The 256553-nt window shown below is 43.2% G+C and overlaps 4 protein-coding genes and 1 pseudogene across 7 annotated transcripts; 2 read left to right on the top strand and 3 right to left on the bottom strand.

Annotated features, from left to right (window-relative positions):
- Window positions 1–38007: 38007 nt before the first annotated feature.
- Window positions 38008–188613, top strand: ZFYVE9 (zinc finger FYVE-type containing 9). 3 transcript variants are annotated; one of them, XM_040978539.1, is made up of 19 exons: window positions 38008–38340; window positions 86452–86563; window positions 98437–98542; window positions 107831–109935; window positions 122597–122696; window positions 125280–125456; window positions 127056–127225; window positions 134234–134354; window positions 147024–147146; window positions 147800–147955; window positions 158556–158780; window positions 161527–161609; window positions 166307–166411; window positions 175625–175775; window positions 178000–178080; window positions 181406–181568; window positions 184330–184435; window positions 186342–186518; window positions 188011–188613. In XM_040978539.1, the coding sequence occupies exons 3-19, from the start codon at window positions 98473–98475 to the stop codon at window positions 188170–188172; spliced, it is 4275 nt and encodes a 1424-aa protein (XP_040834473.1). In that variant the 5' UTR covers window positions 38008–38340; window positions 86452–86563; window positions 98437–98472; the 3' UTR covers window positions 188173–188613. The 3 variants fall into 3 exon arrangements, with proteins under 3 accessions (XP_040834473.1, XP_040834474.1, XP_040834475.1); XM_040978540.1 differs by lacking the exon at window positions 125280–125456; XM_040978541.1 differs by lacking the exons at window positions 38008–38340; window positions 86452–86563; window positions 107831–109935 and having other exon boundaries at window positions 98447–98542.
- On the bottom strand, window positions 48471–48643 carry LOC121155386 (annotated as a pseudogene).
- Window positions 188614–191874: 3261 nt separating the features above from the next.
- CC2D1B (coiled-coil and C2 domain containing 1B) lies at window positions 191875–203322 on the bottom strand. The gene is made up of 24 exons (XM_040978542.1): window positions 203239–203322; window positions 201778–201851; window positions 200619–200772; window positions 199682–199788; window positions 199199–199351; window positions 198854–198979; window positions 198563–198722; window positions 198262–198449; window positions 198053–198128; window positions 197818–197928; window positions 197607–197737; window positions 197375–197447; window positions 197115–197251; window positions 196617–196734; window positions 196363–196535; window positions 195918–196043; window positions 195436–195494; window positions 195239–195355; window positions 194920–194993; window positions 194758–194816; window positions 194532–194583; window positions 194006–194105; window positions 193760–193850; window positions 191875–192898 (listed from the first exon to the last, which is right to left on the bottom strand). Exons 2-24 carry the CDS (start codon window positions 201832–201834, stop codon window positions 192770–192772), a joined length of 2571 nt encoding a protein of 856 aa, XP_040834476.1. The 5' UTR covers window positions 201835–201851; window positions 203239–203322; the 3' UTR covers window positions 191875–192769.
- A 2949-nt stretch (window positions 203323–206271) lies between these two features.
- On the bottom strand, window positions 206272–228619 carry ORC1 (origin recognition complex subunit 1). Of its 2 annotated transcripts, none has more exons than XM_040978676.1 (16): window positions 228416–228619; window positions 227764–227888; window positions 226034–226212; window positions 224555–224876; window positions 222308–222665; window positions 220569–220673; window positions 220060–220258; window positions 215277–215374; window positions 214388–214489; window positions 213837–214008; window positions 212929–213036; window positions 212542–212691; window positions 210994–211113; window positions 208218–208387; window positions 207665–207752; window positions 206272–206666 (listed from the first exon to the last, which is right to left on the bottom strand). In XM_040978676.1, exons 1-16 carry the CDS (start codon window positions 228544–228546, stop codon window positions 206472–206474), a joined length of 2622 nt encoding a protein of 873 aa, XP_040834610.1. In that variant the 5' UTR covers window positions 228547–228619; the 3' UTR covers window positions 206272–206471. The 2 variants fall into 2 exon arrangements, with proteins under 2 accessions (XP_040834610.1, XP_040834608.1); XM_040978674.1 differs by having other exon boundaries at window positions 222308–222680; window positions 224561–224876.
- Window positions 228620–235585: 6966 nt separating this feature from the next.
- PRPF38A (pre-mRNA processing factor 38A) lies at window positions 235586–247080 on the top strand. Its single transcript, XM_040978538.1, has 10 exons — window positions 235586–235925; window positions 236664–236823; window positions 239209–239330; window positions 239902–239987; window positions 241554–241664; window positions 244963–245075; window positions 245976–246002; window positions 246112–246209; window positions 246621–246669; window positions 246922–247080. The coding sequence occupies exons 1-10, from the start codon at window positions 235796–235798 to the stop codon at window positions 246962–246964; spliced, it is 939 nt and encodes a 312-aa protein (XP_040834472.1). The 5' UTR covers window positions 235586–235795; the 3' UTR covers window positions 246965–247080.
- The last annotated feature ends 9473 nt before the right edge of the window (window positions 247081–256553 follow it).

Raw genomic sequence — 256553 nt, 5'->3', positions numbered from 1 at the left:
GTTTACAAGCTATATACTTCCTAAATAAGCATGTTTGCAAGGGTGTGGCTCCACCCAGGCAAGGTAGCAGGGTAGCACACTGACCCATGATCCATTTCACAGACTGAAGTGGGACTATCTATTTCTAAGGATTTTATATTTTAAAAAATCAACTGATTGAGAATGAATACTTGCACTGAGTGGTCACATAGGATGGGTAATATTGGGCCATATCCAAGTGACACCTAGTAAGAAGAAAGCAGAAATATAGATAGCTTTAGAAAATAGCTTCTAAAATCATTTTGCAATCACTGTCCCCACTGTCCCTTTTTCTGTCCCTGGGTTAATTAACTTGCCAATGAGACTCCTCAAAAACACTTCTCTTTGTGACCATTACTTTAAGATAGCTTGAGAGACTGCTCCTTACAACTAATGATTCTTTTTTTTTTTTAAGGTTTATTTATTTTTATTAGAAAGTCAGATATACAGAGAGGAGAGATAGAGAGGAAGATCTTCCGTCTGAATGTTCACTCCCCAAGTGAGCATAATGGCTGGAGCTGAGCCAAACCGAAGCCAGGAGCTTTTTCCCGGTCTCCCACACGGGTACAGGTTCCCAAAGCTTTGGGCCGTCCTCGACTGCTTTCCCAGGCCACAGGCAGGGAGTTGGATGGGAAGCAGGGTCACCAGGATTAGAACCAGCGCCTATATGGGATCCCGGGCGCATTCAAGGCAAGGACCTTAACCACTACACTATTGTGCTAGGCCCCAACTAATGATTTTTATGAGGATATCTGAATGTCCTCTACAGTAATTTTTTCTGGTAATAGATGAGAAGGATTGCTTTGGATATCTTACTGGAGGAATTTAAGAATTTAATATTGGGGCCAGCACAATGGTTCAACTAGATAATCCTCCACCTGCCAGTGCCAGCATCCCATATGGGGACCAGTTGGTGTCCAGCTGCTCTACTTCCCATCTAGCTCCCTGCTTATGGTCTAGGAAAGCAGTGGAGGATGGTCCATATCCTTGGGGTCCTGCACCCACATGGGAGCTCTGAAAGAAGCTCCTGGCTTCTGGCTTCGGATCAGCTCAGCTGTATCTGTTGCAGCCATTTATGGAGTGTACCAGTGGATGGAAGATCTTTTTGTCTCTCCTCTGTAAATCTGCCTTTTCAATAAGAATAAATATTGAGGCTAGTCCATGTAAGTCTGAGCAGCAGGCGGATGTCTGAATCCCCCAGACACGTGGCTTTGTCTGGGGGAACTCTGCTGGGCCACATTTCCTGCTGGGGATCCACCACTGCTGGACAGGGGTAAGGTCCTGGGCTTGTCCAAGCTTGAGTTCTGAGAATTTCCTCCATCCACAGCAAACATGCTGGGGATGGATCTCAGATGGCTCTGGGCATGCTCAGGACCATGGCTCTGCCCACAGCTGTCATGTTGGTGAGCGGTGAGTGGAGTCCAGTTAAGTCTGAGCAGCATTGTGGGTGTTTGGATCCTCTGCAATGGATTAGGGCTGGTCAGGAAAGGCTACTGTTTGTGCTAGGACAGGAGGTAGAATAAGTAGGGTTAGTGCATGGACCCACCAGTGTGTATGAGATCTGGCACTGGGAGAGGTTCTGATGGAGGAGCTTTGGGAACTCCTCTGCTGGGACAGTCACTGCAGGTGAGTGCAAGAACCAAGAAAGGGAGCAGTCCAGACAAGGCCAGGTTACGGTGCCCATGGGCTTACTTTTGGCTCAGGTTGGGGATGAGACAGGCTGGGCCAGTTCATATCACCTGCTGGCAAGTCTAAGAGCCAGAATTGTGCGTGGGTCAGTCATGCCAGCTCAAGTCACAAGACCAGCCAGTTCACATTAGGGCTGGGACTGGGTGCTGACTGGGCTGGCTAGACTGTAGTCCCCACCAGTGTGAGCTGGAACTGGGAACGGGCAGGGCCATGCCAGGCTACAGCACCCATTTGCAAATGCTGAGGTGAGGTGGGCCATGCCAGACTGGGCTGCAGTGCTCAACCAGCACATGTGAGACCCAGGGGAGAGTGGGCAAACTCAGTAGGGGAGCTGCAGGGAGCGCCCCTTCTTGGCCACTATTCCCACTGATGAGCGTGAGAGCTGGGATCAGGGATAGACCAGGCTGGGCAAGGCTATGACACCTGTTGACCTGCATGTAAGCTGGGTAAGAGACAAGCCAGGCTGGATGGACTGTACCTACTGGTACATGCATAAGCCAGAGAGTTGGTTGGTCTTTGCTGCAGCATCAGCTAGCTGATACTGTCACAGAGGGAAACTATTAAGCTAAACTGCAGTATCACCTGGAAAGTGCCCAATCTAGGAGTGGAAGTGGGCCCATTAGGGAAACAGTAGGCATTTCCCTCTTGGGTTGCCACTCCCTTCCACTGGTGAGCATGAGATCCAGGACTGGGATAGTCATGGCTAGACAGAAAGGCACCCATCAGCAGGTGTGTGGGCTGGATAGTGGGGCTGGTTGGGTTCAAGTAGGATTCAATGCCTATTGACATGTATGAGAGCTAAATGGGATGTGGAGCAGACTGGACCAGTCTGTTATACACACTGGCAAGCACAGGAACCAGGGCAGGGGGTGGGCCTAGTGGGGGTTATGTGGGTCACTCCAACTAGGCTTTCGCTCCCACGGGCCAAGTGTGCAGTAGGTATATCGGATTGGCCTGCAACACCTGTTAGTTCGTGTAGAAGACAGAGCTGGAGGCAGAACTGACCCAGCAATTGTGACTAACAATATGCACATAGGCCGATTTGGGCAAGAGACTGTGCCAGACCCTGTATTTGCACGCACATACAAGAATCAGGTCTGGGATCACTGCAGCTGAAGTTTCTATGGGAATCCTCCCAACTGATCGCTGGACGCAGAATTCCAACCATGGAGAAAATGGCAGATTCCATGGTCTGACCGTGGAATGCATGTCAGAGCTGGACCTTCTCATTGGCTTAGATGAGGCAGTGGACAGCATATCCAGATACACACGGAGGATATGAAAGTACACTGGAGCCTGCAGAGGACCTCTGGTACCATAACAGAGGATGGAGGGCAGAACAAATTGATCAACTACCCCAACTAAGAGTTGGCAGCAATACAGAACTGTTGAACTATCAAAACCATGTGAGCAGGACCCTCAGAGCATGCCCACATCAGGGACCTGGGATGGTTGGGTGGCTGGGTGTGGCTTCTCTCCTTATTTTTCCCCTTCTCCACAGATACAGGAAGGAAAAAAGAGAATGTAAAAACAATGATCTCACCCACTTTCCTCTAGCCCTTGACCCTTCACACCCTAATCAAATATGTAAAAATTATCAAAAATAAAATTTACACAGTTAAAAAATATTGGTTGTGTGTGAAGTCACCATAACCATTTTATTTTAATTCTTCTTTATTTTTAAATGATCTATTTGAAAGAGTAAGAGAGACAGAGATCTCCCACCCACTGGCTCATTACCCAAAGGGCTGCAATGGCTGAGTTTGGGCCAGCCTTATGGCAAAAGCCTGTAACTCCATGCAGGTCTCCCACATGGGTAGTATGGGGTAAAAAAAAATAATAATAATTTCATGTAAGGCCATCATGACAACCTAGCAGATAAAGTCCTTGCCTTGAACACTCTGAGATCATATATGAACATTCCAGGATCCCATATGGGCACCGGTTCTAATCCCAGCAGCTCCACTTCCCATCCAGCTCCCTGCTTTGTGGTCTGGGAAAGCAGTTGAGGATGGCCCAAAGCTGTGGGACCCTGCACCTGTGTGGGAGACCTGGAAGAGGCTCCTGACACCTGGCTTCGGATCACCTCAACTCCAGCTGTTGCAACCGCTTGGGGAGTGAATCAATGGATGGGAGATCTTCCTGTTTGTCTCTCCTCTCTTTGCATGTCTGACTTTTTAATAAAAATAAAATAATTTTTTAAAAAGTAATTTCATGTCAAATGAAGGAGTCAGATTAATCAAGATATTTTCATACTACTATGAACCACCGGTTGGAAGTGATTTGGGGTGGTAGCAATGGGCCTACATTCATATCATAGCTCTATCATTCTTTATGTGATCTGATGATTGATTTAACTTCCTAAGCCCTGTTTTTTATGTGGAGATTTTGCAGAATTATTGGGAAAAATAATTGTATGTGAAGAATGTGACACATAGTGGACTCTTAGCAAATAAGTTTTTATTGTTAAAGTGTGACTAGTATGTCTTGTTAAATTAAAATGGTATTAGCCCAGTCTGAAATAAGTGTATTTTTAATTAACAAAATTAACAAAATTGTTAAAACCATTTTGCTCATCTTTGCTGTCACCTAAATGCTAGCAAATGCCAGGAGAATAAAAAATGGGTGAGTTAACAGCATGATACCAACAGTAACAATAGACTGAGATTCTTGGGAATAGGTGTTACTACACTTTTTAGTCTCCAATGTCCAGCACAGAGACTGGCTTATGGTAAACACATAAAGGTAAATAATTGAAATCAGTTAAATTCAGAAATGCATGAAGATCAAATATTTGAGCCAAGTGGTGTCCAGAGATTTTACACAATGTCATTCTGTACCCCAGGTAAACTCAGGCATCATAAAATCTGTTGAGTCATATAACACAGCAGAAGCAGCAGTGTTATTCACACTTTAGACTTGATCTTTCAGAGTCCTTGCTTGTTCTGGACCACAATTCAGTCTATCAGTCTTCTGAATCAGCTAACAAATAGAAGTAACAATAGAAGCTAACAATAGAAGTAACACACAGAAGTATTCCCAAGTGCCAGCTTAGTTTCCAAACACCAAAAGTAGTTCTTAGAGCCCATCACTTAAAAATTCCTGTTGGAGGACCTGGCACAATAGCCTAGTAGCTAAGTCCTCACCTTGCACACACCAGGATCCCATATGGCCTCTGGTTTGAGTCATGGCTGCTCCATTTCCAATCCAGCTCCTTACTGTGGCCTGGGAATGCAGTAGAAGATGGTCCAAAGCCTTGCACCCATGAGGGAGACCTAGAGGAGACCGCTGGCTTCTGGCTTCTAGTTTGGCTCAGCTCTAGCCATTGCAGCCACTTGTGGAGTGAACCAGCAGAAGGAAGATCCTTTCTCTCTCTCTTCTCTGTAAAATTGTCCTTCAACAAAAATAAATCTTAAAAAAAAAGAATGGTTTGCCAGGCCTTGAAGGCTACCTTTCTGATATGGAATCCAGCTTCTAATCTAAGAGCTTATTCCCATTTCTAGTAGAAGTCTTGACTTAGCAAGGATAACTGTTTAAAAAAAAAAAGCATCAGTGATGTTGGTGCCTCCTCTAATTAGCGCATTTTGTAACCTTATACTTTCCAAATTAATGAACTGGGGAGTTTTCTAGACTTATATAATTCACCATTCTAGCAGTCCTTTCCTCTAAGCCTTTCATTCCTTTCACCATATATGTGACAGCATTTTTTCTGCTATAATGTTTTTGGGCTGTCACTTTTCTCAGGCTTCAAAAAGCCATCCCACAGAGTGGGTATCTGACCTGGCAGTTAAGATGCTCGCAAAGTACCTGGGCTTGAGTCCTGCTTCTGGTGCTTGGTCCCAGCTTCCTGTGAATGCAGAGTCTGGAAGGCAGCAGGTGAGGCTCAAGTAATTGTGCCCCTGCCACCCACAAAAGGATACTTTGAACTCAGTGCTCAGCTTTGGCCTGGTCCAGTCTGAGCTGTTGCAGGCATCTGGGAGCTCTACATCTGTCTATCAACTTTTAAAAGCCAGTCCAGAGATGTTTAAAATTAACTATTGAGATCCTTGTAAGATGTTAATGTCTGTCACAGGAGAGTGTCTTGATAGCGATGAATTCTTACCCAGGCCCAGGTATATGTTTCTGATATTTGCCAGTGAGTGTGATGCAGACTCTAGAGCTGTGTTAACATATAATCTCCCTTATCCCTTAGTGGACCCTGCACTTACGTAGTTACGCTATTTAATTCTAGGTTGAGTAGCCAGGAGAAAAAATCCAGAGCAGATCCTGAAGAAGACCTGCATTGTTATAAAGTACCCATGTTAGGGGTGGTGGACAGGCATTAATCTCCCAATCTGGGACAGTGAGTCACATCTATAGCCCTAGAGAGTTCCCCAAAATTTCAGGAATCAAGCTTCTCAAATGCATGTCACCTACACACCCTCAGTCTTAAATCTCAGAATTTCACTTCCCTATCAGCAGTCAGCTCCTGTGAGGAGGATTAGCGATGCTAAGAATTTAATTCTTTTCAAAACTTTACCACTCTGCCTGATAATTATCTCCACCCACAAGCTTGCAAGAGATGAGGGTCTTTAAAATGTCACCAGTCGGGTTCTTTGCATTAAATTGTTGAGTAATAGATCCAAAGCTGTCATTTTTATTCATCAATTAATTGGTTGCACATAGCAACAGTCACCAACTCCCTCAATCCTACAGTCACTATTTCCTATGTATTTCTTGAGTGAGTTATTGCACCAGCTATAATGGGCATCCCTTTCCACCTGCATCCCATGCCAGTTCACCTCCGATGAAAGTCTACAGTTAAATTCACAGCATACTAGGGACTCTCATGTCGTACCCACCACAACTGCCACTAGCCCCTGTGCAATTTGACTCCAGAACTCTATCTGCAGGGCATGCTCTTTAGGACCACTCCTTGTACCAAATGTCTCAGATTAGATTCCCTAAAAGTAAAACCCGAGATGGGAATTCTGGTTTAAATGACTCACTTAGGGATTTGCTCTAATGTGAAAAAGAGAGATGGAAGTAGCATTGGGCAGTGGAGAAAAGCTAAGGCAGAGTATGGATTCCATGGCCAGCTTCAGTCTAATTCCACAGGGGAAACCCTGATGCAAGCCTGGGTTTGATGCTTGCCTCTGGCTCCTGACTCCAGCTTCCTGCTCATCTGGACTCCGTGAAGCAGTGGTGGAGGTTCCAGTAACTGAGTCCTTGCTACCCATGAGGAAGACCTGGTTTGAATTCCAGAGCTTTGCTCTTGGCCCAGTTCCAGCAGGTATGTGCATCTGGGAGCTGAACCAGCATATAAGAGATCTTTCTCCTGCCCCTTTTAAATAAATAATTTTTAAAGTTAGTGATTTGAGGCAAGGGATTATTTGGATATCCTTTTGTGGGTCTTCTCTTCCCTTTCCTCAGATGCCAAAGAGAGCTCCATTTTGTTGAAGCTCCATTTTGTCTCCAAGAAGGCGACAGCCATGAGTTGTTACTGGCAGCAGCTGGATGATGGGTGCATCAGCTGGTAAAGACGAGGTGAGGGGCACAGAAACAGCATCTCATTCAAAAAAAGGTCTTTCTTAAATAACGGAGATCTAAAACATAGCAGTCATATTCTCTTCAAGTTTTTACTTAATTTATCCACATATTCAAATTTCAATTAAATTCAAAATAGTTTGAAAACAAGGCATGTTTTTAATAAATGTGATTCAAGCTCTACAAAAATATCAACTAATGATAGATACCGCCTCAGATTCAGCTAAGCAAATAAGACTAATCCCATATTACAGAGAGAAAGAGACACAGAAAGTTTCCATTTGCCAGGTTACTCTCCAAACGGCCACAATAGCTGGAACTGAGCTGATCTAAAGCTGATCAACCCAGTTTGGGCCATTCTCCACTGCTTTTCCAGGCTCATTAGCAGGGAGCTGGATGGGAAGTGGAGCAACCAGGACTTGAATCAGCATCAATATGGGATGTTGGTGCTGCAGACGGAAGTTTAGTGTACTATACCATGGCACTGGCCCCTACATTTTTTTTTAAAAAAGAATTACCTTACTTATTTGAAAGGCAGAATTACACACAGAGAATCTTTCACCACTGGTTCATTTCCCAAATAGTTGCAGTGGGTGGACCAGACCAAAGGTAGAAGCCAGGAGCTTCATCCAGGTCTCCCACATGGGTGCAGGGGCTCAAGCACTGAAACCATCTTCTACTGTTTTCTCATGGACATTAGCAAGGAGCTGGATTGGAAGTGGAGCAGCCAGGACTCAAACTAGTGCTCATGTGGGATGCTGTCATTCCACGTGGTGGTTAACTCATTACCCCACATCAGCCTAACATTTCCTAAGGTGCAGCTATTCCATATTTGTACATGTACATATATCAAAATAGTCCTTAACCTTAAAACAGAGATTTGCTTTCCCCATTTTTCAGATGAGGGATCAAAGGCATAGAAAGGTTAATGTAGAAATTAGTGAACTGAGAACCATGAAACTTTAAAGCCTGCTCCTTCCCATTACATCACACAGGTAAACTTGTTGCTGGTTGATATACAGATGACAGTTGTCAGGAATCTGTGATGTTTTGTACGTAGCACTGTGACTTCAAGGAGCTCTACTCACTGGACATGCTTGACATGACTTTAATGGCCCAGTAGAATCTGTGTGATTCTATAAAATCTAAGCCCGTTGCCACTAGTGGATTATTATCATCATCATTTAACATTAATGGAGGCTTATGCTTTAGCTCTGCATAAAGTTAGAACTTTCTATTTTATTTACTAGCATTTATTCCTCAGCAATTTTATGAGATGGAGAGAGGAAGGTTTGGAAGAAAAAATTGAAGTCATATAAAATGAACATGGATTTGGGTGTCAGACTTAAATTCAAACCCAGTTGTTCTACTTTGTTCCCTCAGTATTATCTAATAAGACTACTCACTGTGGGATATGGGAGGAAGGGAAAGTTGGTTTTAATTTATTTGAAAGCAGTTACACACACACACACACACTATCATCACCACCACCACTGCCACCACCACCACCCCCTTACACAGAAAGAGAAATTTTCTTTCTGTTATTTTACTACCTCAGATGCTCCTGGCTGAAGCCAGGAGTCGGGAACTTCATCCAGCACTCCCATCTGGATGATAAGAACCCAGATAAATAGCCCATCTTCTCCAGCTTTCGCAGGCCCATTAGCAGTAAGCTTGATCAGAAGTAGAGCAGCTGGGACTTAAACTGGTACTCATATGGGATGATGGCATTGCATTGCAGGAGGCAGCTGGAGCGTGGCACCACAGTACCGACCCCAGAGAGTTGGTTTCCAGATTTTAGGCTGTTGTTTTTCCAGACTGAACACCATATATTAGATTTTTTGGAAGCTTTTTTGAAAATTAAAAAAAATGTTTTTTCATTTATTTGGAAAGCACAAAGACACACACATAGAGACAGAAAAAAAAAAAAAAAGAAAAAAAAAACCAGAAAGGAAGCTTCCATCTGCTGGCTTAATCCACAAATGCCCACAAGAGCTAGAAATCTGCCAGATGCCCTGAACTTAGTCTCCCCAGGACTGGCAGGGACCCTCATGCTTGAGTCATCCCCTGCTCCAATCCAGGGTGCATGCTGGCAGGAAGCCCGGTTAGAACTGAAGGTGGGACTTGAGCCTTCAACTCCTCCAACACTCAGAGATAGGATGCAGGCATTCTAAGTGGCTTCACTGCTGCTCTGAAGCCCATCCCTATGTGAGGTTTTAATATATGTCTTCTGAATTTTTTCCAAAACACGTATTGAGAAATAAATGGAAATTTCTGCAGACAATCAAAAACTGAGTTTGAAAGTGTGAATTTTTCCTTCTGCAAAATGAACACGAGTACATGCTGATCTTGCAAATGCTTTGTGGAATGACTAACTACCAAGGTCTAGTGTCCAGGGAGCCAGAATCCAGGCCATAAATAAACTTCCCAATGTTCATTTTACGTGTTTAGACCTTATAGTGGATGAGGGTATTCCAGCCACAGCTCCTGGAAGAAATGGGACTGCATATAGGACACAGAAATGTCTCTGTTACATGCCTCTTCAGTAAAGCCCTCTGCTGTCAGCAAAGGGCACTGGTTGTCTGCACTAGCGGCCACAGCCCTGACAATCATTAAAGGTGTTAGAGGGCCCCCCACCCTGACCTTGGTGTTTTGCTTTTCATCTCCCTTCTCTTCCTTTGGGTATGGTAGAAATAAAGCAGAGTGGGAAGCTCACTCAGCAATTGTGAGAGTCATTTATTGAGCCTCTGTCTGGGCCTAATCAAACACAACCAGTAGCACAGACCAAGTTTTCCACAACAATGACTCTACTCGTCCAAAACAGCAAAGAATCATGAGTAAGAATTACGGACTTCAGGATATTCCTTGAGAACTCCTCCACCATCACCAAGGGTGGGATGTGTTAATCTGGGTCCTCGAAGAATGCTAGATGACATTAAACGTGAGGATTTTTCAGGGAAATGTCTGTAAGGGGAAAACTGGCAAGGAGTTGGAACAGGCTAAGAGCTGTCAGACTGCCAGGTTCTCTGACCCTGAGTCAAGTAGAGAGGGAGAAAAGATGGAGTGGAAATATCCTGGACTCCCTTGCAGTCTGAGGAAGCTTTGGCAAAGCTGTGGGGGGAGTCCTCAATCCAAGTCACCCATTAGAGGAGTCCCATGTCTCCCAGCAGTAGGTTGGCCTTAGATTTTTTTTTTTTCTGCACACAGTCATTGATGGGGTCAGCCCCTAGGAGGTTTGTCCTTCGGACAGATACAGAGAAAGATTTTGGAGTTCAGTACTGGGACCTTGGTCAATGATTTTCTCCTGAGTTGGAGATTTATCAGTCTTAATCTCACAGCCACCATGTGGAGATAATCATCAGAACACGCTGTGATGTATACAAATACAAGAAAACCACAAATACAAGCAAAATCTGCTTCACTAAGATCAACTAGCTTTATCCCCTATTTAATTCCAACAGCCATCCCAAAATAGATTCTGTTGTTATCCCTGTTTTATCTATGAGAAAGATACGGATCAGAAAGTAACTTTCCAAAATCCTCAGTCCAAAGGTGTTATGGCTGGAATTTAATCACAACCAAGACTTGTCCAGTGGCCAGGGTGACAGGTACTGTGCTTGGGCCAGAGTTAGCGAATAAGATAAAGAGTCCCTCAGGGAGTATATGGAACTGAAAACTTTTCAGTAACTCCTCTCTCTGTCCCCCATCTAGAGAGCTATCATTTACCACTGTTTTCTCTGTGCTAGTCTGTGTGCCAATGTGCCTAACAGACATTATCTCAGGCCTCAGTAACTTCTCTGTTGGGCAGATCATACTAGTTCTATTTACACACAAAGAAACATGTTCAGGAAAAGGATATCTAGAAGGGTTTAACTAATATTTAATGAGCTCTTTCTTTTTTTTTTAAGATTTTATTTTTACTATTTTTTTTTTTTATTGGAAAAGCGGATATACAGAGAGGAGAGACAGAGAGGAAGATCTTCCGTCCGATGATTCACTCCCCATGTGAGTGCAACGGCCGATGCTATGCCAATCCGAAGCCAGGAGCCTCTTCCGGGTCTCCCACGCGGGTGCAGGGTCCCAAAGCTTTGGGCTGTCCTCCACTGCTTTCCCGGGCCACAGGCAGGGAGCTGGAAGGGAAGCGGGGCTGCCAGGATTAGAACCGGCGCCCATATGGGATCCTGGGCGTGCAAGGCGAGAACCTTAACCACTTGCGCCACTGCGCCGGGCCCAGGACTTGTTTACTTGTATACCTAGTAAATTAATGGGGCTTGATATTTAAACTCAGATCCTTCAAGCTCTGAAGCTGTCATACTTGTTTTTTTGACATGATCTCCTCAACATCAGATGCCACAACTTCGGTTTTCTCTTTATTTGCTAAGGATCCATAATGTGCTTGGTAGGTACTAAGTACTCTGTACACATTGATTTAAAAAATTTTTTAAAGATTTATTTTTATTGGAAAGTCAAATTTATAGAGAGAAGGGGAGATAGAAAGATCCTCCATCCACCAATTCAGTCCCCAAGTGGCTATAACAGCCGGAGCTGAGCTGATCTGAAGCCAGGAGCCTAGAGCTTCTTCCGGGCCTGCCACATGGTTGCAGGGTCCCAAGGCTTTGGGCCATCCTCAACTGCTTTCCCAGGCCATAGGCAGGAAGCTGGATGGAAAGTGGGGCAGCCAGGACATGGCACCCATATGGGATCCAAGTGAGTGGAAGGCAAGGACTTTAGCAACTAGGCTACCATGCTGGGCCCTTAAGGATGACTTTTAAAAATGTTTATTTTGGGCACAGTACAATAGTGTAGTGGTTAAAGAACTCGCCTTGAACATGCGCCAGGATCCCATATGGTTGCTGGTTCTAATCCCAGCGGCCCTGATTCCCATCCAGCTCCCTGGTTGGGGCCTCGGAAACCAGTTGAGGACAGCCCAAAGCTTTAGGACCCTGTACCTGCGTGGGAGACCTGGAAGAAGCTTCTGGCTCCTGGTTTCGGATTGGCACAGCTCCAGCTTTTGCAGCTGCTTGGGAAATGAACCATTGGACAGATGATCTTCCTCTCTGTCTCTCCTCCTCTCTCTATATCTGCCTTTCCAATAAAAATAAATTCTTTTTAAAAAAAAAAAAAGTTCATTTTGTATGTGCTAGCAAGTACAGGGCCCGGCACAGTACATCACCCCGATCAGCTGGTGGTTGCAATTGCTGGGTTGGTTCTGTTTTCATTCCCAACTCCCACTGGAACCAATACTAGTCTTACCCACTTCCCTGTAGCCCTTGAACCTTTTTACCCTAAAAAAATAAAATTAATTTTAAAAATGTTCATTTTGTAAATATTTCTTTGCTGAAATAATTGGCTAGTGTAAATAATGTTAGCTTATTATTATTGTTGTTGTTTTCCTAACTGAAATAATTGACTAGTGTATATCATGTTAGCTTTGTATGATTATTGTTTTTGCTAACTGAAATCCCCCATCTTTTCCTTAATCCTACCTATTTTTTTATTTCATTTTATGACACAGTTTGATAGGCTCTGGGGTTCCCCCAACTCTTTCCCCTTCCCTCCCCCCATGGTAGATTCCTCCACCTTGTTGCAGTGTTATAGTTCAAATCAAGTCATGATTCTTTCATTGCAAGTATGTACCATGCATAGAGTCCAGCAATCTTGCCTATTTTTTGAAAAAGCTTCATTGCCCTCTTTCCTGCTTATCTGAGTAATGCCAGCCTGCACGTTTTAGCTCTGGGTTACATCCCCCTATATGCTGGACTGCTGTTGCTTTATCCATGACTTGCTTTTCAGAACAAGCACAGGGTCTTGTCTTTGGAATTTTCCACAGCACAGGCCTAAATCACATGCCTCTTTGAAAGCCCTCTTTCATCTAGGACTGAAAAGTCTTCAGTCACACTGGAAGGTTCCATCCAATTCCACACACTTGTGAGACAGCAGTCTAGCTCCTGCTCTTTGGTTAAGACTCCTTGCCCTTAGCACCTCACTAAATAGGAATCAGAGTTGTTTTGTTGGTTTCTTTAAATAAGACCCCTTAATAAATCTACTGGTAAGGATTGAAAACTACAACAAAAGCCTATAATCATAATATCAGTTTCTACTCTCTGTCCCAGCATTCACTAATTGAGACCTCAGATAATTTTACTGGAATTCCTAGGTTCTCTTCTTTGAACTTCAAATTCTAATATTGGGCCCTTAGATCTACTCTGAGAATATCAGATCTTATTATAAGCAAACAATATTTTATTATCATTTTGTGAAATTCTTCTGTTGCAACTCCTCTGGCAGGACACAGACCCTGCAGGTCAGCGCAAGGAACATGGAAGGCAACAGCCAAGAGGTCATAGAAAGTGTCCCACTGGCATGCATTTGGCATGGGTCGGGGGCAGACCAGGCTGAATCTGTTCATGTCATCCACTGGTAAATCTGATCGCCAGAACAGAGTGTGGGTCGAACCAGGTCCGGTCATGACAAAAGCAACACACAAGCTGGAATGCCAAGGTGAGGTAGCCTGAGCCAGATGCAGCCGCAGCACCCAACCAACACACATGAGAACCAGGAAAGGAGGAGGCAGAGCTGACAGGAGAATAAGGGGAGGTTCCCTAGCTGAACAGCAACTTACACTGAGGAGAGTGAGCTGGGTGGGGGGTAGACCAGACCAGGCAGGGACACAGCGCCTGTGCACCTCATGTGGACCAGATTGGGTGAAAACCAGGCTGGGCTGACTATTCCCACTGGTGCAAGCTACAATCAGAGTTGGTGAGGGTTGTTGGGGCTTAGTTGTAGCACCAGCTGGCGGAAGCTGGTACAAAGGGTTAGACACGTTGAGTTGAACCACAGGGCCAACTGGAGAGGGCACAACTGGAATGGGAGCGACCTGGGAGGGAAATAGTGGGCTCCTCCCTCGTGGGTCATCACCTTCCACAGGAGGGCATGGGAACTAGGACAGGGGCTGGGGTGGCTAGACAGACACCCAACAATATTCGTTAGGGACGGTAGGAGGAGATGGTTGGATGGAAGTAGGTTGCAACACCTGTTGGCAAGAATATGAACAGAAGGGTATTTGGGACAGACTGGGCTAGTATGCCATATATACTGGCAAGCCAGGGTAGGGGGTGGGCCTGGTCGAGGTTACTGTGGGCTGCCCTGACTGGGCTGCAACTCCTACTGGTATGTGCGAGGGACAAGTGTGTCCAGGGCGGAACCAGGCCGGACTGCAAGAGGACACGGGTGGAGACAGAACCGACCCAGCAACTGCAACCACCAGCTGATCGGGGCAATGGACTGTGCCGGGCCCTATGCTACTAGAACAGCAGGAATCTGGACTGGGAATACCTCAAAATTTCTTCGAGGATCTCCCCATTCGAGACACCGGACTCAGAGTCCTAACCAAGGAAAGACAGGACAAGTCAAGCAACAACCTCAGCCATCTGTTGGCAGCAAAAACTGGGCAAATGGAGACTCTAGAAGGGACTGTGTCAATCAATGGACTCTTCAATGACCACATCGTGCTTGGAGTGGCGAGACTGGCAGCGACCCATGAATGGTGAACTATTGGAACCACTTGATCGAGTATCTCAGAGCATGCCCCACATCCGGGACTTAGGGTGGGCGGGAAACTGGGTGGGGCTTCTTCCTCTATATCCCCCTTTAGGCCTTGAACCTTTTTTACCCCAATTAAATTTGTAAGGATTGTCAAAATTAAATTAAAAAAAAAAGAAATTCTTCTGTTGGACTAGAGTTTATCCTATGAACCCAATAATATGCTTAGAACCATAGGTTCTGTGCGCGATGCAGTGACCTAGCAACTAACGTCCTCGCCCTGAAAGCACTGGGATCCCATATGGATGCCGGTTCTAACCCTGGTGGCCCCACTTTCCATCCAGCTCCCTGTTCGTGGCCTGGAAAAGCAGTTGAGGATGGCCCAAAGTCTTGGGACCCTGCACCCATGTGCATAGGAGACCTGGAGGATGTTTTTGGCTCCTGGCTTCAGATCGGCGCAGCACTGGCCGTTGCAGCCACTTGGGACGTGAATCATTGGGCAGAAAATCATCCTCTCTGTCTCTCCTCCTCTCTGTATATCTGGCTTTGCAATAAAAATAATAAGTAAATCTTAAAAAAAAAAAAAAAACCCGTGTTCTATTCTGTGAGTGTTATGTCTTCCCACTGGGTAACAAGATTCTAATAGTAAAGCACAACTTGCAATAGCTTCTATTCTGGTAACTTGGGTTCTATTCCTAAACTCCAGATTCCAACATTCTATTATCTCTAGATCCTAACATGTCAGGTCCTGTCAGTGTCATGACGCACGTAAATAATGGAATGTTAAGTTTTGTTACCAAAGGACTCTATCATATGATAATATGAGGGGAAATTTGAGAGGGGAAGGTGGGGAGGGTAAAAAGAGTGGGAAAAGGGGGAAAGCCCTATACCTACAAAACTATATCATGGAAAATAACAAAAATAATTTTAAAAAGAAAAATATTAGGCCCTATCTTACAGTCACATGCATAGTTTTGGAACGCTGCATTTTTACCCCCTGAAGCCAAGATCCTATGATCAGACCTTACATTCCACTATTATAGCTTATGACTCCATCACTGAGAGCCTGATTTCCCATCTCGGAATTGGAGGGTCTACTTTACCAACTTTCGGTTCTACCATCAAAACCCCAGGTTCTCTCTCAGACACTAAAGTTCTACAGCAGGATCTTGGGTTCTGCTCTCAGAAATGCAGAATCAAACTCAAAGAAATGGAATCAGACTCAAAGTTCACAGTTAAGGCTGAACTTGAACTAGCAGAATCATTGACTCCAATGTTTGGGATTAAACCAAGATTCTTCATTTGGAAGTCTAATTTTTAGAAATGAGTAATATGTGAATCTGGATTCTACTGTGTGATTGCCTTATCAAACCACAGGTGCTGCCATGGAAATTGTAGGTCCCATTACGGCAATCATGAGCTCTGCTAAACTTTTCAAGTTTCAGAAATGGAGTTCAAGGTTGTTCTAGACTCTACAGTTCTTAGGTACTTATGAGGTCAGTTAAAGCCTGCATTATGAAGTGAGATAACTTACGGTCTGGTATCATATCATCTCTGTGATTCTCAGATGATCTGTGGAAAGCTACTCTTCTGTCCCTTCCTCATCTGTAAAACAGGGATGGTAATTAAACCATCACTAATGTAACAATAACACTTACAATAATGTCTGCCACACAGTAAGCACTTAACTAATATTAGGCATTAGCTTTGTTACTGTGCAATGTTAATTCTAGAATAAATCTAATATGCTAGACTCCAATCTTTTTTTATTATTGTATTTTTTTTATTGGAATGGCAGATATACAGAGGGGAACATCTTCCGTCTGATGATTCACTCCCCAAGCGGCCGCAACGGCTGGAGCTGAACCAGTCCGAAGCCAGGAGCCAGGAGCTCTTCCAGGTCTCCCACGCAGGTGCAGGGTCCCAAGGCTTTGGCCCGTCCTCAACTGCCTTACCAGGCCACAGGAAGGGAGCTGGATGGGAAGTGGAGCCGCCAGGATTAGAATCAGTGCCCATATGGGATCCTGGCGCATGCAAAGCGAGGGCTTTAACATGATAGCTTTAATGCTATCATGTCAGGCCCTTAGACTCCAATCTTAAAATTTCATAATTTAATATTCTTTTTTAAAGATTTATTTATTTTTATTGGAAAGTCAGATATACAGAGAGGAGGAGAGACAGAGGAAGATCTTCTGTCTGTTGACTCACTCCCCAAGCGACCACAATGGCCAGAACTGAGCTGAGCCAAAACCATGAGCCTGGAGCTTCTTCTGTGTCTCCCCGTGGATACAGGGTCCCAAGGCCTTGGACCATCCTCTACTGCTTTCCCAGGCCACAAGCAGGGAGCTGGATGGAAAGTGGAACTGCTGGGATTAATACCGGCACCCATACGGGATCCTGGTGCATGCAAGGTGAGGACTTCAGCTGCTAAGTTATTGTACCGGGCCCTCCCTTTTCCCTTTTACTACACCAGTTTCCTTTAATGTCAGCTTAGTTTGAGCGCTTTAATATTCTTACAAGCAGGGGTGAAATATATGTACCATTCATTCCCTTCAGGAATGAAGAGACCATGTCCCAGAACAAGGAGAGCAAAGGGGTACTGGCTGCATGTGTGGAAACAGCCCTCAGGGGGCGGTGTTGCGCATCTGAGCACCCTCCCTGTTGAACCTGTTGACTGGAATTCCCACTAAGAGTTGGACAAGAACTTGAAGCCCTTCAAGCAGTGCAGTTCCTGGGGGATGAAGTGATAGTGCATAACGCTATGGAGCTGTGAGTGGTGTATGAAGTACGCATGGCAAGCCAAGAAGTGAAGGCAAGCTGGCAAATGACAGGACCAATGACCACCCTTGTGCCTGCCCATTCCTCTGCACCTGTCCCCTGCACACCTCACATTCTGGGCATTTTAGCTTGTAGCTACAGGTGGGGAGTGGGAACTGATAGCTGCTGCCTTCTTTTTAGCATAATAAAAGAGTGATGAGCAATAACAATTGCAAAAAATGGACATAAAAGAGCTTTGTCGGCATTACGCAAATATTGTTATTAAGTAGCCCCTCTCTTATTACTGTTCCTGTTGGTGATTTTGGTTCATGGCTTTTCATTTAAGGGGAAAGTATAGTAACTGTGTAACAGAAACTGTCATAACCAGTTGTGAAAATACAAACCATATGCATCTCTATTTCCAAACCAAAGATGAACTCCCAAGGAAACTGTTAAATGTGTCTTGACAACAGGATGCTGGACTGCCACTGTCCATATGCACAGTGTAAGGTTACAATTAATCAGCAGAATGATGGATATAGACTGTTTATGAAGGGCTGTTCTACTGCAATAACATGGAGGAATCAGTTAGCAGAGGGAGTTTGGGGAGGGGAAGGGGAGATCCCACATGGGAGATCCCAGAGCTTATGGAACCGCATTATGAAATAATGATAATAATAATTAGGTCCAGTATGGTAGCCTAGTGGCTAAAGTCCTTGCCTTGATTATGCCGGGATCATATAAGGGCACCGGTTCTAACACCAACGGTCCCCTTTCCCATCCTGCTCCTTGCTTGTGGTCTGGGAAAGCAGGTGAGGATGGCCCCCAAAGCCTTGGGACCCTACACCCTTGTGGGTGACCCAAAAGAGGCTCCAGGCTCCTGGCTTCGGATCAGCTCAGCTCCAGCCATTGCAGCCACTTGGGGAGTGAGTCAATGGACACAATGTTTTCCTCTGTCTCTCTCCTCCTCTCTGTACATCTGACTTTGCAATGAAAATAAATAAATCTTTAAATCACAATAATAATACAATTGAAAAAGAAAAGACATTTCTCTGGCTGGTTTGACAAGGATTAGTGTGCCACCTGTTGGACATGACTTGAATCACATGATTTTTCTTTTCAGTATTAGTCATCACTTTTAGATTTTTTTTTTTTTGGCATAATTGCAAAGAAAATTCCCCTGACCTGTTTCATCTTGAAATAAGTGATTTAAGATTAGGGACACTGTGGCATTGGTTCCAGTTCTTGCTCTTTTGCTTCCATTCAGCTTCCTGCGGATGCATTTGGGGTGGCAGCAGCTCAAGTGCTCAGAATCCTACTAACCTCCTGGAAGGCTCCAGGCTTCAGCCTGGCCCAGCCCTGCCTGTTGTGGGCATTTGGGAAGTGAATCAGTGTTTCCAAGACACCTCTCTCTGTCACTTTGGATGGTGAGCTCCGGCCATTGTGGCCACTTGGGGAGTGAATCATTGGACCGAAGAGCTTCCTCTCTGTCTCTCCTTCTCTCTGTATCTCTGCTTTTCCAATAAAAATAAAGCACATATTTTTAAAAAATGATTGAGTTAAACAATCATCTACTAAGTGGAAACAGACCAGGCTGCAAAAGAGCCTATCCCTGCTGGAGTGACGCACAGGCTAACCTGCCAGGGAAGACTTCACAGAGCAGGCGATTCTCCTGAGTATAATGTTTTTTTTTTCTTAAAGATTTATTTATTTTTATTGGAAAGTCAGATATATACAGAGAGGAGGAGAGACAGATAAATACCCTCCATCCAATGATTCACTCCCCAAGCAAGCACAATGGATGGTGTTATGTTGATTCGAAGCCAGGAGCCAGGAACTTCCTCCAGGTCTCCCACAGGGGTGCAGGGTCCCAAAACTTTGGGCCGTCCTCTACTGCCTTCCCAGGCCACAAGCAGGGAACTGGATGGGAAGTGGAGCCACTGGGACTAGAACCGGTGCCCATATGGGATCCTGGTGTATTCAAGGCGAGGACCTCAGCCACTAAGCCACGGTGCTGGGCCCCTCCTGAGTATAATGTTGAGAGGGAAATAAGAGTACTCCAGGCAAGAAGAACAAAATGGGTAAAGGCAGAAAGCTGTAAAAGCACCTCCAGAAAAAGAAGTTTCTCTGTGTTACCCAAGTTTGGGATCCAAGGAAGGAAAAGGTGAGCACAGTTTAATAGCCAAGGTTCACAATCCCTTACTGATACAAAGTCCTTTAAAACACATGCTTTCAGACCCGGCATGGTGGCCTAGCAGCTAAAGTCCTTGCCTTGAACGTGCCGGGATCCCATATGGGCGCCGGTTCTATCAGAGCAGCTCCACTTCCCATCCAGCCCCCTGCTTGTGGCCTGGGGAAGCAGTTGAGGATGGCCCAAAGCCTTGGGACCCTGCCCCCACGTGGGAGACCCGGAAGAGGTTCTGGGTTTCCAGTTTTGGTTTGGCGTAGCCGTTGCACTCACTTGGGGAATGAATCATCGGATGGAAAATCTTTCTCTCTGTCTCTCCTCCTCTCTGTATATCTGACTTTGTAGTAAAAATAAACAAATAAATCTTAAAAAAAACAAACACATACTTTCAAGCAAGGCTTTTGAGTACAATGACACTAAGGACCAAAGGCAACCAGACCTGGGGTTTTTTTAACCTGCATTTGATAATTGTTTTATTTGACAGTTATTTCTCTAAGGCTTCTTGTCTAAGAATAGAAGCACATACTTCATATGTCTGTTGATAGGATCATACAAGATCTTGTTTTGGTCAGGTTCTTATAAACCAGCCAGCATTTAACAATTATAAATAGTAGCTAACACAAACTGCTTGTATTTAATTTGTGAGATAGAAATTATTATCCTAGTATTACAAAGGAGGAAACAGGTTAGGTAGTTAAAGTGAGAGGCCAATTTCTGTTTTTGTTTTTAATTACACCAGAGAGTTCAGACTACAAAATCAGGTTGGAAGCAGTGTTATAAACCCTGAAGCCTGTGGGACACAGCTAAAGATTGTTTTTTTTTTTTTTTTTAAGATTTATTTATTTATTGGAAAGTCAGATATACAGAAAGGAGGAGAGACAGAGAGGAAGATCTTCCATCCGATGATTCACTCCCCAAGTGAGCGCAATGGCCAATGCTATGCCGATCCGAAGTCAGGATCCAGGAACTTCTTCCAGGTATCCCACACAGGTGCAGGGTCCCAAAGCTTTGGGCCGTCCTCAACTGCTTTCCCGGGCAGGGAGCTGGATGGGAAGTGGAGCTGCCGGGACTAGAACTGGCGCCCATATGGGATCCCAGCAGGTTCAAGGCAAGGACTTTAGGTGCTAGGCCACGCCGCTGGGCCCACAGCTAAAGATTGTTCAGCAGGGGAGTTTGGAATCAAATTTCTATTTTAGTAAAAATAGTAAGCCTTCTGAGTAATGATTCATCTTATAATCAACAGTTGCAATTACAATGGTAATCTTAAAAAGTATTGAGCATTTACATATTAAGTATGAGGAAGTAAGCCTTCGTATTGCATGTTGATTTTTTTTTTTTACAAAATAAACTGTTATGGGTAGGTGTTTGACCTGGAGGTTAAGACACCACACTCCATATACCTGGGTTGGACATCTGGCTCTAGCTGATTCCAGCTTCCTGCTAATGCAAATCCTTTGAGACAGTGGCCATGGTTCAAATAATTGAGTTCCTGTCACTTTTTGGAAACCTGCATTGCATTTTGAGTTCCCAGTTTTTGCCTCCAGCCCAGCCCAAAGTTCAAAGCCAATGTTGTTCACTACAGCTGTTGCTCTTTCATCACTAGCTCTCTTCCTCCCAGTGTAGACCCTTTGAGACAGGAAGATTCTCTCTCTCTCTTTCTCTTTCTCGCTTTCTCTCTCACTCTCAAATTATCCAGGTTGTGAAGTGCAAGGGACAGGTCTGGTTCTCCCTTCCTTGAAGTGCAAGTAAGGGAAAGAATCTAAATCCTGGGAGTTTCTCATGTCAGTGGCTGAGACTCTGGTTCTAATCCCGGCAGCCCCGCTTCCCTTCCAGCTCCCTGCCTGTGGCCCGGGAGAGCAGTTGAGGACAGCCCAAAGCTTTGGGACCCTGCAACCATGTGGGAGACCTGGAGGAGGCTCCAGGCTCTTGCCTTCAGCTCGGCGCAGCCCCAGCTGTTGTGGCCACTTGGGGAGTAAGTAAACTAGCAGATGGAAGATCTTCTTCTCTGTCTCTCCTCTCTGTATATCTGACTTTCCAATAAAAATTAAACATAAATAAATAAGATAGAGAAAATGTTAACAATTCAAATTAAATGCAAAATTGTGTCTGAAGCAGTTACTTTAGGAAAACCACAAAGGAATCAAGGAAATATTCTGCCAGCATTTGCAAACTTACTTCAGTCAATAAAGTCTCATATTTAATTCACAGAGAAACAAAGTTATAATAGATGTCTTCTTTGTTTCACTCTTTTAAAAAAGATTTATTTGTTTTTATTGGAAAGGCAGATATACAGAGAGGTGGAGAGACAGAGAGGAAGATCTTCTGTCCATTGAGTCACTCCTGAAGTGACAGCAATGGCTGGAGCTGTGCCGATCTGAAGCCAGGAGCCAGGAACTTTCCTCCAGGTCTCTCACATGGGTGCAGGGTCCCAAAGCTTTGGGCCATCCCTTAACTGATTTCCTAGGCCACAAGCAGGGAGCTGGATGAGAAGCAGGGATGCTGGGATTAGAACCGGCAACCATATGGGATCTTGGTGTGTACAAGATGAGAACTTTAACCATTATGCTATCATGCTGGGCCCTAGATGAATTTCTTTCATCTGGGGAAAAGTAAACCTTTCAGATTCGACTCTCTTGAATAATTTCCCTGGCCTCTGACATTCTGAACATGAGTTTCTTTACCTGGCAGATTTCTGAGACACAGAGGGAAGTATGAAATGCTGGCAGAACTCTCTAAACCTCAGCTTCCTCATCTCGGACATCTGAACAACTGTTCATCTGTAAAACTGTTAAGATAAAAAAATCTATAAGGTATCCACATCACTGGGTTATTTTGAAGTTTTATATTTTATAGCATCTGGGATTGTATCCAGCACATATTTGTTAAATAATGATAGTACATGCTTTTTTAAACCTTATCTCCTTTCCCCACCATTTATAGTATTTACCAAACACACCTAATGAAATACTTCACAGCTAACAAATACATTGTTCCCTGTGTTAGAAACTACTGGATATATCTTAAAGAAATAAGAGTGTGATAGCTGAAAATCAGGATCTGGGTTCAAATCCTTGCTCTGAAACTTGTGCGTTGGTTCCTCAAACTTTCTGAGCTTTGGCTTCTTGTTAAATGCAGACTTTAGCATCAACCCCAAAAGATTGCTATGAACATTCCATGAGAATGTATACCAAGTACTTACTGCAGTGAGACATGTACGTGCTCATGAACGGGAATTATTTTGGTAATTTATAACTACCACTAATAATGATAAGCTGAATTCCCTGAGGTCTGTGATATAGTACTTTTATGCCCTGGAAGACAACTAAATTTTGCATCAGCATATTTGGATTCATGTTCTGACCTTGGTTCCATTAATTTGGGCATTTAGTCTCTCTGAGCCTCATTTTCCTTCTAGATAAAATAAGTTTAGTGCCCCATACCATTTTCACCATTCAAGGTCATTCTGGAGCTCACAGAATGATGTATACAAAGGCTTTGCAGAAAAGGGCTCGATATAAAAGTAAAGGTCTATTATTATTAGTCCCTGGCTTACTTCCCAAGGAGACTAGGAGACTCTGGGTAAATAAGATAAGGCTGAAGTAATGTTCCAAGTGTTTGAGGACAAGGAGAGAGCTTTAGACTGAAGGCCAAGTTTCAACCTGGTTCTCTCTCTCTCTAATGGGGCCAGACCTCTATTTAATCCCTGATTGGAGAGAGATGGTTAAGTATCTCTTCAATGCCTCAGGGAGGACAGAGTGAAGAGAGGAGGAAAAAGTCCAAAAATAACACATGGTTTGTTTGCTTGCCCTGCTGCTATCTGCCCAGCGAGGAAAGGGCCCTGGCAGACCTTTTCTTGTGACCTACTTCTTTTTGAGTCCTCCTTCCTCCAGGATAGGTACACATCCCGGTTAGGACCCTAGAGACAAGAGTTTTTAGTAGCTAACCTGATGACAGTGGCTTCATACATCCTCACCACCCATTCTCACTCTGACTTGTCCCTGGCTACTCAGAAGGCAGTGTGGAGATGTACAACGATAGCACCATTCAAACATTGACAATTCATCCATTCACTTGTTTGTTGCCTTGGGTAGGTCATGGGATTCAGAGATCAAACATGTGAAGTGAAAAGAGAAGCAAAATTCTAGAACCCTTGCTGTCCCTCTTAGCCAGGATTATGTTGTTAACTGTGTCACTATAGTTCTGGTATGAATGTTGGCTAATATTTTAGTTTAATGATTAAGACAAAAGTGAAATAAAGAATGGGTCCAGCATGGTGGCCTAATGGCTAAAGCCCTTGCCTTGAACGTGCTGGGATCCCATATGGTCACCGGTTTTAATTCCAGCAGCCCCACTTCCCATCCAGCTCCTTGCTTGTGACCTGAGGAAGCAGTCAAGAACCACCCAAAGCCTTGGGACCCTGCGCCCATGTAGGAAACCCAGAAGCTCCTGGCTTTAGATTGGCATAGTACTGGTCATTGCGGTCACTTGGGGAGTGAACCATCGGACGGAAGATCTTTCTCTCTGTCTCTCCACCTCTCTGTATATCTGCCTTTCCAATAAAAACAAATAAATCTTTTTTAAAAGAGTGAAACAAAGAAGACATCTATTATAACTTTGTTTCTCTGTGAATTAAATATGAGACTTTATTGACTGAAGTAAGTTTGCAAATGCTGGCAGAATATTTCCTTGATTCCTTTGTGGTTTTCCTAAAGTAACTGCTTCAGACACAATTTTGCATTTAATTTGAATTGTTAACATTTTCTCTATCTTATTTATTTATTTATGTTTAATTTTTATTGGAAAGTCAGCCTCCTCCAGGTCTCCCACATGGTTGCAGGGTCCCAAGACTCTGGGCCATCCTCAACTCCTTTGCAAGGCCATTAGCCTGGATGGGAAGTGGGGCTGCCGGGACATGAACTGGTGCCCACATGGGATACCGGCACGTTCAAGGTGAGGACTTTCGCTGCTAGGCTACCATGCTGAGCCTTTTCTATCATATTCTTAAATCTAAAAAGTTAATAATCCCTAATACATTGCAACTGGCAATATATGTGGCATAAATATTCATACCACAATCAATTGCATAGTTTTAAATGTTGATGAAGTCCGATTTATTCAATTTATTTCCTTGTAGAAATTTATCTACTATTTATCCTTTGTTTCCTTGTATTTTTCGTGTCATATCTACAAACCACCATATAATCTAAGGTCATAAAGATTAAATTTATGTTTTCTCCTAAGAATTTGATAGTTTTAGCTTTTACATATACACCTTTGATCTACACTGAGTAACTTCTTATATATGGGATGAGGTAGGAATCAAACTTCATTCTCTACCACGTGACTATCTTTAATTTTATAAACTGCCTTTGTTACAAATGTGAAAGTCTCAAAAAGTTCCTTTGCCCTCCACACAAAGAGTTCCTGGTGGCATACAATAGCCACGTGTCTATCTTGTGGCTTCAGAACTATTTGCTGAAAAGATTTTCTTTCTTCGTTGTGTAGTATGGCACACTCTGACTGTACTCATTCTCAGGCACAAGGCTGAGAAGTGATAGCACTCTGTAACTGAAAACATCCACCTGAAACACTGTAAACACTGAGAATTGAAGTATGCTATCTCCTTGTATAAAAAAAAAAAAGCTCTCAAGAGGAGGACCAGCATCATAATGCACTGGGTTGTGACATTAGCATCCCATACTAGAACTGCTTCAAATCTGGGTTGCTTCCTGCAGCTGCCGGCTAATGCAATGGGAAAGCAAGGGAGGACGGACCCCTGTCACCCACATGGGAGACCTAGATGGAGTTTCCTGCGCCCAGCTTTGACCTACCCCAGCCTTGGTTGCAGCAATCATTTGGGAAGATCTCTCCTATTCTCTGCCTTTAAAACATAATCTTTCTAAAAAGTTACTAAGAGCAGTTTCAACAGTGCTTCTTTTTTCTTTTTCTATTTTGTATAATGTATTTGGGACCAGCTGTTTTATCCTTGAAGCATGGTCCTATGTATTTCTAAATTTGGATGTGCTTCCATTATTCTTTGCATTTTCCTCTTATTTATTTATTTATTTATTTATTTATTTAATTTGAAAGTCAGAGTTACACACACACACACACACACACACACACACACTCACACACACACAGATCTTCCATCTGCTTGTTCACTCCCCAAAGGCAGCAACTGGATCAGGAAGTAAAGCAGCTGTGACTCAAGATGGCACCCATTTGGGATTCCAGCACTGTAGGCAGAGGATTAGCTTGCTAAGCCACCATGCTGATCCCCTTTACATTTTCTTTTTAAAGTTTTATTTAAAAGATATAGAGACTGATGGACAGAGATTCCCCTCTTATGTTGTTTGCTCTTCAAATGCCTTTAACAACCAAAGCTGGACAAGGCTAAACCTAGGAATTGAGAACTGAAACCGAAATCCCATGTCAGTGGTGGAGAATGAAATACTTGAGCTATCAACTGACGCCTTTAGCTGAGCATTAACAGGAAGCTGGAATCTGCAGTGGAGCCAGGACTCAGACCAAGGCACGCAAATACAGGAGACAGGCATTTCCTAGCCGTATCTTCTTTTTTTTTAAATTTATTATTTTATTATTATTTTTTCTTTATTGGAAAGGCGGATATACAGAGAGGAGAGATAGAGAGGAAGATCTTCCATCTGATGATTCACTCCCCAAGTGAGCGCAACGGCCAGTGCTATGCCGATCTGAAGCCAGGAGCCTCTTCTGGGTCTCCCACGCGGGTGCAGGGTCCCAAAGCTTTGGGCCGTCCTCGACTGCTTTCCCGGGCCACGGGCAGGGAGCTGGATGGGAAGCGGGGCTGCCGGGATTAGAACCGGTGCCCATATGGGATCCCGGGTGTGCAAGGCGAGGACCTTTAACCACTTGTGCCACCGCGCCGGGCCCCTTCTTTTTTTTTTTTTTGTCAATTTTTATTGCAAAGACAGATTCACAGAGAGGAGGAGAAACAGAGAGAAAGACCTTCCATTCACTGATTCGTTCCCCAAGTGGCCATAATGGCCAGAGCTGGACCGATCTGAAGCCAGGAGCCTCTTCCAGGTCTTCACTTGGGTGCAGGGTCCCCAGGGCTTTGGGCTGTCCTTGACTGCTTTCCCAGGCCACAAGCAGAGAGCTAGATAGGAAACTAGGCTGCAAGAATTAGAACCAGAGCCCACATGGGATCCTGGCATGTACAAGGCGAGAACTTTAGCCACTAGGCTACCGTGCTGGGGCCTAATTTCATAGACTCTTGATACAGACCCAGAGAAACCTAATGAAGATAAACTTCTTAGCCAGAAAGAAGAAATAGTTGTGAGCAAAAGGATGAAGCTATAATTGAGAAGTAGCAGCAGCAAAAGACTTCACATCCAAGTATCCCTTGAAGATACTTTGCAATACTGTGTGCAAAAAATTGAGTTGGCCATGTAGTGTAGTAGTTAAGGTATGGTTTGGGGCCTGGCACAGTGGCCCTGCGGCTAAAGTCCTCCCCTTGAACGCACCAAGATCCCATATGGGTGCTTTTTCCAATCCCAGTGGCCCCATTTCCCATCCAGCTCCCTGCTTATGGCCTGGGAGAGCAGTCCAGGATGGCCCAAAGCCTTGGGACCCTGCACCCACATGGAGAACCAGAAGAGGCTCCTGGCTTCGGATTGGCACAGCTCTAGCCACTGTGGTCACTTAGGGAGTGAATCAACGGATGGAAGATCTTTCTCTCTGTCTCTCTTCTCTGTTATCTCACTTTCTAATAAAAATAAAATAAATCTTTAAGAAGTCTTTGAAATGGAAGCAGTATAAAATTACCATGTGCAACTATTTCTTCTGCAATTTCTTTTCTACTTTAACCTTATAATTCTACATTTCTTTGCATTTTTTTTGTTGACTCCATTTTTTGATTGCTCGTTTTTGTAAAATGTCATGTGATTTTTATTACTGGTAGGAAAAGATGAGACACAATTCATGATTTGCTGTTTGTGTAAGTAATGAACAACAGATGTACAGGAATCAATCACTGGCAGGTTTTGCAAGAAGGATGCGCTTGATTGTGATAGGCATGTGTAATTTTCATAATGATATGCAGAGTCATGAACTGACAGCAAAACTTGTACCCTGTATAATTCTTATAATTAATATACTATGATAAATGAAAATATATTGAGTTAGTTAAACAACTGTGGTTGTTTAAAATGTAATAATAACTAAAATTCACGCTTTTCAGAACTATGCAAAGCAAGGACTGTCTACATTTACTATCTTTGTTTTTATTTTTTTTAAAGATTTATTATTTTTTCATTGGAAAGGCGGATACACAGAGAGGAGAGACAGAGAGGAAGATCTTCCGTCCGATGATTCACTCCCCAAGTGAGCGCCAATGGGCCGATACTATGCCGATCCGAAGCCAGGAGCCTCTTTCAGGTCTCCCACGCGGGTGCAGGTTCCCAAAGCTTTGGGCAGTCCTCCACTGCTTTCCCGGACCACAGGCAGGGAGCTGGAAGGGAAGCAGGGCTGCCGGGATTAGAACCGGCGCCCATATGGGATCCCGGGCGTGCAAGGCGAGGACCTTTAACCACTTGCGCCACCGCGCCGGGCCCTATCTTTGTTTTTAATATAATTTATTCAACTGCAAGTTAACTTAAAAGCATCTTACTTTACAATTTGGTTATAAAGTTTCTTTAATAATCACCCCTTTTAAGAATCTACATGAGCAAGTATAGAAAATCATTGCTTTCATTTTTGTAAATAAAAAATTTTTAAAGATTTGTTTTTATTGGAAAGTCAAATATGCAGAGGAGACACAGAGAGAAAGATCTTCCATCCGATGATTCACTCCTCAAGTGGCCACAATTGCTGGAGCTGCGCTGATCCGAAGCCAAGAGCCAGGAGCTTCTTTGGATCCCCCGTGCAGGTGCAGGGTCCCAGAGCTTTGGGCCATCCTCAACTGCTTTTCCAGGCCACAAACAGGGAGCAGGATGGGAAGTGGGGCAGTCAGGATTAGAACCCGCACCCACATGGGAATCCTGGCGTATGCAAGGTTAGGACTTTAGCCACTAGGTTACCATGCTAGTCACAGTGCTTTCATTTTTTTTTTTTTTTAAGATTTATTTATTTTTATTGGAAAGGCAGATAAACAGAGAGGAGAAAAGACAAAGAAGATCTTCCATCTGATGATTCACTCCCCAAGCGGCCACAATGGCTGGAGGTGAGCCAATCTGAAGTCAGGAGCCAGGAGCTCTTCTGGGTCTCCCATGTGGGTGCAGGGTCCCAAGGCTTTGGGTGGTCCTCAACTGCTTTCCCAGATCATAAGCAGGGAGCTGGATGGGAATCAGGGCCGCTGGGATTACAACCAGTGCCCATATGGGATCCTGGCGCATGCAAGGTGAGGACTTTAACCACTACACTATTGTGCCAGGCCCAGTGCTTTCATTTTTTTACTGCTTAGATGTTTTACATTTCCCAACTTTACTAGTCCTCCCTTCCTTCAGAAACTAGATATACACATACATACAGGTAAAACATTATTCTTCCCAAACCTGTATTCCTAAAGTGCCTGGATCATAGCCAAAGCTCAGTGCTTATGTAACTGAAGTGAATTCACACTCAACTAAGAACATACATGTGTCCGCATCTTGGCTCCATGGCTAAGATGCTGCTTTGGACATCCACATTCTGTGTCTGTGCCCCCGAGCTCCTGTCCTAGCCCTATTTCTGATTCAACTTTCCTAATGTGCAGCTTGGGAGCTAGCAGATAAGGGCTCAAGTAATAGGGTTCCTGCAACCCATATGGAAACTTGGATTCAGTTCCCAACTCTTGGTTTCAACCTGGTCCAGTCTTGATTGTTACTGACATTTGTGGAGGAAACTGTGCTCTTTCCCTGTCTGCCTCTAAAGCAAAGAATTTCAAAAACTAGAAGAGGTAAGGGAAGATAGTTAACTTGAATTGCGTGCCCCCATGTGTCTGTTGCTTTCTTGACGATCCTTACAATCTTGTATCATGCAAATGAGAGAAGTAAGAATATTTTTTACTTTTTCAAGAAAAGAGGTTGAAGTGAGTGGAGCTGTGACTGGAACTCAGATCTGTTCACTCAAAGCTCTTTCCACCATACTTTACACAGTGGGTGGTATGGAAAGGCTTGGTGGACTAAAAGAGCCCTGAATAAATTGGATACCTTGAGACAAAGGTCAGAGATGCAAAAGCTTAAATATCAACCTTCCTTCTCAGTCCACCAAGAGAATCTGGATTTCTAGTCTAAAGCCCAGGGTCTTTCCAACTCATATTAATTCTCATGAAAGCACATTATCAACATTTCCCAGTACCAAGTATTTCCTAACATTTCCTTATTGAAACCAGAGGATGGCAGTGTGATTCATTGTAGACAGATGGGTAATAGTAATAATTATGCCTGTGGAAATACCCTCCTAGGTTATTACTCATCAAATCTGACTTCTATGAAGGCACTTGACTCATGTCACAAGTGGTCCCAGCTGTCTGTCTCCCTGGGTGTTGTGTACATTTTCACCCTGAGTGTGGGAGGAGGTGTGGTAGTGCTGAGGGTGCAAGGAAATCTGTCATCAGAGAGAGGTGGGTTGGAATCTCAGCATGGACAGGAACCTCACAGTAGGCGGCACAGCACTCCCCATCTTCTCCCACAGGCCTGCTTCTCTTCTTTGCTTCCTGTCTGACAGCACTGAATACCAAGTTGCCCGAGCCATAAACCAGTGTCATCCTTGACTTCTCTTTTTCACTTGTCAATCCAGTGGTGAGTTACATGAGTCTACCTCCAGAAACCTTTATTCTACCCTATTCAGGTCACCACCACATGTTTGCCTGGTTTATTATAGATTTGTGTCTTTTACACAGTAGTTGAAGTGATCTTCTAAAATAAAATATGTTATCAATGGCCACATTAAAAGCTATAATGTCTTCCTACTTGTAAGATAAAACAGAAAGCCCCTAACATGAGTTATAAGGCATTTCCTGATTTGACCTCTGCCTTGGCTATCCTGGCACTATAGACTTGCCCTCTCTGTCTGAGCTAAAATCATTCTTTCCATTCTTCAAATATATCAGGTATCTCTTGCCTCTAGATTGCTGCACATTCTATTCCCACTTGGTCAAATACTCTCTTTCCTGGTTTATTCTCTTTCTTCTCAATTCACCTAGTACAGTCCTAGCCAATCTTCAAGACTCTGTTTTTTTTTTTTTTTAAGATTTAGTTATTTTTATTGGAAAGGCAGATATACATAGAGGAGGAGAAACAGAGAGGAAGATCTTCCGTCTGATAATTCACTCCCCAAGTGAGCGCAACGGCCGGAGCTGAGCCAATCTGAAGCCAGGAGTCAGGAGCCAGGAGCTCTTCCAGGTCTCCCACATGGGTGCAGGGTCCCAAGGCCTTGGGCTGTCCTCAACTGCTTTCCCAAGCCACAAGCAGGGAGCTGGATGGGAAGCAGAGCCGCCGGGAATAGAACCGGCAACCATATGGGATCCCGGGGAGCACAAGGTGAGGACCTTAACCACTTGCGCCACCGAGCCGGGCCCAAGACTCTGTTTTAATGTCACTTCCTCTAGTAAGTCTAGCCTGACTTCCAAAGTTCAGGTTAGATACCCCTGCCTGATCTGTGTTCCTATAGCACATGTACTTATTCTGTAAAATCACAACTTATACTTGCTATCATCCCTCTGCAATTCTGAATAGGATGGTGATTCTTTACCCCCAAGGAATTGAGGGTAGCTATATTGGTAAACCCTACCACTCCTACTTCCCTGGAGAGATTCAGCTAGTAAACATCATTTAATAAGCTCCTGCTCTGTAGTAATTCATGCTATACATACAACAGATAAGTATCATTTTACAGATGAAAAAGTTCCTTCTGCTAATTTCTAATAGTTATTCATGATTTGAACCCTACTCTGTTCTGTTCCAAAGCATTTTCCACTACCTAGTCTTAGAAGTATTTATATCTTATATTATGTATCAAGTCAGTCAGAACCTAGGAGAGCTGGTAGAGTACTGGATTAATGGTAGTGGTGAGGTACAGTCCTCTGGAAGGAGAATTTCTAATATCTAATAAAACTTTTATAATATCTAATAAAACTCTATATGCATCCTCTGATTCAACAATCCCAACTCCACTTCCAAGAATTTATCCTGAAGACACTTCTACCATGGAGAAAACACATAATATAGCACTGCCCGCCATTATGCAATGCCAGAAACAACCTAAATATAATAAGAGAATGTTTGAGCAAACTGTAGCAGTGGTTCTCAAATATTTTGGTATCAGGCCCCGTTTATATTCATGAATTATTTTTCTTATGTGGTATATCCTTTGATACATTAGAACAGAAAAAGTAAACATCTATTTAAAATAACAATAATTAACTCATGTCAATGTATAATCTATTTACTGTAAAATACCTATTTTTTCAAAATGGAAAAATAGAGTGATGTTGACATTGTTTTGGGCAAATATCATTAAAATTAAAAAGACTTTGTAGGGCCCGGCGGTGTGGCCTAGCAGGTAAAAGTCCTCGCCCTTGAACGCGCCCAGGATCCCATATGGGCGCCGGTTATAATCCCAGCAGCTCTACTTCCCATCCAGCTCCCTGCTTGTGGCCTGGGAAAGCAGTTGAGGACGACCCAAAGCCTTGGGACCCTGCATCCATGTAGGATACCCGGAAGAAGTTCCTGGATCCTGGCTTCGGATCTGCACAGCACCAGCCATTATGCTCACTTGAGGAGTGAATCATCTGATGGAAGATCTTCCTCTCTGTCTCTCCTCCTCCTCTCTGTATATTTGACTTTGTAATAAAAATAAATAAATCTTAAAAAGAAAAGACTTTGAAGAAGATAGTTGATTTATCTTGTCTGGTTCTGCATTAATCTGTTGCCATACAAAGAAACTCCTCACACAGATACATAGTTGGAAGTGAGGAATATTTTATAGTCATTTCAGATACATGGGGATGTTGTGGCTGATATACAGCAAAACTTGACAAGCGGTAATTTCTGAAACACGAGTTGCAATGTGGATCGTGAAATCTATCAGTCAACTATTTAATTTTGCTTAAAGATTTATTTAACTTGAAAGTCAGAATTAAAGAGAGACAGAGACGGAGACCTTCCACCTGCTAGTTCATTCCCCAAGTGGCTACAATGGCCAGAGCTGAGGTGATCTGAAACCAGGAGCCTCCTCCTGGTCTCCCACAGAAGCCCAAGGACCTGAGCCATCCTTTGTTGCTCTCCCAGGTCCTTAAGCAGGGATCTGGATGGGAAGTAGAGCAGCCAGGACACGAACTGGTGCCTACATGAGATCCTGGTGCTTGCAAAGGGAAAGATTATCTGGCAAAGCCACCACACAGGCCCAACTTTTTGTATTTGGTTACATTAAAGCATACAGATCTATATTACATTTTAAATGGCTATTTTAACCATGCTTGCTTTTGTAATACCATGTAGGGATCATCTGAAAAAAAATACTGGTTCACTGAATATGCAGATCATCTAAATGTTGTCATTTTTCATTATACAACTATAAGGAAAAAAAAAAAACCCACAACATTTGTCAATATCACCACCCATCTCTTCAGAGACATTTGAGAAGCTTTCAAGTTTCTGGCAGTCAACACAAGTTTTTCAAAATTTTAATGTTGATTTGAAGGCTTGAGTTTCATTACTGGTAATAGATACTATTGTTTTTCTTTGAAATGACAGACACATCTTGTTCATTTTTTTGAAAATGAAGACTAAATGCCAAAGGCTGAGATAACCTTAGCTTGTCTGCTGTTCTTTAAAGTACAATGATGTACGGAAGTAAGCATGTGTGTGTGTTTTCTAGTTCTGCTTTCTAGGCCTAGAAGTAATGGCAGCAGAGCAGCAACGCGCACACCTGGCACACAGATCTTGATTCTTACATACCCATTATCACTAAATGGAATTATTACTTTTATAAGAAACGGGTTATTTCAGGACTAAAGTTAGGCAAGTAAAAGGTGAACTTGGGATAAACATCAGGAAGTAAGGGAAATGCTTAAAAATGATGAAAATGCTAAAAGAAATAAAAACCAGCCAAATATGAAATAATTTCTGTATTAATATAAGTAATGACAGGAATCAGTATGTAATTCATAGACTAAAGTAAGTAAGTGAGCTCGTTGTAATACAAACACGTTGATAATAAATAGAGCAGTACAAGGAAGCTCTCTCACACAGCAGGAAGATAAATAATACACTTACACACACATATGGAACGATAAAGACAGAAAGATATCACTGCAGTACAAAAGCGAGAATCATCAATGAATGTTTAAACTTGTGGGAAGTCTTACATGATCTCTACCAGATATTTATCATCGCAAAGAGGAAAACAGTTGTTTTATAGGGGAGAAATTTGGCAGACACCACCTTGAATAAAAAAAAATAAAATAAAAGACTGATTTCATTATTTATGGGGTATACAGGTAACACGTACCTGCTGATATGGTATGCCGAGAAGGCAACATCAGTTCTGTGGTATTCCTGACAAAAATGTAAAATTTGAATCTAAACATGGAGAAATACCAGGCAGACTCAAGTTAGAGGATACTGTACAAAATAAACAGCTTCTGTTCTTGAAAGATATCAAGGCTATCAAAGACAAAGACAGAAGTTATCTCAGACTCTGGCAAAGGAAAGCTAAAGAAACTTGCCAGTGTATTATAAAGTGTGATCCCACACTAATACTGAGCTGGAAAATAATATTTTTCCATAAAGAAAATCAGCGGGACAAGAACAAAAAGACCAACCACAACCCCCCCCCGCAATAAAAGATTATAGCATTGTATCAATGTTAAATTTCTAACTTTGATCATTACACTGTGATATTTATACTTTAAGAAAACAGACCTAAAACATATTTAGGGATAAATGGAACAGAAAATAATTCTGCTATCTGTGCACCTTTTTCTATCTCTCAGTGGGGAGTGAAAGAAAATACAGCACGAGCAACAGAATGAAGTCTAGGGCAGGCTTTTGGCTTGTTTGTTAACAGGTTGATTTGACACCTACATTCCACAGCAGAGCACCCGGACTTGCTTCTAGCTTTGACTTTCTCTTGTAGCTTCCTGCCAAGGCAGACCTAGAAAGTAATGGCTCAAGTGACTGGATTCCTGCAGTCCATTTGGGAGAACTGAATTGGCTCAGACTGGACCTGGCCAAGTCATTCCGAGCATATTGGAAAGTGAGCTAGTAGATAGGACTTTGCCTCTCAAACGAGAAAAAGCATGAAAAATTGGTTAGGGATGGGTGAAAGAGATATGCTTTTTTGACACTATTTTTGCAACTTTTAAAAAATGAAAATGAGTAAGTATTTCTTTGAAAAGCAGGGTTACAGAGAGAAAGAGGGAGAGAAAGAGGCAGAGACAGGTATCTTCTACCCTCTGGTTCACTCCCCAGATGGCTGCAATGGGTTGGCTGAAGTTAAGAGCCTGGAATTTCACCTGGTTCTCCCACTTGGTTGGCAGAGCCCTGAATGCTTGGGTTATCTTCTGCTGCCTTCCCAGACCACGAGCAGGAAACTGGATTGGAAATGAAGCAAGCAGCCAGAACTTGAACCAGCATCCATATGGAATGTCAGCATTGCAGGCGGTGGCTTCGTGCCTATTTGCTGATGAGAGAGATACGAGTTAAGGAGAACTTTCAGAACTTTTGGCTTGTGCCCCTGAGTGAATGGTATCACCAAGCTTGGGAATGGGTATCTTTTGGGGTTGAATTTTAGAGAACAAATTTGTAAAGAACAAGGAAACATTTGCTAGAGTTGCTAGACTTTGAATTCATTTGAAAACACTTTTCTTAGAATGTTGGCTTTCCATAGGAAGTACCTAAATGAAAGTGAGGAGGTCTACCAGGTTGGGAATAAAGAGATATTTCAGAGTTACTGGATAGCAGAGAAAGTCAATGAATAATTGAAAACAGGGCAATCACAACAGCTGACATCAGGCCAAGACAGATTAAGACGAGCAAGATTTATATAAAGTTGAGAGACAATTCAGGAGCAGAGAGCAAACTGGGCAGGAAAAGCCGAAACAATGGAATGAAACCAAGGAAGATGAGAGGATTTACACTGGACTGCTTCCATCAGGGGAGGTGGTGGTGATGGTAAAGGCAGGCTCTTTCAGCAACTGAATTTGAATAGAAGGGAAGAAAGTGTGAAGCAGTAGGAAATAGGTCCTGGGAACAAATGAATCATCTCCATGTAGTAGCGACATTCTGGGTAGCATGGTTATTCATAAACAAATGCAGATTTCCTACAGTGATAGTGAGCTAGGCTTAGAAAGCACTGTGCTCACGTTAGGTTGCCAGACTGATCTAAATTAAAGGGCCCATTTCTCAAGATGGGAAATTTTCAGTGGCAGGAACTTACCTTTACAGCATTTTCTCTATGGAGCCGAGAGGAGCATTTGGGGTATCGGACTGAAGGCATCCACGTCCAGCTTTTCTGTCGGTCAGTTGGATGTACTTCCCTTGTCAAATGGTGATAGCATAGTACCTAATTCACAGAGTGATTGTGAGGATGAATCATAGTTTCCTACTGAGCCCCAGTTTCCCTTGTTATAAAACGGGGATGGTGGTTTTTTTTTTTTTTTTTTTTGGTAATGTGACTCAGAAGTATGTGGCAAAGGCACACTTAGAATATACAGGAACAGTTTTCATTGATGAGAAGAAAGCTGCTAGGATGTATTTCCTCTAAAGTGGCTGCTCAATTATTATCTGAATGTCTCCTAAAGACCTTATGTCATTTCCTCATGATGATTTAGTATTATTAGGCTATAATCTAAGGCAAAGTGATCTTAAGATGATTTTATACAGAAAAAAAAATGCTGTTCCTGTGCTGATTATCTACTGTGCAACCAAAAGTCAAACAACTGAGTGGATTGTGCAATATTATTCAGTGAAGGGATGTTACATAAACCATTTAGAGAAATTGAGGGCAATTTCACCCAGATCTGGGATGATGAAGACTGCTGTATCCATCTTGGTATAGGAAGACATTTACCCACAAAAACAGAGATGGATACAATCTTAAGCTTAAGAAATGCTGAAAATTAGGGTGTTTTGGAACCAACACAGAATTTGAACTAATACATATTGAGTACTTTCATGGGTCAGTCCTTTTATCTGCAACACTCTCAGCAACAGCAAGGCAGGCAACAGAAAACTGGCATTCAAAAATGTTACATAACTTGCCCAGGTCATAAAGCCATAACATGACAGAACTGGAATTGTTAGTAGCAGGTTCTGACAACAAGGTCCCTGATTGTGCTAGTGTAGTCCTCAGTAGGGGGAAAAAAGATTCTGTATTTGGAAAAAATTGGGGACCAGAGGATTTGGAGAATTTCTCTTTCCCCATTGGCAGTCCTTTTCTTGTTTTGTTTTTCTGACGCTGGTTCCCTAGAGGTTGAGTGAGATCAAAATGGGCTCTCAGCATACAGAATGAATCTAGGCTCCACTCTACAATTTCCTTCCTTCCCAGCCTGACCCAGCATCTGAGAGGGGTGGAGGTAAGGGAGGGTAGTTAGTGAAAGATGGATGGTTCTTTTCTTACTTATGAAGTTGTTTATTTCAGGACAACCCGATGGCTATTCCCTTCTCTTCCTCAGCATTATTATTATTATTATTTTCCCATTTTATTGAAGGAGGGAAGGGAATGGGGACTATCTGCAGTTTTGGTAGCTGAAGGAAATTTCTGTAATGCACAGTAGATTCAAAAAAGTTAAGGTCAACGGCAATTCTTCATCTGTTTTGGGGGAGGATTTATGCGTGTGTGTGTGTGTGTGTGTGTTTAAGAAAAAAAGAAAAAGGTCTGTTCTGGGGTCACTCTTCTTTCATCCACACTGAAGGGAACGGAAGAAATCGCCCTCCCTGTCCTCCCCTTCCTCCCTCCCGCCCCAAGGAGACAGGACACACGGAGTCTTCCTCCGCTCGCAGGTGCGAGTCCCGAGCGACCAGAACGCTCACGTACCTTCTGCAGAGAAGGAAACGGTGCTCGGGGGTCGGCCGGGGGGGAAAAGGGTGGTGGGACCGCCAGGGGCTTGTGGGAACCGAGGGGCTTCCGGCTGCCAGGAAGCGTCGTCAGGGGTGAGAGGCGGGCCGCGAGCCGCAGGCGGCGCAGGGACCCAGGCCGCGCTCCCTCGCGTTCCCAGCCGCTCGCGCCCGGCGTGGCCGCCGCAGTCCCGACGCCGTAGCCGGACGTGGGGGACAGGGGGCGCTGTGGCCCAGCGGCGCCGAGGGCTGGAGCGTCCACCGCGACGCCGAGGGCTTCGCCGGAGGATCCCCGCCTGCGGCAGCGGCAGCTCGGCCGTCGTCCCGCCGCAGCCTTGGCGCCCCTGGCCCGGTTCCGCGGCGCTGCTCCGGGCTCCGCGTGAGGGGGCAGCGGCCCGGGGAGCCGATGCGCCTGAGCGGGAGCTGGGCCTCGGCGGTAACAGCGGCGGCAACAAACAACCGCAGCGACCACAGCCCCGTCACGAGTGGGAAGCTTCGCAGCGGCTCCCGGGGCCGCGCCGGTGCCCTCCGGAGGAGACTCTGGGCTCGGGGACGACCCCGCTGGCCATGCTGAAGCGGTGTTGGCCGCTGGCCGAGGTGAGTGCGGCGCGGTCCCCGCTCGCCCGCCGCCGCCTCTCGGGGGGCCCTGGCGGCAGCCTCGAGGCCGGGCGGACTGGGCGTCCTGTCGCTGCGGCCGCCTCCCCCACCCCGCAACTCTGGGGCCTCAACCCGTCCTTCTCGCGTTTCCCGGGAGGATGGAGGCCGGTGTGTGTGTGTGTGTGTGGGGGGGTGACTAGGCCCCGCGCTCCCCACAAGCCCTCGCCCCGGCCTGGGTTTCGGCGCGGCCGGCTGTGCGGAGAGAGGGGCTGGCGGGGGCGGCGGGGGCGGCACGGGCGCCCTTGGGCTTGGCCCGGGCCGGGCGCAGCGTCCTACCACCCCGGGCCCTGCGAGTACATCCCGGAGGGAGGCGGAGGACGCCCGTTTGCAAACAACCTCGGCTTCCCCGCGCCCTGCACCGGGTCCTGCTGAGAGTCCCGGTGGGAAGGGAGCCAGGGCAGGGTGAGAATTGGGGTGCAGAAAGTGCGGTGGGGAGGCCCCGAGAGCCCCTAGCGTGCCTTGGAGTGTCATTTGCGGACGCGATTTGCTTGAGAATAACCTTTTGCGCCCTTAATTGAGGTGAAATTTCATCACCTGCTGGTAGCTCGTCTTTGCTTTCTTAAATTACATCTGGTCTTTAAGGGTAGTCTTCATTGGAAAAGACCCATCCTCGCTTTACAATGCTAAGTTTCCCAACTAAACACTCACGTTATAAAACCTTTTTTTTTTTTACAACGGTGTCCCCCCCCCCCCCCTTACTCCCTGCACCACCCCAGGGAACTATTTCAATGCTCTGTCCACAGTACAAAAATGGTCCCGCTTAAAGAAATCCAAGAATGAGTGCCAAGAGGATTTTAAATCGTAGTAACTCTCTAAGAGCAGGTACCTGATGGAATTGGGATCTTTTGTACATTTTAAAGGTAAAATGGTTTGTTCTGATATTAATCTAAGAATATGTGATTACAGTTTGATACCATAGTTAGATATTTGAGTGCTTATGATTTATAATAGGTGGAATTAGTGTTTATGTTCTTGTTTTCCTATTATGTGTATTAAGATGACAAGATCTGAAGGTACTTCCAGAACTTTTATAATCATGGGAAATAATAACTAGCTATTATAGGGAATTCAAAACATATAGAAAGACAGTGTGTTGGCTGTCAGTGTTTAATAAGTAGGGAGGAATCGCTCTTCGTCTTCCAGGTAGTACTTGTGGATGGTCAGTTTGAAATGCGCTTGTACTGATGGTAACTTGAGAGGCATGCGTGTGTATACGTGCGCACACTCACCCACACCCCCTCCATTGGGTCACTGCCCACATGGTCGCCAGTGGCTGGGACTGTGGGGCTGGGCTGAAGCTGGACACTCAATCCAGGTCTCCCATTTGGTTGTCAGGAACTGAATTAGTTGAGGCGATACTGGCTGTATTACCAGGAAGCTGGGATCAGGTGGCGGGTCTGGGAATTGAAGCTAGGTACTCCCCTGTGGGCCTTAAGAGACTTCATGGTTGTCCTAAATTAATCACATGGATAAATACTTGCTCGGGGTGGTGAGACCTTCAATTGTTAGTGTACTAGGTTTAGAATTCCTGACTGTGCCACTGTCCTTTGAAGATTACACAATCACGTGAGAATCACAGTAGAATTTGATTACTAAAATGTGATAATATTTGTAATTACCTAAAAGGCCCCTTACTTCACCTCAGCGAGGTTTTTGAGGACCTGCTGTGCTGTAGCCTTGTGTTGTTTCTGTCAGATTCTGTGTGTTTCTACTTTTATTTATTAGCATTTTTTTTGGTTAGATTTATTTAGTTCTTTAAAATTGGAATTCAGTTCTCCATATGTCCCTAAACATACTAACTTTAGAGTCTTGAGAATGCTTGTTAAAAGAAACAGATTCTAGGGCAGGTGTTGGAGCTTCATGGTGAAGATGGTAAAGCTTTCACTTGATGTGCACATTTCCTGCCTCAGTGCCTGAGGTTGAGTTCTGGGTTTTTTTTTTTTTAAGATTTATTTATTTATTGGAAAGTCAGATGTACAGAGAGGAGGAGAGACAGAGAGGAAGATCTTCTGTCCGATGATTCACTCCCCAAGTGACCACAATGGCTGGTGCTGTGCAGATCTGAAGCCAGGAGCCATATCCCACACAGGTGCAGGGTCCTCGATGCTTTCCCAGGCCACAAGCAGGGAGGTGGATGGGAAGTGGAGCTGCTGGGATTAGAACCGGCGCTCATATGGGATCCTGGTGCATTCAAGGCAAGGACTTTACCTGCTAGGCCATGCCGCTGGGCCCGAGTTCTGGGTTTTAGATGTGTGAAGCAATGTGTGATGACTCTGGTATTTGGGCGCCAGTTGACTATGTGGGAGAACTAGATTGAGGTCAGGCATCCTTCCTGTAAGGACATTTAAGGAGTGAGTCAGCTGATAGGAGTGCTCTGTTTGGCTCTCTGAATCTGCCTCTCAAATAATATTTTTAAAAATCTGTAGATTCTGGACCCTTTGAATCAGAATGCCTTTTTTTTTTCTTTTTAAAGATTTGTTTATTTTTATTGGAAAGTCAAATTTACAGAGAGGAGGCGAGACTAAGATCTTCCATTCACTGGTTCCCTCCCCAAGTGTCCACAATGACCAGAGCTGATCTGAAGCCAGGAGCTTCTTCTGGGCCTCCCACATGGGTGCAGGGTTCCAAGGCTTTGGGCCATCCTCTACTGCTTTCCCAGGACACAAGCAGGGAGCTGGAAAGGAAATGGAGCAGATGGGACACCAGCCCGCACCTGTAAGGGATCCCAGCATATGCAAGGCGAGGATTTTAGCCATTAGATTGCCACTCCGGGCCCTTGACAGAATTCTGAGGGTGGTGATGGTCTAAAGAGCTTCATTTATTTATTTATTTATTTATTTTTTTTAAAGATTTATTTTTATTATTTTTGTTTTATTGGAAAGGCGGATATACATAGAGGAGAGACAGAGAGGAAGATCTTCCGTCCGATGATTCACTCCCCAAGTGAGCGCAACGCCCGATGCTATGCCGGTCCGAAGCCAGGAGCCTCTTCCGGGTCTCCTGCGCGGGTGCAGGGTCCCAAAGCTTTGGGCCATCCTCGACTGCCTTCCCGGGCCACAGGCAGGGAGCTGGAAGGGAAGCGGGGCTGCCGGGATTAGAACCGGCGCCCATATGGGATCCCGGGCGTGCAAAGCGAGGACTTAACCACTTGCGCCACCGCGCCGGGCCCAAGAGCTTCATTTTTATCAGGTTTTGAATTCTTTGGTCCAGTAGTTTCAAGAACACTGGTATAGTAACTTTAGTACATTTAAATAAGAGATGAGTATGTGTTTCCTAGCACAACTCTTGGTCTTAAGTGGCAATATTTCTCATAGCAACAGATAATTGGTGTTATAATGCTACAAAGAAAAAGGGTGTTTTGAGGAACAGTTACCAACATTTATTGAGTGCCTACTGTGATGTCTGCAGTGTTAAAGGATTAAAAGCCGGTTGGGTTTAATGGACCTCAGTGTCCATGACTGTGCAAAATACAGGAAGTTATTTTATACACCCTGAAAGACCTTTACGTTTTAAAAATGTATTGTGATCTGTGAAAGATTTTTTAAAAATTTATTTTTGTTGGGAAGTCAGATATACAGAGAGGAAGATCTTGTGTCTGATGATTCACTCCCGAAGTGGCCGCAACAGCTGGGGCTGTGCTGATTCTAAGTTGGGAACCTGGAGCCTCTTCCGGGTCTCCCACACAGGTGCAGGGTCCCAGGGCTTTGGGCCGTCCTCGACTGCTTTTCCCAGGCCACAAGCAGGGAGCTGGATGGGAAGCGGGGCCTCTGGGAGTAGAACTGGTGCCCGTATGGGATCCCGGGCGTGCAAGGTGAGGACTTTAGCCACTAGGCTATTCTGCTGGACCCCCCTGTGAAGATTTTTATAAAATTTCAGCTGTTAGTGCTTGTCTGAGGTGTTCTGGGAAACAGAATATGAGGAAGGACTCTATGAGCAATTAGCTAATTGTGGAAGCAGGACAGGTAAAATTAACTGTTCCAGGGCAGGGTCAGACAAATACTGCAGTTGAGTGGAACTGGCTAGATCTCTGTTTAAGGCTTCTATGTGTCATCCTGTATCTTTTTAAGAACATAGATAATAATTTTTGTATATGGGTGTTGTTTTCTATTTTAAGTCCTTATCCTGTGTTTTCCAGGAGGAACTAATTGTATAAGGAGTTTTCTATTTACTCCTTTAGAGAGGCAGTGAGCAGGGGTGATCCCCTTTCTTCTTCTGTTGTTATGCTACCACTGTTCATCCCACTCAGGAAACTTTTATTCAGAACCTGTTATGTGCTGGCCATAGACTGGTTACAAGAAACAAAGCTTGGTTAAAAGATAATTGCGCTTATTTTAGCTTACGTGCTTCTGTTCCTAATGGGATGATGTGTGTGTATTTTAGGGTTGTTAGCTGCATGACGTGGCGCAGTGTGTACTCAGATACGGGCAGGAATGCTTGCTCTATCTCATAGAGCAGCGTGACATTGAGATTCTGAGTTTCTTTGTATGTGTTCTCCTCCCAGGGAAGTAGAACAGGTTCCTGAGATAAGAGTAATCAAAAACAATTAGCGCAATATTTGTCATATAGATACTCATTAATGCTCATTTCCATTTTTCCTGTTGGGGAAAACTAAAATGAAGATGAAGTATTGTGAATAGCTTTATTTATTTTTTAAAGCAAACAAATCTTTTAAAATGCCTTGATTTTTACTTTTTTTAGAGATTTATTTTATTCATTTGAGAGGTAGAGGGACCGGCACCATGGCATAATTGGTTAAGCCTCCCCTATGGTACCAGCATCCCCTTATGGGCACTGGTTCAAGCCCTGGCTGCTCCATTTCAGATCAAGCTCCCTGGTAATGTGTTTGGGAAAGCAGCACAAGACAGCTCAATCCTTCGACCTCTGCACCCACTTGGGAGAGCCAGTAGAAGCTCCAAGCTTCTGGCTTTGGACTGGCCTGACTGGCTGATGTGGCCACATTTGAAATATCTGATTGTAGGTACTGAGTATCAATAGTTCTTAGTTTTCAGCGAATGATAGCAATTTACTAAAATTACCCAAGAACTGAAGAGTTTTTAAAACAGACTTTTCCTTACTATTACAGTAACTTAGAAATAGATTTTATATCCTGTCAGATACAGGTTCCAGTTCTTGTTTTTGTAAAGATTCTTTAATTTATTTGAAAGTTAATTACAGACAGATAGGGGTGGAGAGAGAGAGAGAGATAGAGAGATTGATTGATTGATTGATTGATTGACTGAGAGAGATCTTTCATATACTGGTTTAATCCCCAGGTGACTGGAATAGCCAGTGCTAGGCCAGGTTGAAGCCAGAAGCCTATCCATATCTCTCATGTTGGTGGCAAGTTGGGCGATCTTTTGCTTTTTCCATGCCATTAGCAGGGAGCTGGATTAGAAGTGAAACAGCTGGGATGCACATATGGGATAACCATGCCACAGGCAACAGCTTTATTGTTAAGATACATGCCAGCCCCAAAGTGCTAGGCTCAGGCCATATGACCTTGAACTAGTTTCTTATCTCCTTTATGCCTTAGTTTATTGTTTAATAAAATGAAGTTGATACTTTGTTATAAGATTATTGTGTAGAGATTACCATATCCAGATGTGAAGATACAATTCAATATGCATTCCTACTTCCAAATCAAAGATGGACTGCCGGTGAAACTGTTGGACATATCTGGACAATGGAATACTGGACAGTCTGACATTGTCTGTACTGACAGTGTCAGGGCACACTTAAGTAACAGACTGATGGAATTATAACTTGTTATGAAGGAGTGTACTATTGTGACAATATGGGGAAAATCATTCGGAGGGTGGGAATTTAGGGGAGAAATCTCAGATCCTACATAATTGTAACACAAAATTTAAAAAAAATGTGGGGATTAAATATTAGAATATGCAAATCAGAGCTGCAGTTCAGTTCCATGAGTCCTGGTAGAAATCAGTGTTACCCTGAAAGTGGAAAATATGTTTATTTACACTGAATTTTGAAAGAGCTTGAAAGGTCATTCATTATTTTATACTAAGGAATAAAATTAACATGATCAATTTTGAAGTGTTATAGAGTGCTAAATTAATGATGAACCAAAGAGTCAGTAAAATTAGTGTTTCAATTGTCTAGTTAGGAAAGTGCCTTATACTTAGTCATAGTGAATTCATTTAATAAAATAATTTGAAAATACTATAAAATGTTTAATATTTTAAAAGTTAAATAGCACTTCTGAAAAGTTTGAAAGTTTTATTTGCTTATTTATTGACTTGAAAGGCAGACAAAGGGAGACCTACAGAAGGATTTCCTGAAGTTCCCATTCACTGAGTTGTTGGGTCTGGGCCAGGCCAAAGCTGTGAGCCAGAAGCTTATCTCCCGTGTGGGTGGCAGGGGCTCAACTGGAATCATCCCCTGCCACCTCCCAGGATTGCAGCAGTAGGAAGCCAGAGTCTGGAGCTGAGTCAGGATGGAACCTAGGCCCTCTAATCTATGCACTGGGTATTCCAATCTGCGTCTTAATCTCTAGGCCACTCGTTCCTTTCTGTTTCTATTTATGACAATATACCTTTAAGTTTACAGTCATGTTCATGATGTTAGTTCTGTTGCATTAAAAATAGAATAGTAAATCTATACCCTAGATTTTTAAAAATTAAATTCAGCCTAAGTGGCCTTGTATTAATATTCAAGAGAGGAGCCTTAAGAAATAAGGTTTAAGGATATGGTAGCATGCACCTAGAGTTTTTTCATTAGTTGGGGAGAATATGTATATATTCATTCTGAGTTCTTGTGGCACTGTAATGTATCACATGAACTATAAGAGGGTTTACCATGAAATGAGTACAGCTGTTTAAATTTAGGTTATTAAGTAAGGTTTTAATTTTTATAATAATGTTGTCATTTGTCTTGAAGATGGAGAGTGAAAGGGAGATGGAAAGAGAGATCCGCTATCTGCTGGTTCACTTCCCAGATGTTCTCAACAGCTGGGGCTGGGCCAGGCTGAAGCCCTAAGTGAAGATCATAGTTTAGGTCTCCCACAGAAGTCAAGGATCAACTGCTTGAGACATCACTGAAACCAAAATTGGGAGTGGAATTATGACCTGAATCCAGGCATGCTGATATGAAATGTAGGCATCCCAAATGTGTCTTACATTTCAGTGCCTTTGAGCCAATTCTCAGAATGGCAGAAATATCACTACTGTCTAATTTTAGAACATTTTCATTATTCCAAAAAGAAATCTGTACCTGTTAGTTCTTCCAGTATTCTGCTAATTGTCCGACCCTAATCATCCATTGATGCACTTTTTGGCCTCTGTTGGTTTGTCTATGATGGACATTTCATGTGAGTGGAATCGTATAAACATGACTTGTTTCTTTCATCTAGCACAATGTTTTCAGGATTCAGTATCCTGTATCAGTCTTTTTGTTGTTGTTGTTCCAGAACCTGGATGTGAATCAGGTTTTCACTTTTTTTTTTTTTTTTAAGATTTATGTATTTTTATTGGAAAGTCAGATATACAGAGAGGAGGAGAGAGGAATATTTTCCATCCACTGACTGACTCCCCAAGAGGCTACAACAGTTGGAGTGGATACGAACCAGTGCCCATATGGGATTCTGTGGGTTGCAAGGCGAGGACATCACTAGGCTACCACGCTGGGCCCCAGGTCTTCATTTCTTTGCATTATGCAGATGATATAACACATTTTGGGTTGTTTCTACATGTTTGCTGTTAGCAATAATGTTGCTATGAACATTCTTATAGGAAATAATGTGTGGACATATTTTATTGTCATTTTTCTTAGGAGTATGGATGAAATTACTGGTCAAATGGTAAGCTTATATTTATCATTTTGAGGAACTGCCATACTGTTTTACAAAGAAGTTACATTTTACATTATTGCCAGCAGTATATGAGGGATTCCGTTTCTTTACACCCTCACCAACACTTACTTTTTGATTATAAACAACCAGGTGAACGTGAAGTGGTGTGATAAGGCAATATTTGAAGTTCATGGTTTTGTTTATAGTCATTAGGCAAAGGGTTGAGGCTTTTACTTTGCCAAGGAATGACTAGATTCTTTGATGATAAAGGGTGGTTTTGGTTTAGGGATGAAAGTTGTGAACCTTCTGGTTTCCTGTTTAGTTAACAGTGAATTCTGTGGGTGGAACTGGTTAACCACATTGCTGGTTAACCTTACAAATGATGTGAATGGTGGTTTGGGACCTTGAACTATAGAAAAGACTGTCAAGAATATTTCTTAACAAAAAGTGGTTTTAAGCCGTAGGTTTAGTTTTTTTTTTTAATTCTACTAAAACATTCCTAATTTTTTTTTAATTCCAGATGCATACGAACATCCCTAAACACTCAGGTCTCACAGATTTTAAGGGTTGTTATTACATATCAATGATACATAATTTTAAATAAGTACAGTTTAGCTGTTCTTTTTTTAAAAAAAATATTTTTTTCTTACATGTAGTATATTATCCTGTTTTTTGTTCCTGATTCAAGGTATTAAAGCTTTCCGAAGAGGTTTGTAGGACGTAGTTCAAAGCCTGTTAATAATGACTGTTGAATGTTCTGAAAGTTTTTCAAGCTGGATAGGAAATACTGTAGGGAACCATTGTTTGAGTAAACAAAGTATGAGGTTTGGTCTTCATCATGCCTACAGTGGCTCACCCATGTTATTTCCGCATTTATATACTATCACTTTAAAACATATAATGTTTACTTTGAATTGTGCTGAAACTTTTGACTGATATGTTTTAGTTGCTTGGAATGCCATAGTTTACATATGAAGTTACAAAAATGGCAGCTCTAGAACCTTTTCTGTAGAATTAATAGATATGTGTTTCTGTTTGTAACCTATGTTGATTCCTTCCTGACATTTAATGGTTAAGATTTGGACATTTTATCTCTTATTAAAATGAGGAAAGACTGAACAGTACATGTATTTATTATTATTTAACAGGGGAGTCTGTATTATTTTACTGGGAGACATTGAGGGGTGAGTTTGGCATAGCAGTTAAGATGCTGCTTGAGACACCTACATCCCATTTTGCAGTGTTTGAACTTGAATCTCACCCTTGCTCTGTAATGCATACCCTGGAAAGCAGGAGAGCACGCTCAGGTTGTTTTGCCCGTATCACCCAAGTGGGAGACTTGGAGCTTTGGTTTGGTCTAGCCCTATCTATTGTGGACATTTGGGAGACTGGTCAGCAGCTGGGAAAGCTCTCTCTGTTCTCTCTCTCTCTCTGCCATTAAGTAAAGAAAAATTTTTAAAAAGTGAGCAAGCAATATTAAAATTTTGTGAAGATATTATATAGATTGTAATCTAGTTTTCATTTTCAATAGAAAAAAATCCCTAAATACCATGGAAATAAAAATACTTGGCCAGTTTCAGAAAATTGTGAAAAAAAGGTCTAGATACATTCTGTGGAACATTTTGTAATTCTGGTGATTATAATAACTGTCCATAGTTTAAAATTTTTTTCTCATTGTATATGAAAAATAATGAGAGTAAGAGATTTCTGTCTGTTGGTCTACTCCCCAAATGCCGACGACAGCTGGGACTTGGCCCAGCCTAAACAGGGAACCCTGAGCAGTGAGGGTCTCCCACATGGGTGGCAGGGACCCAGGTGCTTCAGTCATTACTTGTTCTGTGTCAGGGTGGGCCTTAGTTAGAAATGGGTTGGAAGCAAAGCTGAACCTCGCATCCTAAACAACATCTTAACTGCTCTAACAGCTGCCCTCCCCCTGCTTAGTAGCTGAAGTAAATTATTTTGGGGGATATTTTGAAGTCACTCTTGGAAATTCCTACTCAATGTCTGAAACACTTGAGTGTGGGATTCTTTAATGGGCTTTTGGCACTTTGTGATTTTGTTTATAATGATCATTCCTTGCTTTGGTTTTATCACGATTCCTCTTTAATGAAGTTTTCCTTAGTTTCTTTTCCCTTGCATTGCTTGTTTATGTGATAGAACAACTTTACCAGTAGTGTGCTATCTTTCTGCTTGGTGTTTCATGTATGCCATTTCTAATACTTATTGTGACTTTGAAACATTCACATGTTTTGTTGCTGAGGCAACTGAAGCTTGGAAAAGCTTTGTTGGATTTTTCTAAGCTGGTATATACATCCATGACTTAAACCCAAGTATCTCTATTTACAAAGTCTATATGCTCTTTTTTCCTTTTTCTTTTAAAAAAAAAATTATTTGATACTATACTTGATCTTAGCCAAAAGGCCGAGAAGCGATAAAAAAAAAATTATTTGAAAGACAGAGTTACAGAGAGAGAGAGAGAGAGATTGAGTCTGTTTTTTTTTTTTTTTTGTTGGTTGGCTCACTCCCCAAATGACCACAATAGCTGTGACTTGGGCCGGGCTGAAGCCAGGAACCTGGCACTTTATCTGTCCATATGAGTGCATGGGCCCAAGCACTTGGACGATCTTCCACTGCTTTCCAGGCACATTAGTAGGAAGCTGGTGGTAAGTGGAACAAGCAGGACTTGAAGTGGTGTCCATTTGGTGATGCCAGTGTTGTAGTAACTCCTTAACCTTCTGTGCCACAATGCCACCCCCACCTCTTCACATCTTCTGAACCTCCTATTGTGCTTCCAGAATGTTAATATCAGGAGAGCACAAATTTAATTGACTGACTTTGATGAATATTTGCATTTGAAGTGTATTACTGGCATGTAGCATATATTTTGGAAATTTCAGCTTTCAGATACTGGTAATTTTTAATCTTTTACTACTTAATAATTTTACTTTTAATACTTAATAGTTTTAATACTAAAACCAGATAAATGTCTGGTTTGCTGTGATTGGAAAACCATGGTAACTGGTTTGGACTTAGATTTTCTGACCTGAAAATTGGTGGTAGACTAGATAGTAAGGTCCCTTTTATATTTAATACTCTACTTAATATTTCTAAAGGAGAACTGCATGGAAATGTAAGGTGACACATGAATAACTCAGGCATTGGTGATGAACTTTACGGATGACATAAGAATGGAGAGTGGTGGGCACCTGCTGGTGGCCGTGGAAGACAGAGGAACCAAGATCAAAGGAATTGTAATTTCTTTGTAATTTTCCTTGGAATCACAGTAGAGAACATACTGCTGAATAAAAATGCTGGAACTTAGTTTGTGGTTGAGATGTCAGTCTTCTCTGGCTTTTCTTTTAATAGCTTATGCATGTTTGAAAAAAGTACATCTGGAGCTGTTTTATATGAAAATAACCAGATCATCTGTAGCGCACTTATAAATAATTAAAGCTTTCCTACTTGTTGTAATGTGAGAATTCACTAATTAAAATGTGGGCCAATTATAGTAAATCTTCAAAGAGATTGTTTATAAAACAAATGAAGGAATAATATGTTTTTAAAAAGGAATAAATGCATTTGATGATGAAGTTTTCATAAAGCCTTTCCACCCTCAAGGTATTGGAGGTACTAAGATTGATAACAGGAGAGACAGGCAGTGTTTTGACTAGCTGGGAAACTATTAACCAGTTAGAAAGCAACTACCTTTTTCTTGTTCGTTTCTTCTGGAATTCTTGGATCAGTGAATCTCTACTTTGGAAATAGGTCACCCAGGACAAGGATTTCTAAAGTATCTAGGAAAAATGAAAGAATTTTTTATATTAAAGTAAGTTTTTGTTTTTTATTTTTGGAAAAGATTTTCTTTACTGAAAGGCAGAGTTACAGAGGGAGAGAGATTTTCCATTTACGGGTTCATTTGCCAAAAGATGTCAAAGGCTGGGGCTGGTGCTCAGCTAAAACCGCAGGTCAGAAGCTTCTTCCTAGTGCTCCATGTGGCGGCAGGGCCCCAGTACTTGTGCCATCTTCTGAATTAGAAAGGGAGCAGCTGGGTCATTGTAGGTGGTAGCTTTACCTACTGTGCCACAGCACCAGCCCCTGATTTGCTTTTTTGTAATTTCCTTTTTCTTTTTTCAATTGTTATTTATTTGAAAGAGAAAGAGAGAGATTTTTGAGAGATCTTCCCATTGAAGAGATTGATTATTGGTTGATTGAGATTGAGAGATCTATCTACTGTCTCACTCGCACAATAACTATAGTGGCCATGGCTGGACCAGGCTGGAGTCAGGAGCTTCATCTCAGTCTGCCGTATGGGTAACAGGGACCCAAACACTTGGGCTGTCTTTCACTGCTTTCCCCGGGCTGGGAGATGGATCTGAAGTGGAACATTGATCTAGTGCCTGTATGGAATGCTGGCACCACAGGTGGAAGCTTTAGCTACTATGCCACAACATGTTTGGTCCCTGGTTAAGTAAGTTCAACTGAGCCCAAGTTTTTAGTGTATTTTATCTATCCAGGTAGATTTGCAAATACACATTAATTTTTTTAAAGATGTTTAATTTGAAAGGTAAAGTCATAGAGATAAAGAGATCTTCCATTCCCTGATTCACACCCTTGCATGGATGCAAAAGCTGCAGCTGGGCTAGGCTAAAGATTGGAGTCAGGAACTCTATCTGGGTCTTCTACATGGATGGCAGGGGACCAAATACTTGGACCATTTTATGCTACTTTCCCAGGCACTTAAGCAGGGAGCTAGATGGGAAAAGGAGCAGCCAGGACATGAACTGACACTAGTGTCACAAAGGTGACTTAACTTGCTGTGGCACATTAATATTTTTAAAGACTGAGGAGTAGGGCCTGGCGCAATAGCCTAATGGCTAAAGTTCTTGCCTTGCACACCTCGCATTCCATATGGGTGCCGGTTTTAACACCAGTGGTTCCACTTCCCATTCAGCTTCCTGATTGTGGCCTGGGAAAGCAGTCCAGGATGGCCCAAAGCCTTGGGACCCTGCACCCACGTGGGAGACCTGAAGAGCCTCTGGCTCCTAGCTTCAGATCAGCTCAGCTCCAGCCATTGTGGCCACTTGGGTAGTGAATCACTGGACGGAAGATCTTCCTCTCTGTCTCTCCTCTTCTCTGTATATATCTGACTTTCCAATAAAAATAAAATTAATTAAAAAAAACAGACTGAGGAGTAAAAATAAACAAATATATCTAATTTTATTCATTCATCTAATATATTACTCAGACTTACATAGCTATGAAATGTTTCCTCCCTATATATTACTTGGTAATACACTTTTTGTTAACCTAGGTTAGTTTTTATCTGATTTTTTAAAAAGATTTATTTATTTTTGATTGGAAAGGCAGATATACAGAGAGGAGAGACAGAGAGGAAGATCTTCCGCCTGATGGTTCACTCCCCAAGTGGCTGCAATGGCTGAAGCTGCTCCAGCCCGAAGCCAGGAGCCTCCTTTGAGTCTCCCACATGGGTGCAGGGTCCCAAAGTCTTGGGCCGTCCTGGACTGCATTCCTAGGTCACAGGCAGGGAGCTGGATGAGAAGTGGGGCCGTCGGGATTAGAACTGGTGCCCGTATGTGATCCCAACACATTCAAGGCGAGGACTTTAACTGCTATGCTATTGCACCGGGCCTAGTTTTATCTGGTTTTACGGAGCCTCATCCTTACACTATCCAAGACTGAGTTCTCGGGTCGTAGACCTTGGTTACTACTGAGGATCTTTTCTTCTTCAAAATTTTTTTTTTTTTGTTAAAGATTTATTTATTTATTGGAAAGTCAGATACACAGAGAGGAGGAGAGACAGAGAGGAAGATCTTCCATCTGCTGGTTGATTCCCCAAGAGACCACAATGGCCGAAGCTAGGCTGATCCAAAGCCAGGAGGTGCAGCTTCTTCCAGGTCTCCCACGCGGGTGCAGGGTCCCAAGGCTTTGGGCCATCCTCGACTGCTTTTCTAGGCCGCAAGCAGGAAGCTAGATGGAGAGCAGGGCTGCTGGGATTAGAATCAGTGCCCATATGGGGTCCTGATGTGTGTAAGGTAAGGACTTTAGCTGCTAGCTACCTGCTGGGCCCTCAGTGTATCTTGACAGTAAGATGGTGGACTCTGCCATATGTCAGGATACACTTAAATAACAGAACGGTGGACATATGACTGTTTTTGAAGGGGAAATCAATGGGAACAACGAAATTGGGGAAGAGGAGAGGAAATCTCAGAGCCTATGGAACTGTATCATAAAATAAATAAATACGTTTATAAATGAGTTAAATGTTACATGGAAAGATCTGAGTATGTAGTGTCTTGGTTCTGATCCCCATGGAAGCAGACACAGATGAATTAGTAGTGCAGAAGTTTTCTGGGTGTGCCACGTGAAATACCTGTGTCAGGAAAATGAGAGGAAGCAGCATCAGCCCTAAACTCAGTTTGTGATGCAGAGCTGAAAGTATTTCAGATATCTTAACAGAGAACTCCATCATACAGACTGTCAAAGTAGACCTCCTTTGGATAGAAATAGCCAGATTTTAGTATGCGTACCATGTTATTCACTGGCTAGGAACTATCTTTTTTAGAGTATGGCCTTCACTGAAAAGCTAAGATGAATTCTGAACATCCTACAGCTGGAGGCTGATGGCTAGCCATACTGCTTGCCTCTCAATAGGAATCTTTTTTTTTTTTTTTAATTGTACCCAAATTTATTTATTTGAGTGGAGGGGAAAAACAGAAAATCTGTCATCTGCTAGTTCATTCCTAAGTATCCTCAACAGCTGGGGCTGGGCCAAACTGAAGCTGGAAGACAGAAACTCCATTCAAGTTTCCAGAGGGTGGAAGTGAACCGAACCGAGTACTTAAACCATCCCCTGCGCCCTGTTAGGGTGTATTGTTAGCGGAAGCTAGAAGCAGTAGCAGACCTAGTACTCAAACTCAGGCACTCCAGTATATGATGTTCATGTTCCCAGTCAGCATCTTGTCTGGTAGCCCAAATATATGTTCTGGCAAGTCTTTCTTTCTTTCTTTTTTTTTTTAAGATTTATTTATTTTTTAAAAAAGATTTATTTATTTTTATTGGAAAGACAGGTATACAGAGAAGAGGAGAGACAGAGAGGAAGGTCTTCCATCCACTGATTCACTCCCCAAGCAGTGGCCAGAGCTGTGCTGATCCAAAGCCAGGAGCTGCTTCTGGGTCTCCCATTGGGTGCAGTGTCCCAAGGCTTTGGGCCATCCTCGACTGCCTTCCCAGGCCACAGTCAGGGAGCTGGATGGGAAGTGGGGCCACTTGGACTAGAGCCAGGTACTGTATGGGATCCTGGTGCGTGCAAGGTGAGGACTCTAGCCACTTGGCTACCATGCCAGGCCCTGGCAATTCTTTTTTGAAGGGAGATCCAAGTGACTGGTAAGCACTTTCTTGTGTTGTATAGATCTCTTTCTCAACACTCCGAGTAGCTTCTCCATGGATCTTTTATGTCTCTTCCTAATGGGAAATGGAGCTTAGTGATACAGGCTTCAACCCCACCTGTAGCTAGTTTCAGGGTCACAGTAGTTTTTACTGTTTACTTGTCTCCACTGTCCAGTCTAAATTACGTTTACTTTCACTTGTGTTGGTTGCATATCAAGTGAGAAGTCCCGTACCTTCTGAGAAATCAGAGAACTGAATGTCTGGCTAGAGTTTATATCTGTTCATTTACAGTCCTAGTTGGGAAGGTGTGGTTCCCTGTGAATCAGCTTAGTTCTACACCATATTCCTACTTGCTCTCATTTGTAATAGCAGCTCTACTTTTTGCTGAAGATAGGGACCAATTAGCGCTGACAAGATGACAATTCTTTTTCCTGCCTCCTGATTCTTGGACACAGAGATTCTCAATTGCCTATATAATAGCTGTAACTTGCAGTTCATTATGATTCTTAATGTGTCTCCTGACAAAGGTGTGCTCCCCCTTTTAGTACCAGGACCTTAACTGTGTAGACCTCTGCTTTGCAGAATTGGAAAGCATGAAGTCTGCCAGTGGATCATTGGAAAGGATGCCAAGTGGATACATTTTTCTTTCTACCTCTTGGTTCTCAGAGCCAAGTCTTTCTGCTGAGAACAAAGCTGCAAATCGGTACATATCCATACTCAAGGATAGCATACTATTCTTTCCTGAGGTGGTGTGAGTCAGCTGTATTTTCAAGTAATTCCAGGGCTCTGTATAGACCTGTTTGGGTCAGTGTGTTGGATCTCATGGTTACGGACCCACTGCCACAAATCTTTCACTGTGAGTGATTCCTTTGGTTGGACTCTGTTTGCACTGTGTATCCTTCATTATTGATGCTGACTAGGGCTCTCTGAGCAGGAAAGGCAAATTCATAGTTGGGATTAGTATCTGTTCCTGTAAGAATTAGTTATTGGATCTTCTGAGAAGTGTAGTCAACTTGCCACCTGGTAGTTTGTTAGTGTGCTTAAGCCATAGTGCTACATTGGATTGGTTTTTGGTTTCTGTTTTCATTGATTGGATGTTCACAGTTGGCTCTGGTAAATGGGAATCCGCGCCTCCATCTCTGTTCCTGCCCTGGTGACCTCTCATTCAGGTTCCCATTACACTAGTTCTGGGGTGGCTTGATGTCTCTTAGTTGCAATGTTTTGTGTACTGAACTGGCCATTCTGTATTTTGCATTGAATGCTTTCTTGTGTGCATTAACACATGAAATGAAGATTTTTGTGCCACTCCTATATGTTCTTTCATTTGTTTCCATCTATACTTCTTGCCTCTGTCTTAAAGCCTTTTTCCTTAAAAGCCTCTGACGAATTGGCCATGCCCATTTTAGCATTGCTGGTAAATCTGTCTTTGGTCTCATCCTACATAACTTTCTTGCCATAGAAAGTTCGTAAACAAGTGTGCCACGTGAAACTCTGTTAGGAAAATTTTCTCTTTCTACTGCCAAGGTGACTTTTGAGTGTGGCTGTAATGAAGCTTTCACAGACTGAGCTGAGGTATTTATAAGCAAAGTTTTTTTTTTTCCTCCTCCTCCTCGTTTTGGTCTTATAGACCTTCCCCCCCCCCAACCAAACATCTGTAGATGTGATCTGAGAAAGAGGTCTGTTTATATTATTACAACTGTGATGGGTATCAGGGATATCTTTGCTGCCTACTTACGCACTTTGCATCTGTTTCAGTTACATCCTTGATGCACTGTGTTCTTCTCATAGTGCATTGCTGCTGAGCTTACTTGGTTTCATGACTTAGTGAGTCCCGGTAAACTTAGATCATTATGGGAAGTTCTGGACATGTGATACCTCATCACCAAGTATTCTTATCAGCATCTAGGAGCTATTTTTCTTCTATTTTTCTTCTATTTTCTGAATTTTGCTTGTATTTCCACATCCTAGGGATTGTTAAAGACCATCTTGCCAGGTTTTACAACCAGGAAAGCACCTGGAATTGGATAGTGATAATTTTTTTTAAAGAATAGCCAAAGATTGGATGGCTTCACTGCTAAATTCTCGTAGACTTTTTTTTTTTCTGGAAGATTTTAAAATTTTTATTACAAAGTCAGATATACAGAGAGGAGGAGAGACAGAGAGGAAGATCTTCCATCCGATGATTTACTCCCCAGGTGAGCACAACTGCCGGTGCTGCGCCGATCTGAAGCCAGGATCCAGAAACCTCTTCCGGTTCTCCCACTTGGGTGCAGGTCCCAAAGCTTTGGGCCATCTTTGACTGCTTTCCCAGGCCACAAGCAGGGAGCTGGAAGGGAAGCGGAGCTGCCAGGATTAGTACCGGCACCCATATGGGATCCCGGAGCGCATTTAAGGTGAGGCCATGCTGCTGGGCCCGATAATGATAATTTGAATCTAGATGTATCTGAGAATTAACATTTTAATGTCTTGCAATTCATGACCATGTTATTTTGTTTGTTTTTGTTTTTGTTTTTCAACTAAAAACTTTTAGGGGAGAGGAAGAGAGTGAGAGAGAATCTTCCATCCATTTAAGTTCCTGTAATAGTCAGGCTAGGTGAGGGCCAGAGCCAGGAGCTAGAGCATCAGTGATGGGTGGGAGGAAACCAGTTACTCAGGGCATCACTGCTCCCCTCCAGAGTTTGCATTAGTTGCAAGCAGGAGTAAGGAGGCAGATCAGGGAAGTAAATTAGGAACTCCACTGTAGGCTGCGGGTAACTCAAATGTTAGGCTAAACTTCTGGTTCCCAGTTTTTCTTTTTATTTTCGGTCTGACAGACTTAATTGAATTGTGTTTTACATTTTTTCATTTGTCCTTTTTGTTAAATCAAAACTTAGTGTATTTTTATTGGAAGGTCAGAGTTACAGAGAGAAGGAGAGACAGTGAGAACCAAGTTGATCTGAAGCTAGGAGCCTGGAACTTTCATTGGGCCTTCCATGAGGGTCCAGGGTCACAAGGACTTGGACTATCCTCCTGTGCTTTCCCAGGCCACAAGCAGGGAGCTGGATGGAGAGTGGAGCAACCGGTACCCAAACTGGCACCCATAAGGGATCCCAGTGCATGAAAGGCAAGGATATAGCCACCAGGCTATTGCATTGGAACCGATCTTGTATATCTTCTGGTCCTTCTGATGTTATTGTAAAAGTTATTATTTTAAAAATTTTGTTTTAAGTTCATTGCTAATGTATAAAAATACAACTAGTTGTATAAAAATAACTGATTTTTGTGTATTAATCTTGTATCCATCTACCATAGTGAACATTATGGTTCTTATAATTTTTTGTATATCTATTATTGTCGTTTATATGCATTTATATCTTTTGCAAATTAAGATCCACTAACTTCTAACCTATTTGACTTTTCTTCCTTACTTATTATTTTCCTTCTTTTCTAGAATATTGATGTTCAAAGAAAATTATTTCATTTTGTTTAGGAGACAGACAGATGGAGAAATATTTTATACCTGCTGATTCACTCACCAAATATCCTCAACATAAAGTACTAGGCCAGTCTGAAGCCAAGCACCAGCAGCTAAATCTTTTTATTTGTTTGAATGTCAAAGTTAGAGAGAGGGAGGGAATGATAGAGCCCTCCTACATTGTCTGGTTCACTCCCCAACTGATGCCCATGGCCTAGGGCTGAACTGAACCTAGGAGCCTGGAACTCCGACTGAATTAGCCATGCAAGTCCTGGGCCCCAACACTTGAGCCATCTTTTGTTTTCCCAAGTGCATTAGAAGGGAGCTGGATTGGAAATAGAGCGGCTGGACTTAAACCAGCACCCATATGGATTGCTGATACTACAGACTATAGCTTAAGCTGCCATGTCAAAATGCTTTACTAATATTTTGAGAATTTCTACACATTTTCGTAAAGGATACAATTTAAAAATTTTTTCTAATGTGTTAGAAATCAAGATAATGCTGGCCTTTTAGAGTGTATTGGAATATGCCTTTTGTTGTTGAGAGTCTGTGATAAGATCATTAGTAATTTGTTTCAATTATGTAATAAAAGTCACCAGTGAAACCTAGTGTACCTGGGTGGGAACTTTAAAAATTAATCATTAAATCTCTTTTTATTCATCTGCCCAAATTATTTAGTTACACTACTTTCAGTTTTGGAAGGCTGTGTGTGTCTTCATGAATTTGTACATTCCACCTAAATTACTTGTTATCGTATACTTAATAGTATTTTTTTTTTTTAGTTTTATTTATTTTGAAAGTGTTAGAGGGAGAAGCAGATTTGTACTTTCCAGATGGAGGCATGATTGGGACTGTGTTGGGCCAAAGTTAGGAGACAGGCAGGGGCTTCCTCTAGATTTCCCATGTGTTGAGCTGGACTGGATGTAGGCATTAAGGACACCAACCAGCACCCTTATGGGATGCCAGCCTCACAAGCAACAGCTTTACCTGCCATAACACAATGCTTGCCCCACAATAGTAATTTTATAATCTTTTTATTTTTGTTAAGGTTAGCATGATATGGCTGAAATAAAGTATTTAATAACTTTACTTCCATATTAATTTTTATGGATATTGAATATTATAGTATAATGTTCTTTGACCTTAGAGGAATTATTGTTCAAGTATTAACAATATCTAAGTTTTATACTGCCAAGTCCTACACCATGTCTGATTTAGGATAAAGAAGCAGAGAAATATCCATTATATTTGATGAATACTGTTTCTTTTCATAGCAGTTTTTGAAGGAAGTGATGTTGTTCTCACTTTATCAGAGATTTGCAAATTTAGCTAAGGCCTTTGATTAGTGCTGTTTTCAATTTTTGCCATTTCTTTAATCTTCATCCACTTAATTTGCCAGGTTTGAGATGTAACATGACACACTCAGGCATGATTCTTTTCACTCCTAAAGTGAATTATGTGTTTAGGTCATTCACTGATGCTGTGTTTGAGTTACATTTCAATTAATAGTTATGGCTATATGTGGAATACTTTAAAAAGTATTCTGCATTGTCATCCAATTTTATTAATACTTATTGTGATTTAACCTGTATTGTTTCTACTCAGGTCATATAGTTACTAAATGATTGAGCCACAGATGCAGGTCCTTTGGCTCCAAAGAGTCTTTTCTTTCTCCATTACCTCACATTGTCTCATCGTTTGAGATGAAATACAGGCCTAGATCATCCACAGTGATATCCTGGAAAGGAACCAGTCTAGTAGCATTTACTAGAAAGGCAGAAATGTACCACACAGAACATGTAGAAAGAGAACAAAATGAGGAAACCCAAACAGTTGTAGCAGAGTGGGCTGAAATGTACTTAACTCTTTAAAAATGTGGTGAGAAGATATGCTTTTAGAGACACTAAGTCATAAAACCATGTAGGAGGAAGGGATTGTTTGTTTTACCTTGATTGCTTCAGCTGCTATCATGCATGTTCAGAAATAGTGTTCCAGTCAGTAAAAACAAAGCTCTGCTTCCTTTGTGTAAAAACGTTGTTTGTGGGAGTGACACTGAAGTAAGTATGACACCATCCTTGCCCATAATTAGCCCATAGCCTAGTAAGCAGATTTCTGCATTCATTAAACACAAACTGGATTGGTTTATCCAGAGTCTTTATGTAGTAGATCTTATACTGAGTAGGAGACACAAATAGTTAAGTTAGAAATTGCTCACAAGTCTTTGGCTTGCATGAAAGAACTTCTAAAGATTCATGGAAAAATTGAATTGAAGTGGGTTAGTATTGGGCCTGGCACGGTAACCTAGTGACTAAAAGTCCTTTCCTTTCACACCTGGAATCCCAAATGGGAGCTGGTTCATATTCCAGCTGCTCCACTTCCTCTTCCAGCTCCTTCTTTGTGGCCTGGGAAAGCAATAGAGGATGGCTCAAAGTCTTGGGACCCTGCACCCAGTTGGGAAACCCAGAAGAAGCTCCTGGCTCCTGGCTTTGGATTGGCTCAACTCCAGCCATTGCGGCCACTTGGGGAGTGAATCAGCAAATGGAAGATCTTCCTCTCTGTCTGTCCTTTCTGTAAATCTGCCTTTCCAATAAAAGTAAAGGGGCTAGTATTGTGGCACAGTAGGTTAACACTGGCATTTCAAATGGGAGTGCCCATTCAGGTCCGTGTTGCTCCGCTGGGACTTGGACCAGCACTTCTGTGTGGGGAGCTGACATGTGGGAGAGGTGGCTTAAAGTGTTGTGCCACATTGCTAAGATTTGGGGGAAATTCATATTACTCTGATAGGGGTCTTCAGATTTACAAAGAGAAGGAGGGTCAGAAAAGATCTCCCCCAACCACTGGTTCACTCCCCAAATGACCATGGCAGCTGTATTGAGCTGGTGTGAGTCAAGAGCTTTTTTGTAGTCTCTCATGTAGGTACAAGACCCTGAGGCTTTGGACCATCCGTCTCTGCTTTTCCAGGCCACTAGCAGAGAACTATGTGAGAGGTGGAGCAGCCAGGACATTTGGGATGCAGAGGATTAGTCAGTTGAGCCATTGTGCAAGCCCTGTCTTATCCTTTCTTCCTTCCTCCCTCTCTCCCTCCCTCCCTTCCTTTTCTCCTTCACCCTTCCCCTCCCCTCCACTCCACTCCCTTTTCCCCTCCCCTCTCCCTTCTCCTTCCCCTCCTCCCTCTCTCCCCTCCCCTCCTCTTCCCCTTTCCTTCTTCTCCTCCCCTCCCCTTCCCTTTTCTTACCTATTTTTTCTTCCCTCTTTTCTTACCTATTTTCTTTCTCTCTCTCTTTTTAAAAAGATTTATCTATTTTTATTGAAAAGTCAGATTTACAGAGGAGATACAGAAAGATCTTCCATCTGCTGGTTCACTCTCCAGTTGGCTGCAATGGCTGGAGTTGAGCCAATCCAAAGCAGAAGCCAGGAGCCCCTTCTGGGACTCCCAAGCAGGTTCAGAGTCCCAAGGCCTTGGGCCATCTTCTAATGATTTCCCAGACCACAAGCAAGGAGCTGGAAGGGAAGTGGAGGAGTAGGGATACGAACTGGCTACCACATGGGATCCCAACATGTACAAGGCAAGTGTTTAGCCAATAGGCTTCTGCACTGGGCTCTGTCTTACCCTTCTTAGTGCTTCAAACTTAATCATATTCAGAAAAGTTGTAATAAATCAATACACATTTGTTTTGATAGAAAAAAATTAAAACCGTGTGCAGTTTTTTTTCTTCCATCATATGCATTTCTGGGAACATTCTGAAGATTCCTTGTACTTTCCAGGCAGGTATTGGGAGCCTTTTTTTTCTGCCAAGGACCAATTCGATATTTATAACATTATTTATGAGCAATACAAAATTATCAACATAGAAAAATTAATCTACTGCAGGTTACTGAATGTTGAGTCCCTGCTGCAGTTGTCTTGGAAGAGCCATACCAAATGATTTTGTGGTTTTTTTTTTAAATAACACTTTTTTTTTCCACTTATTATTTGATACAGTTCCATAGGTCCTGGGATTTCCCTTATCTTCTCCCCAGTTCCCCCCCCCTCACTGTGTTCCCCTGCATTATTATTATAGTATAGTGCTTTATACACAGTCATATGTCCATCATTGTGGGCCTGGACAATGTCAGAGAGTCCAGCATCCTATTGTCACAATATAGTAAACAGTTTCCATTGTAAGTCCATCTTTGTCTGGAAGTAAAGATGCGTACTACATTGTATCCTCACATCTGGATATGCTACTCTCCATTTCACAGTTACTATAACACCCCTTAAATGAAAAGCCACAATACAAAATCAGCACAGGAAGAAAAGTAGAAATTTACAATGTGATAAAGTTAAATTACATGCTGCTAGATATGATAGTCTCCATTACACAGTTACTATACATCCCCTTAAATGAAAAGCCACAAAACAAAATAAACAGCAGGAAAAAAAAAAGAAATTAACAACACCATGAAGTTAAATAACATGCTAATGAATGATTAATGTGTTGCTGAAGAAATGGAAAAGAAAAATCAAGAACTTTTTTTGAGGAAAATGATGCTTCTGTATGATCTATGAGTCATTGAAGAATTTAATCAGAAGAAAGTGTTTTGAAGAGAGGAATCTAACAAAAAAAATCAAAATCCTTGAGATACAGTTTCGCTGATCTTTGTTGGTGAAATGTGTAGGCAACAAATAGATGGGTTTTGTTTTTTAATTCAGTCTACTGGTCTGTGATGTTTGATTGATGAGTTTAAGCCATTTCCATTCAGGGTTAATATGAATAGGTGGTAATTTGGTCCTGTCATTTTAGCAATGGGTTGTTCATTGATTTAGTGTTCTGTTGTTACTTTAAGAGCATCTTTAAGTATCATTTGTAGGGCAGGATTGGAAGAGGCATATTCTTTTTATTTATTTATTATTATTTTTTAATTGGAAAGGCGGATATACCGAGAGGAGAGACAGAGAGGAAGATCTTCCGTCCGATGATTCACTCCCCAAGTGAGCGCAACAGCCGATACTATGCCAGTCCGAAGCCAGGAGCCTCTTCCGGGTCTCCCACACGGGTGCAGAGTCCCAAAGCCTTGGGCCGTCCTGGACTGCTTTCCTGGGCCACAGGCAGGGAGCTGGATGGGAAGTGGGGCTGCTGGGATTAGAACCAGCGCCCATATGGGATCCTGGGCGTGCAAGGCAAGGACTTTAACCACTGCGCTATCGCGCCGGGCCCAAGAGGCATATTCTTTTAAATTTTCTTTACTGTTGAAGAATTTTATTTCATTTTCAAAGACAAAAGAAAGGTTTGCTGGGTACGTTATCCTGGGTCGGCAATTTATTTCTTTTAAAATCTGGAATATGTTACTCCAATTTCTTCTGGCGTGTAGAGTTTCCTGTGAGAAGTCTCCTGTGAGTTCAATTGCAGTTCCTCTATATGTCAGTTGATTTTTTTCATGTGAACATATAAGGATCTTTTCCTTATGTTTGATTGAAGAGAGCTTGATTATCATGTGTCTTGGTGAAGATCGCTTTTGGTGAACCCTGTTGGGTGATCTGTTCCTCTCCTGGGTGTTATTTCCCGATTATTTCTCTAGATTGGGGAAATTTTTCCTCATTCACTGAATACATTTGTAATCCCAGCTTCTCTTTCTGCACCTTCTGGGACTCCCTTAACTCTTATATTTGTCCTTTTAATAGTGTCTTTCAATTCTTGAATACTTTTTTTGGCCCGATCCAGCTCTGCTTTGATCTTTTTGTTTGTTTCCCCCCCGGTGATGGAAAATATCTTCCAATTCTGAGATTTTTTCTTCTGCCTCCTTCATTCTATTTTGGAGACTCTCCACTGTACTTTTAATTTGCTCCTCTGTATTCTTCATTTCTATTGTATCTGTTTTCATTTGATTCCAGTGTGACATATTCTTTAAATTCCTGGAATACCTGCTCTACATGATTCTCGTTGTTGATAAGAAGTTTTGGAACAAGTGTTTTGTATTCTGTATCCCCCATTTTCTTGATGTCTTCCTCATTTAACTCTGAGGTTGGCAAAGGGTTTTGCTTCTTTGCACGTGAGTCTTCAGCAACATTCATTGTGCCTCTGTCTCTTGTTTTGCTTTTGGTTATTTTACTTCTGGTTATCAGATTCTTCTCCTTGGGGCAGGTTTCTAAACTTTGTCACCTACAGGTCTACACTTTGATTGCAGTTGGCATACAGCTCTTTGCAGTCACTTGTGCCACTCCCTCCAGCAAGTTCCAGGGCTGGGTTCTTATGTTAGACTTCTACCATGGCCTCCATAGCCCCAGCTCCTGGCTCACCACTCTCCACCTCCTGTGATACCATGCTGAGGCTGCACCATTTTCTGCAACCTTTCTCCCTCAATGATGGACATATGATTGTGTATGACGAACTGTAATTTAGTAATGATATAGAGGAGCTGGGGGTGGGATAATTGGGAAGGGGATAAGGGAAATCCCAGGAGCCTATAGAACTATATCATAAAATAATAGTAATAATAACAAATAAAAAAAGATTTAAAAAAATGTTATTATTGACAAGAATTCCAAACATCATTATATATATATGCGTATGTAGAAGCAGTTTGCAAAATGATCAGTAAACATGTGCAGGATAGAAAATGTTTACCTTTTACTTGTCATTGGAAAGACAAATTAAATCTGAACAATGGGATGCTGGACTATGTGACACTGTATCAGCAATGTCGGGGCACACTTAAATAACAGACTGATGAAATTATAACTCCTTATGAAGTATTATACTATTGTAACAATATGGGGGAAATCAGATGGAGGATGGGAATGTGGTGGAACGGGGGAATCCCAGACTCTACGGAATTGTACCATAAAATTCAAAATTAAAAAAAATCACATGCAGTACCCTGCCTGTAAGATTAGTAAAGATATATTTTACTCAGTGGTGAGAAGAGCATAAAATAAATAAGAAACAATATGTTGTGGAAAATTCAACACTTATTAGAATTTAAATGTATGGGTAAACTTCATTTCTCCCAAACTCTAAATATGTTGTCCATTCAAGTATGATGCATATATGAGGTATTCATTTTATGTATCGTTTATGAATGTAAAAACATGAAAACTGCTTAAATGTTCCTTTGTAAGGACGAGAGTTAAATTATGTTACAGCCATTTAGTGGAATGGTATCATTTATTTTCAAATATTGAGATTAGGTGGGCATTTGGGATAGCAGGCAAGATAAAGCTTGCACATCCATTTCCATATCAGAGTGCTGGTTTGAGTCCCAGCTCTGTTTCTGATTCTGTGTTCCTGTTGGCATACACTGGGGGGAGCAATAAAATACAGTTCAAATGCTTGGGTTTCTGCCACCTGTATAGGAGAGCCTGACTTGACTTCACACTCCTGGCTTTGGCCTCCCTTCTTTGACCATGATAAGTAATTGAGGAACGAACCTGCAGATGGAGGATCTTTTCTCTGTCTGCGTCTCTTTCAAATAAATAAAAGTTTAAAAAAAAGCAAATTTGAGAAGAGAGTGGTCAATCTAGATGTATGTATTAGATTCACTTAACAGTATTCTGTTAAATGTGCTGATTGATTATGATGCTATAATAAGTAAAATGTATGGCTATGTTTTTTTTTCTTTTTTTTTGTTGTTAAAGATTTATTTATTTATTGGAAAATCAGATATACAGAGAGGAGGAGAGACAGAAAGGAAGATCTTCCGTCCGATGATTTACTCCCCAAGTGAGCGCAACAGCCAATGCTATGCCAATCCGAAGCCAGCAGCCAGGAACTTCTCCCGGGTATCCCATGCAGGTGCAGGGTCCCAAGGCTTTGAGCCATCTTTGACTGCTTTCCCAGGCCACAAGCAGGGAGCTGAATGGGAAGTGGGGCTGCTGGGACTAGAACCGGCGCCCAGCGTGTTCAAGGCGAGGACCTTAGCTGCTAGGCCACGCTGCCAGGCCCCGTATGGCTATGTTTTAATAAACATGTACATATGTGTGGGCCCGGCACTGTGGCCTAGTGGCTAAAGTCCTTGCCTTGAACATGCTGAGATCCCATTTGGGTGCCAGTTCTAATCCCGGCAGCTCTACTTCCCATCCAGCTCCCTGCTTGTGGCCTGGGAAAGCAGTTGAAGATGGTCCAAATCCTTGGGACCCTGCACCCGTGTGGGAGACCCAGAGTAGGTTCCTGGTTCTTGGCTTCGGATTGGTGCAGCATCAGCCGTTGTGCTCACTTTGGGAGTGAATCACTGGATGAAAGATCTTCTTCTCTGACTCTCCTCTTATCTGTATATCTGACTTTGTAATAAAAATAACAAATCTTTCAAATACAAACCAAAAAACATGTACATATGTGAAAAAAAATGGAGAGGCAGAAAGGCAAAGGAGAAGAGCCAGAGTGTGCACTCCCACTGTATGGTCCAATCCTCACGTCTGCTCATCTTCAACGCCTGGGCCGTCCTGAAACTGGGCACTGGGATCTCAGGCCAGGTCTCCCAAATGGTGGCAAGAATGCAGTTATTTGAGCTATCACTGCTGCCTCAAAGGATCTGATTGGCAAGGAGACTGAACTGAGTGTGAATAGAGGGAAGAAAGGAAAAGGGAAAAGTGACAGAGAATAGAGAGGTAGAAGGCAGGTGCTAAATTATACAGAACCTTAGCAGACCATCGTGAAGACACATGGTTTACTTTCAAAGCAGTGGAAAATGAGCTTGTTTTACTAATCTGTGAATGAGATGATAATGATTTGAGCCAAGGTAATATTTGTTGATAGAAGTAAGTGTATTGCTTACCAGTCCTAGGGAATGATTGAGTACTTATGGTGAGTATAATGAGAGAGGGAGGGAGAGAGAGAGAAAGAGAGAAAGAGAAGGAGAGAAAGAGAAAAAGAGAGAGAAAGAGGAAGAATTGAATGAACATGGATGAGAATCTGACTATAGCAAAAACAACTGGGTGAATGTTACAGGGAACAGAGGAGAAATAACATTGATTAGTATTAGAGCAGGTGTATTTGTTGGGTTTAAGATGTTTGTAAAAACTTGGAGATACTTAATAGGTAATTAATCTTAGAATGCACAAAAGGAATCTAAAGTGGATAAAACAGACATGTTAATATACTTATTTTTTATTTGAAACAATAAAAAATGGATTAAAAGCTGAGATTTCCTATAGATAGTATTCGGAACAATAAAAAGAAGATAAGCTGAGAAATGTCGGCCTACTTAAAGAGTAGGTAAAAGAGGAGTCATCCAGGATGCAGTTGGGAGGAAGTGTGGAGGTGGGAGAAGATAAGAATTTGTAGTATCATATGACTCATTATAAAGGGTGTGATCTGTTTTAATTCACTGTTGCTAAGATGTCAGATGAAATCAGGACCCAAAAGCTTCCATTGATTTCAACAGTATGGATGTTTTCAGTGACTTGAAGCGAGAGTGGTAGAGAAAGCAGCCGGAAGGGAGTAGGAGTCTGAGTGAGAGGTAAAGGGGAAACAGTGAGAGCAGACAGCTCTCTTGAGAAAATATTCCTCTACGGTGTTCACAGTGTGGCTCACTCTTTGAAATTTGGGTATAGTGGAAAGACTAAATGGAGAAGCATTATGTAGCATGTGGTGAAGTTGTGGCCTTGGGATTTGAGTGGAAGATGAGACAGAGAAGTCTGCGTCATTCACCTGAAGACTGTAGTTGAAGACTTAAGCCAAGAATGTACAGTTGGAGATTTTTTCCCCTTTTTCATTGGATGATACTGTAATGTTCTGAACTAATTTGAGCATGGACTTGTTTATTTCATAGTTATCCTAAGCTTTCATTTTACATAACTATCCTGCATTTTGAGACAATTCAGATTATATCATTAAACATTTTTTCTTTGTTTTTTAAATTGTCTGTTGGAAAGTCAGATCTACAGAGAGAAGGAGACACAGAAAAATCCTTTGTCTGCTGGTTCGCTCCCTAAGTGGCTGCAAAGGCTGGAGCTGAGCCGCTCCAAAGCCAGGAGTTTCTTCTGGGTCTCCCACAAGGCTGCAGAACTCCAAGGCTTTGGGCCATCCTCAACTGCTTTCCCAGGTCACAAACAGGGAGCTGGAAGGGAAGTGGAGCAGCTGGGACATGAGCCAGCACCCACTTGGGATCCCAGCACATGCAAGGTGAGGACTTTAGCCACCAGACTAGTGCTGGGCTCCTGAAAAAACTTTTTTTTTTTTTTTTTTGTATTTACTTGGAAGGCTAAGAGAGAGAGAGAGACAGAGATCTTCCCTTCCCAAATGGCTGCAATAACTAGGAATGGGCCTGGATGAAGCCAGGAGCCAGGAATTTCCTACAGGTCCTCCATGTGAGTAATGGGAGCCTAATTATTTGGACCATGTTTTGCTGCCTTCCCAGGTATATTAGCAGGAAGCTGATTGGAAGTGGAGCAGCCAAGGTTTCAACTGGCATACTAATAGGGGATGCTAGCATTATTAGCAGTGGCTTAACCTAAGCCACCTTGCCACTCCCTTCTCAAATTTGACATAGTTAAAGTTAGATACAGGAACCAGTGTGCTGGTGTAGCTGGCTACTGCTTTGCCTAGAAGTGCTGGCATCACATATGGGTGCCAGTTCATGTCCTAGCTTCTTTTCCCATCCTCTCTTCTCAAGGCCTCGGAGGATGGCTCAAGTGGAACCCTGCACTTGAGAGAGAGACCTGGAAGAGGCTCCTTGCTCCGCAATTTAGGTTGACTCAGTTCCAGCCATTGCTGCTATTTTTCTTCTCTCTGTAAAATCTGCCTTTCCAATAAAAATAAATGTATCTTGAAAAAAGTTAGGTAAAATTCCCTAAATGCTTACAGGAATTGTCAAGACAGGAGTGTTTATCATATATTAAAAATTAAATTCCATGAGCTTTCCAATTTGACTACTTTTCTGATATTTGATACTTAGTATGTGAAATTTATTACTTTCAGGAATGAGATTAGTTATAAAATTTATAACTGCTTCAAAAGGGCTTCAAAACTTTGTGAGGAAATGGGACTAAAGGTAGTGTGCATTTTCCATGAATTTTTTTAGTCTATTTTCTAGAGCAGTTTTTAAAATCACAGAAAATTTGAGAAGAATCTGCAGATATTCAATGTACCTCCTGCTCCCACAAACACGTAACCTCCTTCATGGTCAGTATCTCCAAACATAGAAGTACATTTGTTGTACTTGATGAATCTGATGTACCTAATGAGTCTACTTTGACACATTAATCAAATACTGTAGTTTATAGTACCATAAAGAGTAGTGTTACTGCTCCCCAAATCTTCTGCCCTCCTAGCCTGTGACAGTGATTGGTTATTCTTCTGTTTTTTTCCACTGTTTTGACAGACTTGACTTTTTCTGAAGGACGTTCTTTCTACTGTGTAGCCTTTGCATTTCAGTTTGTTTCACTTAAAATATGCATTTAAGGTTTCTCAGTGTATTTTTATAATTTGCTAACTCCTTTTTTTTTTTTTTTAAGCATTGAATAGTTTTCCATTGTCTGGATATATCACGATTTGTTTGCCTAGTCTCCTGCTGAAGGACATTTTATTGGCTTCCAAAATTAGCAATTATGAGTAAAGCTGCTATAAACATCTGTGCAAGTTTCTTTATGCATTAAGTTTTCAATTCTTATGGGCGAATACCAAGGGCAGTGTTTGTGTACTGTTAAGTCTTTAAATATTTTGAAATTTTTAGTTATTTTTATGTTAGTTGGCTTTTTTTTTTATTAACATTGTATTATGTGATACAGTCTTATAAGCACTGGGGAGTCCCCCCACCCCTCCCACACCTCTCCTCCCATAGTGGATTGCTCCATCTTGCTGCATAACCGCGTTTCAAGTTCAGTTGAAATTCCTTCATTGTAAGCATGTACCTGGCATAAAGTCCAATGTCTTATTGTCCAGATAAGTTCAGTGGCCTCTTGGAGAGACCTTCTCTGGTCTGAAGGTAGAGCTGACAGAGTAAAGTTCCGGTCAGTTAAAACCCCCAACAAAACATCAGCGTCGATATACAATGTTATGGGATTAATTGGTATAGTGTTGAGTGAACAATATGTTAAATAAAAAAAAAAAAGTTCAATTCTTCCACACCTCTGGGTTTAGACAGTATCAGTGACAGGTTCAAAAAGTAACAATCAACCAAGCATAAATTACAGGTTAAATCCAGGCAAACATTAGATGTCTGACATAGTATTGAGTAGACAATATGTTAAAATTACATGTAAGTTCTTGATTACCTTCTACAACAATTTCAATGTCACCTCCTCAATTGAGGTGTGTAACGATTTTGGGGGGTGTTGCAGAGAAATCTCTCATACCTTGCTAATGAGTACCTGTTCTTTATGTTCCATCTAATGGTATATGAGTGAGTCCTTGATAACCTATCTTTATTGTTCTTTGGTTATCTCATCCTATTAGTGTGAGTATATGAGTGTGTGTGTATGTGTGTGTGTGTGTATGAAGGGAGACAGGGGGGTTAGGAGGAACCTTGTTGGTCATTACAGGGGGTGGAGGCCCCGAGCTGAAACTAGGTAAGGACTGGAGAGGATTCCTCCCCCACTGTTCCGCCGGAAGTTTATTGATCTTCTGGTTCTGATGACCAATCGTGGTTCCTAGTTGTTGTTCTGATGTCATTGGTTCCTATGTGGAAGGACTCGGGCTTCTTCCATTTCGTGTAGTTGGTCCAAAGAGAGGGGGTGGCTGTCCTCTGGGTTCACAGCATTCGTAGGCATTCCAGATCCCCGTGTTCTCTTTGGCAGTTTCGTTGACGTTCTTGTGTCCGTTCTGATAGACCTTGGTGGGAGTCCGGGAGTCCTTATGGGTGGGGGATAAGCCTCCTCCAGTCCCTCTGTTCCGCTCTGGGGTTCTCCCCTATTCTGTGCATATGACCACTTGTTAATAGACTGTTTGGGTCGTTCCTAATTCCCCCTGTGTGTCATTATAGCTTTTGTTATTGTCTAATGCTGATCTGGATCTATCAACTTTAAGTTCCTCCAGGTTATACTACGTGGATTCCTAGCTTTTTCACGGGAAATGAGAGATTTCTCTGTATTCCCACCCAGTTACTGTGTATCGTAAGGAATTGGCATTATATTGGGAGTTACGATCATTCGGAACTTATGGAGTGAAACCATGATAGCAGCAGATTCGTCTGAGGGAGATTTACAGCCGTTGGAAATCTTTAGGGTTGCTTGGTGTCCCCAAAACGCCGCAGCTTCAGCATGAAGCCGTCTTGAGCAGCATACAGAGAACCAATTTCTCAGGGCTCCCTGGTCGGGCAGCCAGCAGGCAAAGCCTGGCGCCAACTGGCGCACTGGCCGCACCGAAGCAGCCTTCCGAGTGGGCGTGAAGGCTACTGGTTGCTTCCCAGGAGACGAGCTTGATCGGGCTTGGGGACCCCGGCCGCCATTCTGCCTAGGGTCAGGTCCTTGCGCCTCGGCCCCGCCCCTCTTCCCGGCCCGGGCTTGGGTCTAGCCACGCCCCTAGCGCCACCGGCCTGGGGGTCGGATTAGCTGTACTTGTGCGACCACGCTAGGCCCGAAAAGGGCCTCGCGTGGGGGGTCCAGCCTCCCCGAAGCAGCCTTCCGAGTGGGCGTGAAGGCTACTGGTTGCTTCCCAGGAGACGAGCTTGATCGGGCTTGGGGACCCCGGCCGCCATTCTGCCGAGTTAGTTGGCTTTTAATTTAAATGCCATAGTGATCTTAAATCAGGTTAAATTTGTTTTTGATGGCCTTTTGGTGAATGTCCTATGTATGCTTGAGAAGAATGTAGTGTTAGATGAAGTAATCTATTGATGTCCATTTTATTCTGAAGATTCAAGGTGAAATTGAGTTTAACATTCATTGTTCAGTGATTTCTTGTCTGCTATATTGTTTAATTTCTGAGAAAGAAATATTGATGTCTCCCAACTAAAATAAGGGATTCGGCCATTTCACCTTCATATTCTATCAGTTTTTGCATTGTTTATTTTGATGCTCTGTTATTAGATACATCCTTTCAGGATTTTATGCCTTGAAGAATTGACCCCTAATAATTATGCAGTGCCCTTTCTTTTTTTTAAAAAAGGATTTATTTTATTTTTATCAGAAAGGCAGATTTCTTTCTTTTTCTAAAAAAAAGGTTTATTTATTTATTAGAAAGTCAGATATACCGAGAGGAGGAGAGACAGAGAGGAAGATCTTCCTTCTGATGATTCACTCCCCAAGTGAGTGCAACAGCCGATGCTATGCCAATCCGAAGCCTGAAGCCAGGAACTTCTTCCAGGTCTCCCATGCAGGTACAGGGTCCCAAGGCTTTGGGCTGTCCTCAACTGCTTTCCTGGGCCACAAGCAGGGAGCTGGATGGGAAGTGGAGCTGCTGGGATTAGAACCGGCGCCCATATGGGATCCTGGTGCGTTCAAGGAGAGGACTTTAGCTGCTAGGCCACACTGCTGGGCCCAGAAAGGCAGATTTCTAGAGAGAAGGTGAGACAGAAAAGGATCTTCCATCTGCTGCTTTACTGGCTAGATGATCACAATAGCTGGAGCTGAGCTCATCTAAGGCCAGCATCCAAGAGCTTCCTCTGGGTATCCCGTGTGGTTGCAGGCCCCAAGGCTTTGGCCTGTCCTCTGGATGCTTTCCTAGATTCTAAGTAAGGACTGATGGAAAGTAACAGCCGGGACATGAACTGGCACCCATTGAGATCGTGGTGCTTGCGAATGGAGAGTTTAGTCAGCTGAGCCATTACAGTGTGCCCTGTGTTGCCTTTCTTTATCTGCAGTCACTTTTCTTGATCTAAAGGTTACTCTGGGAGTGGTAGAGCTTTCTTTAAATTGGTGTTAGCCTGCTATATCTTCCATTACTTACTGTTTACTTTTAATCTACGTGTCCCTTTGTATTTGAAGCAGTTGTATAGCAGAACCTTACTTCTTAATAGATGTTGACAATCTCTTTCACTTTTGAAAGATAACGTCAAAGAACAGTTTCATATATTTTTTTTTCTCTTGAAACATTTAACTGTTTCACTCCTCTTCTTGCATGTTTTTTGAGGAAAATTTGGTATAATTCTTGCTTTTCCGCAATGGTAGGGGAGGTGTTTTTTTCCTTCTGATTCCTTTGTGAATTTTTTTCTTTACCTTTGATTTTCTGTCATTTGGGTGTCATATGCCTAGATGTAGTTTCTTTTGGCATTTGTAATTCTTGGTATTCCCTGAGATTCATGGGCCCCTGGATTTGTATATGACATTAATTTGGCAAAATTCTCAGTCCTTTTTGTAAATATTTCTTACATATATGTTCTGTATTATATGCTCCTTTTTTTTTTTTTTGTAAAAAATATTTGCCAGTGAGAGAGAGAGGGAGAAACATGCACTAGACAAAAAGTTCCCAGATGCCTGCAGTGACCCGTGCGGTGTCTTTAGGTGTCCCAGATTGGCAGCGGAACCCAATTCTTTAAGTCAGCATTGCTGCTTCCCAAGAGGCACATTAGCCAGACTCAGTGCTGGGCATTCGTCTAGGTGGATCTGTGATATGACTGTCCCTGCCTGTGGCTCAGTGAGTAGGACAGATCCCTGCCACCTCTTCTTCCATCCCCTCCCCGCCCCGCCCCGCCCCGCCCCCCTTTCTGTTTCTCTTGCCAATTTTTAGAAAAATTGTTTTGCCTTTGCACATTTGGAGGTTTCTATTGAGCTATCCTTTGGTGTTCCTTTGAAAAACTCTTTGAATTTTTTGAAGAATTCTTTGAAGAATTTTTCATCAGCCAGGTCCAGTGTCCTAATAAGCCCATCAACAGCATTTCTCATTTCTGTTATTGTTATTTTTACATTACAGTGTTTTAGTCTGTAGCATTCTTTTTGGTTCTTAGAATTTCAGTGTTTGCTTCCGCTGCCTATCTGTTCTTACAAGCTATTTTATGCATTATAGCTCTTAACATATTAATCATAAGTTTTTTGGGGGGGGAGCAAGAGGAAGACTATTATTATTTTATCGGAAAGTCAGATATACAGAGAAGAGGACAGAAAGAGAGGAAGATCCTATGTCTACTAATTCACTGTCCAAGTAGCCGCAATGGCTGGAGCTGCTCCAGCCCGAAGCCAGGAGCCAAGAGCTTCCTCTGGGTCTATCACGTGGGTACAGAGTCTCAAGGGTTTGGGCCTTCCCCGACTGCTTTCCCAGGCCACAAGCAGGGAGCTGGATGGGAAGTGGGGCTGCTGGGATTAGAACCGGCACCCGTATGTTATCCTAGGCAACTGTGCTGGGCTGAATCATAGTTGTTGAAGAAGCCACCTTCCTTGTTTTTTAAGATTTGTTTATTTATTTGAAAGTGTTACACAGAAAAGAGGAGAGACAGAGGCAGAGAGCGAGAAAGCAAGAGAGAGATCTTTTGTCAGCTGGTTCACTCCCCAAATGGCTATAACGGCCAGGGCTGAGTCCAGCTGAAGCCAACCCAGGAGCTGCTTCTGAATCTTTACCCTAGTTGAGTCCCAGTGATTGTGACCTTTAGAGGAGTGATCTAGTAGATTAAAACTCTCCCTCTCTAATTCTGCCTTTCAAATAGGTAACTGAAATGCTAAAGATACAAGATACAAATTGGTACAAGCCATTGGAGCTTTTTAGGGGAAAAGAGAAGTTTTATGTAAATTAAAATAGAGTATCTAAATTAGAATTCCAAAACTATGATTGCAGCTGTATCTTTCAGGCTTAGCATGGTTTGATCCATAATTAATTTAGCTTACAATAGGAGCTCATACCGGACTAATAAACTGGTTAAGCGGATAGGTTTTCCATAAATGTAGTATTTATTTTTTAAATAAAAATGTGTGTGGGCATGTGTGTGTGTGTATTGGGGTGGGAGATAGGCAGTTCGAGAATTCTGCATAAACATAGCCGAATAGATTTCTGCTATCTAAAAAAATTACAGGTATGAATTTGAGCTAAACTGTTAATTAACTGACAACCAAACAGTGTACTACTTTAAGGATTGTGTTAGGATTTTTCAGAGAACAGAACTAATAGATGTGGTACTGTAGCTTGTAGGCAAATCTCAGCCTCAGTACCCTGTGAGTCTATTCCTTATGGTACATTTATACTCTGCTTGTCTTTATTTGTCCTGATAGACATGAAAGTAAAGTATACAGACTGCCTTACTCAGTTCAGTTCAGTCCTAATCTCTTCGGGAATCACCGTCACAGACAAATCCACAAGTGCTGTTTAATCAAATCTGTTGTATATCTTGACTCAGTGATACTGACGTGTAAGATTGGCTATTAGAGAGATATATCCTTTAGAGTAGTTTCTTGCCCTCAGGTGTGTATAGATTTGTTTACATGGGCTAGAATTTGTTACATGATTAGTATTTCTTATTTGAAAATTAAACATACTCCTTGTTTTGATGCTGATCTTAAATCCCTTGGTGTTCAAAGCCTGTGTATATTTGACACAAATGTTATCATGTTTTCCACTATTTGTTGCACTACTCTACTTTTTGTTTAGTTTGTACTAGGTGGAAATAGTTACTTTATTTGCAGTTCTTGAACGAGAATGTGGTATTAGTGAAAGGTGTGAGATGATGATTAATATCGTGGAAACTGAAGCCCTATGTGAGAGTGGAGTAATAGCGTTGTCGGCCTCCCAGATCATGCTCTTTCAGTGGACTTTGGTCTTGATTTGCATGAATAGAACTGTTGTCAGAATTAATCTCTTCTCTCCCCTTTCTCCTCCTCCCCTCGTCGTCTCTCTCTACACTGTGAGTTTAAGTTTTGTTCATATTCAAAGGGTGTTGTTTCAAAATAAGATTTACTTACCTACTTCAGAGAATTGAAATAGTACTTTTTTGTTTCTATTTTTTTTAATTCATGCATTGTTTAGGGTTGAATTGATCACTTAAGTCCAGTAACTGATGGATTATTAACTGTACAAACAATGCAGTTCATCAGTTCGTTTTCAATCTGTTTCATGGTTAAAATCCTAGTCTTTCAATTTATTTTCTACTTCTTTTGCATAGATTAGTGTCTTGATGGTTAATATTGAAAACTATGAATTATTGAGCATTTGTTTATCAGCTCTGTCTGGGATTTAAAAAAATTATTAATTCTTTTTATTTTTGATGATTTTTACATAGTTGATTAGGGTGATAAGGGTCAAGGGCTACAGAAAGGTGAATTAGGTCACCATTTTCACATTCTCTTTTTTTTCCTTCCTGTATCTGGGGAAGATGGAGACAAGGAGAGACGCTATACCCAGCTTCCCAATTGTCTCTGTTCTCTGGGATGAGGGACAGCCACCTGATACCTCCCCAGGGTCCCTGATGTGGGGCATGCTCTGAGGGTCTTGCTCAGGAGGTTTCAGTAGTTAAACAGTTTTGAATTATTGCTGATCTCCCCACTCTAAGGATGAGGAAGTCTCTCCAGAAACCACTGGTTTACATAGTCTACTCTAGTCTCCAAATTGCTCAGATGTTCACTGCCAATACTTGGCTGGGGTAGTTGATATGTTTGTTCTACCTTTCTTCTCTGTTAGGGTACCAGATGTCCCCTGCAGACTCCAGCCGACTGCCATGTCCTCCATGTACATCTAGGGATGCCATCCACTGCTCCATCTAAGTCACTGAGGAGACCCTGTACTGATACATACACTCCAAAACAGGATCACAGATCCTGAGATTCTCCCCATGGTTGGAGTTCTCAGTCCAACAATTCAGTTGTGGGGGGAATCCCTTTAGAAACTTCATCTGAGGTGATCTCAGACCAGATTCTTGTGTGTGCTTGCACACACAAGATGCTGGTAGATACAGGGTCTGGCACAGAATGTCACCCACTTCAACCTACGCATACAGTGGTGGTTGCAATTGCTGGGTCAGTTCTGTCTCCAGCCCTGTCTCATATAATCCAGTGGGTACTACGGCCCAGCCCAACCGTACTCACCACACACTTGGCCCTCACGTACTCCAGTAGGGAGCTGCAGCCTAATCAGAGCAAACCACAATAGCTCCCACTAGGCCTGTCCTCAGCCTTGGTTCCTGTACTTGCCAGTATGTACAGTAGACTGGTCCAGTCTGTCCCACATCCCATTTTGTTCTTGTACATGTCAATGGGTGATAAAGCCAAGCTCAAACCACCAAACTCCACTATCCAGTCCACTTGAGCCAATGGGTGCCAACACCTGCCTAGTCATGCCTTACCCAGTCCTGGTTCTCATGCTCACCAATTGGAGCTGCAACCCATCAGAGAGGCATCCACCATTTCCCTATTGGGCCCACTGCCATGCCTAGTTCTTGCACTCTTCACATGGTTCTGCAGTATAACTTGACAGAATTTGGCCCCTGTGCCAGCATCTGCCGGTTGATGTTAAGTGAAGCTCAACCACTCCTCACTCACCCACTCTGGCTTATACATGCACTGATGGATACAGTTAGCCTAGCCTGACTTTCCCCCAAATCCAGCTGTCAGGCCCACAGGTGTTATAGCCTGGACCATTCTGGTCTGACCCATATCCCAACTCAAGCTCTCCAGTGGGAGTGGTGTTCCAGCAGGGTAACCCTTCACAGTCCCCCTACCGGCTTCATCCCATCTCCCCTACTGGGTCTCACGTGTGCTGGTTGGGTGCTGCAACCCAGTCTGGCATGTCCCGCCTCACCTCAACATTAACCAGTGGGTGCTGCACCTTGGCCAGTCTGGCTCATGCTCAGGTCCAGCTGATGCTGGTGGATGCTGCAGCCTAGCCCAGCCCATCCAACCCCTCTTTTTGGTCCTCAGGCAAACCGGCTGGTGTTGTGGTTTGACCCATCTTGTCCCATATCCCATTCTGGTTCTCAGATCTAGCAGTGGATAATATGAACTGTCGCATCCTGGCTTATTCCCAGAGTTGAGCCATGTGTATGCTGGTGGGTACTTTAACCTGGTCTGGTCTGAGCTGCTCAAGACCAAGCTGCTTGCTTCCAGCCTTGGTTCTTGTGCTCACCTGCAGGGATTGTGTCCCAGTAGAGGAGGTCCCCAAGCTCCTCCATCAGGACCTCTCCCAATGCCAGATCTTGCGCACACCAGAGGGTCCATGGCCTAGCCTGACTTAGTCCACCTCCTATCCTAGCAGGAACAGTTGCCTTTCTTGACTGGCCTTCACCCATTCCAGTTCTTACTGTTGGGTGTTACAGCCCAGCCAAGCCTTGTCCCCACCCAGACACAGCTCATGTATGGCTCAGTAGGGGCAGAGACCTAACCCAACCCATCCTACATCCACCCTGCCTCTTGCAAGGACCAGTGGGTGCTGGAGTTTTGCCCAGTCTAACATACTCCAGAACCAGTCCACACCCTTACCGAAGGGCACTGCAGTTATGTACAGACCAGAGAGCAGCCTCCATTCTGGTTCTCAGGCTCACCAATAGGAACCACCAACCAGCTGAGGAATCCCCTTTGTTTCCCTTTCAGGCCTGTTCCCAGCCACAGATCTTGCACATGCCAGTGTTTGCCCTGACCCAGCTTGTGTAGCCCATCACAAGTCTTGGCCTTTGCTGTTGGATACTGCAGCCTGGCCTGACTCAGCTGGCCTCTAGTCCTAACTCTTGCCAGTGCAAGCTGCAGCTAGCCTTGCTGTCTGCTCTCATCCCTGGGGTATGTAAACTTCTAGGTGTTATAGCCTGGGCTGGCATGACCCACACTCTAGCTTGGCTTTTTTATTTGCCAGTGGGCTAAGGTTTGCTCAGCCCTGCGTGGTCTGCTCCCTCTGAAAAGCAACTCACACATTTGCCAAAGGGTGGAGCTGCCTTGCCCAGCCTGACCAGCACCCAGGCCTGAACCACATGCTCACTGGCCGGAGCTATGACCCACCATGAGAATTTCCTAAGTTCCCCCACCAGGCGCACTTCCATACCCTGATCTCATGCATGTCAGTGGGTACTAGCCCCGCATAGCCAGCAACTCAGTCCTGGCCTTAGTACAAGCTGGTGAATGTTGAATCCCGGTCACCTCTACCATGTTTTGGGTGGGTCTGTGGGTGCTGCAGCCTGGACTGGTCTAGACTGTTTTCATCCCCAGTACCTGTAGATGTCGGCAGGTTCTGTGGTATTACCTAGCTCAACCCATCGCCACCACAACTCTTAAGCTGACCAGAGGGACTTGTAGTTCCACAGGGTTAGGCCCACATATCCCCCACAGAACCCACTTCCAGATCTGGTTCTGTCATGCTGATTAGAGTCATGGCCCAGCCTAACATTACCTGTCCCTTATTCCGACACTCACTGGTGAGTACTCTGATGTAGCCTTGCCAGAATGGCCACCAGCCCTAGCTTTTGTGTGGACTAGTGTGTGGTGGTCAGCAGTGTTCATGCTAATTAGTCCTGCTCAGGTTTCTCATGTGGGCTGGTGCATCTGTCTGACCCATAAATGTCCTATAGTCTCTCCCCTCCAAACTGCCAGGTTTCAGTCCCCTCGCTTACCTGCAGGTGCAGTAGACTTGTCGTTGGGAGTCCCTCAGGAGTCATTCCTCATCTGTAGCACACTCCCACAGTGGTCCTCCTTCCCCATATCTTCTTGCTCCATTCCCTAATCAGTCCCCAATCTGTGTGTCCAGGAATGCATGTGTTTTCCACCTAGCCTTCAGAAGCCCAGTGGGTGATGTGCTAGTCTGGAGCTCTGCCCCACCCACCAGATAACCAGTGCTGCCTTGTATTTACCCCTCCACACACCTGTGATCAAGGCCCATTGAAGTTCTCCAGGTCTGATCCACTAAAACACCATGTCAGCATGCTAACCTGGGCCTCTCCCCTCCTTTCTCCTCATCTCGCCCAAGACCAAGCACACAGAGAAATCCCCAGTTTGGTACCATCTGCCTAGACACTCACTCCCAGGTCCCCACTTACCCTGCTGGTACTATGCCCCTAACCCTGCTGCCAGTGCACATCCTCAGGCCTTGATGAGCCACCCCAACCCCCGACCGGCCTGAGGCAGAAGGGCTGGGCCATATCTTCTGTCTCTGGTTTCTCCTTGCTTTTCTGGTTTGGTAACTAGGGTTTCTTTTTTTAGATTTTACTTTATTTATTGATTTTAATATACTTTATTTTTAAATATTTGTTTATTTTTGTTGGAAAAGCAGATACACAGAGGGAAGGAGATAAAGAGAGAAAGACCTTTGCTGGTTCACTCCCCAAGTGACTACAATGCCAGAGTTGAGCCAGTCTGAAGCAAGGAGCTTCTTCTGGGTTTCCCATGTGGGTGCAGTGTCCTAAGGCTTTGGGCCATTGTTGACTGCTTTCCCAGGCCACAGTCAGGGAGCTGGATGGGAAGTGGAGTGGCCTGGATACGAACCAGCGCCATATGGGATCCTGTAGCATGCAAGGTGAAGACTTTAGCTACTAGACTTCTGCATGAGCCCATCAAAAGTTATTTGTTTAGGATCCTTGAAATGAAAGTGTATTATATGCTATAGTTAATTAAATAATTTCATCTCTTTTGAATATCTAATGTGTGTTAAGTACTGTGCCTTGGTGTAGAAGGATGAAGAAAAAGAGCTTTCTGTTTGGTTGAACTTGATGCTTTACATGGGTCCAGGAGTTTTATAAAGAGAAATTATGGGTAATGTGAATTGTGTTATAGATACAATATTATATGAATATAGAAGGCCATCCTGACCTTAACTCAAATCTACCCCCAAGGCATTTTTTAAGTGAGTGTCATTTCAAACAAATTTATTTTCTTGAATTATGAAAAAGAGCAGCATAGCCAGCATACAGTCACAATGCTGAGGACCACTGCATAAGCGTACACCTTTTAAAAGCTGGGATAGATGGGCCCGGTGGCGTGACCTAGTGGCTAAAGTCCTCGCCTTGAACGCACCAGGATCCCATGCGGCCACTGGTTCTAATCCCAGCAGCCCCACTTCCCATCCAGCTCCCTGCTTGTGGCCTGGGAAAGCAGTTGAGGATGGCCCAAAGCTTTGGGATCCTGCACCCGAGTGGGAAACCTGGAAGAAGTTCCTGGCTTCGGGCTTTGGATCGGCATAGAATCAGCCGTCGCGGTCACTTGGGGAATGAATCAATGGATGGAAGATCTTTCTCTCTGTCTCTCCTCCTCTCTGTATATCTGACTTTGTAATAAATAAATAAATCTTAAAAAAAAAAAAAAAGAAAAAGCTGGGATAGAGAACTGCTAAAATTAAGAAACCCCAAGACATTTTAAAATGTATTCCATGTTATAGACCTGTCAATTTAGTACTAATTTTCTATTCCTCTAAATGTGTTCTTGTGTTATCAAAAGGTGTTAAGAGTTTTAATTTTTATTATGAAGAGCCCATTCTAGATGAAAACTATTTGTCTCTATCCTAGGAAATGTTCTTTATGTAAAGTTACTACATTTCCCTTAAGATTTATTTATTTTTATTACAAAGTCAGGTATGCAGAGAGGAGGAGAGACAGAGAGGAAGATCTTGTCTCTGATGATTCACTCCCCAAGTGACCACAATAGCCGATGCTATGCTGATCCGAAGCTGGAAACCTGGAAATTCTTCCAGATTTCCCACATGGGTGCAGGGTCCCAAAGCTTTGGGCTGTCCTTGACTGCTTTCCCAGGCCACAAGCAGGGAGCTGGATGGGAAGTGGAGCTGCCGGGACTAGAACTGGTGTCCATATGGGATCCTGGCACATTCAGGCCGAGGACTTTAGCCACTAGGTGACTGCCCCTGGGCCCCTCCCTTTGCTTTTCTTCACTAAATTTTGATTTATTTGTTAGTTTACTAGCAGCTTTAAGTCTATTTTGAGAAAAAAAATGCAATAATTTATTTCATTGTGTCACTTGTCAGAGATAAGATCAGAGACTTAAGATCACTTACACAGATACACTTTATTTCTTTCCCCAAACCCTGACTAAAATGGTAAAAAGAAACAACAGAAGAGAAAGTACTGTGGATGAGAGATTTCAACAAGTAGAAAGTGTTAAGGTCTTCAGCCTATTTGGAAAATAGCTGTTGCCTGCGGAAAACGTTACAAGAAGCACAGCAGTACCTCCACAGAGCCTTCTGTCAGTGAAGTAGAGATCCAGGAATGTCCAAAGACTGAAGGGAAGATGGTGTAAGAAATTATTGGTTTTACCATTATTTTACCGTTCCCCATGTAGCTGTTTTTCCTCTTTGGCCTGCCAAAGTCCAAAGATTGATTTTCTGAAAGAATTGAATTACTAGTAGCTTGAATTGAAGGCTATTGGGCATAACTGAAGAAGGGAGAGGGGATGCATGGTTGAAAGCAGGTTGAGGAAAATGAAGTGTGAAGTCAATAGATGTGATTGGAGTCCAGTTACCATCTTGTGTAGTTTCCCTTCAGCCCATTTCAGCTGCTTCTGGGAATGTATGCAGTAGGGAGATAGTTGGACTTAACCAGGGCCATGGCTTTGCCAGCTTAGGCTGGATAAGAAAAGAAATACAATTCATGTAGAAAAGCCTAGAATTTTGTAGGAATGTCTGTAATATTTACTGGTGTCTGTAAGGATGCTTCAAAGAAATAAAATTCATGTCATGCAGATCATGTGTATGTGTGTATTTTCATACATTTGCATGGTGGTATATGTTTATTTATACACCATGCATGTCTAAGTACTTAAATTTATTATGAAGAATTGATCCACAGGCTTAGGGGGCTGAGAAGTTATACAGTCTTCTGTTTGCCTGTGATATAGTTCTGAAACTGGATGGCTAGTGAAATAAGTTACAGGTGAGGATAAGAGAAGATTGATGTCCTAGGTAAATCAGAGCGCAAATTCTCCTGACTTCCCTTGTCTGTTTATTCAGGCACTTCGTGGACTGAATTATGCTCACTCATATTGGGAAGGGAAATGTGCCTTACTCAGTCTATTGATTTAAATGCTACAATCTTCTCATCCAGAAACACTTCATAGATACAGAAATAGTCTTAAATATGGGCATCTCATGTCTCACTCAAGTTGAGATGTAGAATTACCATTACATTATTGGTCTTGCCTTCTGCATTAAAATGTGTGGGAACACACATACACACACACACACACACACACACACACACACACACACACACACACACATGCAGAGCAGAGCTAATTTTAGTTGTTCAGAAATATCTTCTCTTAGCTAAAGATTAGATTAGGAAAATGTTTGCTCATTCTCACTTCAACCATGATACTTTTAATTGACATGATCCTTTCATACTTCTGATGTGATCTAGTCTTTTGATAGATGTACATTTATTTCTAAGCATCGATGCCTGTTCTAATTTAAAACATATCATAAATGTGCCTATGTTTTTCAGTTCTCCAAGCAGTGATTCTGTATTTTTACTGATCTCTGGGAATGTGAGATTTTTAAGAGGATTTATTTATTTATTTGAAAATCAGAGTTACATAGAGATTGCCTGTCTCCAGAAAGATTTTCCATTGGTTGGTTTAGTCTCCAGTTGGCCTCAACTGCCAGGACTGAGTCGGGCTGAAGCCAGGAACCTGGAGCTTTGAATCTCCAGTGTGGGTGGTAGAGGTCCATGCACCTGGGCCATCCCCGGTTTTCTCAGGTCAATAGGAAGGAGCTGGATTGAATGCAGAGCAGCTGGGACATGAGCCAGTGTCCATATCTGGATGCTAACTCACAGGGTGATGGCTTTACTTGGTGCACCACCCTGTTGGTCCTCAAATGTGCATTTTAGATTTTTTCATACCCCCTTTAAAAATTTTTTTGATAAGCATATTATTTGCATATCAAATGGAATATCTATAATAATGTAAAAAATTTCTTTTGTTGCCTTAATTTCTCAACATTAAATAGTATTCATTCAGTTATTTTTTTAAGGTTTTTAAAAAAATTTTATTGGAAAGTTATATTTACAGAGAGAATGAAAAACAGGGAAATCTTTTTTATAAATATGATTGACAGCTTTAATAGCAGAATCTGCGAAGTGTAGATTTTTAAAAATTTATTTGTTTTTATTGCAAAGTCAGATATACAGAGAGAAGGAGAGACAGAGAGGAAGATCTTGTGTCTGATGATTCACTCCCCAAGTGACCACAATGGCTGGTGCTGTGCAGATCCGAAGCCAGCAGCCAGGAACCTTTCCTCTAGGTCTCCTACGCACGGGCAAGGTCCCAAAGCTTTGGGCCGTCCTCGACTGCTTTCCCAGGCCACAAGCAGGGAGCTGGATGGGAAAGTGGAGCTTCAGGGATTAGAACCGGCGCCCACATGGAATCCTGGCACATTAAGGCGAGGACTTTAGCTGCTAAGCCACTGTGCCGGACCCATCTTTTTTTTTTTTTTTTTTTAAGATTTCATTTTATTTTTATTGGAAGGTCAGATTTACAGAGAGAAGTAGAGGCAGAGAGGAAGGTCTTCCCATCTGTTGATTAACTCCCAAATTGGCTGCAATGGCTGGAGCGGAGCGGAGCTGATCCAAAGCCAGGAGCTTCTTCCAGGTCTGCTACGCAGGTGCAGGGTCCCAAAGTGTTGGGCCATCCTTGACTGCTTTCCCAGACCACGTGCAGGGAGCTGGATGGAAAATGGAGCTGCCAGGATTAGTACTGGTGTCCATGTGGGAGCCTGGTGTGTGCAAGGCAAGGACTTCAGCCACTACACTACAACTCTGGGCCTCAGGGTGAAAGATCTTATGTCCACTGGTTCACTCCTGAAGTGGCTGCAAAGGCTGGAGCTGAGTCGCTCTAAAGCCAGGAGCCAGGAGCTTTTTCAGGGTCCCCCAAGCAGGTACAGGGTCCTAAGGCTTTGGGCCATCCTCGAGTGCTTTCCCAGGCTACCAGCAGGGAGCTGAAAGGGAAGTGGGCAACGGGGACACGACACATGTATGGTGAGGATTTAGCTACTGAGTCATTGGGTTGGGCCCTCATTAGATTATTTCTAAGGTACTTGTTAAAAATCACTGTGTGGGGCCTGGCATGATAGTCTGGTTGCTAAAAGTCTTCGCCTTGTATGTGCCAGGATCCCATATGGGCACTGTTTCTAATCCCAGTGGCCTTGCTTTCCATCCAGCTCCCTGCTTGTGGCCTGGATAAGCACTCGAGAATGGCCCAAGGCTTTGGGACCTTTCATCTGTGTTCTGGTTCTCACATCTGCCAGTTGGTACTATGAACTGTTCCAGCCTAGCCTGCCACCAGACATGACCCACATGTATGAAGGTGGTACTATGACCTGGTCTGGTTTGCACTGCTCCCAGCCTTGGTTCCTGCACTTACCTGCAGGGACTGCATCCTGACAGGATTTCCCCAGGCTCCTCCATCAGGGCACCTCCCAGTCACAGAACTTGGTGTACACCATTGGATTCTTGGCACCCCCTGACTTGGCATACCTGTTAACCTGGCAGGTACAGTGACCTAGGCTAATCAACCCACATCCATGCTAGATCTTAGTGTTGAGTGCTACAGCCCAAACAGACTTGGTGCATACCCAAACCCTGTTCCTGTATGGTTCAGTGAGTGCCAAGACCTAGCCTAACCTGTCATCTACCCACTCTGGCTCTTGCGAGAACCAGTTGATGCTGGAGCTTAACCCAGTAGCACACCCCAGACTCAGCTTACATCCACATTGAGGGGAAACTGCAACCATATCCAGCCCAGTTTGCTGCTCCTATTCCAGCTCTCGCCTTCACCAGTGGGAACTGTCACCCAACCTGGGGATTCCCTTAGCTCCCCAACCAGGCTGGTTCCCAGCCACAGATCTCGCATGTGCCAGTGGTTGCTCTGACCCAGCTTGGCATAGCCCATCTGCTGTCCTGTTCTTTGCCATTAGATGCTGCAACCTGGACTGACCTGGTATGCTGCCAGTCCCAACTTTCGCTGGTTTCTGCAGGCTATCCCTGCCCAGTCTGCCCCCATCCCTGACTTTCATGCAAACTGGTAGGTGTGACAGCCTAGCCTAGCTCTGCATAGCACGTACTCTAGCCTAGCCCCTGCGTGTACCAATGTGTTATGGTTTGGCCTGGCCCTGCGTGTTCTGCCTCCCTCTCCCATCCCCCAGAGCCAATTCACTTACCTGCTGACAAGTGAAGAAGTAGCCCTGACTCTTGTACTCGCCAGTGGGAGTGACAGCCCACCAGGGGAGTGCCCCCAAATTTCCTACCAGGCCCACTCCCAGATCCAAATTTCATGCATGTCAGGAGGTGCTAGGCCCTTACCCAACAGTCTGCCCCCCTCACCCTCATAGTCTTGGCGTTTGTACTGGATGTTGTGGGCTGGCCTGCCTCACACCCAGTTCTTAGATGTGCCTGTGGGTGTTATAGCCTGGGCCAGCCCGACCTTTTCCAACCCCAGTACCCATGAGTGTTGGTGAGTTCCATGATCATGCCTGCCTCAGCCTGTCATTACCCCTAACCCTGAAGCAAACCAGCTGGTATGGCAGTCCCACAGGGGCGAGCCCACAGTCCCCCACAGAATCTACTCTCACGTACTGATTAGTATCATGCCCCAGCTTAACATAGTCCACATCCTCCCCAGTGCTCACTGGTGGTTACTGTGAGCCAACCCTGCTAGGCAGGCCAGGCCCTGCAACCATGGCTTTCGTGTGTGCTGGTAGATGCTGATTGAGATCTACAATCCCATCTCAGGTCTCACATGTGGGTGGATATATTAGTTTGGCCCCAAAAGGTCCTTTGGTTTCCCTCTTCTAAATCACCCAGTCTCAGCCCCCTCATTTACCTACAAGTGCAGTAGTGTGGTTGGTGGAAGTTGCTCAGAAGTCACTCTTCATTTGTCACATTTGCCCTCTGCAGTCCTCCCTTCCCCACATTTCCAGACCTTCTTCCCTGAGCAATCCACAGCGCCCATTCCTGCAACCACTCACATCTCCAAACCTGGTCCTTTGGCAGGATGTTGCACCAGCCTGCGGCCCTACCTACCTACCCAGAGTCCATGCACACTTGGATTCATGTCCCCAGACCCTGTCTGCTGGTGTGCTGGCATCTACCTTCCGCATATCTTTTTTTTTTTTTAATAGGATAGGCAACTAGCCTGGCACAGTGGTATAGATAACACAAATTTGACATTAGCCACGTCCAAGATGCCTGCCAACTACTAGCTGGTTTTCTCCTAGCGGTGTAACACTTGTCAGGCTACAGTGCAGTCTAGGCAGTTACCTGCAGCTAGGGGATAGCTTTGGCTTCTTAGAGGCCTTATAACATAAATGGTGTTCTTGTAAATTGCCATAATTAAAGTCATTGGGAAGAAAGTGTCCATTGTTGATGTTTTACTTTTTTACCTCATTAAAGCTAGTATGCAAAAATTCTTATCTCTTTATTGAAAGGTTCAACTTTTGACCTTCTTAGACAATATAATGTATTTTGCTGCTACCTTCTGTGCTAGCCAAGTCTTTAAATTTTAAGGAGTAGTTGTAGTTTAATGTTTAAACTCTGTTGTGTTTATTTGTGTGACTGTGGTAAGTTTATATTAAGAAATTTATGGCTTATTGTTTTAGCAAATGTAATGAGCAGTGTATTTTTTTTTCTTTAGGATCACACAGAACATACTAAATCTGAATCAGCGAGACTGGCTGATGGTACAGCAAGCATGATGAGTAAGCACAGAGAAGCCTGTTCCTTAGCACATGTGTAAAGGGAAAAAGGTAAGAAAACCAATGTTATTTCTTGTAGGGATTCAGTTTAAGAAAGCTACTGGATTTGTATGAAATAATGTTGATTTTTATTTGTGCTGCTTGCTTCATTTAAACGATGACTCAATCAGCAGTATAATTTTTTTTTTTTATTGATTACATTGTACTATGAGACATAGTTCTATAGGTACTGGGATTCCCCCCACCCCTATCCCACCCCTCCCCGCATGGTGGACTCCTCCACTTTGTTGTGAAACCACAGTTCAAGTTCAGTTGAGACACCTTCATTGTAAGCATATACCAAGCTTAGAGTCCAGCATCTTATTGTCCAGATAAGTTCATCTGCTTCTTGGGGAGACCTTCTCTGGTCTGAAGGTAGGGCCAAAAGAGTAAAATCCCGATCAATTAAAAGCCCCAGCAGCAACAATATATATTGTTATGGAATTAATTGACATAGTGTTGAGTAAACAATATGTTAAAATTACATGAAAGTTCTTAACAACATCCTGTGACTATTTCAATGACATTTTAATTGAGGTGCAAAACAGTTTTAGGGGGGGTATGCTGAGAAATCTTTCATACCTTGGTGAGCAATGCTTGTTCTTTGTGTTCTACCTAGTAGGGTATGTGTGAGTCCATTCTGACCAATCTTTCCTTGTTGTTCTCTGCTTATCTATTCCAATTTGTGTGTGTGTGTGTTTGGGGGAGGCGGGGGTTCTGGAGCAACCCTGTTGGTCATTGCAGAGGGTAGGAGCCCAGAGCTGGAACTAAGTAATGACCAGAGAAAGCTTCTCTCCCTTGTCCCGAAGGAAGTTTATTGTTCCTCTGATTCTGAGGACTGCTCAGGGTTCCTGGCTGTTGTTCCGATGACCTGGGATCCTATGAGGAAGGATTCAGGCTTCTTCCATCTCGTGTAGTAGGTCCAAAAAGGGGGGAGGGATGTCCTCTGAGTTCTCGGCCTCCACAGGCATTCCAGTTCCCTGTGGTCTCTTTGGCAGTTGTGATGTAGTCCTTGGTGCCCGTCCTGATAGTCCTTGGTGGGAATCTGGGAGTCTCTATGGTTGGGATACAAGCCGCCCCCTGTCCTGCTGCTCCGCTCTGGGGTTCTCCCCTATTCTGTGCATGTGACCTCCTGTTAATAGATTATTAGGGTCACTCCTGATTCCCCCTGTATGTCTTTGTAGTTTTTACTATTGTCTAATGCTGTTCTGAATCTATCGTCTATAAGTTACCTGTCCTATTCCTGATAGGTTACACTACACGGCTTCCTCATACATTCAAAGGAGATGAGAGATTTCTCTGCACTCCTGCCCCATTTCTGAGTATCACAAGGTTTTGGAAGTATATTGAGTATTACAGTCATTCAAAACACGTGGGTTGAGACCATATTAGTTGCAGGTTCATCTGAGGAAGATTTATCGTCATTGCAAATCTTTAGGGTTGTTTCACGTCCCCAAAGCACTGCGGGCTTGGCGTGGAGCTGTCTGAGCAGCAATCAAAGGACCAAAGTCCCAGGGCTCCCTGGCTGCCAGGAGCAGCTCCCCGTGTGGGCGTGGGAGCCACCATGGTGCTTACCGGGTATGAAACGGCCAGTCCCAGGGACCCTCAGCCGTCTCATGGCCAGCCCCCCAGGCCCAGATCCTGCTCCTTCCTGGTTGTGTCCTCAGCTGCAACCACGCCCCAGTGAGCAGTAGGACTACCCAGACCCGCTACACAGAGCCCGAAGACACCCCCCTCAAAGGCAGGCCGCCCACGAGGCTCCGGCAAGCCCGGAGCAGCTCCCTGTGTGGGCGTGGGAGCCGCCATGGCAGCAGTACAATTTTAAAAATGTTTCACTTTAGAGAGAAAGGATGTCTTAAAATTACTATTAAATTGTATCACACTGTTAGTTCTCTGCCTTCCCTTTTAGAATTAGGTTGCTGCTGTCTTGATCATAAAATGGTAATTTCAGCATGAAAGTAACATAGATTTTAACAATATTGTTAGGATCAAGTAGTAGTACAAATATCCCCTTTAAAGTAATTTACTTTTCTTAGTTATTGTGTAAGAACTAAATTAGCTCCACAGGCATACCCAAGAATAAGGTGTGGAGTGGGCCATACTTCAACATCCACCACCTCATACAAAGGCTGGGATGGAGATTGCTGGCTATGCTAGGTAAGGGTCTAGCACCTGCTGGCACATATGAGATCTGAGGCTGGGAGTGGGCCTGGTGGGATAACTTGGGAAACTCCCACGGTGGGCCATAGACTTACTGGAGAGCATGTCGTTCAGGCCTGGTCTGGCTGGGCAGGGTAGCCCTACCTGTTGGCATGTGTGTAGAGTGGTTCTGGAGAAGGGTGGACCAGGCATGGCTGAGCAGACCTTAGCCTACTGGGATGTGCAAAAGCCAGACTAGAGTGCGGGTCATGCCAGGCTAGTCTATAACACCTAGAGGTTTGCATGAGCCAGAATTTGAAGCAGATTGGGCAGGACTGGGCTATAGCACCCACCAGCAGGAATTGGAACTTGGGGTGATCTGAGTCAGGCCAGGCTGCAATATGCAGTGGCAAAGACCAAGACAGCACATGCGCTATGCTGCGCTGGGTCAGGGCAACCACTAGCAAGATTTGTGGTTGGGAACAGGCCTGGTTGGGGAGCAAAGGAGGAGTCCTGACTGCATTGCAGTTGACACTGGTGAGTGCAAGAGCCAGAATTGGGGCAGTGACCTGGTCTGTATATGACTGCAATGTACCTCAGCATTGGTGTTGAGTGGTTTTGGGCTTAGGCTCCAGCACCCAGACTGGGCTAAACTCCAGAACCCAATGGTGCTCGCAAGAGTCAGGGTGGGTGTGGGGTGGGCCCAGTTAGGTCTCTGCCCTTGCTGCACCATGCAAAAAATGTGTCTGGGTGTGGATCACATTTGACTGGGCTGTAGCATCAAATAGTAAAGCCGAAATGCGTGTGGGCAGGTTGGGCAAAATCACTGTTCCTGGCAAGATAGGAGATGGACTGAGTCTGGGCCAAGAACCCACTGGTACGTGCAAGATCTGTGTCTGGGAAGTGCCTTGATGGAGGAGCTTAGGGCATTCCTCTGTCATGATGCAGTATTTACAGGTAAGTACAGGAAGCAAGGCTAGGAGCAGTACATAACAGACCAGGTTATAGTACCTGCTGGCATAGGTGTGAGTCAGGTCTGGGGGAGTACCAGGCTGGACCTACTGGCAAACCTGGGAAACAGGACAGGGGTCAGGATTGGCTATGTTGAGCCTCAACACCAGCTGGTTCATATTAGGGCTGGTACTGGGAACTGGCTTGGCTGGGCTACACTGCAGCACCCACCAGCACGAGCTGGACCCAGGGGGCACACTAGGGCGCTTGGCTATAGCACCTGCCAGCAAAAACACCCAACCAGCACACGTAAGACTCAGGCGGGGGATGGAGGTTGAGGGGTTAGTACAATCCTGGTAGGGGGCCTGCCAATGCTACTGCTCCCACTGGTAAGGGTGAGAGCTGGGACCAGGGGCAAGCCAGGCTGGGCAGGGCCACAACACCTGTTCTGCCCTACATGTTAACAGGGATAAGCTAACACATTGTGCTAACCGACTGTACTCACTGTTGCATGTACCATGCATTAGCCAGAGTGGTGTGGACTGGTTGGGCCTTGCTGTAGCACCAGCTGTCAAGTGATGAAACTAGGTACAAATCCTATCATGCTAGACTGCAGAACCACCTGGGGAGTGCAAGATCTGGGAATGGCAGTGGGCCCAGTAGGGAAATGGTGGATACCTCTCTGATGGGTTGCAGCTCCAATTGGTGAGCATGAGAACCAGGACTGGATAAGGCATGACTAGGCAGGTGTTGGCACCCATTGGCTCAAGTGGACTGGATAGTGGAGTTTGGTGGTTTGAGCTTGGCTTTATCACCCATTGACATGTACAAGAACAAAATGGGATGTGGGACAGACTGGACCAGTCTACTGTACATACTGGCAAGTACAGGAACCAAGGCTGAGGACAGGCCTAGTGGGAGCTATTGTGGTTTGCTCTGATTAGGCTGCAGCTCCCTAATGGAGTACATGAGGGCCAAGTGTGTGGTGAGTACGGTTGGGCTGGGCCGTAGTACCCACTGGATTATATGAGACAGGGCTGGAGACAGAACTGACCCAGCAATTGCAACCACCACTGTATGCGTAGGTTGAAGTGGGTGACATTCTGTGCCAGACCCTGTATCTACCAGCATCTTGTGTGTGCAAGCACACACAAGAATCTGGTCTGAGATCACCTCAGATGAAGTTTCTAAAGGGATTCCCCCCACAACTGAATTGTTGGACTGAGAACTCCAACCATGGGGAGAATCTCAGGATCTGTGATCTTGTTTTGGAGTGTATGTATCAGTACAGGGTCTCCTCAGTGACTTAGATGGAGCAGTGGATGGCATCCCTAGATGTACATGGAGGACATGGCAGTCGGCTGGAGCCTGTGAAGAACATTTGATACCCTAACAGAAAATGGAAGGGAGAAAAAATTGATCAGCTACTCCAGACAGTTAGTAATAGCAAATATCTGGGCAAATGGATACACTAAGATGGACTATGTCAGTTTATTGATCTTGGAAGGATTTCCTCATCCTTGGATCAGTGAGAGCGACAGCATTTCAGAATTATCAAAAGTGCTTGAATACAACCCTCAGAGCATGCTCCACATTGGGGACCGTGCGATGACATTGATTTGCCTTCTGTATCCCGGTTACAGTGGCAGTTGGGAAACTGGGTGCTGTTTTCCTCTCTATCTTCCCAGTTCCCCCAGACACAGGAAGAAGAAAAAGGAAATTTGAAAACAATGGTCTCATCCACTTTCCCCTAATCCTTGACCCTTCCCACTCTCACCAAGTATGTAAACATTATCAAAAATAAAATTTGTTAAATAAAACATATAAAGAGAGAGAGAGAGAGAGAAAAAAGAAAGTGCTCAGACCATTTCCCTATAGATTGGTACCTACTTTACTGTCATCTCTGGGTTTCCTGTGTAAGTTATGAGGAAAGGCAAGGGACGAATAGTGTATGAAAAGAACCTGAGCTGTGTTCTCTTCAGTCAAGGGTAGGAACAGAGTCAATTGACAGTTGTATCCAGATTTTCTGGATGTGAACTAGGCAAGATACTTCTTCTCTTTCAGCCTTCTAACATTGGCACTTCAGAAGGTGGTTTCCCTTCTCTGCCTTCCCCTGGCACAATGTTATCCTTCAGGCATTTTCACTTTAGGAAGTTTTCTACCAGCTGTTTCCAACACTGCCAGTTATCCCTGAAATCCACAAAAATCTGTTTTCCTTTTTGTGGTAAGGTACAGTTGGTAGATTTGCAGTCCACTCAGCTTTCTTTAAATATAGATGTGTCTACTTGATTAGGTTAGCTAGAGGCATATCAGTGGAAATGATGTATACCGTTTTCAGGTCTATGCTTTTAATAGACTGGGCATACTTCTTCTACTTTGTCTTTTTATTTTTTAACTCAGTTTACATGTGGCTTCAATCCATCTTTGATAAGTGAGAGAACCATCCCTCAGAACAGTGCTAATAACAAGTGTGACCTACAAACCAGTTGCCTTTCTTGAGCTATCATTTTTCTGAACTGAGATAAGAATTTCTGTCCATCCAACATTTTTAAAGGGATTTGTTTATTTTATTGGAAAGGCAGATTTATAGAGAGAATAAAATACAGAGAGAAAATCTTGCATCTGCTGGTTCATTCCCCAAGTGGCCGCTGTGGCTGAAACTGAGTTGATCTGAAGCCAGGAGCATAGCGCTTCTTCTGGGTCTCCCACATGGATGCAGGATTTTAAGGCTTTGGGCCATCCTCGACTGCTTTCTCAAGCCACAAGCAGGGAGTTGAAAGGGAAGTGGAGCAGCCGGGATACAAACTGGAACCCATATGTGATTCTGGGCATGCAAGGTGAGGATTTAGCCACTAGGCCTCTGTGCTGGGCCTCATCCAACAATTTTTTTTTAAAGATTTATTTTTATTATGTTTTTATTGGAAAGGCAGACATACAGAGAGGAGAGACAGAGAGGAAGGTCTTCCGTCCGATGATTCACTCCCCAAGTGAGCGCAACGGGCCGATGCTATGCCAGTCCGAAGCCAGGAGCCTCTTCCGGGTCTCCCACGCGGGTGCAGGGTCCCAAAGCTTTGGGCCGTCCTCCACTGCTTTCCCAGGCCACAGGCAGGGAGCTGGATGGGAAGTGGAGCAGCCGGGATTAGAACCGGCGCCCATATGGGATCCTGGGCGTGCAAGGTGAGCACCTTAACCACTTGCGCCACTGTGCCGGGCCCCTCATCCAACATTTTATAGTATCACATTTTTATCCAGAAGTAAAGCAATGTGTTGATCCATAATATCCTTGCAGATTGTCATCTGACATAGTATTGTTGTAATATGTGGCACAGATCCAAGGTAGAAGGAAGTTGGGTGTCTGTACTGGATAGTTTCCTAGAAAGCTGGACAACTTAGCCTTAATCATTATGCTATAAACTTCTGTCTTATTTGTGCCACAGAGAAATTATTATTTGAATATTTATTACAGAAACCTGCTGTACCCCAAATAATACATGCTTCCCTCTGATTGGAATTTACCTCTTCTTTGACCCATAGCATCCAGTACCTACAGCAGATTTTTGTAGTTTAAATATATTCATCTGTGTTCACTGTGAGACACTGGGCTCCTTTAGGTCAGGGACACCATCTTATTTGTTATTGTACCCTGGTATCATGGACAACACCTGATAGAAGATAGATGATTAATAATTAATATAGGATTGTGAAGTACTGTACTTGATATGAATTAACATGAGGAGGTACCAGGATTATAAAAGGCACAATCAAATCCGTCCGGAGCAAGTGGGATCTCTGAATTCTGCAAAGTCTTTGTTCAATAGACTGAAAAAGGAAAGTGTTAGAAGCAGAATGACAAAAGAGGTTGTTAGGAGACTCCCAAGTCCTCAAGTTTTCAAGTTTCAAACAAGTCTCAACGACTTGGAAATGTTATCCATGATAGATCAGGGATCAGGCACCATGGCAAAAGCAGAAATAAAAAGAAATCTTCCATAAAGGTGAGACCCTCTCTTCAACCCTTTGCTCTTCCAGAAAGAGGTTGCTAGATATTACATCTTGTACTCCCTTAGAGATCATTTCATTCTTCCCTGGATTACAAAGAGAAGACGTACATATCCTGACACATGGAGTTACCCAGTGAAACAGCTGTTACCACCCAATCACCATGCACTGAGTTATAAGCCAGACAGGCAGAGCTTTCAGTTGATTTTTAGCCTTTAATATGTTTAATAATTAGGCATTTTCAGAAAACCTGCAGTGTGAATGAGATCAAACTTGTATATTTAGAAGGGATGCATAGGGCCCGGTGCAATGGCGCAGTGGTTAAGGTCCTCACCTTGCATGCCCAGGATCCCATATGGGCGCCGGTTCTAATCCTGGCAGCTCCACTTCCCATCCAGCTCCCTTCCTGTGGCCTGGGAAAGCAGTCGAGGACAGCCCAAAGCCTTGGGACCCTGCACCTGCGTGGGAGACCCGGAAGAGGCTCCTGGCTTCAGATCGGCATAGTATCGACCGTTGCGCTCACTTGGGGAGTGAATCATCAGACGGAAGTTCTTCCTCTCTGTCTCTCCTCTCTGTACATCCGCCTTTCCAATAAAAATAAAATAAATCATAAAAAAAACCCAAAACACCAAAGAAGCATTTAATATTAAAAAAAAAGGGATGCTTAGAATGAAGCAGAAGAAAACTTAAAAAACTAAAATCCAAATTGCATGTAACTGTATCACAAAGGTAAGAGAAGATCAAAGTATCACAAATAAAGATGAGGAAAATAGATTCAATCTGGATTAATAGGGAAAAGGTGTGAGATTTTTGACCGTGAGAAGATAACAGAAGAAAGGTGGAGGAAATACATTCCTAGCAGAAAATTTGACAGAAGTCGGCAGTGGAACCTCTGCAGAGAGGACAGACGTTATGGAGCAGCATGGACATTACAGATGTACGTTAGCAAGCGGGTCACATGGCAACTCCTGCAGCTGGGGGACTGGACAAGATGTCATCTTCTTGAAGTGAGGTGAGAAGAATCTGCTGCAGCCAGTGTCACTAGTGATATTACCCAAAGTAGAATCTTTTAGACCATACCATCTTTGAGTCCAACTTAGGGTATATATGGGAAGCAGCGTGCCCGCCTAACCCTGTGAAGGGAAGGCACATTGCTTTTTCCTTGTCCCTCCTCAAGGGTGCCTGGCAACTAGCCAGAAGGACCCTCTTAATGCAAGTAGAGGATGCTACAGCTCATGCACACAACCAGGAGATTTTATCAGAGCAGTAAAATCGCAGTCCTCACTGACACATAGATGTAACAGACATCACAAAAGATCTTCACCGTGGCGCGTTACAGTCAGATTGTGAACAGCAAAACACAAAAGTTTCTAAAATGTGCACAGGAGTTGGGGTTGGTGTGGTTGCATAATATCCTGATTCTTTGCCTCTAGTACTGGCTTCCTATTTGGGTGTGAGTTCGAGCCTTGGAAGCTTCGCTTCGCAGTCCAGCTCTTTGGTTATTGCATGGAAAAGCAGTGGAGGATGGTTCCTGTACTTGGGCTCCTGCACCCATAAGGTAGATTGGGAAGAAGCTCCTGGCTCATGGCTTCAGATCAGCTCACCTCTGTCCATTGTGGCCATTTGGGGAGTGAACCAGCTAAGAAAGTCTCTCTCTAATTTTTACTTTCAAGTTAGATAAATAAATATTTTTAAAGGAAATATTACTGTAATGATAGATTAAAAAATAAAATGTTCACAGGAGAAATGCCGAATTACCCTTAAAGGATATCTAGTTAAATTAACAGCTGAGTTCTCATCAGAAATGCTACATGTTATGAGAGAATGGAGAGACATAATTTAAGACCTAAGGGGTGGGAGGACTGTCAAGTCAACTGTTATGTATCTAACAAACTTCTCATTTACAAATGAAGGTGATAAAAAGATCTTCCAAAGCTAACAGAAATTAGGAGAATTTGTCACCATATGTCCAACCTTACGAAAGATATTTAAGGATGTAATTACATAAACAACAGAAGTATTCATAGTGATAAATAATATTAGTCACTATTACCTCTGTAAAATCTGCCTTTCAAATAAAAACATAATAAACCAAAAAATTAAAAAAGAAACAAAAAACAAAAAGAAACAGCAATAAAAATAAAATAATAACAACAACAAAAACATAATAAACCTGAAAAAAAAATTGGTTAATTTGCAGCATATGGAAGCACACTAAAATCAGAAGCTTTTGTGTATACAAACAATATCATGGCTAAGAATTAGAAGATCAGTTTTATTTTAAAAAGCTATAAAAATTTAAGTATTTTAGAATAAATTTTACCAAGAATGTGAAAGATCTCTACAGTGACAGTCATAAAACATTAAGGAAAAGGGCCCGGTGCGGTGGCGCAAGTGGTTAAAGTCCTCGCTTTGCACGCCTGGGATCCCATATGGGCACCAGTTCTAGTCCCGGCAGCCCCGCTTCCCTTCCAGCTCCCTGCACCCACGTGGGAGACCCGGAAGAGGCTCCTGGCTTCGGACTGGCATAGTATTGGCCGTTGCGCTCACTTGGGGAGCGAATCATCGGACGGAAGATCTTCCTCTCTGTCTCTCCTCTCTATATCCGCCTTTCCAATAAAATAAAAAAAAATAATAAAGATAATTCTTAAAAAAAAAAACATTAAGGAAGAAAAGGAGACATATAATATGGAAAAACCGGGGCCCGGCGCAGTGGCGCAATGGTTAAGGTCCTCGCCTTGCACACCCGGGATTCCATATGGGTGCTGGTTCTAATCCTGGCAGCCCCGCTTCCCTTCCAGCTCCCTGCCTGTGGCCTGGGAAAGCAGTGGAGGACGGCCCAAAGCTTTGGGACCCTGCACCCGCGTGGGAGACCCGGAAGAGGCTCCTGGCTTCGGATCGGCATAGCATCGGCCGTTGCGCTCACTTGGGGAGTGAATCATCGGACAGAAGATCTTCCTCTCTGTCTCTCCTCTCTGGATGGGAAGCGGGGCTGCTGGGATTAGAACCGGCGTCCATATGGGATCCTGGGCGTGCAAGGTGAGGACCTTAACCACTTGCGCCACCGCGCTGGGCCCCGAAAGCATTCTTAACAAAAAGAAAGTCTGAGACATCATAATAAGCAGATTTCAAAAAAAGCTACAGGATATTTATATTCAGAGCAGCCTGAGATGGACACACAAATAAGTATGGAGACCAGTGGAGTCGAATAGAAACCAATCCACACATCATCAACAAGCAACCAATTTTTGACAAATGAGATCTGTCTGCTTTCTGCTGGTTCACTCCCCAAATGCTTAAAGCAGCCAGTACTGGGTCAGCTTGAATCCAGGAATTGGATACTCCATCCTGGTCTCCCACGTGGGTGGCAGGGCTCAGACACTTGAACTGTTTTCTGACACCTCCGGGTGCATTAGCAGGTTGTTGGATTAAATGTGGAGCAGCTGAGACTTGAATTGGCACTCAGATAAGGGGTAATGCGTGTCTTAAGCAGTGACTTAACCTATTTCACCAGAACACTGGTCCCCTTTAGTGTTTTTTTTTTTATATTTTTTTTCCCCTTAATGTTTGGGTCACTTGTCTTATAGCATGTCTTGTATTGTAGGCCTGACTTTCTTTATGATCTAATTCAGGCTAAATACTTGTGGCAAGAATTTTTCTGGTGCCTGTTTGCAAAGTGAACCCTTGGATGGAAAATCTGTCACTGACTTTTGTTTCTGTTGCTCTGCCTTTCAAATAAACCAGCAAATTAATTAACCCATCTTAAGAAAAATGTAATTTTGTTTGAAGAAAAAAACCTTCGAGCTTGCTTTTCTAATACTCTTTTACCCAAATAAAATTATTCTTTTCCCAGCATTTGAAATTTGTCTTTTAAAGCACATCCTCTTGAGTAATCATCAAGTCTGTGCTTATGTTTAGTGAAATTATACCTTGGTATCTGTGGAGGCTTGGTTGTAGCACTTCTGCAAGTCCAAAATCCGCAATGATCAAGTCCCTTATATAAAACAGCATAGTATTTGCAGATAATTGTTTCATATCCTCATCATACTTAAAATAATCTACAAGCTACTTACGATATCTAATGCAGTGTAAATGCCACATAGAGTTGCCATGCTATATTTGTTTAGGGAAAAATCCAAAGGAAAAGGTATGTATGTATTTTGTCAATGCAGTATTTTTCTCAAATATTTTTGGCTCACACTGTGTTGTTTCTGCAACTGTAGAACCTATGGATACCAAGGGCTGATTGAATTTTGGTCATTGTCAAAATTACAGGTTTCTAAACTAGAAACTAGGTTTCTATAGTTTAGCTATATTACAAGTAGTGTGATGGGTTTTATAGTTTACCACTTTATGAACAGGTTTGTAAGGTTTTATCCGTGTATATTTGGGCCCAGTGCATTGGCCTAGCAGCTAAAGTTCTCACCTTGAACACGCCAGGATCCCATATGGGCACCAGTTCTAATCCCAGCAGCCCCACTTCCCACAAGCCCCCTGCTTGTGGCCTGGGAACGCGGTGGAGGACAGCTCAAAGCCTTGGGACCCTGCACCTGCGTGGGAGACCTGGAGGAAGTTCCTGGCTGGCTTCGGATTGGCTCAACTCCAGTTGGTGCAGTCACTTGTGGAGTGAACCATCGGAGGGAGGATCTTCATCTCTGTCTCTCTTCCTCTCTGTATATCTGCCTTTCCAATAAAAATGAATAAATCTTTAAAAAAAAGATTTTACCCTTGTATATTTAAATTTTATACGTTACATGTTAATGATTCAAAGTATAATATAAATCATATCTATATTTTAGGTTTAACCAGGTCTCTTGTGTGGTGTTTCCTCACTGATGGAGAATTACTTTCAAGCAGAAGCTTACAACCTGGACAAGGTATTAGATGAATTTGAGCAGAACGAAGGTGAGAATTAATGTGGTCAGCTTATTTGATTAAATTTATTTATTTGCTTGATAGATGGAGTGATAAAGAGAGGGATGGGAACAGACATACACAGACAAAGATCTTACACCTTCTGGTTCACTGTGCAAATGCCTGTAACAGCTAGGTTGGAGGTAGGCCAAAACTAGGAGCCAAGAACTCTTTTAAAAAAGGATTTATGTATTTATTGGAAAATCAGATTAACAGAGAGAAGAATCTTCCGTCTGCTGGCTCACTCCCCACGTGGCCACAATGACTGGAGCTGAACTGATCTGAAGCCAGGAGTCAGGAGGCCCTTCCCAGTCTCCTGTGTGGGTGTGGGTCCCAGGGCTTTGGGCTGTACTGCACTGCTCTCCCTAGCCACAAGCAGGGGGTGAAGCAGCTGGGACAGAAACTGGTACCCATATGGGCAGGATGTGCCCATATTTTGTGCAAAGTGAGGACTTTAGTCATTAGGCTATCATGCTGGGTCCAGAGCGAAGAATTGCTATCCCAGTCTCCCATATGGATGGAAGGAATCTAAATTTTCAGGCCATCTTTTTTAAGGCATATTAACAGGAAATTGGATCAGAAGTGGAAGGGGAACTTGTACCCAGGCACTACAGTATGGGATGTGGGCATGTCCAGGGACAGCTTAACTTGCTCTAATACCATGTTTAGTTCTCTCTTTGGATTTATTGTACAGCAAGTGTGGACGCATTAGAGAATGCTGGACTAAAAACCCAAAAGAGCTCTGATGACTTGGTGATGATGATGATAAATAATAATATCCAGAGAAGAAATACATTTTTAGCAATATGTGCCTGATACCTGCATGGGATTATATCATCGAACCTGCAAATCAGTTTCATCAAACTAACCTTCTTATCTCCATTTTATAGATTTGAATAAAGGACAGAAGTTTGTCCACTTTTCAAAGTTAATTGCCAAAAATGTTAATAAGGCAGTGTGAGACAAATCTCCAAACCCGTCCTGCCTTAATAAATTAATTACTTTGTGGTTGAGGAAAGCTTTAGATTTTATGCTTGCGTTTCATGAATTAAGAAAAATATCTGCGCTTGGTGGTGGCCTAGCAGCTAAAATCCTTGCCTTGAATGTGCCAGGATCCCGTATGGCCACTGGTTCTAATCCCGGCAGTCTCGCTTCCCATCCAGCTCTCTGCTTGTGGCCTGGGAAAGCAGTTGAGGATAGCTAAAAGCCTTGGGACCATGCACCTGCATGGGAGACCAGGAGTTCCTGGCTCCTGGCTCCTGGCTTCAGGTTGGCACAGCACCAGCCGTTGCGCTCACCTGTGGAGTGAATCATTGGACGGAAGATCTTCCTCTCTGTCTCTCCTCTCTGTATATCTGACTTTGCAATAAAAATGGAATGAATCTTTAAAAAAAAGTGTCTTGTTCCATATTGACTTTTCAGTGAAGTAATGGTACATTTTAAATCTGATTTGTTCACACTGTTGAATAAATGCCAGAATGGTTAATTAAATCACACATTCTAAAACCTTGATATAGAAATGTCTGGTGAAGATTTACATCTAGGGAGATCTTTTACTAAGTTACTGTCTTAGTTTGCTTTGAATAGATAAAATATAATTAAATTCCTGTATCTGTTTTCATTTCCGCTGTATTCTTTATTTCTAAGAAAAAATAGCACTTATCAGTTTTGCAAAGTGATATATTTCCATCCAAAGTCCATGATTTGAGTAATGAACTTCACACTTTCACTGTATCCAGTGACTCAGTTTACTGTTTGATAGCAGTTGGGGACAGAGAGTAGTTTTGATTTTGTTACTTTGGGTCTATAACACAACGAGCTTTAAATAGAATATGCAGAAAGGGAGAGGAAGACGACCTGGGATGTGCTGCTGTCTTATATTGTATGCGTGATGACTTGCTGCTAACCTGTATCAATAAGCGCTTTGCTGATTTGGTGTAAGTATGAAATATAATCATTTGGAATCTGGTTGGATTTGGGTAGACTTTCTACATATCAAGCCAAGAGATATATAAACCTCTGAGTTTCAACCACTTGTACTGATATTTTTGTAACATTTATTTGATATGGCCCTCATTGTACCAGTTACTGAACTCTGAGAATCATGTGAAAATTGTACTTCTATAATACCATTAGTTCTAATAAAAATTAGTTCATTTTTAGTATCTCTGAGACATCTTCATATACTAGTGGATCATTGTATATAGCTGATTTTTAGCACATGCTTTTTGATTCACTGAAAATATTTTAGACAGAAAATAAAATATTTTTTGTAAAATAAAATTCCTTTAGGAGGAGGATTTCTGAAATCAGCTCTGGTTATAACTGCATGTTTATATGCTTGAGTTATTTTTTTTAAATAATATTAAGTGCTAATTATATTTTATTTATTTTATTTATTTATTTATTTATTTTTTAATTGGAAAGGCAGATATACATAGAGGAGAGACAGAGAGGAAGATCTTCGATGCTATGCTAATTATATTTTAAAAACATATCGGGCGCGGCGCAGTGGCGCAAGTGGTTAAGTCCTCACCTTGCACGCCTGGGATCCCATATGAGCGCCGGTTCTATCCCGGCAGCCCCGCTTCCCTTCCAGCTCCCTGCCTGTGGCCTGGGAAAGCAGTCCAGGACGGCCCAAGGCTTTGGGACCCTGCACCTGCATGGGAGACCCGGAAGAGGCTCCTGGCTTCGGATCGGCATAGCATCGGCCGTTGCGCTCACTTGGGGAGTGAATCATCGGATGGAAGATCTTCCTCTCTGTCTCTCCTCTCTGTATATCTGCCTTTCCAATAAAAAAATAATAAAAAATAAATCTTTTTAAAAAAATATCATCTCTGGCCTGGTACTTTAACAGATAGCTTAAGTAAAATGATTTCTCATTTTGTGCTTTTTTTTTTGTTTTTATTGGAAATTCAGATATACAGAGAGAAGGAAAGACAGAGAGGAAGATCTTCCATCCAATGATTCACTCCCCAAGCGGCCACAATGGCTGGAGTTGAGCCAATCTGAAACCCGTAACTTCTAGATCTCCCACACAGTGCAGGGTCCTAAGACTTTGGGCCATCCTCGACTGCTTTTCCAGGCACAAGCAGGGAGCTGGAAGGGAAGTGGGGCCCGTTAGGATTAAAACCGTTACGGGATACTGGCAAGGCGAAGATTTTAGCTACTAGGCTATTGTTCCAGGTCTGTTAAGTTTCCTTCCTTGAATAGAAAATATATTACAATTGGACTGTGATTACACCATGTAACTTGTGTTACCCCCAAATAGTTAAATGATGAAAATTTTAACATTTATCAGTCCTCTTAGACTATTAAGAAGCAAAATTTTACATTTTAAAGAACCAGATTGAGTATGTAATTTCCTTCTACTAAAAATTTAATTTACTACTTTTCTTTCTTTTTTCAATTTTACTTCTTTTTATTATCATTTTATGATACAGTTGCATAGGTCCTGGGATTTCCCTTATTTCCTCCTTAACTCCCTCCCCATCTCACTGAGTTCCCCTATATCATTACTACTGTATAGCTCTTCATACACAGTCATATGTCCATCATTGCAGGCATGGAAAACGGTATAGAGTCCGGCATCCTATTGTCAAGATATAATTTCATGGGAGTCCATGTTTGTCTGGAAGTAGAGATGCATACTTCATTGTATCCTCACATCTGGATATGATAGTCTCCATTATACAGTTACTGTACATCCCCTTAAATGAAAAAAAGCAATACAAAATCAGCAACAGGAAAAAAAAATTAACAGAGAATCAAGATGGCGGAATAGGGTAAGGACATGTTTAAACAGACAAACATTTAATCAGGGTGAAGCAGAGGACACATTCCAGGACATAGGAAAGGACAGAAAACAGCAGAGTGGTACCTGGAGATTGACAGACACAGGAAAGCAGCGGGCACAGCAGTGTGATGTTGCAATGACTCCAGCACGGCGATCTGAACTCCACCAGCAGCCAGAACTCTACCAGCAACCAGGTGGGAAGGGACTTTCACTGGGACCTTAGGAGGTAAAGCCAGACAAAGAACTGTCCATCCTGCTGGTCCATTGGATTTGACCAGGAGCAGAGACAGGAGCAAATCTCAGACGGGCAGTGCAAGAACAGATTGGATTTCATAGCCAAGTCAGCGCCCTAGAGCTGAATTGGGTGACATTTTACTTAAGGAGGAAAGGGCAAGGGAAAGAATGGAGCATGCTCTGAGCTGGGAGTGAGCTCATTTCTGGCTCAGTGAACTGCATCAACGTGGCAATCTACAGGTTCCACCTGGGGCAGGTCTGGGTAGCCTTCTGATCTGATGGCCAGCAGATCAAGAACTCTAGTGGTGCATGTCAGGTGCCATTTTGTATAGTGTGGCAATAGCTTTGGGACTGCAGGGGACAACAGTGAACTGCACATATGTTGAGCTCACAAGAACTCGCTGAGGTCCCACAGGAAAATAATACCAACTGTGGCATTGTACCGGTCACAATAGGTCCGTGTGGCACCCAGACCTAACGTCCAACAGGTTCCAACAAGATAAACACCAACAACTTAACTAGATAGGACACCTGGTTTCTCCCTAATCCTGGGAAATGCTCCAACAGAAAGTGGGAGAAAGGTGGCAGAGACAACAGTGCAGCCTCAGCACAGTATCACAGGAGGTGGAGAGTGGTGAGCCAGGAGCTAGGGCTACAGAGACCATGGTGGAACTCTAAGATAAGAACCCAGACCTAGAACTTGCTGGAGGGAGTGGCACAAGTGATGACAAACAAGAGCCGTGTACCAACTGCAATAAGTGAAATCACATCGTAGACCTGTGGGTGACACAGCTTAGAAATCTGCCCCAAGAAGAAGAAGACTCTGCTAACCAGAAGTTCAATGACCAAGAGTAAAACAAGAGACAGAAGCACAGTGAGTATTACCGAAGATTCCCCTGCAAAGAAGCAAAACCCTATGCCAACCTCAGAGGTAACTGAGGAAGACATCAAGATTAGGGAACTTTCCCTTGATTATTTCATTGAATACATTTGCAAACTCGGCTTCTCTTTCTGCACCTCCTGGATCTTGTTTCCCAATTCTTTCTCCAGATTAGGGAACTTTCCCTTGATTATTTCATTGAATACTTCTTTTGGCCTGATACAGCTCTAGGATGTGGACTGGGCTTAAAAGCCACCCTGTTCCCACACTGCTTGTCTGGGATCTGTGGCTCTTTCTCTGTTTCTGGTCAAACAGACTAACAGGATGGGCAGTTCTTTTCGTTCACCCCCTGAGCTCCCAGTGAAAGTCCCTTCCCACCTGATTACTGGTGGAGTTCCGGCTGCTGGTGGAGTTCAGATTGCCGTTTGCTGGATGCCACTGGGATGTCAGTAACTGTAGCATCACACCGTTGTGTCTGCTGCTCTCCTGTGTCTGTCAGTGTCCAGGTATCCTTCTGCTGCTTTCTGTCCTCTCCTATTTCCTGGAATGTTCCTTCTCTGTTTCACACTGGCTCATATTTCTCTGCTTAAACGTGTCCTTACCCTATTCCGCCATCTTTATTCTCTACCTACTACTTTTATTACACTCACACACACAGAGACACATACAGTATTCATATATTACTTGTCTCTCCCCTACTGTTTCACTTTCAAATTGCCTATAAGGGCTGGGACTTGGTCGGATTGAAAGTCATAGCCAAGAAATCCATCTGGGTTTCTTGTGTGGAAGTCCATCTCCTTGAGTTTTACTTCCTCCTAGAATGGGCATTAGAAGCAAACTGGAATTGTTATTGGAGCCTGGTCTCAAACCTTGGTCCTCTGAGATGGGGTGTGGCCATTCCAACTGGTATTTTGACTACTAGGCCAAACACCAGACTTATTTATTTTATTATTTTTTTTTTGAAGGAAAGCCATGTTTCTCAAATCTCTAGTAGCACCAATTTGGTAAATATGGAATTTAAGACTCATAGGATACCAGGCCCCTTCTTTATGCAGCCTGATGTTTTACACCCTTTACTCTCTGCTCTTTTTAGCCTCTTTTTTTTTTTTATTTCTTTACACTAATTTTTAAGTAAAGATGTGTTTATTTATGTGAAAGAGAGGAAGAAGCAGATTTTCCATCTCCCGATATGCTCCACAAGTGGCCACAATGGACAAGGCTGTGTCAGGCCAAAGCTGTAGCATCATCTGCACCTCCCACTTGGGTGGCAGGGGCTCAGGTTCTTGAGCCATCCTTTGCAGCTTTCCCAGGCCTTTAGCAAGGAGCTGGACCTGAAATGGAGTGCTGGGACTTGGACCAGCACCTAGATGGGATGCTTTATCCTGTGTGCCAGAATGCTGGCCCCTACACTAACTCTTTAATCACTGCAAACTGACTGACTCACTGCTCTCTTGAATTCTTGTTTTGGGGGCTGCATTTTTTGCTTTTCCTTATTCATAAGAACCTCATTTTTCTAACTTACTTAAAATTGTATTTCAAGCCTAGCCCACATTCCCTTGCCTTCATGGATTCAGGCTCAGTTATCATATCCTGCAATTACTTTTCTATTTCTGTGTAATAATTCTTACACTGCTGTGTACTTCTAAATAGACATTAATATGTATTATGTTTGTGTATTATTCTCATGACTAGATTATATACTTTTTGGAGGTGATAAGTATTATTTAATCTTCATGTTCCTTACCCCCAGTGTTTTCGTTATGATAGATATGTACTTACTGCGCATCTGTTGTGTACCACATAGTAGATAATATGCAAAATGAATAGATGCTGGGATGAGCTTTTTCTGCCCTTAGAAATCATCCAGTGGGGCCTGGTGGCATGGCCTAGAGGCTAAAGTCCTCATCTTGAACGCACCGGAATCCCATGGGCACCGGTTCTAATCCCGGTAGCTCCACTTCCCTTCCAGCTCCCTGCTTGTGGCCTGGGAAAACAGTCGAGGATGGCCCAAAGCTTTGGGACCCTGCACCCGAGTGGGAGACCCGGAAGAAGTTTCTGGATCCTGGCTTTGGATTGGCATAACATCAGCCGTTGTGGTCACTTGGGGAGTGAATCATCGGACGGAAGATCTTCCTCTCTGTCTCTCCTCCTTTCTGTATATCTGACTTTCCAATAAATAAATACATAAATCTTTGAGAAAAAAGAAAGAAACCAGTCAATGAATGAGATGGGTAAATAAGCCGTTACATTAGACTGTCGTAAATGCTTGAATAGAGATATGTACAGGATTTGTGGGAGCTATGAAGATTATTTTATAGGCAGTGATTAATATTCCAGGTGTGTTCACATAATTTCAGCACTATGATTATCCATTACTAAAGGAAAAAACAGGAAGGGCATCAAATACCTTGTTTCCTTATTCTTCTAATTTGTTTAGACTTACACAGTAACACTGTAACTTGAGAAAATAGCTGTCAAACTTACAGTGTCAAAGTACACAGATTATTTGAGTACTATGCTATTGATAGACTACAGCAAACTAATTTCAACAAGATCAATGAATATTTTCTGCTATATATTCTCTAAAAATAGTATAAATATGAATCTTATTTATATCCGATTATGTTTGGTCAAAAGTAGAATATTATCTTCTAGATACTCTCTGAAAATAGTATAAGTATGAACCTTATTAATATCTGATTGTGATATGGTCAAAAGTATAATTTTGTATTCTATAGCAAACTAAGATAAGTTTGTTTGAAAGGTAGAGATATAAAGACAGAGAAAGTATGGGCTTCCATCTTCTGATTTATTCCTATGTAAGAACTTCAGGTAGGCCAGGTTGAAGCCAGGAGCCCAGATTTTGAAGACGTCCACACTTCAGTTTCTTGTGTGGACATCAGAGACCCAAGTACCTGAGTCATGATCTGTTGCCTTCCTGTGTGCACATAAGCAGGAAGCTGGAATCAGAAGTGAGTTGGCCCTTAACCCAGGCAGATGTCCCAGGTCACATCATAATGCTGCACCAAATTACACCTCTGTAACAGACTTAAAAAGACAAAACAAAACAAAAAACCACCTTATTAAGACTTACTGGGCCCAGCGCAGTAGCCTCGTGACTAAATCTTCGCCTTGCATGCGCTGGGATCGCATGTGGGCATGGGCTTGTGTCCTGGCTGTTCCACTTCCCATCCAGCTCCCTGCTTGTGGTCTGGGAGGGTAGTTGAGGACAGCCCGAAGCCTTGGGACCCTAAACCTGTCTTGGGGACTTAGAAGAGACCCTTGGCTTTTGGCTTTGGATCAGCTTGGCTCTGGCTGTTGCAGCCACCTGGGGGGGTGAACTGGCAGGTGGAAGATCTTTGTCTTTGTGTCTCCTCTCAGTATATCTGCCTTTCCAGTAAAAATACATGAATCATAAAAAAGAAAATAAAACGTTATTGGAGCTGGTGTTGTAATGCAGCGAATGTGTGAAACTGCCATTGTGACACCAGCATCCCATAGGAGCACCAATTGAAATACTGGCTCCTTCACTTCTAATTTATCTCCCTGCTAATATGCCTGATAAGGTAGTTGGTGATGTCCTAAATAGTTGGGATCTTTTCTCCCAAATATGGGAGATGCAAATGGAGTCCTAGACTCTTGACTTGAACCTGTCCCAACCCCAGCTATTGCAGCCCATTTGGAGAGTAAACGAGTGGATAGAAAATCTCTCTTTAGGAGTCTCTCCCTCTCTGTAATCTGCTTTTCAAACAGATAAATATATCTGAAAGCCCATTGTGACAGTTAAAAAGTGTACACAACTTAAGTAGAAATGCCTATCATCCAGTTTCAGTGATTGACACACTATTGTTTTTTGTGTCATTAATATCTTTATCTGCTCCTCAAGCTCTGCTCCATTTCCCCTTGGTGGTTGGTTATGGTAAACCTTCTATTCATTAACATGCTTAGGTCTTACACAGTTTTGATAAGAGAAGATACCCTTTAACCTGAATCTTAATCATGTTACCATTATAGAGTATTTAATTTCCACAAATGATTTTACTTTCCGTCCTACTCAGTTACTTTAGTCTCACCATCGTTCTGGATTATTTTTCCTCTTAAATTATTCGCTGTTCTACCTAGTGCACACTCTAAGGGTGTTTTTCTCCTCTATTGGACCTGTGCCAGTTTAACCATATTACTATGTTGAGGTATAGTTCTTTTGTTGTTTGAAAAGTTTTGTTACTCTTAAACTTTCTTATTCACTTCCAGAAATTATGAGCCTTCAGATTTTACCTATGTTTTATTTTCAGAATGCAGCTGAAAATACTTAGTCATAGTAACTTGTCAGTGTTACCAACAAACTTACTGTAATTACTTATCTTTTCAGATGAAACAGTTTCTTCTACATTATTGGATGCCAAGTGGAATAAGAGCCTAAATCCCCCTTCTCAACGACCAGCATTGAACTCTGCCTTGACCAGTGTGAATGAGCCTGCAGGTTCTAATGAGTCACAACCACACCTGAAAGTCTTTTCACTTGCTCATTCAGCGTCTCTGACTGCAGAGGGAGAGGATCATTGTGCTAATGGACAAGGCTGTAATTTAAATCCAGAGATTGCCACAATGTGGATTGATGAAAATGCTGCTACAGAAGATCAGTTAATTAAGAGAAACTATAATCGGGATGATCAATGCAGTGCTGTTGAAGTGGGAGAGAAGAAATGTGGAAACCTCACTTGTCGGCCAGATGAAAAAAATGTTCTTGTTGTAGCTGTCATGCATAACTGTGATAAAAGGACATTGCAAAGTGATTTACAGGATTGTAATAATTTTAATGGTCAATCCCTCATGGATGCTTTTAGTCAGTCACTGGATAATGAAAGCCAACAAACTGATCAATTTAGTTTTAGTATGAATGGGTCCACTGAAAAAGATACGGACTCAGAGAAACAAATGGATCCATTGAATAGAGTGAAAACAGAGGAAGATTCTGTTAACCATCTACACACTACGTCACCTGATAGTCTAACCAGTGTCTGTTCCCCTTCACAATTAAAGGATGATGCAAATGTAGGTAGAGACTCCTGCATGTCTGCAATGACAAGTTTAACAATTGATTCAGTTATCTCATCCCAGGGAACAGATGGAGGTCCTGCTACTAAAAAACAAGAGAACTATAAACCAGAGGAGGACCTTCATGGCAAAAGCAGCTCTCCTAGGACAGTTGTAGGGAATCCAAATTTCTTTTCCCACTCAAATGAGGATATTCTAACCAAAAAAGAGCCAGCTGAGGACAGAACAACTGGAGAATCACTCCAGTCTGGTTTACCTTTGCTTGTCCAACCAGACATGCCTGATAGATCTGCAAGGGATAATAATCATGAACAGTTATCAGATTGCCTTGTGCCTGATAAAGTTAGGGCTGATGAAAATGAAGGCTGTAAACATGAAAAAACTCTTGGGACTACAGAGTTTCCTAGTGTGACAGAACATTTCTCCAAATCTGAGGAAGTGACTAATTGGAAATTGACTCAGTTGAATGAGATGAATGATAGCCAAGGAAATGAAGAAACTGCAAAAATTCTGCGGATTTGTCAGTCTGAGGACACCTGTGATAGTGGAGGAGAATGTGTTGGAATGACAGCCACGTGCCTAGACTTCAAAGGAACTTGCATGAATGAAAGTGAAGGATGTGATTTCTCCACTGTTACAGATACACCAGCAGCAAATTCTCTAACAAATGGTTGTGATTCCTATGGAATGCAGAGCCCAGTTGTTTCTTTTGTTCCAAAGACTTTACCCTCCAAAGAAGATTCAGTAACAGAAGAAAAAGAAATAGAAGAGAGCAAATCAGAATGCTACACAAATATTTATGAACAGAGGGGAAATGAGGTCACAGATGGGAGTGGATTACTTTTGAATAGTACTGGTGACCTAATGAAGAAAAATTCTTTGCATAATTTCTGTAGTCAAGTTCCAGCAGTGCTTGGGCAATCTTCTCCTAAGATTGCAGCAAACTTGCAACCTATCAGTGTTCCTTTTGGTGGTGCAAGACCCAAGCAACCTTCTAATCTTAAACTTCAAATTCCAAAGCCATTATCAGACCATTTACAAAATGACCTTCCTGCAAGCAGTGGAAATAATGTTAAAAACAAGAACAATATTCTTGGGAAAGCAAAATTAGGGGAAAACTCAGCAACCAGTATATGCAATGCATCTTTGGGAAACATCTCTATTGGTGATACAAATGGAGAACATTTAGAAAGTTATGAGGCTGAAATCTCCAGTAGACCGTGCCTTGCATTACCTCCAGATAGCCCAGATAATGATCTCAGAGCCGGTCAGTTTGGAGTTTCTTCCAGAAAGCCGTTTACCACTCTGGGTGAAGTGGCTCCAGTGTGGGTACCAGATTCCCAGGCTCCAAATTGCATGAAATGTGAAGCCAGGTTTACATTCACCAAAAGGAGGCATCATTGTAGAGCATGTGGGAAGGTAAGGTGAATGCATCAGGTTGAGAACCTGACATGCCCATTTCAGAATGCTGAGTTAGCGATGTAAGAAGGCAGTATAAAATGAATATATTTTGATTGAGAAAACATTATAAATAGCTTTAGTAAACACTTCTCCTAAATTTCTGTATAAAAGCAATCTTACTGGTTCTTAAGTACAGTGTATAATTTTTTGTTGTTGCCAAGGCTTATGCTGAATCAGTTACCACGAACAGATGAGAATTGAGGAAGTGTTAACTTTGTGGTTTCTGTATTGATTAATGGAATCATTTGAAATAAGGAAGTTATTCTCCCAGTTTAGGAAGTATTGTGATTGAGCTCATATTATCCTGTGGTTTTTTATTTGTTTATTTTTTTAAAGATGTATGTGTTTATTTGAAAGTGCTATGAGGGAGAGATCTTTTTAATATATGTATGTATTTGAAAGTTTATGGAGAGAAAAGGAGAGAGACATACAGAGATTGTCTGCTGGCTTGTACCTGAAATGGCCACAATGGTCAGGGCTAGGGTAGGCTGAAGAAAGAACCTTCTTTGTGATTTCCTATATGATTGGAGGGGCACGAGGGGCTATCTTCAACTACTTTTCCAAGCACGTTAGCAGAGAGTGGATTAAAAGAGGAGCAGTTGGGATTAGAACTGGTGCCCACGTGCGATGCTAGTCCTGCACATGGTGTCTTAATCTGTTGGGCTTAGTACCAGTGCCAGAGAGGCGAGCACTCCTCCTTTTAAAAAACATTTATTTATTATTTTTATAGGAAAGGCAGATATACAGAGAGAAAGATCTTCCATCTGCTGGTTCACTCCACAAGTGGCTGCAATGGCCAGAGCTGAGCTGATACGGAGCCAGGAACTTCTTCCTGTTCTCCCACACAGGCAGAATCACAAGGCTTTGGGCCATCCTCTACTGCTTTCCCAGGCCATTGGGAGAGAGCTGGATGGGAAATGAAGCAGCTGACATATGAAACAGCACCCATATGGGATCCTGGCGTGTGCAAGGCAAGGACTTTAGCTACTAGGCTACGGTGTCGTGCCTGAGAGGAGAGATCTTGGATACACAGATTCTCCAGAAGGCTGTAATACCTAGGAGTGGGGAAAGCCTAAGCCAGAAGCCAGAAGCCAGAAGCCAGGAGCTTCATCTAGGTCCCATCTAGGGCCTTAACAGTAGGACCATCTTCTGCTGCTTTTCCTAGGCCACTAGCAAGAAGTTGAATTAGAAGTAGAGCACCTGGGACATTAACTGGCACCCATTTGGGATGCCAGCATTACAGGAGTTAGCTTACCTGCTATGCTACTACACCAACCCTCATCAGGTCTTTACTATTCTCTTTTGTGTACTATCTAAGTTGTTTTGTGAAATGTTTGATTCCTTGGGCAGATAATAAAAACATTTTTGGTACAGACCAGTGTACATTTTAAATGAGCAAATTTAGGTACTTTAGATGAAATCAGAAAGAAAATGTCAAATGCGTATTAATTGAAAAATAGATGATATTTTGCTCAGGAATTTATGGGTTCATAGTTCTATCCTTTATGCTCATATCCATTGATGTTATAGGAATTGATGAGATTTGTTAATGTTACACTGCAGCAGGTTAGGCCACATTTGGAACTCTCACATACCCATATTGGAGTGCCCAATATGCTCTGCTTCCATCTACATTCCTGTTGATATATCCTGGGGGCATCAGATAATGGCTCAACTGCTTGGGTCTGCTACCCATATGGGAGGCTAAGATGAAATTATTGACTCTCAAAAAAAAAAAAAAAGAAAAGAAAAGAAATTATTGACTCTTGGTTTATGCCTACTCAGACCTGATGTTTTAGGTCTTTGGAGAATGAACCAGTAGATAGTCTTTTCTCCTCTCTCTGTCTCTTATCTGCCTTTCATGCCAATGAGGACAAGTGAATGAATAATTGATGAGAAAAGTCTGAATTTCTTTAAAAAATGGCTTGTTAAATACAGGTATACTTTTTCTAGATGTTAATCAGATTATGCTGGATTGTTCCTAGAAAATACTCCGAATAATGTGATTTTGTTATATAATGAAAAAAATTTTTGTTGTTCTAGTCTAGTAAAAATTAAGCACTTCCAGTAATTTCTACTAAGTGTTTATAGCTAAATTATCTCTACTGCAAGCAAGCTGGGCAATTGGTATTTATAAGTACATAAAAGGATATTTATGATCTCATAATCTGTAGTCAGAGCCACTAATTTCATTCAGTGGGAGGAGGAATATCTGGAGTTTTTGCATTAAAAAAAATCAAGAAAAATTTGTGAACCACTGATTTGAATATACAGACCATCCTATCCCATAGCAATTATAATTCATACATACATATATATATAAAGGTATTGAGACTGCCAGTTTGTGTGTTTGACATTTATTTTCATTTAGTCTTCATCAGAATCTTGTAGCATGGATATTAATTTTTTTAATTTCACAGATTGAGAAACTGAGGTTTAGAGGACAAGGTATAACTCCAAGTCTATAAATGCATGTAATGCCAAAGCGTCTGAAAAAGCTAGTATCCTTTCCTTCAGTCATGTTCCTTTCCCTTTACACTTCCTCATTTATTCTAGCAATATGAGCAAAAGAGTTTATACATTTTAAGAAATGAGTGACTAATTTTTTCCTGAGTAAGAGAGGGAAAGTCAGGAAAGGTCATAAGAAAAAGTGACTCCTAAAGCACTAAAATGTAGATAAAATTCATGGAATAAAGTTCTAAAGTGTTTTTAAAAATGGGACTACATTAATGCATAGGTAGAGAATTAGTAGCAGGAAAAGAGAAATAAATTCATCTTACCAAAAAAGTGAGTCAAGATAAGAATATGCTTGTGAATAGAAGCAGTTCATATAAAATTGTGAAAAATTATTTAAGACAATATGGCACTTATATTTATCTCTTAGTAAGTAGTATCGTAGTAAGGTTAGTTCAGGGTCACTAGCTTGAAGGCCACTCCCCACCACCATCTGTGTGTTCCCTCCTGCCCACCTGTGATGATCACCTGGAACCTGAGAGGGAGCAGTGTTGTGTTGTTGTGTAACCACTCACAAGCCCCTATACAGGCCCTTGATAGGAGGGGCTCACTCTCTTGGTCTTGTGCCTCCATCATTCTGGCAGTCTTGACTCCTGGCCTTCCCAGTGCTTGCTTGCTCTCTGGCTTCCCACGGACAGAATAAGGACAGGATGCCCTGAGCATGGCCCCTGTGTGTCTGTATTCTTCACCCACTGTTCATTGCTTGGGCAGGTCAGTGAAGATAGCAATGCTAAGAAGCTTTGTTTTTCTGATTTGTGTGCTCTCAGGAGTTCCAGGAAGGTGAGGCCTAGCAGTAGTGGAATGTGGGCAGAGAGGCTAGGGAAAGGTGAATGCAGCTTTGTAAGGGTGTCAGGATTATTCGTTGCATGTCTCTCACGGTAACTTATATTGTTAGGGATACTGGGACATAGGTCTTCAGCTTAACGGATGGACTTCAGGGTAATGACCATTTGTTCCTCTTTGGGTTTCGATTGACTGGATCACTATATGGGTTTATGATATGCTCTTTCTAGTGGGCCCTGTTATCACCAAACTTGGTTGATAAAGGCTCCTTAGAAAACCTTAGACTTGTTTGACTTGATCTTGCTCACACCTTGCAACAAATTTTGTAGTTGTTATGTTTGTCTTGGTATAATGTAAGTAGAATATAAAATAATTGTACTAGTTTTATTTTATTATACTTATTAAAATGTTGCAGTATATATTTGTACTGCTAAAATGAGTGGGGTTATCATGACACAATTTGTTTCCTTCTTTGTAAATTGGAAGAGTATTTCTCACACTCTGAAATGCTCAATGAGTGTTTTGTTTTATGGCCTCATATGTCATTAATTAAGATAATTGCTCCATATAGCAAAATAAATCATATGTCTCCTTAGAGTAAGAAATAATTGACAGACTAATAAGAGAACAGATAACTCATTTCTCTAAAAGGAAAAAAAATGTGAATTGATACTTCTAGCTCGGATATTTTGTATTTGGGATCATGTTAAAGGTGGGTCTAACGTGTTTTTTGAAGGCTGCCTTTTTTTTTTTAGATTTATTCATTTTTATTGGAAAGACAGATATACAGAAATGAGGAGAGACAATGAGAGACAATGAGCAAGATCTTCCGTCCGATGGTTCATTCCCTAAGTGGCCACAACAGCTGGAGCTGAACCAACCTGAAGCCAGGAGCCAGGAGCTTCTTCTGGGTCTCTCACATGGGTGCAGGGTCTCAAGGCTTTGGGCCATCCTTGACTGCTTTTACAGTCCACAAGCAGGGAGCTGGATGGGAAAGTGGGGCTGCTGGGATTAGAACCAGTGGCCATATGGGATTCTTCCGCATGCAAGGCAAGTACTTTAACCGCTAGGCTACCACACTGGGCCCTGAGGGCTGCTTTTTAAGAGGCTTATCTTGACTGATATGACATTTTTCTAAGATGTAGTTACAAGAAAAATGTGCCTTAGAAATGTTGAGTAACTTGTCCCAAATCTTAAAATATAAATGGAAATGTGTGGATTTTACCATTCATAAATCTGCCAAATTCCAAAGCCCATACTCTAACCATGACTACACTGACTTTGTCTTGGGTGGGTGGGTGGCTTATTTGAATTTGTAAGGAAGGAGGAGCTTGTTGTTATCAGGTAACAGAGTAGCCCAGCCAAGTTAGCATTTTAAATTTTACTTCACTTACCAGTTCAATGACAAAGCAGGTCTGGAACATCTTGAACACCACCTCACTGAAAGAAGAGAGATCTAGTGAAAGTAACATATGTCCCTTCATTTCCCCAACATTACTTTTTCTGCTTTAATTCAGCTGTTTAAAAGCAGACACAAAATAGATTAGTTTTTCTTGCATTTTTGGTTTGAACATAGAAGAAAGAAGGGAAGCTATAGGAGAGGCAGTGTTGGGGGGGGGGGGCGCCCTGGAAGGAATGACAGAGCTCTGGGAACGTTTCCTGTGTTGTAAAAGGAAGCATCAGAGAATTTCATTCTTTTCCCTTGCAGTTCTAAAAGAGCTTGTGTAAGCCCTTCATTAAAAAAAAATAAGAAAAAAGAAAAGAAAAATCATGCTAGCATTGATTTATCTCTTTAAAATTATTACTGGAACTCTGATTACTGACATCACTTTGTGGGAAGAGTGCCATTAAGCATTTTGAAATGTGCTGGATTCAAAGTGTGTTTTCTGGAAGTCATCCTATTCAGACTGAAATGCTATTTATCAATGTTATCAGTTAACTTGGCTGTGCTTGGAGTTTTGTTTTGCAATTGCCGATTCCCTTTTTCAGTAACTTTTTCATGATAGTTTTTCAGGATTTCTTTTGGCACATATGACCTTTATCATTTACAATTTTTAAAAAGTTTTCTGATGATATGTATAAAATTTAAGTGTCGGGGCATGGTGTGATAGTGTAGTTGTTAAAGTCTTACACACACAGGGATCCCATATGGTTGCTGGTTCTAATCCCGGCAGCCCTACTTCCCATCCAGCTCCCTGCTTGTGGACTGTAAAAGCAGTCAAAGATGGCGCAAAGCCTTGGGACCTGTGTGGGAGACCCGGAAGAGCTCCTGTCTCCTGGCTTTGGATTGGTGCAGCACCGGCATTTGTGGTCATTTGGGGAGTGAATCATCAGATGGAAGATCTTCCTCTCTGTCTCTCCTCCTCTCTGTATATCTGCCTTTCCAATAAAAACAAATAAATCTTTAAAAAAAAAATTAGGGATCGGGCCTGGCGTAGTAGCTCAAGTCCTTGCCTTGAACACACCGGGAAAACAGTCGAAAACGGCCCAAAGCCTTGGGACCCTGCACCCACGGTGGAGACCCGGAGGAAGTTCCTGGCTCCTGGCTTCAGATCGGCACAGCACCAGCCGTTGCCATCACTTGTGGAATGAACCATCGGACAGAAGATCATCTTCTCTGTCTCTCCTCCTCTCCGTGTATCTGACTTTGCAATAAAAATAAATTTTAAAAAGCAAGAGACTTATTAAAAATAAAATTTAAGTGTCACATTGAATTATGATATACATTTTCAGTTACAGATATGAAATGTCTAAATGTATTTATAATTGTTATATGTATTTATTTATTTAAAAGACAGGAGCATGTGATCGGAGATCTTCACTCCTTAAATGCTTGAAATTGGGTCTGGGCCAGGCTGAAACCAGGAGCCTAGAGATTAATCCTGATCTCCCACGTATGCAGCAGCGAACTGAGTTCTGGGCTCATCACCTGCTGCCTCCCAGGGTGTACTGATGCTCAGTACTACTTTCTGTTTCCGTTTACTTGCAGAGTTGATGGAACATTTCAGTGAGTTTCCTAGTGCCCTAAGAAGAGCCCTTCAGAATGTTCTCTGTGCACAATAGACTTGACTGACTGTGACATCCAGTATAAAGGTCAAGAATATGGCAGGTCAATTGAAGCTTCAACCTTGAAAAAACTCAGTGCACAATAAATTATTAAGCAGTTTGCAAGTAGAATTTTTAAAACAGATTTATTTATTATTGCAAAGTCAGATACACAGGAGGAGAGACAGAGAAGATCCTGTCTGATGATTGACCCCCCTGCTAGTGACCACAGCGGCCAGTGCTGTACCACTGATCCGAAGCCAGGAGCCTGGAATCTCCTCCAGGTCTCCCACATGGGTGCAGGGTCCCAAGGCTTTGGGCCATCCTCTACTGCTTTCCCAGGCCACAAGCAGGGAGCTGGATGGGAAGCGGGGCTGCCGGGATTAGAACTGGAGCCCGTATGGGATCGTGATGTGTTCAAGGCAATGACTTTAGCTGCTAGGCCACCATGCCGGGCCCATGCAAGTAAAATTTTTAAAAATATATTACAGAACTCTTTTATATACATATATGTGTATTTATATATATATATATATATAAAACAGTATTTACAAGTTTAAATTTGTTGTTTTAGTCCTTTGAAAGTACTTTAAAATATATTAGAAATCTGAGTTAAGATTGAAATTTAAAATAAAATATTCATTTTGAAAGTGAGATTTAAAAGCCCGGTATTTGTCGATTCTTTTGTAAGATTGAAAAATATATATATATTTTTTCTTGTAGTCCTTGACCCTTTGTACCCTAATCAACTATGTAAAGATTATCAAAATAAAATGATAATTAAGTTAACAATTTTAAGGAATTATTTATTTGAAAGATAAAAGCTAGTTAGATGGGGAGTGGGAATCAGAAGTTTGGCTATCTATTGATTTACTCCCCAAAGGGTTAAAATGGCCAGGGCTGTGCCAGGCTAAAGCCAGGAGTCTTCCATGGTATAGTGTCAGTCCCATTTATTTAAACAAAGTAAGATATATATATATAGCTTGAAGGATAGCTGTCTCTTGAGCTCTCTGAATATTCTTATTTATTTGTTTCACAGACTTTGTTTTCTTGAGCAAAATAATTTTAAAGATAGTTGCCATAAACTACTTTGCCACATAGGTACTTCATTCTCAACATCTTGAGTTAATGTGAAACATGTGTTGCAGTTGAATTAATATTAATGACCTTATTAAGTATAAAAGAAATACTTAAAAAACTGTAATTTGGGGACTCGTGCTGCAGCATTTCAGGTTAAGCTGCCCTGTGCAGCATCAGCATTCTGTACGAGCACTAGCTGAAGTCCCAGCCACTGCATTTCTGAAATGGCTTCCTGCTAATGTACCTGGGAAAGCAAGGAGATCGGCCCTCCTGCTTGGGACCCTGAACCCATATGGTAGATCCAGAAGAAGCTCCTGGCTTCAGACTGGCCCAGCTCCAGCCATTGCCACCATTTGGGGAATTAACCAGATGATGGAAGATCTCTGTCTCTCTCTCTAGCTCTGTAACTTTGCTTTTCGAATAAATGAACCTTTTTTGAAAGCTGTACCTTTTGTTAATGCCATATTACGGAGTTTGATAAGTATCTATTATGTATCATGTTCTCTATAGAGCTGTTGTACTACCCTAAGAATCCCTTGTCCACCTGTTCATCATTCTTTCCCTAAACCACTGGTCTTATTTGTGTTCCTATTTTTTTTTTCTTTTCCTGGGATATTATTTAGTTTAAAACATACAGGATGTAGATTTTCAGATTTACGTTTTTCCTTTGGAAATGCAGTTTTTACTGTGTCTTTGTATGGCTTTTGTTTTTTACAGTTGAATAATAGTCTGCTGTATGAATATACTGCAGTTGATCTCTCCAGTTGAAGTATGTATGGGTGGTTTCTAGTTTGGCGTAATTATAAATCAAGCTGTTAGCAATATTTGTATGTAGGCTTTTGTATAGACATGAGTTTTGTTTCACTTGTATAAACATCTTGCGCTGTGATTGTTGCGTTGTGCATTTTCTTCTTCTAAGACTAGTAAACTGTCTTCCAAAGTGGCCATAACATGTTGCATTTCCATTAGCAATGAATGAGAGTCCCATTCACCAAACACCAATGTTTGCTGTTGTCAGTGCACCATGGTGAAATCCATGCATGTTTTTTCAGAGTACATTTTTATCATGAACCTTTTGAAAACCCCTGTATCTTTTTTGAAGAAATATCTATTCTTGTTCTTCACCTACGGGAAAAAATAATTTATGTGAAGGACAGCTTTTATCTGTTGGTTCACTCTCCAAATTCCTGCAACAGCTAGGCCTGGAGCTGGCCGGAGGTGAGAACTGGAAATGCATTTCCACCATCTCCAGTGCCTCACATGATCTACAATGGAGGCAGGAGCCAAGGCTGGGAATCCTATCCAGGTCTTGCATCAGATGCACATTTCTTAACTACTAGGCTAAAGGCCTGCTGCTTCCCCATATTTAAAAAGATTCATGTATTTTTTTTCTTTTTGAAAGGCAGAATTGGTAGATAGATCTTCAATTTGCTAGTCGTTCTCCAAATAGCCCCAAGGGTCAGAGCTGAGTTGACTGAAAGCTGGGAACTGGGAACTTCTTTTTGGGTCTCCCATGTCAGTACAGGGATCCAAGAACTTGGACCATCTCTGTTGCTTTCCCAGCCTTTACCTGGGAACTGGATTGGAAGTAAAGCACCTAGAACTTGAACCGACACCCATGTGGGATGCCGGCACCACAGATGAAGGCTTAGCTTGCTACATCACAGCACCGGCCCCCACCCATTATTAATTTAGTTGTCTTTTTTGTTGTACACTTACAGAGCTCTTCACATATCTTATATGAACATTTCTTATCAGGCATATGATTTGCAAACATGTTCTTTCATTCTATGGAGGTTTTTCTCCTTGCTACTCTTTTGTCTTTTGTGCACCAAAGTTTTAAATTTTGATGAGATGTGATTGTCTTTTTATTGTCTGTGCTTTTAAAATAATATTCAAGATACCATTTCCATATCCAGTATCATGTAGCTTTCCACTGTGTTTTTGTGTGTCTTATAGTTGTGCTTGCACTTTGATTTTTGATCCATTTTGAATTTTTGTATATGATAGGAATCTGATTTTATTCCTTTGAATGTAGGTATCTTTTTTCTTTTCACAGTGAGTGCTGTTGGTACTCTTGTTAACATGATTTGACACATATGTGAGAGTTTACTTCTGTGACTCTGTGTTCTCATCCACTGGTTTTTATATCTTTTAGTAGTATGCAATACCACATTGTATTGATTACTTCCACTTTGAATCAAGGGAGTGTGTTCTTTGTGAAGATTATTTTCGTTGTTTATTGTCCCTTGAGATTCCGTATGAGAATAAGGAAGATTTTTTCTGTTTCTGAAAAAAACAAAACACATGTGATTGAGGTCTCAACCTAGACTGTTGAACCTGTGGGTTGCTTTGGATTTTTTTTTTAGGTTTTTTTTTTTTTTTTTTAATACTGGAAAGTCAGATAGATAGAGAGGAGAGACAGAGAGGAAGATCTTTCATCTGATGATTCACTCCCCAAGCGACCATAACAGCCAGAGATGCACCGATCCAAAGCCACAAGCCTGAAGCCTCTTCCGGGTCTCCCATGTGGGTGCAGGGTCCTCTAGTGCTTTTCCAGGCCACTAGCAGGGAGCTAGATGGCTGGATGGGAAGCTGGGCTGTCAGGATTAGAACCTGCACTCATATGGGATCCTGGTACGTTCAAGGCAAGGACGTTAGCTGCTAGGCCACTGCGCTGAGCCCATAGTATTACATCTTTATGTTAATTCTCAAATCTGTGTACATAAACTGTCTTTGCATTTATTCTGTTTTAATTTCTTTTATTAATCACCTCTTTAAGTACCTAATTCCCAAGTTCCTAATTCTTTTTTATCTTCTAATTTTAATATATAATTTTAAATTATTTTTACTCTTTAAAATAGAATTGTTTTCTTAATTTCATTTTGTTTTATTGTTATTATTGTGTAGAAATGCAGCTGAATTTGCATACTGATTTCCTGTCTTTGTGACTTGACTGAACGTGTTAGTTCTGACAGTTCTGTTTGGGTATGGCACCTTTTGATTCTCTGTGTACAAGATCATGTCATGTATGAACAGAGATAATTGTACTTCTTCCTTTCCAGTTTGCATGTCTTTTAGTTCTTTTTAATTGCTCTGGCTAAATTTCATTACCTTGTTGAGTAGACATGGATAAGCACACATCTTTGTCTTATTCCTGTCTTAAAGGAAAAGCTGTTTGCCTTTTATCCTTGCATATGTTGGCTGTAGTTTTTAAAAATTTTTAATTTTCTGTTTAGTGTTTTCATAGTTGTACATATTGTTTGCGTAGGGATGCTTGTCCACGTGGGCCTCCAGTTAGGGTGATGAGGAGAGTAGAGTATGGAAGAAGGTAGGTAAGGTGAATGTTTCAGTTCTTCTAACTTTTTATCCTCCTCGTCTGTGGAGGATGGCTCTAGGTTTTTACAACATGAGTTTTACCATATTAATATAATTTCCTTGTTACTACTTTTTGAGTGCACTGTTATACAGGGTGTTGAATGATATTAAACCTTTTTTTTTTTTTTTGGCCCAGCATGGTAGCCTAGTGGCTAAAGTCCCCACCTTGAAAGCGCCAGGATCCCTTATGGGGACCAGTTCTAATCCCGGCAGCTCCACTTCCCATCCAGCTCCCTGCTTGTGGCCTGGGAAAGAAGTTGAGGATAGCCCAATGCCTTGAGATCCTGTACCCGTGTGGGAGATCTGCAAGAGGTTCCTGGCTCCTGGCTTCAGACTGGAACAGTTCACAGCTCATAGCTGTCACTTGGAGTGAATCACTGGACGGAAGATCTTCCTCTCTGTCTCTCCTCCTCTCTGTAAATTGAATTTGCAATAAAAATAAATAAATCTTTTAAAAAAAATAACATATAAAAGTCTTTTTTAAAAAAGATTTATTTATTTTTTATTGGAAAGTCTACAAAGAGAATGAGAGACGAAAAGATCCTCTGACCACTGATTCATTCCCCAAGTAGTCAACATGACTGGAGTTAAGGCAATCTGAAGCCAGGAGCCAAGCACCTCTTCCAGGCCTTCCACATGGATACAGAGTCCCAAGGCCTTGGGCCTTCATCAGCTGCTTTCTAGACCACAGGCAGGTAGCTGGATGGGAGATGGAGCAGCCAGGCCGCAAACAGACACCCATATGGGATCCCAGTGGATACAAGGCGAGGATTTAGCCTTTAGACTATCACATTGGTCCCAGTTTCCTGTGAATTTCTAAAAGTTGTTTAATCAATCAAACTCAGTTTCTGTAGAAAACGAAAAAGGTAGTATACTTTTGTTTTTTTCTACATAACAGAGGAATGTGAGAATGTAAAGCCCTTTGAAAACTGTAGATTAGTAATCATAATAGCTGTGTGTATCAATTTTACCTAGTAGGAAGGACAGTGATTTATCTCAGCTTGAGTTAAGTATGGCCTGTGTCAGTTTCATAAGATGCAGGATACTTCTTTGCTGTACAGGCTGTTGGAGTAGAGTTTATCCTCCCGGGAACAGTTTTTTTCCTGTATGAAGACTTGTATGGTGAATGATTTAATTTTCAAGAAAATAAGTCTTACCAAAGACTTAATGAAATTCTTACTGCATGATGTAGAAAACAAAAGAAATTGAGATTTTTTTTGGAGCCAGACCCAAAAGCTGGAAATGAGGTGCTAGAAATTGCCATGGCTGATTTTGGTTGCCAGCTCTCGTTTCCTGTAGGGGGAGCTGGGTTTTTGATTTGTTGTTGTTGTTAATATGATTGCCTGGTATATTTTGATGTGTGATCTTTTGCATATTAGGGAAAGCAGTTGGCTTGATTTCCAATAAGGGTAGTAGAAAGCAGAGTTAAAAACCAAAAATCATTGTTTAAATTGTTTCAATTCCTTTCCAAACATCAATAGCAGAAGTAATTGTCTTGAGCAGTCTGTGTTAAAGTGATATTGCATGTATCAAATATTGTAACTCAGGTGTGTGTTTTTGTTTCTCTGCTGTATATTTTCTGTATGACCTCAGTGATAGTTTTTATTTTAAGTCAGTATTTTCAGTTTATTGTTGATACAATTACAAATCTCACTCTTGCTTTTTGAATTGCATAGCCTCTTGAATTATGTTTCTCTTTGAAGTTTTTATTACTTTAGTGTGATAAGTTTCATTGTTAATCACCATTGTCAAACAGCACTGACCTGTTCTATTTGTTATGATCCCAAATGAGTTTATAGTGTCTTCTTTTTCTACACAGGTTTTCTGTGCTTCCTGCTGTAGCCTGAAATGTAAACTGTTATATATGGACAAAAAGGAAGCTAGAGTGTGTGTTATTTGCCATTCAGTACTGATGAATGGTGAGTATTGAGAACAGGTTGGTTTCACAATTCCTGACACTGAACCATAGAATTCCTATGAAAAGGCAACTTTTTCTTCAATGTCTTTCTGAATAAGTTGCTCACTTTCTCAAAAGTTATAACTTTAAACATATTGAGAAAGTTTCCGTATTTTGAGCTGCATTAGCATTTCAAAATTACTGTGCCTGATTTAATGCTAAAGGGCAGCTAAGTTTTTTACAAGAAGAACAGAAGTTCTTTGGAAATCTGATGTTATGTAGCTGTTGATATTCCTGTGAAATGACCTGAGTTGCGCGTGGGGCCAGGGAGCAATTGAAGTTGATGATAACATATTACAAATGGATTGAGATTTTCTTCCCAAGAGAAGAAATCTAGGGGACACCTTATTATTAACACTTTGTTTCATTCATCTTGTTAAGAATATATATTTTAAGTCCAGGATCAAGTAGAGAATTGCTTTCTCCTATCAGTTATCTCTTTGATCCTACTTATGTTTGTGATAAGGATAATGGTTTTGAATTTAGTGGTTTTTGGCAAAAGGATAAAGCCAGGGGATGGTAAATAAAACTTACTGTTCATCTTTTAAGAAACTAGAAATATATCAGGAGCATTTTATAGTTAAAAAAAAATGGAAAACAAAAGTACTCCTGAATATTCTTCTAAAGAGAGACAATAAAATTGCTCAAGCTGTAGTGTTTTCTCCTTGAAAATGTCTTTGTGCAGTTGCCAGAACATTCACTAATAGACGTAAGATACTGATTCTGGACACCACTGCTGCTTGTGCCTGGATAGTGTGCCCTCGTAGAGGATGGAACTGCTCTGAGATCCCTCCTGCCCTGTCTGTCCGCATTGCTCATAGTGATGTGTTCCTGTTGCTGCCTTATTAACCTATTGCATGTCGGTTAATCTGATCTGTTCTAATCTCCTATGATTCACCTAATTTCCTCCCATTTCTGAATTCTTATAATTTTGATCAAATGTAAATCATTCTTTCTACTCTTAAGGGTCACTTTTTTGGATGATGGTAATTTCACTTGATTTCTCAATTGATGATATTTATTCCACTACTTTCATTTTTGGAAACATATTCACAGACAAGAGCATTTTACTTAATTATAGTACCTAATACTTCTTTTATTTGATGAGATCTTCCAACTGGATAGCTGTTTTAAGATGGCAGAGCTAAAGATGAAGGAAATGGCAGAGGATTCATATGGAACCTACTTTTTATTAAGCAAAGGAGGCCCTTAACAGGGGATCCTAAGGTGATCTACTTTTCCTGGTTTTTCCAGCATCTTTCCTCTTGCATGGCTTAGCCTGATCTTTTTCTGAACATTTAATTTGATGTGTTCCCTATCTCTTTTCCTTTTCTCTTCCTCCCCTCTTCCTGCTAGTGCTTTCAAAGGAGCATAGCTTTTGTAAATAGTCCTGTCTTGCAGTTTGAAGGCAATATTCAAAATCTTATAAATTGTTCTTTGACACAGAATGATGTTTTTGAAAAAAAAAAACTTCAAAAAATTGATTATTTTCTATTCCTGGGCACACAGTATTCCTGAACTGAGAAAGTAATATATGGTATCTTTCCTATCCATAGCATTGCATCCTAAATGTTTAAGAGGCAGAGAGAGAAAAAGACAGAGCAAGATAGAGCTCCTGTTCACTGGTTCATTCCCAAAATGTGCTCCACATCCTGGAGCGGCCTGAGATAAAGGCAGGAGCTGAGAACTCAATCCTTGTCTCCCATGTGAGTGGTAAGAATCCATCACTTGGGCTGTCTGTGCTGCCTCCCAGGGTTTATACTGGCAGAAAGCTGGGGTCAAGAGTCAGAGTCAGGAATCAAACCTATTCACTTCAGTGTGGGATGGGTGCATACCTTAACTCTAAGCCAAGTGCCAGTTCAGTTCCATCCTATTTATTTTTAAAGACAGTGCTTGATATATGAGTGTTTAAATAGTAAAATTACACAGAATTATGACATACCTGTGATCATATGGGTTGATCACATTTATATGAACTTGGCGCATTTTCATGTTCAGATGGAGTCTGTGCTTTTTAGACACACCAAAGATGTGAAATGATTGTTGTTAGGTACAAGTAGAATTCACTCAGTGCAGAGATGTGTTTCTGAGCTTTAGGCTTCAGAATATTTCAAAATAGTCTGATCTAGAAATAAACTAAAAATCCTATGATGGGGTTACACAGTTTTAGTTCCTGATAGAACTTCATAAAATGTATGCACTATTTAAACTGTTTTCCCATTAGAAATCCTTTGTTGCTTCATTCCCTTTTGAGGCAATGTGTGATCTTTTAAAAAGTTTAGGGGTCTAGTCTTTAACTCAGAAGATTAGACAGTTCTTTTTACTATTTTTAATACAATGAAATTTTTATTTACTGCAAATAGTTTATTAAGCTGTTTCCTTTATTGAATAAAATCACCTTCTCCTTAATACCTTCACTAGCTGGAAGAGAGAGATACTCTGAGTGTTAATGAGCAGGAGCTAGTTTATTTATCCAGTATTGTGGAGGTCTTAATGTCCATATTTTGCAATCCATTCACATTGATTGTGTCTGTATTTGCTTTAGCTCAAGCCTGGGAGAACATGATGAGTGCCTCAAGCCAGAGCCCTAACCCTAACAATCCTGCTGAATACTGTTCTACTATCCCTCCCTTGCAGCAAGCTCAGGCTTCAGGAGCCCTGAGCTCTCCACCTCCCACTGTGATGGTACCTGTGGGAGTTTTAAAGCACCCTGGAGCAGAAGGTAGGGGATCATGTGCTATTCTCTCTATTTTTCCTCACCATGTTCCTCTAAAAAGGTGCTGATGTGACTTTGCAGCACAAGTCTTGAAACACTGCAGACAAGTCCCTTTGGGTGATTGTTAAAGTGGAAAAACAAGGTGAGAAATGTGTCGATACTATTTCTGGGCAAGTAAAAAATAATACTGTGTTGGCCTGATACTGTGGCGGCACCTCTGAAAACTATGCCACCTTCCTCTCCAGGTTAAGAATGAAGTAATTATACTGCTTATACTCTAAAAGAGGTGTAGAATGTGAAATCACCCTATAAAATTCTACCCTCATACTTGCCTTAATGTTCTTTGTGGGAGTCTAGTAGGTGATTAAAATGAGAATTCTTTCTGACAAGCCTGTTCTAGTTTTGTATTTTTGGAATATACATTGCCATTTTCTTTTAATTTTTAAAAATCTACCCATTATAAAACATGAAAATATTGTGTTGGGATATAGACCTTTAAACCCAGAACTTCAATTCTGATATGACAGGTAGAAAATTATAGGATAAGCTTATTTTTGCTTACTATATAACTTTTTTATTTTGTCAGATGAAAGGTACTTTGTAAATTTAGGGGATCATATAGAGTAAAAATAACAATATGTATTTTCTTAAAATGATCTCATCAAGAAGTTTCTCTTGATAATTAAAAGTCAATCTTCTTCATTAATTATATATCTTTTCATCTAGTAATATTCCCTTCCCCTTGCTAAATAGCCAATTTTTCCCTTTTAAAGATCTAAGACTTTTATTGACATTATCACACTCTTCCCATTGACCTGTCTTTTCAGATCATCCCTTGGTCATAATCCTTGTATTTTTGTGAGTTCAGGCTTCCTTAAAATCCTTATTCTCTTTACTTCATTTGTCATTTTTGTTATTCTTTCCTAGTCTTTGTTTTGACTGTTTGAATTGATTTTCAAAATTAGATTTATGAGAACGTTTCATCAGACTCAATTTCCCAGCTTTTCCCTAGTCCTTTTACTAAAATGCAAACAACTTTTACACGGCCAGATCACTCTTTTGCTTCTTCAGTTAACACTTTTACCGAAGAGCTGGTCAGTTTGCTTCCCAGTTCTTATGTATCTGTGCCAGTTCCTCCTTTATTAATTTATAATTCTTCAGCATCCTTCAGGGCATCTTTTGCCCTTTAACAGTAAGTACCATGTCACTTTTCCAGGTATTTAATTCCTGTGGAAAACTCATACTTTGGATTTCTTTTTGGTAGATATACTTTTTGATTTTTTGCCTGCTGTGAATGTATTGCTTGGTTGCTTGCAGTACAGATCATATGACATAGCCATAGATGTGTTGAAGAACTCCTAGTAAGAGTACTTCAAAGCAGCATGTTTTAAATCTTTGTATCTAAGTCATAGATGTAAACAATATATTTGAATATATCTTGTAACCATTTTTATATAGGGATTTGGATATACCTCTGATTTCTTTAGTTGTAAGATGTTAAATAGTGATATCTTATGCATCTGGATTTGGTGACCCTCTCTTCATTATCTTTGAAATCCTATCAATGTCACATTGATACCTATTTTATTTTTCTGGCCCCTCAAGTGGCTCAGCCCAGAGAACAAAGGAGAGTTTGGTTTGCTGATGGGATTTTGCCCAATGGAGAAGTTGCTGATGCAGCCAAATTAACAATGAATGGAACTTCTTCTGCAGGAACCCTGGCTGTGTCGCATGACCCAGTCAAGCCAATAACTACCAGTCCTCTACCACCAGAGGTAAGAAAAACAAAACTGCAACTAATGATAAATACTTGTTTTACTCAGTGCTGTGTTACTTTCTTCCTCTTGCCAAGTTTAGAGACTCTTGTGGAACCCAATGAATTTTGATACAATTTTAATGTACAGATGGAACCTCTCTGTGTATGCGTGGCAGTTAGGTATATGTGGCAGAATCAACTGTTTTTGTCCTCTGTGTGTATTTGAAAATTTCCCTCCCCGCCCCGCCCCCCCCAAAAAAAAATTACTCATGGAGGTTGTTCTTAGATGAGCTTAGGCTACTGCTCTAGCAAGAGGCTTGGTTTGGGGATAGAAACAAGGTGGTGGAATAGGATAAGGAAATGTTTAAGCAAATGGAGAATCATTAGCCAGGGTGAAGCAAAGAGGCCACAATCCTGGGAAACAGAGGACAGGCCATGGTAGTGGGACCCCTGTAGCCCCAGGGACATGGACAAGCAGTGCAGATGGTAGAGTGGTGTTGCATGACCAGATTCTGCAGTGGTTTTTGGTGATCAGAGCTCCATCAGGAACCAGGTAGGAAGGGGAGTTTACCACAAGGTCAGGAGGTGAACCCAAGCTCGTCTTGCAGAAACAGAGTGCAGGTGGGTATAGAAACAGGGTGGATTTCATGGCTCACTCCAACTTGTGCTGTGTCAGGTGCCATTTTGTGTAAGGAAGAAAAGGTTTTGGAGCTGGAGGAACAATAGGAAGCTGCACATGCACTTACCTGGAGGTGAACTCACATCCAGCTTGATGCATTACACTGATCCCACAGGGAAAATAGTGCTGACTTGGCATCCTGCAGGTTCCACTTAAAATAGATCTGGGTGGTCCCCAAACATAATGGCCAGCAGGCCCAGACCTCCACCAATGTCACATCAGGTGCTGTTTTGTGTACTGAGGAAAAGGTTGGATGGCTGAAGGGACAATAGTAAGTTGTGTAGGCCCTGAGCCAGCAAAGAACTCATTTTCAACTCAATGCTTAGTATGGTCTCACGGGGAAAATAGTAACGACTTGGGATCCTATGGGTTCCACCCAAAATAGATCCAGGTGGTCTTCAAACTTCACTGACTGCAGGTTCTGACATGACCAGCACTGCTGATAACCCACAGATTTAGCACAGCTGGCATCTAACTATTCTTGGGCCCAGCTTGAACTGGGAGTGGGAGAAAGGCTGTGCAGGCAACAATGCAGCCACAGCACAGGATCACAGTGGGTAAACACTGGTGATCCAGGAGCTAGGGTCATGGAGACTGTGATGGAAACATACTGTAAGAGGCTAGAACTGAAACTCTAGAGGGAGTAGCACAAGTGACTGCAAACTGCAAAGAAACAACTGGGTACAGAACACAATCAATAAATCAACTATAAGACCAACGTGCAACACAACTTAGAAACTGGCCCTAAGGAGAGCAATCTGCTAACCAGAATAGTAATGACCAAGAGCAAGAGAAGAGACAGAAGCACAATGAATGTTGCTGAAGACTCCCCTGCAAAGGAGCAAAACCCTTTGCCAACCTCAATTAACTGAGGAAGACATTGAGAACATGGAGGATAAAGAATTTTTAAAACTTGTTATAAAGCTCTTAATGAGAAGCACATACAAGGAGTTCAAGGATTGTAAGGAATATGTTACACAGGAAATAGAAGCCATGAATCCTGTGAAGGCTGATATATTAGAAATGAGGGACACAATGGAGCAAATTAATAATTGCCTCAATAATAGGATGAGTGAAGCAGAAGAATCAGAATTGGAAGACATTTCTTGCAACAATGGTGGGAAAATAAAAAAGCTGAAAGAGGAACTGAGTCAAGCTAAGAAAATTATTCAATAATTAAGGGACACTATTTAAAAGGCCAAATACAAGAGTTATGTGGTTCCAAAAGGCACAGAAAGACAAGCTGGTTTAAAAATGTATTTAATGGAGCCTGGCATGATGACATAGCCTTGCCAAGTCCTTGCCTTGAACTCTCCAGGATCCCATAAGATTGTCGGCTCTAATCCTAGCAGCCCCGCTCCCATCCAGCTCCCTGCTTGTGGCCTGGGAGAGTAAATGAGGGCAGCCCAGAGCCTTAGGACCCTGCACCTGCATAGGAGACCCGGAAGAAGCAAGAAGCTCTTGGCTCCTGGCTTTGGATCGGCACAGCACAGGCCACTTGGGGAGGGAATCATTGGAAGGAAGCTCTTTCTCTTTGTTCTCCTCTCTGTATATCTGACCTTCCAGTCAAAACAAAACAAAGCCTTAAAACATTTATTAAAAAAAATAAAGAGGCTGGGCTACAGGAATTCATGGGCTGCTGATACAGTGGTTCTAAGGCATGTTCCTGAGGTCCTGTGGTGACCTCGTGGAGTTCCATGATGAGAAAGATTAGGCAGTAGAAGGCTGAGGACTCCTGTATTCTTTCTCTTGTTTAAGGATTTACTTATTTTTATTGGAAAGGAAGATTTACAGCAAGGAGAGAAAGAAAAATTGTCCATCATCCTTGAAGCATGCCCCAGGGCCTTGGTCCCCTATACCCACGTAGGCGACCCAGGAGAAGTTCCTGGCTTCTGGCTTCAGATCGACTTAACTCTGCCCATTGTGGCTGCTTGGGGAGTGGACCATTAGATGGAAGATCTTTCCTCTCTGTGTCTCCTTCTCTCTGTAAATCTGCCTTTCCAATAAAAATAAAATAAATCTTAAAAAAAAAAAAAAGATATTGAAAACCACTGGTTTGATTGAGGAAAGGCCCAGATGATGTATCCAAGAAAGCTACCACACACTATGTCATCATTGCTACCATGTTGCCATAGATACAAGAGTTATAATTTGTGGTTAATAAGATTCTTATTCCTTGGGGCCTAATTTTCCACATGAGACAAATAACTTTTTGGTTTTATTTTGCTAGGTTTTGAAATTAGTAAGGGGGCAGAGCCACCTATGATTGCAATTTGAAAGTACACACAGCAGAGCCTTTTTACAAACCGAGTTCCTTTCTTTTGCTGGTTTTCCCTTTGAAAACGGTGACCCGGGTTGTATTAGGTCATTAGTTGCAGTTAGTTATAGAAGTTGACTTTTAAAACAAAATCAATAAATAACAGTTTTTGAAATTTTTATTGGAAAGGCAGATATACAGACAGAGAGGAAGATCTTGTATTCATTGAATCACTCCCCAAAGTGACTGCAACGGCAATAGCTAAGCCGATCCGAAGCCAGTGGCCAGGAACCTCCTCCAGGTCTCCCATGCAGGTGCAGGGTCCCAAGGTTTTAGACCATCCTCGATTGCTTTCCCAGGCCACAAGCAGGGAGTTGGATTGGAAACAGGACCTCTGGGACGTGAACTGGTGCCCATGTGGGATCTAAGACTTTATTTTTTAAGATGTTTTAGGTTTGTATCAAAATAGAGAGAAAAGCACAAGAGTTTCTCACATACCTCTTCTTTTTACACATGCACAGCTTCTCCCAGTGTTTACACTACTAGAGTACTTTAGTTGTCACAATTGCTGTATTTATGTTGATATATCTTAATCACCCCCAAACCTACAATTAAGGGATTTATGTTGACATATCTTCCCCCAAAACCTACAATTAAGGAGTATTTGTATTTTTGAGGTTTTGCATGGCTGTGGGTGACAAGAATCAAAACTACGTCTTATTCTTCGTATTTCTACAATGTCTTTGGCTACAAAATGCCCTCCCTCAAAAACCGTTTAGATGGAAACATTTTCAAACACAACAAAAAATGGTAGGTATAGTGTAGTGAATACTCATACACTCATCACCTGTATTCATTAACTGTTATCATTTTGCCCCACTTACTTTAACACTATGCATATACCTTTTCAAAATACATTTATTTTCATCTATTTGAAAGGCCAAGAGAGACTGAGAGAGTGACCCATTCACGGACTCTCCACAAATGCTCAACACAGCCAGAGTTGGACCAGGCTAAAGTCAGGCTTTTGGAGTGCTGTTGGATCTCCTGTGTGAGGAGCACAGGAGCAGCTCAGTCACTTGACCCATTACCTGCTACCTTCCCAGGTGCTTTAGCAGAAAGTCGGATTGGAAGTGCAAGACCTGGGACGCCAGCCAGGCCCTCTGATAGGGGATAACTTCTGTTGCACCAAAATTTCTGCCTCCATTGTTTTTATAAACTATTTAAAGGATTAGTTATGCTTTACTGCTTGGTATTTGAACTTTATCTCTTGAAGAATAAGATATTTTCCTTTATTTCTGTAAAAGATATTTACTTATGTAGGTTTCTGATTTAGAAATCAGAATTGTATGAAAAATTACTGTTGCATTTAGCTGTCAGATTTCTTTGATTTTCTTCAGTGTTGAATTAGCCTTATATTTCTCTTATCTCTTTAACATCATTAACATTTTTGAGGCATTTGGGCCATTCTACATAATATCTTCAATTTATGTTTGTATCATTTTTCCCCTATGGAGCAGTTTGAGGATAATTTTTTTTTATCAGAATACATCTGAAGGAATGGTCATTATCTAGCAGATCACATGAAAGATCAGTTTCATTTAGTGATGTCTACCATGTTTCTCCATTGAGAAAATGTCTTTTCCTCTTTCCAGTTAATCTAAGGGATAATACAAGATTTTTACTATCTTGTTCCTCATGTCTTTAAACCTGTGAATTTCTCTATTCTTTGATAATTTCTGCCTAAATAATTTAGAAACATGGCACTTACATGTGGCAGTTTTTTTCTAGTAATTTTGTATATATTATAGTTTGTATATTAGGTTCTTGAGACAAATATGTATTTTTTAAAAATTGTATTTATTTGGAAAACAGAGTGACGAGAGTGGGGAAGAAAGGTATGTCCTACCTGATGATTCCCTCTCCAGATTTTAGCTGCAGCAAGCCAGCAACTCAGAGTTCCATATGCACTAGGGGGCCAGGGGCCCTAGTGCCTTGGGCCATCAGCCACTCAGAGCAATAGTAAGGTCCTGTATCTGAAGCTAACCATGGCTTTGACAAGGGATGCCAGAACTGTGTGTGGCTACTTGACCCACTCCTATAACAATACCAACCCAAAACAGAAGCAGCTTTAAACAAATGGGGAACTCCAGTAGATAAATGTTAGAGAGAAACGAAGTTCAGCTGAATGTTAGAAGCACTAGAGAAGGTAAACTTTTTAAATTTTGTGCTTTCACAATATGCAGTGCTATTTTAATATTTATTGGGTAAATTGAGGGAAAACATGCTTTTAAAAAAAGAGACAGATCTACCTGTTAACTTACCAAATGCCTACACCAGCCGTTAAGCAGAGACCAGAACAGGCTGTGGAGAACTCAGTCCAGATCCTGGATGGGGCTGGCCGTGTCCCAGCTAGTTAAGCCATCCTCTGCAGTTTCCCTTGGTTTGCATTAGCAGAAAGCTTGAATTGGATCTGGAGCAAGAACTCTTTTTTTTTTTTTTAAGATTGATTTATTTTTATTACAAAGTCAGATATATAGAGAGGAGGAGAGACAGAGAGGAAGATCTTCCATCCAATGATTCACTCCCCAAGTGACCACAACGTTTGGTGCTGTGCCGATCCGAAGCCAGGAGCCAGGAGCTTCCTCCAGGTCTCCCACACGGGTGCAGGATCCCAAGGCTTTGGGCCGTCCTCAACTGGTTTCCCAGACCACCAGCAGGGAGCTGGATGGGAAGTAGAGCTGCTGGGATTAGAACCAGCGCCCATATGGGATCCCAGCGCGTTCAACGCAAAGCCTTTAGCCGCTAGGCCACCGTGCCGGGCCCAGGAGCAAGAACTCTAACCCAGGCATCCTGATACAAGATGTGAGTGTCCCAACTTGCGTCCTAACCACCAAACACCTGCCACAACATGGGCGCATTTAAAAAAAAAAAAACCGAATATATTTCCAAGTCTTGAAAATATATAGCAAAGTCCTTAAAGGGCATTAATCTTTTGGAAGTAGCCTAATGAAATGTGTATGCGTATATGTGTGTATATATATATATGCATATATGTATATTTGTGTATATGTACACGGGGGGATCATAGAAAATGTATAACATTAAAAAAACTACATGGATGGGCCCAGCAGTGTGGCCTAGCAGATAAAGTCCCCGCCTTCGAAGTGCCGGGAACCTACATGTATGCTGGTTCTAATCTTGGCAACTCCACTTCCCATCCAGCTCCCTGCTTGTGGCCTGGGAAAGCAATTGAGGACAGCCCAAGGCCTTGGTACTCTGCACCCGTGTGGGAGACCCAGAAGAAGCTCCTGGCTCCTGGCTTCGGATCAGCACAGTACCGGCCGTGGCAGTCATTTGGGGAGTGAATCATTGGATGGAAGATCTTCCTCTCTGTCTCTCCTCCTCTTTGTATATCTGACTTTCTGATACAATACATAAATAAATAAATCTTTCAAAAAATGCATGGATTAATTATGTACCAAAATAACTTTTCCTCTGATTTTGTTTTCCTAAACTTTTGAAGTACCTAAATATAGTGCATTTTCACATAGTATAACCACACAGAAGATATGCAACTATTACTATAAAATTCGTAAATATAAATCTGTAAAACCACTACTCAAGTGAAGATACAGCACCTTTCTGTCACAAGGTTCCTGATAGATTATCAGTACCTGTCCATCTCCTTTTCTAAGGTAACTGTTGTTCTTTCATCTCCCTAAGTTGTTTTGATAGTTCCGAATTTCAAATAAATGGAAACATATAGTGTGTGTGTTTGTGCCAGACTTCTTGTACTCAACCAGGTATTTATGAATCTTATGTTACATATATTAAGTTTTTTGATTGATGTTTTTGAACTGCATAGTATTCCAGCTTATGGACCTGCCTCAATATTTTCTGTTTCTCTGTTAGTGGACATTTAGATTGCTTCTAATTTTGACAGTTTTAAAGAAACCTGCTGTGAACATTCCAGTATGTTTATCTTTTAGAAAATAGGACATTTCAAAGTTCACTTAGGTTTCCATTTTAAATTCTGTTCTGCTGGAGTCTCAAGCATTCTGTAATACTCACTGATTTGCTTTTTATAGACGGATATTTCTTTATTCTCTGGGAGTATAACTCAGGTTGGAAGTCCTGTTGGAAGTGCAATGAATCTTATTCCTGAAGATGGCCTTCCTCCCATCCTCATTTCCACTGGTGTGAAAGGAGGTATGTGTGTTTGCTTCTTGATGATAACTATTCTTTTAGCTTTCAGAAAAGCATCTACTGCAGTGCTGTGAAGACAGTTATTTCTGTTACGGTTGTATACTTTTCTATTACAGTGTTATTTTCTTTTTTAAAAAGATTTATTTTATTTTTATTGGAAAGGCAGATATACAGAGAGGAGAGACAGAGAGGAAGATTTTCCATCTGATGATTCACTCCCTAAACGGCCACAATGGCTGGAGCTGAGCCAACCCAAGGCCAGGAGCCTCCTCCAGGTCTCGCATGCGGGTGCAGGGTCCCAGGGCTTTGGGCCATCCTCGACTGCTTTCCTAGGCCACAAGCAGGGAGCTGGATGGGAAGCAGGGCCGCCGGGATTAGAACCGGTGTGTGCAAGGCGAGGACCTTAACCACTGCGCCATCGTGCCAGGCCCACAATATTATTTCCTTTCTTTGGAAGGCAGATATTATAACATAGATGATTATTAACAGTTTTACCTTTATATTTCAAAGTCTATAGGAAGAGTTACATGTGGCCCAGCCTGATACCATTAAAATATTGATTTAAACTTTTTGTTTTGAAGTATGATACACATTTAGAAATATACATAGAGAAAATGTGAAGAGCACTTAATTTAAATAAAAAATCCACTGTTAAAATATTTTTAGGGAATCCTTTTAAGAAATAAAATTATTGTTCACTAAGGAAATACCTTTGTGTGAAAGTCCTTAATTGGTATTTTCGTATCAGCATCTGGTCTGCTCATTTTCAGGAGACAGTTTACAAATGATCTTGCTTTACATTTGTCCTTGTCTTTTGCCTGGGTAAGTTCAGTGCTTTTCTCTTTTCATTCTTTATTTTTATTTAAAAGGCAGAGTTGTAGAGAGCAGAGACAGAGAGGTCTTCCATCCGGTGGTTTACTCTCCAATTGGCTGCAGTGGCCTAAGGTGAGCCTATCCAAAGCCAGGAGCTTGGAGCTTCTTCCAAGTCTCCCATGTGGGTACAGGGGTCCAAGGACCTGATTCATCCTCTGCTGCTTTCCCAGGCTACAAGAAGGGAGCTCGACGGGAAGTGGAGCATTAGGGACATGAACCAGCACCCATATGGAAAGCTGGTGCCTTATGTAGTCTTATTATGGCACCGCACTAGTTCATTGTTTTTCCCTTTATCTTCTATACTATTGTCGATTCAGTTTTTTAAACACAGTTATTATCATAGATTGCTATTGTTTTGAAATTATTATTTTCACTATGTAAAATTTAACTTTAAATACTAATTATACATAGGTGTGGGATTCAACGCAGCATTTCAATACATGTACAGATGTAATGGTCCCATCAGGGTCACTGCATGTATCATTTCTTTGTGTTTGAAAATCTAAAATTCTATTTGCAACTGGACTATTAAATTATTATCAATTATTGGAATCCTGTTAGAAGTTAATCCTTGGGCCCGGCGCAGTAGCCTAGTGCTTAGAGTCCTTGCTTTGTATGTAACAGATCCCATAGGGGTGCCAGTTCATAGCCCGGCTCTTCCACTTCCCTTCCAGCTCCATGCATGTGGCCTGGGAAAGCAGTCAAGGACAGATGTTGGGATCCTGCAAATGCAGGATGGGATCCAGGAAGAAGCTCCTGGCTCAGCTCAGTTCCAGCTGTTGTGACCACTTGTGGAATGAACCAGCGGATGGAAGATCTTTCTCTCTGTATTTCCTTCTGTCTGTAATTCCGCATTTCCAATAAAAAATAAAGAAACCTTTAAAAAAAAACCTCTTTCTTTTCAATATAAATAAATAAATACATCTTTTTTTAAAAGACTTTAAAAACATTTTTTAAAAGAGACTATCACATCTAGATGTGAAGATACAATGCAGTATGGATTTCTACTTCCAAGTTAAAGACGGACTCACAATGAAATTATTAAATATATCATGACAATATGATACTGGACACTCTGCCATTGTGCATTCGTGCAATCTCAGGATACTGTCAAATAGCAGATTGATGGACTTATGCCTGATACTGAAGGACTATACTATTGTCATGATATATGGGAAAGCCACTGGGGAAGGGCTGGGATTTGGGGAGAAGGGAAAGGACATCCCATGGCCTGTAGAAAAAACATGAATGTACTGTAGAAAAATAAAATAGTATTTTAAAAGTTAATCCTATTATTTCAACTCTGTACTCATTAGCTGTCCTTTCTCTCTGAGGAGCTCCACCATTCCTTTCCCATACTCTGCTAACTGCTCTTCAGTTTTCTTGAAAACATCTTCAACCTCACATAAAAATGAGAGCATATAACAGTTTCTTTCTGTGCCTGACTGCACTTAACAAATTTATTTCCCTCTGTATCCCTGTTGCTGCAAATGACAGAATTTCTTGTATCTGAGTAATATTCTATTTTGTATGTGCTTGCATACCACATTTCCTGTACCGATTGATCCATAGGCACATATTTAGATTGGTTCCAATCTTCCTATTATCAGTACTATTGTAATAAACATTGAGGGCAGTTGTCTTTGCAGCATGGTTATTTCAGTTCATGTGGGTGTATGCCCAAGAGTTGGACTGCACGGTCATTTGGTAGTTGAGTAACTACCATACTGCTTTCCCTAATGGCTGTGCTAATTTAACTTTCAACCATGTAATAGGGGTCCTGTTTTTTCCACATCGTAACTAGCATTTATTGTTTTTCATGTTTTTTTATAATAGCCATTCTGGTTAATGTAAGAGTTGACCTCAGGGTTTTGATTTAGATTTTCCTGATTATTAGCAGTGTTTGAACATTTTGTCATGTTTCTTTTTGAGCCCTACCATGTCCTCTTGAAAAATGTATGTTCATGTCATTTATCCAATTTTAATTGAGTTATTTGTTCTTTTACTTTTGTTTGCTTCTGTATGTATTATGGAAATTAATCACTTGTCAAATGAATAGTTTCCAGATAAATTGATTGTTTTCTTTATAGAGCTTCTTTAATATAGTTCCGTTTATTGATTTTTGCTTTTGGGCTCCTGTCCAAAAAAAATCTTTTTTAGAGCAGTGATCAAGCATTTCCCCTATATTTTCTTTCAGTAATGTTAGAATCTTTAATTCATTTTGAGTTCATTCTTTTGTATGTGATAAGTGATAGGTATCTAGCTTATTTCTTTGTATATAAATAACAATCATTTCTTAAAAGGAGTTTTCCTTTCTCCAATATATGAGTGTGCTATGATTTCAAAATTTTTGCACCCATGTAAACTTCTTTCTGTTTCAATTTCATTTCCTATGAACTTTATTTTTTTTAAGATTTATTTATTTTGGGCCTAGCCCAGTAGCGAAGTAGTTAAATTCCTTGCCTTAAACATGCTGGGATCCCATGTGGGCGCTAGCCAGTTCTAATCCCGGCAGCTCCACTTCCCATCCAGCTCCCTGCTCGTGGCCTGGGAAAGCAGTAGAGATGGCCCAAAGCCTTGGGACCCTGCACCTGCATAGGAGACCTGGAGGAGGTTCCTGGCTCCTGGCTTTGGATCGGCTCAGCTTAGGATTGGCTCAGCTCTGGCCGTCGTGGCCACCTGGGGAGAGAATCAGTGCACAGAGTATCTTCCTCTTTGTCTCTCTTCTTGTCTGTATATCTGAGTTTGCAATAAAAAGTAAATAAATCTTAAGCAAAATGATTTATTTTTTTTGCTGTTGTTGGAAAGGCTGATTTTAACAGAAAGAGAGACAGAGTGAAAAATCTTTGTTTACTGGTTCACTCCTCAAGTAGCCTCAGTGGCTGGGGATGGGCTGATCTGAAGCTAGGAACCAGGAGCTTCTTCCAGATCTCCCACATGGGAGTAGGGTCCAAGGGATTGGGCCTTCCTTACTACTTTCCCAGGCCACAAACAGGGAGCCAGATGGGAAATGGAGCAGCTGGCACACAAACTGGTGCCCACATGGGATCCCAGTGTGTGGAAGGAGAGGGTATTAGCCAGAACCCCATCAGCTTTTTCAAGCACTTCCATATATGCTTGCTGCCTTTACTGAAAATCAGATGTTAGTATGCAGATTGCTTTGCCTGTGTGGTTGTTTATAATGCCAGTACCAGGCTGTTTTAACTACAGTGGCTATGTGTAACATGTTTCAGTACAAGGTTTTGTGATGGCTCCAGCTTTGTTCTACTCTAGTTTTGTTGACTACTCAGACTCTTAGGTGGTTCCTAATGGATTTTATGATTTTTATTTTTTCTGTTTTTCATAAGACGATTATTAGTATGTTGACAAGGATTGTATTGAATTTTAGATCACCTTGAGTATTGTAGACATCTTAATATTCTTCTAATTAGTGAACATGGGCTTTTTTTTTTTTTTGCCTTTAACTGCTTTCATTAGTGTTGTATAAATATTGTAAATTTAACTGTTGGTTAAATTTACTTCTAGTTATTCTAACCTACATTGTAGCTATTTTGAAGGATAATGCTTTCTTAATTTCTTTCTTAGCAGTTTTGTTAGTGGTATGCTTAAAAGCTTTATTGAGTTTTGTATGTTGATTTTATATTCTGAAACCTAACCTTACAGCATTTCATTAACAATTCTTACAGGGTCTTTTTTCTTTTTTTGGTGAAGTTTTTATGTTATTCTGTATATAGAGTCATATTGTTTGCATACAGGAATAATTTGATCTTTTTAAAAAATATTTGTTTGCAAGACAGTTGTACAGATATAGAGGGAGAGCAAGAAACAAAGTGAGAGAGTTTTTTCCATCTGCTCATTAACTGCTGAAATGACCACAGCTGCCAGTTCTGTGTCAGGCTGAAGCTAGGAGCCGCTTCCAGATCTCACACACACATGCAAACCCAAGCACTTGGATCATACTCCTCTGCTTTGCCATGCCTTTTATTTCTTTCTTTGTCTAATTTCTACAGATAATACTTCCAATACTAAGAAAAGGTGAGAGCAGATATCCCTGTCTTGTTTCTAGTGTTAGAAAAATGAATTTTGCGTTTGTCTCATTTAGTATAAGGTAGACTGTGAATTTGTCATAAGTAGTTCCTGTTGTGTTAAGAGCACATTCTTTCTGTTTCTAATTTTTACAGGTTTTTTTTAATCATGAAAAAAAAATACCGAGTATTTTTGAGTGATTTGGATTATGTTCATTAATTTTCCTGTGTTGACTCATCCTTGGATCCTTACGATAAATCCCGGTTGATCTTGGGCCAGCTTTTAATGTGCTGTTAGGTTTGACCTCAGAGGGTGTTTTTTTGTTTTTTTAAGATTAGAGGCAGATAATTATATGTACGTGTGTACACATTAGGAGAGAGAGAGAGAAGGAGGTAGAACTTCTATCTTCTGATCCAAAAGTCTGTGGCTGGACTAAGCCAGGAGCCAGGAATGCTTTCCTGGGCACATCAGTAAGGAGCTGAATCAGAAGTAGAGCAGCTGAGAGTTTGAGACCTATGCATGTTGCCATCGTTCCAGGAGGCAGTTTAACTAGCTGTGCTGCACTACTGGCTGGTGTATTTTCATAGTTGTCTGTATTTTATTCATTTATTTTCTGATCTATGTTATGGTTGTCCTACTAATTTGGGGTTTGGTTTATTTTAGTTTTTCTAGTTCTTTGAATTGCATCATTTGTTTGAAATCTTTAAATGTTTTACTATTAACAGTTTTTGCAAACTCCCCTCTTACCCATAGATTTTGATATTTACATATTCATTTTCATTTGTTTTAAGACATTGTAAAATTTCTCTGTTAATTCTAATCCATTAGTATTCGAAAGGATGTTGTTTCATTTCCATATATTTGTACAGCTTCTAAAGTTCCTGTCGCTGATTTCTAGTTTTTTTCCCCCCATTTTGCTTAGAAAAAATACAAGTAGTGATTCCTTTTTTTAGTGGAATTTGTTCTGGGTTGTATAATGCGATTTATCCCAGATAAAATCTTTATGTACTGATAAGAAGAACGTGTGTTCTGCAGCTGCTGGGCGAGATGCTCTGTAAACTGTCTGAAGTCCATTTGGACTGCAGTAAAGTTTAACTCTGATGATTCTTCATTGATACTCTTTTGGTCTGGATTATTGTTGACATCCTCAATTATTATAGTATCTTTCTCTTTTTAGATTTATAATATGTATTTTATATAATCAGTTATGCCAGCATATTTATTTATAGTGGTTATTTCTCAGTTCAGTTGATTATGAAGTGATCTCTGTCTCTATGTATAATTTTTTCATAAATTCTGTTTATCTCGTATAAATATAGCTGTTCCTGCCTACTCTTGGTTTCTGGTTGCATAGGATCTTTTTCAGTCCTTTTCTTTCAGTGGATCTTTTAGCCCTTCATCCAGCTTATTTATATATATATATATATATATATGTTTTAAGATTTATGTCAGATATACAGAGAGGTGGAGAGACACAGAGGAAGATCTTGCATCTGATGATTCACTCCCCAAGTGGTCACAACAGTTAGAGCTACACTGATCTGAACCAGGAGCCCAGAGCCTCTTTCAGTCTCCCAAACAGGTGCAGGGTCTAAAGGCTTTGGCCTGTCCTCAACTGCTTTCCCAGGACACAAACAGGAGGATGGATGGGAACAGGGCCCCCTGTATCTTTTAATTAGAAAACTTTATTTCTTTATATGCATGCTTATTAATAATAAGTAAAAATGAACTCCTTTCAGTGTGTTAATTATACTTTTATATATTTTTTCTTCTTTTTGTTCATCTTTGGGGGTTGGTGGTTTTTTGCATTAATCTTAGTTCCTTTTCTGTTTAGTATATCTATTGTACTTTTTTGTGTTTTTATGATGATAGTTCTCATTCTTTTGCTAATTTAGTACTTCTGTAAGTATTTCTGCTAAGGCTGGTCTGCAGGTGATTGATTGCTTCGGTTGCTCCTTGTCACAGGAGTTCTTTCATTGTGATGGGTAGATTTTCTATGTATAGTATTCTTGGTTGGCATAATTTTTCTTTCAAGAAGTTGAATATTTCATTGCATTCTTTTTTAACCTGTAATGTTTCTGCCTGGAACTCTGCCATTATTCTATTGGGAATTCCCTTCACAAGTGTCTTGATGGATTTCTCTTGCTGTTTTTAGAACTTTTTGAGTTGCATTTTTTATCATTCATTTTCTCAATCATTTGAGAGAGAGCACGCCATCGTCAGGTTGACTCCCCAGATGACCATAATACCCCATGCTGGAGTCTCCAGGTTGGAGCTGAGAACTGAGAACTCAGGCCTCTAATGTGGGTAGGAGGAACCCAAGGACTTGAGCCATTAGCATTGCCTGCTAGAATCTGTTGGTAGGAAGCTGGAGTCAAATATCAAACCCAGGCACCAATATGGCTGAAACATATTTTTTTTTTAAAGATAATGTTTATTTTTTATTTTATTTTTTTTAAGATTTATTATTATTATTTTTTATTGGAAAGGTGGATATACACAGAGGAGAGACAGAGAAGAAGATCTTCTGTCCGATGATTCACTCCCCAAGTGAGCGCAATGGCCAATACTATGCCGATCTGAAGCCAGGAGCCTCTTCCGGGTCTCCCACGCAGGTGCAGGGTCCCAAAGCTTTGGGCCGTCCTCGACTGCTTTCCCAGGCCACAGGCAGGGAGCTGGAAGGGAAGTGGGGCTGCCGGTATAGAACCAGCGCCCATATGGGATCCCGGGGCGTGCAAGGCGAGGACCTTAACCACTGCGCCACTGTGCCGGGCCCTAAAGATAATGTTTATTTTTACTGCAAACTCAGATATATATATAGAGAGAGAGAGAGAGAGAAAGAGAGAGAGAGAGAGAAAGGAGGAGAGACAGAGGAAGATCTTCCAACGATTTACTCCCAAAGCAGCTGTGATGGCTGGAGCTGCGCTGATCCAAAACCAGGAACCCGGAGCCTCTCTCCTTGGGTGCAGGATCCCAAAGCTTTGGGCCGTCCTCGACTGCTTTCCCAGGCCACAAGCAGGGAGCTGGATGGAAAGTGGAACTGCTGGGATTAGTACCAGCACCCATATGGGATCCTGGCATATGAAAGGCAAGGACTTTAGTGGCTAGGCCACTGCACCAGGTCCTGGGCGAAACATCTTAAAGTGTCTCAGCCACTAGATCAAACACCCTGCCCCTGTTACAGTTTTGTCATTTTTATTAAAATATACTTTGGAACCGATCTTTTGGGTGAGTTTCCTAGAACTGGATACTTCTATCTTTCCCAGATATTTGGAGATTTTCATCAGTTGTTTCCTTGAATGCATTTCTTTGCTCTTTCCCTTCTCTTTTTCTTTGGAAATACCTGTAAGTAAGGCAAAAAGCTACTCATTTAATGATATCTTAAAATCTTGAAAACTTAATTTTTTTTTCATATCTGACTGGGTTATTTAAGATCTGCATTCAGGCTCAGATATTCTTTGTTGTAACTGTTTCATTTCTGCTGCAGAGGTACTCAGCTGAATATAGTTTCATTTATTTTTTTATGCTCCAAGATTTCTGATGGGTTCTTTTTGTTTACTCTGTGATGATTTCTTATTTGTACTATCTTTTTCTAATGTCATTGAGTTTCTCTCTGTAGTCTGTTGTATCTTTTTGTTAAAGATGTATTTATTTATTTGAAAATCAGAGACTCAGGGAGAGAGATGGGAGGGTTGGAGGAGGGTTAGAAAGAGAGAGACAGAGTGAGCTTTGCTTTGTTTCTTAGATGACTGTAATAGCTAGGGCTGGGCCAGGCCTAACTCAGAAACGAGGAACCTCTTCTTATCTCCCATGTGGATAACAGGGACCCAAACGCCTGGGCCATCTTCCATTGCCATTACCACAGAGCTGGATCAGAGGTGGAGTGCCCAGGACATGAACCAGCATCCCTATGGGATGCCAGCATTGCAGACAACATTACACACTATACCACAATGCCACTCCCTCTTGCACCTTACCAAGCTTCCTTAAAGTTGTAGTTTTGACTTTTTTGTTAGCTGTTGATTTCTGTTTATTTGTTGCCATTTTTAGGGGGTTAATATAGCTGTTTATAGGTGCCATGTTGCCTCAATTTTTTTTCATGCAGATTTTATGCCTCTGTTGATTTTTATCCATATGGAAGGCTCAGTTGCTTCTATCAGTTTACAGAGTTGCTTATGTTCTGCGGGTGCTGTTTCTTTGAGTGCTGACTGGATATGTTTCATTGGTTTTGGGTTCAGGTGGGACTGTTCATGGGGTGTCTTTGTAGCTTCTTAAACTATAATCAGTGTTGACCATGCCTGTGAGTGTTTCAATGACCTAAGTTGTAGGAATTAACGGGATTGTATTGCTAATTGGTGTTGTGGCTATGTTAAGTGGTGGGGGTGCATTTGCAGCTGGGGCACAGGGCACCTGGTTGTGGATGTTGTGTCTTGACAGCTTCTGCAAATTGGGTGATAGTAGAGCTAATTCTGTGGACCCTGGTGAATTTGGTGTGGGGTGAAGTACCTGTCAATGTCTGAGCATCTCAGATGGTCCAGGTAACTCCCCTGTCAATGTCTGATAGCTTTGCAAGTCCTCCATGGGTAACCTGCTTAGGGAATTCTGCCTGCTTCTTCATGGGGTAGAAAGTAGGTTGGTGGAGACAAGCATCTACTTCTGAGGACCCCTGTTGGCCCAGCTACTGTAGTCTGGTTACTTAGTTGCTTCCTGGTGTACAAATGTATGTGCCTGGGGCCATTTGGCTGCTTCTGCGCCAACACAGTGTCTTGTTTACAAATACTGCTTAATATCCAAGTAAATGTTTAATAGCTTTAGTAGGTTAATTTACAGTATTCCTTGTGAGCTTATTCTACCTTTCTAACTTAATTTTCAGCCATTACTCTAGTATCTTATAAGGACACTGCAAATTGCTCTTTTCTGAGTGTTCACTTTAAAAAGTATTTATTTGAAAGGCAGAGTTACAAAGAGATATCTCGGGCCCGGCGCAGTGGCGCAAGAGGTTAAGGTCCTCGCCTTGCACACGCCGGGATCCCATATGGGCGCTGGTTCTATCCCGGCAGCCCCGCTTCCCTTCCAGCTCCCTGCCTGTGGCCCAGGAAAGCAGACGAGGATGGCCCAAAGCTTTGGGACCCTGCACCCGCATGGGAGACCCGGAAGAGGCTCCGGGCTTCAGACATAGCATCGGCCGTTGTGCTCACTTGGAGAGTGAATCATCGGACGGAAGATCTTCTTCTCTGTCTCTCCTCTCTGTGTATCCGCCTTTCCAATAAAAAAATAATAAAACATAAATCTTTAAAAAAAAAAAAAAAGAGATATCTCCTGTCTGGTGGTTCACTCCTCAGATGGCTGCCTTAGCTGGGGCTCATCTGATCCAGACTGAACTCTGTCTGCATCTCTCACATGTGTCTGGTGGCCCACATACTTCGGCTGTCTTCTACTGCCTTGCCAGGCACATTAGTGGGGAGCTGAATTGGAAGCAGAAAAAGTAGGATTCATCCTGGCAATCATATGGAATGATGGCATCATAAGTGACATGGTATTACCCACTGCACCACAATGCTGGCCCCTGAGTATTCACTTTTCATGCTTCTGTGATTTTTCTTTTCCTATGGAATACTAGATAGCAAGTTGGATAAATCTGAATTTTTAGTCCTAATTTCATTTTATTCTAGGTGTGTGCTTTGATCAGCAAACCATTTAACTTCTTTGAATCAGATTCTGGTCTGTTTTAGTTTTGCTGTATTTTTGTTTTCTTTAAAAAAAAAAAAAGGCAATTGCATCTATTTAAAAGTCATTGTGGGGCCTAGCGCAATAGCATAGCAGTTAAAATCCTTGCCTTGAAAACGCTGGGATCCCATATGGGCCCCAGTTCTAATCCCGGCAGCCCCTCTTCAGATCCAGCTCCCTGCCTGAGGCTTGAGAAAGCAGTAGAGGATGGGCCAAGGCTTTGGGACTCTGCAACCACATGGGAGACCTGGAAGAACCTCAACTCCTGGCTTTGGATTGGCTCAGCTCCAGCCACTGTGGCCACTTGGGAAATGAACCATCGAACAGAACATCTTCCTCTCTGTCTCACCTCCTCTCTGTATATCTGATTTTGCAAAAATCAGAATAAAAAAATTAAAAAAATAAACAAATCTGCGGATTCATTCCCCAAGTGGCTGTAGCTGAGCCATTCTGAAGCCAGCAACCAGGATCTTCTTCTGGGCTGTCCTCGACTGTTTTTCCAGGTCACAACCAGGGAGCTGGGTGGGAAGTAGAGCTGCTGGGATTAGAACTGGTGCCCATATGGGATACCTGCATATGCAAGAACTTTAGCCACAAAGCTACTGTGCCAGACCCTTCAGTGTTTTTAACCATTGATTTTTCCTTTAAGCTAAGAGAACCACCATCATTTAAATGAGAAGGCTGAATACTTGTATCATATTTTGTGCCTGTAGAGACTAAATGAGAATTGTAGTCAGAGTTTCAAATATTAACTTGCCTATGTTCCAGCTTTGATGTATGATTTATTGGTGATTTTTGTATTTTTTAGATTTATTTTATTTTGTTATTGGAAAGGCAGATACACAGAGAGAACCATCTTCCGTCCACTGGTTCATTCCCCAAGTGGCAGCTCTTTCCAAAACTGAGCCAATCCGAAGCCAGGAGCAAGGAGCTTCTTCTGGGTCTCCCATGTGGGTACAGGGTCCCACGCCTATGGGCCATCCTCGACTGTTTTTCCAGACCACAAGCAGGGAGCTGGAAGGGATGTGGAGCTGCTAGGATCAGAACCAGCACCCATTTTGGATCCTAGCACATGCAAAACGAGGATTCAGTCACTAGGCTGCTGCCCCAGGCCCTGAATATATTTTTTTAAAGTCAGCTTTTAGAGTGTTTGTATAAAGTAAAAAGTAGGACTCTCCTCTATTGCAACCCCTTTTGACATTGTTTTCAGGAACTACTTCTAGCATATCACTGCCTCATTTTGTATGTGATGGGTTGTTTTGTGTACTAATATTTTTTAATTTTATTTTTTAATAATGATTATATGGCTGATCAGGGTGAGAAGGAGCGAGGCTTAGGGACAATTGGGTGAAGTCATTACTTCCAAATTTGCTGTTTCTTCTTGTTCCTGGGGCAAGGAGAGATTCAAAGGGGAAACCACACATGACTTTCCACACATCCCAGAAGTACTGACATATTTTAAAAATGTTATTATTGGAGAAGCAAAGACAGAAAAAAGGACATAGAGAACACTCTCATCTCCTCGGTCACCCCTCCATCCCCCAAATGCTGCCAGTAGCAGGGTCTGGGTGAGACTGAAGCTGAGCTGAGTCAAAACTGAGAGCCAGGAATGCCGTCCCAATCTCCCACACGGATGGCTGAACTCAGTTATTTGAGTCAGCTCTGCCGTCTCTGATGGGCGTTATTTTAAAGATTGAAATTATGTGAAATCTTTATTATTGGTATTATGTGAGATCATTATTATGTGATGCTTGGAAGATTTCTTGTGTAAAGAGTTCTGTTTAGGTTATGGTGCAACAGTTTGTGGAATAGCTAATATACTGGATAATCAGGTTATCATAGAAACTGAATTGGGCCACTTGGGAGTAACAGGAGATACTGTTGACATGACGCTAGGACCGTTGGTACAACAGACCTTTGTTCACCCTGTTTACAAATCCAGTGCTTGTCTGTTTCCTGTGAATGATCAGCCCCTTCCTCTATCAGCTTTTCCCATTAATGCCTCCCTCTAGCCAATCTATTACAGTGTTTCTTCTCTCCTTACAGACTATGCCGTGGAAGAAAAACCATCGCAGATTTCAGTAATGCAACAATTGGAAGACGGTGGCCCTGACCCGCTTGTATTTGTTTTAAATGCAAATTTGTTGTCAATGGTTAAAATTGTAAATTGTAAGTTAAAAGTTTAATTTTTAAGATTAAAACTATTTTTTTGACTTCTAGTAAATGAATCTTTCCAATTTATTACACACAAATCTTTTTGAGCCATACCTTATTGAAAATTGAGTTTTGAAAAAGTGGATTTGTATCCCAGAAAGACAGCTCACGGTGGTGCTTACTGAAACTGTTGTAGTTGAACACAGACTGAGATAGCAAATTTGCTTAACAAAGAAGCCAAATGTATCTTGAATTTTTCTGAGTTTTTAAGATGGAAGCGATAAATTACCACCTCATCACTAGAATAACTATTGATGGATAAATATTCAAGAGGACGAAACCGTTAAAACACTAAATTTTAATACCAGAAACCTTAATCAGAACCTTATTTAAGAAGAATGGTAGTTAACTAACACACAGTACAACTGTTAAACGTTCAAGTTAAAGCCCAGAGGTAATTTCTTGATTCCTGGTGCTCATGCCAGACGACTTGGCGTTTTATTTTTTACAGTAATTCTTTGATTCAGTGCATTGTCAATTCACAGATGAATTATACAGACTCAGTATAGTTTGTTTTATTCTTTGCTACATTGTACTATAGATGTCAGTGTGTGTATTTTTTAAGTGTTAGGATTGATAAATACTTTCTATTTTTATTCTGTGTTTAGATGTGAACCGGAAGTGTTGGTGTTTCACAACTAAGGGGATGCATGCAGTGGGTCAGTCTGAGATAGTCATTCTTCTGCAGTGTCTACCAGATGAAAAGTGTTTGCCAAAGGATATCTTTAATCACTTTGTACAGCTCTATCAGGATGCTTTGGCAGGTAGGAATGCTTTATGATTCTCAATAAATGTCAACATTTTTGGACTCAGATATAAAATAAAGATCTTAAATTTGAAAATTTGGCATGAGATTTTTATATTATTGGTAAATTAGAATTCAGCATGGTTTGGAGAAATTATAATCTTCAGTAGTTTACTTTGTATGGTGCTTAATCACTTCATCCAAGTCTCCCATATGGGTGGTGGGAATCCGATTGCTTGAGCTGACACCCTGCCTCCTTGGGTCTGTGTTAGTAGGAACCTTGAGCTGGAACTAGGTATTCTAACCTAAGTACTCTAATTTAGGATGTGGATATCCTAACTGGTGTCTTATGTTCTAGGCTGAAGGCCTACCCCAAATTATCAATATTTATTTAATATTTTTAACATTATAATGAATATTCATTTCAGAACAACATATGAGTTTGATGTGGTTTAAAAACTAAGTAGTAAATATTAATGGTAACTATGTAAAGATAAAGTCATATCTGTTAGAAGTTGGAGAAGGCTAAGAATATTAAATATAAGGAAATACTATCCAAGATTGAGAGGAAGAAATTATGTATGTTATCTGACATTATAGTTTATCCTCCATACTGACTTAATAGCGAATGTAAGAAGTGCTATAAGTGGACTAAATTTTCACTTACTGTTGTACAAATAAGTTAGTAAACTATCTATAATTGATAAGTAAGGAACTAGTAGTATAAATACAGGCATTTTTAAAAAATGAATGATAAGTTGCCAGTGTGGTCGCTTATCACACTAATCCTCCGTAGCACAAAAATCCCATATGGATGCCAGTTCATGTTCCAGCTGGTCAACTTCTGATCAGCTTCCTGCTTATGGCCTGGGAAAACAGCAGTGGCTGGCTCAAGTCTTTGGGCCCCTGCACCCATGTGGAGACCCTAAGGAAGCTCCTGGCTCCTCGCTTAGGATTAGCTCAGCTCTGGCTGTTGAAGCCATTTGGGAAGTGAACACAGCAGATGGAAGATATCTCTCTCTTTCTCTATCTCTTTCCCCTCTCTATAACTGACTTTAAAGTAAAAGACAAATAAATTTCTAGAAAAACCTGTGCATATGTGTACTTATGAATAAAAATGCTGGCTGAATATTTTCAGCAGTGTTAAATGATTGTTGTTCCTGTCTCCATTGTTGCCTACATTTGACTTCACCGGTTTTTTCTCAGTCTTGTAGATATGAAATGGCATCTTATTTTGATTTGAATTTCACTGATTATTATTGATCCTGAGCATGTATTCATATATTTGTTGAGTATTCCTGTTGAATCTTTTATTTATTTGTTTAATTATACAATTCCACAGGCTCTGGGATTTTCCCTCTTCCCTTCCTCAAATCCCCTCCTCCCATTGCTTCCCCCATAATATTAGAATATTATAGTCCTTCAAAAATAGTTATATGTCCATCATTCTGCTACTTAAGTATATTCTGACATTGTAAGTATGGACAATAGCAGAGAGTCCGTCTGACTTGGAAGTAGAGATGCATACTGCATTGTGTCTTCACATTTTGATATGATAGTCTCCATTACATAGTTCCTCTAGATTGTATATACATGCATGTTTACCTCTGTATCTATTGATCTTGTATTTTGCATGAAGGTTTGCCTTATATCAGAGAGAACATATGATATTTGTCCTTTTGGGATTGGCTTATTTCACTGAACATAATGATCTGTAGTTGGGACCATTTTGTTGCCAAATGCTAGAATTTTGTTCTTTTTAATGGCTGAGTAGCATTCCATAGCACAGATATACTATAGGTTCTTTATCCACTCCTCTTTCAGTCTGCATATGGGTTGTTTCCATCTTTACACTATTGTAAATTATGCTGCTATAAATGCAGGGTTGCATGTCATTTTCTCATATACAGCTTTCATTTCCTTTGGATGTAATACCAGAAGTGGGATAGCTGGGTCATGCAGCAGATGAATTTTCAGTTATTTTAGCACTCTCCATACTGAATTCCATAGTGGTTATACTAAGCTACACTCCCACCAAAGGTGGAATAAGGATAAGGTACCTTTCTCAAAAGCATTCCAGCAGGTGGTGTTAGTAGAGTTCTGGATGTAGGCCATTCTCACTGGAGTTAGGTGGAACCTCAGTGTAGTTTCTATTAATATTTTTCTGGTAGCTACAGAGTTTGAACATTTTTTCATATGTTAGCCATTTGAATTTGTTCTTTTGAAAAATGTCTGTTTCCTTTGCCCATTTCTTCACAAGGTTGTTTGTTTTGCTATCATTGAGTTTCTGAAGTTCTTTGTAAATTCTGGATATTAGCCTTTTGTGAAATCCTTGTTTTTATGTTTCATCCACGTTTCTATTAGTGTTTTGGAGTGACCTTTAAATTTTTAAAACAGACATATAATTGATTATGATCTTTTGTTACTGTCTAGTTATCCTGTATGTATTAGTTTTCTGTCCATCTCTTTATTTCCTTTTTACTTACTTGTGAGCCAGAGAGAACAAGAGGGAGAAACAGAGATTACTCCCATCTGCTTGTTCTTTCCCTAAATGTGCACAGTGACTGGATCTAGACTGAGACTGAACCTGAGAAGCAGATCCATTATTCAGGTTCCCTGCATGGGTCACATAAACAAAATCACTTGACTTCTCATCCCTACCAGGGTGTGAATTAGCAGGAAGCTGGACCTAAATATTGGACTCAAGGTTCTCTGATTTGGGACACAGGTGCCTCAACCAGCATCTAACAAGCACGCTAAATCCTCTACCACAATATTGCTGTATTTCTAAACCACAAATGTAGTGGCTTGAAACACCACAAATTTATTATCTTACAGTTTTCAAGGGTTAGTAGTATAGGAATGGTTCAACTGAATCCTCTGCTAAAGGCAACTCAAGGCTGTAATAGAAGTATAAGCTGTGTTGCAATTCTCATTTGGGGCTCAAAGTCCTGTTCTAAGCTTGTTGCATTAACAGAGTTCAGTTTCTTGCAGGTCCCCATTTTCTTCCTGGTCACTGGTGACTGTTAGAGCCTGTCTGCAGTTCCTTGTCTTGGGCTGCGTAGGTAGTTTACAACATGGGAGTTTTCATTCTTGCAGGTCAGCAGAAATGCCTTTTTGCTTGGGAGAGGGGGAAGAAATATTTTTTTCTTTTAAATCTGTAGACCTAGACTTAAAGATCTTATATGAGGCTCACCCCCATAACTTTTTTTTTACTAAGAAAATGAGGGAAATAATCCTACCTAGTCATAGGAGGAGCTACCCAAGGGAAAATAAGCATGGGTGCCAAGAGGAGGTAGAATTTTGTTTATACCACATGGTATTTCTATCCTTTTCAAAAATATGAACCAGATCTTAGCATACATTGTCTGCCTATTTAATATCCTCATCAATATTATTCTTATATGTAATTTTACTTTTCATCAAAGCTTTTATTGATTTTTATTTATGTAGTTTTTATGTTAGTGCAAAAATTTTGAAAAGATCCATTGTATTTTAACATTTCATTTTCCTGTTTCAGTATTTACCATAGTGATAAACTACTTCTGTTAATTTAAAAAAATCATGCGGGTAATTTGCAAATATGCATTTGTTATGGAGTTGGTGGCTACTCTGTTTTTTTACAAAGTTAAAATAACTTTTTATGTTGGATTATTTGACAATTATGAAATTAGAACAAGATTATTCGAATTGTCAGATGAACCTGAAAATATAAATAAGTGAAACCTATTTTTTTTTAATTATTTTTTTTTATTGGAAAGGCAGATATACAGAGAGGAGAGACAGAGAGGAAGATCTTCTGTCCGATGATTCACTCCCCAAGTGACCGCAATGGTTGATGCTATGCCGATCCGAAGTCAGGAGCCTCTCCCGGGTCTCCCACATGCGGGTGCAGGGTCCCAAAACTTTGGGCCATCCTCAACCACTCTCCCAGGCCACAGGCAGGGAGCTGGAAGGGAAGTGGGGCTGCCGGGATAGAACCGGCGCCCATATGGGATCCCGGGCGTGCAAGGCGAGGACCTTAACCACCTGCACCACCGCGCCGGGCCCAAAACCTATTTTTTTTAAAGATTTATTTTATTTTCATTGGAAAGTCAGATATACAGAGAGGAGGACAGAGAGGAAAGATCTTCTGTCCCATGATTCACTCCGCAAGTGGCTACAACGGCTGGAACTGAGCCAATCCACAGGCAGGAGCCCTGAGCCTCCTCTGGGTCTCCCACCCAGGTGCAGGTTCCCAAGGCTTTAGGTCATGCTGGACAGCTTTCCCAGGCCACAAGAAGAGAACAGGAAGTGGGGCTGGCAGGATTAGAACTGGTGCCCATATGGGATTCTGGTGTGTTAAAGGTGAGGACTCAGCTGCTAGGACACCACGCCAGGCCTGAAACGTACCCATCTTACCACCCTGAGATACTGGTAACAGCTTGAAATATAATTTAGAGCTGTCTAGATATCTGTTTCCTCATGGTTATTTTCTTTTCCTCTTTTTAAAAAATTTTATTTTTTATTAGTGATTACATGGTTGATCAGGGTGGGAAGGATCAAGATTTAGAGAAAATTGGGTGAAGTCATTGCTTCCAAATTTGCTATTTCTTCCTGTTGTTCCTGGAGGAATGGGAGAGACAAAGAGGGAAACCACACATGACTTTCCACACATCCCAGTACTCAGGGATGAGGATCCGCCCCCTCAGATCAACCCAGAGTCTCAGTGTGTACATAGTCCAAGGGTTCTGTCCAAGTGGTTTGGATAGTTCTGAAATGCTGTAACTATTTCTTTGATATCTCAATTTTAGTATTTACACAACCAGCTATAAACCTTTTTAAACCTTTTTAAACCTTTTTTTTTTCTCCCAAGCTAGCATGTTTTTGAGTTTAACCTAAATCAGAGTGGCACAGAAGTAGTGGAAGGGTCAACATTAACATCCATCATATATATAACAGCCCAGTACAAACTTAACATCAAAGTTTCTATGTAGTTACATCTTGTTTAGCATGAGCAGTCATAAATTGATAAAGAGTTTTGGGGAGAAAATTAAGCTACAATGTAAACTATTATAGGCTAGTTGGCTTTTTCCCTGGCTGCTCCAGACTTGGGGAAAATCTTAAGCCACAATTTAAACTTTGCAGTACATAGTGATTAAGCACGTTTTACAGAACTTTGCATTTTAACAATTGAAGAATAGAAAAGTTTTAGGCAGGTGAGCAAGTTTATAGCAGCTTATAGGATATACACAACTAAGGTTGAGGTGGCAAAGAAGTAGTTACAGGATGTGGTTAAGAACTTGCATTTTCTAACATTGGTCACTCACTACCATGTTAATTAACTTCATGATGTTGTTAATTTCCATGTTTCTTCCTGTTGTTGAAGTTGTGTAGTGACATCTCATTGGAGATGATATTCTGCCAGCTTTACTTTCAGACCAAGGATGGTCTCCCAATGAAACTGTTGAATTTATCTCGACAATAAGATGCTGGACTCCGCGTGGTCCATGCCCACAATGAAGGAACCATGACTAGATATGATCTATACTAATGTAGCAATATGGACAAATTTCAAATGTGGGGAGGGTTTATGGAGGGGTTGGGGGAATCCCAGAGCCTATGAAACTGTCATAAAATAATATAAAAATTAAATAATTTAAAATATTTAGAAAAAAAAACAAATAAAAATGAATATATCTTTAAAAAAAAAAAAAGAAAGCACAATTGTGTATGTAGCAGAGTGGCACAGATGGTTGTGATGACAGAATTAGAGCCGTCTAATCTTCCAAGGAGCTTCCCCCTACATTTAGAATAACTTCCAGTTTCTTTAACTTTTATGTATGAACTGCTCCTGTATGGACCCAGCCCCTAAAAGATCTCAATCTTTTACTATTAGCATGTTTGCTTAAGCTACCTTGGTCCTCACTGTGACCTTTAAACCCATTAAATATGTTTCCAGTTCATAGCTTCTGCATTTCCTTTCCTATGTAGCTGGAGTGACACTCTTTGGGATTTTAATTGTTTTCTTTGCTTAGATCTGTTCTCAGATGTTTTCTCAGGATTTTCACTGACTCTCCTTCCTAAACAAGTCTCCTCTCACTGGTTTATCATGTTTTTCTTTTAAAGATTTTGTACTAACCTTACTTACTGAAATTCCATTAGAATGGAAACACTGTGATTTTGTTTTGTGTGTCAACTTTGTGTGTTAATCCCCCCCCCAAAAAAAACAAAAAAAACTAGTCTGGTATATCAGAGAGACTTTAAAGAACAAAACTGTGAGATGAGGGAATCAGTGAATCAGGGTGATGACAGTAGAAGATGACAGTTTTTTGTCATCTGCTGGGAAAGCACCAGGAGACAAGGAATCTTGAACAAGCACGATGGTTATTAAAAATACTGTCCTCCTTCGTGGCTTCTCGTTCCCATTGGGATTTGGAGGTGCAGGAAGATACTCTGCCTGGCCTGAAAGTGAGTTTTAGTCTAATATGTCTGATCCCCAAAGAAAGAAATGCTGGCCACTTGGGAAGATTCTGTCGTTTTAGACTTTTGAAAAGTCATTTTTCTTTTCTTTTTCTGTTGTCTCTTTTTGTTATCTATTGTAAATTTTTATTATTTAGGTAATTGGATAAACTAAACTTTGATTTCAAGCTTCATTATTGTATGAATTTGTCTAAAACCAGTATAGGCTTGTAAGGCATTTTAAAGCTATTTGTAGGTTAATGCAATTTATTGCATTCATCTTTAATTTTATTATTAATTTTTATCGATTGTTTGAGAGGCAGGGGAGACAAACATATACAGCAAGAGACATGATTCTTATCCACTGATCAGTCTGCAAATGCCTGTAGTGACCAGGTCTGTCTTAGGGTCAAGACTGGAGCCAGAAGCTGGGGACACAATCCAAGTCTCCCAGATGAGTGTCAGGAAGCCAGTGTTTTGAGCTCTCACCACTTCTTCACAGAGTCCACTTTAGCATGTGTCTTAACCTTTAAGCTAAAAGCCTGCTCTGTGAGCCCTATTTTTTTTTTTTTTTATGAAAACATATGTCTCTAAAAGGTACATATTCTCTTAGGACAGAAGTGTATTTAGATTATTTTAAAGCTCTTATCTCTTGTCCATTTTCTAAATCCATGAATATTTAGAAGAAAAATATATAGGTAAATTAGGAAGGGAAAAATAGATTTTTATAAAATAGTCTTTCAAGAATAAACAGTTGTAATGATGTTGATAACAATAGCTTCCCTGTAAATTTTAGTTAAATGAATAGAAGTCATGTTCTGTGGATATTAGAAATATTTTACCCATATGTATTTGATCAGTATACCATAATTATTTCAGATTTTAGTAATATTTCAGATTTTGTGGCCATTAGTTCTCATGGCCACAAAATTACACTGTTTATAATTCTTACTTTTTTTGAAGCAAGTTGCGTTTTTAAAAATCTGTGAAATAGGGCCCAGAGTGGTAGCCTGGTGGATAAAGTCTTCACCTTGCATGCACTGGGATCCCGTATGGGCGCTGGTTCATATCCTGGTTGCTCCACTTCCCTTCCAGCTCCCTGCTTGTGCCTGGGAAAGCAGTGGAGGACAGCCCAAATACCTGGGACCCTTCACCTGCATGGGAAACCTGGAAGAGGCTCCTGGCTCTTGGCTTCAGATTAACTCAGCTCTGGTTGTTATGGCCACTTGGGTAGTGAATCAATCGGCAAAGGATCTTTCTGTCTCTCTTCTCTGTAAATCTGACTTTCCAATAAAAATAAATAAATCTTTAAAAAATGTAAAATAAAATGTTTTCTAACTTTTGTTTTCATCATAAACTATTTTCTTAAATTGTTTTCCTAGTTTAAATTGTTACCACATGATTCATATTTTTATTTTCAATTAATTTTCAAGTTCTTGTTAAATTTATTATACACCCTTTTTGAACAAAGGCATTATGATATTGCTACTTTTCAAAGTAATTTTTCATCTAATGAGAAATTTATATAAATTTATTTATGAAGAAATGATTTATAACTATTACCTAGAATTATTGAGCACTTAATATATGCTAAGCATGTATTCTTTGCTTCATGTTCTCTTATTTTTTCCTAACTACAGCTCTATGAGATTCACATTTACTGTTTCCTTTTTCCCCCATATACCACACATTTATTTCACATGTGTGGAAAAAAAGATGCTATAAATTGAGGAAATGACTTCTTATGAGAGTCTCAGGCACTTTTTATTTTTTAAAATATATATTTATTTATTTGAAAGACTAAGTTTTAGAGAGATGAGGATCTGGGGGGAGAGAGAGAATCTTCCAGTTGCAGTTGTGTTGCCCAAAAATAGCAGCCAGTGCCAGAAACTCCGTCCATATTTTTCGCTATCTAGCAGTGGCTCAAGGGAGCATCTGAGCGGTCCTTTGCTTCTTCCTTGGCACAGACACAGGAAGCAGAACTGGAAGCAGGTTGCCCAGAACGTCAACCAGTTTTCCAATATGGGATGCTAGTGGTTGTAAGTGGAGTTTCTGTTCTGCACTACAACACCAACCCCAGAAGTCATGCTCCACTGCTGCTCGTTGTCTTACAAAGATCTACAGAGCTCTTTTTCAGTTGATTGAATTGATAAGTAAGCTTTGAACCAAAAGGAAGCTATTGTCATGTGAGGTACAAATATTTACATTATATGTGACTTTAGTTTAAGATGACAATGTGTGAACATTTGAAACAGTTTAAATTACAAAATTAAGATGAATAAAAAATTGAAGATGAAGAATTGCAGATCAGTTTGAGCTCGCACATGCTAAAAGTTTATTTGGGATGTTACAAGTTGTAACTCGAACAATACAGATTCATATTGTCCTGATTGCTTATTAGGCAAGCATAGCTGATGCATTATAAAGCACTAAGGCTTATTTTGGAGGGAACTTTCGTTGGCTGTGGAAGAGCAGTAGCTTTGGGATAGGCTTTATGTGACTAAAGATCAGAAAGAATGCATTATTAGTAAAAGTGTCCATGAAGTAAGAGTTCAGTAACCTTCTGATGTGCACCTGGAGTCTCTGGATGCAGTATGCCTGTCTGTGCTTCAGATGTCTTCAGTCCAAGGGTACCAGTGACCGACAGTTCACATTCCAAGCAGCAGCTTTAGCTATGCCTACATTCTGTTCCCATAATAGCTTCCCTATTCCATTTGGGAAAGCTCTCAGTGTTGCTTTCATAGTGATTTTTTTTTCTTATTTTTTTCACAGTGAAGGCCATTGATTTGGAATGACCTCCTGTAACCACACCGAACAGATTGAACCAATATAATCATTCATGTTGAAGTTGCATATTACCATGTTGAACTAAATTGTTTAACAGACCTTCCAAGCAGTCAGTAATGTGTGAGATCACAGCCACAAATCTAATCAAGCCAGCTGTACCTGGCATAACAAGGGAAAGATCTCTGGTTTTTAATTAATTCCCTACACACACTCCTTTAACCTTTACAAGAAAGGTAATATTGAAACAGGCAATCCAGTTATTGTTCTTCATTTCTGGTTTCCACAGTTTTTTTTTTTTCTCTGTGTTTGAAACCTATTTCTTATTAACTCATCAGAACACTCATTCTGTTTTTACTTTTGTTTATTTTCTAGGATTTATTTTATTTATTTGAAAGGCAGAATTTTGGGACCCGGCATGGAGGCCTCGTGGCTAAAGTCCTTGCCTTGCATGCACCTGAACCCTATATGGGCACCGGTTCATGTCCTGGCAGCCCTGCTTCCCATCCAGCTCCCTGCTTGTGGCCTGGGAAAGCAGTTGAGGACGACCCAAAGCCTTAGGATGCTGCATATATGTGGAGACCTGGAAAAAGCTCCTAGCTCCAAGCTTCAGATTGGTTCAGTTCAGGTCGTTGCTATAATTTGGAGTGTTAACCAGTGAGCAGAATCTTTATCTCTGTTTCTCCTACAGATCTCTCTGTAGATCTGCCTTTCCTATAAAAATAGATAAATACATGATAAAAGTATTTGAATTAAAAGGTGCTTAGGAGAAACACAGTTAAAAGGGGGGGGGGGTAAATACTTGAGTTTAAATTAGAGTTTAAATATGAGTTTAAATAGACCATAAGTTTTAGATTTCATTTTTGTCTCACCCAACAGTAAGAAGAAAAAGAATAAATGCTATGTGTTGTACTACCTTCTCTATAAGTCCTCTTGTTTTCATAAGTGTTTCATAATTGTATTAATTCTCATATTCCATTATGTTCATAATTGTTTTTATTAACCCAGTAAGATACCAAGCTTTGTGAGAATAGACATCTAATTTAGACATTTTTTTGTAAGTAGTGTATTTTATCCTGAGACCTCTAACAGAATTCATACAGTAAATCAATAGTTAAACTTAGGACTATATCAGCATTTTTATTTTTAGTTAATTAAATATATACTATGATAGTTTAAGCTACTTCATGTTCACAAGAGGCTTTGGTAAAATTGAAAAGTAAGTTATTACTAAATGTGATTTATTTTAAAAGTAATTTTATAAACATGGATATTTCATGATGAAAGGTTAGAAATTAATGTTAGTGTGATCGAATGTGAAGTAACAATGGTTATTAAAAAATACAGTTTATTTGTTAAGAGAAAGTAATCAATGATTTTTTTGTTTGTTTTAGGGAATGTTGTGGGCAACTTGGGACATTCTTTCTTTAGTCAAAGTTTCCTTGGCAGCAAAGAGCATGGTGGATTCTTATATGTGACATCTACTTACCAGTCACTACAAGACCTAGTGCTCCCAACCCCACCTTACTTGTTTGGGATTCTTATCCAGAAATGGGAAACTCCATGGGCTAAAGTGTTTCCTATCCGACTTATGTTGCGACTTGGAGCTGAATATCGACGTAAGTAATGAGACAGTTAAGTGAAACGCCAATGCATAAGTGGCTAAATAAGGCCAGTACTGTTCTCAGCTCTTTAGTTTGGTGGTATAGGTCAGCAAAAATGATGTTTTGAAATAGCTCTATGTTAAATTTTTTCACTGTTTCTACTTGATTTGCTAGTAATGGGAAGTACTGAAAGTATCAAATGAGAAAGTTGGTTATTATTAGCGTGTAAGTTTATTACTTTTATAGTTCATTGGGAAAAATATTGTTTTCAAATAAATGAGTATGAACATAACTGCTTTAATAATGTCTCTAATAAATGATACATTATATCCTTTGTTGCCAGATTGGAATATATGGCAAACAATGTTTTAATTAACAGATCCTGGAAATTCGTATTAATTTCCTATAAAAGTAGATAAATACATGATAAAAGTATTTGAATTAAAAGGTGCTTAGGAGAAACACAGTTAAAAGGGGGGGGGTAAATACTTGAGTTTAAATTAGAGTTTAAATATGAGTTTAAATAGACCATAAGTTTTAGATTTCATTTTTGTCTCACCCAACAGTAAGAAGAAAAAGAATAAATGCTATGTGTTGTACTACCTTCGCTATAAGTCCTCTATAAGTCTCAATTAGCAGGATAGCTACAGAAAAAGAAACTATTTGCCTGTGCAACTAAGTTGTGATTTTATTTATTTTTAAGATATGTTTATTTATTTATTTATTTTTAAAGATTTATTTATTTTTATTACAAAGTCAGATATACAAAGAGGAGGAGAGACAGAGAGAAAGATCTTCTGTCCGATGATTCACTCCCCAAGTGGCTGCAACAGCTGGAGCTGAGCCACTCCAAAGCCAGGAGCCAGAAGCTTCTTTCCAGGTCTCCCACACGGGTGCAGGGTCCCAAGCCTTTTGGCCATCTTTGACTGCTTTCCTAGGCCACAAGCAGGGAGCTGGATGGGAAACAGGGCTGCCGGGATTAGAACCAGCGCCCAGATGGGATCCCAGGTGTGCAAGACAAGGGCTTTAACCACTACACTATTGCAGCAGGCCCTAAGTTGTGATTTTAAAAAAGAAAAATAAAATGTAAACTTTATTTAAAACAGTATAAGCTAACCTAATTAAAATTGCTGTCATGTACGAATCAGACCATTTAAATAAGGTTAATCAGAAGCTGTATAATTTTGAGCTAATCAGGTTCTCTTATTTTCACTTAGGTTTTCTGCCATTTTCTTTTGTAAGCTGAAGATGATAGTTTTAGTATTTTATATTATATTGAATTATTAAAAGGGTAGAATGAGGTAATAATGAAATATTTTATAAATAGTCGGACAATATATATTCTTAGCAAGGCAACTTAATTTTTTTAGTCACGTGTTCATTCATTCATTAAGAATTTAATAAGGACCTATCATATATTATAAATCCTGGGATTTCAGAAATGTCTAGACGTAAGTACAGTCCTTTGGGAACCTGTATGAGGAAAACATACAAAAGTCCTCATTTTAGTAGCACGTGATGTTAAAACCTATGCTTAAAGTTAGGTTCCTTGGGAGCTCCAAAATGGAATGAATGAAGTGGTTGAGAAGCACTTTTCAGATCTACATTCCTGTGGCAGAAACTATGAGTGAGGCAAATGGATCAGCTAAATGAAGCAAGGAAGGTTAAGATTGTGTGCAGACGATACATTCATAGCTTTCATGGGCCTTTCAAATCATAAAGTTGGCAGGATGAGTCATGTGGTACATCACTTGGTATTTGGCTGTCCCAAGGCGACCCTACTTAGGAACTGAGTGGACTCTTAAATGTTCTTGGTCAAAGAGGAATCAGGAAATCATTGTTTCCTGGACCATGTCAAATCATATCAACGCAGTTTAAAGAAGATTGCTTCCTAAGACCTTTGCACCATTTTTGAAACTACTAATCAGAAGACAAATCTGGGGGTTAGCATTATGTTGTAGTAGGTAAAACCACTGACTGTGATACTGACATCCCATATGGATGCTAGTTCATGTCCTAGCTGCTCCATTTCCGGTCCGTCTCCCTGTTAATGGTCAGAGGAAAAGCTGTAGAGATATCCCAAGTGTTTGGGTTCCTGGCTTCTGGGTTTGGCCTGGCTCAATCCCTGTTGGGACCATCTGAGAGGTCTACCAGCAGATTGAAGAGCTACCTGCCTCTATGGCAGTCTGCTTCTGTCTCAATCTCTCACTAATCCTGACTTTCAAATAAATAAATAATTTTTAAGAAAAAGGGCTTATTCTCATTAAAAGATTTTGGCTTAGGATTCTTTTTTAATGATTTATTTATTTGAAAGGCAGGTAAAGTGAGAGAAAGAGAGAGACAGAGAACAAACACAGAAAGAGATCCATGTACTGGTTTACTGCCTAAACAGACAAAACCCAGCTGGGACTGGGTTTTATGGTGACTCCAGGAGCCAAGAACTGTATCTAAATTTCCTAGGTGGGTGGCTGGGGCGCAGATACTCTGGCCACTGGTCAGACTGAGAGAAACTGGGGCTTGAACTAAAACTCATATGGGGTGCTGATATCACACATGGCAACCTTAACCCACTGCCTCCTGCCCACCCCAGTGCTGGCCCCTGCTTAGAATTTGTCTGCTTCCATGCTGCTTTTTGAGTTGTAAATTTGAGATGTTCTGATGAGCCATTATCAGTGTATTTTGAAAATTATAGTAGCTGCTTTTTAACCAGAATTTTAAACTGCCAAGCTAACTTTAGTCTGATCGTTTCTGATTTTCATAGTTTATCCATGCCCACTATTCAGTGTCAGATTTCGGAAGCCATTGTTTGGAGAGACGGGGCATACCATCATGAATCTTCTTGCAGTAAGTTGGGAATTTTTCTTTTTTTCTTACCAACATTTGTGAGCAAATAGAGAAGGATTTTATTGTTTTGATGGTGAACACACCATTGCTGATTTAGCCAGCTGAAGATTTATGCAGGAGAAAAAGAAGCAGAACATACAAGAATATACTCCTTTGAAGAATATGGAATTCTGGAGCAAAACAGTAGAGATTTCCAATAAGCATCTAACACAGTATCATGTTATTAGATTGGCTTCCTGGAGGTTTCCCCTGTGTCCGTTTTGTTTCCTACTCGGCTAGACAAGTCAGATCTTAAACTCAAATACCCCAAGACATTGAGGCTTCTGACTTTCTGCTGATTTCATCTCTTACGCGGATTTGGATTCATACTTCACCCTTTCTGCCTGCTGTGTCTCCACTGTCGTGCAGACCTTGACTCTGTTGACCTAAGAACATTGGTTGGCTTGGATCCTCTGAGCTCTCTGTGCATGTGTGCAGAGGCTAAGGTCAACCCAGGGTATTTGGAGGGTTTTATGAGGTGCTGCATGGCTAGCTCACCTGTGACTTTCCCATCTCCTCTTTAACCTCTGGCTGCTGTGCATATACATTGCTTGTCCCAAACAAGGTGGTCACCTCAGGCTAACAAAATTCTTAGCACTCATTTATCACTAGGCAATGAGATTACCACTTTTATAATGCTCCAATCAAGTAGAGCCCTTCAGGAGACAAAGCTTATTTTTACGAAGTAGGGATACTTTTCCCTGCTTGAATTGCCTAACTAGAAAACAAGGCTGGAGGGCAGCCCTAGGCAAGAAAGAGCCAGATTCAGCTCAGTTGTTATTACTTGAAATTAAGTGTTTTTCAAGAAGCATGCCTCAATATGTTGTGTTTTCTGTATAAACCTAATCCCAAAGCACTAACGTAATTGCTTTTAAAATTATTTACCCAGGTTTCTGGTTGCTTTTGGGGAGGGATTCATTGATCATCTCACACTGCTGTGCTGAAAGTTGTAGTTTCTTATCTTTCAAAGAGATTTTATCAATAAGAATAACTTTTGCTTGTTACTCATGTAGTGTAGTTCCTTTTTCTGTATAACCCCTGTATTCTATCTGGCATGATTTCTTTCAGCCTTAAAATGTGTAGCATTTTGTATAGGTTTGCATGTGATGAATTTTTTTCAGCTTTTTATTTCCATCAATATCTTTATTTTTAATCTTCATGTTTGAAAGATGTTTTTGCCAAATGTAGTATCTAGGTTGAAAGTTGGTTACTGCTTCACTGTCCTGACTTCTGATTTACATAGTTCCAGGAAAGGAATCCGTATTTCTTGTCTTTGGTCTTCTCTACATAATATTTTTAAAGATTCTCTGGCTACTTTCAATATTTTATTTTACCATCAGTTTGGAGAAATTTTATTATACTATGCAATAGTATTAATCCTTCATGTTCTTATGCTAGTAGTTCATTAAGCATCTTGATCGGTAAGCTTAATAATTTTCATTAACTATGTTTTCTGTTCACTCTCTTCTCCAGAAACTCCAATCACAAATACTCAGGATGCTTGGAATTGTTTCACAGTTGACTGATGTTCTTATTTCTTGTTCAATCTTATTTTTCTCACTAATTGTCATTTAGGGTAGTGTTTTGTTATGGCTTCAAGTTCACTAATTTTTGTTTTTGCAGTGTTAAGCTACCATTAATACAATTCACTTAAAAAAAAGTTTCACTCAGACACTATGATGTTCATCAGTAGAAATTTTACTTGAATCTTTCATCTATTTACTTTTTTGAACATTTAGATAATGGTAATAATTACCAAGAAGTTCATGTTTAGTAATTGTAGCATCTTGAATCAGTTCTGATTCAGTTTCTTTTGACTTTTCCTCCCTTAACTTTGAGTTCTACTATCCTACTTCTTTTCATGTTTAGTGTTTTGTATGTATGTTGTTAGGTATACCACATACTATGAATTTACCTTGCTTGGATGCGGAATAGCTCTGCATTTCTATCAGTGTTAATTTTTTTAAAAAAGATTTATTTATTTTTATCTTAAATCAGAGTTATAGAGAGGGAGAGACACAGAGATCTTTCAGTCTTTCATGTGCTGGTTCACTCCTTGTGTGATTGCAGTGGTCAGGGCTGAGCCAAGCTGAAGTGAGGAACTTCATTTGCATGTCCCAAGCAGGTGGCAGCACCCAAACACTTGGGCCATCTTCTGCTGTTTTCCCAGGTCTTAGGGAGGTAGATTAGAAGTAGCGCAGCTGGCATCTAGGCCAGCAGATGATCTTGCTGCTCATCAGAGGATGGAAAGGAAACAGATTGGACAGTTCTGCTGGCCAAGATTTGCATCATGTTCCTGGGTCTGTGGATACTCTAATGTGGTCTTGATCAGCCAATATACCTTGGAAAGATTTTCTCAATTCTAGTACATGTTGTTATGAGATACTCTCAAAAACATCTCAGAACTATCAAAACCACTCAAGAAGCACCATTGGAACGGTCTTCCCCCACATCAGGGGCTTTTTTTTTTTTTTAAAGATTTATTTTATTTTTATTGGAAAGGCAGATATAGAGAGAGGAGAGACAGAGAAGAAGATCTTCTGTCCGATGATTCACTCCCCAAGTGAGCGCAACGGCCGATGCTGTGCCGGTCCGAAGCCAGGAGCCAGTAACTTCTTCTTGGTGTCCCACGCGGGTGCAGGGTCCCAAGGCATTGGGCTGTCCTCGACTGCTTTCCCAGGCCACAAGCAGGGAGCTGGATGGGAAGTGGAGCTGCCGGGATAGAACTGGCACCCATATGGGATCCCGGGTGTGCAAGGCGAGGACCTTAACCACTGTGCCATCCCACCGGACCCCCACATCAGGGTCTTTAAGGTGTCATCAACTAACTGTCCTCATCTTTGAGTGCGATGTAGTTTAACAGCAACGAGTGGCTCCCTCCCCATTTTCCCCTGTGGACACAGGAGAAAGAAAAACAAAACTGAAACACTTGTCCCACCTGCCTTCCTCAGTACTTTACCCTTCTCTCCACGCTAATCAGAGGCCCACATGGGCGGCATCCCTCTCAACCATATAAACAATATTAAAGAGCAAATAGAAAATTAAAAAAGAAAAAAGAGAAGTGGAGCAGCTGGGACACAAACCAGTGCCCATTTGTAAAGGGCATCACAGACATACCACTAAGCTCGCCCTCTTACCAGCATTCTTGAGCTTTGTTACAAGTGACATATTTAAGTTTCTTAGAATCACCCTCCTCTTCCCATCAGTTTCTGCATCTTACTGTCTTCTAGTAGCCCTACCCATAAAATTTAAGTCATCTTTAACCCTTGTCTTTGTTTACATTCCATGTCTAATTGTTGATTTCCCCTTCACAATACATCTAAAATCTGATAACTTCTTGGTACCTTCTTTCCTTCTCTAATATTTGCTTAAAGTTGACAGTGCAAGAGAGTGTGAGAGAAAATCTGTATACCAGCCCATTCACTCCCCAGATGTCCATAGTGGTCCCAGCTGAGCTGAAGGTGAGCGCTCAGTCCAAGTCATCTGTGAAGGGCTACAGGAACCCATTTACTTGATCCATCACCGCTGACTCCCAGGATTTCATTAGCAGAAAACTGCAATTAGGAGCTGGAGCCAGGGAGCAAGCCCAACATTCCTATGTGGAATGTGGGCCTCTTACTATTTAAATTGCTAGGCTAAGTGCCCACTGCCCACCTCCGTTAGTGACTTTTGAACTATTAGCATCCTGGCCTACGTTTCACTACATCTTACCTGAATTATTTTGATTATGTTTTTCTAGTTTTCTATCTGCTATCCTTGCTTGCTCTCCACCTTTTTTCTTTTTTCAAAATTTGTTCACCTGAAGTACAGAGGCACATAGATAGAAACACAGATTCATACCCTCAAATGTCTGTGTTAGCTAGGGCTGGGCAGGTGGTAACCAGGAAACCAGTCTAGGCTTCCCATGTGGGTAGCATGACCAACATTAGGGTGCACATTAGCAGGAAGCCAGAATTGAAGTGTAGTCAGGACCTAATATTGGGTGTCCCAGATGGCATACCAGTTGCTAGGCCGAATGCCCATCTCTTGCTACCTAGTCTTTACAGAGAAGTCAGAGCTATTAAAAGAGATCAAAAGCCTCCTCAATTGCTTCTCGGCCTTTTGGCTAAGATCAAGTGTAAAAGCCTCCTCAAATTATAGTCAAAAGTCCTTCTGACAGTCATGCTAACCTTTGAAATCTGGTTGTGTGCTTTAACCTGGAGTCCTTTCAATCTTGTTTATTTTGCTTCAGCCACTGTAGATATGCTTGAGTGTGTGTGTGTGTCTGATATAGTAAGAACAAAGCAAATAAAGAGTCCATAATACCCTTTGCAATTTACCTTAGAGGGAGGAGACAGTTAACAAACATTGAAAAGGTTAAATGGTGATAAAGCAGAGTAAGCATTTAAATGTTTAATGTTATATAAAAAAATATGAAACTATTTGTTTTGCTTCCTTATAATAGTTTATGGAATGCTAGACTATAAACAGTAGAACTTTTATGATTATGATTTACATATCATTTAAATAAGATATTTTAATTTTGACATTCTTTGTGTTTATGCTTATTTTACTACTATAAATCAAATGGTTGGGAGTGTTCTTTATTCTAATTCATTACTGAGTTCTTTGTTCCAATTGATGAGTTCTTTATCCTAATTCAGTGTGCTTTTGCTTAGGATTTCAGAAATTACCAATATACCCTGCCAGTAGTTCAGGGTTTGGTGGTTGATATGGAAGTTCGGAAAACCAGCATCAAAATTCCCAGCAACAGATACAATGAGGTAAGAATGATCACGAAGGCATCTCTTTCATAATTGAAAGCATAAATGAAAGGTGCATGGTTACACATAAATTTTACTATTAATTTGTAATGAAATCCATAGTATCGTGTAGTATTGTGTGGCTTAGTTAAGCTATAGAGAATTTCATTGCAGAAAGATTAAGTGCTAAATTTGTGATTTTAACCATTGATTGTGTCATTTGACTCTTTGGATTTGCATCTTGATGGTATAAAGTATAAAATTAACCTTATATCTATAAAATAGGTGGCAAGAATTTTTCAGCGTGTCTATAAATGTATATTATTTTGGCTATCCTTAAGCACAGCTTAGTGTTAAGTTTTAAAATAGCTTTAAATAAGGTTCTAAAAGGAAATGGTTGCACATTAAATTAAGCTACACTTTATAACTGAAATAAATTGTACATATTGTATGCACATCAACAGAATATCTAAGTAATTGTGTGTGTGTGTGTTTGTAAATGTAAAGATTTCTTAAAATCAATTCTTAGGTACAAGAGCCTAGCTCAGCATGACCTGTGCTCCATTCTGGTTTCTAGTTTCGCTTGTAGGCTAAGGTTTACTCATTCCTGCCCAGTACATCCCATTCCATTACCAATTCACACATTAGCCAATTGTTGGAGCTACTTTGCCCAGCTTGTCTGACCCCCAGGTCTGGACCACATGTTCACCAGCGGGAGCTATGATTCGCCAGGGGAGTTTCCCAAGTTCCTCCACTTGATCCATTCCCTGACCCAGTTCTTATACATGCCAGTGGGTTTTAGGCCAGATCCTGGCGCAGCCTGGCCTTCCATTTGGCCTTGTATGAGCTGGTGAGCATTGCAGCCCGCCCACCCCACACCCTATTCAGGATGTACATTTGGGTGCTGCTGCCTTGACCAGTCTAAACTGTTGTGGGTTCCTTTACCTGTGATTGATGACAAGCTCCTTGATGACACCTGGCTTAGTCCAACACCACCCCAACTCTTGAGCTAACCAGTGGGGCTAGAATTTCCACAGGGTTTGGCACACACATCCCCCACAGAATCTACCTCCAGATATGGTTCTCTTGTGTGCTAGTTAATGTCATGGTCCTGCCTAATGAGACCCGTCTGCTGCTGGACAAACCGTGAGCCTTAGCTTTTGCATGAACTGGTGCTCGGTGCTCAGCATTGCTAAGTGATTACAAGTTCTTCAAAGGAAGAGTTACTGTCATTGGGAATCTTTAGGATTGATTCACCTCCCAGAAGCATCGTGGGTTTAACCTGGAACTACCTAAGAAGCGATTCTAAGAACCAAAACTCCAGAGCTCCCTGGCTTGGTGGCCAGCAGGTGGAGCCTGGCACCATTTGGCGCACTGGCCGCCCGGGGACAGCTGACCACGTGCACTTGGTGACTGGCATCTGGGATCTGGGTATAAGACGCCCTGTCCTGAGACCCATCCACAGCCGAGAGGCTGCAGGAAGTTTAAACCCCCAGGCCCATGGTTGCGCCCCTTCCCAATCCTGTTCCCTGCTCATTGGGAGCGGCGGGTGGGCCCCGGCCCCAGACCTGCCCTGCCCAGGCACAGAGACCTCCATTCCTGGTCAGTGTACTCACCCCGAAGGGAGCAGGCCCCAGAGCCCAAGCAGGGCTGGGACAGCTCACCACGGGCACGTGGTGGCTGGCGTCTGGGATCTGGCCGTTTATGTTTCTAATTTTTTTTTTTAATTAAAGATTTATTTATTTTTATTGCAAAGATATACAGAGAGAAGGAGAGAGAGAAAGATGTTCTGTCCGATGATTCACTCCTCAATTGACTGCAACAACCGGTGCTGTGCCGATCTGAAGCCAAGATCCAGGAGCTCTTCCAGGTCTCCCACACGGGTGCAAGGTCCCAAGGTTTTGGGCCATCCTGGACTGCTTTCCCAGGCCACAAGCAGGGAGCTGGATGGGAATTGGAACTGCCGAGATTAGAACTGGCACCCATATGGGATTCCGGCGCATTCAAGACGAGGACTTTAGCTGCTAGGCCACGGTGCCAGGCCATTTGTTTCTAATTTCAAAACCAAATGTTAATGACATGTAGGAGATCTCCTTAGAATTCTCCTGCCCTAGAGCTGAATGAGGAACCTTTTTCCTAGAAATGCAATTAATATCCCTACCCTCCTAAAATCCTGTCAATTACTTGATAAATATTTATAGAATTGAGTTGTTAAAAACTTGCTTTGTTCAATACTTAATGTATATGACACTGCAGTTAAAAATGAATGACTTTTTTTAAAATTCTACATTTATTCTCATTTTGATTTCATGAATAAGATAAATTATCTAAATCTATCTCTTTTTTAATTCATTTAACTGGCTTTTGTGATTTTTTTTATGGGCTCCAAGGAAATAGAGAACTCTTATGTATTTCATTGGAGTTAATATTCAGGTACCATTTAGATCCAGCCACATCTTCTCATGGTTAGTGATCTATAAACTTCAGCCACTTTGTTGTCATAGCAGTTGGTTCTCAGCGTTTTATCTGCATGTCTTTCTCATTGATTTCTGAGCTCTCAGGAAGAATCCTATCCCATTATCTCATAAAAGGTATTGAGTTGGTTATGTTTGCTGCTTGTTTTAAAGTTACTTTAGGTTTCAATAGGCAGGGTGAAGAAGATAAGCAGCTTTTATTGATGAATACTTAAGTGCTTATTATGTGTTTGGTGCAACCCTCGCCATATTTTTTAAAAACTTTGTTTGCTTGTTTGCTTGTTTTGAAAGTTAGAATGAGGGCCCAGCGCTGTGACTCAATGGCTAAATCCTCACCTTGCAAATGTTGGTATTCCATATGTGCCAGTTTGTGTCTCGGCTGCTCCACTTCCTATCCTATTCCCTGCTTATACCTGGAATAGCAGTGGAAGGTGGCCAAAACTTTGGAACCTTGCACACATACAGGAGACCCAAAAGAAGCTCCCAGCTCACAGCCTTGGACTGGCTCAGCTTTGCCTGTGGTGGCCTTCTGGGGAGTGAACCACAGATAAAAAGATATTTCTCTGTTTCTCCTCTCCATAAATCTGATCTGCCTTTCAGATAACATATGGTTTTTTTCCCCCTTAAAATCAAGGATAAAGAAAGAGACAGCCAGAAAAAGAGAGCTCTTCCACCCACTGGTTCACTCTTCAGAGGGCCACAACTTCCAGCGCTTGGTCAGGCCAAAGCCAGGAATCAAGAGCTTCGTCCAGTTTTCTCATGTGAATGACAGGGATTGAGATACTTGATCCATCTTCTGCTACTTTTCCAAGGCCATCATCAGGGAGCTATATCAAAAGTAGAGCAGCTGGGACACAACTGATGCCCATAGAGGGTGCCAGCACCATAGGCAGTGGTTTTACCTGCTCCCAAGTTTTATAACTATGAATTTATTTAACCTGCATAACTCTGTGAAAGAGTCAATTCCATTATCTCTCATTTTACATTTGAGGAAACTGGGACACAAAGCCAGGTAGGTTGTCCAGCAGAGCTAGGATTCAAATACAGTCTGGCTCATGTTTTTGCTGTTAATCATTATCCAAGGTAGAGTGCAGATGATGGCATAAAGAAACTACAGAGAGTGTGCTAAGGCAGTTCAGAGAAAGAAACAGACCTGGGCATGTCAAAGTGCTGGTCTTGGCATAGACAGATCAGAGTCTTGAGGCCACAGTCCTGTTTCAGAGGTGGAATGGCCCACTGATGGCCTTTGACCAGCCAGATATCTGATGAGTACTAGGCAGGCCACATCCATATGTGACATTATGCTGGTCTGGGAAAAGCAAGCCATGGACTTTTTGGGTTCTAGGGGGCTGGGAGCCCCTCTGGTGGCCTTTTGTTTTGCAAAGAAGCCCAGGTTTTGAAAAAAAAAAAAAGAATCTCAGGTTTTCATGTCTCATCAGTCCCAGAAGTACAGGCTCTTTTTTTATTATTATTATTGTTATATTTTTATTTTAACTTATGTTTAAATTATTATCATCATTTTATGATACAGTTCTATAGGCCCTGGGATTTCTCCTGCCCACCCCCACTAAATTTCCCTGTTATTACTATAGCATAACTCTTCATAAACAGTTACATGTTCATCATTGCAGGCATGGACAATGGCAGATTGTTCAGCCTCCCATTATCAAGATACAGCTCATAGGTTCATTAGTAGTCCATCTTTGGTCTCGAAATAGAGATGCACACTGCATTTGCATCCTCACATCTGGACATGATAGTCTCCATTACACAGTCACCACATAACCCTCTTAAATGAAAGATGACAATACAAAATCAACAACAGGAGGAAAAATACAAATTTACAACACCGTGAGTTTCTCAAGAGATTTTGATAGTTCAACAGTCCTGAATTGTTGGTGATCCTGCCACTGCAATCACAATGAAATCTCTCCAGAATCCACTGGCTGCTATAGTCCACTTTAGTTTCTCCATCTGCCCAGATCTTCAGTGCCAATGATTGGCTGGGGTAGTTGGTCAATTTGTCCTGTCCCCCGTCCTGTAGCACAGGATCTTAAGTCTCAGGGACTAGGGTGTGTGACTTGACATCAGAACACACAGCACATGTTGTGTCACCTCTAATGCCGAATCCTGTTCAGTGGACATGATCATGCCCAGATACACATGAAGGATGAATAAGCCTATTCCTGTGAACCAGTTGAGGTCCTCACAGTCTACAAAAGAAGAAAGAAAAAGGCCAGGTGATATTGCTAGGGGAGACACAGCCATTGACAGCAGTTACAATTTGTAGGCTTGTTAAATGTACCATTAGGTAAGATGGGGAGAGGTTTCCAAATCTTGGTTAGGATTTGCAAGGCTTATGCCCCTAATCAGCAGGAATTAGCTACAGAAAATGAGATAAATAGTGTCTTTCAGCAATCCTTAAGAAAAAAAGTTGGACATTTCATGAGGGAATGATATGAGTCAGGCAGGTAGCAATAGGTGGAATTATAAGCCTTATCTCCCCACTTTGTGTTATACAGCCTTCCTACTTGTCAGTCAGGCGGCCGCTTTCCCAGGTTGCACTCTTCCCTTAAAACCTATAACTGCTTCCTCTCCCAGGCTCAATAGAAGCAGTGCAGTGAAGAGGGATGGTCTCTTTCTCTCAAAGTAAAACCTTTCCTCCTACCTTTTATTTCTCCCCATTCTTCCTTGGAATGTGTTTCTTTGATTTCCTCGCGTTTTAAATAAACTAAAGAGAGAGAGAGAGGAAAAAAATATGGTAATGGTCACATTAAGTATGTGATGGAGTTAAATTATATGCAATAATTGGTGCTTTTTGCTAATCAGTGCTTTGGGGGGTCAGCCTTTTCGGGTGCTTGGATTTGGGAGAATTAAAGGGAGGGCTGGGCTAGGCTTTTGGCATCATGGCTAAGTTGTTGCTTGTAAATTTTACATTTCGTATTGGTGTACCTGGGTTGGAGTCCCACTCCTGATTTCAGCATTCTGCTAATAGTCACTCTGAGAGGTAACAGATGATGGCTCAAATAGTTGGGTCCCTCCCACCAACATGGGAGACCTAAGTTGAATTCCCAGTTGATCCACTAAAAAAAAAAAAAAAAAAAAGAATTCCCAGTTGCTGGCATCAGCCTGGCCCATACCTTGCTGCTGCAGGTATTTGGGGTGAGTGAACCAGTGCATGAGATATCTTTGTCTTTCAAATAAATTTAGATAGATAGGAGATAGATAAGGTTAACTAAAAACACAGGCCAAGGAAGTGGTTGGGCATCAGGAAGTCATCCTGCATGTAAGTGCAGCATATAAAGATATAGTAGAAAGGAAGACCAGACATGAAAACTAGTTTAGGGTTTGAGCTCAGTAAGCCTGTGGTTGTAAGTGGAGGACCTACTTTCTCTACTTGATAAATGATGTCATGTTTCTCTAAGTATAAGCCATATTTTGAGAAGTATAGAAACACTATGAGGGACTGATAGCCACTGACTGTAGGGAAACCAGTTAATAAGGTTGTTATCATGGGGCCAGCTTTGTGATGCAGGAGGTTGAGCCCCACTAGCCACAGCATCCTATGTGGGCAACAGTTCGAGTGTCTGGATACTCCACTTCCAATTCAACTCTCCAGTAATGTGCCTGGGAAAGCAGCAGAGAATGGCTCAGGTGCGTACCACCCCCCACACCCATGTGGGAGGCCTAGGTGGAGTTTCAAGCTTTGCTTGGCTTCAGACTGGCCCAGTTCTGCCTTTTGGAGCTATTTGGGAAGTGAATCAATGGATAAAGGATCTCTCCCTCTCTCCCTCTCCCCCTCCTTCCCTCTGTCTTTCCCCCACCTCTCTAATTCTGCTGTTCAAGTAAATAAGTGGATAAATCTTTTTAAAAATGGAAAGGTTACTATGTCTAGAAAACAAGTAATTTGTCCTTGAATCATAGTGAAGATAAGGATAGGAATTGGTAGACCATAAAAATGGCACATCTGAAGTGGATAGTCAATATCATTTAGATAATTGTGAATTCGAGAATAAGGTCTGTTGAATGTTAGAGAAACTCTGGTTATAAATGAAGCATATTTTAACTCTAAAGCAATAGGAAATTTATTGATCTTATTGGCCTTGAAATTAATATCCAAGTAAGTGATTTCTTGCCATTTTATTCAGAATGTCTGAGTTGCATTGAAAATGTTTCTTGGAGTGCTTAAAGTAGACAAAATTAGAAACCACTTTTTAAAAAGAGATCTATTTATTTTTATTGGAAAAGCAGATTTCACAGAGAGAAGGAGAGGCAGAGAGAAAGTTTTCCATTCTGGTTCACTCCCCAAATGGCCACCATGGCCAGACTTGAACCATCTCAAGCTAGGACCAGATCTGAACTAGCTTTGGCTCCAAGCTAGGAGCCAGGAGCTTTTTCTGGGTCTCCCATACAGGTGCAGGGCCCCAAGGCTTTGGGCCATCCTCCACTGCTTTCCCAGGCCACAAGCAGGGAGCTGGATGGGAAGTGGAGCAGCTGGCACCTATATAGGTTTGTTGGCACTTGAAGATGAGGGATTAGCCAGTTGAATCATCCCATAAGCCCCGCTTTGTTTTGAAGGTTTATTTTAAATTTTCCTTAGGGGTAGAGTTACAGAGAGAGGGAAAAAGAGAAAGTGTATTTAGAGATGGATCCTCCAATCAGTTGTTAACTCCCCAATTGGCTGCAACAGCCAGGGCTGTGGCACGTTGAAGCCTGGAGTCTAGAGCTTCTGGGCCCACCACACGGATTCATGAGTCTAAGCACTTGGGTCATCTTCCACTGCTTCCTAGTGACATTAGCATGGAGGTAGACCAGAAGTAGAGCCTCTGGTTCTGAAAGCATTGCCAATGTGAGATGCAGGCATCCCAAGCAGTGGCCTAGACCACCATACCATGACACTAGTCCCTTGAAATCATAGCCTTATGATTTGGAAGAGGTGATGTGTGTAACATTATTTAAAATTGCTGTGTGTGATTATTTCTGTTTCTTTCATGTGATGCATGTATAAAGGCCAAATAAAAACCTGAATTAGTCTTAATGTTGATTTTGCTAAGCAGAAATCCTCCAAATGATTCATCCTGTTTGCAGTTAACTTTGGTAACTCTGGCAGAGATCATTTAGATTAATGTGGTTGATAAATATGTCTGAGAGTGGTATTCAATAATTATTTGGATGTCTCTGCAGTATTGTTAACATCTTTGCAAGAATTGTAACAAAGTAAAGCCTGGAGGTGACCAAGGGTTAGTTATATTGATACAGTAACTAGGAATAAGTTTATATCACTGGGCAGATTGTAGCCATTTTAAAGCATTTCATTGGGGCCTGCTGGTAGCCTAGTGCCTTAAGTCCTCATGTTACATGCACTTGGATCTCATATAGGCTCCAGTTCGTGTTCCAGCTGCTCCACTTCCCATCCAGCTCCCTGCTTGTGGCATGGGAAAGCAATCAAGGACAGCTTAAAGCCTTTGTACCTTGCACCCACATGGGAGATCCATAAATTTCTTGTTTCTTTGCAGCCACTTGGGGAGTAAATCCTCAGACAGAAGATCTTTATGTCTCCTTCTTTCTATAAATCTCACTTTCCAATAAAATTTTTAAATAGTTTAAAAAATTCATTAAAATTTGAATAGTGACATGAAGAAAAAGATGAAAAATAAAAGTAAATAACCAACTTATTGCTGAAGCCACAGGGCAGAATTATAGATCACACTAATTTAGATTTGTTTACAAGAACAAAACAGTGGTTTCAGGTAAGGTTCAGAATCTGGAACATTTTTGTTAAGAAAAAAACAGAATATTGTGAATTGGCTTCACTGGGCATCTCAAACATATTAGTAAAATTAAGAAACAATGAGTCTCTGGGAACACCTTAGACAAAGCTTCTTTGTGGATCTCCCCAATGGAACTGCTGGACTCAGAACCCTAACCAAGAAAAGAGAGAAGACAGAACAAATCAACCAACCATCTCAGCTATATCTTGGCAGCAAAATACGGGGCAAACAGAGAGTCTGTAATGGACTATGTCAACCATTGGATTCTTCAAAGACCTCATAGTGCTTGGAGTGGCAAGATTTGCAGCGATTCATAATGGTTGAAATATCAAAACCACTTGAGCAAGAACCTCAGAGCATACTCTACATCCGGGACCTGGGGAGATGGTGGGAAATTGGGTGGGCCTTCTCCCTTAATACCCCCCTTTAAACATGAAGAAAACAATGTGGAAAAAATAATAGTCTTACCCACTTCCTGTAGCCTTGAACCATTTTACCCTAATTAACTATGTAAAGATCATCAAAATATAATAAAAATAAATTTTAAAAAAAGAAACAATGAGTCTCACTACCTTGCTTATTGCAAAATAAGGCAGATACACTTAAATATGGGACATCCTTTTACGCTTAAAATGTTCGGTTATATATCCTCAGAAAATCCAGTGAACAAAGAAAACTGCTGCAATTAGCCAAACCATTTCAGTTACTCCACTTCGGTGCAGTGAGGAAAAGACAAAGACTGAAAGCAGTGCGTGTCAGCTGTATAGGTTATAGTACAAATCAGAGATTGTACAGGCAATGTTTATGTGTTGTTTTCTTTTTGCTAATAATAACTAATGTTTTGCTTGTTTTCATTATCTCATAGCCCCCCTTGACACTTTAATAATAATCTGATGTTAGTCTTTTCTTGGAGAAGGTTGAGTTATAACATGTCAGAAGAAGAGTGCCCATTCTTGCAGAGTAAGGTTAACCCTCTTCTTTGACTGCAGATGATGAAAGCCATGAACAAGTCCAATGAGCATGTCCTGGCAGGAGGAGCCTGCTTCAACGACAAGGCAGACTCTCACCTCGTGTGTGTACAGAATGATGATGGAAACTATCAGACACAGGCCATCAGTATTCACAATCAGCCCAGAAAAGGTGAGCGCTTGAGCTGGATGGAATTAAATGGAAGGTTGTATGGGACTTGGAGGATTGGGTGCATCAGCTTCATCAGCTCACTGTCTAGACAGCTGATCACTAACAAACTGATTAACCTTTTCAGGCTGCTCTGCAGGATTGTGCTGACTCCTGAGGACGTGAACAGGGCAGCACTGGTGCTTGGAGAGGCCCCATAGGAAGTGTGCTTAGGTGGCCTTGGAGCTTGCGGGATAACCAAAGCATACCCAGTGCGTGTTAACTAATGGGTTGGCAAGATTCTGAAGAACAGCCTCTAATATCAGTGCTACTAGAAATGTGGTCTCATCACTTGGGACCATGTTAGAAACCAGGAACCTGCACCTTGGATCTGCTTGTCATAATTTTAACAAGATCTCTATTTTATTCAAATGCATATGAGTATGAGAAGCATTGTTTAAAGTGGCATTACCTAAAGTATTTTCTCAGGTTCCATGTTTTAAAAAAGTTCACATAAATAAATAAGTTTTGCTTAGTAAATTAATTCTGAGAAACCATAAATTAAACAAGGTTAATCAACTTTCTTTACTGCTGTATATTTTAAATTTCTTAGCTTTGCAAATTTTATTTGACCCCAGTTTCTCCTGTCAGAATATTTACCAAAACTATCTTTTCTTTTGCGTATTTGGTGAAACACTTGTCTAGAAGGCATTCAGATTATTGTCATATAGTATCTCTCTCTCACACACACACAGACACACACACCACACGTATATATGAGAAGCAGGGGGAGAGAGTTCACATCTCCTGGCTTATCTCTCAAATGGCTGTAATGGCTGGAGCTGGACTAGGTCAAAACCAGGAGCTGGGGCCGTGGTTTGGCTCTCTCACAGAGGTGAAATGAACCCTATTGCTTGACTTATCACCTGCTATTTCCCATGGTTTCCATTAGTAGAAAGCTGCATAAAGCATTGACCAGGCACTCTGGTGTGGAATGTAAGCAGTCATCCTGATTGAACCATTAGAACAAATACCCAGCTCCAATAGGTTATTCAGTAAGTGAGTTATTCAGTAAGTGAGTTATTCAGTAAGAGCAGAAAAGAGTTTAACACATGTGAATTTAAATATGGTATCCAAAATAAAGTAGGCAATTAAGTCCACAGTCATACCAGGAATATTCAAATAAGTTCTGGATCTCATTACTCTGAGTATAATGATAAAAAAGGGTCTTCAGGAAATGATTTAAGACCTATGAGAAATATATAATCCAAGTCAAAGGAGTACTTTTTTTTAAGATTTATTTATTTATTGGAAAGTCAGATATACAGAGAGGAGAGACAGAGAGGAAGATCTTTCATCTGATGATTCACTCCCCAAGTGAGCGCAACGGCCGATGCTTTGCTGATCCAAAGCCAGGAGCCAGGAATTTCTTCCGGGTATCCCACACGCAGGTGCAGAGTCCCAAGGCTTTGGACCATCTTCGACTGCTTTCCCAGGCCACAAGCAGGGAGCTGGATGGGAAGTGGAGCTGCCTGGATTAGAACTCGCGCCCAGATGGGATCCTGGTGCATGCTGGGAAAGCAGTCAAGGATGGCCCAAAGCCTTGGGACCCTGACACACGTGAGAGATCTAGAAGAAGTTCCTGGATCCTGGCTTCGGATCAACACAACACCGGCCATTGTGGTCACTTGGGGAGTGAATCAATAGATGGAAGATCCTCCTCTGTCTCTCTTCTTCTCTGTATATCTGACTTTGCAATAAAAATAAAATAAATCTTTTAAAAAAGAGAAAGAGAAAGGTAGTTAAACAGAGATCTTCCGTTTGCTGGTTCATTTTCCAAATAGCCACAGGCTGGGCCAAATCAAAAGCAAGAGCCATGTGTTTCATCCAGGTCTCCCAAGTGGGAGCAGGGGTGCAAGTACGTGTGCCATCTTCTGCTGCTTTTTCCTATGCATTTTGGGGGTCTGTGTATCAGAAGTACAGCAGCTGGAACTCAAATTGGCACCCATGATGGATGCTGGCATCACAGGCAGGGTCTTAACCTGTCAGCTGAAAACACAGGCAAGACATCATTCCCATTAGAATTATTGGTTAGTTATATATTGTGATGTATACATTACATGTGGTTTTTTGAATCGTTGTATGTCAGTGCTTAATATAGAATCCCAACTGCCAAATATCTCATCATTGTCACAGGCCCACCATCTTGGGATCCGTCTTCACTAAGTTGTTTTTGTTGCTGTTTTAGTGACTGGTGCCAGCTTCTTTGTGTTCAGTGGCGCTCTGAAGTCATCTTCAGGATACCTTGCCAAGTCCAGTATTGTGGAAGGTAAAGAGTAAATTGTTTACTTCATGTATATTCCTTCTGTCCTAATTGGACAACTGACGCAGAGAACCTTTAGGAAAGCTTTGGTGTTCTGGTTTTCAGTGTCTATCGTAATGTCTCACTGCCAGGAGAGTTCTTAGTTCTCCAGAGAAGCGGGTAGAGGTGGAGATTTCATGAGAAAGTGACAGAAAATTTCAGAGATGGCCTTTCAGGGCTCCAGGATAAGTTACATGATGGAACATAGTTTTGATTCAGACATATCATTGGGTGTAAACAGGTAAATATGTAATGAACTTTAGTCCTGCCTACCCCCAAAATGCTGTGATCATCATTTGGATTTGAGATGTGCTTGCTGCTAGGTTGCTGAAATTAGATGTGACATAAATCCTGAACAAAGTTATGTAGATTAAATATTTTCTTGTTAGTTATTGTTTCTATTTTCTTGTTATTTTTTATCTCTTTTGATCTGGTTACTCTTATTGCATAGCAAGTTACTCCAAAACTAAATGGCTTAAATTAGCTGTTCTGTAATGCTTACTGATTATTCAGACTAGGAATATTGACAAGACAGCACAGGGACTGCTTGACCCTGCCCTGCTTCATGATGTTTGAGTTCTCAATAGGGACTCCTTGAAGGTGTCCATTATGTGAATCCTCTGAATATTCACTCATTCCTGTGCGTGAGATGATTTAATGCCTTGGATGTTGGCTGGAGTATTTATACATGGATCCCTAAGCATAACCTGGCAGTCTTTGGATAGTTCGACTTACTGCTTGGTAGTTCAGGACACCAGGAGTGTCCCAGCAACAAGGTGGAAGCTGTATTATCTTTCGTGAGCCAAATATAGTAGTCACACAAGTGACACTCCTTGGTGCTCTAAGAGAATGAAAGAATTAGACTTCACTTCTCAGTGGTTATCTGGGAAGGTGGCACTTCAGCAAAACATGTGAGATGGAAGATATTATAGCCATCTTTGGAAAATAACCTGCTTCACACAATGACAGACTTTTATTACCAAATAGCTCAATCCAAGACCCTGTCTCCACGCAGTCCTTTCTGAGAGCTGGCTTCTGCTGTGTTCATAGATTATGTTAAATGTGTTGGCCAGCGCTATATTTGGTCCCCCTTTTTGATAAGTGTAGTGAAACAGTGGGTTAAGTTTAGAATATGCTAATATCTTAACAACTAAATATTAAACTCTGACTACAGAGCAGAAACATATTATTAAGAAGTTAAAGAAAATCTTAAGTTAATGTTAAATGACCACTTGTTTAAGTGACTGATATAATGTCTATTACCAAGTACTGACTTTGGTAGAAATTGTGTCATTGTGAAATGACTAAATCACACTCTTAAAAATGTACAGCCTTATCTGTAAAAGTTTTTTTTTGTCTATAGTGCTGGATTGAAATTTCTTGGGTCTTTCATAAAGCAGTTGACTGTATTTAACACATTTTATTTAAGCTATTTAGAAATTATTTCAGCTAACAAAATGTGTGTCAGTGAAGTAGGCTAGCTGCTTGGCAGCTGATATCCTTGGCCTTCAGTCTCAGCACATGCCTTCAGTTCAGGAGCTGGTACCGCAAACGCAGCCGTGGGAAGCTCTGATTTGATTTTTGTTTGTCAGTTAGCAGATATGTTTTGGAACCATTTGCTTTAGTTCATCCACTAGCTTTTAAAAGATTTGTTTATTTTTATTGGAAAGTCAGATATACAGAGAGAAGAGGGAGAGAGGAAGATCTTCCATCTACCAGTTCACTCCCCAAGTGGCTGCAACGGCTGGATCTGAGTGCATCTGGAGCCAGGAGCTTCTTCTGGGTCTCCTACACAGGTGCAGGGTCCCAAAGCATTGGGCCATCCTCCACTGCTTTCCCAGGCCACAAACAGGGAGCTGGATGGGAAGCAGGGCCACTGGGATTAGAACCGGTGCCCATATGGGATCCTGGCATGTGTAAGGCAAGAAATTTAGCCACTAGGCTACTGTCCTGGGCCCAGTAACTTTTCTTTTTAAGATTATTTGGTTGAGGTGTTTGTTTTGAAAAGTAGGATTACAGAGAGAAGACCAAAAAAAAAAAAGATCTTCCATCGGCTGGTTCTTTCCCTAAGTGGCCTCAGTGACCAGAACTGACCTGATCTGAAGCCAGGAGCTTCTTTCTGTTCTCCCACATGGGTACAGGGTCCCAAGGCTTTGGGCCATCCTCTGCTGCTTTTCCCAGACTACAAACAAGGAGTTGGAAGGGAAGTGGAGCAGCTGAGACACAAATGAGTGCCCACATTGGATCCTGGCACCTGCTTAGCAAGGTTTTACTTACTGAGCTGTGATACTGGGCCCCTTATTTAGTAACTTTAACAAACATTTTAAAAGATGGAGCAACACAGAGGTATCTTCTGATGGTTTATACCCTAAATCCCTGCTGCCTCCCAAAATGCATTCACATCAGGAAGCCAAATCAGAAGTCAGTGGCAGGGCCCAGTGCAGTAGCCTAGCAGCTAAAGTTCTCACCTTGCATGCACCAGGATCCCATATGGATGCCAGTTCTAATCCCGGCAGCTCCACCTCCCATCCAGCTCCCTGCTTATGGCCTGGGAAAGCAGTCGGAGATGGCCCAAAGCCTTGGGACCCTGCACCTGCGTGGGATACCCGGAAGAAATTCCTGGCTCCTGGCTATGGATTGGCGCAATATCAGTCATTGCAGTCAGTTGGGGAGTGAATCATCGGATGGAACATCTTCCTCTCTGTCTCTACTCCTCTCTATATATCTGACTTTGCAATAAAAATAAAATAAGTCTAAAGAAGTGGGGTGGCAGAGGCTGCAGGCACTCCAGTATGGAACACAGGTATCCCAAGCAGGAGATAATGTGCTCTGCCACAATGCCCACCCCTGTTTAGTACACTGGGTGTTTGTTCTGCGTCAGGCAGTCAGAGCAAGAGAGATGAAGATGCGAACATATACATGTGAAGGGAGTGTGATGAATTTGAGGATGAAACAAAATGCTCTGTAAATCCAGAAGAAGAGTGTAACCACGTGCAAGCTTTCCCTTCTAGCAGTCTCAGCAGACGCTCTTAATTGTGTCTGATATGAAATCAACAGGCAAGTGTTTTAGGCAGAATCCATCCTGGCATCCCTGGCGGTTTAAATAAGCGAGAGGCACAGCTCAAGGGAACTGAAAATTCTGTTATTTATCAATTTGGGTTACAGACCAATGTTTTACATTCATCCTCAGGGATTTTCTAGGTGCCAAGTACTGTGTTTTGTCTGCCCTCCCCTTCGCCACCCTCCTGGCTTTGAGCTGTTTCCATCTCTGTTGTCTTGGTGCGATTGGCAGATGGCGTTATGGTTCAGATCACGGCAGAGAACATGGATGGCCTGCGGCAGGCACTGCGGGAGATGAAGGACTTCACCGTCACCTGCGGGAAGGCTGACGCCGAGGAGCCCCAGGAGCACATCCACATCCAGTGGGTGGATGACGACAAGAACGTCAACAAGGGGTAACTGAGTAACTTCCTTCCAGCGTATTGTTAGAGCCCGTCCCCTGTCCACCCTGGTCACAGTCCTGTCTGAAACAGGAGGAGTGGTTGGGGATGTAGAACATGGAATGTTAAACTTCTGGTCTGTTAGTTCAAGGTCTTTACAAGTTTCTCAGTGTATTTTTGAGGGGAGGTCAGTGGGAAGGGTTGATGAAACTATTGTCTATCTAAAGTTACTGTGGTCATAGTAGTATCCAAGTCTTTTATGATTTACAAAGCATTTTTCATAATACCATTTCATTTGACATAATAACAGATATTATTATTTCAATTTTATAGATAAGTAAACAAGTTCTAATAGGCTACATGGCATGCCAGGTCCCTGAAAGGAAAATGTGGCAGGGCAAGTGTTTGGCTTATCTCTTCCAGTGGCTCAAGCCAAACTTTTAGAGTCATCTTTTTTTTTTTAAATTTATTTATTCATTTTTTTAAATTGGAAAGTTAAATTTACAGAGGAGAGACAAAGAAAGATCTTCCATCTGCTGGTTCTCTCCCCAAGTGACCGCAATGGCCGGAGCTGAACCAATCCGAAGCCAGGAGCCAGCAGCTTCTTCTGGGTCTCCCGTACTGGTACAGGGTCCCCAGGCCTTGGGCCCTCACCCGGGAATACAAACCGGTACCCATGTGGGATCCTAGCACATGCAAGATGAGGACTTTAGCCACTAGGCTACCGCCCTGCACTGGAGGCATATTAGACACTTCATTTTCTGTCATACCCTACACTTTAAAAACACTTTTCTCAAAATTTCATTTAGATGAAAAGCAGAATTACAGAGTAAGGGAGATCTTCCACTCACTGGTTCACTCCCCAGATGGTTGCCAATAGCTGGGGCTGGACCAGGCTGGAGCCAGGAGCTTCTTCCCAGTCTCCCACTTGGGTGCAGAGGCTCAAGCACTTGAACCATCTTTCATAGACACTGTTAGGGAGCTGGACTGGAAGTGGAGTGGCTGGGACTTTTTGTTTTATTTCCATATGAGATGCAGACACTCTAGGTGGTGGCTTAATATGTTAGACCACAGCATCAACCCCCATACCCTATATTTAATCTAACAAGAAATATAGTATATGCTATTTCAAAATATATCCAAGAACTACTATTTTTTAAACCGTCTACTGCTAGCATCCTGGTTTAAGACCAGCATCATGTATTCTCAAGTATTACAGTAGCTGTTTTAGAAAACTTGAATTTTTAAAACATTTTTTGAGTGGCAGAGAGGTCTTCTGGTTCCCTTTGCAAATGTCCAGAAGGGTAATACTCTGCCAGGCCTGTGCCATGAGCCAATAACTCCATCTGGGTTTTTCGTGAGGGTGATAAGGTGTCCAGGCACTTGGGCCATCATCTCATGCTTTCTTAGGATCAGAAATTTCTCAGGAAACTGGATTGGAAGCAGAATAGCCAGGACTTGAACAAGCATTCCCTTATGGGAGGCCAGCGTCACAAGCTGCAGCTTACTCCCTGAACCACAACACGGGCCCCACAGTAGCACTTTATTGGAATACATTAGTCAAAGAATTGTCAGTTTTGTACTCAGAACCAAGCAGTGGCTTCTGGTAAGGGTTGTGCGTGACTTAGTAAGGCCTCGCAGCCTGTGGATCCCTCCTGCCACCCTTTGACCTCTCAGAGGCACTTCTTCCAGCTCTTGACACTGACTTTGGCTGTGCTTATCCTCTTCCTGTGCAGCGCCTTATGGAATCACCTCCTTGTGCCTTTCAGATCTTTTCCAAAATGTAATTTTCTCTGTATGGCCTTCCCAAAACAACCCATCCAGAGTTTAAAACTCAGACCTATTTCTGCCTCCCATTCCCAGTACTTACTTTCTTGTGTCCCTACATTTTATTTTTCATAAATATTTTAACCCTCTAATACATAATTATTCTTGCTTATTTTACATATTTTTATTTTGCTTATTTATTTAAGCCATTTTTGGCCCTGGTATGTAAACTCCATGAAGGTAGGCATTTTTGTTTGGTTTATTTTCTGCTATTATCACCAGCACCTAAATCACTATCTGGCACCTTAGTAAGCGCTTTAAAAATATTGAGGACCCAGAGCGGTAGGCTAGTTGCTAAAGTCCTCACCTTGTATGCACCAGGATCCCAAATGGGTGCTGGTTCGTGTCCCAACTGCTCTACTTTCCTGCCAGCTCCCTGCTGTGGCCTGGGAAATGAGGAGTTGAGGATGGCCCAAAGCATTAGAACCCTCTTGTGAGAGACCAGGAAGAAACTCTTGGCTCCTGGCTTCAGACTGGCTCAGCTCCAGCCATTGTGGCCACTTGGAGAGTGAACCAGTAGACGGAAGATCTTCCTCTTTCTCTCTCTCCTCTTCTCTGTATATCTGACTTTCTAATTAAAAAAAAAATCTTTAAAATAGAGTATAACATATATCTAGAATCCAAATGGAAGATAAGATTTGGTGGGTGACCTTGAGTTTACTCAAAGGAAGAATACAGGAAGAGGTGCTGTTGTGATTAAATCATGTTTGCATTGAAAAGAAGCAGCTGCTAGGAAAATGCCTTCTTCTTTGTAAGTACATGTATATTCTTTGACTCCTAGTTCAGTGCATAGTTATTTTCCATGCGAGCTGTGTTCATGTACATTCCTGTAGTCTTCTTGCTGTGATGTGCTGTGTAGTGACACTCAGAAGGACTGCTTTGTAAACTAGTAACAGGACCTGATAAGCAAACTGGATCCTCAGCTTAGAGTTGTTTCTCTTTGCTTTAGTGTTGTAAGTCCAATAGATGGGAAGTCCATGGAATCTATAACAAATGTGAAGATCTTCCATGGATCTGAGTATAAAGCAAATGGAAAAGTCATCCGATGGACAGAGGTAAGGAAGTGAAGTGTCACCTTTGACCTGATTTGAGCACAACTTGTTACTAGTCTGAGAGTCTATTATGAAAAGATGCTGGAGGGTAAGAACAAATTTTACCTTTATCTTTATATTACACTTTCCTCTGGAATGTCTTAGATCCATGGGAAGAAATGCCACCAGATGTAGCCTGGAGCAATCTTTCCTTGGAACTAGCTTTTAGGGGTTGGTTGGTGTTAAAATGCAAAAAGGGCCCATCTCTGAGTGGTTCATACTGTCCTTGCTGTGTTCTCCAGAAAGCTGAGTTGGTTGTGGTTGCACTTAGAACCATCTTGTGTGAGTTATCTCACCACTGGAAATACAAACCTCTGAGACTATGTAACTTGCCAGATATTGCAAGATAAATAAAGTAATGACAGAATCCTAATTCAAACCCATATCTGGTGGTTGCTTCTCGAGTTGAAGGCTGTATTCGAGGCTCACCTGAGAACCACACAAGCAGGGTGGGCCTTGTGTGTTTACACATCAGGTGTTGTGTGTTTACACATCAGGTTTAGTAAGCAGGTGAACTCTCAGTCTCTCCACGGCTTTGGGGCTTCATCTATACTTATCTTTGAAATGAATGATTGAATTGCAAAGGTATCCTTTAAGGGTTTGATTTTTTTCTAAAAAGTTTTGTGACTTTTAGCTTTTTCATCTGACACACAGGAAGCTGAGGCCAAGAGAGGTGGCAGTGCCTCACCAGATTCACAGCAGAGCTGCCCCCTGATGTCACAGGGTCTGGGGCCTGGCTGTGGCTCTTGAGCTGTTGTTGTCCCAGTGGCCTGTCCTTCATACCAGGCTCCCTGTCATCACGTGCGGTTCAGTGATTTGGCTGCTTGCCTTGTCTTGATTGCCACTTTGATTCATTTTGAGCAGGGCTGAGTCTAGAATGTTACAATTCTCTTTGACTCATAAGATAGTTTGACCTTGGTTCTCTCCATTTTGTTCTCCAATAATTCAGTGAGGTAGGCAGGCTTCTTATCCCATTATGCAAATGAGAAACTAGGCTAACTTTGTGACTGATGTGGTTCCTGGCAAGCAGGACCCCAGCGCAAGTCTCTGCCTCCCCCTGCAGAGCGCTTTCCATTTGGCACTGCTGCTCTGGCCAGCACTTCCCTCCGAGCTGCAGCATTGCAGCAGGAATGCCTCACTTAGCTAGGGGCTGTTGTCTGTAAACAGTGTATATTTGCATTTCTCTGCCTTTTCGTGTTCTTGCCTTTATAATGTTTCTTCTGTAAATAACCAGAGACACATTTTGCAGAGGCATGCTAGACATTAAGAAGCCCTTTAATTTCCCATAGTCTTGTTTATTCAGCACCCTCCTGTGTGGCTGGTAGTGGGAATCTCCCATTTCCAGGTTTGCTGTGCTCAGCTGAGTGCCCTCACACAGCACTGGCCCCTACAGTGGCAAGGAGGGCCGTGTGCGGGGAAAAGCCCTGTCTACAGTCAGAGGCAGAAGGCTGAGATTCTGGGCTTGGCTCCACCTCTCAGTACTATGTGCTCTTGAGCTAGGCTGTAAGCAAGCTAAAAAAGGAAGGGGCTGCATCATATCATCTGTAAGGTCTGTTCTCTTGAGAGTCTGAGATAATTTCCTAAGGAAATTGTCCACAAATAAGGATTACCTTTGAGAAATAAACAGTACAAAATGAGTTTCTTTTCTGAGCAGAATGATGGCCATGGCAGAGGTCATAAAAGGGCTATTACTACAATCTAGAAGCAGAGATTGGGGGGGGGAAGGATAGTTCCAACGACCACAGAGTCCTAATCACGTCTTCTTGTATATCCTCAAGAATCAGGGTGCACGTAGACAGTTAACTGTTCCTCTTGTTTCCTCCAAAATCTAAGTACAAGGTTAAAAATCTTTTTCTGGTGGGGGGAACAGGTGTTTTTCCTAGAAAATGACGACCAGCACAATTGCCTCAGCGACCCTGCAGATCACAGCAGATTGACTGAACATGTTGCCAAGGCTTTCTGCCTTGCTCTCTGTCCCCACCTGAAGCTCCTGAAGGAAGATGGAATGACAAAACTGGGACTACGTGTGACACTTGACTCAGACCAGGTAAAAAGTTGAAGAGGGCCTTGGGTAATATCTGTATTTTCTGCCTTTTGCATTTGCTACAACAGAACCAGACTGCTCAATTTTGCGGCCCTCCTGCCTAAACAAATGGCAGTATCCTGGGCTTTGCAAGAATAGTAATTATATCCCAGTGTGTTTGGTCTGACGCCCAGGTCATTTGAGCAGTAGCTTCATCATTCTCACGTCTCCATGGAGTTGACTTCCTCCTTCATCTTGTGCAGGGGACCAGCGTGTGAGGACCTGCCGTCCTTGTGACTGGGATCTGTGTACCCCTGCAGTCTCCCCATTCCCACTCTTCTGGCATCATTCAGCATTCCCTCAGAGGGCCCATCCCTCTGTCCCTCATCCTGCTCTTTTCCCAGTCCAGCTAGAACAGTTTTCTGTTGACAGGCGTCCGCAGCTGCTCATGCCTTACCTGGAAGAGGTATTTCTCACCAACATTGCCAGACTAGTTAGTGAATAAACAGACCATGAGCTGTTCCTACATCAATTTACCAGTTCTTTTGGGTCTCCTATTGCCAGGTTTCCCTAACATTCTTTTGTGTTCTTTGCAGTAACAGTACAGTCTTAGCCTGCCTCAGCTTGAAATCCTTCCCCCGTTCTTTCTCTTGTGGCCAACGTCTCAATTCTCTGCATTTCTTTCGCATTTTGGATGCCAGTGACTTCCTCCTTTGGTCCTGCTTTTGCTGCTGAAAAATTACTCTCCTTCTCCCTTAGTACTTTAGATTTGAGTCATTTAGGAAATGTGTAGACAGTGTGATTCCCATTCCTAGCTAAGTATTAATTCTGAACTGCAGGCTGCTGCAGCCCACGTGCTTATGGGGAGAAACTGGTTCCTGAAGGCAGAGTTGTGCTGTTAGGGTGAAAAGTTGTGTGCCTGGCCCCGTTTCCCAATAGGCTGTCAGTCAACAAGCATTTATTTTGTACTTGAGGTCTTGCCTGATGCTATACTAAGTGAGCATTACCAGGTTAATATGAATGGTGTGTTCTTAAATGGCACTGTAGACAAACTTCCCTTACAGAAGACAAAGAAAAGCATTTTTCTGCTAAATATGTGAGCTTCTTAGTGCAGGGCCCTGATTCCCTCATCTTAGAATTCCTGTGTTTACGGGGGCTAAGAAAATGGGACAAGGATGAGTACAGGACTAAAGGGTCAGATACCTGTTCCTGCCATTTATGTATTTCTCACTTTACTTTTCACAGCCAAATGTTAAGTAAGGTGTTACTCCTGATGCTGCATATTTTCTCCTCCTTCCCAGAAAACTAGAGACTTCAGCAGGTTAAGAAACTTGCCTAAAGTCACCGCTGAGTGATTGGGATGATTTAATAACAGTTCAGGGAACAGGCACAATCTGTACTCACTGTTGTATGGATAGCCCATGGCCAAGGTCATCTCCTTTCCTGCTCAGCCCCTGTGACTCTGAAAAGATCGTCTCGGTCCAGTAACCTTCATCCCCTTCTCTCTGTGGTATAGGTTGGCTATCAAGCAGGGAGCAATGGCCAGCCCCTTCCCTCGCAATACATGAACGATCTGGACAGCGCCTTGGTGCCGGTGATCCATGGAGGGGCCTGCCAGCTCAGTGAGGGCCCTGTCGTCATGGAACTCATCTTTTATATTCTGGAAAACATCGCGTAGACAGCAAGGACTTCATTTTTTCCTGTTCATACCTGTTGCAACAGCAGTCACACCCAAATCATTTGCACTTTAAAACTGGAAGATTAAGCTTTTGTTAACTCTATTAATGGGGTGGGGGGGATGGAGTGGGGGAGGATTAGGGAGCAGGGGTGGGAGAGGATAGCTGGGGATCCTGTTCCATAATTCTAAGTCTTCTATGCATTGTCCACCAAGAAGACCCGGGCAGCTTCTGGTATACTGCACAACAGTTATGCTATCTTTGCAGCTAACCCCCTTCTGTTATGGTTTAGACAAAAATTCAGCTCCTCTTCTAATTCTTACTTATGGTCATGTGCTCAGAAATGCTCAAATGGGTACAACCATCACCAAGGGTTGGGTGGGAGGGCAGAGGGAAAATAAAAAATGAAGCATCATTGTTGCAGTCTTTGTACACAATTGGGAGTAGCATTAGAAATGAGAATCTGGTTTATCTATGACACATGTGATGTGCTGCGATTGCTTCCTCTTGTTAAACATTCAGTTTGGTCACAGACCCAATAATTTCATCAGTCAGTTTGAAAAGGTACTGCTCCAGACCAGCTCAGCTGCTACATCATTGGCAGCTCCTGGAGGCAGAGGCCAAGCTGGAATTGGGTTCTCTCAGCATAAACCTGCAGTCCCAAGAACCCCCTGCGAACTAGAGGCCAGCATGGGACAGTGAGAGGGTATTCCCCAGTGGCAAGAGCTCACACTTGGCAGTGATGCTGAGGGGCTCGCCTTGGAGGCAAGGGTGTGGAGAGCAGATTGCATTCCACAACCACTTCTCTAAAGATTTGCAGAAGTGGCTTCTGGGAGCCCACTCTGATCTATGGGCTTCTAAAGTGACCCTTCTTAACAACAGAAACATCCAGGGTTAACAGAGACAGCCAGTATTTTTGGTGTGACATCCAGCTTATTCTTAATATACCACAGACATCTGGGGCTTCTATGGGGGAGAAGATTCCACTACCTGCTCAGCTAAATACAACTTGCCATTTATACAGAGCTTCTCCTTAGCTGAAAAGATAGTTGCCACTCTGGTAATCTTTAAAACTTACTGGATATTTACCAAATGCTAGATGTTTCTTCATCAGCACTTTGTAAACATCAGCTACATTGTAGAGGTAGAGGTTTTACCAGCTTCATTTCCCCTCTTCTATTTTCCCTTACCCACAGTGGTTCCTAAACACTAGTAGGTCCTACTTTCCAGTTGAATTTACCTCTACTACCACTAGTCATCTAAGAAAAAACTATGCATCTAGAGCATTTCCAACAAGGAACAGGCTGACCATTGTTTCTGCAATGTTATGATGATAGGACTCTTAGGGATTGTATACATAGAAGGGCTAAGCACTAGAATAAAAATGATGCCCACAGAGAGGCTGATGGTGCTGGACCAGGTGTCCACTCTTGATATACTAGTCTTCAGCTGCATAGCTTCATCCTGGAAGCAGCTACCCTTAGAGGGGCACACCTTTTAGGAGCTTCCTAAAACTTTGGAAAACAAGCCACTGAAATTTGGAAGCAGGGACTGGCATGAGCATGACACAGCAGGTAAACCAACTGCCTGTGATACCAGCATCCCATGTGGGCTCCACTTCCCATGCAGCTCCCTGCTAATGGCCTGGGAAAGCAATAGATGATGTAAGTGGGGCTCTTGGGCCCACATGGAAAACCCAGATAGAAGTTCTAGCTTCAGCCTGGCTCTGTCCTGCTGTTGGAGCTGTCTGGGAAGTACACTGGTGGACGGAAGCTCTTCCTTGCTGTGTATCTTCAGGGCAGGCATCTGGAATGGTGGTTAAGATGTCACATGCACACCTGCATCCTCTATCAGAGGGGGTTCAAGGTCTGACCATGCCTTCAGTTCCAGCTGATTGCTAATGCATATCGTGGGGGACAGCAGGTGACATCTCGGGGAGTTGGGTCCCTGCCACTCATGTGGGATGCTCAGAGTGGGACACTTCTGGACACCTGGTTCAGCCTGGCTCAGCTCTGTCTGTCATGGGCATTTGGAGGTGAGCCAGTGGATGGGAGCGCACTTTCTCTTGCTTGCTGTCTGCCTTTCAAATACATGAAGAATCTGGAAGCCTTGATGCAGGCTTGAGGATGGGGCTGTGAGAAAAGAAAATAATGTTCAAATTACAAGAATCTGTTCTTGGTGATCAAGACTTCCTGACTATAAGGTAAATTTCTTGTATATATTTAGTTCACTAGGTCAGAACAAAGTGTGCATTACATTAGATCAAAGACTGTAAAATTCTGAGATGATTTGGGTCATAACATTCCCCACTGCCTGTAAGTAATCTCCAATGTTTAGACCAATCTTAAGATGAGGCTGGGTCAGGCCCCTCCCTCTACTCATGCATGCATTGGCTTTTAAGAACAAAGGCCTTTTAAGAACCTCATTGTCCAAGTTGTGGGCGCTTTGTCAGCCTGTTGAGGCTGTTTTTCAGAAGTAAGAAGCTGTGAAGCCAACTGACAGTGAACAAATCATAAAGGAAAACTGGGGCTAAAGAAAACTTCCTATTGAAATAGAACATTGCCAGCAGAGGCAATGCATTTGGAACTTTTCAGGAAAACCATAATGATCCCAAACCTCTTGGCACACATAGGGTTAGATGCCAACAATAAGGGGAGGACCAAGTGGGGTCAGGAGCCTTCTGACAACCCCTTTGCTCCAGGCCACCTTGTGAAGGCCAGCAACCTCTGTTTTCATTCTAGTATCGGTGGCGCTCATCTGATCAGGAAGACTGGCCAGATAAGGCCACTGATCTGTAGATCCTCTTGTGTGGCTTTCAGGGCAGGGAAGCATGGGTCAGCCCTGTCAGCCCTGAAATCAAGACGTGCAGGAAGACTCTGCCTGAGTGGCGCATAGGCCATGCTGGAATCCGCAGTCAGCTCAGTGTGCCTGCTGCACCGACGGCCTTGAAAACAAAGACCTTCAGGATGCTCTGTCAAATTTAAGCTAATCCTATATCTGCCACTCCAATAAAAATAAATAAATTAAAAAAAAATTAATCCTTCAAAAAATGGAAGGTGGGGCCCAGCGCAATGGCACAGTGGTTAGGGTCCTTGCCTTACACGCCTGGGATCCCATATGGTCGCCGGCGGCCCCACTTCCCATCCACCTCCCTGCCTGTGGCCCAGAAAAGCAGTTAAGGACAGCCCAAAGCTTTGGGACGCTGCACCCGCGTGGGAGACCCGGGAGAGGCTCCTGGCTTTGGATCAGCTCAGCTCCAGCCGTTGCGGCCGCCTGGGGAGTGAATCATCGGACGGAAGATCTTCCTCTCTGTCTCTCCTCTCTGTATATCTGCCTTTCCAATAAAAATAAAATAAATCTTAAAAAAAATTAAAAAAAAAAGGAAGGTGGAGAGAGGGATGTGTGTTTATTCCAAGAAATGTACACAATTAGTTTTGAATATTAAATCTATTAGAACTACAGATCCCTTCATTGTCTCCATGCATTGAGACAAAGAAGTCTGAAAGCAGAATGTCTCAGTCTTTCCCCTGCGCTGCTCTGGAGGAAAGGCTCCCCCAGCCGCCCTCTGTTAGGGCATCTGCGCGGCAGCCAACTTGGTCAGCAACCAGTGTCACTGTTACTCAGGCTTTTAAAATGTACAGACTCTAAAATCTCCACAGCAAATTACACTCGGCTTCTTAAATAAAATGGCCACACAGACATACATATATATATATATATATTTTTTTTTTTTCCTTCCCCCTTTACCCAGGAACAGTCTTATCTTAAGTGCAAGAAAACCAACCCAAGATACAGCCTTCCCCTTACTTCCCACCAAGTAGTACCGAAAGGTTTTGTTTACTAAAGTTCACTGGGAAGCAGGAAGGCTAGTACAGCAGCTGTTAGAAACCAAGGCACAGGCAGAGAGCTGGGTGAACCAAGTTGAGGTGACAGGCTGGCACTGCCTGGAGTCACAGGTTACTGTCCCCACACTAAGCAGAGGAGGTTCCTGGTCACTCTCGAGTTCTCCCATCCCTCACAGTTACAGCATTTAAAGGCACATCCAGAAATGAAGCCACTGGGGCTAGGGCAAGCTACACACAGTTGCTGTGCAGGGTTAGGAGCTGAGGTCTCTGGCACAGAGCACTGAGGGTATCCTTGCTTAGCCCAGACTGGGGGGAGCAAGACGCAAGGGGATGGGGACTGCAGTCCTCCTGGAAGCCAGCGTATGTCTGCGCCAGCAACAAGAAGCCAGGGCCGGTCAGTGATGCTCAGCAGCATCTCGTGCAGAGGCCTTTAGCTAGCAGCACCTGCACAGTCACTGCCTGACCACTCCCCGGTGCTGACCACCTGCCACAAAGGGGCACGAAGCATGGTTGTTAGGCTGACCCATGGGGGAACTGTGGATTTCAGAGCATTTCCTGAAGAAAAACCTGGGGGTGGGGGGGGGGGGAACACCTTTCCTACCCCCGCAATAAGGGGAACCTAAAAAACCCAGCCCACGGCCCTGCCCGCCAGTTCTGCCTGTAGGTCTTAGGCGTGCATGAGGATTCCTGGGCTTTCCACACAGGCTGAGGCAGCGGCAGGGGGCAGAGTGCGGAGAGCTCAGAGCTGCCCACCTCACAAGCCTCGTGGCTCTAGGATCAGCCAGTTCTCGGTGACCACCTGCACGTCCTGGCCGCTCAGAGGCTCCCGCAGCCTCGCCTTCACCTCCAGCTTGCCCCCTGTGGGCTTCCGGCCATCCAGCACCTGTGAGGAGCATGGAGAGAGAGATGAGAACCAAGGGAGGCAGGTTGTGAGAGGAGCCAGGGGTCCTGCACTTACATACAGCAGACTCCACTTCATGCCAAACTTGCCTTCCCTCTGTTGGAGCGGTGATGCTTTACTTCTTATTTCAACAATCAATACATAAAGGCCACCAGCTCTAACTGTGGAGAGGAGACACCTGGTGCTCTATTGCATCCGTGTCTGCCTCTGTCTCCATGACTAAGGAGCAGCTGAAAGCCAGGGAACCCTGCCCTCCCTAGGGGTCCAAAGGGAAGTAGATCACTGGGTGGCAGGTCAGCAAATCCTTCCTATCTACCATGCTACTCTTTTCTAGGCTGCAATGCAATACGGTGCTAGAGCCTTGAGGAGTCTGTTCCCTCTCTGGGCCAGCACAGACTAGGCCCCAGCAGACAGGGAGCTGCGTGCTGCAGCAGGAGAGGTCTGTCAGTGAGGGTCCGGTCCTGTGAACTCTCCAGCTTCAACGCCTTTGTCAGAGGCAAGTTCTGTGAAATCCTATGATTCTACAGCTTAAGGAGCTATCTGGGAAGCCGTCCCAACAGACCAACTGCTTCCTGTGGGTCCCCAACCTGGACATACTGTATCAGTGTCAGATCTGGAGCTCATGCCATCAGGCAACTGTGCCAACCACAGGTCACATTCATCCATCATTGTTAGATTTGGATGTGCACTTGCAATCTGCAGACTGAATTTTCTGATCTTGTAAACCTCTGTGAAACGGAGATACCACCTACTGAACCACACCTGTATGGCTACAACAGAGACTGGCTTTCAGCAAGCACTGGCTCACACCGAGTTCTACAACTTGCCCACCCCGGGCCCTACCTCCACAATCTCTCTGATCTCACACTCGGTCTCCAGCCGCTCCAGTTTCAGATGTGCTGTGCCAACCAGCTTGTCACTTCTGAAGAAGGACCTGAGGATCCAAGAGGCAGCAGAGAGATTGGCTGGAGAAGGCGGCCACTGGTTAACTGAACCCCACGTCAAAGTGGCAGCAGAGGCGGCAGCTGTGATGTAAGCACCATTCCTGCCTCCCAGCCCACCTGGCAACAGGACCCACAGGATCCTCACCCTTTGTGGAAAATCTCAAACTTGATCCCTTTGCTTTGGATCACCCTCCTGAAGCCCCGGTGGTTTCGGTTGATGTTTAATTTGAAGAGCTGATCAAATTCTACAAGAGGAGGAGAAGGCAGAGGGGGTTAGCTCGTGGGGATTTCCTGAGCAAGTGGGAATGGAGGCCCAGGGCCAGTCTTGCAATTCAGGGTGCCTGCCACCAGAGGGTGGTGGAGAATCCAGGTCCTGATGGACCCAACCATTAGAGATTGTTAACTGGGAAAGCACTTGGAATTTGGGATAAGGATTCCTGTGTTAAAGTTCTACTCCTACCATCTCTGTATGCTGAGGTCCTAGGCACGTCTCTTACTTCTCTGCCTGTTTCCCCACCTACATTAACAGTATTACCAATATCTGCCTCTTATCACCTACATGGAATGAATCAAGTAATGTAGCCAATCTGAAAGCACCATGCAAACCACTCTGCCCACAGATATCAAGAGTTAGAGAGAGGCTAGAGAGGACCCCTGCGGCCCTCCCTCACCTGGAGAATTTGTGTTCTTCACCACAGCTGTTTTGCTTTTTTGGGCCTGATCCTAAAAGCCAAAGGGAAAAATATGAAAATAGTTTGAAGAAATGGATCAACAGGGACAGGAACACTACAGAGCATGGGCCGGAAGTCTCCCCAGCCCCCCCTACACCTATGCCTCCCAGGGGCGGGCAGAAGTTGAACCCCCATTCAGAGGAGTCTACCTGTACCCAAACCTCACCGAGTTAGGGTAGTGAAACTCAAAACGCACAAAAGCATCCAGGTCATCAGGGGTCACCCCTGTGAGGGAGAGAAGGGGGTCAAGTCAGGGTGTAGACAGACGCCCAGCAGTGGGTGGAGCACACGCACACGAGGTTCCTGAGAGGCCGAGACCCCGGGCTACCTGGTGGAGCCGGGAGGTTCATTCCCCGAACAATGATCAGGTGCATTTCTGTGCTGCTGAGCTCTGAGAAGATCCTACAGCCAAGGAGAAAGGAAACAGGGCTCGGTGGAACCAGATTCCCACTTCAGGGCCTGCCTGGCTGGCTGAGTGGTAACCAGGGGCAGTGTGGAGCCACAAGGGAGATGCTCATCTTGACCAGAAGCAGCTCGTGAGCTCCTCATGGATGGGCAGGCGCCGCCCCACCAGCGCCTCACTGCGCTGGCTGCACCCTCTGACCCCACACCTGCAGGGAGCCACTGTTTCCCTTAGGCTTTGGCACCTCACAGTCTGGAATGTCTTCAGCTCAAAGTGGTGGCTGGGAGGGTCAAGGCCCTGGGCCTGGGCCAGCTGCAGCATCTCCAGCTGTCTCTTGCGGTCCTGAGCGAGCTTCTCAAACCTGGTATGCCCGTAGGGATACATGTCAGCACAGCAGGGCATGCCCTCTGCTCCGACCCCCAGCCCTGTCCTGGCACTTACCGGGTGGTCTCGGCCACATTGCCCTGGTGCATGAACTGCTTGGAAAACAGCAGGCACTTCTGGAAATGAGGGCCCACAGTGACTCGGGAGCCCACTCAAGGCTCCAGTTTTCCTCTGCAGCCTCACTTCTGTCCTCCCCAACACATATGCCAAATCCTGCCAGTTTTCTGTCTCCTTTTACTCTCTCCCCTTCTGAGAATAGCCATTCCCCAAAATCCATGTAGCAAATTCCTGATCTTCCCTCAGAATTGGGTTTAAGCATCCCCTTTGAAAGCAGAATTCCCCCAACAGACAGCAATTCAGCCAAACACACCATTAAAGCGCAGGTCAGGGTCACCTCCCACCTACAAAGTCCCTCTCTCCCGCCACCTGCCTTCTGTTGTTTGACCTTAACAACTGCCCTGAAAGAGGGTATTTTCATCCTGTTTTACAGAGGTGGCCAGGGGCACGGAAAGGGAAGGGAGAGCTGAGGGCCTACTGACCTCATGCTGCTCCAGAAGTATCTTCTGTAGCTGGGCGTACACCTCCTCGGCCTTCTGGGAGAGTCGCAGCTCCTCATGGTGGATGAGGATGAAGTCACCCTCCTCATCTGTCAAGGGTGAAGGCACCTGCCAGGTCACAAGGCCCCTCGGGCCCCAAGAGTCAGATTACTCCTCTACGGAGACCCAAAAATGCAGAAATCCACACTGAATTCTCTTCAGCTTATAACCACCATGACAGGAGCTCACTGCCCCCCACTGACCTCACTCTACCATCTGACTACAACCAGCCGAACCCAGGGCAAGGACAGAATCACAAAAAGGCTCTTTCTAAGCCGTTAACACCCTATCCAAATCCCACTGCTTCCCAGAAGCTGCCCTGGTGTGATGGCCCTGCCACGCACCTTCTCTACCCAACAAGTCATGGGCCTGAAAAGATGACACTCACCTGGGACAGGTCAACAGGCCGGCCAGCTCGGGCCTGGATGATCTGAGCGTCTAGACACTTGGCCACCCGCAGGTGGGCCTTGGCCTGCTCCAGATCCTGTCTACGCTTGGCTTGCAGAGCTGCCCGCTGATACTGCAGTTTTCGTGCCTCCAGCAGTGCCAGCTGTTCCCGCACTGAGGGGGAGTACCGCTGGTTAGTGCCATGTCTGCCCCTCCCAGGACCCTGCACTCCAATCCTGCTCAAGCCCGACTCACCAGACGGACTCAGGGACTCCTTGGAACTTGAGGCCTTGGGTCCAGCCAGGGGCCGCGATGAGGGGGGGAGAGGCTGCGCTGGCTTCTTGGCCACTGGAGCCTGGGCTGGGGTCTCACTCTGCACGTATCCAAGAGGTGGTCACTGGGGACCTCACCAGGGCAGCCTCCTAGCTTGGCTCGCAGGACTGTGGCACTAACTTACGCACACCCCTGGGTGAGCATCTCCCCCTCCTGGGCCCTATGCTAAAAAGTTTCTCTGAAGCTCTCTATCCTGGGCTCCCCTCCCATCCAACAGCCAGCAGGGTCTTGGGTGGAGCCTAGGCTCTGGAATCACAAAGACCTCACTCAGGATCCCAGTCAAGGAACCCCCCCCCCCCGCCCACCTCTGTGAAACTGAAAAAATGCACTCTTGGGCTTGTTAGCAAGGACAACAGAGTCTGGGCTTTCTCAGCACTGTCCCACCCACCAAACACTAAAGTCTTAAGCCCTTGGACCAACCTCGTCCTCATCCTCGTCTTCATCTGCCAGGGCTGTGTCATCTGAAGAGGCCAGTTTCTGCGCAGCTGCCAGCGTTGCTGCCATTGCATCCTCCTCTGTGCCCACAGTGGGCTGCAGGCCAGGGATGGGGGGAAACCCTGCGGCATAGGGGGAGCTGGCAGGGGGCGGGAGCAGCCTCAGGGCAGTACGCGGCTGCTGTGGGGATGGGATCGCTGAGAAGTCATCTTTCTATCCTTAGTCCATGGACCAAGCCCACTCACCTGGAGGAACAGGCAGCTCAGCAAAATCCACCTTTCGTCCTGCTCGGTGTAGTCGAATGGCATCTTGATATTGCTGCAAGGGTGGGAAAAGGAGGACGTAGTGTGGGCACAAGTCTGTAGCCTTCACACCTACCAGGACAGAGAGGAGGGACAGGACTGGGGAAGAGCAGGGTGAGCAACCAGCCGCAGGAGAGGCCAGCACGGGCAGGTGGCCGTGGGGTCCCAAGCTTACCTTGGCAATGCGCTCATGCATCCGGGCCTTCCGTTCATCCCCACTGGCCCGGGCCTGGACGCTGGCCTCCCGATACTTGTTCAGCCTCTGCTGCAGGGCGTCCAACACTGTCTGTGGCTCTGAAGGAGCTGCTTGAAGAGGGAGGAGAGAGCACCTGTTCTGCTTGCCTCTTACCAGGTGCCCCACCACCAGTCCCATCTTCCTGTCCTACCTGGAGTTGCTGGGATGTTGGGAGCCATCACTGGCTGCACTTGTTCCACCACTGGAGATCCGAAAGGGGGCTCCCTGGGGGCCTTTGAAGTCTGTGAGAGAGCTTTCAGGTCTGAGGGACAGGGATCAAAGGTGTGGATGGGAGTGTCCGGCCAGCCCCAGGCCTGAGGATCTGCCCCACCCAACCCAACCTCACGCCACAGCCAACCAGGTCCCCTCATAATTCCCATACTGACCCTCAGGGGCGGGGGGCATGGCACTCAGGTCCACGGGCTGCCCCTTCTCCAGGGCCTCCAGGACAGCACCAAATCTCTATGAAAAGAGAGGCACAGCAACCTTGACAGCTGTCCTCCAGCTGCTCTCCCTCGGGCCAGCCTCAAATCCAGTCCAGCTCCTTAGCCAGGCCTCGGGCTTTAGCACGTGTAAAGCGAGCCAGATGTTATACCTTCCCAATCCTCATGAGCTCCCGGGCCCGCTCCAGATCTCCAGCCCGCTTGGCACTGAGGGCGGCCACTTTGTACTCTCTCTGTCGGGTCATCAGCAGATTGCGGGGGTCAGGCTCTGAATCCGGTGCCAGTGTGTTGGAAGTGCTGCGGTTGTCCAAGAGGCTCGTCTCGGGGTGGGAGGGGTCATCTACAGAGAAATAAGGGGCATGTAGGTCAAAGGAGGAGATGCTGGGGCAAGTGACTGACAGGCAGGCCACGGAAGCAGGACAGGATCTGGGGGTTCAGATATCCTTCAGATACCTGGCTCCGTGGTGGTAGGAGCAGGGGGTTCTGTCTCCGAGGTCCTGTGGGCAGTTTCCAATGGAGCCAGAGGCCTCTTGCCTAAGGCCACTGGAGGTGGAATCTCCTCCTCATTGATCTTCCTGCCTCTCCTCACAGCGGCCAGCTGGGACTCCAGAGTCTGAGGGGCAGAACTAGTCCAGAAAGCTGGCTAGCCTGGATAACCCCTGCCCAAAGGCAGGCCCCGCCCCTCCACAGGTGCACCCTCCTCCTGCACCTGTCGCACAGCCGCACTCCCAGAGCCCTGCTCACCTTCAGGCCTCGCTCGCAGCGCCTGGCCTTGGCCGCTTCCCCGGCCTCCTTGGCACTGGCCGCTGCTTCCCGGTAGTTGCGGATCCGCTCCTCCAGCATAGCCTGCAGCCCCTGAGGCTCTCCGGCCTGCAGAACCTCAGCTCAGGGCCTGGCCACTCCAGGGCCAGTCCAACCTGAGCCCTTCTCTCATTCTGAGAAAGCTGTCCAGAGACGGAGCTCTAGGACTCCACGTGAGCCTGCCCCACACCCACAGGGGCAATGCGGATGGAGTTCAAGGGCCTGCAAGCCATGCCCCACACCTGCACCACACAGCCACTGTGTGGTGGAAAAACCTCCAGAACCCACCTGAAGCTCAGGAGCAGCAGCTGTCAGGGCGGCCTGCGCTGGAGGGGCGAGGCTTTCTTGTTCCTCTTCGGGGGCAAGGCCTGGACTGCCTGCCTCCTCACCATCCCCCGGCCCCACCTCTTCATCTGCACCCAGGACCTCCTGCAGCTCAGTCTGGTGACACACAACAAGATGCAGGAGATTGGGGGCCCCACTGTCAAACCCAGGATGGGAGAATAGTGAACCCTTTCCTGGTATCTGTCACTGGGTCCAACCAGCCCCCTGAAACCAACAAAGACTCCACATCTGAGACTCCGCAACTGCACCACTCAGAACAGAGGCCAAACAGAGAATTTTTGCCGGACACAGCTGGGAAGACATGCCCAGGTAGGGTAGGGCAGGGCACTTAAGACACACCAGGACACCCGAGACCTCCTCTCTGGAGCCTTGGTCACAGACCCGGGCTGCTCTGTGAAGCCCTTGACACCAGCCTGGCAGACATACCAGCAGGTCTGCATCCTCCTCCAGCCCATCCTCTTCGTCCTCCACTTCTTCCACATCTCGCATACAGTCTGCTGCCAACTTCTCGATGTGGGCCATGGGCAGGGGGGCTGGGGAAAGAGGGGCAGGGTAGCTCAGATGAGGCCCAGGGCAGTGAGGCAGAGTCGTCAGCACACTGTATTGGCAGACATTCCCTGGCAAAGATGCCCCTCTCCCACACTGAGTCCCACCAAGAAACCATGCCTTTGTACCCCAGATCCAAAGACCCTCATCCATCTATCCTCCCACGCCTCCCAGCAAGCAACAAGCAGCCCCTCTGTGTTCTGTCGCAGGTAGCTAGGTATTCATGTTCTGGCTATAGCAGTCCACGTACTCCCCCCAACAACCTGCCACCTCAACATTTAATCCCCCTGGAGTTTTATCAAGTGCTGCAAGATGGGGACTATCACCCCACTTCATACATTGGATGAAGTGGAAACTATCAACAGACACCTCTAACACCAGAATCCTGGCTGGGGCAGAGTCAAAATTCAAACCCAGTGGGCCACTCCCCAGCCCTCCCACTCTCCCCAGCTAAGGGACCCATGGGACAGAAATAGTTCTCTGAGGGATCCTGGTGAAGAGAGAATTTAGATCCCTAGATCCTCCCAGGGCCGAGGTCTCTGGACCCATCTGGGCTACAGCGGAGTGCATGTGACATTTCTGTGGATTCTGTTCTACCCCACCCTGCTTTTAACCAGTCTGGCCAGGCACAAGAGTCAGACTGTGAAATGGGTCTGTCTGCAATGGAGAGAGGGAGGGAGGCCCCATCACCAGGTGCAGGGCCATGCCACACGGCCTCCGGAAGGGGATGCTGTACCAGGGAACCCAGCCCCCTTTCCGGCAGACACAGGCGCCCACCCGGGCCCCAGCACCCAGCCAACCCAGAGCCCACACTCACTCTGCCTCGTGGGTGCTTGCTTCCTGTCTGTGGTCTCTGCTTCCCCGGTGAGGGCAAGCAGCTCAGCCTCCAGATCCGAGTCCGCTTCATCCCCTTCGGTCTCCTCAATCCCCAGCAGCATGTCCTCCGGGCTGAACTCCACAAAGAGCCCCAGCTGAGAGCAGAGAGGGGCCGGGCCCAGCTCCGCATCAGGCTCGCTGGTTCCTTTACTCTGGGAGGTCCGGCATGCAGACAGGGCAACTAAGGACTGCGACACTGTCCCTTGGGACCCTACCAAGAACCAGCACCACTCTACTGACCTTGGTCTTAACAGCAGTAACCGTCACAGTGCCAGGGAATTAACCTGGTTCATTCTCCCAGACTGAGAAAGGACTTCATTTTAAAATTGTGGCAAAGTACACAGACCATGAAACCTACCATCCTGACCAGGTTAAGCACACAGGTCAGCAATACTTGTGCCAGTCACCATTATCCCTTCAAACGGAAACTGCACGTGAACACTCTGCCCCTTCTCCCGTCCTGGCACCGCCCTCCGCCCCATCTCCCTAGCCATGACTGTCCAAGGTAGGGACAGTGCCTGTTGATACCCCACAGTCCCGATGAAGTGGACACAGCCTTCTCTGTGACAAGGCCAGAACTGAAACCCAAAGTGCTCACTCGTGCCGAAACCCCACCCCCTGCCTCACCTGCCTCAGCACAACTGAACAATGAAAGAAAGGAAGAAAACTGGGGGCAGGAGGGCCCCGAGTCCTTCAGCAGCCGAGCCCTCCCCCTGGCCCCAGCTCTCAGGCCCTGGCATCCTTGGCGGATATGCCAAGCTGTGCCCCTCAAAGGGGAAAACCCGAGAGTGCTGAGGTCCCATCAGGAGACACTATGCCTCAGCGGTGCCTCAGCGGTACCTCCCCGTCTCCTGGGTCACTTGCACAGAGCAGTCATGGCCAAAGAACATCCAGGTTCAAAGCCAAGAGCAGGTCTTGGGTTTGCTCTCCCTATGGTGGACAGCAGGGACAGTCGAGGGCCCTAAGGGCACTGCCACTGCCAGGAGGCACCACTCAGTGTCTCTGGGCTAAGGAAAGCACTGGTGCTCCCGTCTGCCCAAGCTGTGGGGAGACCTCCGAACCCTGAGGTGGCCCAGAAGTCAAAGAGGTCATGACCATACCTGCTTGGCAGCTGCCACCCCCTGGCCACTGGCCTTCTGACGTCTTGGCCCTGGCATCCTGGCGGCCTAGACACCTGTCAGGTGGGAAATGACATTTAGGCACTAAGCAGCCAGCTGGCTCCAAGCCGCCCACCCAGGTGTGCAGCCCATGGCAAGCTGGAGTTAGCTTCTCCACAGGACCAAGTTCAGGGATCCAATGCCAATGGAGTGACAGTGTTGGAACCAGCCTCGGGCAGAGAAATAGGACAGGCTCTGCCTCTCTTCACACGAGTGTGAACACATAAGCTCAAGTACCCCAAGGATGGGCAGACTTGCAAGGCCGATTCTGGGAAGTGACTCGATTCAAGGTGCTCCCAGCCTGTGTAGGATCCACAGGATTCCAAAGCAGCACTGGCCACACGTAATTATTTTAACTCAAGTGAATCAATCCAGATCCTCAGCCACGGTCAAGGTGGCTACCACTGGAAAACACACACACACACACACACACACACACACACATACACATATATCACCTTCTTGTTACGTCAAGAAGCCGGGGTTAACACTGTGACCTGACACCATCATTCATAGGAGTGTGTGTGTGTGTGTGTGTAAACGCGTGCGCCCAGGGCACAGCCCCCCAGTGCATCTCTCAGGGTCTCAACTCATCAGGAACATTCAACCAGTGCAGGCAAACTCAAGCCGAGTGCCACACAGGGTCACTCCGGGGACAGTGGGGACCCCAAGGTGGGCCCTAATCCAGCACAGGCAGAACCTTTGTGCTGAGTCATGAAAGAGTCAGGAGTGGGCGGGAGAGTAGGATTCCAGGAATGCTTCTGGGACCTGCAGAGGAAAACGTTTGGAACCACTGGGGCAGAAACTGGAGACCAGAAATGGCACAGGTGAAAATGTCCATGGGAGCAAGGGGGCAAAAAAAGGAAAGCTTTCAATCCCAAAGAGGCGCGCATCAGCCTGCGGGGCGGTGGGAGAGAAGCCAGGCGTGGGGTGCGGGGATCCCGGGCCCCAGAAGGCAAGGGTACAGGAAGAAGGAGGGAGGTGAAAGCAGGAAGCCGCCTCGGGCCCGAGCATCTCCCAACCGTCCCGGAGGCGCCGCGCTGACAGGGCGCGGGGTGGCTGTCCCCGAGGTGGAGGGCCAGTCCAGAGCTGGGACGCACACGGACGCGCTCTCAGAACCGGCAAGGGGTGCTCGGGATGCCGCCCGGTGTCGGACGTCGGTGACTCTCGGGTCAACTGAGGCGGGGAGGAACGAGGGGGACGGAGCCCAGGGACCCTCACACACGCCGCGTCTGCGGCTCTGAGCGGGTGCCAGCCCCGGGCTCCGTAAAGACGGGCAGCAGGGACCCCAAGGAGCAGCCGAGTCGGGGCGCCGCGCCCGGAACGGCCCTGTCCAAGCCGCCTGCATCTCCCCGCCGACCCCGAGACCTCCCCACGTCGGGAGGCAGATTCGCGGCGGCATACCTCGCTGCGGACGCCAATCAAACCCGGGCCTCGTCCCGCCCGGCACGGCCCGGGGCGGCGGGGGCCGCAGCCACAGGAAGCGCCCGCCCGGCCAGCCGCTCGCGCCTGACACGTGACCGCACCGCCCGCAGGCCGCAGTGCGCATGTGCGGGGCGGGGCGCTCCGCCAGGTGACTCCGAGGGCTACGTGCGCAATGCGCAGGCGCCTTCGGGCAGGTAGCGCGGGCCCGGCTGAGGGCGGCTGGGGCGCTTCCGCCCGGTCCCCGCCTGTCCCCGCCTGGTCAGCTGCTGTCCCCGCTCCCGGCGAGGCGCCCTGGACGCACGGCTGCCTGACCAGTCCGGCCCGCGTCGTCTTTATGGGGACGCTCTCCCGCACCTACCCGATCCTGTTTGTAAGCTTCCCCCATGCTGATACGTATACACCTTACAGGATTTCATTTCTACCGGGCAGTCCACAGTATGAAAATAAGTCATTTTCCCACGGAGATGCCATTGCAGCGACATGAACGTCCTGTGCGTGATTGCTGTGCCTACACGAGCTACGTACATACTTAGGACTAGAACTCTTGACTCAAGGATTTCTTGCATTTTACCATTCAAATGGTCCACAAACTAGGTATCTGTTTCCTCTGCCATCAACAGGGGGCATTTTGGATCAAATTGTCAAAAACAAAACAAAAACAAAACAAAACAAAACCGAAAAACCACACTTACAAATGTTTCAGTAAAAACATTTTCCTACACTACATTACCACACTCATAAAATTTAACATATGGTACAATTCAGGATTCCATTTATAAATACATGTTTAAGATTGATTTAATTTATTGGAAGGGCAGATTTACAGAGAGATATTCTGTCCACTGGTTCACTCCCCAAGTGGCAGCAAAGGTCACAGCACAGAAGATCCGAAACCAGGAGCCTCTTCCGGGTCTCCTATGCAGGTGCAGGGTCCCAAGGTCTTGAGCCATCCTCCACTACTTTCCCAGGCCACAAAGCAGGCAGTTGGATGGGAAGTGGAGCAGCTGGGGCATGAACTGTGCTCCATTGGGACCCCAGAGCTTGTAAGGATTCAACCAGAGACATCAGAGACATTGTGCTGTGCCCTGGGTGGTTTTTTTTTTTTTTTTTTTTTTTGTCTTTATAAAGATCTGTTTTTTATTGGGAAGCAAGAACCGGTATGTAGCTCTCATGTTTCTTTTCTTATCATTTAAAACTATCTAATCCGTGTTTGGAATTTGGCTTTTACTTTGGTGACATAAGTACTTTCAATGAGAACAGCAGTTAGGAGTATTTTTCCGGTAACTTTCATAATGTTTACGTTAATAGATTCAGGACAAACATTTCTGACACAACCACTACATGGATGAAGTTGTATATCCCTCAGTGCCCCACAAGAAGATGTGTTTATCTTGTTTGTTTCCAGGTAAATGTTGGAATTAAGTTGCAGACTCATCTGAGAAACTGCCAGGATTCTAATTGGAACTGGTCGTATCTAAAGATTAATTACATGTCTCCATAAGGTCCTAGTTGCTTTTGGCTTTCTGTACTACATTAGGCATTTGGATTTAGATTTGTTGTCATGGGTGTTTGATACAGTGGTTAAAATACTACTCGTGAGGTGTGCAAGGCCTTGTTCAGTTGCTAGCCCAGCTTCCTGCTAACCTGCACCCCAGGCAGCAGGGCAAGGGACCAAGGACCGGTCCCTGCCACCCACAGGGAGAGCTGCATTGAGCTTCTGGTTTCAGCCTGGCCTCATGCCAGCTGTTGTGGGCATGACTGAGCAAGTAAAATATCACTGTTCTTCCTTTGCAAACAGATAATTAAGTTTATACACTTCTCGGATAAATAACACCTTTTAAAAATTTGTTCACTTTCTAGCTATTTGTTGCTTGGGCAGGTTTTTTTTTTAAACTGAAATGTTTCATTGTATAAAATTTGAGACATATAATGACGTGCAGTTAAAAGTCCTCCAGGCCCTCATTATAAATCATTGTTCTTTCCTAGAGAAAACCAAAATTTTTTTTAACTGCAAAGTCAGATATATAGAGAGGAGGAGGGACAGAGAGGAAGATCTGTCTGATGATTCAATCCCTAAGTGACCATAGCAGCCAGAGCTGCGCCAATACAAAGCCAGGAGCCAGGAACTTCTTCCAGGTCTCCCACACAGGTGGCAGGGTCCCAAGGCTTTGGGCTATCGTCTGCTGCTTTCCCAGGCCACAAGCAGGGAGCTGGATGGGAAGTGGAGCTTCAGGGATTAGAACTGGCGCCCATATGGGATCCTGCTGCATTCAAGGTGAGGACTTTAGCTGCTAAGCCACTGTGCTGGAAGATAACCAATCTTACATATTCTACCAGAATTACTTTATGGTACACATGTATCTATTATAGGCACATACTAGTATGTATGATGTTAACATTATATAAGCAGCAGGGCAGCACCAAGATGGGAGAGGGCCTGGAATAGAAAGGACAGTTCAATTTAAAAAAATTATTTTTATTGGAAATGCAGATATACACAGAAAAAAGACAGAAAAGGTCTTCTACCCACTGGTTGACTCCTCATATGGTCACAACAGCTGCAACTGAGCTGATCCAAAGCCCAGAGCCTCTTCCGGGTCTCCCACGCAGGTGCAGGGTCCCAAGGCTTTGGGCTGTCGTCTGCTGCTTTCCCAGGCCAGAAGCAGGGAGCTGGATGGGAAGTGGAGCAGCCAGGACCTGAACCTGCACCCTTATAGGATGTTGGCAGCACAGGGTGGAGTCACGCTGCCAGCTCTGGAAAGTTTGATTTTTATAGTCTGATGTTTGTGTTGACTGTATACTGTACCAAAAACCATGAGAAAGACAGTAACAATTTGAAAACAAAAAAATAACTTAGTGGAAAATTTCAAGACATACCACAACCATTTCCAATCAGTATAATTTGTTACAACAACTCTATTCTTTAAAAAAAAAAAAAAAGAAGCTCTTTAAAATATTAATTTTGTCATTTATGTGAAAAGCAGTCAGAGATAGACAGACACCTTTCATCTGTTTGTTCACTCCTCGAATGGCCAGGCTGGCATGAGGCTGAGACTGGCAGCCTGGAACCCCATGGTGTCTGCATGTGGATGGCAGGGACCCAAGCAGCGTGGAACAGCCAGGACTTGAACTGGCACTCCAGCAGAGGGTGCTGGCAGTGCAGGTAACCACAGTAAGAATCAGCAGACCACAGTCCTTGCTGTGAAGCACACTCACTCTTCCTTCAGCGCATAGAGCACGTCATCCTGGCTCACGTTGAGCCGCACTCGGAGCAGCAGGTCATTCCTGCTGGGCTCCGTGAGCAGGAGGCGGCAGGAGCCCAGGCGAGAACACACAGCCATGGTTTCCGACATGGTGGGGTAGGGCAGTCCCTCCATTCTGCACAGTGCCACATGCTGATTATAGATCTAAACACAGAAAGCAAAGCGAGGGGTAAGAGGAGAGGTAATCGTGAGCTTGTCCCTTCATTCGATCCTTCTTGTGACAAAAATTAGACAACTGATACCCACAATATACCAAGGACTCCAGAAGGCACTGATGGGGGATCCAATGCAGGGGAACGGGCAAACCCAGGAATCAGAGAACAGCAGGTCTGAATCATGGTTCTATCCTTTCCCCAGATATGCAATTCTGGGTAAGCTGTTTCACTTGTGTTGATCTCAGTTTCACCTGTAAAAGTGCCGACTGCACATTCCTGAGAGTTACTCAGTACAGCATGGCAGGAAACCACTGTGGTCCCACAGGCTTGGTCTCCAGGGGCTGACAGTTCCACAGTCTAGACGGTCAAAATTCAGGTCATATTTTTCTACGTAAACACTTTCCGTATCAGAGACAGAAAGCAGGAGCCAAGACATGGTTGCTGGAGAAGAACACAAAGCCCGGACCGGCAGGAGGGCAGCTGTGAACAGGGATCACTGTACTGAAACTGCCGTTGCCTTAGGCAAACGAATCGCACCTCAGGTCTTCCTCCACACTAAATGTTTATGAGTCTTTCCTGTTTTCCAAGACCACAGGCTTGCCAGGAGCAGGGATAATGAACCAATTCTGCTTGGGATTTACAGCACTCATGGTTCCCGGCACACTGCAGGTGTTTGGGAAGTGTGTGCAGAGGGGAAGGAAGCCGCTCTATAGAAGAACCCTGCAGGGCTCCAGGAGGACAGGAACAGGCAATATAACGTTTACGGAAGGATTTATAAGCTTGGGAGCAATGGCTTAGACCACTTAGTCCAGGTTTCTGTAAGTTTATATACTAACTAGGTTTTTGCAAATTCATACTTCAATGTAGCAAAATGATAAAATCACTCAGTAACTCATTTCTCATAATGAACTGCTATCAGTAATTGACACGTGACCGTTTGCAGAGCCCTGAACTACAACGTGAGAAATTGAAAGGGAGACGAGTCACCTGCTGAAATGTCGCTTCCTCCAGTCCTGAGCGTCGGAACTCTGCAAGGATGGCTCGCAGGAACCCCTGTTCCAAAACCGAGGAATTCCTTCAAGGAAACAGAGGGAGTTCTAAGTGCCTGTCCCACGAGGCCAAGGGAAACCCACACAGCGCTCCCCTTCTCCACGCCTTTAGAGGGAGAGAAAACTGGGAAATGCTTCCTGCTACATTCTCTGGCACCAGGTGTGTCCCATGCGACAGGAACTGGCTCTGGAAGCAAGGGGCCGTGCAGAGGACATCTAGAGCAAGAGCGTCATCTCAGAGACACACTCCACGTTGCACCTGCTGAGTATGTCATTCTGTGTGACAGAAACAGCTCTCTCCTTGCTCAAGTGTTCTCAGATTTTCCTAGGTTTCTGCTTCCCAACTTGACCATGCCCCTAAAAACAGCCCCAAACCAGCTGTGCATTCTCATGAACGCAAAAGCAATGTGTGACTGCTGAGGGCTCCCAGGACGGGGCCCTCCCTGCTGCTCTCCTGGCGAGGTCTGCACATAGGAGTCAGAGTGTCTTACCTGATGGCAGTGATGTATGAGGAAGAGAACATCTCATCCACAGCCTCCATGAGGTGGGCCACAGTGACCAGGCTGGGGGAGTCGGACTTCTGTTGGGAGAACTCGCAGATCTCTGTGGCCCGTCTGCAGATGTCCAGGCAGCGCCGTGCGTCGCCGGAGAGTGCGGCTACCTGCGAGAGAAGGCTGTGCTCCTGAGCACTGCTGGGAATGCACGCAGGCCTGCTATGAGGCTCTCGGCCCTGCCTGCGAGCCTTATAGACAGCAATCATTATGTTACACCTGGGTCTTTAATCCCCGAGGCCAAACCTTTGTGTTGAATTTACAATTTACTCAAGAATGGAAAAAGCAGAAAGTCTCAGCTTTATTCACTTCTCAAGAAATAAAAAAACAAGAAGAGAATTGGCCCATGATTATGACAGCTATGTGACAATACGAAAGACAACATTCCTGGCGAGGAGAGAGATGTGTGGCCAGGTCAGGAGGGGCGGGGGGAACCACCAGGCGCGGAGAGGTGTGGAGCCCAGACACAGCCAGGCCAAGTTGGCCAGGGTAGGCTGGGAGAATCTGCAATGAAAGAATAAATGAGCTTCCGTGGCAGCACGTGAAGAATTCATAGTTGGTCCCGACATGACAGCCTAGTAGCTAAAGTCCTCATCTAGCATGTACCAGGATCCAATGGAGAGTGATCTTTCTCTCTGTAAATCTGCCTTTCCAATAAAAAGTAAACAAATCTTCAAAAAATTTTTTGGAATCTAGGGACATTAGGGTTTTTTTTTTAAAGTTAAAGATTTATTTATTTATTTATTTATATTGGAAAGGCAAATAAGATTTACAAAGAGGAGAGGCCGACAGAAGGATCTTTCATCATCTGGTTCAATTCCCAAATGTCCCCATCAGCCAGAGCTGAGCCAATATGAAGCCAAAACCCAGGAGCTTCTTTTGAGTGCAGGGACCTAAGGCTTTGGGCCATCCTTCACTGCTCTCCCAGGCCATAAGCAGGGAGCTGGATGGGAAGTGGAGCAGCTGGAATATGAACTGGTGCCCGTATGGGATCTCAGAGCTTATAAAATGAGGCTCTAACCACTGAGACATTATGCCATACCCTTTTGTTTTTTTTTCTTTGAAGATTTATTTATTTTTATTGGGAAGAAAGATTTATAGAGAGAAGAGACAGAGAAAAAGATCTCCCATCCACTGGTTCACTCCCCAAATGGCTGCAATATCTAGAGTTGAACTAATTCGATCTGAAGCCAGGAGCTTCTCCCGGGTGTCCCATGCAGGTGCAAGGTCCCAAAGATTTGGGCCATCCTATACTGCTTTCCCAGGCCACAAGCAGAGAGTTGGATAGGAAGTGGAGCAGCTGGGACAAGAACTGGCACCCACATGAAATCTTGGTGCTTTTAAGGCAGAATATTAGCCAGTTAAACCATTGTGCTAGGTATGGAATATGAGGTTTTATTACTGAAGAGTGGTACTTTTTCAAAACCAACTTGAGGCGCGCGCATGGCAGGGTGGGGTGAGGGGCAGTATAGTGGTATAGTAAGTAAAGCAAATGGGTACTGGTTCATGTCTTGGCTATTCCACTTCCCATCCAACTCCCTGCTGATTTGCCTGGAAGGTGGCAGAGGATTGTCCCTGCACCCATGTGGAAGACATGAATGAATAAGTTTTCTGGCTTCAACTTGACTGAGCCCAGCCCCTTGTAGCCACTTGGGAGCCACAAGGTCCTGGCCTAGACCAGGACCTTGCTGGACACCTTACAGACCTGATCTCAGCAAAACTGCAGAACTAGTCATCATAAGATGACTAGTAACGCTCCCAACTGTGGACCAGAAGAAAGAACTCTCTCTGCGATTCTCCCTTTCAAATAAATGGATCTTAAAAAGGCACAGGTGGCATGAGCTCCCCCATTCCCATCAAGTGTGGCTTCAGGATTACTGAGGAAGTGTAACCTGATGACTCCACAGCGAGCTCAGAGCCCCAGGTAGCCTTTTCATCTGTACTCTTAGCTCAGAGTAGACGGGCAAGACAGCAAGACAAGGCTCTACACAAGACAGAGACAACCTCAATACAAAGCAGGGCCTCTCAGGCAAGAGTCTGAGCATGTGGATAGCGCCAGGTGGGTGAGACAGCAGCTCTGAAGCCAGAGCAGCCACAGAGTCAGGCCCCACCCCTGGCTCATCAGAGCACGCAGCCCAACAAGCCCAGGTCATAGCTCAGGCAGGTGTACAGACTGTACTGCTGCCAAAGCCAGCTGCGGTTAGTGCTCAGGCAAGACAAAATTACAAGTGACTTTATAATTCTCTTAAGTGCTCAAGGAACTGTGTTGGCTGGCTTGCTCTTTAAGCTGAGGAGCAGCCTCAGCCCTGGCCTGGAGCAGGACCTTGCTGGACACCTTACAGACCTGATCTCAGTTAAACTGCAGAAGGGCCTCATAAGATAACTAGTAACACCCCCAACTGTTGAGAAGAACCCCGAGACGGGATGCCTTTTCCCTCACTTTCCACACGCGTCAGCCCAAGGGCCTGACTTGATCTCATGCTCTTTAAGTTAGAGAAATGGCTTGCTCCTTCAATCAATTCCTGGGACCCTGCAGTGCCAACAGCCTTCTAAACAAGCACGTCGATTTTTAAATTTTGATCTCCTTCGGGAGATTTATTTATTTGCACCAAGCTTCCTAAATTTCTCTTCCTCCCCAGAATACCAAGTATAAAAGTTTACACTCAGTAGGTGCTCAGCTTGTGGGTGCAACCAAGGGCTCCCGAAGGTGACTTACCTTCCTGGCTACCAGCTGGATGGCGTCATCTTCAAAGGCCTTCAGATGCTGGAGTCGGGACACAAGGATTTGCTGCAGCTGACTGTATGTGTAGGGCTGGAAGGACATTCTGGTGAGACCCTGGGGAGCCAAGATGACAGAGGACTGAGTTCACGGAGCGCCTAGGTCACCAAAGCTGGCTCCCAAGTCCCATGTGCCCATTTGTTTTTCAGCCCAGGAGTATCACTGCTTTCAATGGTGGCTGTTACAACAGTGGCAACTCTTATACGGTGGGTCGATAGTTCTCAAATTCTTTTTTCTTTTTTTTAAAGATTTATTTATTTTTATTGGAAAGTCAGGTATACAGAGAGGAGGACAGACAGAAAAGAAGATCTTGTGTCTGTTGATTCACTCCCCAAGTGGCCACAATGGTACGAGCTGCACCGATCCAAAGCCAAGAGGCCTGAGCCTCCTCTTCTAAGTCTTTCACCTGGGTGCAGGGTCCCAAGGCTTTGGGCCGTCCTCAACTGCTTTCCCGAGGCCACAAGCTGGGAGATGGATGGAGAACGGGGTCGCCGGGATTGGAACCGGCACCCATATGGGATCCCAGTGCGTGCAAGGCAAGGACTTGCGCCACATGGCTATTGCACCGGGCCCTATTTTTTCATTTTACCTAATAAACTCATGTACAAAACTAGAACAGGGGACCTGGGTTGTTCCAAGACAAAGAAAAGATAAGGAGATGGAAAGTCTGGTTTCCCGGTAGTGAAGTTGCGATGGCTGGTCAGTGAGTGGCAAGGCCTTGGGCACTACTGTGGATTTTACAAGCACTGTACTCGCAGCTGCACTGTGAGAATATTCTCTTTCTTCATTAAGAAGTTAACGTTGGGGCTCAGCATGTCAGCCTAGTGGCTAAACTCATTGCCTTGCATGCAGCGGGATCCCTTCTGGGTGCTGGTCTGGGCTCTGAGATGATGCTCTTGTTCACATGTCCTCCCCGTGCCCTCTTCCTTCCAGAGCCAGTTTCTGTCTCATGGGACTTTAAGTTCAGTTCCTGCTGCTCACATGTGTTGACGTGTTACACCATAGCTTACTGCAGCTTACTCCAAAATTTAAGACTGATTTTCTTTTTAAAAAGAGGAACCTTTTATTCCTCCAGAATATTCAGAATCACAACACAGAAGAGGTGATCTAACTGAAGTGTACAGCAGGTGTCGCAGTCCCTGGATTTATCTATGTTTGTGCTTCTTCCTGACGGACAAGGCCCGTGAGGGTGGACGTCACATTCACCTGGCCCACAGCCATCCTGCAAGTAGCGACACTGCCCGATAGATGTTAATATGTTTTGAGAAAGAATGAAGCCTGCAGGACTTTGTAAAGCTTACAAGTGTAAAGAATAGGACATTTGCAGCAAACCACGCAACAGTTTTTCATTGCAATATATAAATCATATAGCTATATTTCTTAATTATCTCATTTACATTAATTTTCTATATTTCCTTTGTAGAACTCTGTCCATCTTACAGAGACCGCAACACAGAACAACCTGAGAACTGTCCTAGGACCTACCAGTCGGCTGGAGACCCGGTTCATCATGATGCGCTCTGGGAGGTCCATTGTGTTGGCAATGGTCAGGACCACCAGCCGGGCTTCCTTGTGAGTGGGCCAGTCAAAAAGATTGTACATTACGTCCTGTTTGTGAGTCCACAGAAGATCGAGCTGCCAAGGCAAAGCATACGGAGTCATGCAGACGGAACGAGCTGCAGCCCCAGAGTGAAGCCCTGCTCCCCCATGCCTCAGGAGCATGTATTTCCCAGGTCACACTGTCAGAGCAGTCAGCAAGTGAGTGGACAAGGGGTTCTGATCAATGCAGAAGAGAGCCAGGGCTTCTCCCACCTAGCATGTGCTCCTGCAGCACTACAGCCAAGTGCATCCATTTTTCCAGTCCTTGCTCACCTCATCCACAACCAGGACAGTGGTCTCCCGTCGGGACCCTTGGGTGCAGAATCGCTTGGCCAGCAGTTCTGCCGCATGATTGGCCGTTGCCTTTTGGCCTGTCAGCTTCTGCATGGGGGAGTAAACAGTCGTGGTGAACTGTAAAGATTTAATCATCTGGGACAAAGTGAGACCTGTAAGAGCAGGGAGCCCTGAGCACCTCTGTCTGCCCTACTCTGCCTTCTACTCTCATCTGAACCTCAACCTGGAAGGACAGTGAAGGCACCAAATACTACACAAAGTCTGTGCAGTTTCAAATTCTATTTAATTATTTATTCAAAAGCAAGAGTTATAGATAGAGGGATAGAGAAATCTTCATCTGCTGGTTCGCTCGCCAGATAACTGTGATGGCCAGGATTAAGTGAGACTAAAACCAGGAGCTTCATTTGGGTGTCCCACAAGGGTGACAGGGACCCAAGCACTTGAGCTTTCCTGCTGCTTTTCTAGCTGCCCACTGGGGAATAGCCAGGGTATGAACTGATGCTCAAAGGGATGCCTATGTTACAAGTTACCTACCATGTATCAATCCAACTCTGAGCTACAATTCTCCTGATATTAGTCTTATACTAATTGTATAATTAGTATGTAATTGTGTAATTGGTCACCAGCAGCTCTGGGGTAAGAGCTAACAATGAGAGAGTTCATACCCAGTTCAAACCCTGGCTTCCCCCTCTGCCACCATGCAGTTAAACATTCCCATCACCTAGCTCTTAGGCTCCTAGGCCTTAGAAGGCAGGAATTCTGCCTTGCCAATGCTATCAGCACACAAAGACAGCACCTCCTGGGGGCTAAGCATGTGATATGCACACAAAACTCAGGAAGCCTCTATGATGTGTCTGCCCCAAAACGCCCAAACAAGCTGTGCCTACCTCCAAGATCTGCACGTAGACTTGGTGGGGCTCTGTCAGCTTCATTCCATTGACCTCAACGTATTGAAAGGGAGGAACGTCATTTGTGAGAGCTGCCTGCTGCAGACCGCGTATCACCTCGTGCACAGTGGCCGTCTTCCCAGTCCCAGGGACCCCAGAGATGTACATGCACCTAGGGCAAGGAGGGAACTCCTGTGGGTGAAGTCTGGGCCAACCGGCCACCTCCTGCCATAACAAACAGGAGTGTGGGACTAAGTGCTGAAGGAAGGGCTGGGACCCTTGGAAGGTGGAGGTGGGCACAGGAAGGGCTACCTCGGGAAGCTAGTCAGGGTAGGACCTACTTCTAGAAAAATCACTCATTCCACAAGCACGGCTGATGCCGTGTGCCTGCCAACTACCCAAAAAAGGCAGCTTCCTTTTTTTTGAAAGGCAGAATTTCTACTTGAGTAGAAGGACTTTGGCAGCAAAAGCTGTTCTAGAAGCTTTAGGTTTCTGTATTGACTTTGTCTATAATCCTGTGGTACCATCTGTCCCACCTGGGCATCACTCACCCTCCAGTGTGGTCCAGGAGTTTGCTTTCCACAAAGTTGTAGATGTCTTGGAACTCCTGCTCCCGACAGGGCAGAGACTCCGGGACAGCAGAAACATGCAGCCTATGGTTGGCAATAAATGAAGGAAAAGGGGGCTGTACAAAGAGTCCACCTTCTCAATAGAAAACTTCCTCAGGGAAACTCAGTCCCAAAGGCAAGATTATGGCTCCATTCTCAGATCAAGCAGAATCCTCCCACCAGAGACTTCCTTTCCTAAGCTTTGTGAGTTTTGAAGACAGCCACACATGGTTCTTGGTTCTCAAGGTACTATGACCCAGCAGCCTCCTGGCTAACGACCTTCCACCCCGAGACCGGGTGTCCATCTTGGTTCACCGCACATTCTTTTTTTTTTTTTTAAAGATTTATTTTTATTATTTTTTCATTGGAAAGGCGGATATACAGAGAGAGGAGAGAGAGAGAGAGGAAGATCTTCCGTCCGATGATTCACTCCCCAAGTGAGCGCAACGGGCCGATACTATGCCGATCCGAAGCCAGGAGCCTCTTACGGGTCTCCCACGCGGGTGCAGGGTCCCAAAGCCTTGGGCCGTCCTCTGCTGCTTTCCCAGGCCACAGGCAGGGAGCTGGAAGGGAAGCGGGGCTGCCGGGATTAGAACCGGCGCCCATATGGGATCCCGGGGTTGCAAGGCGAGGACTTAACCACTTGCGCCACCGCGCCGGGCCCCACCGCACATTCTTTACAAGGTTTTTACTTCCTTAACAATCACAGACATGCCTTTTATTTTTACTCTTTATTAGGTACACAAGTGTTTACAGATTGTTCTGGCTGTAGGTGAACAAAAGTAGAGGCCTCATCATTTCTGCCCATCTGGAAAGAGCCAGCATTACTTACCTTACCCGGGCCTCTTCCAGCACATTGCCTGGACTCTGAGCAGCCAGTTTTCTGGTGCGGATCTGGGGGTTGGCATGACGTGGTGTGCGTGGCTTAGGCTATATTCAAATGCAAACACACATATGTCAGAAGGGAAACAGAGCAAACGCCATCCAGAACACACCTGCAGATATGCTAAAAGGCACAGAGGCAGCGGGCTCCCTTAGTCCCTTCCTGTGTGAAGTGGCAGGATTCTTCTTCCCTCATCTCACATCACATACTTCTGCTCATACCCCAAACCCAACATGATTTCTCCTTCCTAATTCACACTAAATATCAAGGTTTGCAAGCAATTATAATCTAAGAACAACAGTATTGGCTAAATATTATCTTGAAAGAAGAGGGGATGGTAAAATACCTGAACTGCTATGCCCAGGGTCAAAGGGAGGCACATGCTGGGTTTGATTCCGAAAAGCTCAGTCTAGGTTTGTTTGAAAATGTACTAAAGCCTTAGCTCAGGACTTCCACATCCCAAGACATAATACTTTTGGAGAAACCTGGTCCAATTTTTCTACCCAAAATCCGAAGCTACTTCCTGGGCAAGGCGCTATAGCTGCTCTGTTTTCTTGCTGCAGGTTCAACAGGCAGACCTGCTCCTGCCAGCCTCCTCTCCACAGTATCTTCACAAGGTACTCTGCTGGGAAGCACCTCCCTCCATCCACCCTCAACACCCAGTCAGGCTAGCATAACTGCTTCACAGGCAGAGGACACTTAGAACCTTACTGTTAGAAGCTATCAGTTACAAGTGACCGCAGCCCATGTCCCTACTTTGGGGTAGGACCCAAGAGATGCAATCAAATCACACCGAAGTTGAACTTTCTGCAGGTCTGAGGAACTCTGGTTAAGTAGGTCTGGGGCTCAGCAGGATAGCTCAATTGGCTAATCCTCCTCTTGCAAGCACCACAATCCCGTAAGGGTGCCAGTTTGTGTCCCGGCTGTTTCACTTCCCATCTAGCTCCCTGCTTGTGGTCTAGAAAAGCAGTTGAGAGTGGCACAAAGCCTTGGGACCCTGCACCTTCATTGGAGACTCAGAAGTTCCTGGCTCCTGGCTTCAGATCAGCTCAGTTGCAGCCATTGTGGCAGCAAAATCCTTCTCTCTGTAGATCTGCCTTTGCAATGAACATAGATACATCTTGAAACAAGCAAACAAACAACTCGAGGGTTGAGCACTTAGTCTACCAGCCATGATGCTAGTTACGATACCTGCATCGCACACTGGGGGGTGGCGGCGGCTATATTCAATCCCCAGTTCTTGATTCCAGCTTCCTATTAATGCACACCTTAGGAGGCACAGGTGATAGCTCACATAGATGGGTCCCTGCCAACCTCGTGGGAGACCTAGGTTATGGTCACAGTTATAAACTTTGGCCTCTGCCTGGCTCAGGCCAATGTAGGCATTCTGGATATGATGCCTTTTTTGTCTGTCTCAAATTAACAAATTCATGTTAAAAAAAAAAAAAAAAGAACTTGAGACCAGCACATTGGCTATTGGCTAATCATCCACTTTCAAGCACTGGCATCCCATTTAGACACCAGTTTGTATCCTGACTGCTCCAGGGGATGCTGGTACATACAATGTCAGGTTTTAGCTACTGAACTACAAACCCAATTAAAAAAAAACAACTTAAACACTAGCTGCTGGATTCACTTTAGTACTAGTGTTTACTCAGGGTTTTTTTTTTTTAAATAATCTTACATAGTTGATTAGGGTACAAAGGGTCAAGGGCTACAGGGTGAAAGTGGGTAAGACCATTGTTTCCACACTAATATTATCATTTTTTCCCTGTATCTGCGGTCAGGGGAAAAGCCCCACCCAGCCTCCCACCCATCACAGATCCCCAACGTGAGGCACACTCCGAGGGTCTTGCTCAAGCACTTTTGGTAGTTCAACAGTTCTGAATTGCTGCCAATCTCACCGTTCCAATCACAAGATGAAACCTATTCAGAATCCACTGACAGACAGTCTCTTCATAGTTGGGGTTCTGAGATCAGCAGTTCAGTTGGCGGGATCCCCAAAGAAACTTCATCTGAGATGATCCCAGACCTGATTCTTGCGTGAGTTTGCTAGTGCAGTGTCTGGCACAGTCTGCCACCCCAATCACCTTATGCACATGCTGGTTGTTGCATTGCTGGGTCAGTTCTGTTTCCAGCCCTGTCTTCCTTGTGAACCAATGGGTGTTGTAGTCCACCTCGATTCTGCCCACTTCATACTCAGTCCTCACGCAAACCAGTTGCAGCGGCAGCCTAGTTGGGGCGACTCCCCATTACCCCCACCAGGCCTGCCCCCTATCCTGGTTCCCATGCTTGCCAGTACCGCAGGTAGTCCAGTCTGTCCCACATCCCATTCAGCTCTCATACATGTCAATGGGCACTGAAGCCTAGTTCAACCAAACCAACCTATTATCCAGCTAAAACATACTGGCAGGTGCCTTTCTGTCTAGTCACCCCTACCCCTGTCCTGGTTTTCGTGCTCTCCAGTGGGAGTGGCAACCCTGAGGGAGGTGCCCACTATCTCCCTACTAGGCCACTCCCACTTGCGGATCATGTACTCTCCAGGTGGTTCTGGCATTTGACTTGACAGAATTAGCTCCCAGTGCCAGCCTCTGCCAGCTGATGCTGTGGCTAAACCCAACCATCCCTTACCCACTCTAATTTTTCCTTGCACCAGTTGGAACACTCAGCCCACTCTGGCCCTTCTCTTGTCTAGCTCACATGAGGTCCACAGGTGTTGTAGCCCTGCCTGGTCTGGTCTGCCCCCATCCCGACTCACAGTTTCCAATGGAAGTAGCTGTCCAGCAAGGGATCCCACATTCCCCTGTTAGCTTTGCCTCCTCCCCCCCGGTTTTCACATTTGCTGTTTGGGCGCTGCAACCACATCTGGTACAGCCCATCTCACCTTGGCATTCTTTAATGTGTACTGGTTTGTGTCGCAACCGAACCTGGCTCAACCCACTCTGTTCTGTTGCTTGGATTTGCCAGCGGGTGATGTGAATGGGTTCAGCCTGGTCTGCCCCCAACCTATGCCAAATGTATGCTAGTAGGATAATTTCCATAGCCTATTCTGGGCTGTTTTCTATTGTGCTTCTTGCGCTTAGTTGCTGGGTCTGTGTCCTGCCAGAGGAGTTGCCCAGACTCCTCCATCAGAACCTCTTCCAATGCCAGATTTTGCACATAGCAGTGGATCCATGAGCCAGCCCTACTCAGTTCACGTCCTGTCCTAGCAGGAACAGTGGCTTTTCCTGACTAGCCTTCAGCCCAATCTGGTTCTTACTGTTGGATGTTTCAACCGAGCCACGGCTCTTCCATACCCACATACAGCTCACACATGGTTCAGTAAGGGCTGAGACCTAGCCTAGTCCATCCCACATCTACCCTGGTCCTCCATAGCACAAGAGATGGTGCTGGAGTCTAGGTCGGTTTCGTGCTTTCAATCCCAGTTCATACTTGTGCTGGGGAGACTACAACCGTATCCTGATCACAACGCAGCCCCCATTCCAGCCCATGCGCTCCTTGGTGGGAAATTCAACTCAGCTAGGGTGTCCCCTTAGCTCTCCAACTGGGCCTGTTCCCAGGCTAGGATAACATGCAGGCCAGTGGTTGCCCCGACTCTGCTTGGCAGAGCCCTTCACCTGTCCTGGTCCCTGCTATGATGCTGTGGCTTAGCATCCCTGTCTCACGCAGATCAGTAGGGGCAAGGGCCTAATCAGCATGACCTGTGCTCCAGCCTGATTTCTGTTCTTTCTTGTGAGTTAAGGTTTGCTTGGCCCTGCCCATTCTGCCCTCTTCCAGTTGCAGCCCGGCCCACCCTACATTCTGTTTTAGGATGCACATTTGGGTGCTGCTGCCTTGACCTGCCCAGACTGTTGTGGGTTCCTTTACCCGTGAGTGATGGCAGGTGGCATGGTCACTCCTAGCTTAGTCCATTGTAACCCCAGCTTGCGAGCTAACCAGGGGGACTTGTATTTCCACAGGGTTGGGCCCACACAACCCCACAGAGTCTACCCCCAGACCAAGTTCTCTCGCGTGCTGGATAGTGTCTTGACCTTGCCAAATGTGACCGACCACTCCACCACTCCACCACCCAGTCAAGTAATGGTACCTAATACTGCCAAAGAGGCCTCCTTCCATAGCTTTGGTGTGGGCTGGTGTGTGGCGATCAGTGATGTTCTATGCTAACAGCCCATCTCTGGATTCCTAATTGGGCTGATGAATCTGTCTAACCCAAATTATCTTCTGGATACTTCCCTCCAAACCATCTGGTCTCAGTCCCCACACACGCCTGAAACTTTCATGACCCTGTCACTGGGAATCACCCAAAATTCACCTCTTACCTACATTAAAACTGGCCTCATTCATGGGTGTCCCCAGGCAGCAACTACATAACTTAAAAACCTGAGTTACTGCCAGCAAGCAAAGCCTGGCACCACTTGGTGCACTGGCTGCCCAAGGCCAAGGACTCGTTCACTGCCTTCCAGCAGTGTCTTTGGCTTGAGTCCCCAACATTAGGTTCGACCTGGCAGGGGCACCCCCACAGCCACCACACTGCAGGGAGTGGCAGTTGCCCCCAACCCCAAGGCCCGAACCCCTCCCTACTCATGTACTTTTCTCCATGAATATTCCAACAGGAGTAGCTTTGAATAATGTGGGCTCAGAATCCTGTGGCTACTGAGTAACTGTGTAGTTCAGCAATCCTGACTTTCAACTAAGAGTTTTCCACTGCAAAACAACCCTAAAGGAACCTTACCGATTTCTGTGGTGTCTTGGAAGGAGTCTGCAAGGATGACTTCGAGGAATACTGGCGGTTCCTGGACACACTTGTGGTTGATCTCCGTGTAAGGCGTGGTGTGGCCGCCTCTTCCTCCTCACCCTCACTGCTGGACTCAGAAGTCTCTGATGTGGACAGAAACTCTTCTTCTTGCTCACACTTAACATTATCTAGAAACCTGGACAGTGGCAACAGGTTATTTCCTGGTATTTGCTGTTCTAAGTCGATATGTGTTTCTTGGGCGCTTGCTACTAACACAGGCTAGCCACTTAGTGTGTCATTACCCCCACAACATTGTAGCTTGTACATTATTCTTCCTATTTTATAAATAAAAACTTGAGGCCCGGAAAGATTAAGTAACCATCCCAGGATTTAAATCTAGTTCTACAAGAATCACAGTTGTTAGCGGTATCCCACCCAAGCAGCCATCTGGCTGGGCCCAGTGATTACGGGAGCATAGGCACCATCTAAGCCCATAGAAGACTTACTGAAGCTGTTGCCTAATCCGATTCATAGTCAAGAGAGAACTCTTCCTGCGGACACGATGGGGGGTAGATGCAGCCGCACTCTGGGCTCCTGGGTCTTTGGCCTCCCTGCAACACATCACAGGCAGCTTATAGGGAAAGCGTGGGGCACACAGGGGATCTGAAGAGCTGGTAGAAGAGTCGGATGGTCTGACCAGCTTCTGTTCATTCTACACAAAGAACTAAAATGTACACGCTTGAGGCTTGATTCAAATTCATCAAAGTTTGCTTTAAACTTTTAATTTAATTCAAACTCAGCACCTCTTACAGACCAAAATACACAATCACATCTTTTGATTATCTATGAATTTCTTTTCTACCAGGGCTCAGGGTTAGCAGATATATAGCTATATCTATATATTTGATATAGGCCATTTATTCTCCAACATATCATGCACCAGGCACCAGAGTATCTAGGAAGGAAATAAAATATTTCTGGCTCAAGATTTTCTATTTGTAGAGGCCCATTACCTATAAGCTTTAGTACTGTCAAACTTGAAAGTCTGTTCCAGATGTAGTATCTTCTAGTTCTGCTATCTGGGGCTGGGAAGAGAGGGGGACTGATTTTAAAAATAACTTCTAAGGGGCCAGTGTCAAGGCTTAACAGGCGAATCCTCCACCTCCAAGTGCCCGGATCCCATATAGGCACTAGAGTGTGTCTCAGTTGCTCCAGTTCTCACCGAGCTCCTTGCTTATGGCCTGGGAAAGCAGAGGAGGACGGTCCAAGTCCTTGGGACTCTGCATCTGCATGGGGGTCCCAGAAGTTCCTGGCTCCTGGCTTCAGATCAGCTCAGCTCCTGCTGTTGTGGCCACTTGGGGATTGTACCAGCAGATGGAAGATCTTTCTGTCTTTCTGTACGTCTACATCTCAAATATAAATAAGTAAATGCTTAAAGAATGACTGCTGGGGGTCGGTACTGCGCTATAGCAGTATAAGATTGTCAAGCGTCTGTGCCCCTGCACCGACATGGGAGACCTGACTAAAACCTCTGTTTTTGGGCCCGGCGCGATGGCGCAGTGGTTAAGGTCCATGCCTTGAACACGCTCGGGATCCCATATGGGTGCCGGTTCTAATCCCGGCAGCTCCACTTCCCATCCAGCTCCCTGCCTGTGGCCCGGGAAAGCAGTCCAGGACGGGCCAAAGCTTTGGGACCCTGCACCCACGTGGGAGACCCGGAAGAGGTTCCTGGCTTTGGATCGGCATAGCATCGGCCGTTGTGCTCACTTGGGGAGTGAATCATCGGACGGAAGATCTTCCTCTCTGTCTATCCGCCTTTCCAATAAAAAAAAATAAATAAATAAATCTTAAAAAAAAAAAAACAAAACAAAACAAACCTCTGTTTTCAGCCTGGCCTAGCCTTGGCTGCCATGGCAATTCGGAGAATCAATCAGTAGACGGATGGTCTCTAACTCTGCCTTTCCAATCAGTAAATCAATCTTCAAATCTGGAACTGTGGAGCAATACAGGAAAGGAAATTTCTTTCCACAGTAGGAATCCCTACATGACAGCTAGGTGTCAGGCTCATGGAAGAGCTTTTCAAAATGCAGACTCCTGTCACAAGGCCTGAGAAGGAGGCTGAGATCTCTTGCAAAGTGCCCTTGTGTTTCTGTGAGAAGCAGGTCAGTGGCTGTGTTTTGCACATTTGGCGTCATGTGAAGGATCTGAATTTGCTCTGTGGGAACCCAGTGATGCCCCTGCTCACCTCTTTCTGATGTTTTCTGGTTTTAGAATGATGGAAGGCACCATGGAGGGTCTGCGTCCCCCGCCGATAGGGGACAGCGTTTTGTTGTCACTGCTGTCTCCGCCTCTCGAGGAGGGGATGCGGGGTCGCAGGCTCATGGGACGCTTGGGCGGAGTCTTGCTGCTGTCGTCCTGGGCACAGAGGAGCTGAACCTTCCTGGTTTTCTCTGGGCCATTCAGAACTGGAGACGAGGTACCCAGGCTGTCAGGATGAGAGCGCTTGGAAGATAAGGTGGCCTCAGACAAGGCCATCTTCTTTTTAGTTCTTCCTGGAGAGTCCAAGGAGTCATAGGAAGGCTGCTGAGAATTCTTAGTGTTAGCTACCTGCGGGACACCTAAACCAGAGAGAGACATCACCATCAACAGTGCAGTGGTCATGCACCCAGCTAGATAGAACCCCTGATCTCATGACAGCTGAATTCACCCACTGAGATTATATAGAGGCACTTATTATTCAATGCTGTGATAATTCCATGCTTCCTGCCTACAATCTAGGTAGCTCTCTGACGATGGCAGTTAACAGTTCAATGCACTTGTAAAACACTTCCACAGTATACAGTCAAAACGGGAATTTCAGGGCTGGTGTTGTGGCACAGCCTGTTAAGCCACTGCCTGCAATGCCAGCATTCCAGGTGGGTGCCAGTTTAAGTTCTGACTGCTTCAGTTCCAATCCAGCTCCTCACTAATGCACCTGGGAAAATAGTTGAAGATGTCCCCAGCACCCACTTGGGAGACCTGGGAGAAGCTCTCGGCTTCTGTCTGGCCTAGCTTTGACCAGTGCATCAATTTGAGGAATGAAACAATGGATGGATAATCTCTTCATCTCTTTTCTGCAAACATTCTGTCTTTCAAATAAGTTTAGAGATCTCTTTCTGTCTCACTCCTTCTCTGTGACTTTAAAAATAAATAAACTTTACAAAAGTAGGCACAGCTGTTTGGGGCTCACAGTCTAGGAAGCTAAGTCCCACCCCAGAATGCCTGTGTTTTCTGCCCAGCTCCAGCTCCTGTCTGCGCAGGCAGACCCTGGGAGGCAGTGGTCATGGCTAAAGTAACTGGGTTCCTACAGGTGACAACTGGATTGTATTCCCAACTCTTGGCTTTGGTTAGCCCAGCCTAGAGCCTCTGCAGACACCTGGGCCATGAACCTGTAGCTTTGCTAAGTGGAACAGCCAGGACATGAACTGGCACACATACGGGATCCTGGCGCTTACAAGGTGAGGATTTAGCCATTGAGCTTTCGTGCCAGTTTCTTAAAAAGCTAAACACAGTGCCTGGCATGGTGGCCTAGCAGTTACAAGTCCTTGCCTTGAACACGCTGGGATCCCATATGGGCGCCGGTTCTAATCCCGGCAGCTCCACTTCCCATCCAGCTCCCTGCTTGTAGCCTGGGAAAGCAGTCGAGGACAGCCCAATGCTTTGGGACCCTGCACCCGTGTGGGAGACCTGGAGGAGGTTCCCGGTTCCTGGCTCCAGATCGGCACAGCATCGGCTGTTGCGCTCACTTGGGGAGTGAATCATCGGATGGAAGATCTTCCTCTCTATCTCTTCTCCTCTCTGTATATTTTTGTAATAAAAAAAATAATAAATCTAAAAAAAAAAAAAGCTAAACACAGAATTAGCAATATGATCCAACAACTTCAGTTCTCTATTATATACCCAGGAGAACTGAAAGCAAAATTTCCAAAGGCATTTGTTCAATCTGTTTATGGAAGCATTATTTTTAATAGCCAAAGGAGCTCTTGAATGGATGGAAGAATAAACAGAAAGTGATACATACATGCATCGGAGTATATTCAACCGTAAAGAGAAAGGGAACTGACATATGCAGCAAGATGGGTGAGCCCTGACACATGACGATAAATGGAGGCAGGAAGACAAGCACTGCTGGATTCCACTTAGAGGAATTACCTGGAGCAGTCCAAAACAAGAAATAAGAAGATGGTGTGCAAGGGCTGTGGAAAGGGGTGAGTTACAGCCTACTGGATACAGAGCTTCACGCTTGGAAGATGACCTTGATGGTTGCACAATAATCATAACACAGCTATTGTTACGTAAAGATGACTAAAATGGTAAAATTTATACAATGTGTCATCTGAACACGTGTCCCACCTTATCGTTACCTGGCCTGCTGCTGCACCAACTCCACATTGTAGCACGTATTTGATCCTAATCTTGTAGCGCTAGTATTGCCCACTGCAACCCATTCCACACTTACTGCCAAGCTCCAGCCTCTTCCTAGCAACGGGTGTGACAGGACGTGGGGTTTGGCGAGATTTAGAGGCTGAGTGTCTAAATTCAATCCTTTTGACCACATGTTCTGTTGTGTCCCAGGAAGGGCTTTTTACGCTCTTTGTCGTCGTTTCCACGAACTTCTGGCACTCAGGACTACTTTCATTCATTTCACGCAACTCCGCAAGTACTTTGGGGGTCAGTGGTTTGAATGTCTTTTCATTCCAGCATAGTTTCACAAAAAATATTTTTTCATTCTTCATATGCAAGGGAAAGATTTCATCTGGGGCCAAAGCCACCACCTGAATTTAGGAAGTACAGGTGAAGAGAAAGAAGGGGAGCACAAAGGCCAAAGAAAGTTCCATCAAAGCTATGATAAAAAAAAATCACGTAACTCTACATATGTACTTAAAACATTATGGTTCCAATAGAAAGAGACAGACACAGGACACATTGATAGAAATATGAGCATGCACTCATTTGACCATTAATGGCTTTAAAGATGTCATGAAATACATAAACTATGCCTTGTTTTGTTTCTTGAAATGTTTATTGGCTTCACCTCTTAATTTCAACCATTATCATCCTAGTTCAACTATATATTCTTTCACTCATCAATTATTTCCAGAACTCCTGGCAGATATCCATATCCTCCAGGGTTCTCTTTTCTAGTCCATTTTATTGCCCCCAAGTGAAACTGTCCCACACAAACTTCTCTAAAGCTGCTCTCCTGCTCACCACTCAGTAACATGTCAATGCCATAGTAGGGTTAATTTCCTGAATTTTCAATGCCTGCTCAACTCTGGCTTCCACCACCAGCCCACTACAGACCATGTCTAAGCGCATCCCCCTGGCTCCCCAAATCTATCCTCTTTCTGCTACCAGTCCTGCATTCCCGTTTTCCTCCATGTCTCACTGAACTCAGAGATTATTCACTATAGTCACGCCACACCAGTCTCTGCTCCACCCACACATCCACCCACCTATCTACCCACTTTCTACTTTGAGGGGCTCTAGACATTACTCACACACTTAGTTTCCAGATCAGAGCCTCAGTCCAGCCTACACACAGCAGGTCCTGATTTATTACAAAATCCCACTGCTTATTTGCCTGTTGCAACTGCACATTCGATACTGATGCACTCAGAGAAGTCTGTTAGCAGAGAGTATTTAACTTCCCAATGCTTCATGCCAGCTATAACCACAGCTAAATGTAGTGTTCCACAGGGAAGTATTGGCTAATTCCTATTCATCCCTGAAGTCGCAACTTAAACGTCACTTTCAGGTGGCTCCTGACACCTAATCCATGTTCTCAATAAAATTTGTTAACATGAAGCTGATAAGAAAGCAGAGAAGTGACATGGACAAATGCATTGCCCATAGGGTAAACTGAAGCCAGTAATATTTTTGAGATCACAGAAAAGCTTAAAGATAAACCCACAATCAAGGCAGCACCTACCTGAACGGGGCCAATGATGCTCTGGGCACTGATGTTGCTATCACACGCAGGGTAATCATACCAGAACAGCTCCTGTGCAGCAGGCTTCCGGCCCAACAGATGCTGCTTACTGACCGGGATTTCACAGAATCGGATAAACCACTGCACTCGGGCACGTTTCTTAGAACGAGGTTCAGAATCTAGGAAGAATTAGGCAGAATGGGGAGAAACACAGGAAAACGTGAGTACATTTTGTCGAGTACCTCCCCTATGCCAGATACCATGTCAAGCCTCTGCCTACACCATCTTTTAGAGTCACAGCAATCCTGCTAGGTAGGTGCTGTGGCCCCCCCTCTTCGACTGCCAAAGAAAGAAAACTACAAGCTTCTTTAAATAATTGGTCAAAGATTACAGGGCCAAGGGGTAGCAATTTAACCCCACTCCACTCAACTCCTTCTGGGTTTTTTACTTCCTAATGATGCTAACACTTGTAAAAAAAAATTACAGAAGATATTTCAGGACAACTACTCTAATCTGCAGTAGACAAATCGTGCCAATCAGTGATTATAAAGGCATCAGACAGCAACAACAAAATCCTAGCAAGAATGAATCCATCTACCACCAATAGATGACTTCCAGCACACAGGTATTAGCAATTTTCAGGTTTCTTATTGTCCGCCTCTTCTTAAGTGTCTTCAGGGCAAGAGTGCAGCCTCACATGGGGACAAGGATTCTAAAATGTACACACTGCCCCAATTCAGCAAACGTACCTCCCATCTAGTGGATATTGGATGGGATTTCTCCCCATAGTGGGAAGTTAATGGCTCCTTTGTTCAGTAGTGTAAAACACCTTTAGCCACTGACTCTATCAGTTCCTTCTCATGGGCACATAAACTGCCACAGGACTATCAAGCCACCGTGTCAGACAGTAGTTGCTTTCCTTTCCTTAGGGAGAAAGTTACGTGCACTTTCTAAATTGCCATCTTTCCTCTCGTTCTTCAGGAGCTATACCCCATCATCACCTTTCTGTGCATGCCTCTTGTGTTTTCAAAGGGCAGGTTAGCCACAAACATCGGGGAGGTGGTGACTGAGGCTCCCAGGGACTGGTGAGAACTCCCTGAGTTTCTCCAGCCTAGAGATGGCAGAGGCTTCTTGCTCTTACTATTCTCTGAGAAATGGTACCTTTTCCTCCACCCTTTGCAACACTTACATACAACATCCTTTGTGTAAAACCCCCGAAGTATATTTTGTATTCCCAACTAATATCTAAATAACTAAACACCTTCCCAATTCAGCCTTGTAAAGAAACTGCAGCTATAAAATGTTACCATCTTCCAAAAAAATGAATCTTAAAAAAAAAGTTACTATCTTCCTCATGAGAAAATTAAGACACATCCCCCCGAAAATGTAAATCTCCTATTTTCCTTTTCTTCCCAAATTCAGTCTTTTACTCCATCACCAAAACCCTGCCTTAATGGTCTTTCTTACCAACTCCTTAAAAAAAAACAAGCAAAACAAACAAACAACAGCAACAACAACAACAAAGGAAAAAGCTGACTTTCATCTTACCCAGTAATACTCCAGGGAGTGAGGCTTTCTAGGTAGAAGAAGGAGTCGTTAACACTCCCATGACTCTACCTCACAATCTGAGATGCCGTGTATGCCTCTGTGAGGGCAGAACTAACAGCCTCCCCTCCACACTTTCCAATCACTTCTGACAAGGAATGGTTTTTAATGTAGCCCAGACTCACCGTCTTCAAACAACTCAATCAATTTAGCAACATATGGGTTTTCATGATCATCCCCTTCAATCAATACAAACTGTCCAACCCGGATGTGAATGTCAGAACAACCTTGCATTTTCACACATATTTCTCTAGGAAACAACAGAGAAATGTGTTAGGAAATCTCTAGAGGTGTGCCAAGATCTAAACGCCAAAATGGCTCTGACGACCAACTATCTGACTGGGAAAGCAGTTCACTCAGCCCTAAGTAAGAGCAGACACCTGAGTTCAATGAGTCGTTTCACCACTGGTGACAAATCTACAGGTCTTAAGGCAATCCTTGACTGCCTTCAGTTACCTATAAAGTGCCTTCTGATTATAATATCTATCAAGTTGTGCAGAGCTATACAACAATTCTCATCTTGCGGCCACTAAGAGGTAGATAAAATTCATCATAAATATTGTCATGCATATCAGCTTTTGTAGACCCATCACAACTTCATCCCTATCATTAACTCCTAGATTTCTGCTAATATTTTTCTTTCATCAGATAAAAACCCTCCTTACAAACAATTCATACACACCATCCCACAATACAACCCTCAATTGCCTGAATACAATTTATGCAACAGTTCTGCATAAGAATCTGTTGTTTTGAAGGTAACCATCACTCACTCACTTGTAGGTTTGGTACTCCCGTTTTTTATCCAATAATGGCTTGCCAACCCATGAGTAAGTCTGTTTGGTCTTCAGCCTTGTAAGGTAACATGCCATGACCCCTGTGAAAAAAGCCATACTTCGAGTTACCATGAAAACACTGATGCATTCAAAGGCATAGCTAATCCCCACCTTCTACAGTCCAGCCTCTTTGTTATACTCAGCCTCTTTGTTTTACTCCTCTCACATTTTAGACTCACAAAACATCTTCAAGCTCCACGAGGATTAAACAGAGATAATTTAGTATCATATGCATACTGCATCTTTTTTTTCTTATCCAGAAAAACAGGAGGGCCAATAAGTAAGAAAAGAAAACCATGGGTGTTTTAGTAGTACCTGCTGGGCAAAAAAAATGCATAAAAATAGGTGTGAAACATCCAATAATGTGAAATTAAAATAGTTGCAATGGTTAAATGGTTGTAAATTTTTAAAAATAGATTCTTAAGTAGATTAAGAGAAAAAAACTCAAAAATAAAACCAGAGACCAAAAACAACAAACCACTACAACTGATAGCACAGAAACAAAATCACTGGGAGCTATAATGAACAATCACAGGCCAAAAGACTGGAAAACCTAAAAGAAATGGATGAATTTCTTCCTGTATACATGTAACTTACCAAAATGGAATAAACAAGATACATAACACCTGAGCTGAATGATAATGAGACTTAATCTGTAACAAAAAATATCCCAAAAAAGAAAGGCCCAGTGATGAATTCTAGCGCTTTTAAGTAAGCACTCACAACAACTTTCAAGTCATTCCTAAAAAAGCTGAAGGGGGAAATCCTAGTAAATCCATTTTTAGACTGTGATTCCAAAACCAGACAAGGACACAAAAGCAAAAATAAATCTGTAGACCCAAAATCTGATGAATATACTCAGATGCAAAAACTGGCAACAAAGCACTTGCAAATCAAGTCTAAGAGCTCAGCAAAAAAAGTCATCTACCCAGATTAAATCTGATTTATTCTAGGGATGCAAAACTGGTTCAACATATGGCAAGCAATAAACTGTATCAGCAGAATAAAAATCAAATGATTGTCTTGATAGACACAGAAACAAATAGCATCTGACAGAATTCAACATCCATCCAGAGTAAAACACTTGAAAAATGCCTCAATTTTAAAAAGCTACATATAAAAAGTTCACAGCCAGCATCACACTGACAGGGAGAAAGCATTTTCTCTAAGACTTCGGACATACATACATATTCTCACCACTCTCAGGTAACAAAAACAAAGCCAGACAAATGAATTTGTACCAAAGAAGCTTCCACTCAGGAAAGGATACAACAACAGAGGGAAGAGACAACTTACAGAAAATGCTCACAAACTAATTATCTGAGTCAATTAATACCTAGAGTCTATAAAGAACAACAAAGAAACAGACAAAATACATGAACATTAAAAGCAGAAATGGCCAACAAATACATGAAAAAATGCTCAGGGAAATATGGAGCAAAACCACAATGAGACATCTCATGCCACAGAGAAAGGCTATTTCCTTTTAAAGATTCATTATTTTTATTTGAAAGGCAGATTTTTAAGAGAATAAAGGAGTGACAGAGAGAGAGGTCCCTCATCTACTGCTCACTCCCCAAATGGCTGCAACATTACAGTTGAGCTATCTGAAGCTGTGAACCAGGAGATTCTTCCCGGTCTCCCACATAGGTGCAGGCACCCATGGCCTTGAGCCACAAGCAGGGAGCTGGAGGGAAGCAGAGCAAGCCAAGGTACCGGCCAGCATGCTGCCAGCACTTGCAGGTGGAGGATTATTAGTCTGCAATGTCATGCTAGGATGACTACTGTGAAAAATAAAAATAAATACTTGTGGGGCCCTCAGTGTAGCACAGCGTGTCAAGCCCACCACATGCAACATCAGCATCCAATGTGGGTGTCTTAGTTCCAGTCTCTCCTGCTTCATGCTCGTCCATTCCTGAAAACAAGCTTGGTCCAGCCTGGTCCATGACAACCACTTGGGAAGTGAATCAGAAGATGGAAGATTTCTTTCTGTCTTCCCACCTCTGTAATTCTATCTTTCAAGTAAATAAATAAATCTTTAAAATAAATACTTGCAAGGATGTACAGAAAAAGGAATCCTTTTATGCTGTGGCAAAAATACAAATCAGGTATAGTTTTTAGGAACAGCAATATAAAGGTTAGTTAAAAAAAACTAAAAGTAAGACAAACATTATGGCACAGGTAGTTAAGTCACTGCCTGGGATGTCCACATGCCATCTTGAAGTGCTTGGTTGTGGGAGAGAATCCCTGGATTTCTGCCTGCTGCCTGATCCATGGCCTACCTGCCCAGAACCTGAGGCACAGCTTCCAGCCATGTGTGCAGAATGTGACCTGTAATGTGACTGGAAGGTGTAAAGGTGTGCCTTCTAGCCAATGACAGTGTCACTGTTGGGTGGGGGGACTGTCAGGACCGCCCTTCTGTCTTCCCTTTTTCCTAGTCTATAGAAGTTGGTACTAAACTGGCATGTTCCATCGAACTATCCCAGGTAGTTCTGCAGCCAAAGAACACTGTCACCTCAACCCCTTGGTGGTCTCGGGGCCTGCTGGCAGGAAATTCCCCCAAGACTTGGCATAAAAGCATGCCTCCACTTTCAAACTACCTTCCTACTAATGTGTCTAGGAGGCAACAGAAAACAGCCCTAGTATTTAAGTTCCCATCATCCACGTTTAGGAACCAGATGTTATTCCTGGATCCTGGCTTCAGCCTGGTCCAGTCCTAGCTGTTGCAGATAACTGGGAAGTGAACCAGGGGATGAAAGCCCTCATTCCCTCTACTCTGCTCTCAGGGTTTAAGCCTTGCCAGCAGATCCCAAGGTCACCGAAGTCGAGGAACCAACGGAGACAGGCTGGTGAGGCATGTCTATTCAGCACAAGTTCCAGGTTTTTAAAGGTTAAGAAAGGGAGGGTAGGAGAGAGTTTTCAGGTGGTCCCTCCACCCAATGACACTGTGACTGGATAAAAGGCATGCCTAATCCTGCTGACCTTCCAATCATGTCAGAGGTCACATTCCATATACAAGGTTGGAAGTATCTTGGGCCAGGGCAGGTAAGCTCTAAGCCATGCCCACTGGGTAGCAGGCAGAAACCTGGGGGCAACTGTCCACACTCGGCCTTTTTTTTTCTTCAATATTTGTTTTTATTGAAAGGCAGATTTACAGAGAGAAGGAGAGACAAAGAGAAAGATCTATCTGCCAATTCACTCCTCAAGGAGCCACAATGGCTGGAGCTGACATGATCCAAAGCCAGGAGCCAAGAGCCTCTTCCAGGTTTCCCACACGGGTGCAGGGTCCCAAGGCTTTAGGCTGTCCTTGACTGCTTTCCTGGGCCACAAGCAGGGAGTTGGATAGGAAGTAGAGCAGCTGGGACACAAACCAGCAGACATAGAGATCCTGGCACATCCAAGCAAAGGACTATAGCCACTAGGCTACTGTGCCGGGCACTGTTAGTCTGCCTTTCAAAAGAAAAAGAAAAAAGGAAAAATAGGACCCCATAAGACCCAGCTATTCCAAGAAAATGAAGTCAGCCCATCAAAGATGTATCTGTATCTCCATCTTTTTTAAAATTTATTTTATTTTTATTGGAATGTTAGATATATAGAGAGGAAGATCTTCTGTTTTATCATTCACTCCTCAAGCAGCCATAAAAGCCTCTGACTGCTTTCCCAGGACACAAGCAGAGAGATGAATGGGAAGCAGGGCTGCCAAGATTAGAACTGGCACCCATATGGGATCCTGGCGCATTCAAGGCAAGGACTTCAATCACTAGGCTACTGTGCCGGGCCCTATTTCCATTTTTATTGCAGAACTATTCACAATCAAAATAACGTCAGCCTAAATGTCCACTGACGGATGAACGGATAATGAAAATAAGGCATGTATGCACATACATATGTAAACACACACAATGGAATGTTATTCAGGCATTATAAATGTCATTACGGCATTTGCAGCAATATGGATAGAACTGGATGTTTTGGTTAAATGAAAAAAGCCACATATAGAAAGACAAGTTTTCCACTTTCTTTTTTCTTCTAATTTTAAAAGAGATAACATTTATTTTTATTTCCAAGGCAGAGTTACAGAGAGAAGAGACAGATTTGCCATTCACTGGTTCACTTCCCAAATGGCAGCAACTGCGGGAGCTGAGCTGATTCAAAGCCAAAAGAGAGTCTCCTCCAGGTCTCCCATGTCTGCTGCTTTTCCAGGCACATTAACAGGGAGCTGGATCAGAAATGAGCAGCTGGGACTTGCACCGGCACACTGGTACCTCAGCTAGAAACTCGGTCAGCTGTGCCATGGAACCGGTCCCATGAGCATCGTGCTTTCTGAGCGGAACTTTACAAGAAGTTTGATTTGAACCTGGAATAGTGAATTCTAGAGCACGGGAAGGGTGGAGGGGGAGGGACAGAGGTTGGATAGGGACAACTGCAGTTCACAGCAGTATAGACTTTACTATGATCTACACAAGTTAGTCTGTAAGCTGCAAACATAAAGATAAGGAAATGGTCATAACTGCCACATTTTATCAGCATACTCTATAATACTACACTTGTAAGCAATTAAAAAAAAATCCATGGAGATTTTTCATGCTCACTCCAGACTCACCAACCTCCAGGAACCTCTACAAAACCTTCCAACCCTGGCAGGGAGTTTTATAAGAGCTTCACTACGTATCAAACACAAGTGATTAAAAAAATTCACTGCTCCTCCCCCCCAACTGAGGTTGGGGTTTAAAGTCCCAACCCCAATCACACTTCCCTCCTTTCTGGGGATCGAACCTCACTGTGGAGTAACTTTGTGGTTACTAGCCATTGGCCATATGAAAAAACACACTACTGAAGATTGTAGGGATTTGAGAAATGATAGGCCAGGAAACAGAAACAAAAAGCAAACATTTAGAAGAAGTCAAAGAAGCGGCAGGTGGAGAACGTGTGTGGTAGAGCGCTTCCAGAAGGCTGGTCATAGTCTTAATCTGGCGCTGGTGACACCAGTACATCTTCCTTAAGAAGAGTCACCGAGTTGCAGATCTGTCATTTATGCACTTTGCTTCATGTATGGCAGTTTTCAATGACAGGTCAGTGAAGGAGCAGTCCTTCTGAAGCAGCAGCACAGGGACACACATCTCTTCTACTATTACCAAATTCTCTTACCCTGCAGCCAGAACTTCATCTCCAACATCAGCACCAAGTTGACCCCAGGACTGTGGACGAACTGGAAATGCGGGTCTGACTCGGCCCAGTGAAGCCTTAAGCTTCTAGGAGACACCCACTACAGGGTCTTGATGTTACAGATACTGGAAATCTGGAATACGCACACTAACCGGACCAAGTGCCATGTCCAGGAGCAGCAAAATTCAGCAACACGGAGCCAGGAGCACACGATGCTAAGTCGTCATATACTTCTTTCATTCAATTCTTACAAGAGGGGCCACCTCTACCTGAGATGCCAGCATCCTATATGGATGCCAGGTCCAGCCCTGCATGCTCCAATTCCAATCCAGGCCCTGCTAATGAGCGTGGGAAACAGCGCAAGATGGCCCATTGCTTGGCCCCTGCCACCCACACAGAAGACATGGATGAAGTTTAGGTTCCCGGATTTTGCTGGTCACTTGTGGCCATTTAGGGAGTGAACCAGCTGATGAGTTCTGTTTCTCTCTGACTGTGACTCTGCCTCTCACATAAGCAAATCCAAGTAAAATAAAATTCCTACAACTCTAGAATAATGCCAATCAACCGGAAGTGTACGACTGTATTTGCTAAACGTAGATGATTTATTAGCACTTCGAGCTGACAACTTGTCAATTTAGCCTGCAGTCAGATGCCAGACTGCTCTGAACCCTTCATTTCCTTATCTATAAAATAAAGATTATTGTATTTTCATTTTATTGCACCAATATTTACTAAGCACCCACTGTTCTAAGAAAAGGTAAATTAGTAAGTCCACACTCTACCACCACTGCCTCACAAATACTTGTGAGAGGCAGTGGTTTTACCTTTTAAAAAATTAACGATGTTATGCAACCCATGTACAATTCATGCAAAATTTTGCATATGATTCCAGGGTATTCGCAAACCTGCAGTCTACACGTCGGATCGCACAACTGAAAACCGCGGAGGCGGAGGCCCTGCTGCCTCCTCTGAACTTCACTGTTGATGGCTGCAGCGCTGGGTTCCATTCCTCTCCCCACCCCCACGCAAGGCTTAGAAAATTTGCTGGAGGTTTTTGTATCTTGTCAGGTTTCCATCTCAAATGTGCCAAGTGGGCTGAGCACTCACTGTTCTCACAGCTTATCCTGCTCAGTCCAGTGCTGTGGCCCGTAGCCACAACCTGCACCCATCAAGTGCAGGTTGGGCCAGAAGACAAGGTGGTGCGGAATTCTGCCTGGAAATCCAGCAGCTGGGAACAGCTCACCTTAAAGATGACGCCCCGGGCCATGTTCCCAGGCAGCCGAGTCCCAAGCTGCGACCCCCGAGATAGCCCTCTGGCCTCGACTACGTCACCCAATTAGGGACACAGCATCGGATCCGTCTGCCCCGTCCGGTTCGGTACATTCTAAGTCAGAGAAGGAAGCTACGCAACTGCTTTGTAAAAGGTCAGGCAGGCCAAAGGCGAGATCCTCAGCGAGGAGTTTTGGGGTGCAGAGAGCAGGAATGCCAGCGCTTCTCCCCTCGTGTGAGCACGAGGTAAAGAGGAAGCCTCCTACAAGGGCACTGCAGAGTGCGTGGCGCTCCACAGGCGCTTCGTGCCTGCCGGCTGACGGAGTCCACGGGGGAACACCGCGGGTCCTCGGCTCGCCCTCCAGCCCGCCGGCTAGCACACTCACCACGCGCGCCGAGGCTTCTCGAACGAGCCGCACGCCGTTCGCTTCCGTCCGACTCCGGCAGCTGTAGCAGCCCTGACCTGCCACAGCCGGAATCCTGCTTTAAAACCACGGGTCGCAAAAAAGACTCCAAGTACCCAGCCGTCTCCGCTCCCAGGAAATTTGGACTAAAGAAAAAAAATTTCGCGCCACACGGCGTGGCCCCGCCCCCTCAGGACGTCCCTGCGTGACGCCTGCACCCGGCGGCCCCGCCCCGCCCAGAGCGACGCACGGCGTGGCGGCGGCCATCGCGCACTTGCGGAAGTTCCTCAGGCCGTGAGAGGTTTCCGATTTCAAGATGGTCGCCTAAGTCGCCGGAAAGTCTTCCTCCGCCTGCCTTCGGACCGCTTGTGGGTTTTTTTGTTTTTTTTTTTTTCCTTTCTTTGTGTGAGTTTTGTCTGTGTGTTCAACCTGGTTGTGACGCCTTTTTAGCCCGACGGAAGGAGGGCTGAAGGCGTTCTAAAATGGCGAACCGTACGGTGAAGGATGCGCACAGCATCCATGGCACCAACCCACAGTATCTTGTGGAGAAGATCATACGGACGCGCATCTACGAGTCCAAGTACTGGAAAGAGGAGTGCTTCGGCCTCACAGGTGAACGGGAGCGCGCCGGCCTGGGCGCCCTGGGACTGGGGGAGGAGGGACGGGAACGCCGCGGTCATTCAGACGCTGGAGCCGACTGCTGGCCCAGCGCGTCCCGGGCACCGTCGGATCCTGCTCTGAAGGGTGTCTGGATTGGGTTCTCGGAGTCGTTCCAGATTTCAAGGTAGCTTGCTGGGTTCCAAGCAGTGCGCAGCTCAGGATCCGTGGTGTTAACTCCTCGACCTTAGCTTCTGGAACTATTCCAAGAACTCAGACGTTGGAAACAAAAATTCTTGATCAGTCCGTCCTTAAGTCTCAGTCGGTTCACTGTTTCCACGTTCGAGTCTTACTTTAAATGCCTGTACTTCAGAGACGCTTTCCATGTAGCCTTCTGCTCTTAATTTTTGAATTCTGGTTTAATTCAGCTTCCAGCAGACTTTGGAGCTAGTCTCTTTAGCCTTTTCTAGCCCTTGCTTTCTTTACCTGGAAGTAGGAGCGTTGCCAGCTGTTTCCCCACTACCTGTGAGGACTGAGATGAAGTGACATGTTTGGAATATTATCTGGCTTGTAGTGACATTTCCGTGTGTAGTAATTACTGTCATCATTGTCATCGTTGGTGTTAACACTTGTTCTAGTATTAAACTCCTAGTGACTGGAGGAGTATCAAACTTGAACTAATGCCATTTCCACCCAGGAACGTTGTCATCGCATTGTACTCTTTTGAGATGTGCCGTTTCTTTTTGTTTTTAGCTGAACTGGTGGTGGATAAAGCCATGGAGCTAAGATTTGTGGGCGGTGTCTATGGCGGCAACATCAAGCCCACTCCCTTTTTGTGTTTAACCTTGAAGATGCTTCAGATTCAGCCTGAGAAGGATATCATTGTAGAGTTTATCAAGAATGAAGATTTCAAGTGAGTGAAGTTATTAACTAACAAAGAGTTCAGTGGTTCAGAATTGGGCATTTGTTGGGACATGTGACTGCAGCCTGTTTCAACATTTTTCATTTCCACACTAAGTTTTTTCTCTTTGAGCACCCAAGCTTGTGTTTTGTCTGTTCTGGTGTGTTAATCTGCTTCACTTTCTCCATCACAGCCATCTTTCCCCCTTTTATAGAGTTTGATATTCCCTGAACATACATTAATTAGAAATATGAGCATAATATGCTGATTGGCACTGGACACTCCCAAGTGGAGGAAACAATATAAGGTAGCAAGTAAGGTGTCGGATCTGGGTTCATGTCCAGGCTGTCAGTAATTAACTGTCACCTTGGAGAAACTAATTTGAGAGTTGAACATGTTACACGAAAATGTATCGGCACAATGTCTGTTGCAGGGTAAACACCTTAGCGTGTATTAGCTGCTCTTAACTATTCCATCCCATCCTCCGGGAGCTCACAGAGCAGTGTGGGAGATACACAGGATATTAGGTATTGTATGCTAAGGGCCTTCCATATAATTCATTTGACTTCCCAGCAAGACTGTAAAATTATTATGCCTTTATTACAGAGTAGGTAACTGAAGCATAAAGAGATTAAATAATTTACCAAAAGGCAAACAATTGGTAAATGGCAAATGTCACTTCAGAATTCATATACTTTGCTAAACTAGGCTGCTTCTGATGTAAAGAAGCCTACTGGTTATCCAGGTGACATTTGAGTAATTAAGTTGATAAGAGCACAGAAGGAAAAGAAAGCAATCTATCAGACTTGTTTTTAACCATTTTATGAGCATTTCTCTTTTAAAGATTTAATTTTTACTCAAAAGGCAGAGTTGGAGAGAGAGATTGATCTTGCATCCACTGCTTCACTCCCCAGATCCGAGGGCCAGAGCTGAGATGGCCAGGAGCTGCTGCTGCTGTTTTCTCCGCATGGGCGCAGGGACCAAGCCTTTGATGCACCCTCAACTGCTTTCTCAGGCACCTTACCAGGGAGCTAGATTGATTATGGAGCAGTCAGGTCTCGAACCAGCACGCCTGTGGGATGCTGTCATGTCAGACAGAGGCTATATCACAATACCAGCTCCTACAAACATTTACTAAACACATCAGGCCCAAAACGTAGGTAACATTATCTCCATTTTACAAGAACTGAGAAAAACATGTAACTTACTCATTGTTAAGAGTTAATAAATAGGGCCCGGCGCGGTGGCGCAAGTGGTTAAAGGTCCTCGCCTTGCACGCCCGGGATCCCATATGGGCGCCGGTTCTAATCCCGGCAGCCCTGCTTCCCTTCCAGCTCCCTGCCTGTGGCCTGGGAAAGCAGTCGAGGACAGCCCAAAAGCTTTGGGAACCTGCACCTGCGTGGGAGACCCAGAAAAGGCTCCTGGCTTCGGATCGGCATAGTATCGGCCCGTTGCGCTCACTTGGGGAGTGAATCATCGGACGGAAGATCTTCCTCTCTGTCTCTCCTCTCTGTATATCTGCCTTTCCAATGAAAAAAATAATAAAAATAAATCTTTAAAAAAAAAAAAAGAGTTAATAAATAATGAAATCAAATTTTAAGCCATGACTGACTTCTTTTCAGAACCCACACTTTTATTAAATATATCCATGTCTTCCATTAAATGTAGTATCTCATTTGATTCTTAGAATAATCCTGTGAGTTAAACACATCTTGCCCAGATTTTACAGGTGATATATTTTAAACTTGAAGACCAGGTACAATAGCCTAGTGGTTAAAGTCCTTACTTTGCATGCACCAGGATCCCATATGAATACCAGTTTGTATCCCAGCTGCTCCACTTTCCATCCAGCTCCCTGCTTGTGGCCTGGGAAAGCAGTGGTGGATGGCCCAAAGCCTTGGAACCCTGCACCTGTATGGGAGACCTGGAAGAGGCTCCTTGCTCTTGGCTTCAGATTGGATCAGCATTGTGGCTACTTGAGGAGTGAACCAGCAGATGGAAAATCTGTCTCTCCTTCTCTGTAAATCTGATTGTCCAATAAAAAAATAAGTAAATCTTCAGAAAAAAAAAAGGCCATGTACCATGTTCTCATAGGCAGTAAATGAAAGTGTCAGTTTGAACCCATGCATCCATATTTTAGCCATCTGCTCCATGCTGTCTCCACAATGCAGCTTTAGCTCTCTGTCAAAATGAAAGAACATGATTCTGTGTTTCAGGAGAGTCGTAAAACTAAGGAAATTTTTTTTTAAATAATTATTAAATGGTTGACCAGGGTGACAAGGATCAAGATTTAGGGAAAACTGGTTGAATTCATTGCTTCCAAATTTGTTATTTCTTCTTGTCAAACTAAGGAAATTCTTAGGATAGGCTGTTGTTTTATTACCATCTCTCTATTAGGTATGTTCGTATGTTGGGGGCACTGTACATGAGGCTGACGGGGACTGCAATTGATTGCTACAAGTACTTGGAGCCTTTGTACAATGACTATCGAAAAATCAAGAGCCAAAACCGGAATGGAGGTGAGTAGGCCCCAGGTCTCTGGCCTGTCATTCCTAAGCCAGATTTATTTCACCTGTGTCTGGCCTTGCATTGTCACAGATGCTATGAACGCTTCTCTTCATCGTCATTGTTAGTGCCTTTATCCAAGCACTTCCCATCACTCGTGGAGGATATTCAGTGTGACTCTTGACTTCCCATTGACTGCATACAGAGACTGCCTCTGTCTGCTTCCTTTCCCAACTGCATCCTGCATTAATCCATGCTTTGTGTCATCTGCTTTCTCCACATGTGCTCCATCCCTCAAGAACTAACTTTAAAATAAAACAAGGCTTACCTACATAAAAATCCTCCCAGAGTCAGTTTTCATATATTACATCTTCATAGTTCTTTCTAGTTGCATCTTCTTTGCACTATATTCACACTATCATTTATAGATTATATTGTAAATATATTCTTACACAGGGTTATAATTTAAAAAAAATTTTTTGTTTATTTTAAAATTTTATGGCACATTTCAAAATGGCCTCATAAAGTTAAATTTTTTTAATCTAAATCCTTTTAGTTTGCTTAAGTTCATTTTTTTTCTTTTAGAGTTTGAGCTAATGCATGTAGATGAATTCATTGATGAACTCCTCCACAGTGAGAGAGTCTGTGACATCATTCTGCCCCGGCTACAGGTAAGAGAAAATCTGTTACCAGAGTCACCCTTCCCCTGCAGTCACGCAAAAACACACAAACGTTGAACCATTGAGGCCCATGATCTTGTGAGTTCTCTGAATAAGTAATCTTCATGTCTATGAGAAAGTGGATTAGGAATGAGAGAAACAGATAGTGTCTGAACAGTAAGGTTTTAAAAGCAAATAGTTTATCATAAGAAAACTTTAAGATGTCATATCAAATATTTCATAGCTTGAGTGGTAGATTTTAAACTTTTGTGTCTTTTTTGTATACCGATATTCATGTACAAAGCCAGTATTATTATTATTATTATTATAAAAAACGTTTATTTATTTTAAAGGTAGAGTTAGAGGGAGAGAAGGAAGGATCTTTAGCTGTTCACTCCCAAATAGCCTTAGAGCTGAGGTGAGGCCAGGAGCCATGAGTCTGAGCCTCCCAAGTGGGTACAAGGGCCCAGTGTATTTGGGTCATGTTGCAGTGCTTTTCTGGGTGCATAGCAGGGAACTGGATCAGAAGTAGAGCAGCCAGGACTTGAATCAGCATCCATGTGGGGTAGCAGCATTGTAGGTGGCAGCTTCACCCATCACAGAAACACAGCCCCAAAGCCAGAATTAAAACAGGTAAAAAGATAAACAGGAGGGAAAATTGAGCACACTAGTCTTTAAAACTTCCCTTTCATCATTCTACCTCTCTTGTCTAATGTTAAACGACAGGAAGATATACAGACAGAAGGAGATACAGAGAGAGACTTTTGTCTGCTGGTTCACTCCCCAAGTGGCCACAACGGCCAGAGCTGAGCTGAGCCGAAACTAGGAGCCAGAGCCTCCTCTGGATCTCCCACATAGTTGCAGGGCCCCATGGCTTTGGGCCGTCCTCCACTACTTTCCCAGGCCACAGGCAGGGAGTTGGATGGGAAGCAGGGCTGCCAGGATGGGATCCTGGCACATGCAGGGCAAGAACTTTAGCTACTAGGCTACTACTCTAGGCCCAAGGTTTATTTGTTTTTATTTGAAAAACAGATTTAGAGAGGAGAGAAAACGAACCTCCATCCTCTGGTTCATTCCCAAATGGCTGCAACAGCCATAACTGAGCTGATCTGAAGCTAGGAGTAGATTCTTGGTCTCCCACATGAATACAGAGTTCCAGGGCTTTAGGCCATTCACTGCTTTCTCACAGCCACAGACAGGGAGCTGGATCAGAAGCGGGAGCAGCTGGGACAGGAACCAGGCCCATATGTGATTCCATATGAACTGGCCCCCACAGTTTTGGTTCTTGTCCTACATAAAGTGATTGATACTCCAGTTACTTTATGAAATAAGATCAATTTAAGGGAACAATAGCCCTAGAAAATGAAGATTTTTCTCTTCAGCTTTATATTTATGTTTAAAGTGGACATAAAAAAGTATATTGCAGACATATTCAGCTCCTTAAAACCTTGAACTGTCTTGAAGTAAAATTGCCTTAGTTGTTACTTGTGGCTTTTCTGTCAGTCCTAGCGGGTCAGTCCTGGGGCTTCCTGACACAGGCGATGGCGGTGATCCTCCAAATCTTTCCGTCTTTTGTAGAAGCGCTATGTGCTAGAGGAAGCTGAGCAGCTGGAGCCTCGAGTGAGTGCTCTGGAAGAGGACATGGATGACGTGGAGTCCAGCGAAGAGGAGGAGGAAGAGGACGAGAAGGTGAGGCACCTAGAATTTAAGGACTGGGGAAGGGTGGCGACGAAGCCAGGAGTGCTGCTTTTGGTTTGTGTTCAGATTTCAGCAATTTAAACTACAGTAGTCCCTCATGAGAGCTATGAGCTTGAGTGCATTAGATTTTGAGGCATAGCTCTGCCATTAGTGACAATGTAATCTTGTGCAAATTGTTTCATCCTCAATAAAGAGAAGAGATTGATCTTCTTTTCTCAAGACCGTTGAGTGATAGGTGTGTGTGTGCGTGTGCGCATGCAAAGCCCTTGCATGATACCGGTATGTTATTCTTGCTGCATCAATGGTACCCACTAAAATAACAACATGGGTAAAACCTTTGGTAATTGCACCTATCTTATAGTATGAGACTAGTTGAGAGGAGAAAGTACCTATTGTGTATTTTATGTCTGAGGTGAGTTTGGGGTCTAATTCCATTTTCCTCAATAGAGATACCAGTGGGTCTGTTTTAAAAATTCCATTCTTTCCTCATAGATCTGTTACCATTGCTGCAGTAACTCAAACTGCATGTACATGTATGTCTGTTTTTTAATTATCTTTTCAGCTGGTTATTTTGTCTGTCTGTGTGCCAATACCACAGTGTCAGAATGTATGGCTTTGTAAGTTGTCTTAATATTCATTAAGCAAGTGTTTCTTTACTTTGTTCTTTAGTATCCTATTGAGCCACTGTTCTTTTATATAGAATGGACCTAATTCACAAATCCAAAAAGAAACATGCTAGGATTTTGATAGACATTTTAATCTGACTAAATTTTGGGAAGAGTGTGACATTTATGAACATGAAAAATCTTTTTATCCCCATTTATGATTTCCTATATACACTTACTGTGTGTCTTCTTCTTGAGTCCCTTTTACCTTTTGTTGCTATTGTAAAAAATAGACTTCTAAAAAGTATTTGTTGTTAGTGTTTAGGAATTAACTAATCTTTGTAGATTTAGAGGGGAGAATTCCATGTCAACAGTCTTATCTGGAATAATGTAATTATTTTCCTTTCTAACCTTTATTCTCTTAATTTTTTGTCTTGAACTTACAATGTAGTAGGGAGTAGAAGTTTATGACCAAAGACATTTTTGTTTTCTCTATTTTGAAGGGATAGCCTTGACATTTCCTTAAGAAGTACATGGACACCTGCTAAAAGCATAGATTCTTAAAGATTATGAAAATATGTATTCTCACTGAAATGCCTAAAAATTTGATGTTGCCAAGCAAGAAACTACATCAAATATTCAGACTCTAAACTGTGTGATAAAATTAATGTATTTTATACATTTAAAAAAAAGGTAGTCCACTTAAAAACTACAGTATTGTGCCAGGCCCTACCCAGAAGCAATAATTGATATCTCTGGAGGTAATGTGGGAGAGTTGAGAGTGGTAGCTGCTTTGTGGCTGGAAGCTGATTAACTCAGAGAAAGGGAAAATGCTGCCTTAAGGGTACTGAGAAAGTAAGGTTGGAAGTATAGCTCCAAGTCTACAAGCTTCCTGAGAACTGAGTACAAGAATTAGCCAGGAACTGAAAACCATGCAAAGCTAGAGAAATGAACCAAAACAAACAGTTTCCTTATATTTTTAAAGGAAAATTTCTACCCACCATCCAATTTGCAAAGATTATAGCTCATGCACTGCTGTCCAGTGTATGGACATGATTTTGAAGCCAACCGCAGATAGCTTACAGTTCATAATAAAACTTATTGTCATGCTTATCTATATCATTCCTGCCTGGACCATCATCTGTATCCTTATTACTTTCTTAATATCAAATATTCAGTGTACACATTTCCTTAGCTTTCAATTTTAATTATTTGAGTTAGTATTCAGCGGTTTGTACATGGTAATTAGTCTACAAGTTGCCTCCATCACTTTTTGCCTTTTTGACGGCGGGGGGTGGGAAGTGTTTCCTTTGGAGTGGAGCAAAACTTCACAGGAGAGGTGCATACATTTTCTGAGATGTGCAGAGTATGGCTTTCTCACTTTTTTGTAAGTTAGATTCCAGATCAATACTGAGCTCAAATAGAGATTGCAAAATTATATTTCAGTTCTGTCATTTCTTCATTTATTATCTAGAATACTCCTAAGGAGAAACCACCAAGATCAAAGTTTAGTTTAAGTACTAAGATGCATTTATTTATTTTTAACTACCCATTAAAGAGCTTACTTCAAGATAATGAACGTTTTTTCCTGATAGTATTATGAACTCATGGATTTTAATTCAATTTGATACTTTTCTGCCTTCTCATACAAGTGCCAGTTAACGTTTTAGATATTTCTACCATAGATCTAGAATTAGTAATTTTCCAAGAAGTTCTTGGTTTCTTTTATAGGATATAGTATGGACACTGTGTGTGCTTATCACAGCCAGGCCTTTAGAGTTGACAGAGCTAGGAGAGAAATTGAGACGGGAGGGAGATACTGACAGGTGGGGAATGCAGATTTCCATCTGCTAGTTAACTCGCAAATGGCTGGGCCATATTGAAGCGAAGAGCCAGGAACTCCATCCAGTTCTCCCACATAGGTAGCAGAGCCCAAGTACTTCAATCATCCTTTGCTGCCTTCTCAAGCACATTAGCAGGAAGCAGAATTGGAAGTGGAAGAACCTAGACTTAAACTTGTACTCTGATAAGGGAGTCACTGGTGGCATTTTATTCTTTGGAGCAGATTGTCATCTCTAAAGGTCTTTTCTTTTACAACAAAAATATAGCTTCTTAGCCCAGTGGTAACCTAGTAGCTAAAGTCCTTGCCTTGCATGTGCCAGAATCCCATATGGGAACCAGTTTGTGTCCCAGGTGTCCCCACTTCCCATCCAGCTCCCTGCCTGTGGCCTGGGAAAGCAATGGAGAATGGCCCAAAAGTTTGGGACCCTGCACACCTGTGGGAGACCCAGAAGAAGCTCCTGGCTCCTTGCTTTAGATCAGCCCATTCCAGCCGTTGTGGTCACTTTGGGGAGTGAACCAACAGATTGAAGATCTTTCTCTGTCTCTCCTCCTTTCTATAAATTTAACGTTCCAATAAAAAGTGACTAAATCAATCTTAAAAAAAAATATAGCTTCTTGAGAGAGTCAGCACTTGCTGCATTCAGAGTCCTAGATAATGTTAAGGTTATTGCAAATGTTGATTGTATGTAGGGAGTTAGGATACCTTTCTCTTTCCCAGGTTCTCTCTCTGAATCGCCTTTTTAAATCACTGGGAGGTGAATTTTGGGAGCAGAAGGGGAGTGTTCCTAGGCTAGCTTTCTGTAAGCCTCTACCTCTCACTGACCCAGCCATCTCCTTTCTAGCTGGAAAGAGTACCATCCCCTGATCACCGCCGTCGAAGCTATCGAGACTTGGACAAACCCCGTCGTTCTCCTACACTGCGCTACAGGAGGAGTAGGAGTCGGTCTCCCAGAAGGTAAGGCTCTGGTCATTGGCATCCTGAGGGAGACTTCGGCCAAGGCAGTCTAGAAGGTTAGCGTTTCAAGGAAGGAAAAATGCCCAATTGGAGACCACTGGCCAATTATATTACCTGTTACTCCAGTCACCACCTACTAAGTTCTCAATAAAAGTAACCATTTATTTATTTAGTTAGTTAGTTATTGAGTATGTTGTCAGTAATTTAAATTGGGCTTCAGTAGGCAGTTTTTTTGAAGTTATATTGGCTCACTTACTTTACACATAGCTGTGTATTAGCTGGTATAGGCATTGCTTAGCCAGTTGACTAGATGTTTGTCTTCTCAGTACCTTTAAATCTCCAATAGGCTAAGTCAGGTATATTTTCATGGCAGTAGCAAAAAGCAAGAACAGAGAATGGTCCCCAACAGGCTAATCTTCCGTCCTGTGTTCTCAGCATCTAATATGGACACAGGTTTGTGTCCCAGCTGCTCCACTTCCCATCCAGCTACCTGCTTACGGCTTGAGAAAGCAATGCAGAATGGCCCAAAGCCTGGGACCCTGCATCCACATGAGACTGGGAAGGAGCTCCTGGCCCCAGCTTCAACTCAGTTCTGGCTGGAGCTACTTAGGAAGTGAACAGATTTATGAACTCCTTCTCTTTCTATAAAATTTGCCATTTAAATAATAAGTAAATCTTCCAAGCCTACTCACACAAATGTTTGCCTGATTTCTACTTGTGTCACATTTGCAAATACCCCAATTGTCAAAATCATGTAACCAATCCTAGATTTACAAAGGGAGGGTATTTAAAAAGTTCTATATCACAGACATCAATAGAAAACTACGAGAAATAATAGTTGTATTCTTTATGCTGTGTCCATAACACTAACCTAGGTTCCCCTTTTCTTTTCTCTGCTAGACGGAGCCGATCTCCCAAACGGAGAAGGTAAGCCCTCAGTCATTTCTTGTGAAGGACAGTGTACTGGGGATGGGGTATTGGTATTACGCAAGTACTACCAGACACAGACAGTGGTCTGACCTGCTTTATTCCACAGCCCATCCCCTCGCCGAGAGAGGCATCGTAGCAAGAGTCCCAGACGTCATCGCAGCAGGTCTCGAGATCGGCGGCACAGATCCCGCTCCAAGTCCCCAGGTAAGAGGAGCATTTATAGCATCCAGCAGTATAGGGTTGCCTGACCGTACTAGTGCCTCACAGAAAAAGAAATGCATATTAAATTTGGGAATCAGGATCTATATTTTGACTCTCTTTCACAGATTTTGCTGATTTGATAATGGGCTTAATGGTTTAATCCTAGTAGTGATAAAAATATAGTATCATTTTTGTGAGGTTAATCATGACACCTCGAAGTTATGAGGCAATTTTACAATTGCCTTCTCTGTCAGATGTAAAACGATACACTTACTAATTCACAAAGGTGTTAGCAAGAGGTGTCAGCAACATAAGCCAAAAGTATATTAAGCTAATGGGAGGATTAGTGGAGGTAAAAATGACAGTTTCAGAATGAGTCAGACCCTCACTTGTCATTGGCATGTTCTTTTCTAGGTCATCATCGCAGTCACAGACACAGGAGCCACTCAAAGTCCCCTGAAAGGTATGGACAGAATTTTGTTTTCAGTTTTAAAAACTTGACTTTCAATTAATAAACTTGCATTACAAACTCTTACTACCACAAACGCTAATACTAGGTGGACAACTTTTCAGGAGGTGTTTTTCCCAATGTTAATGTTGGATAGTTGTTGTAGATATAAAATGCCACCACACGTAGTTAATGAATAGTGCCAGCACCCAACATGGACCTTTACCTGCTCCTTAATGTAATCATTTCTTTGTGGTGTCATTTCAGATCTAAGAAAAGCCACAAGAAGAGCCGGCGAGGGAATGAGTAATGGATTCACTTTGGCTTCAAGTCCAAATGGCCTCTTCTGCTTGAGGACATCTGTCTGTGTAGAAGAATTAAGACCTGCTCCCCAGGCAGCTAATAAGAATATTATTGTCTTTCTTATCAAGTTTCTCCACCTTTTTTTTTTAAATGAAAGTGGTGCTGAATTTTGTATCTCTTTTAAAAAGATAACAAACATCTTTAAGGGATGATAATATTTCTTTTTTAGGCATTTTTTAAAAGATTTTATTTTTACTGGAAAGTCATATATACAGAGAGGAAGGTCTTCCATCTATCAATCCACTCCCCAAGCAGCCACAAATGGCCGGAGCTGCACCAATCCGAAGCCAAGAGCCTACAGCCTCTTCTGGGTCTCCCATGTGGGTGCAGGGTCCCAAGGGTTCAGGCCGTCATCAGTTGCTTTCCCAGGCCACAAGCAGGGAGCTGGAAGGAAAGCAGGGCCACCAGGACTAGAACCAGCACCCGTATGGGATCCTGGCACGTGCACGGTGAGGACTTTAGCTGTTAGGCTACTGCGCCATGCACGGATGATAATATTCCTTAAGGTCATCTTGTAACTTGGCCAACCATGTACATTCATATTTAGTAGAGTGGAGAATTTCTAGGAGTTGGTTATGACAAAACAGGCCACTTAGTGATTCTATCCTTTCCTGTTACCAAGCCCAGGATATCTCTTTTGTAGTTTATTTTTTGGTTTGTCTACTCCAAGATCACATCAGAAAGACAGCAGCTCCTTCCTTCTACTATGTCAGCAAGTAGTGGTGAACCTGGAAACTGTGACCAGCGATTTCTAAGAACAGCATGCTTATTCTGGATCATCTAATGTGTCACTGAACAGTTTAAAGAGCAGTAGCACTTACTATCCCATACAGAGCACATGTTTGTAATGCCCTTTGTTCTTCCCCACAAGCCAGGATTCACTTGCTCCGCCTTTATCCTATAAACATTAAAAATTACCCACACCTCATTGTTAGCAGGAGGGCAATAATATTGAAAACGACTTGACAGAAAATGTTAACTACTTAAGATTTTTACCTGCATTGCTGGATAGTGATGCCATTCACAGATGTAAAAAATAGACCGGAAAAAGACAGTGCTTAGAGGGACAAGAAATGAGTCTTAGGGTTGAGAATGATCCATGAAGCCTGTAGTTTTGAGAAGCTGTGGGATGGCATGCAGAAGTAATGGTGGGTGTCCTGCAGCTGTAGTTAACCACAGCGAGAACTGCTCACCAGTTACCTTAAGGTTTCAGCTTCTTAGAAAATCCTGTCACAGGATAGACATTTTGTTTACAATGAAGAGATTTTTGTAGAAATATGAGAAGTTTTTAATTTGTTTGAGCCTTCATATTCTTAATGTTTCCTTCTTATACTCATATCTGAGCTAATAAACATTGTCCCTAAGAACTGTTACGGTTTACAGTAGAACTATCTGTAGGAGTTCCATTTAACAGTATATGTAAATATCTCTAATTCTGTTTAGAGTCCTAGCAGTTATTTCTTTACTAAGCAGAAAGAAATTTCTTCTGGCTTAAACGGCCTGTGAACAACCAAGTTAGCATCAGTATACTGTTAAAAGTAAAAATTTTGTAACTGTATTTTATAGTGGTAATGTCCTCACCCCACAAAAAAAGTAATAAATGAACCCAAACATAAATGTTAAAGGATAGTAAAATCTGAGCAAAAAATCAGCATGAAGACCAACAGAGTGCTATTATATAGTCAGGACAATTTAAAAAGGTAGGACTAGAATATCTGTGTCGTTTTGGTAAAGCAACAAAATCTCAGAGGGGATGGTGCATATGGACAAACTTCTGTCCTCTGTTAAGTGTAGGACAAGGCTTGGAGTGGTAACTTTATAAAGCTACCTTTATTTTGATGTTTAAAAGACAGACATAAGATCTCCCAATTGCTGGTTCACTCCTCGCAAAGTCTACAACAGCCAGGAACTTGAAACTTGCCATGGTCTCCTGCTTCGGTGGCAGAGACCTAAGTACTTGAGCTATAATCGGGAACTTCCCAGGATACACCCTGATTTGAGGCTGCCATGGGCTGCAGAGAAAAGGCTCAAATCTCTGCACCCCAGAATGAGATGCTGGCATCCCAAGCAACATCTTGGCTGCTGTCCCAAATAAATGCCCCAACATGGTAGATGTAAAATGCTGTGATTGCAAACCAAATAAAGTCTGTTAGGTCTGTGTACAAAGATATTAAATTTCAAGAATTCTTAATTATAAAATAAATTTGTGTATTTCCTACTACACTAAATACCAGTTTCTACAGTAGGCACCTGTCTGATGGACAGCAACTCCCACTGCTGAGCTTGAGAACCAGGACTGGGGGCGGGCCTGATGAGCCAGCATTAGTGTGGGATGGGTAGCGGGTTGGTTGGTTGAACTAGGCTTCCACACCCAATGATGAGTATCAGCTAAATGGGATGTAGGAAACACAGGACCAGTCTGCTGCACATGTTGGCAAGCACAGGAACCAAGGCTGGGGTGGGCCTCGCGGATTATTGGCGGTTGCTACAGCTAGACTGCAGTGCACCAGTGAACATGAGGGCTGAGTATGCAGTAGGCAGGGATGGGATGGGCACAGCATTTTACATAAAGAGGCAAGGTTATAGAACCAACTCGGCAATTACAACTACCAGTGTGTGTAGGCTGATGTAGGTGATAGACAGAACCAGTCCCCGTATTGGCAGGAGTACTGGTCAGGCCTGAGATCACTTTAGGTGAGGTTTCTTTCGGGATCCTCCCAACTGAACTGCTGCGACCTTGGGGAGAATTTCAGGAGCTGTGGTCTGACCGTGGAACACGTGTCAGAACTGGGCCTCCTCAGTGGCTTAGATGGAGCAGTGGACAGCATATCCAGGGCCTGCAGAAGACATCTGGTACCATAGCAGGGAGCAGGACAAATTGGTAAACTACCCTGGCCAAGCATTGACAGCACATATCTGGGCAAATATGGGCTCTTAAGGTTGACTATGTCAGCCAGTGGACTTTGGAAGGTTGTGTTCATCCTTGGTGCAGTGAGATGGACGGCATTTCAGCACTACAGGAGCCATCTGAGCAGAACCCTTTTATCATGCTCCACATCAGGGACCCTGGAGGGACATCGAGTGGCCATTCCCCATCCCCGGGGGCTGAGGTGGTTGGGAGGCTGGGTGCATCATCTCTCCTTGTCCCCCACCACCACCTTTCCTCAGATACAGGAAGAAGGGGAGAACCTGGAAGCAATGGTCTCATCTGCTTTCTCCTGACGTGAAACCTTTCCCACCTATCAACTATGTAAGTATCACCAAGTAAATATCAGTTATAGTACTGGGTACACACCACTGCTTTGAATCTTAGAAGCTTTTGGGTCCAGCACAATAGCCTAGTGGCTAAATCCTCACCTTGCACACCAGGGATCCCATATAGGCGCAGGTTCTTGTCCTGGTTGTTCCACTTCCCATCCAGCCTCCAAGCTGTGGCCTGGGAAAAGTGCAGAAAATGACCCAAAGCCTTGGGACTCTGCACCCATGTGGAGACCCGGAAGAAGCTTCAGATCAGCTCAGCTCCGGCCCTTGTGGCCATTTGCGAAACGTACCAGCAGATGGAAGATCTTTCTCTACGTACATCTGCCTTTCCAATGGGGGCGGGGTGAGGAGGTGGGGGAGGGAATCTTTATCCTAGGAGCTTTCAGCATACTGGGACATGTGGAAAGTCATGAGTGTTTTTCCCCTTAGTTTTTCCCCTTGCCCCAAAAACAACAAGAAGAAATAGCAAATTTGGAAGCAATGAATTGGCTCAATTTTCCCTAAACCTTGATCCTCCCCACCCTGATCAACCATGTAACCATTATTTTAAAAATAATAAAATTTTAAAAAGCTTTCAACAGAGTGCAACAACTAAAGTCTAATAAACCAAAGTGATATTGTGGTGTCAATCCTTCAGATTTGTAAAGATACCATGACGTGTTTAACCTGAGCAAAACCACAAAATTCAAGTGCACATGCTGAAGGGATTATAAAGCATGAAAAGACAGCAAGATTTCTGGAGCTTAAATAAGGATGGCTTTATTCAATCTTACTAGGAACCAGAAAATAGAAGGACAGAGAAAATAAACGACATGAAAATGGGAAGTACAGAGACAGGGTGGCTGTTGCAGTACACACGTTAGGCTGCTACCTGCAATGCTAGCACCCCATACAGACACTGGTTCAAATCCTGGTTGTTCTAATGGTGACCCAGCTCTCTGCTGATGATCTAGGAAAGAGATGGCGCATATTGTTTGAGCTCTTACCACTTACAAAGGAGACCCCGATAAAGCGCCTGTCTTTGGCCTTGCCAATCCCCAGCAGTTGCAGCCACTTGGGGGTGAACTCTTTCTCCTCCTTTGAAAAAGTCTCAAACAAATAAACAACAAGAAAACCCCAGCACATTAAAGAAAAATAGCCAAGAAATAAGCTGGTTAAAAAGACAAAAGAATCTTACCAGAAATCAGGCACAGAAATAAAGGCATAATAATAAGGAAAATGGTCTCAGATCTTAAACTAGGAAATGTAGTAAACCAAAAGACACCAAAGATCCAAGGGGAAAAAAATGTACCAGGAATTTTCTACTCTGTCCAGATGTCAAAAACAAAAGCAATGGACATTCTTAGGCCTTTGAGAAAAGTCCTAGAACCTGTGGAGGAGAACGGCGTGATGATAAAATTCACAACAAATCAAATGAACCTAATTATGACTCAATCAGTAAAAGGAGTGTTAGGTGCACTACAAAAACCTTAAAAGCACAAGAAGCTAAAGGTTAAAATTCAACAGTGTTTTCTTGAGATTAATTTTTATTTGAAATGCAGTTTTTACAGAGGAGAGCTGGAGGTTTTCTATCTGCAGGATCCCTCCCCGATGGCCACAATGGCCACAGCTCCTCTGGGTCTCACACACGGGTGCAAGGACCCAGGATCTTGGGCCATCCTCTGCTGTTTTCCAAGGCCATAAGCAGAGAGCTGGATGGGAAGTGGAATAACTGGGGCATGAACTAGCACCAGCAACACAGGGAAGAAGATAAGCCTGCTGAGCTGTCATGCCGGCCCCAGAAGAGCAGCTTTTTATGTGTGCTTGTTCCATTCTTCATAACATGATTTACATAAATCTTTGAACATGCATGGCCAGCATTATGCAATGCACTAAGCTGCTGCTTGTGGCACTGACTTTTTTTTTTTTTTTTGAGCTTCATGGGTTTTTTTTTTATTATTGCATTTAATTTTATAACAACGTTTCATAGGCTCTGATGTTCCCCCTTCCCCTCCCCTTGCACGGACTTCTAACTGCTCTACTTCTGCTCCAGCACCCTGTGCCTAGGAAAAAACAGCATTAATGACCCATGGACCTGAACTCCTGCCCTTCCTGGCTTCAGCCTGTCCTCAATCTAACAGTTGTGTTCATTTGAGGAGGAAAGCGGCTAAGGAAATATCCCCCACAAAACACTGGCTTGCTCTGTCATTCTCCCTTTCAAATAAGACATATGTAAAGCCAGAGAAAGAAAATCCCTCCAGGTCCTCTTTAGTTTTCTAAAACTGACCATAATTTTTAAAGCAAACTTAACTCATGTAAAACAAAAACAATATAGTTGAGAATATTTTCAGTTTCATTTCCCTCTATTAAATCCAAGTAAAACTGATTGGCTATATTAAATTTAGCAACTGAGTCCAGTTTGGTAAAGTACTCCTTACAGATGTATAAGAGAGACGTTTGAAAGAATGAGGTTTACCAACATTGGCTGCTTATTTCTGATTGGCAGACTTGCTTTTCGTATTTTGTTCTTTCATATTGCTTCTTTGTTTTAAATGAACAGTTTAATTATTTTTTTAAAAAATATTATTGGAAAGTCAGACATACAGAGAATATTTTCCGTCCATTAATTCACTCCTCAAATGACCTCAATGACCAGAACTGAGACAATCTGAAGCCAGGAGCTAGGAGCTTCTTCTGGGTCTCCCACACAGGAACAGGGTTCCAAGGCTTTGGACCATCCTCAACTGCTTTCCCAGGCCACAAGCAGGGAGCTGGATGGGAACGGCGCTGCCGGGATTAGAACTGGTACCCATGTGGGATCCTGGTGTGTGCAAGGCGAGGCCTTTAGCCTACCACACCACGCTAAATAAACATTTTTTATAAGGAAGAAGTTACTGGAATTTAAAATTTTCTTTAAGTGTAGTACCACATTGTGTATCTCATGTGCTGGAACTGGAAGTTGATAATCGATCTCTGGAAAGCAGCGTAGTGATAACACACAGGAACTTTAAAACTCTTACCCTTTTGTCCAACGATCCCATTTATGGGACTTCATACTTCTATAATAGTTAAATATACATACCAATAGCTTTATCATATCATCATTTTAAGATATTTTAAGAAAACATCCACAATAGAATCGAACAGATTATATAATGTGCCTTTAATAATACAATTTCTGCAAAAAATAAATGGCAAGGAAAATATCAAATTCCATGGCAGTAACCATTATACAAAATATCACAAAACAATATCATCTTAGTTATGTATTCTTTGAGATAGCCACATGTGATGCCATTATCCATGTGAGTGCCAGTTTAAGTCCCAGCTGCTCCACTTTCAGTTGAGCTCCCTGCTAATGTGTCTGTGAAAGCAGTGGAAGGTAGCTAATTGCTTGGCCCTAAGCCCAAACGACAGACCAAGCAGCAGCTCCTAACTCCTGATTTCAAACTGGCCCAGCTCCAGCTACGGCAGCCATTTGGGAAACCAACAGCAGACTGAAGACTCCTCTATATAACTGCCTTTCTTTCTTTCTTTTTTTTTTTTTCTTTTTTCTTGATGGTCAAAACCGAAGTTAATTAGTAGCATCAGACTTTATACACTCAGGGTCACATGGGATAAGGAGGAAGTATTGAACTTATCAACAAAACCCATCAACTGTTTCTATGCTTTTGTTTGGAACTCCTTGGGTGTTTATTCTACCAAGTGTTCTCATTTACTTGTTCTCATCCACTCAAATGTTCTCATACAAATTATATCCAATCAACTATATAACTACCTTTAATAAACCTTTTTTAAAAAGGATTTATTCGCTGCCTATGATTTAACTTTTTGTACTTTTTACTTGTTCTATACTGAGTCTGTGTGATCATAATCAACTCTGCAAATTTGTCCAAACTACTATATAAATTACAAACTCAGATTATTCTGGTTTTCAATCTGGAACCATTTGTTGGTCATAACTGACAGCTACTAAAAAGCGGGCACATGAAATGCTGAAAATGACTATACGTAATGCTGTCACATAAATGATGCTTCCGTATCCCACTAATGGCTTTTACACTGCTTTTGAAAGGCTGAGCTGGGCCATTCTCTGTTGTGTACTATCTTTAAAGAAAAGTTCAAATACACAAAAAGTAGGGAGAACAGTGAAACAAAAATCCCTTCACACCTCATTACATTCTCTCTAAGACCTGAAAGGAAATCACATTTGGACAATAAAACAACACAGAATGCTCCTATTCCTTTTTTATTTTTAAGATTTATTTGTTTGTTTGTTTTTTTATTGGAAAGGCAGATTTATAGAGAGAAGGAGAGACAGAGAAAGATTTTTGGTCCACTGGTTCACTCCCCAAGGGGCCACACTGGCTGGAGCTGAACCAATCTAAAGCCAGGAGGCAGGAGCTTCCTCCAGGTCTCCCACGTGAGTGCAGGGTCCCAAGCTTTTGGGGCATCCTCCACTGCTCTCTTCCAGGCCACCAGCAGGGAGCTGGATTGAAAGCAGACTAGCTGGGAGATAAACCAACACTCGCATTGGATTCTGGCACACACAAAGTGAGAATTAAGCCACTAGGTCACTCTGCAAATTCCTACTTTCACAAAAAAGCATACATTAAAAGCAAATGAGCAACTCTTGGGCATGACAGCTCAAATGGCTAATCCTCCACCTGCAAGTGCCCACATCCCATATGAGCACTAGTTTTGTGTCCTGAATACTCCACTTCCCAACCAGCTCCCTTCTTACGGCCTAGGAAAGTAGCAGAGTATGGCTCAAAGCCTTGGGATCCTGTAGCCACAGGGAAGACCTAGAAGAAGCTACTGCCTCTGAAACAGCTCACCCCAGCCTAGTGTCAGCTAGTGTGGACATTTGGAAATTAATCCAGTTGATGGGACTTTTCTCTGGATCCAGCTTTTTATTTATTTATTTTTAAAGATTTATTTGCTTTTATTGCAAAGTCTGGTATACAGAGAACAGGAGAGACAGAGAGGAAGATCTTCATTCACTGATTCACTCCCTAAGTGACTGCAACAGCCAGAGCTGCACTGATCCTAAGCCAGGAGCCCGGAGTTTCTTCCGGGTCTCCCACGCAGGTACAGGATACCAAGGCTTTGGGCTGTCCTCAACTGCTATTCCAAGCCACAAGCAGGAAGCTGGATGGGACACTGAGCCGCTGGGATTAGAACCGGTGCCCATATGGGATCCCAGCATGTTCAAGGTGAGGATCTTAGCAGCCAGGCCATGCCACCGGGTCCTGTTTCTAGCATTTTAAAGACTTATTTTATTTATTATAATTGGAAAGGCAAAGTTAGAAGAAAAGAGGGAGCTCCCATCTATTGGTTTACTCCCCTAATGACCACAACATACAGAACTGAGCCAATCCAAAACCAGGAATGTAGAGCTTTTTCTGAATCTCAGGCAGATATATGATCTAAAGACTTGGGGTCATCCTCTGCCGCTTCCCCAGGCACATTAGCAGGGTAGCTAGAAGCAGATGGCCATATGGAATACTGGCCCCTATCTATTTTAAAGAAATTAAAAGTTACTCTAAAATGACAGAAACCAACTCTTTTGAAGTTGCCCTACCATAAATGCTCCAGGACTGAACTTCCAATAGCGCTGAGCACAAGCACTGCTGTAATAAATGTCTCATCAGGAGAGCCTTCCAGAGGGCGGTGGGCTGCTCAGAATGGCCCCTCAGTCAAAACAACATATTCTTGACACAATAATTCTGATGTTAATCTGTTTAAAAATCAAACAGTACACTAAAGAGAAGGGCACTGTGACCCAGCACGCCAGACCACCACTTGGGAAGTACGCATTCCCGGTCAGCGCCCAGTTCCAGCACCTGCTGATGATGGTGTAAGCTGTGAATGATGAATGCTGACTCAAAGAGCTTGAGTTTCTGCATCTCAAGTGGGAAACTGAGACGGGTTTTTTGGTTCCTTGCTGGCCCAGTGTAACTATTACAGCTATCTGTGGCATGAGCCAGCAGCTGGAAGATTCTCTCTCTCTCTATCTCTCTTCTTACAACCTCCTCCTGTCTGTTGTTCTGCCTTTCAAATTTGAAAGTTTTCCTTAACGCCTTTCCCAAGAACGGTCTGGATTTATATCCCAACAGTAGACACGTTACCTTTGGATCCACTTTATTGCTCTTCAGTTTTCACCTTCAATGATAAAATGGAGCTTCTCTCCAGGGAGGTTCACACTGGTGTTTAGAACCAGGGGTTTTACACTCAGTAGTTGCTCCGATGCCAAGGCAGACTAGAATAATAAAACATCTGTACAGACTGGATCA

This window comes from Ochotona curzoniae, unplaced genomic scaffold (assembly GCF_017591425.1).
Source record: "Ochotona curzoniae isolate NIBS_2020 unplaced genomic scaffold, NIBS_Ocur_1.0 contig_291, whole genome shotgun sequence".
NCBI classification, from domain to species: Eukaryota; Metazoa; Chordata; class Mammalia; order Lagomorpha; family Ochotonidae; genus Ochotona; species Ochotona curzoniae.
The sequence above is the reverse complement of the archived record's forward strand: the minus strand, read 5'-3'. Positions and strand labels throughout refer to the sequence as shown.

What these genes read in the sequence shown, in the direction of transcription:
- ZFYVE9 (XM_040978539.1), top strand. Translation starts at nt 98,473, where the DNA reads ATGGAGAATTACTTTCAAGCAGAAGCTTACAACCTGGACAAGGTATTA. An exon ending in TGAATTTGAGCAGAACGAAG is followed by an intron (nt 98,543 to 107,830) that starts GTGAGAATTAAT and finishes TTATCTTTTCAG; the next exon opens with ATGAAACAGTTTCTTCTACA. An exon ending in ACTTGGAGCTGAATATCGAC is followed by an intron (nt 158,781 to 161,526) that starts GTAAGTAATGAG and finishes TGATTTTCATAG; the next exon opens with TTTATCCATGCCCACTATTC.
- CC2D1B (XM_040978542.1), bottom strand. Translation starts at nt 201,834, where the DNA reads ATGCCAGGGCCAAGACGTCAGAAGGCCAGTGGCCAGGGGGTGGCAGCT. An exon ending in AGTTTCACTACCCTAACTCG is followed by an intron (nt 194,584 to 194,757) that starts GTGAGGTTTGGG and finishes TTTGGCTTTTAG; the next exon opens with GATCAGGCCCAAAAAAGCAA. An exon ending in TTTGAGATTTTCCACAAAGG is followed by an intron (nt 193,851 to 194,005) that starts GTGAGGATCCTG and finishes TTGGATCCTCAG; the next exon opens with GTCCTTCTTCAGAAGTGACA.
- ORC1 (XM_040978674.1), bottom strand. Translation starts at nt 228,546, where the DNA reads ATGGTAACTCGAAGTATGGCTTTTTTCACAGGGGTCATGGCATGTTAC. An exon ending in GCATCATTGGCCCCGTTCAG is followed by an intron (nt 224,877 to 226,033) that starts GTAGGTGCTGCC and finishes TCCTAAATTCAG; the next exon opens with GTGGTGGCTTTGGCCCCAGA. An exon ending in AGGAAGCGACATTTCAGCAG is followed by an intron (nt 206,667 to 207,664) that starts GTGACTCGTCTC and finishes TTCTGTGTTTAG; the next exon opens with ATCTATAATCAGCATGTGGC.
- PRPF38A (XM_040978538.1), top strand. Translation starts at nt 235,796, where the DNA reads ATGGCGAACCGTACGGTGAAGGATGCGCACAGCATCCATGGCACCAAC. An exon ending in AGGAGTCGGTCTCCCAGAAG is followed by an intron (nt 245,076 to 245,975) that starts GTAAGGCTCTGG and finishes TTTCTCTGCTAG; the next exon opens with ACGGAGCCGATCTCCCAAAC. An exon ending in CGATCTCCCAAACGGAGAAG is followed by an intron (nt 246,003 to 246,111) that starts GTAAGCCCTCAG and finishes TTTATTCCACAG; the next exon opens with CCCATCCCCTCGCCGAGAGA.